The 288,358-nt window shown below is 41.6% G+C and overlaps 3 protein-coding genes across 4 annotated transcripts; 1 reads left to right on the top strand and 2 right to left on the bottom strand.

Annotated features, from left to right (window-relative positions):
• Nucleotides 1-38,979: 38,979 nt before the first annotated feature.
• LOC126100550 (DNA repair endonuclease XPF) lies at nucleotides 38,980-42,646 on the bottom strand. The gene has a single exon (XM_049911168.1). The coding sequence runs from the start codon at nucleotides 42,090-42,092 to the stop codon at nucleotides 39,447-39,449; it is 2,646 nt and encodes an 881-aa protein (XP_049767125.1). The 5' UTR covers nucleotides 42,093-42,646; the 3' UTR covers nucleotides 38,980-39,446.
• A 71,188-nt stretch (nucleotides 42,647-113,834) lies between these two features.
• Nucleotides 113,835-139,478, bottom strand: LOC126101632 (uncharacterized). Its single transcript, XM_049912318.1, has 3 exons — nucleotides 138,906-139,478; nucleotides 138,672-138,822; nucleotides 113,835-116,839 (listed from the first exon to the last, which is right to left on the bottom strand). Exons 1-3 carry the CDS (start codon nucleotides 139,134-139,136, stop codon nucleotides 116,661-116,663), a joined length of 561 nt encoding a protein of 186 aa, XP_049768275.1. The 5' UTR covers nucleotides 139,137-139,478; the 3' UTR covers nucleotides 113,835-116,660.
• A 263-nt stretch (nucleotides 139,479-139,741) lies between these two features.
• Nucleotides 139,742-284,068, top strand: LOC126101631 (BRCA1-associated protein). Of its 2 annotated transcripts, none has more exons than XM_049912317.1 (11): nucleotides 139,742-140,008; nucleotides 140,126-140,293; nucleotides 185,753-185,882; nucleotides 192,400-192,589; nucleotides 217,838-218,109; nucleotides 239,368-239,511; nucleotides 242,202-242,349; nucleotides 271,564-271,686; nucleotides 271,859-271,963; nucleotides 281,354-281,509; nucleotides 282,652-284,068. In XM_049912317.1, the coding sequence occupies exons 1-11, from the start codon at nucleotides 139,927-139,929 to the stop codon at nucleotides 282,841-282,843; spliced, it is 1,710 nt and encodes a 569-aa protein (XP_049768274.1). In that variant the 5' UTR covers nucleotides 139,742-139,926; the 3' UTR covers nucleotides 282,844-284,068. The 2 variants fall into 2 exon arrangements, with proteins under 2 accessions (XP_049768274.1, XP_049768273.1); XM_049912316.1 differs by having other exon boundaries at nucleotides 139,744-140,008; nucleotides 185,750-185,882.
• The last annotated feature ends 4,290 nt before the right edge of the window (nucleotides 284,069-288,358 follow it).

Below are 288,358 nucleotides of genomic sequence, written 5' to 3'. Positions count from 1 at the left end.
CATTGTCTGTTAAAATCAATGATAACAAGTCTGGCAACCAAAGCTGAAGTCACAGGACAGCCAAAGAAGGGTAGCGCAGAAGAATATGGGCCACTATCAACTGGGCATTGCACCGAAACTGAGGTTCTTCACGGCACAGGACGTAGCCATGGGTCACCCAGGCATGGCCAATGCGGAGCCGACAGAGAACCACAGAGAACCTGTGAGAGGCCCTCATTGAGGACTTCCACACATTCGTGTACCCCTTAATGGCTCGCAATTTATTGTGCGTACTGAGATTTTGCCATCTTGTCTCCCAAAGGAGAAAAACCTTGCGGCATAATAACTAATGCAGGTCAGTTGCTGGGATGCTCATCTCCAGAAGTGTATTCTGTGTAGCCTGTTTGGCCAGCCTGTCAGCAAGTTCGTTTCCTGGGATTCTGATGTGACCATGGGTCCAGACAAACACCACTGAATGACTGGACCATTCCAGGACTTAGATGGACTCGTGGATGGAAGCTACCAAAGGATTCCGAGGGTAGCACTGGTCGATAGTTTTTAGGCTGCTCAAGGAGTCAGTGCATAAAAGAAAAGACTCCCCAGGGTACAGACGAAGATCCTGAAATGCACGAGAAATGGCCACCAGCTCTGCGGTGAATACACTGCAGCCATCGGGTAAGGAATGACGTTCAATATGGCCACTGTGAACTTAGGCAAAGCCAATGCGACCATCGGCCATCGAGTCGTCGGCGTAAACCATTTCAGAGCCCCCTGGAACACGTCAAGAATCGAGAAGAAGTGACAGCGGAGAGCCGCAGGCTTAATGGAGTCCTTAGGGCCATGTGAAAGGTCCTGACAAAGCTGCGGCCAAGACGTACACCATGGAGGCATATGTGAATGGACCATGAGGAGAGGTGGTACAGTCAAGGACTCCAGTTCAGACAGAAACAATCGCACGTGAACCACAATCTTTAGCCCCAACCTGGGCCGCTGATATGGGAGATGGACTGCCGTGAGTGGGAAAAGGAGATGGTAATTCGGATGCTCAGGAGAACTACAAATGTGTGCTACATAACTGGCGAGCAATTGTGCATGTCTGATTTGCAGTGGAGGGACCCCGGCCTCTACCAGCAGACTGGTCACCAGACTCGTCCTAAAAGCTCCTGTCACTAGTCAAACCCCACAGTGGTGCACAGGTTCGAGTAAAGGCAATGCTAAAGGTGCTGCCGAACCATAAACCACATTCCCATAGTCAATCCAGGATTGGACAAGCGCTCTGTACAGCCGCAGCAGTGTAGAGCGATCTGCACCCCAATTGTTGTTTGTCAGGCAACGGAGGGCATTGAGGTGCTGCCAGCACTTCTGCTTAAGTTGACTAAAATGAGGAAGCCAAGTCAATCAAGTGTCAAAAACCAGTCCTAAGAATCGATATGTCCCCACTACAATGAGTAGATCATCATAAAGGTAAAGTTCTGGGTCCGGATGAACGGTACAATGCCGACAGAAGTGGGTGACACACAACTTATGCAGCTGAAAACTGGAAGCCGTGGGCTAGAGCTCATGACTGTGCCTTGTGGATGGCCCCCTGTAGGTGACGCTCAGCAACACCAGTACTGGAGCAGCATTATGAAATGCAGAAGTTGTCTGCATACAGAGAAGGTGAGATAGAGGGCCCGGCAGCTGCTGCTAGACCATTAATGGCCACTAAAAATAGTAAGACACTCAATACAGAGCCCTGTGGAACTCCACTCTCCTGGATATGGATGGAACTATGGGAGGCACCAACTTGGACATGGAAAGTATAAAAGGCTGTTCGGATGGCAGACTAGAGGGACACAAGACTGTCAGTGGTAGAGTGACCCTGGCAGAAGCTGCCCTGACATGGAGCCAGTAGGCCACGTGACTCCAGGACCCAACCCAACTGCCGACATACCATACGTTCCAGCAACTTACAAAGAACGTTGGTGAGGCTGATGGGCTAATAGCTATCCACATTAAGCGGGTTTAACCAGGTTTGATCACCGGAATGATGGTGCTCTACCGCTATTGTGATAGAAAGACGCCATCACACCAGATTCGGTTGAAGATGACAAGGAGATGTCACCTGTAGTCAGATGAGAGATGTTTAATCATCTGGCTATAGATCTGATCAGGCCCAGGAGCTGTGTCAGGGCAATGTGCAAGGGCACTGAGGAGCTCCCACTCTGTAAATGGGGCATTATAGGATTCACTGTGACGTGTAGTGAATGAGAGGAGGTTCTCTTCCAGCCATTGTTTGAGAATGTGAAAGGCTGGGGGGTAATTCCCTGATGCAGAGCGTAGTGCTCAGCAAAGTGCTCGGCAATCGCGTTTGCATCGGTAGATAACACGCCATTTATGATAACACGGGGAACAGTTGTTGGGGTCTGGTACCTGAAAAGATATTTGATTTTAAGATGTACAGGTCGAATTGAGACAGTAAAGTTTCAACATCTCTGCCTCGGCCAATAAGAATGGTGTCACTCCACAAGGGGTTGTTGTTGTTGTTGTTGTTGTCTTCAGTCCTGAGACTGGTCTGATGCAGCTCTCCATGCTACTCTATCCTGTGCAAGCTTCTTCATCTCCCAGTACCTACTGCAACCTACATCCTTCTGAATCTGTTTAGCTTATTCATCTCTTGGTCTCCCTCTATGACTTTTACACTCTACGCTTCCCTCCAATACTAAATTGGTGATCCCTTGATGCCTCAGAACATGTCCTACCAACCGATCCCATCCTCTAGTCAAGTTGTCCCACAAACTCCTCTTCTCCCCAATCCTACTCAATACCTCCTCATTAGTTATGTGATCTACCCATCTAATCTTCAGCATTCTTCTGTAGCACCACATTTCGAAAGCTTCTATTCTCTTCTTGTATAAACTATTTATCGTCCATGTTTCACTTCCATACATGGCTACACTCCATACAAATACTTTCAGAAACGACTTCCTGACACTTAAATCAATACTCGATGTTAACAAATTTCTCTTCTTCAGAAACACTTTCCTTGCCATTGCCAGTCTCCATTTTATATCCTCTCTACTTCGACCATCATCAGTTATTTTGCTCCCCAAATAGCAAAACTCCTTTACTACTTTAAGTGCCTCATTTTCTAATCTAATTCCCTCAGCATCACCCGACTTAATTCCACTACATTCCATTATCCTCGTTTTGCTTTTGTTGACGTTCATCTTATATCTTTCTTTCAAGACACTGTCCATTCCGTTCAACTGCTCTTCCAAGTCCTTTGCTGTCTCTGACAGAATTACAATGCCACCGGCGAACCTCAAAGTTTTTATTTCCTCTCCATGGATATTAATATCTACTCCAAATTTTTCTTTTGTTTCCTTCACTGCTTGCTCTATATATAGATTGAATAACATCGGGGAGAGGCTACAGCCCTGTTTCACTCCCTTCCAGACCACTGCTTCCCTTTCATGCCCCTCGACTCTTATAACTGCCATCTGGTTTCTGTACAAATTGTAAATAGCCTTTCACTCCCTGTATTTTACCCCTGCCACCTTCAGAATTTGAAATAGAGTATTCCAGTCAACATTGTCAAAAGCTTTCTCTAAGTCTACAAATGCTAGAAATGTAGGTTTGCTTTTTCTTAATCTATTTTCTAAGATAAGTCGTAGGGTCACTATTGCCTCATGTGTTCCAACATTTCTACGGAATCCAAACTGGTCTTCCCAGAGGGCAGCTTCTACCAGTTTTTCCATTCGTCTGTAAAGAATTTGTGTCAATATTTTGCAGCTGTGACTTATTAAACTGATAGTTCGGTAGTTTTCACATCTGTCAATACCTGCTTTCTTTGGGATTGGAATTACTATATTGTTCTTGAAGTCTGAGGGTATTTCGCCTGCCTCATGCATCTTGCTCACCAGATGGTAGATTTTTGTCAGGACTGGCTCTCCCAAGGCCGTCAGTAGTTCTAATGGAATGTTGTCTACTCCTGGGGCCTTGTTTCGACTCAGGTCTTTCAGTGCTCTGTCAAACTCTTCGCGAAGTATCGTATCTCCCATTTCATCTACATCCTCTTCCATTTCCATAATATTGTCCTCAAGTATGTCGCCCTTGTATAGACTCTCTATATACTCCTTCCACCTTTCTGCTTTCCCTTCTTTGCTTAGAACTGAGCTCTTGATATTCATACAAGTGGTTCTCTTTTGTCCAAAGGTCTCTTTAATTTTCCTGTAGGCAGTATCTATCTTACCCCTAGTGAGATAAGCCTCTACATCCTTACATTTGTCCTCTAGCCATCCCTGCTTAGCCATTTTGCACTTCCTGTCAATCTCATTTTTGAGACGTTTGTATTCCTTTTTGCCTGCTTCATTTACTGCATTTTTATATTTTCCCCTTTCATCAATTAAATTCAATATTTCTTCTGTTACCCAAGGACTTCTACTAGCCGTAGTCTTTTTACCTACTGGATCCTCTGCTGCCTTTGCTACTTCATCTTTCAAAGCTACCCATTCTTATTCTACTGTATTTCTTTCCCCCATTTCTGTCAATTGTTCCCTTATGCTCTCCCTGAAATTCTGTACAACCTCTGGTTTAGTCAGTTTATCCAGGTCCCATCTCCTTAAATTACCACCTTTTTGCAGTTTCTTCAGTTTTAATCTACAGTTCATAACCAATAGATTGTGGTCAGAGTCCACATCTGCCCCTGGAAATGTCTTACAGTTTAAAACCTGGTTCCTAAATCTCTGTCTTACCATTATATAATCTATCTGATACCTTCTAGTATGTCCAGGCTTCTTCCATGTATACAACCTTCTTTTATGATTCTTAAACCAAGTGTTAGCTATGACTAAGTTATGCTCTGTGCAAAATTCTACCAGGCGGCTTCCTCTTTCATTTCTCTCTCCCAATCCATATTCACCCACTATGTTTCCTTCTCTCCCTTTTCCTACTCTCGAATTCCAGTCACCCATGACTATTAAATTTTCATCTCCCTTCACTAGCTGAATAATTTCTTTTATCTCATCATACATTTCATCAATTTCTTCATCATCTGCAGAGCTAGTTGGCATATAAACTTGTATACTGTAGTAGGCATGGGCTTCGTGTCTATCTTGGCCCCAATAATGTGTTCACTATGCTGTTGGTAGTAGCTTACCCGCACTCCTATTTTTTTATTCATTATTAAACCTACTCAGGCATTACCCCTATTTGATTTTGTATTTATAACCCTGTATTCGCCTGACCAAAAATCTTGTTCCTCCTGCCAGCGAACTTCACTAATTCCTACTATATCTAACTTTAACCTATCCATTTCCCTTTTTAAATTTTCTAACCTACCTCTCCGATTAAGTGATCTGACATTCCACGCTCCGATACGTAGAATGCCAGTTTTCTTTCTCCTGATAACAATGTCTTCCTGAGTAGTCCCCGCCCGGAGTTCCGAATGGGGAACTATTTTACCTCCGGAATATTTTACCCAAGAGGAGGCCATCATCATTTAACCATACAGTAAAGCTGCATGCCCTCGGGAAAAATTACGGCTGTAGTTTCCCCTCCGTTGTGGTTGTACCTACGTTACGGCCATATGTATCGCTGAGGCACGCAAGCCTCCCACCAACGGCAAGGTCCATGGTTCATGGGGGAGATTTTCTTAATTACAATTTACATATTTTGTCCTCTTTTTACATGCAAGGTGAAAAAAATGAAGGTTTATCCAGAAAACTCAAAAGATGAGCACAATTTGTTTAGAAAGCAAAGAAATTCATCTACATTATCAAAACTTTGACCTAATAGTAGCCTCTTTAATTTTTTTTAATATATGTAGCTTTGTATGCTTTTCATTTCTTTTGGTAAGGCATTCAACAACATTTTGGGTAGATACACTATGTTGGTACAGGGCTTTTGAATGTATGTTTCTATGGAAATCATGCCTGTTTCTTGTCTGATAGTCATGTACTTCACTGTTTAGAGAAGAGAATTCTTGATTTGACTTCAGGAAACATAGTGATTCATAAATGAATAAACTAGGGAGGGTCAAAATTTTCAACTCCTTAAAAAGTCCTCTACATGGATCTCTGTAGGCTACACCCTTCAGAATACTAATAGCTCTCTTTTGGATCTTAAAACAACTGTTTGTGAAACCTGTAGTCCCCCAAAATATAATACCATACCTTAGATTAATATGTATGTAAGATTAGTAGGCACACAGTACTGTTTCAAAATTGCAATTTTCTTTAAGTTTTCTTCATATATAACAGTTTGTACTAAGTTCTTTATTCAATAGTTCAACATGTTTTTCCCATCTTAAGTTATTGTCAAACCATACACCTAATAATTTTGTAAATTAAGTTTGTTCTACTAGACATTTCCAAATCTCTACGCTCATGTTATTTTTTACTTTGTTCCTTATGTGTCTAAAATTCATCCAAGTGATTTTTTTGTCATTATTGTCTTGAACCATTCACAGCTGCCTCATTCATTGTTGAAGTTATTTTTTCTTGTAGGTCAGCTTCACTAACTCCCTTGATAAAAAGGCTCGTATTTTCTGCAAAAAGTACTGATTCTGCTCTTGTTAGATGGTTAGGAAAATCATTAATAAAAACTAAGAAGAGCAGAGGCCCTAGAACAGAACCCTGGGGGGGACCACAGTTGACTTTCAGATATATTGACTAATATTTTGTGCTATTATGTATTATTTCAACTCTTTGATATCTGTTGCACATATACGATTGAAACCAGCTGTATGCTTTCCCACGTATTCCATAGCAATATAGTTTCTCTAGCAAAATATCATGGCTGATGAGGTCAAATGCCTTGGATTGATCTAAAAATATTCTACAGTTTAAGTCCTCATTATCTATTGCAGTTGAAACCTGTTCCAAGAAGTGATATTCAGCTGTTTCTGTAGACCTGTTTTTCCTGAACCCATCCTGTGCATTGGTTAGAATTTTGCATTTGTTTAGGTAACTCAACAGAGTCTCATACATAATCCTCTCAATTACTCTAGCACAACCTGACAGTTGTGACAATGGCCTATAATTTTGTATGGTATGTGGACAGTCTTTTTTATAAAGTGGCTTTATTATTGATATTTTAAGTGTAGAAGGGAATTCACCAGTTTTAAATGATGTATTGATAATGTCAACTAGTTCAGTTATTATTTTGTTTGCACTATGTTTTACGACCTTATCCGGAATATCATCACATCCATAGGACATTTTATTTTTCATGTTATTAATTGCATTTCTTACGTCTGACTGTGTAACTGGGTACAAAAACATTGTCTATTCATTTATGGGAACTTTTGACTTACTACCTTTTGAGTTCCCCAGATTCTTGATAAGATTTTGAGCACTCTTAATGTAGTAGTCATTGAACATATTGGCAACACATAGAGTGTCTTCAACAACTTTTCCTCCTTTTTTCATCACCACTGTGTGGAATCTGTAGGGTTCGGATGGATCAGTTAATATGGAGACAGGACAATGTGAACATCGAATTAAAGATGCTAGGCACTTAAACATAAAAAAAAAACCAACCATTATACAAATTTGATAACAAAAAATAGAGGGAAGTGATGTCAAAATAAAAAATGATGCTGGAAATAGTGCTGCTAACAATTACACCAAATGTCTCTCCAGAAAAGTTTTCTACTTGCAGTTTTCAATTACCCCTAATTTACAAATACCCCACCTGACTCTAATTCTGGTGAAGCTTTCATCAGGGCACAAAACCGCAACACTTTTATCTTTGTGGGATGTTGCTGCTCTATGGTGGTCCAGTCATTTCCACCTCAACTGAATGTATGAAAACAGAAGTCCACTATAAACCTATATACCTGTGCAAGTCTGACTCTACTGGAATGTGGCAGGTGCCTTGCAGGTTGCTTGTTAGCAAGTATTTTGGCATTACACCCAGTTCCTTCCTTGAAATATTCCGGTCTCAGATGTGATGAGGTATCTCGAACAGAATGATCTCCTTCATGCCCACCAGCATGAATACCAAAAACATTAGTCATGTGAAACTTTATTCACACTTTTCTCACATGAGATCCTGAAAGACTGGGATCAAAGAAGTCAGTTACATGCAGTATTTCTTGACTTCTGAAAAGCATTTAACTCAGTACAACACCATTGTTTATTAATGAAAATGTGATCATCCTGGTATCAACAAAATTCCTGACTGGCTTGAGGATATCTTGGTAGGAAGGACACAGCATGTTTGCTTGGATGGAGAGTCAGTGACAGATATAGAGGTAATGTCATGTGTGCCACAGGGAAGTTTGTTGGAACCTTTGTAGGCTGGAGAGCAGATATTGCCTGTACAATCTATGTGTGCTTTGCCTTATGTATTAAGACCTAGGACTAAGCAGATATAAAGAGGAAGGGTATTGTAAATTTCTGGAGTTCTGTTAGGTGCATTCTCTCATGAAGTGTTGTAATGTGTAGATGGATTTAATTCTTACGGTGTGCTAATAGATATCTGGGAGTTACTGTGACTGGTGTTAACTTGAATTGATTCTGGTATCTTGTTAGTGTAGTTATTTGGGGATGATTTTTGCTTTGCGAGGACAGGAGATAGTGTCTGTTTATTTTGTATACGATTATAGTCCATGCTGTAATATGCTTACCAATGTGGAGTACCAATACCAGATATGAATGTTTCACAATTCACCTGTGTCTTGTGAAAAAGGAAATTTTGCTGGTTACACCAGATAGACAGAACCACTTGTTGATGTCAGCAGGTGAGCTGTGGTGATGCCAGAGAGGGTATATTTCAGTATTCCCTCACATTTTTAATGTTACACTTGTGAATATCTCTGTTACTTTCAAGCTTAAATGGATTGTTGATAACAAATCTGTTAGGTGAATAAATATACTGTGAGGCTGTGCTTAGTATTCCCGGCACCTTAAATAGATGATGATGATAATAATAATAATAATAATAAAAATATTTATTCAACATCGAATAATCAAATACAATCCCTAGAAATAATACAGTTTCAGGACATCATACAGATTATTCTTCTGAATACGTCAGTTTATAAATTACAAACTAAAGATTTGTTTGTATTAATAAATTTTACATTTTGATGCATTTTACATTTGGTAGTATACAATCACAATATTACAAATATTGTTGTTATCAACATTATATTAGTTGTAGGTTACTTAAAACTATGAGCTTGGCATACTTGTGAAGCACTTTTCATACAGATATAATACTTGTCTAGGGAATAAAAAGGGTTTTCAATTAGAATTCTTTTTAGCTGATCTTTTAATTTGTTAGTAGGAAGGGTTGTGGGGCTTTCTGGTAGGGCATTGGCTACCTTCAGCCCAGCATGAAGTGCATTTTTTTCACATAAAGCTGTTCTATGGCTATTTACATGGTATCTGAGCTTTTGCCTTGTATCATACTGGTGCAGGTCACAGTTGAAATTTGGATTTATTGTTTTCACAAGCAATATAACTTTCAATATGTATACACCTATAATGGTAAGCACACCTAATTTTGGGAACAGTTTCCGACATGATTCTTGAGGTTTGGCACCACAAATAATTCTGATAACTTTTTTCTGTAGTATTAATAATGTGCTTAGGTTGGCTTGAGTTGTTGCACCACATATTTCTACAGCATAGTTTAAAGTTGATGAGAATAGGGCATGATAAGCAGTTTTTAGTACACATATGTCCTTACAATATTTGCTAATCATATTTATAGCAAACACATTCTTCGACAGCTTACATACTAAGGAATCGATATGCATGTCCCATTTGAGACTGTCCTGGATTGTAATTCCCAAGAACTTTGTCCGTTTTTCCTTTTTTACAATGTCATTTCCTATGGATAGTTTCGTGTCAGATTCTATTTGTTTCCTTATGTTAAATTCCATCATTGCAGTCTTTGAAGCACTTACATTTCGATGGCTTTCATTAAAATACTTGACTATTTCATTAGTTACACTGTTGCACAGCACTTCCAGACTCTCATAGTCTTTGTGTTTACACAATATTGATGTGTCATCTGCATACAATATTTTTGTACAGTTAGGAGAACAATACTGTTTATCATTAACATAAATCAAGAAAAGAAGGGGTCCCACGACAGAACCTTGAGGCACTCCAAATTTTATTTCAGTAATTTTAGATTTGTAAGACCCACTGTTTGTTTTAAGCAAGAGAAATTGTTTTCTATTGCTCATATGTGATTTTATTAGCTCATAGCCAGTTCCTCTGATACCCAGGTTCCACAGCTTGCCAATTAATATGGTGATGTTGACACAATCAAAAGCTTTTAAGATCATTCCAGTTACATACTCCTTGTTCTCTATGGCCGTTATTATTTTGTCTGTTATTGTGCTGCTGCTACTGAAATTGACTTGCTTTTCATAAAGCCATTCTGATTTTCAAATATTAAATTGTGTTGACTCAGGAATGTCATTAGTCCAGTATAAATAACTTTCTCAACTACCTTAGAAAATGCAGGTAAGATTGAGATGGGGTGGTAGTTTTCAATTTTAGATTTATCACCTTTCTTGTAAATCAAGGTTACTTGTGCTATCTTTAGACTATCTGGGAAACAACCTGATGCAATTACATCATTTACTGCTGTGGCCACGGAATCAGATATGTTGTCTATGTATCTTTTCAGTATACTGATTAGACAATCCATCATAGCCTGCTGATTTTGTATTTTTTAATGACATTACTATGTTTTTGACTTCCTTGCTATTGGTTGGGGCCAAGTATATGCTTTGTTTGATTGGAATGCCCTTATATCTATGTTGAAGGTTCTTAAAATGGTCATTGACAGATTTTCCAACAGAAGAAAAGTACTCATTAAAAACATTTGCAATCTGACATTGACATTTCATGATATGCCCTTTATGGTTTATAGTAAAATCACTTGTTGATCTGTGCTTACAATCCCTAAAGCTATTTATTACTTTCCAAACAGCTAAACCAGTGTTAGTCGAGTTTCTTAACATTGTGGCTACATATTTACTTTTAGTTTCTAGCAGAGAATCTTTATAGTAATCCTGATAGTTCTTAAATCCTACCTTTAGTCTATTATTATTGTTGTTATTATTTATCATTGCATATTGGAAAAGTCTAAGTTTCTCTCTTGCTGTTTTTACTTCATGATTTATGTCATTTTTTTGTATCTTTTTGCAGTCATTTACAGTAAAGGTCATTTCTGGGCTTGAGACATTGAAGCAATAATAAAAACCTGATGAAAAATCACTGAAAGTAATGCTGTTTTTTCACCCCATTGTAAGCTTTTCAGCAAACTGTTGAAATCTTTAACATTGCTGTCATTGGTGATCCTTTTTGTCACATATTGTTTCTCTTTTCTATTGACATGAAGATTTTCAGGGTCTATCAATACCTGTATCGTGTGGTGGTCAGAAATGGCAAGCTTCAGAACTGATGCACTACATGTAAAGTGGGACATGTTAGTTATAATGTTGTCAATGCATGATTTTACACTATTGACCTCTCTAGTGGGCTCGTTTATCAGAAATGTTAAGTTAAATTGAGCTAGTATTAGCATTAGTTTTTTCGATACAGAGTCAATGGACAGCAAGTCAATGTTTATATCTCCAGGTAGTTATTATGTTAACCCAGCCATTTTTATTGCAGTGTTTACTGTCAATGTCAACAAACAGGTCATTAAGAACATCAAAGAAACTATCTAGGCTACCAGATGGAGGTCTCTATAGGCCTATAATAATTACATTCTCTTTCCCCCACTTATGGGCAATGGCCTTGCCACAGTGGATACACCGGTCCCCTTGAGATCACCGAAGTTAAGCGCAGTTGGGCATGGCCGGCACTTGGATGGGTGACCATCCAGCCACCATGCGCTGTTGCCATTTTTCGGTGTGCACTCAGCGTTGTGATGCCAATTGAGCAGCTACTCGACCGAACAGTAGCGGCTTTGGTCAAGACTACCATCATAACAACCGGGAGAGCGGTGAGCTGACCCCACGCCCCTCCTACCCGCATCCTCCTCTGAGGATGACACGGCGGTCGGATGGTCCTGGTAGGCTACTCGTGGCCTGAAGATGGAGTGCTTCCCCCACTTATAATTAATTGCTGCTAGTTCTATTACACCCTCAATGTGGAAAGCACTTACATCTATTACACTATAATTAGCTGGTTACCAAGCCCCCACAGAATGCATCTCTGCCTACGTAGATCAACACCTTCAACCCATTACATGCAGTCTCCCATCCTTCATCAAAGACACCAACCACTTTCTCGAATGCCTGGAATCCCTACCCAGTCTGTTACCCCCGGAAACCATCCTTGTAACCATTGATGCCACTTCCTTATATACAAATATTCTGCACGTCCAGGGCCTCGCTGCGATGGAGCACTTCCTTTCACGCCGATCACCTGCCACCCTACCTAAAACCTCTTTCCTCATTACCTTAGCCAGCTTCATCCTGACCCACAACTTCTTCACTTTCGAAGGCCAGACATACCAACAATTAAAGGGAACAGCCATGGGTACCAGGATGGCCCCCTCGTACGCCAACCTATTCATGGGTCACTTAGAGGAAGCCTTCTTGGTTACCCAGGCCTGCCAACCCAAAGTTTGGTACAGATTTATTGATGACATTTTCATGATCTGGACTCACAGAGAAGAACAACTCCAGAATTTCCTCTCCAACCTCAACTCCTTTGGTTCCATCAGATTCACCTGGTCCTACTCTAAATCCCATGCCACTTTCCTTGACGTTGACCTCCACCTGTCCAATGGCCAGCTTCACACGTCTGTCCACATCAAACCCACCAACAAGCAACAGTACCTCCATTATGACAGCTGCCACCCATTCCACATCAAACGGTCCCTTCCCTACAGCCTAGGTCTTCGTGGCAAATGAATCTGCTCCAGTCCAAAATCCTTGAACCATTACACCAACAACCTGAAAACAGCTTTCACATCCCGTAACTACCCTCCCGACCTGGTACAGAAGCAAATAACCAGAGCCACTTCCTCATCTCCTCAAATCCGGAACCTCCCACAGAAGAACCTCAAAAGTGCCCCACTTGTGACAGGATACTTTCCGGGACTGGATCAGATTCTGAATGTGGCTCTCCAGCAGGGATACGACTTCCTCAAATCCTGCCCTGAAATGAGATCCATCCTTCATGAAATCCTCCCCACTCCACCTAGAGTGTCTTTCCGCCGTCCACCTAACCTTCGTAATCTCTTAGTTCATCCCTATGAAATCCCCAAACCACCTTCCCTACCCTCTGGCTCCTACCCCTGTAACCGCCCCCGGTGTAAAACCTGTCCCATGCACCCTTCCACCACCACCTACTCCAGTCCTGTAACCCGGAAGGTGTACACGATCAAAGGCAGAGCCACGTGTGAAAGCACCCACGTGATTTACCAACTGACCTGCCTACACTGTGAAGCCTTCTATGTGGGAATGACCAGCAACAAACTGTCCATTCGCATGAATGGACACAGGCAGACAGTGTTTGTTGGTAATGAGGATCACCCTGTGGCTAAACATGCCTTGGTGCACGGCCAGCACATCTTGGCACAGTGTTACACCATCCAGGTTATCTGGATACTTCCCACTAACACCAACCTGTCAGAACTCCGGAGATGGGAACTTGCCCTTCAGCATATCCTCTCTTCTCGCTATCCGCCAGGCCTCAATTTCCGCTAATTTCTAATTTCAATTTGCCGCCGCTCATACCTCACCTGTCTTTCAATAACATCTTTGCCTCTGTACTTCCGCCTCGACTGACATCCCTGCCCAAACTCTTTGCCTTTACAAATGTCTGCTTGTGCCTGTATATGTGTGGATGGACATGTGTGTGTGTGTGTGTGTGTGTGTGCGCGCGAGTGTATACCTGTCCTTTTTTCCCCCTAAGGTAAGTCTTTCCGCTCCCGGGATTGGAACAACTCCTTACCCTCTCCCTTAAAACCCAAATCCTTTCGTCTTTCCCTCTCCTTCCCTCTTTCCTGACGAGGCAACCGTTGGTTGCGAAAGCTAGAATTTTGTGTCTATGTTTGTGATTGTTTGTGTGTCTATCGACCTGCCAGCGCTTTTGTTTGGTAAGTCTCATTATCTTTCTTTTTAGATATATTTTTACACTATAATTACTATCACTGGCTGCAAAGATAGCTACCCCACCACCACGTTTCTCTTTTCTACTGAAGGCAGAGCAAAAGATCATGTAGAGTGGCTTACATTCACTAATTAGCTCATCTGTGTACCAGTGTTCACTTATAACTAAAACATCAGGGTTATCAATTGCTGCAATGGTACCCAACTAGTGTTATTGCCAAGACTTTGAAAGTTCTGCTGAATTAATTTGAAAGTGAGTTTGGATTGCTGAACACTTGATGGACGTGTCACCCTACCAGACTGGTTGTTTTTAAGAGTACAAGGGTTCCACTGTATGATATTAGGGCTGCGTTTCTCCTGCTAGACCATACAGGGAGATTTAGAGCTACCAGGCTGTCCAGCAGGGTTTACAAGTTTCCCTGGCTTGTTAGCTGTAGCTCTTTGTGTGGCAAGTCCTGTTTGGGTGGGTTGTGCCATTCCATAGCAATGCACTTATTTACACTGCTTTGTGTGATGTTTTGTCTGATTTCATCAATAATTAATTTACTCACAATCTTTTTACCTCTCTTGTTCACGTGCATACTATGAGTTGTGTGCAGGTTTCTATCTAGGTTACAGACGTTTACCAAAGACACATTGCGAAATTTGTTACATATTGTTTTAAGCCTAACATTTGTTTTATTCACTTCCAAGTTCACAGTAGATTGGTCCATTAGATCATGTCTGTGAGATGTTTGTGAGCTCCACACGTAATTCTAATTACTGTCTTTGGTGGAATTAACACCTTCTGCCTAAGCGAGGAGTTCGCCCAGAATATTATCCCAGAAGATGTCAATCTGAAAATATGCAAAATATGTTAACTTACTGACTTCTGTATCCCTAAAGTTAGCAGTTACTTTTCAGGCAAAAGTAGCCAAACATAAACGTTTTGCTGGGCTGCTGTATGGTTTTTAAAGTTTAAATTTTCATGCATATGCATGTCTAATAACTTACAATTTTCTACCCTGTTTATTATTTCTTGTTGGTATATTAGGTTAACAGGATGTGGGATATTTTTGACAGTGCAAAACCACATGATCTGCATTGTGTTTTGTTTTTCCTTTTTTTTTTTCTTTCTTTTTCTTATTTGTAGTACCTTTTACAAAAATGTCATATACTATTTTCCCTATTGATGCTTCTTTTTCTTGGCTTCACAACAATGCTTGTATAATCTGCAAACAACACTAGCTCTGCTTTCTGCTTCAAATAAAACGGCACATCATTAACGTAAAGTAAGAAGAGTAGTGGACCACCGATTGAATCCTGTGGGACTCCCATTGTAATTTCTCCCAGTGCAGACGATGTGGTGTCCTCCTGGGTATTAGTCAAATAGCCTAAGTCAACTGTTTCATAAATAAGAGCTTAACCAGGCATTTGCTGAACTACATATTCAATAAAAACTTAACTTCACTAACAGAATGACTGACACAGCCAAATTCCTTTGGTAAGACACAGAAGATCCCAGTTGGTGATGTTTTATCATCGAAAGATTTTATTGTGAGCTCAGTACATGTGTAAATAGCCAACTCAGCAGAATAGCCCTTTTGAAAATCAAACAGGGAATGGCTCAGTATCCCACATCTATACAGTTGGGTTACAACCCTGAAGCACATTACCTGCTCAAAAATGTTAGAAAATGATGTTTGGAGTGACAGAGAGTGGCACTTATCACCTAACAATGGCGTATTACAATCTTTCTAGGAAAACACCCCAAGCTGATGATGTATAAGTGACTAAGAACTCACATATTATAGGGTCACAACTTTTTTGTGTCTTGTTGGAGATATTATCTACCCTATATGAACGTTTACCTTTTAGAGTAATGATGATTTTCTTTATTTCATATGGGGCTTGTGAGATTAATTTTTAATTTACTAAATGTCCTCTGTATTGCTCCTTCACTGTACTGTTTCACTTCCTCTTCTGAACTATTTTCACCAATTTTATCACCTGCTTTGAAAAAGTAATTATTAATAATATCTGCTACACATAGTCTTTCTTTTATAGTGCATCAATTATCTTTCCCTGCCTCTGTTCTAACAATATTTCGTATAGATTTTATTTTATTATGTGATCTGTCGATTTCTGAAATGATGTGCACACTTCTCTCGATGAGCTGGTAGCTGCAAGGAAGGGATTCATTAGCACAGAACAGACTTCCCAATATATATATAGCAGTGCTGCAGCAGGTACCAGATCAGGATCATGGTAACAGGAATCTTGGCTCCAGGTACCATCTTAATCCTATGTCCATCACTGGCAGAGAACCCTCTGCCCTCCCAAACTCCCAGTTCATTACATACCAACCAAGTGAGTCATCCCTAATGTTTGTGCAGTGTGCTTGTACCATTCCCTGAACACAATATGAAGAAGTGAGTAAAGAAGGAATGACAGTGTGGAAGTTGTAAATAAGAGTGAGAGAATGTAAATAATACTATGTTATTCTAAGTAATTCAGAGGTTCAGCAGCAGACTGGGATTCAGTGAACTGAATCTTCCTGAGGGAAGAGGAATGTTGCAGCAACACCACCTCCACCCAGGCTTGGTGACTTATGTGACAACAACAAAGCTGGGCAGAAGCACTGTAAACACTCACCACTTGAACCCTAATAGTACCTTGTCTTCAGCTAGTGCCATGCCAAAACATACTCCATGCCAGATGACATTTCCATATGGGACAAAGAGCTTTGTCCACCTTTAACCATGTCCTCAGCTGGCTGATGGGCTTCGAGCCACTGATGGACCTGATGATTCTGGGTCCTGCAACGGTGCCATCAAGAGAGGGCCACCTCCATGGTGACTTCATGAGGTCTCTGGGGATCTCCAGGGAGTCCTGTGTACAAGGCACACAGGCCAGTGCACCAGACTGACCTTTGGAGTGGCCAGCTGCCCAGCACACAGCTGAATATCTGACATAAGTCTCAGGTCTGCAGAGCCACCAGTCGCTGCCACTTCACTGAGGCAGGACTCCACCCCAGTGACCTCGCACTGTAACAGCTGAGCGCATTGCTGTATGTGATGCAGAGCTACCAGCTGCTGCCTGGGAGTCTTCACATGCCTCCCAATTGCCACCATCAACTTCTGTATATGTGTATTACAGAACAAAAAATATTACCACTACTTGAGCTCTTCTGATTCCACAGCCACTGGGAAGCTGTTAATATGCAACCCGTCAACCTGCACATGCCATCCTGAGACGATCATCCAGACATTACTCGTGTCTACACTTCCTACCCTATTACACCTCAAAGCATTTATTTACTTCAATTAGAGATCCATATTAAGCCAATGTAGAAGTTAGTGAAATAGACAAGAGTAACTTCTGAAGCACAAGTGCTACTATCCTCAACTCTCCACTGAACATATAGAAAGAAAAGGTATATTTGTGCAGTTACATCTGTTCATTATACCACATCATTCAAATGAAAACAAAACAAAAAACCTGGGAAACATTTCTGGATGGAAAAAATGAAAGCACCTACAAAGCCTGTATTCTACAAATCCCCAGAAGGAGAAGAAACTTCACAAACATTTGAAGAGTAACTAAACCTCTGGTGCTACAATTTTGTTGTAGAATGCCTCTGATGATCTGCCATCCTTTTACATACCGACAACTTATTCTTCTTTCTAAAATAAATAACAGCCCCTTCTTTACAGAGTATACTATACTTCCTTGAATTTAAGAGGAATGTTGACTTCTTACAACAAATTTGTGTTTTACTGTTAGTCATAACATCTTAACTTTCCTTTAATACAAAAAACAAAAGAAAATGATAGTTCACTCCCATGAGCTGTCTCTGTAACAATGACACCACTCATACACTTCCTCTGGTTTTTAATTGTTTACAAAAGCAAACTTTTTGTTGAAGATGGTTTGTCATCATTGGTACAGTACAGCGTTGTGCTTTGTTTTCTTTATTGGCTATTTTTGCTTGTATACCTTCTAAAAATGAATGCCATAATGCATACAAGGAAATCTGTGCCTTTGAATGTTAAATTAGAAGCTTTGAAACAACATCACAAAGGACAAACAATAAAAACAACTTGCTTGAGTACAGTATTGGCAAAGTTACTAGTGGTGGCTGGTGAAGAAACCAACATACATTCAAAAAGTTTTCTTCAAAGGAAACTCTCAGGTATCTCAATCAGAAAACTATACAGAAATCAGAAACTGAAGAAACAAGTGAGGAATTCTTCAACTGGTTTACACAACAGATGCAGAAGGGGGCTCTGATTTCCAGCCCAGTCTTGCAGGAGAAGGTATGTTTTTTTAGGAACCAGGTGCAGGAGGGAGACGACAGTTTTGCCATTGGCATGGGCTGGCTTGACGAGTGGAACAAGTTCTATGGAGTATATCAACTAGATATATGTGGAGAAAAACTCTCTGGTGACTCTGAGGCTGTGTCAGAATTTATTGCAAAGTTCAAAAAAATCATAAGTGAAGAAAATTCATATAATGAACAAGTTTACAACTGCAACAAAATTAGATTAAATTTGAAATTGTTTTCACAACAACAACTTGTTTCTCAGGAATACAACAGTACTTCAGGACAAAAAAAGGTACAGAGAAGCTCACAGTTATGGCACCTTCAAATCAGCTAAAACCACATACTAAAACTGGTTGGAATTGGGAACTCTGCCAAGCCAAGAGCACTCAAGAATGTAACTATATCAACTCTTCCAGTTAGCTACATGAATAAAAATAATGCCTGGATGACTCAGGAAATCTTCAAAACATGTGTTTTGATCTCATTGTACTGGAGTGCAGAACATTTTTAAAAGAAAAGGGATTGCCATGCAAAGCTGTCTTGACAATGGATAATACATCCTCACATCCAAGAGTAGAATAACTAAAGTGTGATTGGATCTGCGCCTTGTTTCTCCCATTAAACATAACTGGTTTGATTCAGACAATACATCAGGGTGTTCCGGAATGCCTGAAGAAAAAGTATCATTGGCAACTGCTACAATCAATCTAGCACTTGGAAGACAATGAAAGCATTGTTGGAGCTTAAAAGAAAGTGACTGTGAAGTACAGTATCAGTAAGTCTTGGAGTGAGATAAAGTCAGATACAGTTTCTAAGTCATGGAAAAACAATTTTACACAACAGAGGGAATAACACACAAACTGAAGATTTTGACAGTGAGTGTAGTTTAGTCTTAAGGTTGCAACACTATGAAGAGGCAGAAAATGTGGAAATAACTGAATGGTTAAATTCAGACAAACATTTGGAAGTTACAGACTCTTCCATAATTTATTTATTCATTTAGGACCATATTATCACATTCATGACACAAATATTACATATTTACAACATGTATAAAATCTTATCATTGTTATCAACACATTTTTATAACAAAAACATTATTCTGCTTGATTAGATTATAAAATTATATATGTACATACAGATAGAATAAAAGCTAGCGAAACTCCTTGATTGATTTTACTAAAACTATTAAATACTAGTACTTCAGTTAACTGGGCATAGTAGCATACGGCACAAAAGCTAGGTGCATGATTAGATAACATACATGGTTGAAAGAAGTTTGGTTTTATCTAGGAATGGTTTGATAATTACGAATTTTTGTTTAGAGAGTTGTAAAGCAGACCTACAACTTTGAGCAAAATTCCAGGTATTCATTAATGCTGTAGAAGCTGTTGTTTATTAGTAGATTTTTTAGTTCTTTTTCGAATGCATTAATGTTTGGTATGTTTTTTTATGCTATCTGGCAATGCACTATACAGAATTTTTGGTTTGTAAACAGCACTATACTGATATATTGATTTTCTGTGTACAACCCTATGATAGTCATCCCTGTTCCTTGTTTGACAATTGCGGATCTCACTATTCAAAGCTGAAACTTGATGGTTTTAATGGAGCAGATGCTTTCAAATATAAATATAGATAGTAAGGTCATGATTTTTCATTTCTTAAAGATACCTCTACATGGCACTCTGTAAGCAACACGACTTATTAATCTTACAGCTTTCTTTTGGAGCTTGAAAGAATGCTTTGCAAAAGAGGTATTTCCCCAGAACACTACACCATACTTCAGCAGACTACGCATGTATGAGTAATAAGCACTTAATGAAGCACTCTTAATATAAAGCAACATGCGGCCCACGAAGAGGTTGGCATAGGACGGTGCCATCCTGGTTCCCATGGCCATTCCCCTGATTTGTTTGTAGGTCTGGCCTTCAAAAGTGAAGTAATTATGGGTGAGGATGAAGTTGGTAAGTGTGATAAGGAATGAGGTTTTTGGAAGAGGCTTTCCTGAAGACCCAACAGCTGCTTCCCCTGGCCTGGTATAGGCTTATAGATGACATCTTTGTGGTCTGTACTCATGGTGAAGAAACACTCCTTAATTTCCTCCATAACCTCAACTCCTTTTCAAATCTGAATTTCACCTGGTCCTTCTCTGAAACCCAAGCCACCTTCCTGGATGCTGACCTTCATCTTGTTGAAGCTCACATCCACCCCTCTGTCCACATCAAACCCACAAACAAACAGCACCTTCACTTTGATAGCTGTCATCCATTCCACATCAAACGCTCCCTTCCCTACAGCCTAGGTATTCGCGGCAAACGTATCTGCTCCAGTGACGAATCCCTCAACAATTACACCAATAACTTGACCAGTGCTTTCTTCTCCCGCAACTATCTTGTAGACCTTGTCCACAAACAGATCTCCCGAGCAATACATTCCTCCCCGTCCAACAACAATGTTCCTACCCCCAGACCACACAGAAGCATCCCCCTTGTCACCCAACATTATCCTGGCCTCGAATACATCAACAAATTACTCCGCCAGGGATATGACTTTCTCAAGTCAAGCCCTGAAATGAGATCATCAATTGACAATATTCTCCCCGCACCACTCAGAGTTGCCTTTCGTCGCCCCCCTAACCTCCGTAACATCCTTGTCAAACCCTACAATATTCCCAGACCACCTTCTCTACCCAGTGGTTCCTACCCCTGTAACCGACCCCAGTGCAAAACCTGCCCCATGCATCCCCCCACAACCACCTACTCCAACCCTGCTACTGGTAAAACATACACAGTTCAAGGCAGGGCCACATGTGAAACAACACGTCATTTATCAGCTGACATGCCTGCACTGCACAGCCTTTTACATTGGTATGACGACAACTAAAATGGCTGAGCGCATGAACGGGCACAGACAGTAGCAGAGCATGCCCTCCAGCATAATTCTAGGGACCTAGGAACCTGCTACACCGTATGTGCCATTTGGCTTCTCCCACTCAACACCAGTCCCTCGGAACTGCGAAGATGGGAACTTGCAGTCCAACACATCCTTTCGTCCCACCATCCCCCTGGACTGAACCTACGTTAACCAACCTCACTCCCACTTACTCTTCAGTCTTCTCCTCTTTCCCTTTCCTCTTTAGCCATCCACGCATCTTTTCATCCTACATAGTTGTGTTTATCTGTATACTGTATACCTCTTTACTTCTATATGCATCCTCTATGGTTTGAAGATGGCACAGTACTTACAGTAGAATATCTTTGGCTTCCCTCTGACACCCATACCTCCATCTTTGCTACCCTCCCTGTTCACCTTTCCCCTGTTGCTTCATAACCTGGGTTGTGAGTAACTGAATCCACTTTCCCTTCTTCCCCCTTTTTCCCCTCTCTCCTCCCTGATGAAGGAACAAAGTTCCGAAAGCTAGGATACGTAAATTTTCTGTTCTGTTTTGTGTATCTATCGGTTGTACTGAGTTGAGGTAAGTACTGGCCAGCCCCTCTATCTCTTTGTTAGTAAAAGTAAAGTGTACATAGCAAATGAAAAATAATTGTCTGTGAAAAGACTGAGAGGTCTGTGATGGGGCAATGGTCATTCATTGTTCAGTCGTTATGTTGTGCATAAACTCCAGCAGAGCTGTTATATGACATGACTGCTTTCACAGGTGGCCACTCTCTGGTAGAATAAGATAAACCTCCAACAATACTTGAGCAGGATGTGCTGGGTGAGTGTATTGAATAGGTCCTCCACAGGGGTATGATCCATATGGGCAAGGAATGAGAAGAGTTGTGGAATAAGGAAGTACCAGGATGTCATGTAGATTGAGTGGACAGCGGAATATGACTTGGGGAACGGCGAAAAAAATTGTGACTAGGATGATCCTCATTTCCATGTATGATAGTTAGTAGTTAGAGCCCTGGCAGAGAGTATAGTTGATTGATCCAGTGTCAAATGGTATTGGGTGACGAGTGAGTGCTGTTTGTTCCTGGGGGTGGTCAGACGATTACCGTATTTACTCGAATCTAAGCCGCACCTGAAAAATGAGACTCGAAATAAAGGAAAAAAAAATTCCCAAATCTAAGCCGCACCTGAAATTTGAGACTCGAAATTCAAGGGGAGAGAAAAGTTTTAGGCTGCACCTCCAAATCGAAACAAAGTTGGTCCATTGTAATATGAGACACAATTTAGGTCGAATTAATGACGATACAGCTACAGTAGTTTGGTTCGAGTCGAAAGCTTAGCAGTTAAGCTTTACCAGGTAGCCATTGCTATGCGTCAGGCACTCCATCCGTATTTATACGGATACCCTTCCTTTTTCACGTGCTTCGTCTGGTTTGAATCGATTGCTTATTTTGCTTTGATCTGACAAGTGCCGTTTTCTATGTTATAGGTGTTTACGTCAGTCACTCTAAGCTGAAAATGCATTACTATACTGTGTCATGCATTGTTTGACGCATTCGATAGTGCGTGTTTACGGCCTGTCGCTGCTCGCGGCATGGCTTGCTTTTGTGCGCGCTACCGCCGCCTACAATTAAAAAAAGAGAGGAATCGTCTCATTAGTGAAACAATGGCAAGAGACTGCTATTTGTTGTTACTTACACTGCTGCTTTCTTTGAGAATGATCAACAAGAACCAAATAATAGGCTGCGTATGATAGAACATGTTCTGAACGAGAGTTTGGCGAAAATTTTTCTCCGTTTGAAAATCTTTGCGGCCGCTTCTTTAGTACATCAAATTCTGCACAGAAATTAGGCATCTTAGATTTAAAAATCTAGTCAGTTGCCGTGCTTCATTTCTGACTATATCACTATTAGGCATAAGAATAATACGAATATAAACATGACACGATACGTATATTATTCCGCGTTTGCTGTTGTCTCACTCTAGTTTCGTAGTTTATTTGGCAGACAGGATTTAAATGAGATAGAAGCAAACACGAAAGAATACACGGCAAAATGTTTATATTCGTATTATTCTTATGGTGAAGAGAATACTACATGTGATTCACATTTCATCAGGTTCCTATTAGCAACCATCTCTTCTCACAGGTAGGAAAAAATTCAGAACGTAGAGTTGGCCATATTGACAAAAATCCCAGTATTACCAGTCGGATTTTCGTAGTACATTGAAATTCGAAGATGAACAATACGGAATTTGTGTTTACTTCGTTGGATAATGTATGAAAAAGCAGTGGTCGAAACTCGGGCGGAGAAAAAAACTCGTCTTCCAATTTTTTTTTAATTTTATTTACTGACGCAGAGGTTTTGGCGCCAGTATTTATCTTTGTGGGTACAAAGGATGCCTGTGTAGCGGTAAAAATATTCGACGGCAGAAGTTAGTTGTGGCGGCACCTATCAACATTTTTCAGAACTTCCGCTTGCTTTGCACTCGTTTCTAAGCCGCAGGCGGTTTTTTGGATTACAAAAACCGGAAAAAAAGTGCGGCTTAGATTCGAGTAAATACGGTAATAATCTAGACACAAAGGAAATAACAACAATTGGCTGCTAGTGGGCACCGATTTAGATCAATGGAAAAGTTGAAAATTTGTATTGGACCAGGATTTGCACCCAGGTCTCCTCCTCACTAAGCAGATGCTCTGACCACCGAGCCATCAGGGCACAGCCATCATTGCAACTGCACAGGCTATCCTAGCACGCCTCCCATCAGACACAAATTCTCAACTTATCCGTGGAGTACTAAGCATTTTGTCGATTCCTGTAAGAGTAGAGCATGGTGTGCATCTCCACTGAAGGGATCATAGGCCAGCCTCATTTCAATTATATATGTGGTGTCTGTTCTTTTGGACATTTCCAAAAGGCCACCATTTTGAACCTACAACTGTTATGAATCAAGACATAAAATGAATAATGAGCAGATGCACTAAGTCAGAAGTGTATGGAGAACTATGTAACTGTGGGAATATAGTAGTTGGCACAACATGACTGTCAACCACCATGGCACCATTACCCAGATGGCACTTGTAATCACGAGTGCCCTCTGATGAGATCATTCGTAATCACTCCTGCACATACCCCAGCCCATGTCTGCTTTGAGTCAGCCATTAGAATGCCGATTTATTTTTTTATGAAAACGTAAATATTTGTATAGTAATTGTTACACATTTATTTTACAAAATTTAGCACAGAAAAACTTTTTAATTGACAAAAGCATTACTCAAAAACATATTTACATTTTTCCTTGATTCTCATATATGAAATTATTTGTATTGTAACACCACAATGTAACACCACGAAACATGAGACCAGTGCCATAGTCAGGGTCTGAGTCGCAACCAGTCAATGCAGCATTTTGGAACACTGGCAGTATCCTTAACAATGACCCACTTAATTGTCTGGGCAGTGATCAGTCTTCAGGAAGTTCAACAGCACGTACATGGCAATACTTGTCTTCTGCATTAGCATGCCCACTTTGGCCACATATATATAATCAACATCTGCAGTGTTTCAGTCTCTATCATGGAGCTGACAACACTCTCCTGATGCAGTTACCATCGTCACAGGCAAGCTGTGAACCAATGACCTCTGCCTCATGGCCTAGCCATCAGTTCACTTTCACTCAGCCACCACAATATGGTCCAATGTATGAACAGAGGTCCTCCCAGTTCCTTGCCCACAGGCATCCACTGTTGTCAGATGCTGCTCTCCAGCCACAGTCCACAGTTTGATCCCAAGTAACACAGCCAACTGCTGCATCTCTGGGGCAGCGACCCACCACACCTGATGATATAGTTGAGCCAGTACCAGCCAGGCCGCACAGCTAGGACTACCACCACTGCCTCAGCACCCAGTGCGCCGAGTAAGCACATTACTTCCTATCCATGTGCGTAAACTGCAGATCCATCAGCCACAGCTACAGCTACAGTTTTGATATAGGGATATCATGGGCCAATGTCAGTTTGCCCCCAGGATGAAGGTGTTAACCTGTGATTATTCGAGCTCGTTGTAATAAAAGAGAATTTCACGCACACCGACTGTCTTGTTGCTGCTACCCACAGCAGACCCCTGTCTCCCTTGCTAGCCATATGAATATGGTACGTCTAGGTCGGAGAGCTGAACGCCTCGACTAACCAGAAGAACGGCTCTCCCACCCCATCGTGGTGGTCACTGCAGATATGGTCACTATAGTATTAATACTTTTTTATTTGAATTTACATATAATGTAAATTTTGATAACACCTAAGATTGTTTAAATTGTCATAATATTGTACAAGTGACACTGGCTGCAACCATACAGCAGAAGAGTTCACTATTAGTAGTAATTTGATTTAGTAGAAATGCTGTTGTATTGCATTTGGTTAGCATGAATAAATTAAAATATTCAGAATGAATTGATTCAAGACTTTTCAGATAAACAAAATCCTCACAATGAGATATGAATATTAAAATTCTGAATAAAATATTCACCGCAGGACCTGCAGTGATATCTATCAATCTTCAAGACCACCAGCTCAACCAGAAGAGTATCAGCAAATTTTATTAATGTTGCCCTATTCCAAAAGTCAGTATATCACTTTGCATAAGCCACATTATTATTAGACCTCATCCTCAATATTCTATACAGCATCTACCATTATAATTGGTTAACATTCAAAATCCCTTCAGCCCCTGCAACATTCCAGTATTTCGTGGATCATTTCCTACCAGGAATTCCAAACAGTCCTGCATACCTTGGTGATATCTCAATTCCAAGTGCAACTTGAAGATCACCTCCGCAACCTAGAGCTCTTGTTCCTGAAGTTGGCAACAAAAGGTCTAAAATGCAACCTACTCAAGTATTCTTTCACACAATCATTCTTGACATGTCTGGGTTCACCCTCTTGGTCAAGGGACTCCAATAAATGGAACATTATGTCATGGCCACCACCTGCGAGGAAATGATCTCCAACAATGCATCTAATGTCCTCTGTAACCTTCCAGCAACTTACAGAGTTACCTCAAGAGGATTTACAGGCACCAACCAATGTCATTACAGAAACTGATTTGCTTGCATGACATGAGTGTCAATCCCAGTGGTGCCACTACCCAGATGGTACTTGTCAACATGAGTGTTCCTCTGACGAGATCACACCATACTCCCGCACATAAGCCAGCCCAGGGATGGTCAGAGTTAGTTTATAATGTGATCAGCTTAGTGCTCACTGCGTGACATAATGGTTCAGTTTATGGTGCTAATGTCCTCGACTCTTGTTTATTACTAGCGGAACTCTGTTACTGTGGAATTGTACTTTGACAGAAATGTTTACTCGGACAGTTTACACTGTACTGGAAGTATTCTGTATCAATTTTCAGTTTGCCAAATAAAATGTGTTGAGTCCCAACTGGTTTCATGCCTAACTCATCTTTACAAAAATTACATAATCCATTGTGAGGCTTAGATTAGATTTACTTTCATTCCAATTGATCCGTAGTGAGGTGGTCCTCCAGGATGTGGAACATGTCAGAAAAACAACAATACACGACAAATATTTACAACTTAAACAAGTAAGCTAATGTACCATTCCACAGGTCCCAAGTGGAATGATCGTCATTTTTTAATGAACACTAAGAGTCATTTTACAAATACTAATGCACTGAATTTAAAATAAAAAAGTTTTTTATTTATTTATAAGGTAATAAACATGTAATACAACTACTGTAATACTTATTTACAATGAACACATTACTGCACTGAAATGGTGCAGAAGTTAGATTATACTTACACACACACACACACACACACACACACACACACACACACACACACACATTTTCAATGAACACATTACTGCACTGAAATTGTGCAGAAGTTATGTTGTACTTATATACAAATCAGTTGGTTTTACTAAGAAATTCATCAATGGAGTAGAAGGAGTTGGCCACCAATACCGTATTTACTCGAATCTAAGCCGCACTTTTTTCCCGTTTTTGTAATCCAAAAAACCGCCTGCGGCTTAGAATCGAGTGCAAAGCAAGCGGAAGTTCTGAAAAATGTTGGTAGGTGCCGCCACAACTAACTTCTGCCGTCGAATATATGTAGCGCTACACAGACATGCTTTGTAGGCACAAAGATAAATACTGGCGCCAAAACCTCTGCGTCAGTAAATAAATAAAAAAAAAAGGTGGAAGACGAGCTTTTTTTTCTCCGCCCCGAGTTTCGACCACTGCATTTTCATACATTATCCAACGAAGTAAATACAAATTCCGTATTGTTCATCTTCGAATGTATTAGAATTTCAATGTACTACGAAAATCCGACTGGCAAGACTGTTTGGGATGTTTTTCAATATGGCCAACTCTACGTTCTGAATTTTTTCCTACCTGTGAGAAGAGATGGTTGATAATAGTAACCTGATGAAATGTGAATCACAAGCAGTATTCTCTTCACCACTCACCATAAGAATAATACGAATATAAACATTTTGCCATGTGTTCTTCTGTGTTTATTGCTATCTCATTTAAATCCTGTCTGCCTAATAAACTACGAAACTAGAGTGAGACAACAGCAAACGCGGAAGAATACACTTATCGTGTCTGTTTATATTCGTATTATTCTTAGCCTAATAGTGATACAGTCAGAAATGAACCACGGCAACTGACTAGATTTTTAAATCTAAGATGCCTAATTTCTGTGCAGAATTTGATGTACTAAAGAAGCGGCCGCAAAGAGTTTCAAACGGAGAAAAATTTTCACCAAACTCTCGTTCAGAACATGTTCTATCATACGCAGCCTATTATTTGGTTCTTGTTGATCATTCTCAAAGAAAGCAGCAGTGTAAGTAACAACAAATAGCAGTCTCTTGACATTGCTTCGCTAATGAGACGATTCGCCTCTTTTTAGTTGTAAGCGGCGGTAGCGCGCACAAAAGCAAGCCATGCCGCGAACGGCGACAGGCCGTAAACACGCACTATCAGAATGCGACAAACAATGCATGACACAGTACAGTGATGCATTTTCAGCCTAGAGTGACGTAAACACCTATAACAGAGAAAACGGCACTTATCAGATCAAACAAAATAAGCAATCGATTCAAACCAGACGAAGCACATGAAAAAGGAAGGGTACCCGTATAAATACGGACGGAGCGCCTGACGCATACCAATGGCTACCTGGTAAAGCTTACGACTCGAACCAAACTACTGTAGCTGTATCGTCATTCATTCGACCTAAATTGTGTCTCATATTACAATGGACCAACTTTGTTTCGATTTGGAGGTGCGGCCTAAAACTTTTATCTCCCCTTGAATTTCGAGTCTCAAATTTCAGGTGCGGCTTAGATTCGGGAAATCTTTTTTTCCTTTGTTTCGAGTCTCATTTTTCAGGTGCGGCTTAGATTCGAGTGCGGCTTAGATTCGGGTAAATACGGTAAATCCTTTAGGCTTCTCTTAAACTGAATTTCATTGGTTGTTAAGCTTTTTATGGCTGCTGGCAAGTTATTGAAAATGTGTGTTCCTGAATAATGCACATCTTTTTGTACAAGACTAAGTGACTTTAAATCCTTGTGAAGATTATTCTTATTTCTAGTATTGATTCCATGAATTGAGCTGTTGGTTTGAAAAAGTGATATATTTTTAATGACAAATTTCATTAAGGAATAAATATATTGTGAAGCAGTAGTTAGTATCCCTAGTTCCCTAAACAGGCTTCTGCAGGATGTTCTTGAGTTCACACTACATATAACTCTTACTGCACGTTTTTGTGCCCGGAAAACTTTAGCTTGGCTTGATGAATTACCCCAAAAATAACCATCGAGTCCTCTTCTCAAAATCTGTAGTAAATAGTGCAGTAAGAGAGGCTAGCTGATAGCTGACATGTGGGAAATTGCCCTAACAAGGGTATAGTTTAACCTGTCTGGGAAATTCATTATTTACTGTGTGTGACAAAGAATCTCACATATCACAGAGTGACAATTTTTAATGACGCATTCTAAAGACCAGTATTGTCAACCCTAATTAACTTTTATTTCTGATTGATTATAAGAGTTCCCTTAACTCATAGGGGCATAGCAAAATTTTTAACTGCACTCTATTTTCTGTGTATAACTTCTTCTGCTTTCTGTCTTAAACTTCTCTAACAAATATTCTCGCCTTTTCAAAAGCGACTAGTATTGGAACCTGTTATATGTATACCACCCTAAAAAAGTTGTATTCTGTTTGATGTGAATTGTGTTACCCTTTTTACGTCTTTCTTAATAGTATTCAATATTTGTCTGATTTTATTGTCATTGCTGAGTACTAATGTACTTCCAGATGATTGGCCATATTGGCTATTTTGTAGATTTCCATTTTTCTCTCCAAAGATGCACTAATACATATACCCAATGAATGTTTCCTAGCTTATTTCCTAGTACCACATTCAATTTTTTTGGAAAAGGGGAGGGGGTGACTTGTCAAATAGGGATACAAATTTATTGAGCAACAAAGACTGTGGTGAATTCATTACTAAAGTCCGATTCACAAACGATAGCGGTTCGTGCAGGTTGAGGCATGCACAGAGATTGCATTGTCACCAATTCAAAGCAACTGTTGCAGTACGAGCACACACATGCATCACACTTTACGAAAGCATGTCTCCTGCAAATTATGGCTCTCACTTGTTAATGTAGAATTTGTTGCTTACCAATGCCATCAGCAGTGACAACATGCAACAAATGGAATAAAAATTCACTAAATAACTCACTGCTATCATGTTTAATGCTTACATTGGCACCAACTGACTGCACAGGCAGAAGTAAGGAGGTGGGGGTGGGAGGGTGGTGTGGGGTGGGGGGAGAAGATAACAGAGAGAGAGAGAGAGAGAGAGAGAGAGAGAGAGAGTGTGTGTGTGTGTGTGTGTGTGTGTGTGTGTGTGTGTGTGTGTGTGCGCGCGCGCGTGCGCATCTTAGAATAGAAACAAAATCATCGCTCTAGAGCTATTGCAATTTTCTGAGCTGCTATATGTGCCACCTAGCAATCAGATGCATCTGAGTGGTGGACTTTCCTCTCAATATAGTTCTTGAAGACAAATGGAGACAAACAAAAATTGATGGTGGGACAGGGTTTATTTCTGGTCATGACTTAAACGTGAAATATCCTGAGCAAGTAAGTAACTTCAGCTGACTGGATGCACAGCCAGGTAAACAGTGAAATATTAAGAATGCACATGGAAAGAAATCATTATGTAGAACAAGCCTGAGGTTACAAAAGAAATTTTTTGAGTTTAGGCTGAGTGGCAGGTTATAAAATATAAATGCCACCTCAGAATTCCTTCATCCCTATCCCTCTGCTCTGTCACAGCAATGTACTTTCAAGAGGTTGTGACAAAATTAAATAGTGTATCTTGATCTCTGATCCACTACTGTCCATTCAAGCCAGAGGGAAAATATGTTCCAAAGTCGTCACTAAAAATTATATAATTAAGACATGAAACAACTATTAAAGCATCCCAGTCATTAACTTGCTTATGTATGATATATGCACATTTTGGCACTGAAATGACTGGTATAAACTTGCTGTAAGTTTAATGGACACAGATACTTCCAGAACATCATTGGAGAATACACACCACAAAAACACAATGCAGTGGACCTGGTAACTTTTTCAACACCTTCCGCATTTGTATCTATTACCTGAACAACAGTGCGTCAGTACCGGTATATTGTAAGTAGGACTCCCCAAATGCTACTTTCAGAAGCCTGTTTGCTTTTTCAGTTTTCAACTAAATTCTTTCTACTACCTTGTTCCAGTGTCCCCTATTTAGAGATATTTATTCCCTTCCTTTCTTCTCCAATTTAATAAGCAGTAAGCATCAAGCACATTAATGTCAACCTTAAAAATATTTCTGAACAAGATAATATATTCTGTCCTAGTAGTTTTTATTGAATAAAGTTCACAATTTTATATTTTCAGCTTGAAGCCATTTCTACAATCTGTCAGATAAAAAGAAAACACAGAGAAGTACCTATCTCACAAAGCAGAAAATGTTTCATACATGTATGTAAAAGTAAGTCATACAATATCCAGAGGACATAAATACACAGTATCTTGTCAAAAATTTCCAGTGTAAAAGAGTACTATGGCCTAGTGCTGCTGTTTGGTGGCACAGGCTGCCTTAAGTGCAAGAAGTCACAGCCACTGTATGACATCAGTGTGCTATTTAATATAGCATCAAACAGTATTAGTATTATGCAAGCACTAATTTTCTATAAAATAATAAAAATCTATAAACATAATAAAATGTACTATGTACTAGTGTGACAGTGGAAGCACTTTAATCTATGACATACAATTATAAAAAAAAGTACAAGTTCTTCAAAAGTATGTAAAAGCTAAATATGCATAAAATAGGGATGATGTAACACAATGATGACTTTATTATTTGAACATACAGCAAGGGTGTTAATTAAAATGGAGTGTTAGACATTGGTATTCACCATCTCGTGGCCACTGTTTTCACTTGGGGTGCTGTTGGTTGCATAAGTCATGCCCTGTGGGTGACAAGACCCATGTAAGCATCAACTCCAACATAGCACAATATTCACAGTGGGTGCACATAACCCACAAGCCGTGGCTTACCTGGCCACAATAGCAGGGACAAAATCCCAAGTGAACACGACAGCCACAAAATGGCAATGATACCAATGTCCAACACTCCATTTTCATTTTACCTAACACCCTTGCCATATCTAGTACATAAAAATTAATACTTGTTTGTTCATTTGTCTTCTATGCATTCCTATACCATTCAGTCGATTGTGATGAAACTTTGGTAAGTTGTGCATGTACACGAGAAGGTTTCTGTGGGGGTAAGAACCAAATAAATCCATAGGGGTGAGGGTGGGAAGGAGGTACCATAGAAGCTAAACTCAGAAACATCTGGAGCAATTTCAGTCAAATTTTGTATATACATGACTCATTACCTGTATAAAGATATTGTGGGCTGATATACTCCAGCTACTCCTAGCAGTGCGAAGGTGTGACATGTAGAAACACTTGACAACAACAAATTTTGTATCGCATCCACAGTTTTCAAGATCACTGCATTTATTATTGACAGTCACAATGACATTTCACCCCTAGAGTTTGGGGCTTGGGGGAGGGGAAGGGAGGGGGTACAAAAGCAGTGACACCTGTGTTTCTCTGTAACACTTGAAGAAATTTCTACCAAATTTTGCACATTTATAATTTGTTCTCCGGAAAAATTTACTGTGACAGCAAGACACCCCTATGACTGAGGGTTTGCTTAACTCAAGAAAGCCAGAAAGAATTACAACCAGGTTTGGTACATACTGTACGTGACCTGTTATTTGTATAAAAGTATTGCAGAGTAAGGTACTCCTACTACCGCTAGGGATAGAGGTGACGATGAGAAGGAGTGGCATGTAGAATTGTTCGAATAGGATCTCCCCTGTAATAACTTGACTTGGAATATTTTACATGTATGAAACACACATTATCTCTTATCTGTGTTGTTCACTGCATCAACCACATTATGAGAATGAGCACTGCAGCAAAATGATAATTTTGCTAGCATGTGTCAGGGCTAAAGATCATGCCACCAGGCTCAATACCACAACTACACTTAACATCCTCTCTACAGCCACATGTGTTAAATCAGTGGAGAATTAGGCCATTCCCAGCAACAGTACTTTTTCTTGAAACGGCCATCGGCTATTGGGAGTATCATAAGTTTCCTCAGAATTCAGACGAAACTGCAGGGTGAAATTCGTTAGAAATATAAAAGAAATATGTGTACAAATATGTATGAACTTGGCTAAATGTATGTGAAATATAAGTGACACAAGCATATTCAACTGAAGTTATGGGCAAAAAAAGGTACTATTGTAATAATAAAGTCTTCATACTTATTTTATGCAAATTTTGCTTTTACATACATCCTATATAAGAACTTACATTTGTTTTTATAATTATGTGCCACATGTTACAATACTTCCACTGTCACACTAGTTCAAAGCACATTTCATTACAGTTATGTATTTTAATTATTTTATAGAAACTTAATGTATGCATAACACTAATACTTTTTGATGCTGTTTACAGTAATGTGACTGCGGTAACATAAACTAACGGCTATAAATTCTTGTGCTCATGGCACCCTATGCTACGACACTGTAACAATAGTAGTCCATGGGATTTCTGTACACTGGAAATTTTTGACAAGATACTCTGCAGCAATGTCCTCTTTATATGGTGTGAGTTGCTTTTATGTAAATATATTACCAGTTTATGCTTTGTAGGATAACTACGTCTCATTGTTGTCTTTTTATATGACAGATTCTGAAGACAGCTTAAAGCAGAAACACACAAAGTTGTAAATTTCATACAATAAAAGCTATCATGGTGGATACTGCATTATCTAATGCAACTGTGATCGCAGACTCATTTTAATGGTTGACGTATCTGAAGAATTACCAGAGCATAACCCAAGACAATATAGTATACTTCAAGGATCAGTAATAGCACAACTTCTGTTACTTTTGTACATTAATGACTTAAGCTCAAATGTGAAAGCTCATGAAACTATCATATCAGTAGATGACACATCAATTACATTAAAGCAGGAATGTGAGGTTAATTACAGGAATCAGTAAACAGTTACAAAACAACTCAGCAACTGGCTATAGAATAATCCCTTCATAATAAATTTCATAATGCTCTAAACATGATTATGTATATCCTGTTTATCTGTATCAATGATGAGCTCAATGATGAGCCATTTGGTAACAGTACAGAGGCCAAATGCTTGTAAATTCGTTTGCAAACCAAATAAGCACCCAGAGGCAAAATTTGCTCATTAAAATCATGCTGCAAAGAGAGAGCAGTGCAGAATGCATAGCACATGTACTTTGTCACCTTCATACTAATCACTGGCCCACTATTGTTCTTGCTTTATGTTAACAATCTGTGATTTTTTAAATCAGGTGACAGAAATAGTCCTGTTTGCAGATTATTATTATTATTATTATTGTTGTTGTGGTCTTCAGTCCTGAGACTGGTTTGATGCAGCTCTCCATGCTACTCTATCCTGTGCAAGCTTCTTCATCTCCCAGTTCCTACCTCAACCTACATCCTTCTGAATTTGCTTAGTGTATTCATCTCTTGGTCTCCCCCTACAATTTTTACCCTCCACGCTGCCCTCCAATACTAAATTGGTGATCCCTTGATGCCTCAGAACATGTCCTACCAACCGATCCCTTCTTCTGGTCAAGTTGTGCCACAAACCTCTCTTCTCCACAATCCTATTCAATACTTCCTCATTAGTTATGTGATCTACCCATCTAATCTTCAGCATTCTTCTGTAGCACCACATTTCGAAAGCTTCTATTCTCTTCTTGTCCAAACTATTTACCATCCATGTTTCACTTCCATACATGGCTACACTCCATACAAATACATTCAGAAATGACTTCCTGACACTTAAATCTATACTCGATGTTAACAAATTCCTCTTCTTCAGAAACGCTTTCCTTGCCATTGCCAGTCTACATTTTATATGCTCTCTACTTCAACCATCATCAGTTATTTTGCTCCCCAAATAGCAAAACTCCTTTACTACTTTAAGTGTCTCATTTCCTAATCTAATACCCTCAACATCACCCGACTTAATTCCACTACATTCCATTATCCTCGTTTTGCTTTTGTTGATGTTCATCTTATATCCTCCCTTCAAGACACCATCCATTCCATTCAACTGCTCTTCCAAGTCCTTTGCTGTCTCTGACAGAATTACAATGTCATCAGCGAACCTCAAAGTTTTTATTTCTTCTCCATGGATTTTAATACCTACTCTGAATTTTTCTTTTGTTTCCTTTACTGCTTGCTCAATATACAGATTGAATAACATCGGGGAGAGGCTACAAACCTGTCTTACTCCCTTCCCAACCACTGCTTCCCTTTCATACCCCTCGACTCTTATAACCGCCACCTGGTTTCTATACAAATTGTAAATAGCCTTTCGCTCCCTGTATTTTACCCCGACCACCTTTAGAATTTGAAAGAGAGTATTCCAGTCAACATTGTCAAAAGTTTTCTCTAAGTCTACAAATGATAGAAATGTAGGTTTGCCTTTCCTTAATCTTTCTTCTAAGATAAGTCGTAAGGTCAGTATTGCCTCACGTGTTCCAGTATTTCTACGGAATCCAAACTGATCTTCCCCGAGGTAGGCTTCTACTAGTTTTACCATTCATCTGTAAGGAATTCGTGTTAGCATTTTGCAGCTGTGGCTTATTACACTGATTGTTCGGTAATTTTCACATCTGTCACACCTGCTTTCTTTGGAATTGGAATTATTATATTCTTCTTGAACTCTGAGGGTATTTCGCCTGTTTCATACATCTTGCTCACCAGATGGTAGAGTTTTGTCAGGACTGGCTCTCCCATGGCCGTCAGTATGGAATGTTGTCTACTCTGGGGGCCTTGTTTCGACTCAGGTCTTTCAGTGCTCTGTCAAACTCTTCACGCAGTATCTCCCATTTCATCTTCATCTACATCCTCTTCCATTTCCATATTATTGTCCTCAAGTACATCACCCTTGTATAGACACTCTATATACTCCTTCCACCTTTCTGCTTTCCCTTCTTTGCTTAGAACTGGGTTTCCATCTGAGCTCTTGATGTTCATACAAGTGGTTCTCTTATCTCCAAAGGTCTCTTTAATTTTCCTGTAGGCAGTATCTATCTTACACCTAGTGAGATAAGCCTCTACATCCTTACATTTGTCCTCTAGCCATCCCTGCTTAGCCATTTTGAACTTCCTGTCAATCTCATTTTTGAGACGTTTGTATTCCTTTTTGCCTGCTCCATTTACTGCATTTTTATATTTTCTCCTTTCATCAATTAAATTCAATATTTCTTCTGTTCCCCAAGGATTTCTACTAGCCCTCGTCTGTTTACCTACTTGATCCTCTGCTGCCTTCACTACTTCATCCCTCAAAGCTACCCATTCTTATTCTACTGTATTTCTTTCCCCCATTCCTGTCAATTGTTCCCTTATGCTCTCCCTGAAACCCTGTAGAACCCCTGGTTTAGTCAGTTTATCCAGGTCCCATCTCCTTAAATTCCCACCTTTTTGCAGTTTCTTCAGTTTTAATCTACAGTTCATAACCAATAGATTGTGGTCAGAGTCCACATCTGCCCCTGGAAATGTCTTACAATTTTAAACCTGGTTCCTAAATCTCTGTCTTACCATTATATAATCTATCTGATACCTTTTAGTATCTCCAGGGTTCTTCCATGTATACAACCTTCTATCATGATTCTTAAACCAAGTGTTAGCTATGATTAAGTTGTGCTCTGTGCAAAATTCTACCAGGTGGCTTCCTCTTTCATTTCTTAGCCCCAATCCATATTCACCTACTATGTTTCCTTCTCTCCCTTTTCCTACACTCGAATTCCAGTCACCCATGACTATTAAATTTTCATCTCCCTTCACTATCTGAATAATTTCTTTTATTTCATCATACATTTCTTCAATTTCTTAGTCATCTGCAGAGCTAGTTGGCATATCAACTTGTACTACTGTAGTAGGTGTGGGCTTCGTATCTATCTTGGCCACAATAATGCGTTCACTATGCTGTTTGTAGTAGCTTACCCGCATTCCTATTTTCCTATTTATTATTAAACCTACTCCTGCATTACCCCTATTTGACTTTGTGTTTATAACCCTGTAGTCACCTGACCAGAAGTCTTGTTCCTCCTGCCACCGAACTTCACTAATTCCCACTATATCTAACTTTAACCTATCCATTTCCCTTTTTAAATTTTCTAATCTACCTGCCCGATTAAGTGATCTGACATTCCACGCTCCAATCCGTAGAACGCCAGTTTTCTTTCTGCTGATAATGACATCTTCTTGAGTAGTCCCCGCCCTGAGATCCGAATGGGGGACTATTTTACGTCCGGAATATTTTACCCAAGAGGACGCCATCATCATTTAATCATACAGTAAAGCTGCATGCCCTCGGGAATAATTACGGCCGTAGTTTCCCCTTGCTTTCAGCTGTTCGCAGTATCAGCACAGCAAGGCTGTTTTGGTTATTGTTACAAGGCCAGATCAGTCAATCATCCAGACTGTTGCCCTTGCAACTATTGAAAAGGCTGCTGCCCCTCTTCAGGTACGGCTATCTGTATCACTGAGGCACGCAAGCCTCCCCACCAACAGCATGGTCCATGGTTCATTGGGGGGGGGGGGGGGGATTTTTATTATTTGTATTATTATGAAGCTGGACAAAGGAGAATCAACAGAGAAAATAGTAAAAGACATTTTAGTAAAACTTACTAAATGGTTTTGCACAAATGGGCTAGCTTTAAACTTTGAAAAAACACACGTCACCCAATTTTGTACTGTTTTCATCCCACCTCCTATTAACCTGGTGTATATAAAAAAAGAAAAAAATGCTAAACAGCACAGAAAACTGTACTCATGAAAATTCAAACTGGAAAAAATACACAGTAGACCTGCTAAAATATTTAGTTTTGGCTAATTTTGTCATAAGAATAATTGTCCACTTTGGGAATATAGAAGTCACAAGTCAGTAAATTAACATATTTTGCATATTTTCACTCATTGATGTTCTGTGGAACAGTTTCCTAAGCTAACTTCTCACTTAGCCAAAAAGTACTCATTGCACAAAAGAAAGTAGGCTAGTTTAAGTTATGTGTGGAGTTCACAAATGTCCTTCTTGTTGGTACCTCTCTCTGTAAGCAGTACAGTCACAGCACATTTATTCACTTACGGACTTTGTTATCAACAATCCAGCTAAGTCTGAGAGTACCACAGATATTCACACATACAACTCTAGAAATAAAAGTTATCTGCATTACCATTTAATGAATCTATCTTTGAGACAGAAAGAGGCGAAAAATGCAGCTATAAAACTCTTTGTCACTCTACTCATAGAAATAAAATGTCTGACAGATTCCAGAAGGTTGTCAAATATAGATTAAGGAGGTTTCTATACCCTAGAGGAATTCTTGAATAGAGACTATTTGTCAATTAAAAAAAAGGAAGAAGAAACAGAGGAAGAACTATAAATGGCCAGCACTGATCTGTTAACATGTTCCACATCATAACATTTATCGCAAATTTGATCTATGGAACAAAGCACTACAACTATAATATGCAAACCCCAAACTTACATTTGACCCAGATCAGATCAACAGTTCCCACATATGAGTTACTTTATAACAAACTTCTCAGAAAAATAAAAGCAAGTACAAATGGGAACAAGTTACAATTTAGATAAATGAGTATGCACAGAAAAAAAGACCATTAAAAACAGACTTCATAACTGGTTGCACCAATTCTTTATCCTCTTAGCAATATTAGGAAAAAGTAGATTGCTACACACCATAAAGATGACACACAGAGTAGCAGACAGACACAATGAACAAGCTGTTATACGTTAAGTCTCTGGCTAAAGCCTTCTTCCAAAAAGCATTCATACAACCAAGCACACCTCATGCACACTTGACTGCCATCTCCAGTCCAACCAGCAGCTCCGGTCTGAACATGCACACACATTGTACATGAGCAGTGTGACTCAACTTGAAGATATCTGTGTATCCATAATTATCTACGTAATTCATTATGTGTGTATTAAGGATCAGAAACCATCACTGCAATATTTACAAACAGGTCTTTATTTACAAACAAAACAGCACACAGATTCCTTGTAGCAATCTTTCTCCTGTTACACATTTATCAAACATGGAGCACAAACTAGCATGTTACAATAAATGGAAACTCCATGTGTCTTAAAATCACTTGTATATGGATTGCTATACTTAGGCTTGTATGGTGAGATTGTGCAGTCCCCTAACTCGCAAAACTTGAGTCACAAAGTTCTTTCTGCTGAAGAATAACAAAGGAATTCACAAAATATTTAAAAAAGAAAGTACTGTTGTGTCATACTTGTGTGAGTTGTAATTTATGAACATCATAGTAGCTGTGTAGCCAATTCATTAATACTGCTGCACACATAATAATTTCTTCTGACATAACATTTGTTAAATTCGTACCATATGATATGAAATAGCACAAGTTTACAAAATTTAGAAACATAAATTTGAACAGTAAAAGCAAATTGTACTCAAGTTCTATTCTTTTTAAATGAAATGCCTCTTCCTCTACCTCTGAAGGACTTTCCTCCCCTTTTGGTAGATTTTGAATCTTCTGAAGGTTGGTAACTTTTGTGCAATGCATTGTACAGGCTCTCTGCCTCTCCACTGTTATTCACCAATTTTAGAAGCTCATCTTTCGAGAGTGAAAGCAAATGGTCCAGTGATCTGCCATAAATAAGCAACTTCCGTATGTTTTTTGAATTTACACCTGGCAACTTAGCTATGAAATCATGAATTGCTGGATTAAAGCGGTCCAAGTCAATTTCTTGTTCCAGTTCAGCCCCAATTGCAACTGCTGTTTCTGAATTTGGTTCAGGTTGGCCTTGCTTAAGCTCCTCAAACAGCTGAGCTGTTGCATAAGCATTCTGAGACCAAACAATACGCAGCTTTGGAAAGTGCAGAGTAAGCAATTGGAGCCGCGCACATACGTCATTTGACGACATGCTGTCACTCAAATAATACTGACCTTGCATGGCAAAAGGTTTATTCAATTCATATTCTATCAACAGCATTGGTTTCTTGTAGTGGCGTGTCATCGTAAGAGCTTGGTTGTATAGTCTACCAGAATTTAAAGACCCGATCAGATCATTTATGCTTTTGCGCTCTACACAAATATCAGGAGAAAGAATGTAATCCCCAACATGCAAAGTAACAGGGTCAATTTCAATACCTCGTTTGTGGATGAGCGAAGGCAGGTCACTGCGGAACTCCCTCATATCAACTATGATTGTTGGCTTTGATTTTTTCTCTTCCTGTTTCATTAATATTCCTCCCTTTCTTGTATTGATTGTTTCATTAGCTTTGGAGCTGTCCCGTGCCAGGTGAGGATTGTCATCACTCAAACCACTCTGATTTTCAGCAATAACCATTGTAGATTTAGTTCTAATCAAATATTCAAATGCTTCCTTCTCCCGTCGCAATGTTGTCAAATACGCTTGTTCTTCCACTGATGATCCATACAAAACGAAATACACAACAACATTGACTTCTGGAAAAGTGGCATGGAAAACCTCCAAACGGCGTATTGCAGTCATGTCAGCATCATACATAACTACAAATTTTGGTTTGTGTTCTTTTAAAGTCTTTACAAGGGAAAGAGGATCTCCATTTTTCTTGAATGGCTGAATCATTATTACAGGTGGGTAATAATCACTTTCATTTGATGGCTGGGAAGCTTCATCTAATTCCACATACTGACCTTCTTCTGATTCTGGGCCATCATTTTCACTTTTAACTTTCTGAGACAACATGTAGGAATCACGTGGCTCTGAATCTCCACCAATCTCCTGACTTGTATTGATATTCATTTCCACATCCTCTTCATTTTCTTCTTTAACTTCCGGTGCAGATTCAGTGAACTTTGGTACTTTACACTTAAAAATTTTCTGATATAAATGGAGCAACATAGTCTTACCACCAAGAACTAAGTACTGCTTCAGTTGTTCGCAGGTTTGTTTGTCATTCACCAAAATTAATATCTTCTCGGACTGTGAGGATCGTGGGCCTTTTCTAATATTCTCGTCGATTTCTTTCAAAATTTCTGATAATACCTGCCATTTGGGCACTTGTTCAGGATCGACGACTGTATCCTTCTCCGAAGAGTTCTCATCTTTGCTCTTTACGATTGCCTGTGCTCTCTGTTTTGCAACAAGGAACAATGTCTCAGCAGAATCAAGAAGCAACCAACCAGAACTTTTGAGTGCATATTCAGTGCGCCTCATAGTATTTATTATAGAATAAAAGGTTACTGAATCACAACGAGTCAATGAAATTAAAATATACCTAAGGGTTTTGAGATCAGCAACCAACTGTTTTGTTTTTCCACTCAACTGATTCCACACTGGATCAAGCTGATTCTGAAGAATTTTGTGGAAAGATTTTGCTATTGCATTTTCTGTTGTAAGCTCATCTAGATCGAGGCTTGAATTTCCATTCTTTAACTCTTTTATTGAAATACTTATTAAATCTAAAACTGCAGCCTGAATCTGAAGCATTGCTGGTGTCATAGTAACATGCAGTTCTATGACGTCGAGTTTATACTTTGTCAGACTGGTATTTACTGTTGACTGAAATCGTGGCCACAAGTATAAGTTACAGAGAAAAAGCGTCTTCATAATATGTTCCACTTGGGCAAAACCGACCGTGAATGCCTGTGCTGAGTTTGAAAAAGCTTTTATGAACCCAGTTTTATTCTTTTGCCTATAGAGGCGAACTGCAAAGGCCTCGTGGCATGTTTCTAAAATGTTATGTGCGCGGAAAACCAGAAAACCTGTGACGTTCGCAATCGGGATCCGTTCTTTTAGCAAATCTACAACCAATATCTGTGGAGACACAAATAGGACACCACCCTCCAAATACAGTCTCTCTCTTTCTGCTGCCTGAAATTCGGTAGTAATAATTTTCGGAATAGGCGTCACACCATCGGCCTTTAGTTCGGAAATAAAATACTCTTCTTCTTTCGTAATTGTACCAAGGACTATAACTAAATTTCCTGGGTCACAATAAACTTTCAACAAACTACTGAACACAGTTTCCAAACCAAGACCTTTAGCCGTAATTATAAGACCATCCTGGTGCAATACATCCAGAAACATCTGATTCTCATATTCGAGCATTTTTCTTGCTGTTCAATTTATATCTTATAAGAAAATAAATGTTCCAGTCATGCGTCAGCACGCAGCATATGAATCACACAATTTGGTGTAGATCACGTACGTAATGTAAGTGTTGCCTTCTTCCGCTTCTTGTTGGCCATAACTGCAATGAACTGATATCTGGATGTCACGACGACTTTGTGCTGTTAGTATTACACATAAAACAAGGCAACATAACCAACAAGCGGCTTTTCACAGACGAAGAAAATTCTTTTCGAACTTCACAATAGATTTCGTTTTCTATAAATCTCCATACCATTGAAGGCCAACTCACTATATTTCTCTAAACACCACCAAACATTACAATCAGTTTACCAACAACAACTACTTTACGGTGTTCAAAGATGCTGCGTCTCCTCCAGAGTTTATGTCCTTTTTTTCACACCAGTAAGCTGATCCACATTTGCCGGAACTTCAAGGCGTTATTTCGTAGTTGACGGTAGATCTTCATAATGCGGAGAATTTTAAAGTAGCGTGTAGTGATTGCTGTTTCACTTATTGATGAGGAACAGAGTGAGTCTGTGTTAGAAAAAAATGTTAAACAATCGAGACTCTATAAAAGGAGCCGGAAGTGGAGGAGTCATAGCTCTATAAATATTTCAGTATGTCTAAAAAAAAACAGTTTTTTACATCTTAAGCCAGATACAAATAAAAATTACGAAGAGAAATTCAAGATTTAGGTGTCCAATATCACCACGACAGAAGCTGATGGTTTGTCTACAGTATGTCTAGATGGACTGTTTTAGTGTACTTGAACTATGTTTACACATATTTCTGCTACCTGCTGTTCGTCATTAATTTTTTATGAATCTTATTTTAAACTTCTGCATGCAGAATAAGCTTTTCTCCCAGTTTTCTTTTCGTTATTCCGCTGGAAAAATCGTGAATAAAGCACACTGAACAAGATATGTATCATTTATTTTGCAATTCATTCCTTCAATGGCTAAAACAAAATATATTAACTTACTATTGTCTTCCAGTACATATTACGATGTTTTCGTAATAGCAATCAGTGGTGAATACTTTCCTATTAGTTCACAATGTCTAGCTAGTGTAACAGTTGCTTGACAAGCAGGTTACACTACGGCCCGCAGAAATATTTTTCCTGAGAAACCTTGACGTGACGTGATATGTTGATGACATTCCATTGACTTGGTGTGTGAATACCACCATTTGAACTCCCGATAAGAATATTTTGACATGACGATGACAATGCGTCAAGTGTGGATCCACCTTTATTCTAGGAGGTTAGAATTTAACCAGAATCTTTTGACGTAACAATGACGTTCCACCAAGCCTTAATCCATCTTTATTCAAGGAGGTTAGAATTTAACCTTCTCGTTGTGACAAGCATACGGTCTTTTATTCTTTTGCATAAGTTCGTGCTATTTTCTATCAAATGTTCTGTGGTTCGCGTTTTAAGTGCCTTCTTTTTTCAAATGGCTCTGACCTCTATGGAACTAAAAATCTGAGGTCATCAGTCCCCTAGAACTTAGAACTACTTAAACCTAACTAACCTAAGGATATCACACACATCCTTGCACAAGGCAGGATTCGAACCTGCGACCGTAGCGGTCACGAGGTTCCAGACTGAAGCGCCTAGAACCGCTCGGCCACACCGGCCAGCTCCTTCTTTTTTATCCAAGAACTAAATCTCATTCATCATGCTATGCCCAGAAAGTCATGAGGCTAAAAAAAATGTTAATTTAAGGCCAATTGACAGTGACTGTAACGTCACGTCCCAGCCCTCATGATACATAGCCATGCACTGATCTCCATATTTCGTTTCGTTGTGGTTTTCGTGGTTAATATCATTTCTTTTTGTTCGTTATTTGTTATAAATTGTTTAGTTTCGTTATGTACTTTATTAAACTTTATAATAAATGACGAAAGATTAATTGAAGCAGTGTGGCAGCAATCTGAATTGTACAACACGAGTGTACTGAATTACTTGCCCACTACTACAGTTATAAAGTAAATGTTTATACATACCTGTACGGTATTTAATATTTTACAACGAATTGCATTGTAGTATGGCTGCAACTTGAAGTGAAAACAGTATTGTGGGTAAAATCAGATTGATTAGTAAGTGGAATTTATTTGTATGTTTTCAGGTATTTGCATTGTTTCGTAAAGAAATGGATTGAAGCCTTCAGACACTGCAAGTTGTTTGTTTAAATATGTGTTTTTGTTGGGCTTATTTATTGTTAAGTAGCTTTCTGGATTGTGTTTGAAACAGTTTAGCAAATCAGTGGTCAATCTATATGTGGTTTCACTAGCTAACTCCAGTAAAAATAAGGCACTTGAACTGTTAAAAACCAAATCAAAAACTTAAAGAAAACCTATAAATCTTGAAGGAATGGTATTGAGGGAGATATGACTATTGCACAAAAATTTGCACTGGACTGGCAACATAACTTAACCTTAAACAAACCAATTTTTCATAGGATATCATGGCAGCTCTGAACACTGTGTTCCTTTTAATAATTCTGGGTGCAATTTGAGGTAACAAATGAAAAACCTGATGCTTCGACTTCCTAAAATATAAAATGAATATTTCTCTTCCTCCTTGTATAGTGTATGAAATTCCCCTACTGTACCATGTAATGACATTTTTCGGGACCACTCTCTTTTTTGTGTTGTTTTGTACTTCTGTCTTCCTTCTCTAATATACACACTATCCCTGGTAGCTGTAAACCATTTGAGTACAATAAATGTCATTTTGGTACAAATGTTGAGTCCAGCATCCACATATATAAACTACCACTTTGTGTGTAAAAACATTTGAAAACCACCTTGCGAAGGTCGCAGTTTCCGCAAAAAACAGTTATAGACAGCCATGCGAGTTGATATGACCAGACCTGAATTGACCTGACATCCCACATCGTGACGGACAGTGTGAATACATGTTGACATGACGGTGCCATGACGTGATGGTGCCGTGAAGGCTAGTGTGAATTGGCCTTTACGTAATGTTTGACATTCTTTGCATCAATCAAGTCTCAAGAAAATTCTCAAGGCAACAAAACGTTCTCTGTGGAAGTTTTCAGTCTCACGTAAATAAAAGATTCGTATTCTCTAATGAGCCAGTTCCTTCTCGCTACCTCCCATCCATCTTGAGAAGGTTTTCAGTGTGAGTGTTGTTTGTTATGTAAGAAGTCCGGCAAACAACACAGGTGTAAAGTTACATTTCATTCACCTCACTCAAACAGGTAAACTATTCAGTATACAAATATGAAACTGGCATCACTGTTTTCTGGAAGAGATGCAGTATGTTTCGATTTTACTTTTATTTGCGGCAGCAAATTATCAAGACGTTTACAGACAGTTTACGATAATGCATTTTCTGACGATGTTACCGAATTTTCGACATGCGGGAAACCTTTTTGTTACTGAAGTTAGGTAAACACATTATGTGGGCGAAATCTTAAGATTACGTGACTTTTTATCTGCTCCAAACCAGAACTCTGTCAGATTTTTCTAACACGAAATAATTTTGGTTAAATACGATGTATAGTGGTCCACTCTCACATCAAATACGTAAGCAATCGCCCAAGATGTTAGTTATGAGAAACAGATCACTAGGTTTGTAATAAACCAGGTATTAATTTTTCTGATCCACCTACTTATTTCTAACAAAAGAAAATATAAGATTTATACTGTGAGAAAACATGATGACGAAGATCTGAAAATGTCAGTGACAGAGTTGTCTGGTTCATATCTCATAAGTGTTTCCGTACACTAGTCTGGAAACCTGGGTCTGCTAAATAGCACAAAATTTTTTTTATTTTCGCTTCGTTTGAAAGGTCATGATTTCTGAGAAGGAAGTTCGCCAGACAAATAATGATTTTATTGTTAAACCTTCTACAGTATCTCTCTTCAATATTTCTTTGTGCAAGATATATTTCTTTTCGCCTTCCAAGCAACATTAATTCTACCATTTTAACTAAAACAATTTGATAAAACTTAACCTCAGAGAGAACGTACGCAGCTCGAAGTATGTTACAGAGGTCACTTCAAAAAACGGAGAATGTTCTCGGTTGTGAGAAGCTTCTCTAGTTTTAGTCAGACGAAATCGGAGAATTTTATCTGTTTTGAGCAATATCCCCCACCGTTTTACTCACGCTGAGAACGTTCTCGGCTGAAGTATGTTTTCTGACTCACTTCATTCATGCGAACCTGAGGATGTTCCCCGAAATTTCGAGTATAAAGTATAGTCTCCGTTTTACTCATACGATCCAGCAATCAGTGTGCTCTGCATGCTCATAACGATTACACGAGTTACATATGTTGTGCTTACTGATAAATAGTGCGGAATTCGTACCTCTTTGGTGTGTAACTGTTGTGCTATCACACCACCAGTACCCCTTTTTCCAAAGAGGTGACCCCGAATACCTGCGTCGAGCCGCGATTTTGCCCCCGCGTCAGTTACGTCATCAGGAATGCAGACGTTAGAAACGGTACAACCTCATTGTTTCTTCGGCAGTGCCAACATTTTTCAACAAGTTCTCGATAATTCCATGAACATTCCGTGAGCAAAATCGCTAAATATCCACAAAGGCTTGGACGATAGTACAATGCCTAACGGCATAGCGACAATGCCTTCATTGCCCGCCATATCTTTGGAGCAACGTCGCACAGCCGCTGATGCCAAGCAACAAATTGTGCCACGATGAGTGTCGAATTTATCAAGTGACTACCCGATAACATTACAGACTTGACGCCGAGTGAATCTCTCCTTGGTACTTAAGACAAAAGCGCAACAGAGAATCACAATAAACAGTGGCCAGCCGCCTCCATAACAAACGTTAATCAAGTGCCTTCGACTTTTGAGCGGGACAAAACATCGTGTATTCCAGCGGTAGTAATTAGTAACATGAAGACACTCGCATTAACGACTGAACCATTCGGACGCCTCCCAGAGTACCGTTATGATTGAACAATAATAGCTCATGCCATACTACTCCGTCATTATGTTTCTTCATTCATCTGCGAACAGACTGTGGTATTAAGGTTTACATCGCCTTTCCGTACTTGTTCATTTCAATTTTCCAAATCTGGTCCTGACCATTGCGACTAAACGCCAGTTTCGCGAGACGGACTATGGCGTCACTCATATTCCAGTCATGTGGGGCATCACAACCGACTCGCTTCCGTTCCAGCGCTGTGCTTCGCATTTACATCACCAGCACCAGAAGCAACTATGGTCTCTGAGAACGCGTTTTTCATGACCTCATCTCCGAAAGGTCAGATACCGCTGCCTCCTGGTCCGAGTGACACCACATTTGTGTCAGCTGAGTTGTGAATGACTGCACGTCTGCATGAAGCCTATGAGACATGGACTGTGCTGCTGGGTAATAAATGGACCACACCTTCCTTCTTTATGGTGCCAGGACCTCAGGCCCACTCTCACATACTTTCCATCACCAATGACACCTGACATCGGGAAAGTCGTACCTACCCTGTCGGTCCAAGAACTTCATCCACAAGTGTGGCTATTCTTTGAACAGCCACCTGAGTTCTATGCACATCGCAATTTGTCACTGACGCAACCCACGCCGTGACATGACTCCCCTTATCACGTGCCTCCCTATGTCGAACCGCATTTCCTGCCCATGTCGTGCATGATGTTCCTGCTCCATGCCACGCTCACCTCGCGATCAGTGGCGTTTGCTGATTTGGATTTTAAGGCTTTGGCAAAAAAAGCTGTGTTTTGGTTTACACATCAGCTCTCTTTTTGTGAAAATCAAAGTAAACTCATTTGTGAGACAACATAGCGTTATACGAGTTGGGAGGTTTCCAGTCCTATGTCTTTAAGTGCAAAACTTTTTTCCAGGTCGTGATCCAGTGTAGGTCGAAAATTGCAGCACAAATTGCTCATGGAAGAGACAACACATTTATAACTAAATTAAATGGACACAGTGATGTTTCAGTTATTCGACACATGTGTAAAGAACGAGTTAACAAAGAAAACCTCGTGTCTGGCCCTTTTAGTACATTAATGCAGATCATCACTATATAATTAATAAAATAAAACAAGGTCGAAAAGTTATGCAGAACAGTTGCACCTACAGGGTAGGCTCCCTGAAAACTTATCCAGCCTACTGAATTATAATCGAATAATATGTATTGAGGACATACTCTCAATACAAATAAGTAAATAAATAATGCATAGACACTGAAATTTTGCAACACTGAAACACAAGAGTATCGCTCTTAAAGGGAGACAGCAGGTAATTTTTATCGCTATTCTGCCAATGCTGTTACACCTTTTGAATAGATACACTTTTCAAAAGAACTTTAAGTGTTAAAACAGTGAAATTTTAACTGAATATGTGCCTGCATTTACAAGTAATATACACAAAAGACCTCTTATTCATTTGAAGAATTTTTTTCAATCTTTCACTAATAGTATTTCAGTTTTTTATATGTTAATTATTATAAAACAGTTCCCATTGGGTTGATGGTTCTTAGTTTACTTGTAATAAATTATTATGATCACGAGTACAAATTGATCAAATTTCATATTTTTAACCCAATTATTTTAGAAAACAATGTTACCAGAAAGTCAAAAATTTAGTTTTGAGAAAAATTAATTTAAAGTTTAGTATTGAAACTTAAATACAGTTATTAATTAGAATTACTTACCACTAATATTTTCCTACAGCACACTGACCATTATCTGAATGACACTGATCTTTTCTTCTCTTGGTTCCTCTTCTTTTCTTCTACCTTCTTTTGTGCATTATAAACTAGCAATTTCTGCTTTGCAGATTCCCTCTTTATCTACACTCCTGGAAATGGAAAAAAGAACACATTGACACCGGTGTGTCAGACCCACCATACTTGCTCCGGACACTGCGAGAGGGCTGTACATGCAATGATCACACGCACGGCACAGCGGACACACCAGGAACCGCGGTGTTGGCCGTCGAATGGCGCTAGCTGCGCAGCATTTGTGCACCGCCGCCGTCAGTGTCAGCCAGTTTGCCGTGGCATACGGAGCTCCATCGCAGTCTTCAACACTGGTAGCATGCCGCGACAGCGTGGACGTGAACCGTATGTGTAGTTGACGGACTTTGAGCGAGGGCGTATAGTGGGCATGCGGGAGGCCGGGTGGACGTACCGCTGAATTGCTCAACACGTGGCGCGTGAGGTCTCCACAGTACATCGATGTTGTCGCCAGTGGTCGGCGGAAGGTGCACGTGCCCGTCGACCTGGGACCGGACCGCAGCGACGCACGGATGCACGCCAAGACCGTAGGATCCTACGCAGTGCCGTAGGGGACCGCACCGCCACTTCCCAGCAAATTAGGGACACTGTTGCTCCTGGGGTATCGGCGAGGACCATTCGCAACCGTCTCCATGAAGCTGGGCTACGGTCCCGCACACCGTTAGGCCGTCTTTCGCTCACGCCCCAACATCGTGCAGCCCGACTCCAGTGGTATCGCGACAGGCGTGAATGGATGGACGAATGGAGACGTGTCGTCTTCAGCGATGAGAGTCGCTTCTGCCTTGGTGCCAATGATGGTCGTATGCGTGTTTGGCGCCGTGCAGGTGAGCGTCACAATCAGGACTGCATACGACCGAGGCACACAGGGCCAACACCCGGCATCATGGTGTGGGGAGCGATCTCCTACACTGGCCGTACACCACTGGTGATCGTCGAGGGGACACTGAATAGTGCACGGTACATCCAAACCGTCATCGAACCCATCGTTCTACCATCCCTAGACCGGCAAGGGAACTTGCTGTTCCAACAGGACAATGCACGTCCGCATGTATCCCGTGCCACCCAACGTGCTCTAGAAGGTGTAAGTCAACTACCCTGGCCAGCAAGATCTCCGGATCTGTCCCCCACTGAGCATGTTTGGGACTGGATGAAGCGTCGTCTCACGTGGTCTGCACGTCCAGCACGAACGCTGGTCCAGCTGAGGCGCCAGGTGGAAATGGCATGGCAAGCCGTTCCACAGGACTACATCCAGCATCTCTACGATCGTCTCCATGGGAGAATAGCAGCCTGCATTGCTGCGAAAGGTGGATATACACTGTACTAGTGCCGACATTGTGCATGCTCTGTTGCCTGTGTCTATGTGCCTGTGGTTCTGTCAGTGTGATCATGTGATGTATCTGACCCCAGGAATGTGTCAATAAAGTTTCCCCTTCCTGGGACAATGAATTCACGGTGTTCTTATTTCAATTTCCAGGAGTGTATTTGCACTAAGAATTTTGCAATATTACCACTAGATTTTATGCACAGTTTTCTTGTTACACAGTCATTGAAGCATAAAATAATGTTATAAACACCAAATTTGAAGGTTGTAATCTGGACAAATACAGCTTTTGGTAACCAGGTCCAAATGACAGAATTCACATATTCATTTAAAATTTGTGTTTCCCCACAAAGACATTCTTCAACAAAGTATCTTTACAATGATCTCTAAGTATAGGTTTAATTGCATTCATTACTGCTGCAGGTAAAGAATGGTTTGAGGTCATATGTTGCACTTCTCCTTCGCTTGTACCAAGTGTCAGGATCATTTGGGCAAAGAAAGTGCAGAGGATTTTCAATATGGAAGAAGATAGCCCCTACAGCTTTTTTCATGTTTTCTAAATTCCCAACATTTCTTGTTATGGCCAAGCCATAATAATTCTATAATCTACCTATTTCAACATTTGTCTGGCAACCTTTAGCTTACCATCTTCCAGTACTATTTTTACTTTTCTTTTAATAATCTCCTCAGCCTGGACCCCATTCTCTTCGGGATATGTCCTGTACATTCTAATATATAAATTGTGACATTAGGACCATAGGGTTGTTCTGCACACATCTGGTCAAAAGCCTTGCTATCACCATTCCCTAAAACTGAGCATATCTACACCTCTGTTTGCCACTGAATGATTAAAAATCCTGAGGACTCCTGCTACTTCCATCCCACCACTTGGACCCATGTAATTCATCTGACAGTTATGTTCATCCTCTTTCTCAGTTTCACTGCCACAAATTTTACAGTACTTGCTTAGAGTCTCTGCATCAGTAACTTGCCTGTATCAAATAATGTAGCTGTCACGACAACATTTAGTTAATTGTGGACATGTTTCAGCCAGCTGCCATCAAAACATGCACAAATCTCACCACTTTCACTGCCATCACTTTCCTTGAGTGCTTCTTTAGCTGCATCCTTCACTGAAATGTTAAAAGCTTCAAGAACAGCAGTTCCAATAATTTTATTGTAAGTCATAAATTTTGCAGGTGGATTTGGAATGTCAAGTAATGTGCATAAGAGTTTGCCTGCCTCCATCCCTTTACCAAGACATCTGAGACCACAAAGTGGACTTATGTTTTTCTCATACAAATTATTATTTGCCATTTCTGATGCCACTGTATAGCAAATGCACCACATTTTTTACAATAATTTCCAAGAATGATTGCCTATCGAAGTCACGGGGTCAAATGATACATATCTAACATGCGATCCTAAATTGATCATACGACTCTGGTAGCGGGCGTTATGACCATTTCTGTTTTCCATCGTTCCCTCAGTTGCTCTCAATTACATATCTCCGCGAATTATTTGTGAGTTGGTAGGGGAACCCAGACGATGTACGTCGGTAGTGAGTAGGATGCCTAGTGTTCCTGACGTTTCTTTGGCGGATTCTCTCACATGGAAAAATCTAATTCAGAGCTTATCGAGCGTAGAAAATTGTTTGACTTTTTGTCGCAAATATAGAGTACTACCAGAGGAGGAAAGGAGGGACTGTGTAGACTGTGGTGGTATGAAGTGTGTAAAACTTCGTTAGAAGAGTTTCGATGCTGAAATACCGTTACAATTTTATTTAGGACAGTGCGGAAAACGAACGAGTATCGGGAAGAATATATGGTTCGACTCTTCCAAATTATCCATCTGGACCAGCGTAAGTCTTGCATCTTGCTGGATTCTAGACCAAACCTTGCAATCAACAGCATTGGAAATTGACTTATCTGGTTATACCGTGTGCGACTATTTCGGGTTTTGTAGAGAAGTGCGTTATGTGGTAGTGACGAACGACAGTGTGTCGATTAGTGGACCAAGTAAAGTTGTTGTAGTGGACGACTCTCACATAGCAAGAAGTAATAACCAGAGAGGACGACCTTCAAAGAGTGAAATCGATCATATTTGGGTATTTGGTGGAATAGAACGAGAGGTCCTGAAGCGCTTCATTGTCAGAGTATTGTCCAGAGACAAAGTCAGTTTGGTGCATGTGATAAAGCACTTCAGACAGCCTGGTTCAAAATGATTCAAATGGCTCTGAGCACTATGGGACTTAACTTCTAAGGTCATCAGTCCCCTAGAAGTTAGAACTACTTAAACCTAACTAACCTAAGGACATCACACACATCCATGCCCGAGGCAGGCAGGATTCAGACAGCCTGGTAGTAAAGTCATTACAAACGAGTTTCAGTCCTCTAAGACACTCAAAGCAGAAGGATTTGAGCACGAGTTTGTCAACCACTCCATAGAGTTCGTGTCTTCGGATGACCCCAGTGTACACACACAGAACATCGAGCAGCTATGGAAATCTGTGAAGTCTTCCATTGAAAGAGAAGGGCGTCCAGGACTTGTTTCAGTACCTCTATTTGCACAATCTGCGTTTGCAGGAAAAAGTTAACGCATGTGATACTCTACCCATATTCTTATGTGATATCAGCATAGTTTACCCAGGCTTTGGCAAAAAGGGAATTGTTCCCATAGTGTACACATCACATGGACTTTCACGTGACAACACCGATGACGAGTAAGGTAAGTCTTCTCCTTAGTAATTACAAGTATTTTTGTAACTGTCTTCTTTTGTCGTTGGTGTAGTGACCACTGTAAACATACTCATAACACCCGCCACCAGAGTTGCATGGTCGATTTAGGATCGCACGTTCGATATGTATCTTTTGGACCCCACGAATTCGATAGGCAATCATTTTTGGAAATTACCTTTTGTACAATTCAAAATCATGTTTGACACAATCCCTCTGTAAAGACACTGATTCTCTCCTAGGGATACGTCACCACCATATATTCTGCACACACTATTTCTGAAAATGATATCATAGAGCATGCTAAGATTCACCAAAATATTTCCAAACGAGTGTTCATCTCCACAATCTAACTAGGAGGAAACTCCTTGAAGACACTGCAGTTTCTTTCTTGAGGTGTTGATTATCATTACATCTAACATTCTTTGCTCCTTTGATCCCCCAACCTCATTTACCTTTACGTATTTATTTCTTCTGAATTTTAATTTGGGCGAGAATTTCTTTATTCGCGGCATTTTTATGAAAACGTGCGCAACCAGAGAAAATATAAATCAACACTTACTTTACTCGCGACAAACTTCACTAAGTACAACCCATAATGGTCAGAAACAATAACGAACACGATCAGAACAATGAATGTGACGAATGTCAAGGTAGACACAGTGTAGGAAACCTTGACACGATAAAACAATAGAACAGGAAATAACATACAAGGAATAAAAGAAACCTGTGCATTATCTCTGCATGGTGCAAAAAAGAAGGAGTGGCATTATAACTCACGAGTAACTTGTATTTATGTGAAACAATAACTGTTTTACGCAGGAAATTGGGGCACCTCAAATACGAAAAAATCTAAAAATCCATTTTTTGAGTCCGTTTGCCCTCTGTCCCCCTTAAGCCTAAACTTACTTCCACAGCAAAACTACGAAAATTAGTTATATTTAGGGGGTGAGTGATATGAACTCTTCACTTCATTCAAAAAACATTATAATGGGGAAATCGATACTTTCTCTCTCTCTCTCTCTCTCTCTTTCTCTCTCTTGCGGTAAATGAATACTGAAAACAGTCAAACGCCAACAAATTATTACTCGGAAAAAGATAAATTTACCTAACTGACCAACTTGTTTAAATGAACTGAAGACATTGCTATGAAGCTGTTTCATAAATGTGAGTTCTTGACTCTACAAAAAGGCCTAAATTCGACATAATACATGTCTGCAGTCACCTTATTCATTTGAAGATGATGCAGAGAGGTGAGGAGACTCCAGCAGCCGTGCCACAGGGTGTAACGAGACTCGGCGATGAGTGTGCGGGGTGGCACTGCTGAGTGTCGTGTTCGTCCCCACAGTGACAGTTATGCACACAACTGTCAGGAATGGCTATGACGAACATCGACTGGTCAGTTGGCGTCGCTATTAGGTCGTCCCCCATCTCTTCATTGGAAGTTCCGATGCTGCATTTGTAAAGATAACGAAATGGCGTAAATGAACCTTCCTTGCCCACTCAAAGGCGGAGCACCTACCTTAGTATTGAGTGTATGTTCGTCTCCACAGTAAGTGCTGGTTGAAGTGAACATCACCAGAATCTCAGACTACGGAATGTGTGTCGCCCTGTCCAGGGATGTGGTGACCCCAGGTGTGCAGGGGTGAACGGGAAAACCAAGGGTGTATATTCTGGTGTCACATCTGTCCCATAGCTAATGGTGTGTTAGACATCTGTGTGGAGGTCTTACAGTGTTTGTGTAAATTAGAAATATTATTGGTGAAACTGTATTAGATAAAAAAAATCGATCAGAAATAACCTGAGAGGTCATTTTATCAGGTAAAATAAATGAAAAAGGAAAAACCGAAAGCACTAAAGCAGTCTAAATAAAGTTATTCGGACTCCAAATCCATCCTTCTTTCCCTGTGCAGAAATTTCTTGATTACTGCTTCGTAGAACCTGGATTTTTCCTCTTGTAAGTTGGCAAGTAATTCTTTCTCGACAGGAGTAAGACTTAAGTTAGTCACCCAGTTTGCGTTAGAGTAGAGTGACAGTGGGTGTGCATCCTCTTTAGTGATGAGAAGGACCTCTCAGCAGATGATGTTGTAGAAGGAGTTGCTGAGTCCAGCAATGCTAAATTGTAATCTTCTGAAAATCCACTCATTAAAGTCATCTCCAATAGATAATTTACAATCTGAATTTGTGTTTTTTCGAGCCCTTCATTATGAGCATACCATATGCACTGGTGTCTGCTTACACTGAAAACACTGCCATAAATATTATTCACTTTATTCAATAAAAAGTTAGGAAAATTCTCTCTTTTTTAAAAAAAATAAGACATTGTTCTTGGATTTATTAAATTAAAATACTCCAGCTTTACGAATACTTCAAAATCTAACTGCTAACTGATTTCTGATGTTATCAATTATTTCATAATAAATCTTGCTGTACTTCAGTCTTCAATTTTCTCCTTTTTATTTGAATCACCTCTTCATTTTCCACAGTACCTTGAATGGAAGACAATACTGCTTCGAAATTGTCTCTTTCTTTTTGCAGCTACTTTTGAAATTCTGTAATTTTCTTACTGGCATACAAAATGCCAATGTTTTTGGATTGAAGTATTCTAAACAAAACATCTGAATGGGCAAGTAAGTTGGATAAAGAATGTTCAATAAATCCTTTAGGCCACTAGAAAATTTTTTCGAGCCCTTCATTATGAGCATACCATATGCACTGGTGTCTGCTTACACTGAAAACACTGCCATAAATATTATTCACTTTATTCAATAAAAAGTTAGGAAAATTCTCTCTTTTTTAAAAAAAATAAGACATTGTTCTTGGATTTATTAAATTAAAATACTCCAGCTTTACGAATACTTCAAAATCTAACTGCTAACTGATTTCTGATGTTATCAATTATTTCATAATAAATCTTGCTGTACTTCAGTCTTCAATTTTCTCCTTTTTATTTGAATCACCTCTTCATTTTCCACAGTACCCTGAATGGAAGACAATACTGCTTCGAAATTGTCTCTTTCTTTTTGCAGCTACTTTTGAAATTCTGTAATTTTCTTACTGGCATACAAAATGCCAATGTTTTTGGACTGAAGTATTCTAAACAAAACATCTGAATGGGCAAGTAAGTTGGATAAAGAATGTTCAATAAATCCTTTAGGCCACTAGAAAATTCGTTTTGTGGTCATTGCAGTAACATGGTCGAATTTCCACTTTCATAAACTTATTCAAAGAACATTATCAATGCTTCCCTGTTGTCACAAACTGTATGAATAAGCCTAGAGGTAAAACTCCATCGGGTAGTAGACAATGATGGCAGTTTTCGGGAAATGAATGTTGAAAGCTCATGTAACTTCTTAGAAGAATGAGAAAAAAACGTAGACAGTGGTTTAAGACCAGAAGAAATACATTCTAATGATTGTTGAATACTGGGTTCATTACATGAGCATAGTTGTGCGTAAACATAGCCTCAGGATACTTTTCCAGAACTTTACTTTGGAGTCCATTTAGGTGGCCACTTATGACGGCAGCGCCATCATAGGTCTGGGCAGTTAAACCTCCAGTTATATTGTTCCACTATTTCTGACGTTACGGCTAATAATGGAAGCAAGGCTAAAGAAAAATCAAGACACTTTCATAGGATTTGTCGACCTGTAAAAAGCGTTCGACAATATAAAATGATGCAAGCTGTTCGAGATTCTGAAAAAAGTAGGGGTAAGCTATAGGGAGAGACGGGTCATATACAATATGTACACCAACCAAGAGGGAATAATAAGAGTGGATGATCATGAACGAAGTGCTCATATTAAGAAGGGTGTAAGACAAGGCTGTAGCCTTTCGCCCCTAGTCTTCAATCTGTACATCGAGGACGCAATGATGGAAATAAAAGAAAGCTTCAGGAGTGGAATTAAAATACAAGGTGAAAGGATATCAATGATACGATTCGCTGATGACATTGCTATTCTGAGTGAAAGTGAAGAAGAATTAAATGATCTGCTGAACGGAATGAACAGTCTAATGAGTACACAGTATGGTTTGAGAGTAAATTGGAGAAAGACGAAGGTAATAAGAAGTAGTAGAAATGAGAACAGCGAGAAACTTAACATCAGGATTGATGGTTACGAAGTCAATGAAGTTAAGGAATTCTGCTACCTAGGCAGTAAAATAACCAATGACGGACGGAGCAAAGAGGACATCAAAAGCAGATTCGCTATGGCAAAAAAGGCATTTCTGGCCAAGAGAAGTCTACTAATATCAAATACCGGCCTTAATTTGAGGAAGAAATTTCTGAGGATGTACGTCTGGAGTACAGCATTGTATGGTAGTGAAACATGGACTGTGGGAAAACCGGAACAGTAGAGAATCGAAGCATTTGAGATGTGGTGCTATAGACGAATGTTGAAAATTAGTTGGACTGATAAGGTAAGGAATGAGGAGGTTCTACACAGAATCAGAGAGGAAAGGCATATGTGGAAAACACTGATAAGGAGAAGGGACAGGATGATAGGATATCTGCTAAGACATGAGGGAATGACTTCCATGGTACTAGAGGGAGCTGTAGAGGGCAAAAACTGCAGAGGAAGACAGAGATTGGAATACATCAAGCAAATAATTGAGGACGTAGGTTGCAAGTGCTACTTTGAGATGAAGAGGTTAGCACAAGAAAGGAATTCGTGGCGGGCCGCATCAAACCAGTCAGTAGACTGATGACCAAAAATAAATAATATTTCATCGACATGATAAAAAGATTTGTTGCAGCTCTGTCAGCCTCACATCGCGAAACATAAGAAATCGTTCCACTACTTTTTTCTGTGACACTCAAAAGTTATGGGATACAGTTGATAACTACGATTTATTGCTTATATCTGATGTTTCACCATGCATAATACCCTCAAAATCGATACTCTTAATTGCATTACAAATTTCCTCTCGCATAACATCAGCTACTTCATTTATTAATTCATTTTGAATGCTTGCCGATGTGCTGCAGAAAACTGTGGACTAAATGTTCTTTCAATGGAGGATCAAACATGGCATTTGCAAGAAGAAATTCCATGTAATTTCATTTGTTTGCACATTCTGAATATTCCTCATGGCCTCAAAAGGTTAGCTCCTGCTTCGCTACACAGCACATTACATTAATTAATCTGTTCAATATTTCCCTGTTCTTTCTTACTTTCTCATTGTGCAATTCTGTTTCTGTCCTTCGCTGAGAACTCAAAAGAATGTTTATCCTGGCAGGACATGCAATAAATTTGTTGTATGTTAAAGAAGTAGAAAGGTGAATTTCAGACTCACCATGTTTCTTCACTGCAGCATTGAGATGATTTAAATGACAATATTCTTGCTTATTCCAAACAGTTTTCTTTGTAGCAAATAACAGACAGGTCCAACAATAAAACCTGTTCGTCTCATTACAGCCGCAAATCCAGTCTGATAACTCATACATCTGCTAACAAAAATGCCTGTCGAATCCCTTTTTTAAGTTGAACAACATTTTGCCATTAGACACGTTGATACTGTTAAATTAGGACATGGTCTGCTATTGTCTTTAATTTGTTCCTTCTCTGTGTCAGATAGTAATTAAAAAGGACTGTATAACAGTTTTCGCACAATGCTTTCACCACCCATTTCAAAAGTACTAGTCTTCACATACCCAAGAAACACGAAGTTTAAGAACACAACAGCAGTCAGACAGCCAGCAACATACTAAGTCGTTGACTTAAGAAACAACGTCCTGGCTGCAGTCTGGCTGACGAGTGGACGGAGCTGATGCACATGCAGTGATATCTGCTCAGCGAGGCACTGCCAACGCCTTGGGCTCACATTTAGGGCGTTACATACAGCCAGGGCCAAGGCTGGTGGTAGACAGTTGAGGTAAAGCATTATCAAGCAAAATCACAGATATAATGTACTTTACACTGATTAAGAATAACATCATAATTTCATAATTTTAATCAGACATTGGCGCACGAGCCACAATCTCATCCACACACCCCCAGGAGACGCCACTCTTTGGGATGGTGCCCTACAATCAAACCATGGACGGCAATCATACCGTTCATTATCGTCTACCAATGTTCCGCACGGATTCTCTAGTGACGTGGTTTGCCCTTAGTGTCTGATGTCAGCCAGTGGCATCATTGGACACAACGAGAAGTTCGCCTCTCTTCTTAACCACCTCGGCGACAGTGCGGACCTTATTAATGACTTGCTTTTGGACGTTCCAGCTTCCCACAATTACGGAACTCCCGAGACACTACTGCTACAACGACAAAAACACACTCCTGGGCAGCAGCTGCATCTCGTCATCAACCAGACTACTTTGGGCAACAGCACACAACCTTCTCTCTGGCGCCGCCTGCAAGCTCTAATCGATCCATCGCTGCTGCCTGGTCGCGCACTATAGACACTTTGATTCCTAAAACTGTCAGAGACTATTCTGACAGCGATGCTAGTGCACGAGGAGACACCGCTGGAGCTTAAACTTCGACTTGGTGACAGAATGCAGGCACTATCACACCAGTGCATTCTAATCAACAAGACCGCTATGCTGCAGTTGATGCCCAGTATTGTGCACACTAGATGCGCAGATGGCAGGGCACACATGGGGCGACCGGTAGTCGTGATGGTTATGGGCAGGCACGGAAGTGGAAATGCCAAGTGCTGGAGGGGAAATGCCATTCTAAACTGAAGCCTATGTTCACTTTTCTGTAAATATTAAGTGGGGACCCTCCACGCCCTCACTTGCATGGTGGCCATTCAAAAAGCTCTACTGTCACCTCTGCTTTGGTTAATATATAAAAAAAATTTCGCCGAAAAGGAAGCGATTTATTTTCGCCTGGCTTGTTAACCACTTGTAACTTTCAGAGAAGCATCATGAATGCGAATTTTGAGTAAAAGCTACACATTTCTCTGGCTGCTATGTTATATTTTGCTTATTTTGCCAAAACACTGTGGAATTTACAGTCTCACCTCACTAAGATGTTGTACAGACGCAGTTCCAAAACAATTCTGAAAAAGAGGTTTATTAACTTTATTAAGTGAGGAACTGAGGGAAAGTAAGGTCAGTAGCTTATGAAAAAGCACATTCTCGGTACAAAATAAATGTGTAATGTCTTCACTCACTTTGTTCCAAAACCCAGGGCATTTCTTATTTCACCAGCTATGGATGATCTTTAAAAAATTCATTCTTTCATCGAAAAAGTCTGTAGTTAGTAGAATAACGTGGCAGATAAGGAGTTTTGGATAGTAACCATATCGCAAAATACTCTCCTCTTCGTGTGCTATTATTTGCCAAAATCGCATTTCACTATCTCAAACCGTTTATGAAATATGAGGAATGTTGTGGATCTCTCACTCTGGCTTTATCGCTGGTGCGGCGGGATCGTAAAAAAGTGTGCTATGTCAGATCAATTTTTTCGATACCGGTGCCAGATAGAGACCTCTAGCCAAGTCTAAAGAAAAATTTATGTCCAGATTTTGCTTATCAAAGAAAGCGGTACTTTGTCTTTTCAACCCTGTACATGAGACACTGGAGCTTAGGACGAACAGATGAGATTATTTCTCTGCTTTCTTAGTTAACACTGTTTATTTTAAGTAATACGCACTTGATTTCCGCACTTTGCGAATTCCGTCATGTTATGTATGTAAATCTGGCACATTAAAACGGCGATTCGTGAAAAAATTGCCGTTGTTTACCTGTTTGTGTTACAATCGTTGCATAGTGGAAAAGAAAGTCTCATTTTATTTAGCAAACAGAGCCCTAATAGACTTAACTAAATCGAAAAACCACCCCAGTTCTGTGTACTATTTGATTTAAAGTTTTTTCTGTTTTAGACGAAACATATATTTTTCGTGCTGCAAAACGTTTTGACAAAACAGTAGTGTCCTAATATTACTCAGCCACATTATGTCAATAGTAGAAATTATTGTTTCACTGTTTTGCGATGGGAATGCCCCTTTTTGTAAACGCCACAGCAGAATCAGAACAAATTTCCGCCTTTTAGTGAAAATATTAGGATCACAGGGCCATTAATGCTTCAGACCAACAAAATCGTGTTCCCACCTACAATTATTCACTGAAGCCTGTGAACTAGTTGTGCTTAATCAGGCTAAGCTTAACAATGTAAGATAAGAGGGAAGTTAGCACTTTTTCTTATTTTAAAAAAAGGTGATGCTACCCCATTTATGGAACATAGCTGTTGTGTTTCTCAGTTATTAGTATTACCCTCATAAGCCCACCCACATTTATCACAAAATAATAGCTATATTATTATTAGTATGTAGTGTTCTAGCTAGTGACAGGTCTATGTCTTCATACGCAGAATTTCTGATGCCCATGTTCATGCCTTCAGCTTCTTCCTTCAGTCTGTGGTATCTCTTTCCATCTTTCAAGTCATCCAAAAGTTGAATTGTTCTTCTTCCTCGTTCTACAGTTCCTTTAATTTTCCCTTCAATGACTTCTTGTATGAGAGCTCCATATCTAAGTATGTGTCCAGTCCATTTGGCCTTCCTCTGAAGAATTGTGTTCAAAATGTCTTTCTTATCTCCTGCTCTTCTCATTAGATTATTATTCGTCACCCGATCGGTCCACTTGATCTCCACCATTCTCCTTCAGCAACACATTTCAAAACTTTCAAGGTATTTTTTTCCTTTTTTCTCATCGTCCACGTCTCTGCTCTGTACAGTGCAGTGCTCCAGGTATAGAACTTCACCAGTTACTTCTTTAATTAGAAACTTAACTTTCTGGTCAGCAGATTCCTCTTTGTATTGAATGCAGTTTTGGCCACAGCGATTCTTGCTCGAATTTCACTGGCGCGTTGGGCCTCCTTTGTCACCAAATTTACCAAGTACATGAACTGTTTCACATCCTCCAGTTCTCGATTGTCACTGGTTGTTCTCAAAGGTTTCTTCCATTTTGATATCTGCATCACTTTTGATTTTTTTATGTTGATTTCCATGGCGTATTTCCTTCCAGTTTCCAAAAATTGGTTCATCATGTGTTGCAGATGTCTTTGATTTTTGGCAAGCACTACCAGGTCGTCTGGATACTTGATGGTATTGATGAGGTGTCCTCCTATCCCGAAGTTCCTACATCCTTTCAATGCTTCTCTCGCCAGCCATTCTCATACAGATTGAAGAGACTCAGCGATAGATAACACCCTTGTCTGACGCCTCTTCCTATTTCCACTCTGCTTATTTCTGCATAGTCCAACAGCACCTTTACTCTTTGTCCTAGGTACAAGTTGAGAATTAGTCTCTGGTCTCTCCAGTTTATTCCTGTCTCCTTAAGGATGTTCATCAATTTTATCCAGTTGACTCTGTCAATGGCCTTCTGCCAGTCTATAAAACAAACACAAAATTCTTCGTTAATAGCTATATATGTAGATTATAAGAGCAGAGCAGGCATCTAGTTATTGAACCTGCATAGTTGTAGCATGTGGAAGAAATGCCTGCAGTGCTATGTTTTTAACTTGAACATCAAGTTATTTTTAACTGTCCTCCTTTATGTCAAATTATAGTTAGTTGAAGGAAGCTTTAATTAAAAATCTTGTATTATATGTGTGTTAAGTACCATTTCTCTGAAATTGGTGGCTAATTATGATAGTTTAATGTAACAAGAAGTTACAACACTAATGTTCCTGATTCACCTAATATCCTTTGGTTGACAACTTTATGAAATTGTTTATTTCATTGTGCACTCCATGTATGTGATGCCACCAATATGTAGCCTCTGTTACCTGTTCACACATAATATTTATGTGTTTCTTTCTTTAAGACATGCACAGAAAACCTTACACATTTTGTAGGTGCTCTGTCAATCTATGTGGAGTTGTTTATGAATGGAAATTTTTGCATATTGTTTCCCAACTTTATTTGAAATATACAAAGGTCGCTTACTGGTCAAACAACAAATACTTGATCGTTTAGCTAGTCTCAAGATAGATCGTTATAATGTTATACATATAAGTACCTACCAACTTAGTTAAATGTTTTGCACCAACATTTTCATTGAATGAGAGTGCTGCAGTTTTCGTGTTTTCTACTACACGGTTGAACTCATTTTCAGTATCTCCCAACCCCCAAGTATCCACAAGGGAATAGTTTTGCGATCTGTAACGCTTGTCAGTCATGTTTGACACACTATTTCTGCAGATGATGACTTAGTACACGTGAAATGATAAACGCGAAAATACCCAGAGTGCTCTTCAGTTGTTGCCAGCTCGACTGGATATGAATGCTACTCTAGAAATAACTAACTAGAGAATACAACGGCGTCGTAGAACCCAAGCTCCAAGTTAACCCATGGTTAGCCTATTCCTAGGTTAGCTATCCCTGGATTTATCCTGAGTTTGTACAACTGGCCCAAAATTTCGGGAAAAATACCAGGAGTAATGATTGTCCTTATAATACAACTTATTCATCAACTTCGCCATTTAAGATAGGCTATCTCCATGATGAAGTTATGAGTGGAAAATGTGTAGTTTAAAGTGATTTTGCAAATGAGAATATGCTTGATTCATTATTCTGACTGAACACTGGTGCAAGGCAAATGAAATTCCTTTTCATGCATTTGATCATTTTCAATTAGTTAATAGCTCCAGCAGAGAGCAGGATGTTCGGGGGTCTGTCAATTTATCTTAAGATAGCGTTAATAAATTATAGTAGTGGATTAGAAGTAAGTTTTTTGCGTACTGAGTTGCACTTTGAAGCTACATGTATATATTTTGAGAATTTAAAAATTGTTATTGGCGCACTGTATAGGTCACTCAATGTTGATCCATTAATCTTTTTAGGAAAACTTGAGATATCATGAAATTTTTTTCATAGTTCTTAGTGGAAAGATATAGTATATTCATTGGTTACGATGTAAATACTGCATTTGATGTAAAAGAAGACACACAAAATATAAATGAATTTAAAAATCTGTTAACACAATTTAATTTCAGTTTTACTGACTGTGAACCTACAAAAAATTGCTTGTCTTGACAATATGCTTACAAATGTTAGCAGATATTCGCTACATTTACATGCGATACGTCCTCCATAAGATGAAAACCGAATTTCAGCAACCGTTTTTCAGTGTTGTGTTTACATCTTAAGATCTGAAGCAGATTTTCTAACACAGTTAAACATGGCCCCTGAAAAACGTGTTACATTTTCTGATTTAGTCAGCACAGTCGCTATTTCTCATCAATTAGACGAGGAGTAAACAGCTTCCGTCTAATATTTCAACTTATCATTCACTGTGCAAAAAGTTACTCTGTCCATATTAGCCAAAAAATTTTAAAAACAACACGAAACCTGACTGGCCAAACATGTTTCAAAACCGGATGCATTTATACGGCAGAGAAAATCGATTGCGAAACTGACAAATGGGCAAATAAATGCGGATTTACAGAATCGATTTTGAAGTGTTTACATGACCACCCAGGAGTGGTATTGCGAAATTGGTTTACGAAACCCAGTTTTGGAAGCCCTATGTGAATGGGCTGATTGTGTTCTGATGTAGTTGTTTCTGCTTTCTCAAATCATGATTTAGTTTGGGTAGAAATAAATAAGACTATTATAAAATCTAAAGAGCTCAAATAGTGGCCATTAGAACACAAATAATGCAGGATACATTTTTTTTAATTTTACTCTCTTCTATGCGAGAATTAAGGATTGAAAGTTTTGTTTAACAGTAGTAGTCATTGCTCTGCTAATGTAATTCATAGGTTTTTTCATGCTTTATTGAATATTTTTGAGACCTTCTATCCTCAATATAAAGTCAATCCCAACACAATTAAGCATAGACATAAGGATACATGGTATACTTTTCAACTAGCCTGTATGAAAAACATATTGTTAATGTATTTAGGTCTTTATAGACTACTACACAAAACAGATATGGCTTAGCTAAGATACTTAGCATTTCGAAAGTATTATAAAGATGCAGTCAATGAGGCTAAAAAACAACAAAACTTGTTTAGCACAGAGTCATCCAAAAATAAATGCGAGAAAGCATGGAATGTAACAAATTCGGTAACCAAAAGCAAACAAAAAGCTGTAGCTGTATCACCAGTTAAATTTAATAACTTTTGTGTACCATCTGTTAATGAAATTTGTGAAAGCATTGTCAGGCCTCATGAAACAGTATCTGATATTATAAAATGCCATAATTTAAGCTGTGCATTGAAAGGCATTTTTTCTTAGAGGTAATACCTGATGTTGTTTTAACTATTGTAAAACAATTTAAACCTTTGACAGTGTAGATATATATAACCGTTCTACTAAAATCTTAGAAAAGGTAGTTGGTTGTACAGTATTTCCCCTTATTTATTGCATAAATAAGTGTTTAAATGAAGGTGTCTTTCTAGAGATGTTAAAATTCTCAAGAACTGTGGCGATTTATAAGAAGGGAGACGAAAATTGCCGTCTTGTTATTGTCCAGCATCACTGACACCAGATTTATCCAAATTTTTGGAATCCATCATCTATTATCAGTGATGTGATTATTTGAAATACAGATGAGTCACTAACTATTGCCACCAAGCATAACTCCGAAAGTATGATAGGACCTGAAAAGTTTGTGGGACAAAAGTTGCGTGAGACAATGGGGGACATTATATGACATTGTTTTTTTGTTGCTAGGTGGGGGTCGCTTCAGAGATATGAACCTCAGCTTTGTCTTTTTAAATGGAATGTTATAGTTGCGTCCTTATTTTCTGATAGTGGCTATCGAGACGAATCCAATGATGTGTAACAGTAAGGTCTTTGAAGGTCAATGAAGGTCACAAAGGTGGCGTGAACGTCCATTTACAGCAGGTGTTCGAAGTGATGACCATTAGTATCAATGCAGTGCTGCAATCTTCTTATCATGGACTGAGTGGTATTCCTTATCACATCAGCACTTATCGAAGCATATCCTCTGACAATTATCTCTCGCATATCTTCAGGTGTAGTTGGACCATTTTTATAAACAATGTCTTTTACGAATCCCCACAAGAAAAAATCCAGAGGCATCAAGTCTGGCAAACGAGCCGGCCACGATACATCTCCGTATCCAATCCAACGATTTGGGAATTGTCTCTGAAACTCATTTCTAGCCATTAGCGAAAAATGTGCCAGACACCCATCGTGTTGATACCACATTCTGTTCATTATTCCTACTGGTATTTCTTCCAATAGAGACCTAATGTTTCTTGCAGGAATGTGTTCTTCTTCCTACCATTAAGATTTCCTCCGATGAAATAGGGGCCTATAATTCTGTCTTTCAGAATCCCACACCATACATTCACCGACCACAACTTTTGGTGTGTAGCTTGCCGTAGCCGACATGGATTTTCCTTTGCCCAATAATGCATGTTATAAAAATTAACATTTCCATGATTTGTGAATGTAGCCTTGTCATTAAATAAAATCAAATTAATAAATGTGTCATCCCTCTGAAGCTGAATTGAGCCCATCGGCAGTATTCAATGCAATGTATACAATCCATACCAGTTAATTCGTGGTGGAGACTGTTATGGTAAGGATGATTTTCATGGTAATACAGAACACGAACAACACTATTGAACCTCATGCCAGATTCCCTTGCGATTTGATGCAAACTAACACAAGGATCTCGAACCACAGTGGCAAGAGTACCAATTTCCGCTTCCTCGTTAGTAACTTTCGTCTGCCAGATGTGTTTCGCATGCATTAAAGATCCAGTTGTTCTCAATTAATCATACACAGCCGGCCACTGCGGTCGAGCGGTTCTAGCCACTTCAGTCCGGAACCACGCTGCTGCTATGGTCGCAAGTTCGAATCCTGCCTTGAGCATGGATGTGTGTGCTGTTTTTAGGTTAGTTTTTTTAAGCAGTTCTAAGTCTAGGCGACTGATGACCTCAGATGTGAAGTCCCATAGTGCTTAGAGCCATCTATCATACACATATTCAAATGTACGACGTGTAAGGTGATTATGTTGAGAATATCTTTTAGCGTATAAGTCTCTAGCTCTCACTGAATTTCATTAGATTTCTCCCTAAATTAGAAGCTTATCGACTTGTTCTTCAAATGAATACATCATTCACAGTCGCTTGATTCGACAATACTAGTCTTTCCGTTCCTGTTGGTGTTGTATTGCAAAACCGTCGAACGGTGTTTAGATGTAAATGGCACGTTAGATCGATATGGTGTATTCGGCGAATATTAACTATTTTCACGATACATGAGAGACAATTGTCAGAGCATGTGCTTTGAAAAGTGCCGAAGTGATAAGGAATACCACTCAATCCATGAGAAGAAGACTGCAGCACTGCATTTATACCAATGGTCATCACTTCGAACACCTTCTGTAAATGGCAGTTCATGCCACCTTTTTGACTTTCATTGACCTTCAAAGACCTTACTTTTACAAATCATTGGATTCGTCATGATAGCCGCTGTCAGGCAATAAGTACCAAACTATAGCATCCTATTTAAAAACTCAAAGTTGACGTTCATATCTCTCAAGTGACCCCCACCTAGCAACAAAAAAACCATCATATTATGGCCCCCATTGTCCCATGCAACATTTGTCCCACAACCTTTTCAGCTACTATCATACTTTTGGAGTTATTCTAGGAGGCAACAGTTAGTGACTCACCCAGTATAATAACATTCCCTCTGCTGCACATTTTGACTTAAGGAAAGACGAATCTACTATTCATGCTACTGGATCTTTGATTAAAAAGATGCTTAGTGCTTATGAGGAGAAAAACTTTGCTCAGAGTCCTTGTTGCTATCTTAGCAAGGCCGTAGACTGTGTAGATCATGATTCACTTATCAAAAAATTAGTTCATTATAGAAACATTAACAACAAAGTAGGTAACATTTTCGAATCATTTCTTAATAACAATAAACATATTGTGTATATTGAAGACGAGAGTCATAAACAGCTGAAATTAATGTGGTGTGCCACTAGGTTCAGTTTTGAGACATTTGTTATTTATTCTAACGATAAATGATTTGGCATTTTATATAAATGCACACTCCATTCTCCATGCTGATGATACCACTTTTGTCAATGTCAGTTCAGATCTTAATGCTCTTCAAACTGTGACTAAAGTCACACTATCACAAGTATCAATCTGGTTTTGGGCTAATAGATTCCTGCTCAACGAGAGTAAAACTCAACAAGCTGTATTTAACTTAAGAGATTTGCCAGTGGAAGACTGTTTAGGCAATGTTAAGTTTTTAGGTATTATCACTGATAGTAGATTGTTCTGGGATCCACACATTAAGTATGTTGGTACAGGGTTGTCTAGAGTGATGTACCTGTTAAGAAATTTAAAAAATCGTCTACCTTTGGGTTATGTAAGATCAGCCTCTTTTGCTTTTTTTCATGGTATTATATTATTTAGCGGCAATAGCTCCCAGTTGTTAGGATTATCACAAACCCATAAAAAATTGCCACCTGCAGACCATTGTTTGTTGACCTAAGAATATTAAATGTAATAAACTTGTACATTTACACTATTCTCTTGTATACAAAGTATAATTTATCAGAATACTTTGACAGGATTTGTACTCTCATGGCATAGACATATTGACATTCCTTACTGTAGTCAATCTAAATCATTGAACAGCTATGAAGTGATGGGTATGAACAGTTTATTTGAGCACAGCCTGTACAGTTGATTATCCATTAATCCTTTTTACTCAGTTGATGAATTTTATGAATGTGACTATATGACAGCATAGTAGTAACTATCTGGTGAATGTATCACAATTTATTGAACACTGTCAATACAAGATGCTTTGTTCAGATTGCTTCAGCTCAAATATTGTATTTTATTGGGAATTTGTTGTTATTTATTGTAGCTTGAGGTTTTATGAACTAATGGTTCAAATGGCTCTGAGCACTATGCGACTTAACTTCTGAGGTCATCAGTCACCTAGAACTTAGAACTAATTAAACCTAACTAACCTAAGGACATCACACACATCCATGCCCGAGGCAGGATTCGAACCTGCGACCGTAGCGGTCGCTCGGCTCCAGACTGTAGCGCCTAGAACCGCACAGCCACTCCGGCCGGCTATGAACTAATCTTTTTTGTATAGCCTATATATTGTATATTTATATACATTTGTAACTTGACATTGTACAGTGCTGTAACAGCTGAGTGACAGTAAATATTTATTTATTTTGGAATTTGATGAGATACAAACTGTCATGTTGTGTGCATTAGCAAATGGTATGTGGAATGGGCTTAAGGCAATTCATGAGCAACAATCTTTCATAAATGACGTGGCATTGAAACAACAGACCTTTAATGCTAATAATTCTTCTGTTATTTTGAAGACCACATCTACACCACGAGCAAAAATCGCCAGTTAAGCTGTGTCTGACAAATCAGTACTCTCGCTCAGAGGAATGGGTGTTGTCTGAAAACATCACTGCAAGAGTCTTTACAGCCTAGTCTGTGTATAATCCTTCAACCTCTTTTCTGTAGCAATAGTAATCTGTTAAACATCTGCAGTGACCTAGAGGTACTCCTTCACGAATTCGCCTTGGCAGTGTTTCTGCTCATTATAAAACTGGCTTTAACCATGTCGTCGTACTGCATCCTCAGTTTGGCAAACATTTGCTGCTGCCTGTCCAAATTGGAAATTAAAAACTTAATTTTGCCTTTCCGCACTTGCCCTGTAAGCTGTTGTTGAGCAGTGTGTTTCGTAGAAAAGTACCCTTTTATGTTACATTCTCTCACAACAGATAATGATTCACTGCTGTTGTTGAGCAGAGTGTTTCGTAGAAAAGTACTCTTTTACGTTACATTCTCTCACAACAGATAATGATTCACTACACAACAAGCAAATGGGTTTATTGTTGTACATCGTGAAGAAGTAATCCTCGGTCCCTTTCTTCTGGAATTGACGATATTCAGCATCTACTTTCCTCTTGTTAACGCCAGACATTTTGTGAATAAAGTCGACGCACAGAGACCGTTGCACGAAATTAATAAACAACTAGCACAGAACTTTACACGCAAGTTGACAACTAAGGACAGCTCTTTCCTGTATGGCGTCTCTTGCCTTGTAAAGACTGGCCATCCACCATGGCTTGAGACGTGTCACCAGCCTGTGATCTGTCTGGCCAAGTCTTTCAGCAAGACTTTCACTGGTCTGCATCATGAGCTGTGCTGAGCCTAGCCAAGCTGTGCTGAGCCTAGCCAGGCATTGGCAGGAATACCTGAAAATGTGTCCCAGGTGGAGTACAGTGCGAGTGAACTGTCGTCTGTCATGGATATCGTCCACAGGTCGCATTGAAATCATTGTCAGGCCAGATCCAGTTCCCCACCTGTGCTGTATAACAATGTGAGATAGGGCAGCAAATGTGCATATGAACAGACTGCTGAAACTGCAAGGAAAAAAAAGTAATCAGATGCATTGGAAGGCTGTCACCAAGAGAGTTCTGTAAAACCAAATTCAAAGAATATATATGACCATACCCTATATGTACGTATTAGATACTATCTTGTATCGCAAATTAAATTGTACACTAATGCTAAACGACAAACTATACAACTGCAGCACAAGAGTATAAGATGATTATCACAGCAACAGTAGCCAACTATATCTGGCTGATAAAGATCCTATTAAAGCCGGGTGCTTAGATACCGGTTGGTTGGAACTAAACTTTTCCTATTAAACGCGTTATAACACGAAAACTAATTACTGTACAGGTACCAAACTAGGTAGCATTAATGTCAACGACATGGGGAAGAGAAATAGTGCAGATTCAATTCAAGTGAAACACTTTTAATGTGCTGCTACGGTACATCATATCATTACATACTGGTACCATTACTGCTACAATAGGGGCTAAATATGGATTCCATCAGTTTCCAGAAGAGTCTGAAAGCTAGGATTGCATTCTGCACAGCAGAACTAAGCATTTCCATAGGTATGCTGGCTATATCTCTTGATATGCTATGCTTCACATCAGCACATGTGTCCATGTTCCCCCAGTAAATCCTGTCTTTGATGTAGCCCATAACCAGAAATCACAGGGAGAGAGATCAGGAGGTCATGCCGGAAAAGCATTTGTAAACGATCTGATGATAATTCGATCGTTTCCAAATGTGTTTCGGAGAAGCATGAAAACTGTAGAGTTCAATACATCACTCTCCTGTAGGGCTGGTATGACATGCAGGCGAAGCATATTGCAATAACGCTGGCCAGTCGCACTGCAAAACTTTGGTCCATGAGCAACAACCTGTTCAAAAAAGCATGGGTCAATGATGAATGTAGCCGTGAAGCCACATCATACGATAATACGTTCACCATACATAGAAACTACATGCATGGTGACTGGAGGTGAAGTTTCCCTTACTGGGCAATTCTGTGTGTTCACCTCACATGTCAGAGAAAAATAAGCTTCGTCTGTCCATAGCATGATCCTCATCAATTTCAATACTTGTGAGAAACTGGAGAGCGAAGTCAACATGTCGTTGTGTGTCCTGTGGTGCAAGCTGCTTTACAATATGGATCTTGTGCAGATACCATTTGAGAATGGTTCAAAGCACCTTCCGTACAGTGGACCACGGGATGTTCAACTGTGATGGCACAACACATGCACTGCTTGACGATCGGGAATTTCGTGCAGCATTGTTTGCCATAACAACAGTGATTTCATCAACCACCTATGGTGCAACCAGCATGGTTCAAAGCACCTTCCATACAGTGGACCACGGGATGTTCAACTGTGATGGCACAACACATGCTCTGCTTGACAATCGGGAATTTCGTGCAGCATTGTTTCCCATAACAACAGTGATTTCATCAACCACCTACGGTGCAACCAGCCTCTTCCCGGTGCGGCCATGTTCTCCAGCAGATTCAAACTTCTTCATCATGCTCTGCTCACCAGGCAGAGAAAGAGAACCCTTCCCTAAACCTTCCTGCTGCAATGTTCTCGAAGTGCAGTTGCAGCATTACTGTTGTTTTGATAACACAGCTTTACCATAATGTCTCCTCCTTTTGTCCAAGCTCATGTTGACACATCAATGTTAAATAGGGACAGTTTAATTAGATTACCAAGCAGTTTGAAGAATAAAAAGTCACCACCAGTTCTTAAAACAAAACTAAGAGAGTTGTGTTAAACAATATTTTGTGACCAGACCAAAAGAATTAGAAATGTTTTGCAGTTCTAAAGCAATAAAGTGAGAACTGTGCAACATACACTGTGTAAACGAAATATAAGCATGAAAATTTTTCTTGTGTCTCTTCCATTGAGGCAGAAACTGAAACTGGTTGCCTGCACATAGTAAATTAAATTAACACTAAAAACTTTGTTTTGCCTATGTTTTCATTAATTATTTTGCATATATGTGAAACTCTATTGTTCAAAAATAATATATGGCTCATATTGTAATTTGCATTGTAGCTGAAATTGTAAATGTCTGCTGACATATCTAGTGTTGACCTAAACAGAGATCCAAGGATGAATAAATAAAAAATGTAAAGAAATAAAATAATTAATTTAAAAAATTCAGGAATTTGTAAGTGAAATAAAATTCCTGATGTAACTTCTGTTTTCACTAAATGAACTGACTATTCACAGTGCATGATGCCCAAATGAGTAGGGATCCATATGGAAGAAGAAATGATTCATATGTTATTGCTTTGTGTCACCATATGAACAATTCTGGCTATAAATATTTTTGTATCATACTTCCATTTTGGACTTACTAACACACTTGGAATCTGATATAGCTACTAAGTTGTGATGGCTTGTTTGTCTACCAAGTATTAGTGCTACTTTTATGGCTGTTGCTTCTGCAGTGAAGATGGAGGTGAGTATGGGAAGACATTTGAATTATTCACCTTCAAACATTTTACATGTTATTGGTGTAATTATTTACAGATAAAGCTAAAATATACGAAATACATAAATGTTTCATGATATTTACATCAGTGATACAATGTTACATATAATGTAAAAATTATATTTGTAGGAATATTATAACCAGTGATATATTTCAACTATAGTATGACAGTAGTCAGAACTTTATGTCTCTTAAATCTGATTCCTCATACTCTTTTATGGGGTAATCTGCTTCCTTCTTAAAACACTATGCTAGAACATTTTTAAGGTATCATAAGGAACAGAATGGGCAGCTTTTGGGAATCTACTGAAAATTCTGGGACGAAGGTATTTGTGGCTGTTATGAACCTTAGCTAGCCTACTGCAGGGTATATCAAGTGATTGTCCAGTTCTTGTGCAGTGATCATGTACAGACATCTTAAGATTAAAATTACTTAAACTCTGTTTAACACTGAGAAGGCAACTATACATGTAGAGGCTTGGGACTCTCATGATACTGAGATCTCTGAAACGATCTTTAAAAGATTCTTTGGAATCAGTGTTGCTATACACATGATAGCTCTTTTTTTTGCCACCTGGATACAGTTTTTCAGCTGGGACAATTACCTCAAGAGTTCCATAGGTAAGGGGGGAGTGAAAAAATTTAGAATATGCATTTACTAGTAGGGTCTTGCCTACATTATTCCCCAGTTTGTAAGCATATGACTCACTCGAGAATGTTTTGAGCACAATTTTTCTCTATGACTCAGCCAGCTGAGTTTCTGATGTATGTGGAAACCTAGTTTGATTATTCTTTGATGTTCATAGGAGACAGTAAAAATTGAAAACAATATTTTCAGTTTTATTGTTATTAATTTGTAAATAATTCGCGTGGAACCACTTAGTGCATTGCCCATTGTTACAGTTACATTATGTTGTAGCTCTTCTGGAGCATCAACTAGTTTGTATCACCTACTTAAAATACTGCCTGATATAGCAAAAAGGAGAGAAAGTCGTTTGTATGTACAATGAACAGGAATGCACCCAGTACTGAGCCCTGTCGAGCACTTTTTGTTACGGGTGATTATTCGGATCCCTGGTTGTTTATAGTTTCCATCTGCTTTCAGTTGCTGAGGTATGACTTCATAAGTTGAAGAGCATTTTTTCCAACTCTGTGGTACTGGAGCTTTTTTATAAGTACATTTTGGAAGACTGTGTCAAAAACCTTTTTTTAGATCTAGAAGATTTGCTCATGTTGTTTTCTTAGTCTCAAAAGAATCATATACTTTTGGCATAAAAGTCTCAATGGCTTTGACAGTGGAAAGATGAGGTCTGAAACAATATTGTGAGGAGCTAAGCAGATCATTTTGCTCGAAGTACTGGTTCATCTGTTTGTGCATACAATATTCTGTAATTTTTTTATATGGTTGGTATGAGTGAGATGGGACAATAGTTATCAGGAGATGCTTTATCAACTTTATTATGGCTAGGTGCTACAATAGTAATTTTTAGGCAATGTGGGAAGATTTCTTTGTGTAGGATTTGTTGATGATTTTGGTTAGTGGCAGAATATTTTCTTTCTTTATATTTTTTATTAGATGATTTGAAAGTCCATAGAAGGCTTCTGTTTTTGAGTTGCTAAGTCAGAGAATTCCTTCATTAACTGGTCTGTAGGATACACAAGCCAGCAGAAATTGTCATGTTACTTACTCTCTAGAGGTGGAAGCTGAACTACAGTTTTATTTGCAACTTCAGCGAGATTTTTATTTGATCCAGAACTAGTAAAGGGTGCATTTAAGGTGTTTGGTTGAATTGGAATGTTCTTGTGTTTATTTCCGGTGCATATCTCTGGTTTTATAACTTTCCATTCTGCTTTACACTTATTTGTCATTGGCTTTCCTCTTGGCTGATCTAATTTCTGATCTATACACCCTTCCATGTGTTAGCTTCTTTCTCAGCTTGATTCTGTTGCAATCTGTCATAGTGCATCATAATTTCTTCCCTAAGTTTGCACAGGTGAGGTGTGTACTAGTTTCTCATTTCATGAAGTTTAATACTCCTGTTCTCTTTTGGGTGGTTTTGTGATATTTGGGACAACATGAGTCAAGACTATCTACTAATAATTCTAAAATTTCTGTGTTGAATCATTGGCAGACATCATTAGTGAGTACTGTATCCCAGTTAATGTGATTAAGATTAGTTTTTAACTGATTCAATTTGTGTTCATTGACGAGCCTGATTACTCTTCATAGCCGGCCGCGTTGGTCTAGCGGTTCTGGCGCTGCAGTCCGGAACCGCGGGACTGCTACGGTCGCAGGTTCGAATCCTGCCTTGGGCATGGGTGTGTGTGATGTCCTTAGGTTAGTTAGGTTTAAGTAGTTCTAAGTTCTAGGGGACTTATGACCTAAGATGTTGAGTCCCATAGTGCTCAGAGCCATTTGAACCATTTGAACCATTACTCTTCATAGTTCAGTTGAAGAGCTGTCTCTGTGTTGTTTAGAGGATGCCTAAGCCACAGCCCTGCATGATCTGATGTCCCTAGGTTTACAGTACCAAATTCAGTTTTATTTGTCTGAAAGTTGCAGATTATGTTATTTAAGCAAGCACTGATCCTGATGGGTTTGTCATTTAGACAGTAGACGTTTAATTATCTTAATATGTGTAGTAGCTGCTTCACATGTTTGGTCTTACAACTAATATCTAGGCCTATGTCAATATCACTGAGTATCAGAACTCTGAAATTTTAAGAGCATTATTATCAATTTTTCTAGTTTTTTATGAGTCATTCTGTGTTATCACTAGTACAGTTGAAAACCGATACAGCTATTACTTCTTGACTTGGTATCATTATTTCTAAGACTTCAAAAACTGATTCTATACATAGAAACTTACATCTATTACTTCCCATTCTAAATTAATTGTTTCTTTGATAAAGATTCAAATACCGCTCTGCTTCAAATTTGTTCTACAGTGACATGTTGCTGATTGGTATCGATAAAATACACTTCATTCAAGTTCACTATTAATTAACCAGTGTTCATTTACCAGCAAAACACCACAGTTTAATTCTACCAACCAGTATTCCATTTCTGTGAGTTTACTTTTTAGTGAATGCATATTAATATGCAAGAAAAACACTCCTTTTGCTTTATTGTCTGGCAGGTTGGACAACAAAATTCTTAACTATTGTCATCTGGCTGCACCAGATGAAATGCATCAGATAACTTACACTGCGCCTCCCTTGTGTGACTCACCATAAAAAACGCTGGCGTTTTTTCCTTGTGCCTGCCAGATGAGTGGTTTTTTCTGCTGGTGATGCTGATAGTGGAAGTGTTGGAGTTGTCTCTGCTGTACATTGAGGGTTCGAGTTTATTATCGTTTATACACTCCTGGAAATGGAAAAAAGAACACATTGACACCGGTGTGTCAGACCCACCATACTTGCTCCGGACACTGCGAGAGGGCTGTACAAGCAATGATCACACACACGGCACAGCAGACACACCAGGAACCGCGGTGTTGGCCGTCGAATGGCGCTAGCTGCACAGCATTTGTGCACCGCCGCCGTCAGTGTCAGCCAGTTTGCCGTGGCATACGGAGCTCCATCGCAGTCTTTAACACCGGTAGCATGCCGCGACAGTGTGGACGTGAACCGTATGTGCAGTTGACGGACTTTGAGCGAGGGCGTATAGTGGGCATGCGGGAGGCCGGGTGGACGTACCGCCGAATTGCTCAACACGTGGAGCGTGAGATCTCCACAGTACATCGATGTTGTCGCCAGTGGTCGGCGGAAGGTGCACGTGCCCGTCGACCTGGGACCGGACCGCAGCGACACACGGATGCACGCCAAGACCGTAGGATCCTACGCAGTGCCGTAGGGGACCGCACCGCCACTTCCCAGCAAATTAGGGACACTGTTGCTCCTGGGGTATCGGCGAGGACCATTCGCAACCGTCTCCATGAAGCTGGGCTACGGTCCCGCACACCGTTAGGCCGTCTTCCGCTCACGCCCCAACATCGTGCAGCCCGTCTCCAGTGGTGTCGCGACAGGCGTGAATGGAGGGACGAATGGAGACGTGTCGTCTTCAGCGATGAGAGTCGCTTCTGCCTTGGTGCCAATGATGGTCGTATGCGTGTTTGGCGCCATGCAGGTGAGCGCCACAATCAGGACTGCATACGACCGAGGCACACAGGGCCAACACCCGGCATCATGGTGTGGGGAGCGATCTCCTACACTGGCCGTACACCACTGGTGATCGTCGAGGGGACACTGAATAGTGCATGGTACATCCAAACCGTCATCGAACCCATCGTTCTACCATTCCTAGACCGGCAAGGGAACTTGCTGTTCCAACAGGACAATGCACGTCCGCATGTATCCCGTGCCACCCAACGTGCTCTAGAAGGTGTAAGTCAACTACCCTGGCCAGCAAGATCTCCGGATCTGTCCCCCATTGAGCATGTTTGGGACTGGATGAAGCGTCGTCTCACGCGGTCTGCACGTCCAGCACGAACGCTGGTCCAACTGAGGCGCCAGGTGGAAATGGCATGGCAAGCCGTTCCACAGGACTACATCCAGCATCTCTACGATCGTCTCCATGGGAGAATAGCAGCCTGCATTGCTGCGAAAGGTGGATATACACTGTACTAGTGCCGACATTGTGCATGCTCTGTTGCCTGTGTCTATGTGCCTGTGGTTCTGTCAGTGTGATCATGTGATGTATCTGACCCCAGGAATGTGTCAATAAAGTTTCCCCTTCCTGGGACAATGAATTCACGGTGTTCTTATTTCAATTTCCAGGAGTGTATTTTTTACTAGCAGTTTTTCCCCTGGGATATAAAGATGTAATCCATGTGATGTGTAGAACGAGGATTTTACGTTTTTGAAATGTTTACATAACAATGATATTTGCTTGTTGCAGGCAGTAATTTCCTTGTTTAGCCATGACCATGGCGGTAAGTCGAATCGGCGTAGGATATTCAGCATGAAGACATTTGCATGTGTCAGATATCCGGTTTTAATTCCAGTTTTTCTTTGCAAGTTCCTTGTTTGTTTACATCATTTGATGCACCGCAAAGTACAACATGATCTTCTGAGGACAAACTTATTACATCTGTGTTCCATATGTGTTTATATACTTTGGACAAAGATGCGCCAGGCTTTATGAAGGCATTTGCATTGCTGTGGGCTGTTCATTGAGAAGACGAGCAAAGCCACGTCCATGACTGTTTGCTGTAACAATTATTTTATTTCTCTGTTCACGATTATTCCCGTTTTTAGATCGTACACTTTTCTATTTATTTTTTCAACAACACATACATTTTTGGAACAATACTTTCACTGTTTTTAACCTTTTCAACGGCTATCACATCAAATTTATTTGAAAATAGGATATTTTCATTGTATCGTATTTTTTAGAAAAGACAAAACCAGACTCGTCGCTTTCAGAGTTCGTTTCATTCAAATCTAATGTCACCAACTGAACATCACTCACACCAATACTCAACAAGCGCTCGTTGTTTCGACCGCTTAACCGTTTTTGAAGGCGCAACTGTTTTGGAAGGTCTTTAATTATTTGACTTTTTAGTTCTAAGTCTAGCCTGCACCGATGTTCGGTTTCCACAATGCACTTTTTACTTTGCCCCGTCGTAGTTTCATCCAGGTATTTAAGGTTAACTCCTTCACATTTTTCATACAGTCAGAAGTTGCAGTTCAGTTCTTTCATCACTTTTTTGACACTTCCTACACTTGTTACTATGTAAAACACCGTTCATATCACACATATTTACGACTTCAGTTTTAATGGACACCACCTTTGAGGTTGGGAGGACAAATTGTGTGAATTGTGATAGTTGTGGTCATAAAAACGTACAGTCAACTGACGCACTGGATCCTATCCTTGAACCATCTCTAAATATTAATTATGCCTTGCATGAATCTTCAGAGAACTAATTCATAACATCTTTGTTCCAAGTGTAGGAAGAGTGCCTTGACAAAGTTTGACATTGATACCGCTTAATTGGCAACTGAATGTGAATTGAAATGGAACACCTACATCACTTGTATTGATATAACACTGAATCTCCGGAATGCCGTCTGCAGCTAATAACAGTAAAGGAAATGTAAATTTAGGCTGCTGGCATGATCCACTCATTGCAGTTAATCAAGAAGCCTGCGTATAATACAACTTTAATCTTATACCTTCCTTGGAAGGACTTCTTCGCTAATTGACGCCTGATTGAGGGAGGATTTTTACTGCGTCAACCAGCTATTCGTTTGTGGGTAAAGATTGCACTCATCCAATGTATCCTCACACAACTATCGTGAGAATTATCGAGTTTACACATAATTCTTTGATTCATTGACATAAAGAAGGCTTCTATAGTCTAGTAGTCATCTTATTAGATGTCTGTATACAACAGAAGGAAGAACTTCCCATCAAGTACCATCTACTGATCTCACGACTTCCATAAACCAAACCATTCTGTTTTATTTGTAATACAGTAAAACTTCCCTTAACAGATACTTCCCAACAGCCAACTCTTTTCAGTGTCAGAAATTTTAAAATTCCCCTGCAAAATAACCTTAGCTCTCATGGCAACATTTTTCTGAATAGCGGACATTCTCAACAATGAGTGTGGACGCTGAAATTTGTCCCCCAACAACAATTAAAACTTCCAAATAACGGATAGCATGAAAGAAAAAGACAGTTGCAGATTTACCAGCAAAATTGTCATTTATTTGAACATTTTGTAAGTTAAGGTGCATACTGTTTCTACCTTCAAGCGAGATAGATTATCTACTGTAGTGATAAATGTCACAAAAACAGAAACGTTTAATGCTGAATGAAAAGGTCGTGACCTTCAGTGTCTATGAAAAGGAAAGGCTCAGTGACAGATGTTCCATATCCACGAGGATCTCCTCAACACGGATCTATGGAATGAAAAACTAATCTAATCTAACCTAATCTAATCTGTATGGCCAAGGGGATTGCCATTGGAAAAATACAGATTAGTGACATTTTAAGAAACAAAAAGAAGAATCTGAGATCTTGTATTGTAAATGAAAACCTTACCGCTAAATGCGCTTTACCCAACACACCAGGATAAAACGTTCACAATTGATTCTTGCATGGTTCTGCCATGTACACAGCAACAAATGTGCCAATTAATGGACCTCTGATTCGCGAGAAAGCAGTCGCAATGGCCAAGGAGTTAGGACATAATGGTTTTAAAGCATCTAACTATGTGTGGCGAATCCAGTTCTGGCGAAAACACTGTCAGGTTGCGGAAAAGGGGCAACAGGAATATTTTAGGGTTATGAAGAAAGAAACATTTTTTAATTATGAGGAGACTGGTCTTTTATTCAATAGTCGTCCCAGTAAAACAATGACCTTGAAATTTGAAAACTTTTTGGGAGGCAAAGTTTCAAAAGAACGAATCACTGTTCCACTGCGTTAACCCTTAACTCACGAGGTGTGGTCTCTCAAGCAGCGCGAAAATTTTCGAACTCGCTCTCCAAGGCCAGTTCATTCATTCATTCATCCATTCATTCTTTATTGATCCACTGAATCGTTTTGTGTACAGAGAATACTAAATGATATGGGACAAGTCATTATATGTGTTAAACATTTAAAAAATACATAACACCGAATTAGATACACCTACACTTACGTAATTGTATGATAGTTGTAGAATACAGGATATAGCACTAGTATATTTACAAGTTGCTCAAAATTAAGGTCAACAAGGTCTAATTAAAATTAAAATTTGTGGATACATTTAAAATCAAATTAAGTATAGATGAGCATTATGTAATTTATACAATAGTTAAGTTTTACTAGATAAATATAATAAGTATATGCACGTAGATCAATTTTTGACAGTTGGTTAGACCTTATTGAAATTTACATTTTGAAGTTAAATTATAATAGAGGAAGATAAATGTGCAAATATATTACACAGAAAAATCACATGCAAAATATTCATGTAAGTTATAAAAACAGTATTTAATAATATCGATTTAAGACTTTTAAAATGTGCTGCATTGCTGATGTTTTTTACATTTAGTGGTGGATGATTATATATACTATCAGCATATAATCTGGTGGAATGGAGAAACTGTGTCAGCAAGTATTTCCCTCTAGTGTTCCGCTGGTGATAGTCCAGATTCTGCTTCAGGCTGCCAATATTTGTCTTGGTAAAACGTAGTATCTCCAATATGTACTGGCTTGGAAGTGGAAGAATAACTAGTCTTCAGAATAGTTGTTTACACGAGTCTCTTTGCTTTTTAAATAACATTTTCCTGACAGCTTTCTTTTGGAGCTTAAATATTTTTTTATGGTGGAATGCTTCTATACTCCCCCCCCTACCCTCCTTAAATTGCCAAACCTACGATGTTTTGCTGTCAGTTGCGTTATCGCTTCTGTGGTTATTGTTGATACATGTTACTGATAGGTGTTGGACGCTCCTAGACCGCGCCTCATGAACTACATACCTGTTTCTTCAGTACAGTACCATATAGCTCAAAATGTGTTGGCACGAATGTGTCATTTTTAACTTTCCCGGGTTTGACGATCGGGTGGAATATTTATGCGCAAATTTAAACCCTGGAATTTAGTTTTATTTGGAAATTTATTTGCTAAAGAGATTGTATAATTCTTCAGAATGTAAAATTCAGTACTCTAACAGTCTGTGGCATCGATAGGTCACGTCGACCACACACATTATAATATTTGGGACATTACTGCTCTGACGAGCCGCCATGTTTAATACTGTCTGCCTTTGTACTTCATGCAGTGTTCATGTGTATCAGTCTTTATGGCAAAATATACGTGTATATAGGAAACTTGGGAACTGTTTATTACATATATTACGATCCATATCCAGAATCCCATATTAGTCACCCTGGACAACAAGTTCTACGTCTTCTGCGACTTAAGTGCTGGTCGTATAGAATCAACAGGTTTCGCGTACGATGCCATGGCTACATCACTGAACATTCTTATCATAATGTCGAACGTCGTCTCGCCCCTCCGGAGTACTTCGAAGGGGCCGAGGTAAGGGGGTTGTAAGGGTTGTCTGACAGAGTCGTCTCTGAGCATGACGTGTGAGCAAGTGCTGAGTGCGGTCGGCAAGTAAGTGTCAGGTGGGGAATGGCTGACAGGTAGCTGTAGCTGGGTGTTTCTAAAGTGTGCACACATCCTTCCGATAAAGTCTGTGAAGGAGGGGGAATCCCCAGGATCTTGGTGGAGAATTAGTTCCCCAGGTAAAACCGGGTTTTCACCGAAAACGAATTCGGAAATCGTCCCATGTAAATCTGGTTTAAATGTAGAACGTAGGCCCAGCAACACCCAAGGAAGTGCCTCAGACCAGAGACTTTCATGGCACCTGAGTGCAGTTTTAAGGGTGCGGTGCCATTGTTCCACCAACCCGTTGCTTTGTGGGTGGGAGGCTGTCGATGTATCTTTTTGATACCACAAAGATTACAGAGAATCGTAAAAAGTGCAGATTCGAACTGTCGACCCTGTTCGGTTGTGATGGGGGTCGGGCAGGCGAACCTAGTGATCCAAGAAGAAACAAATCCTTTGGCCACAGTGTCTGCTGTGATGTTGGGTAAGGGGCTGTTTCCACCCAACGAGATATTCGGTCTATTGTGGACAGGATATACCTGTGACCCTCCGACGGAGGCAGGGGACCGATAAGGTCGATATGTACATGACGGAAACGTCCCTTATGGATGTCAAACTTGCTGAGTGGTGGAGAGTTGTGACGTCCTATTTTGTTTTGTTGACTGGAAATGCGGCTGCGTGCCCATGTTTGACAGTCCCATTTCACATCTTTCCACACAAAACGCTTAGTGACGAGGCGAGTGGTAGATCGGACTCCAGGGTGGGCGAGTTTATGCAAGGCGTCAAAAACCTGTCAGCGCAGCGTGGGAGGGAGCAAAGGCTGCAGAATGCTCGTAGAACAGTCGCACCACACTTCGTCCGAAATGCCAGGGAACTTAGCCTTGGTAAACACGAGCGAAGATTGCAGGTCCTTGAGCAAACCCTGAGTGTCCTCATCCGAAGCCTGTATAGAGAAGCGAGGTCGGATAAATCGACGATAGTTGAAACGGCATTGATCCGCGAGACGAAATCAGCAAGGATGTTCTTGGTGCTTCTGATGTAGCGTACGTCTGTAGTAAACTGAGAGACCAGGTCGAAGTGGCGGGTTGCAGAGGCGTCCACCAGCAGTTTGTGATCAGTAAGCATGAAGAAAGGACGGCCCTTGATGTCAGTGCGGAAATGTTTGACGGCCTCGTACACCGCCAGAATCTCTCTATCAAAAGCGGAATATTTCTTCTCTGCTGTAGACAGTTTTTTGGAGAAGAAATGAAGTGCTGACACTGTGTCGCCTTTGCTCTGCTGTAATACTGCCCCGACTGCGATGTCGCTGGCGTCCGTAGTGATGAGCAAATCGGCAGACGGATCAGGGTGGGCGAGTACGACTGCGTGAGGTAAAGCTGTTTTAAGAGCCCTGAAAACCTCTAACATGGGGTCAGTCCAATGGACTGGTTTAATGCCCAAAGTTGGTTTGCCAGAGAGCGAGTCCATCAGCGGGGCCTGCACAGCAGTGGCAGAAGATAGATGATGGCAGTAGTAATTTATAGTATCTAGGAAACGTCACTTTGAAGGACGATCGTCGAACTTTGTTCAGTTTGTTTTCCGTATATGACTGGTGCCTGTGCATTCTGTTGTTTGTTTATTATTAATTCGACAATAAAACGTGTTACAAACTTAGTGTGAATTCAAATTATCCGAGACGAATATAAGTGGTTGCTGACTGCAATATTCTTTACCTTCTGTGATATCCATCATTCCACACCGTACTTGCTTCGATTAATGGCTATGTTCTAGGGAGCCATTTTGCGCCACTGGTTTGTCAATATCGTTTTCTCCGGACATTACACTCGTAATGCAGACATGGCCAGCGGTGCAGACTCTGCACTGGTCACATCCTGTTTTGCTACCTAACTCTCATGTGCATCACCCTAACCTGCACAATGCAATGCAGCCATGGCGGGAACTCCACAAAATGCCATTGCAGCCATTTGCAATGTCCGCTGGTCTCTATGAGAAGACAGTTTCTTTGTCCCAGGGATTTCTGTCCATGAAACAGAAAAACTTCTCTCTCTCTCTAACACTTCTGGTGAATGATACTCACTTTACATATGATACATTTCACTTGTCTGTGTGTCCGGTTCACTCTATCGTTTGTTTTCAGTTGGCTATGGCCATGGCACCTGTACTAGTTTTTCATTCATCCACATAGGTCATGAATTCACTTGGACTGGCTTTTACCTCGCCCAAGCCCATCACTCCAGCTGCACTGTGTTCGTAGTGTGGCCTCAGCCCAGCTGAGCCCCCCACCGAGGTCTTGGGTGATGCCTTGTCACCAACATCTTCACTGAATCCACTTCAACTAACGACGACACATCAAACATCTCAGCTGATACATTCGCATACTATCCAGTGCACCTGTTGTCATTTCCCTAAATTACCCTCTTTATTCAAAGAAAGCACAAAGATCTGGTTTGCTCTTGTGAAGAACATCCCTGACATCCACAGTATCCACTATGACGACGCCATATTTGTTTGCCTCATATCTCGCCTACAGGAGCACACAGATTTGAACAGTGATCTTACTCTCAACACCTCCACATTTCACAAATATGATAATGCTAGGAATATTATCATCAAGCACCTATCTCACTCTCCCAAGGATGCTCTTCTGCAGCATATCGTTCACACAGAACAGTTAGGCGACAAGATGCTGTTGCAGCTTTGGCGACGGATATGTGCAACATCGAGCCCAAAGTGTTACGAGATAAGGCCCTTTGGACTATGTCGGTGGCGCAGCTACCGCAAAATTTTCAGCTGCATCTTCTTTCCCATATAACTGACTCTTTGGATGTTAGTCTCCACCTCGCCAATCATGTATGTGATGTTATCCATCATTGTCAGCACCTATCTTTGGCAGGTCGCTAAGCACGGGATGCAGTTGGCAAGAATGTTGCAGAATCTTCCCCCTCTCTCTCTAGTATGGCCGAGGCCAAGCAAGGGTGTGCATGACTTGGGATGAGACCGTGCTACCATCCGGGAGCCATGTGCTGGCATTACTTCCTCCCTCCTCCGAGAAGCAAGCAACTTACAGTTACCATAAGAGTGCAGCAGATGGTATGAGTACCACCCTCTGCACTCCACACTCAGTCAAACTACTATGTTGGTTCCACATGACGTTTGGTGATACCACATTGAACAGTCATCCACTGTGCATGCAGAACCCAGACATGCTGCCCACGTCATTCTAGGTGGCCCATTCTGTGCGCATAACACAGGGTGCCTCCTCACAGATCAGTCAGCGGCTCCTGGTTCTTCGCCCTCTGGCCAGCTTTATGTTTTCAACCGACTTTCTAATTTGTATTCCCCTGCGGACACAAGCATTGATGCAAATGTTATTTCCCCTGAGTCGCTCCTTTGAACCTCCTACTGTCAGCTATCATAGTCCATGGCGCCACCCATCTTTGACTTCAGATTACAGGATGTCCAAGCTCCAATTTCCTTGGATCTTCCATGTCATCAACGTAGATGGCCCAAAACTCAGAATCGATGTCCTCTGACATTTAAGCCTCTCTCTGGACCATCAATTAGGAGCCTTGTATCACCATCAATCGGGCATGCACATTCCATGCTCTTTCACCCCCATCTCTATGGCCCTGGCTACTTCGTGTGATCTGTTTGTTCACACATCCAATGACTGCTTCCGTCTGACAGCTTCCCTCGTCATCTCCCTTATCAATCTTGTGTTTCAACGATGCAAAAGTGCCAGCAATGGCGTCCTTCGCCAGTTAATTGCCTACAGGTCAGATAACCTGTACGCACGCTCATCGAACTAAATTAAATGACCATGGGCATTGTTGGCTGGGAGTTCGGCCACGGAGCTGCAAGTCTTATTTCAGGTGATGATGAGATAATGAGGGCAACACAACACCCAAGCCACATGCAGAGAAAATCTCCAACCTGGCTGGGAATCGAACCTGGGCCCACTGCTTGGTAGGCAAACACATAAGCACCCAGCTAAGCAGGCAGATGCTCATTGAATGACCAATGACCTCACAGATTTGAGTCTGCCTCACATCAAGGATACTACCTCTTCTTCTTCGCTGCCCACACTACTTACAGCCAAAGTTAGTGACTCTCATTCTCCCAGCGTTTTGTGTGACATTCTCCCCCATCCTTGCGAGATGATGTACGAATCTACCACCTGTAACTCTGCTCCAAGCACAGTCCGCATTATCTAACAGCACCTGCCACAGGTTAAACACGACGAAAGGCCAGCCTATTTGTTACAGAGCTAGAAATACCTTATGCCAAGGCCGCTGTGCAATAACTCTTAGACGCACCCCTCTGACAGCAACTGGTCTACCACAATTCACCTGCTTCCTAAGAGACTTTTGCTTTAGACTATGTGGTGACCATTGTAAACTTAATGCACGTATTGTCATAGACCTCTAACCAGTACGTCACATTGAGACTTTCCTCAACAGTTCCATTGTGCTCAGTTCTTCAGTGGTATTGAATGTGAAAGGCCTACCACCAGATTCCAACGTACAACGACAATATTCTGAAGACTGCTATTGTTAACCCCTTCAGATCGTTCAAATATTGCATCATGCCTTATGGCCTGAAGAATATGGCAATGATTTATTGACTACCTACTGTTTTCTTTATCATTTTGCTATGTTTGTCTTGACGATAAACTCATATTTTCCCCCTCCACTGAGCACGAGCAACACCTATCACATGTGTTCAAAGTACTTTTGGCCAATGGTGTGGAGATTGAGATTAACCATGATAAGTCTCAGCTCTGATGTTGCAGTGTTATCTTCCTCACTCACACTGTCACATCCAATGGAGTGAGCCCAACGTCTGAGTGTGTGGCTTTCGTCAATGAGCTGCCTCTTCCTGAAACCCACTAGGAGCTCAGACGATTCCTTGGCATAGTGAACTTTTTCAACATCATATACCTCATGGTGCCTCACTTCAGTCCTCGTTGATTGACGCCTTGGTGTGGGTTAGAACACTTCTGGCACCCATGAAATGCAGTGGTTGGACAGGATAATGTGATCCTTCAATGACCTTAAGATAGCCGTTACGAAAGCTGTCACACTTGTGCATCCTTTCGCTGATGCCCACATCTCCATCGCAAAAGATGTGAGTTAATCTTCTATTGGCCCTGTTTTACAACATGTTGGCTACATTTCACAACCACTGTTCTTCTTTTCTTGGAGACTTACTGCCTCACAGTGTAAGTGGTCCGTCGTTGAAAGGAAGCTGCTTGTGATCTACATGGCCATGCAATACTTCCATGAGGATATCGAAAGACACAAAGTCACAGTTTTCACTGATCATCAACCATTCATAAATGCCCTCCGCAACCCTGCATCTGAATACCTCCTCATTGTTTTCGACATATGGATCTCACATGCTAGTATACCACTGCCATGTGTTACATAAAAGGTGTGGACAACATGGTGATGAATTACATGTCGCGTGTGCACGCCAGCTACTCCTCTCTTGACTTGACTTAACTGGCTCAGCTGCAAGCACAAGATATTGATATTCGAGATCCTTTACATGATTCCTCTTCTGCTCTGGTCGTCCAGCCATGTCACCTTCCCAGGTTGGTATTATTGATTTTGTATGAGGCTTCCTTGTGTATGCCCATTCAAGTGTTCTGGTGTGTCTACGATTTCAAGTTTTTCCAGCTTTACATGGTCTGGCCCACACCGGAATTAAAGCCATCACTTGGTTGGTCACCAAACGTTTTCACTGCCTGGGATTAATAAAGACTACCATACTTAGGCTTCTTCTCTGGGGGACACCACCTTCACAAAGCACTGTCTGTACGGGTGGAGAGGCTTGTGTATCCGCGTGAAGCTGAGCGCTATGCCAAAGTTAGAGGACCTACTGCTGGAAAGACCTCAGCTGATGCATCAGACTAAGCGTGTCCCACAACGTCCCATCTTCCCTATCCACTCCTAGTCCTATCCAATTCCCTTTCGCAACACAAGGTGTGATGCGATATGTGCTGAGGGGTGCATGGCACATGGGAAGATGTGTCGCAAACGGAGCCTCAGGGATACCGGGCGACCTCCCTGAGTAAGTAGCCTTACACCACGCAGGGTATTCGTGGTGTGGACAATGTAGATCCTCAAATCTCATGGGACCAATATGGACATGATTAAAGAAAATAAAGGAAAACAAACTAAGGGGCAAACTGAAACATCAGACACCCAAAAGTCTCGGCAAAAGACTGGAGTGTGATCAACCAGAAGGTTGTACAGAAGGACGAACCCTGGTGGTGAAGGAAAGAAAGACGTCCCTGAAGGCGATTTGAGAACAGGACCTGAAATTGTTTTTAGGGTTGTCATAGGTCACCGTAGAGGTTCTCAAAGACCTCTAAGGCAATGATGGCAGCAAGATGGAGACTGGAGGTGCTGTAGATCAATCTGCAGCACAGTAAAGGGGCCTCTGCTGCCCTGAGACGCTGCCTGAGGTAGCAGGAAGTGGACGTGCCCCTGATACAAGAACCCTACTTATATTAGGGGGGAGTACTGACCTTGGTGGTACTGGAGGTAAGGTGATTTATGCTAGAAATCTAAGAAACTCCAGAACATGCATCTATGTAAGAAATGGAATTTCTTTCATGCCAGTGATTGATTTCTGCTCCAGGGTCCTAGTGACCAATAAAATGCAGCAATGTGAGGAAGGTATCATGAGGAAAACTATTTTGGCCTCAGCATACCTTCCTTATGAAGGCAGCTCTCCTCCTCCTCTGGAGGTGAGGAGACTGGTAGAGGCTTGCCATTGGCAAGGTGACCAGCTGCTGGTGGGATGCAACGCCAATGCCCACAACCTAGTGTGGGGCAGCAAGGACACCAACAGTAGAGGTGAGTACCTTCTTTAATTTCTTTTAGCTAACAACTTGGAGGTCCTGGTAGGGACAATGAACCTACATTCAGGAATAACAGAAGGGAAGAAGTAATTGACATAACCTTTGGTTCCATAATGATTGGCAGCTATGTCAAACAGTGGTATGTGGCATTAAAGCCATCCTCATCGAACCACATGTACGTTAAATTGAAGGTTGAAATGGGAATCAGACAGACCATGTCCTATAGGAATCCCAGAAAAACAGACTGTGAGACATATAGGAGGGACCTTGACTTAGGTTTATCAGAAGTTTAAACCTCGATAACGAATCCAGTAGAGTTTGAGGAAGCAGCAGAAGGTGTTACCTCAGCCATAGTGACCTCATATGAGGACAGCTGCACACTCACCAAGAAGTGCACAAATAGGAGTGTGCCTTGGTGGAATAATAACTTGGAAATTCAAAGACAACAGGTACAAAGACTGTTTAATATTGTGAGACGTAAAGGACAATGGACTAAATATCGTGAGGCCCTTGTCAACTACAACCTTGCAGTCAGACAAGCAAAGACTACACCCTGGAAGGCATTCTGTGAGGAAGTGGAGAGCATGGCTGCTCAAGCCTTCACAGAATCCTCACTAGAGTACCAACCAATCCAGGAGGTACGTTGAGGAAGGAGGATGAGAAATATACAAAGACAGCACATGAGACGCTGGAACTGCTCCTCAAAACTCACTTTCCTTTCTCAAGACTTCACAGAATCCTCACTAGAGTACCAACCAATCCAGGAGGTACGTTGAGGAAGGAGGATAAGAAATATACAAAGACAGCACATGAGACGCTGGAACTGTTCCTCAAAACTCACTTTCCTCAGAATGCTCTGTCAGAAAACACAGACCAGTATGCGATCCTGGAGAGACAATGGTTCTCAGGGACTCATAGAGAGGACTGTGAATCGGTCAAGGAGTGTGTGGACTTTAATAAAATCCAATGGTCAGTGAGAACAAATGGTTCAAATGGCTCCAAGTACTAGGGTTAAAATGGTTCAAATGGCTCTGAGCACTATGGGACTTAACATCTGAGGTCATCAGTCCCCTAAACTTAGAACTACTTAAACCTAACTAACCTATGGACATTACACACATCCTTGCCCAAAGCAGGATTCGAACCTGCGACTGTAGCAGTTGCGCGGCTCTGGACTGAAGCACCTAGAACCATTCGGCCACAATGGCTGGCCAAGCACTAGGGGACTTAACATCTGAGGTCATCAGTCCCCTAGACTTAGAACTACTTAAATCTAACTAACCTAAGGACATTACACACATCCCTGCCCAAGGCAGTATTCGAACCTGCGACCATAGCAGCAGTGTGGTTCCAGACTGAAGCACCTAGAACCGCTCGGCCACAAGAGCCGGCTTGGTGGAAACATTCCAACTGTTCAAGTCACCTGGCCCAGATGGAATTTTTCCACCTCTCCTGCAACAGGCAGGAGATAATCTCATAAGAGTCCTATTCAGGTTATTCAGGGTTAGCCTAGCAGTAAGGATCATTCCTAATGCTTGGAGGGCAGCGAAGGTTGCCTTCATTCCAAGGACAGGGAGAACTGATCATACCAAGGTTAAGGATATGAGACCAATCAGTCTGTCCTCCTTCATTCTCAAAACATTGGAAAAACTGGTTAATGTATACATTGGGGAGAGGGGGCTAATTAGGGCCCCTCTACATTCAAACCAACGTGCATATCAACCAGGTAAATCATGTGAAACAGCTCTCAACCAACTTGTTGGGAGGGTGGAGAAAGCACTTCACTTCCAAGAAACAGCCCTCTGCGTCTTCCTGGATATCGAGGGGTCCTTCAATAATATGACCTTTCGATTCCATGGTAAGGGCAGCAGAGGTGCATGACCTAGGGACCACTATATGTAGGTGGACCAGGCCATGCTTAGTGGAAGGAAGGTAGAGGCTACCATGATGAATGAAAAGATGGTAATTAACACCACTAGAGGCTGCACACAAGGAGGAGTTCTGTCCCCTTTATTGTGTAATCTAGTGGTGAACGAACTTATTGAGGAACTAAATTCCACACAATGCTTCTGCCCAGGATACGCAGATGACCTTGTCATAGTAATACTTGGCAAATTTACTGACACAGAAATATGGCACAAGGAGGATTGGACATTGTGCAAAATTGGTGCATTAAACAGGATCTGTGGGTTAATCCTAAGAAGACTGTTGTGGTGCCATTTACAAAGAGGCATATCCAACACTCTAGTTGGAATCTAAAGCTCTTCGATGAAACTCTACCTGTGAAGGGGATAGTGAAATATTTAGGGGTAGCCTGAGATGAGAAACTAATGTGGACCCCTCACATTAAGAGTATCTGCTCCAAGGCAAAAAGTACTCTAGTGAGTACCAGAAGGGCTTGTGGTAAAAACTGGGGCCTAAGCCCCAGAGGTATGCACTGGATATACTCCGCAATGGTAAAACCTAGGATTTCCTATGGAGTCATAGTGTGGTGGAAGAAGGTAGAACAACAGGTTGCAAGCTAACGAGCTTGCTAAGGTGCAGAGACTGGCCTGCTTATCCATAACAGGCGGAATTAGCAACGCACCAACTACTGGGAAAGAAGCCATTCTGGACATGCCTCCACTACACCACTGGGTCAAGATGGAGGTAGCAGCTGGGGCATACAGACTAAAAACTGGCAAAAACTGGGTCTCATTAGGATATCCAGAATCACACACTGACATAGTGAGTGAGGTAAACATAGGAATGGCTGGTGAAATGCCTGCCAACTATATAATAACTCCCAACTGCTTCAACAAGCCTTACAATATAATAATTGGAAGCAGGGAGCAGTGGGAATAAACAGTTCGACACTGTACAGGGGACATTGTTTAGTTCAATGATGGGTCAAAATCAGACCAAGGCGTTGGGGCAGGAGTGTACGGGATTCACCCAAGACTGGAGGGCATCATCTCTCTAGTAAAACTGGTCTCTGTATTCCAAGCTGAAATTATTGTAATCAGGGCATGTGTGGAGGAGAATATGCATAGGTGCTACAATGACAGTAGCATCTACATCTATTCAGACAGCCAGGCAGCCCTGAAATCACTGGCAGCTCCTGCAACAAGATCTAAGACTGTTGCAGACTGCCACAGGGCTCTGGTGGAGCTAGGGGAAGCAATAGGGTAAACCTAGTGTGGGTCGCTGGCCAGTCAGGGATCTGTGGCAATGAACAAGCCGACAGATTGGGCAGGATGGGGGCAACAACTCCATTTATTGGAGCAGAACCTATCCTGACAATCACCAAGGCTATGATCAAACTAGAACTACGGAACTGGCTCAGGAAACAGCACGTAGAATTTTGGACCAAGGTCTGTAAACAAAAATATGGTAAGGTAATGATGCCAAAACCATGTTTTAAAAGAAGCTCTGTAATCCTGGGATTGAACAGCAAAGAGATCAAACTCATGACTGGACTGATGACCAGCCATGGGCATTTCAAAAAACACCTACACACGATGGGTATAACGGAAGAAGACCCTAAATGTCGGGTTTTGATGAGGATGAAGAAACTGCATCACACCTAACCTTCGAATGCATGGCATTGGAGAGCAAAAGATACAGAATCTTCGGGACAACTAGACCTGAAGGAATTGTGTCTATCAAAAAAACTGGTAAAGGGACTCCTTGCACTATTTAAGGGCATTAGTTGGCTTTACTAGATATACAGGGAATGATACCGCACAATAAACTTGGTTACAGTGTGGGCAGTGACGAGTTAGACCTAAGCTGTTTTAGCTTCCCTGTCAAAATCAAATCAAATCAAATCAAATCAATACTTGGGCTTATGTATGTGTCCCCTGTCAACGTAATAAAGTTGGGCATCGCCCCCAACTGCCCTTAAGTCATTTTGAGATCCCAAAAGGTTGGTTCTGCCACATCCATCTCGACCTAATCTGAGGTTCAAATGGCTCTGAGCACTATGGGACTTAACATCTGAGGTCATCAGTCCCCTAGAACTTAGAAATACTTAAACCAAACTAATCTAAGGACATCACACACATCCATGCCTGAGACAGGATTCGAACCTGCGACCGTAAACCACTCGGCCACTCTGGCCGGCCCTAATCTGAGGGATTCAGGTAAAAATAATCCATGGAGGTACAAATTATCTCATGGAGATATGTGGTAACATCCCGATAATAGTGGGGCAGTGCACCACCCTGACAGAAAATGACATCAGGAGGCATCTGTGGAACTGCATAGTTCACGAACATATTCATATAGGTGTGCATTGTCACTTCACTGTAGATCCACACATTGTTTATATAATCTCAACCACATGTTAACTTTTGGTGAACGCCTTTTGTGTTCTATCACTTCTTTCGGAGTCTCAAGTCCCATATTCGACAGTATTGTCAGTTTACACTGCTACAGATGTGGAAGATACACTGCACACCAGAATTATGGGATCACTTTTTCGAAACCCCGTAATTGTCTCCTGTTTCGACACATAAATTTGAAATTTGACTCAGAGGTGCCTACAACCTTCCTCTATATGGTGTAAAAGCGTGGCGCTCTTCGACGTCACCCTCTGGCTCAACAACACTTCATACAGCAAGATGTCGACACATGCGAAAAAGAGGATGTCACATTGGCACCAAATTTCACTATTATTCTGCCCAACCCCACCATGGACGTGTCACAGCCCCTCTTACGCACATTTCACCCCTTCTTTTAACACTTTTGTGGTGTAGGTCAAACCACGATTCCCAGTGTTTAAATCAAGTGGTTTTCTTACAGGAGACTGAGGGAAACATTTCAGACACACCACTGCTCAGAAATGAAATGGCATCAGGTGATGGCATAAAGAGCATCAATGAAACTACCCCTTTCCTTGGGACATTGATTCCCACACATTTTGCAGTCAAAAACGCAGTTTGCAGCACAATGAGCAGCAGGAAGACATTCTAGACAACCTTTGGCACTGTGGACACATCCTGGGCAATTCAGCCTTTCTTGATGGATGTCACCGGGCTGCTACTCCATTGAATGTGACTTCATCTCTTTGGAGTGCAGTGTGACTGCAGTTTTTGTTTTAAAGTACAAAATGGAACCGCTAGTGACCATTCAAAGCCATTCGGTGAAATTCGAATGTGATCTGAAGCAGCAAAGGGTCCTTCTGGTTTCTCAGTGCTCCTGTTTCACACCCTCTTGTTGCATTACAGTGGAGGGTTGCAACATTGACACAAGTGTGAATAAAACGGCAAAGGATTCCTATAAGCGTCCCCAGTTTGGCAAAACCCTCAGTAACACTTGCCCATATTTATTGACAATTTTAGAAATGTATGTTCACAGAAAAAATCTGCGAATTAGCCAATGTGCCTACATGTAGGCAACCATTTGACACACCTCTGAGGCCAGCTGCCAGCCTGCAGGTATCTATAAGTATTTCACGGGTTTTCTCAGTAGAGACATGTTTTTAAAATACTCAATGAACGTGGGTAGATGCCACCTAGGGCTTTTCCAAACTGGGGAGTCTTAGAGTGACCCTTTGCCATTTTAGTCGCACATATGTCAATGTAACATCCATTGTCACGCCACAGGAGGATGTGAAACAGGACCACTGAAAAGGTACAAGAACTGTTTGCTGCTTTGGATCACATTCAAATTTCGTCGAATGCTTTGAACGATTTCTAGTGGCCCTACCCTGTACACCATATCAAAAATTGTAATGCACTACGCTCCAAAGGGGTTGCATACCTGTGATATCTGTCGAGAAGGGTTGAATCAATCAGAAGGAGTTAACAGTGCTAAAAGTTATCAGGGATATCTTCCTGTTGCTCGCCGCACGGTGTACTGTCGTTTTCGAGCCAAAGGTTGTTAGGAATCTCTTCCTGTGGCTCTTTACACTGCTAACTGCCATTTTAGACCGCGAAATGGGTGGGAATAAATGTCCCACAGAGAGGGGTGTTTTCAGTGAAGCTCTTTATGCCACACCCTGACGTCTTTTCGTTTCCATTCGGAATGACGGCATGTCTGAAATGCTTTCCTCAGCCACACAAAGGAAAACCGCGCAATTTCAACGCTGGGCATCGCGGTTCTGACCTCCATTGCAAAGGCGTTAAAAGAAGGATGAAATGGGGGTAAGAGGAGCTGTGACGGCCTTCTCACCGTATGACACGTCCGCAGTGGCTTTGGGCAGAACTGTAGTGGAATTTGGTATCACTATGACATCAATAACCCACTTTATATTTCATATGAACTTCTGAGCTATGGTCATTCTTTCGCATGTGTCGACACCTCGCTGTTTGCAGCGTCGTCGTACCCAAAGACGCCACGCTTTTTCACCATTACAGAGGAAGCTTTTAGGCTTCTTTGAGCCAAATTTCAATCTTATAAATCGGAATGGGAGACAATTACGAGGTTTCGAAAAAGTCATCCGTTGAACAGTGTAGATTTATTACTGAACAGCACTGCATTGGCATATTCGCTGTTTTCGTCCATATGATGCAACATTTCGATAGCAAAATCATATCATCTGTGATGTTCTTTAGCCTTAATGTGATGCAAAAGTTGGAGTTTGTATGCTCACAACCGGAGATGTTTGCATACCATGTCATGCACCATCGAATGGGAAATGGCTAGTTCCCTGCTAGCTGGTCTGGCCGGCCGCTGTAGCCGAGCCGTTCTAGGCGCTTCGGTCTGGAACCGCGCGACCGCTACGGTCGCAGATTCGAATCCTGCCTCGGGCAAGGATGTGTGTCATGTCCTTAGGTTAGTTAGGTTTAAGTAGTTCTAAGTTTTAGGGGACTGATGACCTCAGATGTCCCATAGTGCTCAGAGCCATTTGAACCATTTGAACTAGGTGGTCTCTTTGGATTTATTTGGGCTTCTAGTGAATGCCCCATGCACACCATACCATGGTATCTTCGTTCACAGGTGTTTTAGTATGTTTTCCATCATTTGAAATCAAACTTCCGATTTCTCGAAGAGTTCTATCTCACTGATAAATGGATTTATGTTTGCAGGATACAGATTCCATTCTCTTATAGCACTCCGCTGAACACATGTTGCAGATTTTAACTCTGCTGAAATAGCACACATGTATGTCCTGTTGTGTTCATAACATAGGGGTGACACTTGTATAGGGACTTCCGGCAACAAGACGATGGCTCACTGCCAAGTCACTTGGAGCACTGTAAGTCCATGCATGTCCTGTACTATGTTAAAAACTATAATCAGTGAAATTACACAGCCATTAGCGGTAGTAATAAATAAAAGCCTCCGTGCAGGGGAATTTCCAGACTTCCTGAAAGTAGCGCACACAGTGCCTGTTTACAAAAAAGGCAGTCCAAATGAAGTGTCAAGTTACAGGCCCATATCTATAATACCAGTATTACCGAAGGTGATGGAATCGATAATGAAAGAACAACTATTAAGTTACTTTGAAAGAAATAGTCTCTTTTATTATGCGCAACATGGCTTTTGGAAGGGCAGGTCAACAACAACAGCTGTATTTGACTTAGTTACAAACATAAGTCAGGGTTTTGAAGACAAAGAGTCTATAGCACTAGTACTCTGTGACCTTAGTAAGGCATTTGATTGTATCCCACATAAGGCCACATAAGGCCCTGCTCAGAAAGCTAAAAACATATGGTATAGGGGGATCTGTCCTGCAAACTTTTGAATCCTACCTGAGAAACAGTTGGCAGATTGTCTCCGTGCAAGGAGCTGATTCAGGTGAGAAGAAGCTACAATATGGTGTCCCACAGGGATCGGTAATAGGGCCCCTGCTGTTCCTTGTCTTCGTAAATGACATAGGCTTGAATGGGCACACCTTGCAATTTGTGGATGATACAACCTTGTTCTCAAAAGGAGAGAATGTTGAACAGGCAGTCTAACAAGCAGAAATCTTGTTCAATGAAGCTAAGGCCTGGTTTATCATGAACAAAATGAAAATTAATGAAGAAAAAACTCAGAGGATGATATGCAGCCTCAGCAATACTGGAGCACTGGGTAACGCAGCAGATGTTAAACTTCTGGGCTTTCTCATTGATACCAAATTAACCTGGCAACAGCACACCAAACATGTATGTTCCAAACTTTCACGGGTCCTCTACCTCTTGAGGAAAATGAAAAGTATAGTACCAGAACAGTACCTTCTAACTGTGTACTATGCAATGTTCCACAGCCACATCAGTTATGGGCTGTTGTTGTGGGGCCATTCTGCAGGCTGCAAGAACATGCTTTTACTGCAAAAGAAAGCAATGAGGATCATTACTTCAAGCAAAAAAACAGACCACTGAAAACCAATTTTCACCAGGTTAGGATTTCTGACTGTTTACAGCCAGTATATATTGAACTGCCTCTTCCACATAAAGAGAAACCATGATATTAACAGAAAGATAAATGAAGTTCACAAATACAGCACTCACAACAAAGACAGTATCGACATGCCAAGGTGCCGATTAGCAAAGTCACAAAACAACTTCCCAATGGTGGCCCTAAAATTGTTTAATGCTCTACCTGGTCACATTCAGTTTTTACCATGAGAGCAGTTTAAAACTATTATTTTGTGTAAGCTAAAAGAGCAACCCTTCTACAATACTGAAGAATTCTTCTCTAGTAATAGCACAGTGTTTACTTGAGCAGCAGCTCAGTTCCGTGACTCCAAGAGCAACCAGTATATTTAATTTCATTATATACTTGTATCTATTTTATGCTTGTGATATTATTGTAATCTAATTTATAACTTAAATATGTCTTGCGGTATTAAATTACTATCATAGTAGAGTTGTATTCATGTATTTTGATAATGTTGTATCTTGTTGCTGTCTGTCCATCTGTGGCTGGTGAATGACATAGTATTGGTAATAAAAGGTAATCATTATTAGTCCATCATTTGGGTTCCTTATTGGATGATTTGAACTCTCCCATATTTGTTTTGGTTTCGTTCAAAACAGATGCTGGTTTCATATCATTGTCATCCTTATTATGAATTTGTGTGTGTATTGTATTCTTTGAATGCATTGTAAATACATATATCGTTCATATTCTGCTAGATTTTTGATTGTAGCTGCTCACAAGGAAGACAGTTCTTGGTGCCCATATGGGGACAATTATGCCTTACATGCACAAACAGTGCCGGACTGATATCCAGTACTACAGCTGCAGAACTTTATGCGCACATCTGTGGAATCAGTCGTTCAGTAAAATCGATTCAGTGCAGGTATTCATGCAGATTCCTGTGCTGCCTGAAGATATACACGAAATGGGGACAATTATGCCTTAAATGCACCAACAGTGCCGGACTGATATCCAGTACCACAGCTGCAGAACTTTATGCGCACATGTGTGGAATCAGTCGTTCAGTAAAATCGATTCAGTGCAGGTATTCATGCAGATGTGCTGCCTGAAGATATACACAAAATGGTCATTATCACACCATTTGGGCTGTTCGACAGTATGTTCATGATGTTCGGTCTTCTGAATGCAGCCCAGAGCTGGCAGCATTTCCTGGATGATGTCTCGTCAGGCTTACCACGATGCTTTGCATAGCACAATGACTTTCTTTCGAAGTTACCTGAGTCCACCACCATCTCGTAATGATTGTCTTTCAGTGAAGTGGAACTCATCATTAACCCACTGAAATGCATTCTGGGGGCACTGAAATGGATTTTCTTGGGTACCTGACCATCCCTTGCGGATCCAAACCACAACCACTCGCATGTGATTGTGAATAAGCCGCACCCATAGACACATAAAAATTTATACCACTAACTTAGCGTGTTAAACTGTTATCGACGTCATCTGCCTAATGGCACTGCTATGCAGAACCCTTTGACTTCAGCTCTACGTGGCCCCATGTCAAAATGACGGATTCCCATTATCTGCTCGGACACACTGGAGAAGAGTGTCAAGGAGTCCAAACAGATTGTAATGTCCCCACAGCAAATACCCTCTACCACGCACCAATTAATCATTTTCAATCAAACCATCCACATTCATTCAATTTGGAAAAGTTATCTGATCTGATTTTATATATGCATTCTCCATGGTTGTTAGAGTGGTAACTAGGACAGCTTCTGGAGTATCGGTTGAGGGATTGACGTGTTTCTGAGAGATACATATTCTGCTTTTCTTCTCGCTAAAGCGAGCCAATTAACATTTGTGCCGCTAGCGGTTTGTTTTGAAGAGAAAGAGATTGTAAAAGGAAAATAATTAAGGCGTGGAATCACCGGAGATCTGGACATGTAATGGAGAAGATTTTAATACACGATTTCCTCCATGAGTAAGGTTTGTGACTTTTTTATTCTGGAGTGAATGAACGAATGAGTTTTTTCTGAATCATTTGTTGATCACATTGGCCCTGTAATTAGTGGGGAAGTTTCAGCTGTGTTGAAGAGCGCCTGCAATCATTGAGTCTGTGTTAAATCGTCCAAAAAGGCTTCGTACACATCTGAAATTCGCAATCTTTTGTAAAAGGAACAAATTGTCTAAACGATTGATTCTCCCGACTGACTGCAGTGTTTAACAGTAATAATAAATGTAAAGATCTTTTACAGCAAGCCAGCCGCTGATTACCAAGACGAAGGACTCCACCAAAGATTCTATTTGGCTGATTCTTTTTATCACTATATCACATAGTGAAATCTTTATTAAAAACTATACATAGATAAAGGAGAGAAAGAGAGAGAGAGCGAATGAAAATAGAGATCATACTAAGAATCCTCCATTAGTCTAATTTTTCGCCTGTCTTATCATGAATCAGCCAAGAACTGGAAGGGCCCTACTTTACTGTATAGACTTATGTGTGAAGGTGAAGGGATCTTAAAGACAACAGATACACGTCTATACAGGCAAGACATTACACAGAGATAGCGGCTAGCTGCGTTGATCATCTATTCTAAGATTAAAGAGACGGCAACTTATTATATGAACATTAAAATGTTAAAAGATCCTCGCAGAAGTAATGCTGTTTCCTCCCCCAGTGCACAATGCTGAATTTGCCATGGTTTTGGACGCCAGTCAGACTGCCATAAGTGCAGTGCTTCAACAATGTGTCAGTGGTAGCTGGCACTAACTTGGTTTTTCTTGCAGAAGGTATCAGAGTTGCAACACAACTGCAGCACTTATGATCATGAGCCACTTGCAGTATTTGAGGTGGTGAAGTACTTCCACCTGTCTGTATGGGAAACCATTCCTTCTTCATGCTCACAGACCACAAGCCCATCACTCATGCATTTCTGAATAACCATTTTAAGTGCTCACTTCACCAGGTCCAGCAGTCCTAGTATGTGTCTCCAAGGATATTCGCCACATTTCTGTAACAGACAACATCACAGCCGATTGCCTATCCTGTGCTTGTGCAGTTACCTCTCCTCCTGTGAGCTTTGAGGATGTCGCTCAAGGCCATGAGAATGGTGAACAGCTACACCACCTCTGCCATGACACCTCCAGTGGCCTATCACTGGAACCAGTGCCCATTCCCAGCTCTACCCCTAAGATTTGGGTGTGATGTTTCCAAAGGCAAACACCATCCATTTCTTCTGGAGAAATTCTGGTGCAGTGCTTTTGGCCTCGTCCATGGACTTTCACATCCCAGCATCAGAACCACTGTGTCACTTGTGGCCATGCATTTCATCTGGCCAGGGCTTTGAGAAGACTCCCATCAGTGGGCATGTACCTGCACTGCATGCCATAAAGTTGGGAGGCACATACACGCATCTGTCAGTGCCTTTCCCACTGTGACCGGCTGTTTTTCATATGTCCATGTGGACACTGTAGCAAGATGAACCATTTCACTTGCTGGCTGGAAGCAGCACTGACATCAATGCCAAGACCATTGCTACCATCTTCAGCAACACCTGGGTGGCGTGCTACAGCTGCCCCAGTCATGTCACAACAACCTGTGGGTGCCAATTTGACTGTGTGCTATTACACGTGTCTCTCGTCTGTGGAGCGGGCACTTGCAAAGAACTACCATTACCACCCTACATCCAACAACATGGATGATCGACTCCAAAGGTCACTGAAAGCCTCCATAACTTGTCACAACAAAGCCCAGAGTGAAGCAGTTCAATTGGTCCTGTTCCCTTTGTAACACCAAAGAAAGAGATTGGTGCTTCACCTGCCAACCTCATCTACAGAAAATCATCACCATCCCTAGTGATTCCATGTAGCAAGTACCTTTACTAGATGACTCATTGGCCTCACCAGTGGCAGAACATCTGTGCATCCACCATGCTCCAATGAGGCATTTCACTGGCAAAGTGTTTGTACATGTCGATGTACAGTGCTCTATGCACATCATGTTGCACATTGACATGGCACAGCCACCTCATCAGCCGCCCTACTCGGTACTACACTATGTAATGACCCACAGCAAAGTTATGCTTGACATTGATTACAGAGGTAAGCCAACTAAAGTCTTAGTGACCAAGTGAATCCAGTTTACGTCTTGACCACTCTGGGTCGTCATTCATTTCCTCGACCCAGCAGGAGATGACCTGTCAATGGATGATGCTTCCTTTGTCACTAGTCAGGGAAGTGCTTCTGCGGCACCTGCTCCTGTAGCTGCCAGCGATGCACATGTTCCACCAGCTGTCATCACACTGCCACATGTACACAGCTCATGGCCTAGTGGCTAGTGTTGCTGCCTCTGGATCACAGGGTTCCAGGTTCGATTCCTGGCCGGGTTGGGGATTTTCTCTGCCCGGGGACTGGGTATTTGTGTTGTCCTCATCATTTCATCACCATCATTCATGACTGTTGCTGGATTGGACTGTGAAAAAATTGGGGCTTAGTATGGGTGCTGATGACTGCACAGTTGAGTGCCCCACAAACCAAACATCATCATCACACTGCCGCATGTGCACTGGCCTCATCCCACCTTGCCCAGCCAGAAAGTGCAGCTGCCTGGATTGCATCCACCACCTGCACCCAGACCACCTTCACTAGTCACTAGTGGACTATGTCACATATGCCAGTCAGTGAGTCTGCTTCAGATGCCTGTTCAGCATCATAACTACACTCCTGGAAATGGAAAAAAGAACACATTGACACCGGTGTGTCAGACCCACCATACTTGCTCCGGACACGGCGAGAGGGCTGTACAAGCAATGATCACACGCACGGCACAGCGGACACACCAGGAACCGCGGTGTTCGCTGTCGAATGGCACTAGCTGCGCAGCATTTGTACACCGCCGCCGTGAGTGTCAGCCAGTTTGCCGTGGCATACGGAGCTCCTTCGCAGTCTTTAACACTGGTAGCATGCTGCAACAGCGTGGACGTGAACTGTATGTGCAGTTGACGGACTTTGAGCGAGGGCGTATAGTGGGCATGCGGGAGGCCGTGTGGACGTACCGCCGAATTGCTCAACACGTGGGGCGTGAGGTCTCCACAGTACATCGATGTTGTCGCCAGTGGTCGGCGGAAGGTGCACGTGCCCGTCGACCTGGGACCGGACCGCAGCGACGCACGGATGCACGCCAAGACCGTAGGATCCTACGCAGTGCCGTAGGGGACCGCACCGCCACTTCCCAGCAAATTAGGGACACTGTTGCTCCTGGGGTATCGGCGAGGACCATTCGCAACCGTCTCCATGAAGCTGGGCTACGGTCCCGCACACCGTTAGGCCGTCTTCCGCTCACGCCCCAACATCGTGCAGCCCGCCTCCAGTGGTGTCGCGACAGGTGTGAATGGAGGGACGAATGGAGACATGTCGTCTTCAGCGATGAGAGTCACTTCTGCCTTGGTGCCAATGATGGTCGTATGCGTGTTTGGCGCCGTGCAGGTGAGCGCCACAATCAGGACTGCATACGACGGAGGCACACAGGGCCAACACCCGGCATCATGGTGTGGGGAGCGATCTCCTACACTGGCCATACACCACTGGTGATCGTCGAGGGGACACTGGATAGTGCACGGTTCATCCAAACCGTCATCGAACCCATCGTTCTACCAATCCTAGACCGGCAAGGGAACTTGCTGTTCCAACAGGACAATGCACGTCCGCATGTATCCCGTGCCACCCAACGTGCTCTAGAAGGTGTAAGTCAACTACCCTGGCCAGCAAGATCTCCGGATCTGTCCCCCATTGAGCATGTTTGGGACTGGATGAAGCGTCGTCTCACGCGGTCTGCACGTCCAGCACGAACGCTGGTCCAACTGAGGCGCCAGGTGGAAATGGCATGGCAAGCCGTTCCACAGGACTACATCCAGCATCTCTACGATCGTCTCCATGGGAGAATAGCAGCCTGCATTGCTGCGAAAGGTGGATATACACTGTACTAGTGCCGACATTGTGCATGCTCTGTTGCCTGTGTCTATGTGCCTGTGGTTCTGTCAGTGTGATCATGTGATGTATCTGACCCCAGGAATGTGTCAATAAAGTTTCCCCTTCCTGGGACAATGAATTCACGGTGTTCTTATTTCAATTTCCAGGAGTGTATGTCCTGCTGCACAAGGCAGGCTGCATGCAACATAGCCACCGTTCAGAGTTCAAATCCAGTGCCCCATGCACTGAATGCTGTAGAGACCCTGTCTCCAATGGGCTGCGTCATCAGCTTAATAATCTCCAGTCAAACACCAGACATAACCTCCCATGACTCTAGTTACATATCTGCCACAAATTTGGATCCACATCTGTGCCCTTGTGTCTCCGCCATGTCGAGGATTGAGGCTGGAATGGCTTCCATGGCAGTATGTATGTACAGACCTCCTACATCCCCTGAGTTGAGCATAGTGCATCTGCAACAGTGTGTCAGTAAACTCTAAGCTGCATGACTTGTGGACATCTTTATTTCTTTATCTTGTATTAACTGTCAGTGGATTAATGCTCTAGAGGCAATGTCTTTTCTTGGGACCAACATCCTTGATGCCTATCGGATATATTACTACTTACTGTAAGGCCAAATTTTGGCAATGGTCTGGCATGCATAGGGCAAGCCAGATTGGAGCAGCTGGGCAACTGTAAACAGGATTCCTTAGTCTGATTCTGCTACTTGCAGACCACATGGGTTGAGCTACCAAAAACTCCCCCCCCCCTCCCACCGATGCCTAAGGGAAGTTAACTTGACATTATTGATTTTGTTTTCTCAAGTTCACGAAGGGCATGGACCCCGCAGGTCGATCTGGACGAAGCTGATTGTCATTTTGGACACACGTCTGTGGTTGCTCAATGTGCTTGTAACACTCGGGAGTGTTCACCCTCCTTGACAAATGTTCGGGCTTGGTGAAGTGCGAAAATAAGGAATTAATTGTGCTGATGGAATTTATTGCGGACATGCAATTGCGAGTGCATTGATGTTTAAAACCAGAACTTATATGTCAGTTGATTTTGTACTGATCTGCATTGGATAACTGCATTTTTGGTAAACTCATTCAGCTCCGGTCACTATAGCCTCCTCCCTGAACATAGTGTATGGCTGCAGCAGTGAGGGCGTATAGTGGGCATGCGGGAGGCCGGGTGGACGTACCGCCGAATTGCTCAACACGTGGGGCGTGAGGTCTCCACAGTACATCGATGTTGTCGCCAGTGGTCGGCGGAAGGTGCACGTGCCCGTCGACCTGGGACCGGACCGCAGCGACGCACGGATGCACGCCAAGACCGTAGGATCCTACGCAGTGCCGTAGGGGACCGCACCGCCACTTCCCAGCAAATTAGGGACACTGTTGCTCCTGGGGTATCGGCGAGGACCATTCGCAACCGTCTCCATGAAGCTGGGCTACGGTCCCGCACACCGTTAGGCCGTCTTCCGCTCACGCCCCAACATCGTGCAGCCCGCCTCCAGTGGTGTCGCGACAGGTGTGAATGGAGGGACGAATGGAGACATGTCGTCTTCAGCGATGAGAGTCACTTCTGCCTTGGTGCCAATGATGGTCGTATGCGTGTTTGGCGCCGTGCAGGTGAGCGCCACAATCAGGACTGCATACGACGGAGGCACACAGGGCCAACACCCGGCATCATGGTGTGGGGAGCGATCTCCTACACTGGCCGTACACCACTGGTGATCATCGAGGGGACACTGGATAGTGCACGGTTCATCCAAACCGTCATCGAACCCATCGTTCTACCATTCCTAGACCGGCAAGGGAACTTGCTGTTCCAACAGGACAATGCACGTCCGCATGTATCCCGTGCCACCCAACGTGCTCTAGAAGGTGTAAGTCAACTACCCTGGCCAGCAAGATCTCCGGATCTGTCCCCCATTGAGCATGTTTGGGACTGGATGAAGCGTCGTCTCACGCGGTCTGCACGTCCAGCACGAACGCTGGTCCAACTGAGGCGCCAGGTGGAAATGGCATGGCAAGCCGTTCCACAGGACTACATCCAGCATCTCTACGATCGTCTCCATGGGAGAATAGCAGCCTGCATTGCTGCGAAAGGTGGATATACACTGTACTAGTGCCGACATTGTGCATGCTCTGTTGCCTGTGTCTATGTGCCTGTGGTTCTGTCAGTGTGATCATGTGATGTATCTGACCCCAGGAATGTGTCAATAAAGTTTCCCCTTCCTGGGACAATGAATTCACGGTGTTCTTATTTCAATTTCCAGGAGTGTATGTCCTGCTGCACAAGGCAGGCTGCATGCAACATAGCCACCGTTCAGAGTTCAAATCCAGTGCCCCATGCACTGAATGCTGTAGAGACCCTGTCTCCAATGGGCTGCGTCATCAGCTTAATAATCTCCAGTCAAACACCAGACATAACCTCCCATGACTCTAGTTACATATCTGCCACAAATTTGGATCCACATCTGTGCCCTTGTGTCTCCGCCATGTCGAGGATTGAGGCTGGAATGGCTTCCATGGCAGTATGTATGTACAGACCTCCTACATCCCCTGAGTTGAGCATAGTGCATCTGCAACAGTGTGTCAGTAAACTCTAAGCTGCATGACTTGTGGACATCTTTATTTCTTTATCTTGTATTAACTGTCAGTGGATTAATGCTCTAGAGGCAATGTCTTTTCTTGGGACCAACATCCTTGATGCCTATCGGATATATTACTACTTACTGTAAGGCCAAATTTTGGCAATGGTCTGGCATGCATAGGGCAAGCCAGATTGGAGCAGCTGGGCAACTGTAAATAGGATTCCTTAGTCTGATTCTGCTACTTGCAGACCACATGGGTTGAGCTACCAAAAACTCCCCCCCCCCCCCCTCCCACCGATGCCTAAGGGAAGTTAACTTGACATTATTGATTTTGTTTTCTCAAGTTCACGAAGGGCATGGACCCCGCAGGTCGATCTGGACGAAGCTGATTGTCATTTTGGACACACGTCTGTGGTTGCTCAATGTGCTTGTAACACTCGGGAGTGTTCACCCTCCTTGACAATGTTCGGGCTTGGTGAAGTGCGAAAATAAGGAATTAATTGTGCTGATGGAATTTATTGCGGACATGCAATTGCGAGTGCATTGATGTTTAAAACCAGAACTTATATGTCAGTTGATTTTGTACTGATCTGCATTGGATAACTGCATTTTTGGTAAACTCATTCAGCTCCGGTCACTATAGCCTCCTCCCTGAACATAGTGTATGGCTGCAGCAGTGAGGGCGTATAGTGGGCATGCGGGAGGCCGGGTGGACGTACCGCCGAATTGCTCAACACGTGGGGCGTGAGGTCTCCACAGTACATCGATGTTGTCGCCAGTGGTCGGCGGAAGGTGCACGTGCCCGTCAACCTGGGATCGGACCGCAGCGACGCACGGATGCACGCCAAGACCGTAGGATCCTACGCAGTGCCGTAGGGGACCGCACCGCCACTTCCCAGCAAATTAGGGACACTGTTGCTCCTGGGGTATCGGCGAGGACCATTCGCAACCGTCTCCATGAAGCTGGGCTACGGTCCCGCACACCGTTAGGCCGTCTTCCGCTCACGCCCCAACATCGTGCAGCCCGCCTCCAGTGGTGTCGCGACAGGTGTGAATGGAGGGACGAATGGAGACATGTCGTCTTCAGCGATGAGAGTCACTTCTGCCTTGGTGCCAATGATGGTCGTATGCGTGTTTGGCGCCGTGCAGGTGAGCGCCACAATCAGGACTGCATACGACGGAGGCACACAGGGCCAACACCCGGCATCATGGTGTGGGGAGCGATCTCCTACACTGGCCATACACCACTGGTGATCGTCGAGGGGACACTGGATAGTGCACGGTTCATCCAAACCGTCATCGAACCCATCGTTCTACCATTCCTAGACCGGCAAGGGAACTTGCCGTTCCAACAGGACAATGCACGTCCGCATGTATCCCGTGCCACCCAACGTGCTCTAGAAGGTGTAAGTCAACTACCCTGGCCAGCAAGATCTCCGGATCTGTCCCCCATTGAGCATGTTTGGGACTGGATGAAGCGTCGTCTCACACGGTCTGCACGTCCAGCACGAACGCTGGTCCAACTGAGGCGCCAGGTGGAAATGGCATGGCAAGCCGTTCCACAGGACTACATCCAGCATCTCTACGATCGTCTCCATGGGAGAATAGCAGCCTGCATTGCTGCGAAAGGTGGATATATACTGTACTAGTGCCGACATTGTGCATGCTCTGTTGCCTGTGTCTATGTGCCTGTGGTTCTGTCAGTGTGATCATGTGATGTATCTGACCCCAGGAATGTGTCAATAAAGTTTCCCCTTCCTGGGACAATGAATTCACGGTGTTCTTATTTCAATTTCCAGGAGTGTATGTCCTGCTGCACAAGGCAGGCTGCATGCAACATAGCCACCGTTCAGAGTTCAAATCCAGTGCCCCATGCACTGAATGCTGTAGAGACCCTGTCTCCAATGGGCTGCGTCATCAGCTTAATAATCTCCAGTCAAACACCAGACATAACCTCCCATGACTCTAGTTACATATCTGCCACAAATTTGGATCCACATCTGTGCCCTTGTGTCTCCGCCATGTCGAGGATTGAGGCTGGAATGGCTTCCATGGCAGTATGTATGTACAGACCTCCTACATCCCCTGAGTTGAGCATAGTGCATCTGCAACAGTGTGTCAGTAAACTCTAAGCTGCATGACTTGTGGACATCTTTATTTCTTTATCTTGTATTAACTGTCAGTGGATTAATGCTCTAGAGGCAATGTCTTTTCTTGGGACCAACATCCTTGATGCCTATCGGATATATTACTACTTACTGTAAGGCCAAATTTTGGCAATGGTCTGGCATGCATAGGGCAAGCCAGATTGGAGCAGCTGGGCAACTGTAAACAGGATTCCTTAGTCTGATTCTGCTACTTGCAGACCACATGGGTTGAGCTACCAAAAATTCCCCCCCCCCCTCCCACCGATGCCTAAGGGAAGTTAACTTGACATTATTGATTTTGTTTTCTCAAGTTCACGAAGGGCATGGACCCTGCAGGTCGATCTGGACGAAGCTGATTGTCATTTTGGACACACGTCTGTGGTTGCTCAATGTGCTTGTAACACTCGGGAGTGTTCACCCTCCTTGACAAATGTTCGGGCTTGGTGAAGTGCGAAAATAAGGAATTAATTGTGCTGATGGAATTTATTGCGGACATGCAATTGCGAGTGCATTGATGTTTAAAACCAGAACTTATATGTCAGTTGATTTTGTACTGATCTGCATTGGATAACTGCATTTTTGGTAAACTCATTCAGCTCCGGTCACTATAGCCTCCTCCCTGAACATAGTGTATGGCTGCAGCAGTGAGGGCGTATAGTGGGCATGCGGGAGGCCGGGTGGACGTACCGCCGAATTGCTCAACACGTGGGACGTGAGGTCTCCACAGTACATCGATGTTGTCGCCAGTGGTCGGCGGAAGGTGCACGTGCCCGTCAACCTGGGACCGGACCGCAGCGACGCACGGATGCACGCCAAGACCGTAGGATCCTACGCAGTGCCGTAGGGGACCGCACCGCCACTTCCCAGCAAATTAGGGACACTGTTGCTCCTGGGGTATCGGCGAGGACCATTCGCAACCGTCTCCATGAAGCTGGGCTACGGTCCCGCACACCGTTAGGCCGTCTTCCGCTCACGCCCCAACATCGTGCAGCCCGCCTCCAGTGGTGTCGCGACAGGTGTGAATGGAGGGACGAATGGAGACATGTCGTCTTCAGCGATGAGAGTCACTTCTGCCTTGGTGCCAATGATGGTCGTATGCGTGTTTGGCGCCGTGCAGGTGAGCGCCACAATCAGGACTGCATACGACGGAGGCACACAGGGCCAACACCCGGCATCATGGTGTGGGGAGCGATCTCCTACACTGGCCGTACACCACTGGTGATCGTCGAGGGGACACTGGATAGTGCACGGTTCATCCAAACCGTCATCGAACCCATCGTTCTACCATTCCTAGACCGGCAAGGGAACTTGCTGTTCCAACAGGACAATGCACATCCGCATGTATCCCGTGCCACCCAACGTGCTCTAGAAGGTGTAAGTCAACTACCCTGGCCAGCAAGATCTCCGGATCTGTCCCCCATTGAGCATGTTTGGGACTGGATGAAGCGTCGTCTCACACGGTCTGCACGTCCAGCACGAACGCTGGTCCAACTGAGGCGCCAGGTGGAAATGGCATGGCAAGCCGTTCCACAGGACTACATCCAGCATCTCTACGATCGTCTCCATGGGAGAATAGCAGCCTGCATTGCTGCGAAAGGTGGATATATACTGTACTAGTGCCGACATTGTGCATGCTCTGTTGCCTGTGTCTATGTGCCTGTGGTTCTGTCAGTGTGATCATGTGATGTATCTGACCCCAGGAATGTGTCAATAAAGTTTCCCCTTCCTGGGACAATGAATTCACGGTGTTCTTATTTCAATTTCCAGGAGTGTATGTCCTGCTGCACAAGGCAGGCTGCATGCAACATAGCCACCGTTCAGAGTTCAAATCCAGTGCCCCATGCACTGAATGCTGTAGAGACCCTGTCTCCAATGGGCTGCGTCATCAGCTTAATAATCTCCAGTCAAACACCAGACATAACCTCCCATGACTCTAGTTACATATCTGCCACAAATTTGGATCCACATCTGTGCCCTTGTGTCTCCGCCATGTCGAGGATTGAGGCTGGAATGGCTTCCATGGCAGTATGTATGTACAGACCTCCTACATCCCCTGAGTTGAGCATAGTGCATCTGCAACAGTGTGTCAGTAAACTCTAAGCTGCATGACTTGTGGACATCTTTATTTCTTTATCTTGTATTAACTGTCAGTGGATTAATGCTCTAGAGGCAATGTCTTTTCTTGGGACCAACATCCTTGATGCCTATCGGATATATTACTACTTACTGTAAGGCCAAATTTTGGCAATGGTCTGGCATGCATAGGGCAAGCCAGATTGGAGCAGCTGGGCAACTGTAAATAGGATTCCTTAGTCTGATTCTGCTACTTGCAGACCACATGGGTTGAGCTACCAAAAACTCCCCCCCCCCCCCCCTCCCACCGATGCCTAAGGGAAGTTAACTTGACATTATTGATTTTGTTTTCTCAAGTTCACGAAGGGCATGGACCCCGCAGGTCGATCTGGACGAAGCTGATTGTCATTTTGGACACACGTCTGTGGTTGCTCAATGTGCTTGTAACACTCGGGAGTGTTCACCCTCCTTGACAATGTTCGGGCTTGGTGAAGTGCGAAAATAAGGAATTAATTGTGCTGATGGAATTTATTGCGGACATGCAATTGCGAGTGCATTGATGTTTAAAACCAGAACTTATATGTCAGTTGATTTTGTACTGATCTGCATTGGATAACTGCATTTTTGGTAAACTCATTCAGCTCCGGTCACTATAGCCTCCTCCCTGAACATAGTGTATGGCTGCAGCAGTGAAATTGGCTGTGGCACAACTGATTTGTAAGTGATAGTATCCACAAGTTTCTACTTCAAATGGTTTGATTCAATGACAGAAGAAATCGAGACATTTGAAGAAAATGATATCTCCAACTTAGCAGAACTGCCTAAAAGTAAAACATGTTATTGGTAATCAGTGGGTACTTCAGGTAAAATATAAACTTGATGGGTCAATTGAGATATTGTGCACACTTGGATGTTTGCAATATGTTCCATTTGGCAGGATTTGATTATGATGAATCTTTTAGTCCAGTTGCTCGTTCTGATGCTATTGGTGCCTTAATAGCCATTACACCTGTCGAAAACTTGAAGCTTCATTCATTTGATAGTAGAATTGAATTGTAGTATGGTGACCGGTATGCAGAAACATTATTTACGCAGAAGGTTTCAAAGGTGGTTCAGATGGCATTTGTCGCCTCATGAAATCATTATGTGGACTTACGCAATCACCTTGTTGCTGGAATAATAAGTCTGGCACCTTTATAAAGAAAAATGGATTTATTTGTTTGACAGCAGATCCTTGCATTTACATTCAACAGAGCAAATCATCAAAATTGCTTATTATTATTTATGTCAATGACCATTTCATCAGAGGATCAACTCAGAGTGCAGTGAATTCCTTTTTAGATTTGTTACAGTCAGATTTCAAATATTAGTGGGCTCTGTAGACTCATTTTAAGCATGAAAACAGAATGACAATATAGCCTGTTTATTTACAGTGACCATACACACAGAAGATTCTAAATTGTTTCAATATGACTCACTCAAAACCATTGAGGACTGCGTGGCAATGAACAGTTACACAATGAAACTATCAAGACTCTTGACAGTGCTGTTCCTCATCATTCAGCTGGGGTATCATTCATTAATGTATGACATCTATTAATTCATATCTTGATTACTCCAGTTCAAAAGTTGCTTGACTTGGGGCTACACGCACATCTTGTAACTGGAACTCTGTAAAACGGATTTTCAAATATGTTTGCTGTGCCTCTGACTTGGGTCTCTTCAACACTTCATCTGGTGACAAACTTTGCTGACATTTGTTTCTTTTTTGTGCGCTTCTGCTGTAGGCACTTGAAAAGAAGTGCAGCAAATATCAGACCCTGCTATAGTTAAGTCGTATCAAATGAATGTCCTTTACTTGGTCGATGTGGTTGGATATTACAATGTTTTACAGGTGTCTGACAAAATATGTTAATATATACACCAGGTAGATTATGTTCTACAATACCCTGCAACAGGCTTACGTAAAATTTGCTTCACTGAGTAGTCCACGAACTACACTTAATCATAACCAGCACTCTTACTGTTCTATGTACTCTCTTATAGAGTAAAAACCATGACATCAAATAAGACTTAATGGTTTTACAAAATAGTGTATTGTTTGCAATAGACTTTATACTTCTGTGGAACTTAATGAACGAAGACCCATGTGAAATTCTTCCTTTTGAAATAGTTGTGTATTAGCAAGTAGCTCATGCAGGTTTGAATTTATTCTGGTACAATGTTTGTGAATTTCGCCAATTTTCTTTAGCCTACATTCGACTGGCACTAGGTTTTTTTTCTTTTTTAGGGATTTAATAGTCTTTAAAATATATAAGCAAGGTACTGTTATGATCCCCAGCTTTCTGAAAATGGTTTTGCAGGAGTCTCTAGTTTTGTTTCCATTAATGACGATCATAACTCTTCTGGATCCTAAAAATGCTAAGAGCTGCTTGATAATTACCCCAGGACATCACACCCTATTTTAGGTATGGCTGCATGCATGTGTAGTATGATTTTTCTACTGAGTAGAAAACGTTTGCAAGCACATTCAAGGCTAGCAGCCATTACTTATTTTGGCATTTACCTGAAGGCTAAGTTTATTAAATTTCATATTATCTAATAACCACAGACCTCGGAATTTGAATTCCACATTAGTGTCTATTCGTTGCCTAGTAAATGCTGTTGTTAACTGTGGTTGAAAGGGGTGTGAGCTTAGTGTGGTGCGAGAGTTCATGTTCACTGTCTTTAGTGTTGAGAATGATTTTTTCACTCTGCAGTGACTTGTGCACCAATATGAAACTTCCTAGCAGATTAAATGTGTGTGCCAGACTGAGGCTCTAACTCGAGACCTTTGCCTTTTGAGGGCAAATACGCTACTGAATGAGCTACCCAAGCACGACTCACAATCTGCCCCATCCTCACAGCTTTACTTCCACCAGTACCTCATCTTGTACCTTCCAAACTTCAAAGAAATTCTCCTGCGTACCTTGCAGGACTAGCGCTTCTGGTCCTCAGTGAGTACCAGACCAGCACAGAGTTTTAATCTGGCGAGAAGTTTCTGTCTTTAGTGTTGATGGTTAATATTTTGTTTACAACCCAGATACAGAGTTGTCAAGAAGCCAAGTTCACAGCTTCCTGTACTGCAGTTGGGTTGTTCCCTTTAAGAAGTAATTGTTCAGTGAGCATTGACGTTCAGGCGCCTGTCATTCATACAGAGGAGGAATAGCGTATGTCCCAGTCATGAGCCCTAAGGCACACCTTGCTCGACTTCCATATAGAAATTCAGTTAGTGACTCGAGATGCTTTTGTGTTTCTTCTGTAATCAGCTGCTTAGGAGTAACAATCCATTTGTTTGCGTCTTCTGATACCATGCTATACAATTTTTGGCAGCAATTATTTATGATCCACTATGTTAAAAACCCACTGACAGGTCTAGAAATATGCCTGTTGGTTGTTTTGTATACTAAAGATCTAATATCATCAAAATACAGTCATATACAGCAGTTTGCGTAGATTTGTTGTGTCTTTAAGCCCATAAGCTCTGTATAACTTTGTCAATGAAGCCTCTCAGCTTTTTACGCATACCCAAACCACTGATCAAACAATAGTATGTATTATGTTGCATATTTGTGATTTACTTCCTCTGAACACTGAAGTTGCACAGATGGTACAGGGAATTAAAAAAAAGCAATACAGTAGCCAGACATTCCAATCCAATTAAAAGTGAAAGCTGTAAACACAAGTAATGTTATTTTACATTCTGATACAGTGTAAGCATTTATCTTGGCTTCCATGGTTTGGAAGTCCATAATATGTCTTCTGCTAAATATGCAGCCATCTGCAACCAGTGGCGGATACATATGGGGGAGCACCAGTCAAATGTCGCTACTACAATGTTAAATGAATGCAATCTCAATATATCAAAAAAGGTAGTTTATTGCTCTTGATGAAGCTAACATATTTCAGTACATTACCTTTAACAGAATGAGAAATACTTTATTTTGGTGGGATTGAAAAGAAAAATGAACACCAAGAAAGAAAAACATACTGCTTTACTGTGATTTATGTTACACTTTTTAAAACAATGGACCTGAAAAATTTACATAGCGAACTCTAACATACTAAACAAGTGACAACACAGTTGGATAGTGGTGAACTGTGGGCATGTATTTGCTTTGCAGCAGCCAGGAAAGCAATTCTCTATCATGTTTAACAACAACCATAATAATAGTAATATTATCTTGTAAAGTGTGAGTATTGTTTAATGCATTATACATTGGCCAGAAGTAAGTAGCAATATTAACAAGAAATGACTCGTCCAGCAATGTAAATTTAATGTGGATAGATTCAATTTCCTTTCTCCTAAATCAACAAACACTATTAAACAAGATTTACTGTTACATATAACAACAAAATATTGTTTAACACTCTCACCTACGTTTTGCTGTACAAAAACATACTCATATGAGAAAAACTAAGCAACCAATGCTGATACAATTAGTAATATATATATATCATATCATTCACTGTAATACCTAGAAATAATTCACGTCTTTTACACTTCTGTAACTTGTTCACAAAACTGACATCTGAGGCATAATACAAAATTTAGTTCATATTGAGTGTTGAAAAGACAGAAAACAGGACCTGCACAAGCAATAGCAGCAGGTTACATTGAGGTTATAACATGATTAGCAGCAGTATTATCTGGGAAAAAACAACTCTTATACTATTAAAAACAACAAAATATACACCAATTTCACAAACAATGAGGAGGTATTTAAATGTTATACAAAGATGGCAAGAATACAGTAAGGCAAAGTCTCCTCTGCCATTAGCTGTGAAATAGAGGGCTGATCTGCAATATGGCACTTCAAATGTCTGGTAAACAAAGCAGATACTGTTCTCATAGCCAGCAACTTTCTTAAACACAACTTTTATACCTTAGTCACAATGTTGACCGAGTCGAAACAAACATTCAGCCCCCTCTCGCACAAGTCAGTGAGAGAGACCACTAGTAGAAGGAAATACGATGCGGGTTACAGACAAAACATGGGTCCGTTATTCAAACAAAGATTTTCATGCGTGGAATGGATTTCAAACAACATGACCGCCAAAGTTGTTTCGACATACAGCACTTCATTTGGCAAGGCAATATCTTAGCTAAATTACTTTAAATATGCAACTTAGAGATAGGCACAATCAGGGTACAATTTGCCCTTTGTGTGTGTATGTTCATAAATTTATTGACTTCTTTTTATTATTAAAAACGCACAAAAATGAGTATAAAGAATTGTAGAGCACAGAAATAGCTTCAAATATATAGTCACTTACAAATGTTATACAGGAATGAAACTTTTCGATGTAATGGAAGCAGTAACTTAAATTAACTTACAAACAGGAGGTATTTCAGTCTTGCCACAGCCATACTGCAGTATGACAAAATCTTGGGCATTCCCATCTTGCACATTTAATGCAAGGTATCTTCACAGCATAGCATGAAGTAGAGGATGGACTTTCTTTCAGTAGATATTTTAGTTACCAAAAAATTAATGAAGCAATAGAGACTACAACTGCTGTTAAGTGAAGAAATATGTAAAGATACAATTCCAAGGGGGCAAACACCTTTGACTGCAGACAATAATTAGCAAGTGGATAACAAGATACCCGTGTACTTCATGCCACTAACTATGAATTTTACTTCCACAAGCAGAATTCCCAGGTAGCATGAGTGCTAACACATACTGTTACATTTTCTGACTAAGACTTTCACAGTCCTCCACATATCTTAATAAAAATCTATACTACTTTCAATTCCACAGCTTGTTTTCAATTGGGCCTATAGCAAAATAATTGTGGAATGCCAGAAATGTGCTTTATATTACCAAACAAAGGTTAGTAATACATAATAACACATTTATGCACTGATGGTTACAACAGCTGCAGCACAATTTCTTACCATTTCCAAAATCCTGCTTATTTTCAAGAGGTAGGCTAATTATATATAAGCACTTCAGTCGTTAGGCCACAGAAGATTCACTCAGCCCATTAAAAATTGTCACACAGTCCAATTTATCAGGCTATAAAGCCCAACACAATTAATTATGTACATACATATAACTTATGTTTGATATAAGCTCAAATTCCAAGACATAATTTCATGATAGTGAGAACAGGAATAATATCAAATATTTACAAGCTGATAATCCATGGTTTTCAGACTTCTCAAGTGACTGACAATACATTACAAAACTACTTTCAATCAAATCACAGTATCATAATTCAGCAAATCTGTGAGCATGTATCAATTATTTACAATAAGTGGACAACAGTCATATATTAAAACACACATGTAACAAATACTGTACAAAATTATAATACAATAACAAAATAGTTTTTCACAGACAATTAAAGTCCTTTAGCTGCATAATAGTCAAGTACATAAATATTAGAACAAACTGTCAAAATTATCACACATTTCAAGGCCATTTATTTCAAATTATGAATTGTCAATACACTGTTATAGTTATAGGCAGAAGAGTCACAAATTGAAGTATAAATGTCAATGTTGAGGCTTTATATAGGCAAGAAAAGACACCTTTTGAGTTCAAATGAAGTTGATCAGAAAAATTGCTTCTACAATTGTTCCAAACTGCTTTTTAAGATACAGGCTTTTGATTACACTGTACCCACATAATTTTTATTAATGACTAGTTAACTTTAGTAAAAGGAACATGACACAATGAAAGACAATTTCAGTAGTCTTCTGTTAAAAAAGTACAATTGATGTATTTTATTTAATTTGAACATCCTGAGGCTATGTGCAAAAAATGTGAACTTTGACATGGTATTCATACGTTTCAGTTGAACAAAGGCAAGTGATAGAAATCGTAGCCACGTTTGCCTTTCACAGCCCAGTAAATATAGACAACATGGTACGCTCCAGGTATAAAACATATGAAACCAGCCAAGAAAAATACAAAACCTTGTATACCTGACTCTGGAATGCAGACCACTACAACTCCTGTCACTAATAAACCTGTAAATGCAAAACAAGAATCCATTATTCCAGATCATTAGTATCTTCAAAGATTATTTGTAACACAAATAATCAAGCTAAAGCAAAAAATTCACAAATGCCCTTGAAATTTGATGATATGTTTATTAATGAGTAATGACACATACAGCATATGAGAGAACTTAACCAATCAGCTGCTGAAACTGTCAACTGGAGCAGGACTCGCAAACACAAACATTTGATGGCAAAGTTGAATCTTTGGGTCTAGAGTATTTTTCAAATACATTCTTTTTATTTTTATTATTTCAATAAAATTTTTCACTGGCATACAGAAATAAATTTCTGAGAAAAATGTAATGAGAAACAAACAATATATAAAAAAACTCTCGAGACAAGACAGAAACCAGAACGAAGAACAAATTATTCTCTGTCACAACTGGGAAACGGGTGTACAACCTAATCCACTAAGCAAAACTTAATGACATTTTAGAATATTTCAATCATATGATACACGTCAATGCTGTAATAAAATTCCAAAAGCCATGCTAAGGATGATTAAATACACCAGCCCAACTTCTGATCTTTCAGTCCTTCCTGAGTCATTATTATACCCATTTTAGTAACAAAAATACCACCTGTTTGCAGAAGTCCAATTTCAAAATGTTTCAACCAACAGTGATATTCATGCACGTACACAACATTGTATACTGCTATGCTTATAGGTTTTGTGGCCATTTGGTTGTAATAAAAGACTTAAGTATGTAGATGGTTTGATAACTGACAAGCTACCTGAAACTAGTCATCAATAAATAAATAAAACTTCCTATGCAACTTAAAATGATTCCTCTAACATTTATTGTGGTCACATAAAAGTTGCAAACTTGTTTCAATCCCAGCATGCCGGAGATACAGGAAGACGATTTGGTCTGTTGCTTGTTGTATGGATCATATGCGTGACAATGTGCTGTGACGGGGAATGCATCCATATCTTACAAGGTCAGTATTCAAATACATATTTCAAGTGTACATAGCTGGCATTAAATTTATTTGCCTACAATTGTGTTAAATGAACTTAATTCTACATTTAACACTGCAGGACTATCTTAACTCTTGTTAAGAAATTTTCCCATGTAGTAAATGCAGTTCGTGTAGGTACAATTTTAACCTGTATTAGTAGACGACTAACCCACGGCAGAGCCCCAGCTGCAGACTGTCTATATAACACCTTCCAGGGACAACAAAAATTTGACTTTCAATAATTAATTCAGTAAGGTTCTAAATATCCCGTTCTCCACAGATGATGATGATGATGATGAAACTTTGACATATTTGATACATTCAGGAGCTTGAATTTGTACTTGTTCTGCCAAATGATGGTGAAGGCACTGACAAAGATGTTGCAGGCAGTGATGCAGGGGGACAACCCACTGTTGTTGCTGGTTTAGGGAATAAGGCTCTGGGACAAACTGCAGAGATAAGATCAGTAAATACTGACAGCCTTTTTGAAAATGTTTCATCTTTATCCACTCGAGGAAAATCCCTGCTGTTCCAAATCATGATCGCGGTCCCTAGATAGGAAAACAAGACACTGGACGGAAGAAAGGTTCCACCAAGGAACTGGTGGGTGCCGGGGAAAATCGGAGGTGCGAGGTATGGAACGTTACGCAGCCATAAGAATAACTTCTGTAATATGAGTGACCTCATCGTCGACGCTAGGAAAGTGACTGTCATCGAATGTCGCTAGAGACAAAAAAAGTGTCCAATCAGCTTGGGCAAACTTCCAGCATCTTGGGCACATATATGGCAGTTGTGGCTGCAATCGAAGGACACATGGAAAGTGGTCACTCGAGTGTGTATCAGCAATAGCGAACCATTCGAAGCGCTGAGCTAGCAGAACAGTACCGACCGAAAGGTCCAAATGAGAGAAATTTGTTGTAGAGGCAGACAAAAATGTAGGATCCCCAGTGTTGAGGCAAACAAGATCCACTTGGTGGTAGATGTCTATCAACAGTGAGCCATGCGGACAAGGACACAGAGATCCCCAAAGCGGGTGGTGGGCATTGAAGTCCCCAACCAGCAAATAGGGGGGCGGAAGCTGACCAGGTAGATGCCAGTGGTGTGGACGATGGAATGTATACAGTACAAAGAGAAAAGGCGTATCCAGAAAGGGAAAGACGGACAGCGACAGCTTGGAAGGAACTGTTTAAGGGGATTGGGTAATAATGGAGAGTATCATGGAGAAGAATCATGAGTCCTCCATGTGCTGGAGTGCCTTCAACAGAGGGGAGGTCATATCGGACTGACTGAAAATGGGGGAAAACAAAGAGATCGTGGGGATGCAGCTTTGTTTCCTGAAGACAGAAGATGACTGGCAAGTAGGATGGTAAGAGGATCGACAATTCATCCCGATTGGCTCGAATGCTGCAGATATTCCAATGGATAATGGACATAGGGTGGACAAAAAAGGAAAGAATGTGACCAAGATTGCCCTCAACTCAACGACTGCTCAGAGCTGGCGGCTGACAGCATGGAATGGCATTCAGCCAAAGGCTGAGGATCCTGATCCATAGGTTGTTCGGGAGCAGCTCCTGCCACCACCGATCGGCCGGTTGATCGGTCGCCAGCAGTGCACCTCGGCACCACAGAAGACGGCTGAGGGCGGTTACCACCAGGTGGTGCTGTAGATGAGACACGCTGTGGCGGTGAAGGAGAGGAACTGGGTTTCTTATTAGCCTTCATGGAAACAGGACGTTGAGAGGAAGGAGGAATCGATGGTTGCAAAGTCGGGGTACGTAAAAAAATCTTCACGAGTAGGCTCTTTTTTGGAAGTCCAAGTGTCTGATTTTGAGTCTCGGGATTTAGCTGAGCCCAATGAAGGGTGAGCCATAGAGGGAGTAGGTGGGAGTGGAGAGGTTGAACGGGCGATCTTTGCGCTGGCCGATCTGACAACGTGGCACTAAAGGTGAGATCACAAGTCTGCGTGGCTGCCTCCTTTGTTGGCCAAGGAGAGGAAAGGACAGTGCTGTATTTACCTGTGTGAGGCACAGTGGGCTTTCGACTGACGAATAACTTTCGAGCAGTAAAGGTCGACACCTTTTCCTTCACTCTGATTTCCTGAATGAGCCGTTCGTCTTTAAAAATGGGGCAATCTCTAGAGGAAGCAGTGTGGTCACCCATACAGTCGATGCAACGAGGGGATGGAGGTGGACAAGCACCCTCATGGGCATCTTTGCCGCACGTAACACATTTGGCTGGATTGGAACATGACTGGCCGGTATGATTGAACCGCTGACAGCAATAGCAACGCATAAGGTTTGGGATGTAAGCGCGAACGGAAATTATCTCATAGCCTGCTTTTATGGTCGATGGAAGTTGAACTCTGTCAAATATCAAGAATACGGGTTGGAACGATGTTCTTGTCAACCCTTTTCATGACTCGAACAGCCGTTACGTCCTGGTCAGACAGGTAGTTTTGAATGTCCTCGTCAGACAATCCGTCAAGGAAGCTTGTATAAACGACCACACATGATGAATTTAAAGTGTGGTGCGCTTCCACCCAGACAGGGACGGTGTGGAGCAGTGAAGTACGCAGCAATTTTTGTGCCTGGAGGGCACTGACTGTTTCTAACAACAAGGTGCCATTTCGTAATTGGAAACAAGACTTTACAGGAGCAGCAATTGCGTCGACACCTTTCTGAATAATGAAAGGGTTGACTGTAGAGAAGTCTTGACCTTCCTCCGACCGAGAAACAAGGAAATGTGGCAACGATGGAAGAATTGTCCGTGGCTGAGACTCATTGAACTTTTGCTTGTGAGCAGACATAGTAGATGATGAGGAAACCATTGCGGAAGTATCCCCCATGGTTACCGGCATCTCCGATGGCGCGCTCCTTCCTTGTGGAGGGCCCTATCTGAGGGCACTCACGCCTTAGGTAATTGGTCACACCTCCCGAGAAATGGTCGGAGGGACCAATCGGTACTTTCAGAAGGTATCAGCTCGGGTAATCACCCCTCCCTGGGCCTGGACGTTACCAGGGGGTACGTACATGTCCTACCTGTCTACCCGGGGCGGGAAATTACGCGTTACCCCGTCACCAGCTACGCATGGGAATGCGTGGGTCGGCCTTCAGACAAGCACAGGGAGGAACGAAGAAAAAGGGAGGAACAAAGAAAAAGGGAGGAACAAAGAAAAAGGGAGGAACAAAGAAAAAGGGAGGAACAAAGAAAAAGGGAGGAACAAAGAAAATGGGAGGAACAAAGAAAAAGGGAGGAACAAAGAAAAAGGGAGGAACAAAGAAAAAGGGAGGAACAAAGAAAAAGGGAGGAACAAAGAAAAAGGGAGGAACAAAGAAAAAGGGAGGAACAAAGAAAAAGGGAGGAACAAAGAAAAAGGGAGGAACAAAGAAAAAGGGAGGAACAAAGAAAAAGGGAGGAACAAAGAAAAAGGGAGGAACAAAGAAAAAGGGAGGAACAAAGAAAAAGGGAGGAACAAAGAAAAAGGGAGGAACAAAGAAAAAGGGAGGAACAAAGAAAAAGGGAGGAACAAAGAAAAAGGGAGGAACAAAGAAAAAGGGAGGAACAAAGAAAAAGGGAGGAACAAAGAAAAAGGGAGGAACAAAGAAAAAGGGAGGAACAAAGAAAAAGGGAGGAACAAAGAAAAAGGGAGGAACAAAGAAAAAGGGAGGAACAAAGAAAAAGGGAGGAACAAAGAAAAAGGGAGGAACAAAGAAAAAGGGAGGAACAAAGAAAAGGAAAGGAAAGGAAAGACGAGAGGTCTCAAACGCCGCATCGGAGAAAATGGTAAAGAGAAGAGGTAAGGAAAAGAATGAATGGCTCTGAGCACTATGGGACTCAACTGCTATGGTCATAAGTCCCCTAGAACTTAGAACTACTTAAACCTAACTAACCTAAAGGTATCACACACATCCATGCCCGAGGCAGGATTCGAACCTGCGACCGTAGCGGTCGTGCGGTTCCAGACTGTAGCGCCTTTAACCGCTCGGCCACTCCGGCCGGCGTAAGGAAAAGAGGACAAAGGAAGGACAAAGACTTGCCAGTAGAGAAAGCGAAGAAGAGAGACTGTTTTACAGTTTCGAGCGTCCGTCTATGGACGTAGGCACTAAACATACTCCAAGAGGGGGAGAAAGGGAAGGGAAGAGGCGGAGGTGAGGGGATGGGGGGGGGGGGGGAAGATGGGGGATGGGGAAGGATGTGGAAAAGGAAGGTATGCAGCCCGGAAAGGAAGGAGGGCCACACTAGCTCAGGGTCCCATGTTCGCTATGCACGTATCCACAAAAGAGTTGTTGACCCCCTGGGGGGTCTAATCTCGTTGCCTCATATACATCACACAAATGTCGTTGTGTTATGATTTGAGTAGCAGGAATATGTTCCACCTCAACCACTTAGTTAATTTTATTAACCATCATCTCTCTCCACTCAGTCTCCCAATCGAGTGATTGGTCACCTCAACAATAGTATGATTACATTTCATGACGCAACACAGCTGATTCCAGTATGGGTAAGCTAAATGCATCCTTTGTTTCAGTACGTGCTAAATCAGCCATCCACACTCCCGTAAGTGCTGGTATCCATAAAAATTACACATGAAAAGGATAGCTGCTACTTACCATCTTACCATATAGCAGAGATGCTGAGTCGCAGATAGGAAAAAAAACCTGTCAGAAAGTGAGCTTTTGGCCATCAAAGCTTTCATCAGAAGTAGACGACACACACACACACACACACACACACACACACACACACACGCCCACAGTCTCTGGTTATACAAACATGGGACCCTTATAACATTATTTCTAATTGATGATGTGCACTGTGAATCACCACCTGGTGGTACCTCTCAGCACTAATTGTTTCCATTGTACTCTAGGTCTGGCCCTCAATTACTGTTGTAGCTAACATGGCATTAAACCATGAAACAACATTATGCAGCATGTATCCTTTTTGTTCATGCCATACAAACTCTAAGTTGTACATACATTTAGACGGCACATCTGGTATGTTATTGTAATGGCTCGATTTTCTTGTGGTATATTTTTATGTAATGTTATTTATTAGATGTATTTATTGTTGTATTTCGACTCTGGATTGCGTCCGTCCATACAAACAGAATTTTATGAGGTTTATTATCTTACAGAATAATGAATGTTGTTCTTGTGACAGTTGTTTAAATCACTGTACAACATAACAACCACTTTCTGGTTTATTGGTATTTAAGCTCATGTCATTGAGTTTTTGTGTGTGCTCTACTGTGTTTTTATATTGCTTGATGCCTGTAATCTCAGCATATTTTCTTTTATAGATCTGAATATGCAATTTATACTGCCAAAACCAGTAATATGTTAACATAGCAATCTTGGTAATCAAATAAAAAGTTTTCACAAGATCAAAGCAGTAATGTTTCTGGATTAGTCCCCATTAAAATCTTCAAAAGGGAACGATCAAGGAGGAGGTAACCACGAGAAAAAGATTCAGTGATCAAGGAACGTTAACATCCTACCAGTCTGTGTACTGAATGTCAGGTTGGTTGGTTGGTTGATTGAGTGATTGGGGTTGAAGGGACTAAACAGCAAGGTCATCAGTTCCCTTGTTTCAAATGTGGTTCATTCAGACAGATTGAAATCTTAGAAAAGTCAAAATGATAAAAGGTAAAAGACTAAATGACTCTGAGCACTATGAGACTTAACTTCTGAGGTCATCAGTCACCAAGAACTTAGAACTAATTAAACCTAACTAACCTAAGGACATCACACATATCCATGCCTGAGGCAGTATTCGAACCTGTGACTGCAGCGGTCGCTCGGCTCCAGACTGCATCGCCTAGAACCGCACGGGCACTCCGGCCGGCGATAAAAGGTAAAAGACTAAAAAACGTAAAAGTGCAGTCGTGTTGTCAATGGTGAAAACAAAATGAGGGAAGTCAGCAAGTGAGCAACCCCAAGGCTATGCTAAAGGCAGGAAATATCCCACCTCTGATGTAGTACAGGCAAGACCACCTGCTATTCAAAAGCGTTCAACCGCTAGAATATAAAAGTGCGTATTGTAAAAGAAGACAAACCAATTCTAAAAAGTCATAAAAACAGAGTAAAAGGGAAAGAAGAGAGAATCTTGGCCAGGGAGGGGAGTCAGGAATCTCCAAACACAGCTTACAGTGGGAGACATCCAAACCCTCACTGTTCTGCCCTTACTCCAGAGTGAGATTAATAACTTTAAAACTGAGAATAAAAACCACTTTCATGGAAGAAACTGAAAACCAGTTTGACCATCCGGGAATCGTCTGCCAATATTAAAGGTTAAGTGCAGGAAAGTCTGTACACTACACAGAGCCAAAAGGAGGAGGCATTCCACCAAAATGTGGGCTACTGACTAGAAGGCTTCCACAACCACAAAGTGGGGTGGCTTATTACACAAAAGAAAACCATGGGTCTGCCTGGTATGGCCGATGCGGGGACAATACAGGGTGGTCGAGTCCTTTCAGGAGAGATGGAAGGAAGAACGCCACAGGACAGGTGTCACCTTAATCATACGAAGTTCATTAGACAGGGCGGTAGCCTCCCATGAGTTGGCCCATGATTGTGTGAAGTGGGATTTGATGTGAAGTGGTAAATCCGCCACAGGAGGGTTGACAGAGAAGGGGGGGGGCGCAATGACTGCTCCCCCAGCCAAATGATCAGCAAGCTCATTATCTGGGATATCCACATGGACAGGGACCCAAAGGAAGTCAACAGAACAAGCAGCATGGTGAAGATCAGCGAGATGGTCATGGATGGCCGAGACCAAGGAATGGTGGGAAAAACACCGGTCAATAGCTTGAAGGCCACTCATTGAGTCCGTACATAGCAAAGCGTGGTGGAGTTGGGACTGTTTAATAAAGGTAAGGGCCTGGGAAACTGCCATCAATTCCGCAGTAAACACCTCACATGTAGTTGGTAGGAGATGGTTTTCCATATCAACAGAGGACGTGAAGGCATATCCCACAAGATCAGCAGATTTAGATCCATCGGTGTAGAAAACAACAGCATCCCGAAACTCCCATAAAATTCTGAAGAAAAAACAATGGAACACCATTGGGGGAATGGAATTTTTCAGACCTCGGCGGAGATCCATCCAAATCCAGGGCCAAGGAACTAACCAAGGGGGTGGTGTTGAGGAGGGAACGTGGGAGACAGGACAAAGAAGGAAACTGAAAATCACGGCGAAGAGATGCAAGGCGGAGCCCAACCGGTAAACCCACCCAAGGGCGGGAATCAGATGGGGGACGTCCTTAGTCTGGGAACAGGATAGAATAGGAAGGATGAGTGGGAAAGGAACGAACAGAGATTGCATAAGAAACCAGAAGCTAGGACCGCCGAACAGAAAGGTGGGGGGGGGGTTCCAGCTTCAACCACGAGACTATGAAAAGGGCTACTAGGGAAGGCACCAGTGGCCAGACGGATACTACGATGGTGGACCGGATCAAGGAGGCGCAGTGTGGAAGGAGCAGCTGAACCATAAACTTGGCAACCATAGTCCAAGCGAGACAGCACTAAAGCCCGATAAAGACGGAGAAGGATGGAGCGGTCCGCACCCCACGTGGTGGGCAAGAAAGCGAAGGACATGGAGTTTACGGAAAAATCCTACCTTCAAAAGTCTGATATAAGGCAGCCAAGTGAGCTTGTTGTCGAAAAGAAGACCACAGGTAATCCTTGTGCATTGAGGTAGAGCTCCGGATCGAGGTGGACTGTAGTACGGTGACAGAAGTGGACCACCTGTGATTTTAAAGGACAGAACTGAAACCCATGTGAAAGGGTCCATGCAAAGGCACGCCATATTGCTCCCTGGAGCTGCTGCTCTGCGGAGTCCTTCGAAGAGGAACAACCCAAAAGCAGAAATCATCTGCATACAAAGCAGGGGTGGCCAAAGGACTGACAGATGCCCCAAGTCCATCTATAGCAATGAGGAAAAGAAGTACACTCAATACGGAGCCCTGTGGGATGCCATTCTCCTGGGATTATGGAGAACTAAAAACAGTACCAACCCGAACCCTAAACAACCAATAGAACAGGAACTGGTGGATAAAAAAATCGAGAGTGAGCCCTGAAGACCCCACTCATGAAGTGTAAGTAACACATGATGGCACCAAGCCATGTCATAGGCCTTGAAAAGGTCGAAAAATACTGCAACCAAATGGCGGCGCTGGGAAAAAGCCTGCCAAACTGCGGATTCCAAGCAAAGTAAATGATTGATTGGAGGCTGTCCCTCTCGGAAGCCACACTGGTAAGGGGGACAATATATCCCGAGATTCGAGGACCCAATTGAGCCGACGGGCTACCATCTGTTTAAGTAACTTGCAAACAACGTGTATCAGACTAATTGGCCGATAGCTTTCGACAAACAGGGGGTTCTTACCAGGCTTAAGGACAGGAACCACAATGCTATCCCTCCACTGAGAAGGAAGTCACCCTGGAGCCACATACGGTTAAAGAACCGGAGAAGATGTTGCCGTTGTGGAGCACTGAAATGTTAAAGCAGTTGGTTATGAATGGAGTATGGCCAGGGGCTGTATCATGAGAAGAAGAAAGTGCGGAAAGAAGTTCCCATTCAGTAAAAGGTTCGTTGGAAGATTCTGACTGACATGGTGTAAAACATAAGGCAGAAGCTTCGGTCGCTGTTTCTCGGGAAGGAAAGCAGCCGGATAGGAGGCTTACGCTGATGCTGTTGCAAAATGGGTCGCAAGTCGTTCCGCGAGAATCAACGCGTCCTTGCAAAGGCCATCTGGGAGGTGAAGGCCCGGGAGGGTAGACTACCGACGGCAACCTTGGAGAGAGCGAAGTGTAGCCCATACCTGTGACATTGGGACAGTATAACCGAGGGAAGAAACAAAGAGTTCCCAACACATCTGTTTGCTCTGTTTCGTTAAGTAACGGGCTTTAGCGTGAAGGCATTGAAAGGTAATAAGGCTGGCAACAGATGGATGCCTCTTAAGGTGTTGCAAAGCTCGACGGCGATCACAGATGGCGATGGCAATGGTCATACTCCACCACGGGACTTGCCGGCAGCAAAATGGTCTAGATGAGCGCGGATTAGCAAGGCTAGCAGTGCAAACAATCGCGTCAGACACGTCACATAGGGCATAATCAATACAACCCGACAAAGAGGGAGAAAAAACAACCTGTGCAGTATATAGAGGCCAATCAGCACTTTGCAAAGACCAACGAGGTAACCTGTCCATCGGGGAGTGGGAAGGGAGCGAGAGAATCAACGGGAAATGGTCACTATCACATAGGTCGTCGTGTGACGACCAGTGTAATGACGGGAGGAGGGAGGGAGAAGAAAGAGAAAGATCAATGGCAGAAAAGGTACCAAGACCAGCACTGAAATTAGTAGGGGAGCCATCATTAAGAAGGCACAAGTCGTGGTCTGCAAGAAACTGGTCTATGAGAAGACACCGACTAGATGGAAATGCACAGCCAGACAAGGGATGATGAGCATTAAAATCCCCGAGAAGGAGGAAAGGAGGAGGAAGTTGCTGAAAAAGGGCAGTGAAGGCAGTAGGTGTAAAAGTTCTGTCAGGAGAGAGATAAAGATTACAAACTGTGAACTCAGACTCCAGAAGTTTGAAGAGGAATCCACGTGCTAGCAACATCCGTACGGACTAATGTACAAACACCACCAGACGCCCGCAAGGGGCCGACCCGATTTTGACAGAAAACATGGAACCCACGGAGGGTTGGTGAGTGATCATCAGTAAAATGAGATTCCTGTAGGACCACACAAGCTGCAGAGTAAAACGAAATAAGGGATTTCAACTCCAGAAGGTGACGGTAATATCCATTACAATTCCATTGGATAACCACCGAATGATGACTCAAATGGGAGGTGAACAGGCTAAAGCCAGTCATGCCGCCGGGTCACCACCCATCACCGGTAAGGAGGGGGCGACATCCATGAACAACAGGTCAGAATCAGGTTGAAAAGTTGGGGACGGGACCTCTGGCAACACCAGAGGCTCCTTGTCCAGGGACTTATGTTTCTTCTTCTTTTCTGTTTTAGATTGAGGAGGGCTGTACGGCCAAAAGTAGCCAGCTGCAGCAAGATCTGGAACAGAAAATCGGGCGACCTGGGGGCCCACTGACTGTGGTTCTCGTAGTCGTCGTGTGGCAATAGACCTTTGGCCTGGAAAGTGGTGGGAAGAGGGATTCTGGGAGGGGAGCCCTTGACCGGCAGGCACCGAAGAAGTGGGACAGTTCTCCGGCTGGGGAGGGGGACTGGCGCCTGGAGGGGAGGATTTGGGAGCCACAGTGGAGGGGGGGGGGGAGGAGAGGGGTTCGGGACTGAGGTAAGGAAGGGGGAGGAAGGGGTGAAGATGTAACTAAAGCATTGCTAGACGTCATGGACACAGGATGAAGACGTGCATACTTCTTACGAGCCTCCGTGTAGGTTAAACAATCAAGGGACTTATACTCCTGTATCTTCTTTTCCCTCTTATAAACTGGGCAAGCCAGTGAATGTGGAGAATGATTGCCTTGACAATTAACACACACAAGAGGGGGAAAACAGGAACTCAACCTCATGGAGTGGGCGTCCACAGTCACCACAGAGAGGGGCCTGCGAACAGCGGGAAGACGTGTCCAAAACGCAAACACTTAAAACATCTCATAGGTGGAGGGATGTACGGCTTCACATCACACAGATAAACCATAATCTTGACCTCAGGGATGGTACCCCTTCAAATACCAGGATAAAGGCACCAGTATCAATGCAATTGTCCTTCGGACCCTTCTGAACATGCCGAACAAAGTGAACACTCCCCGTCCGAAATTGTCCACAAGTTCCTCATCAGTTTGAAGGCTGAGGTCCCTGTGAAAAATTACACCTTGAACCATATTCAAAGACTGGTGGGGAGTAATGGATACAAGAATTGTGCCAAGATGGTTACAGGCATGAAGGGCTACAGACTGGGCAGCTGAAGCAGTTTTGATCAACAACGAACCCGACCGCATCTTACTCAGGGAGTCCACTTTGCCAAACTTGCCTTCAATGTGTTCCGCAAAAATAAAGGTTTGGTATTGGTGGAAGTATCTCCATCAGTCCTGGTGCAAACCAGATAGCGTGGGAAAGGTTTTACCCCTAGCTTACGAGCCAGACCCTTCTCCCAGGCGGTAGCCATGGAAGGGAAGGCCGAAGGGGCGGAAGAAGCAGCACTAAAAGAATAATTTCCATGCAAAAAGAGATGGCCGTAGAAGAACGGTCAGGGTTCTGCACCTGTAAGGATGTCATTTGCACAGCGTCTGCCCTGATACGACCCATGGGCACCACCTAGCCACAGCAAGGGCCGTCTGGCACAGCAGCCATTGCCGGGAGTTCCGATGCTCCAGGACAACAAGCAACCACTCCTAGGCTTACATGAGGAGGTTATAGCTCAGGTATCAGAAGTGTGATCCCTGTTTTTTTCAGGAGGCTCAACCAAAAGGGTACATAACGACCCCACCACACAGGCTGGCTACTGTGCTGGCTATGCACCCCAACATCAAACAATGACCTGGAGGAAAAGGTGGAAGGAACTAGGAGGGCACACATCGGAGACACTAGGTAAGGTGCTCTTCCCCAAATGGCTCACACTATGGAATAGAAATTTAGTAATGGAGGTCAAACCCCAGAGGGGGACCAGAGGATGCCAAAAGGATGAGGTAATTGCACAACAAAACCAAATTCAAAGCCAACATAACCAGGAGGATGGCGAGGCCAACATAAACAAGGACACCAAGAGTGAGAGGGGAGAGGAGAGGGCGAAGGGGAAGGACCAAGGACAAGAAAGGAGGGGAAGGGGAAGGGCAAGGGCAAGGAAACACAGCTCGGGAAAGAAGGAAGGCTGCAATAGCTCGAGGCCCCGTGCTCGCCACACACACACACTCACGAAAGGACCATGAACCCCCTGGGGGGCTGAATGTCAGGAGTTTCAATGTGGTAGGGAAGATAGCAGATCTGGAAAGAGAAATGCAAAGGTTCAATCTAGGTATAGCAGAGGTTAGTGAGGTGAAATGGAAAGAAGATAAGGATTCCTGGTATGATGAATATAGGGTAATATCTGCAACAGAATACAATATAATGGGAGTAGGATTTGTTGTAAATAGAAAGGTGCAGCAGAGAGTGAGTTACTGTCAACAGTTCAGTGATAGGGTTATCAAAATCAATAACAAACCAACACCAACAATGGTAGTTCAGGCATGCATCCTAACATCGCAAGTAGCAGATGGAGAGGTAGAAAAAGTGTACGAGGATACTGAATAGGTAATTCAGTACATGAAGGGTGATGATAATCTAATACTCATTGTGTATTGGAAAACAACAGTAGGGAAAGGGATAGAGAGCAGAGTTATGGGAGAGTATGGGATCAGTAGTATGAATGAGAGGAGAGCGACTAATTGGCTTCTGCAATAAATTTCAGTCAGTAATTCCAAACATACCACTCAAAAATCACAAGAGGAGGAAGTATACTTGGCAAAGGCCCAGAGTCATGGGAAGATTACTGCTGTATTATATCTTAATCAGATGGAGATTCCAAAATCATACTGAATTTTAACGTGTACCTTGGCACAGATATAAACTGATCAAAACTTAGTACGATGATGAAAAACAGAGATTAAGAGAATTGCCCAAAAGAATCAATGTGTATAGAAGTGAGATACTGAAGTACTGATGAATGATGCAGTGCACTGGAAGTTCTCCAAGACTGTAGATATTGCAATGGTGGATACCAATGTATGTAGCTCAGTTGAAGAGGGATGGACATCTTCAAAATTAGAAGTTACATACATTGGACAAAGACATCAAGGAGGGTACTGCAAACAAACTTTGGTTAACAGAAAAACTTCTTAAACTGATCAAAACAAGACAGGAATAGAAGTCACTTAGGAATGAAATAAGTAAGAACCATGGGAAAGTCAAAACAAAATAGTTGCAGGGAAAATGTGAAGAAATTTAATAAGAAATGATCATCTGAAGAATTGTTTCAGCATTAAGAAAAGTCAAAACAACCTTTCATGAAACTGAAAGCAAAGGAATCAAAATTATGGGTCAAAGAGGAATTCCACTATTAAACACAAAGAAGAGTGTGAATAGATGGAAAGAGTGGATTAAAGGTCTCTACAAGTAGGAGGACTGCTCCGAGGATCTGACAGAAGAAATGTCAGTCAATACAGGAGGCAGAGGATCCAGTATTGGAGTTTAATAGAGCTTTGGAGTACTTGCAATCATATAAGGCAGAAGGCATAGGTAACATTCCATCAGAATTCCTAAAATCACTGGAGGAAGTGGCAATCCCAAATGACTATTCAAATTAACGTGTAGAATCATACTGGAGACCCATCTATAGACTTTCTGAAAAATATCAGACCATGCTTTCTTCAGGATTGTGTGAATGATAAGTGTGGCAATTATCAGATAATCGGCTTAGCAGCTCATTCAAGACAGCGAGCAGTAACCTTAAACACCTACACAATGTGAAAATATAAATATCAAGTAAATAATTGTACAAATTCTTAATTTAACAAATATTGAAACAGGGATACTGCGGGAAATTGGGATTTAGTGGAGACATAGTATTAAGTTTGTTGGTTGGTTGGTTGGTTGGAGAAGGGACCAAACTACGCGGTCATCAGTTCCTCCGACCTTGGATTAACTAAAACAGATAAAATCCCACCAATGTCCATAAAATGATAAACTATTGACAGGGAAGGAAGGAAATGGGCGGTAGAAGAGGTGAGAGAAAGAAAGAGACTAACGACAGGGGCATGAAGGAAGAAGCACAGAAGACAAGAGAGATGCTCATGATGTAACAGACCCCATAAAAAAAGGAGTAGGAAGGCAGAGGGCCGGGGACCACCAAGCCCAGTTGAAGCCAATCCAGTTGGGGTGAAGGGGGGAGCAAGAGGGCCTGCCATCCACTCCACTCACTGATAAGGTGGAAGGTCCCTGCCTTAAATAAAGTGATAAAAACCCCAATCATGAATAAAACGTAAAACAAGATCCGCCGCTGAGGCTAGTCAGCCAATACCAGAGGTAACGAGTCTGGAAAGTTAAAAGTCCGTCGCAGGGTGGCTAAGTCGGGGCAGTCCAATAAGATGTGAGCCACAGTCAACATCGATCCACAACATCAGAGAGGGGGGGGGGGGGGTCCTCACGACAGAGGAGATAAACGTGAGTCAGCCAAGTATGGCCAATGCGGAGCCAGCATAGGACGACAGACGCCTTACGAGAGGCCCATAAGGAGGGCCGCCACCGAGCTGTAGAATCCTTAATCGCCCTGAGCTTGTTCAGCGAAGAAAGAGTGTGCCATTCTGTACACCAAAGGCCCAAAACCTGACGACATAATGCCGAACGAAGGTCTATTTCTGGAATGCCAATAGCAAGATATGGCCTGGTAGTAGCTAATATAGCCAGTCAATAGGCAAGTTCATTGCCAGGAATCCCAACATGGCCTGGGCGACCAAACGAAAACCACCGAGCATCTACACTGAGCAAGGAGAGAAAGGGAGTCCTGGATACTGATGACCAATGGGTGGTGAGGGAAGCACTGGCCGATAGCATGCAAACTGCTCAATGAGTCACTACAGGTAGTGAAGGATAGTCCTGAGCAGGAGCGGATATGTCCAGTGTGCGCAAGATGGCTACCAATTCTGCAGTAAAAACACTACAGCCATCTGACAAGGAACGAAGTTCAGTGCGTCGCGCGCAGGTGTAAGCAAAACCAGTGTGGCCAGCAACCATGGAGCCATCAGTATAGACCACTTCTGAACCCTGAAAAGAACTGAGGAGACAGTAGAACTGGTGGTGAAGAGCCATTGGAGGGACAGAATCCTTTGAATCGATTGAGCGATCAAGACAGAGCTGCGGCCGAAAGACAAACCACGGAGGGGTACTTGCGTGAGCAGAGAAAAAGAGGCGGTAAAGGAAACTGTGTGAGTGGAGAAAAGAGGCGGTAAAGGGAATTGCTGGAGCTCAGAAAAGAGTGACTGAATGCGGACAGTCATGGTGAGCCCACATCGTGGCCGCTACTACGGCAGGGTGACCTCCGTGTCTGGATAAAGGAGACCATAATTAGGGTGCTTTGGGGTGCAGTGAATGCAGAGCGCGTAAGATATCAGCTGTTGTTGGCAAAAAACTCGGAGTGGTGGAATCCCCGCCTCCCGGAAGGTACCAGTCAAAATTCGGATCCTACAGCGGGGGATGGGGTCTAGTATCTGCAATGTCGAACACTACGCAGAACCACAGACAGGACTTCCATAGTCTAAACAAGTCTGGACCAATGTTTGATACAATCGCAGGATGGTATTGCATAGACACCTAGGAACATTGAGATGGGACCAGCACGTCCTCTTCAGCTGGCGAAGATGAGGAAGCCATGTCAACCGGGCATTGAAGATCAGACCCAAGAAGCAATTGGTGTCTTACCACTTCAAGGTGCCGACCATTGAGGAACAGTTCCAGATGGGGATGGACTGTACGGCGACGGCAGAAATGCATGACAGATGACTTGGCCGCCAAAAACTGACAGCTACGGGAGAGCCCATGAGTGTGCCTGGGAGATTGCCCCCTGTAGATGGCATTCTGCAACGCCCATTATGGAGGAAGTGACAGATACAAAAATTGTCAGGAGAGGGGGACACACTCGGCCCAACAGCTGTCACCAGACCATTAATGGCAATGAGAAAGAGAGGGACGCTCAGTACGGAACCCTGTGGATCCCCATTTTCTTGTCAATGGGGAGTGCTGTAGGAGGAGCCAACTCGGACCCAAAAAGGGCGACAAGAAAGGAAGGTACGGATAAAAACGGGCAGAGCACCACAAAGGCCCCATTCGCGAAGGGTGGTGAGGATGTGGTGGTGCCAGGTGGTGTCATAGGCTTTATGCACATCAAAGAAGACTGCAAGGAGGTGTTGCCGATGGGCAAAAGCTGACCAGATAGCAGACTCCAGGTGGACCAAGTTATCCACCGTAGAGTGGCCACAGCAAAAACCACTTTGAGTTGATAACAAAAGGTCACGGGATTCAAGGATCCAAAAAAGCCGCTGACTCACCATGAGTTCAAGGAGCTTACAGAGGGTGTTGGTACTACTAATTGGACGGTAGTTATCCAACTGAAGAAGTGGGTTTCCTGGCTTTAACATCAGAACAACAATGCTTTCCTGCTGCTGGGTAGGAAAGACTCCCTCACTCCACAGACGGTAGAAGAGGGTCAGGATATAATGGTGGCCAGCCACCGATAAGTTTGGAGCATCTGGTTATGTACACGGCTCGGTCCAGGAGCCATGTCGGGACAAAGGGCGAGGGCGCTGGTGAATTCCCACTCGCTGAATGGGGCATTATATGGCTCCTAGCAGCGACAAACAAAAGACAAAGGCAGTCGTTCTGAGTGCTCTTTCAGGAGAAGAAACGCAGGCAGATACTGAGCCAATGCCGAAGCTTGAGCAAAGAGTTGAGTGAAATTTTCTGCTACGAAGTCTGGATTGGTAAGGACAACACCATGCACAGAAATTTCTGCAACCCTGGTGGGAGGACGGTGGCCAAAAATTTGCCTGAGTTTCACCCAGACTTGTGAAGAGCGGGTGTGTGGTCCTATGGCAGCTACATATCATTCCCAGCAAATCTGTTTCTGAAATTTGATTAGGTAGCAGGCCCAGACACGAAGTCATTTAAAGACCAGAAGAAAATTCGCATTCATAGAAAAAAAACACAAAATGCAACAATGATGCAACCAACACAAAACAACAGCATCAAAAGAGCAAAAACCACAAATATTACAAAAACATCTCCCTCAAGGAATATAATCAAACTAACGGGACAAGCGCAGGAAATTGGGGACAAACTAAATACAATCATACAAAACTACACACCATGATCCCAAACCATGCAAAACGACATAAAAACAACAAGAAACAACATAAAATTCCCACATTCCACTACACCTACAAAATCCACAGGAATCTGTCATTTCCCTTCACCTACATAGCTCAACTGCAGTTGTCAATACCACAAAATTACAACCAACAACTACAAAAATTAGAATCAGACCGCAACTAACAATATCACAAAACCAACACCTATAACAACAAAAGTTGGAATCTGATACTTCCCTTGTCCTATATAGGTCAACAGCAGCTCACAATACCAAAACGCATCTACGATGACAAAAATTGTAATCGGATGCTGATATAGACCAACCACAGCTGGCGACACCAATAAAACAGACACCTATGATAAATAAAACCAAACCCATAACACATCATGAAAAACCCCACAAAACGCTGCAGTTCGCTATATATTTAAAAAGACTACTTACCACGAACAAATTCCGGCACTACATACTAGGTTAGCCACCCCAATCAAACACAGACACACACACACACACACACACACACACACACACACACACACACACACACACAAAGAAACTCCCAAACTGCCCACTATCCACCAACAAACTTCACCCTCTCCCCAAAAACAAAAATCCACCAACAAATAAACAAAACTCAATCACACATAACAGCTCAAAAACAACTGCAACAAAGCATATCCTATGCAACATAATCATACAACAGCCCCCCCCCTCACCTAAATCCACAAACATTACCCCCCCCCCCCCCCGCCACATACAAAACCCACTCAACTAACCACTCTCAGCTGTACATCTTACTAACTGCCCTCAAAAAAACGAAAAAATTGCAACACTCTCCAGGGACACTCTTCCGCCAGCAATACTCACCTAAATGAGATTACAGGTTAGATGAGCCCCTCTTCCCCCTCCCTATGACTGGTTTAACCCCTCCCCCCCCCCCAAAACTCCTCTATTGTATTGGTACATGCCCCAGTTTCGTAACTTGTGAACTCTAAACTATGATTTACAACTAAATGATCATGACCCCTCTTCCCCACCCCCTATACAACGAAAAAGCATCTGACACTACAATACTCTTCTCCTCTGTATACTCTTCAATTAACCCCACCAATTCCCTCTTCATACGCCCCTCCAAAACCCTGAAAGCACAATTCGCATACCCCCCCCCCCCCCCCCACCCCCGAAATAACGGCCCCCTACAACCATAAACCAACCGGAGACTTATCCCTCCTGTACTACTACTTCCCAAACTGCGATCCATCTATCTCGACCACCACCCTTGGCCCACCCTACTTACCCCTATACTTCACATATTCAGAAAACACTTCCCTATGAGAAGAAAACCAATCTAAAACTGTGCTCTCACTCACTCCAGTCTCAAAACTGATAAGAGGATCTATAACAAAAATAGTAAGTCATCAAAAAAATCTCTCACATGGCCAACCTAGACTTCTTGAACCAGGTACCATATCTGATGGAGCGCCAAAGATCCCTTCGGCACTGCCACATATAACACTCCCTGGTCCAAAACACCTAAACTCTCGTCAACCTCATGTTCTCCTGCACTTGAAAATTCCTGCTAGGATTCCAAACATCTGAAGAAATTTGATGAGGGACATGTCCTCCCCTCTCTCTCCGCAAACACCCTCGAACTGTTATATTTTACAGTCGTACCCATACCTAACAAAAGAAGCGACAAAATACATTAAACTCCTTACCGCATGACAGACGGCAAACCAATTTGAGCCCTTCAATCACAGGCAATCCAAAATACTGTGCACTGTGAACAACAGCGCTCAAATGAACCCACTACACCACACAACAATCAGACCATACAAACACTCACCACCAAAGGACACCACCAACCACAACAAGATGAGATCTACAAACACAACCAACTCATGAACTACACTCTTAATGACATCACACACAACACCACCCTTACATCACAGTTCAAAGAAGACAGATGGGATCTAACACCTCCACTGACCCACTCACGGAACACCTAACTGTAGAAAAAGCAAAAAAATTAACGAAAGGCAGTATCAATATCAGCTGACCTGGCCGTATTACCACGAAAATGAAGCTTGCTACTATACCCAATATCAAAAACCTATCATCATCATCAAAGTAGGCACAACAAACTCAACACAACCCTCCCAGTCACAGTGTGACATAATTACCAACAATGATAAAACTTTACAAAGGACCATCAGGGAAATCTAAGATGGCAGAACAGCTGAATTGTGAATCAAGTTTTCATATGACTTCTTGTTTTCTAATTAAATCGTGGGGCCAGGGAGGTAGGTGGATGAAGATAGGTGATTAGTTTTTATTATTGAAAGTAATTCTATGTTCGCTCTTAATCATATACCCACAGGCATGGCTAACATTTGCGCATGGGCTGCCTATTGTAAACTGTATAGCCTGCAACTCACAACACACAACAACAATTCCAAAAAGTTGTACTAACACACAATTTTGCACATAAACTTATACACAGGCATACCAGACATATATACAAAAATAAAATCACAAAACATACTTAAGAACCAAAGTCAGCTGACACAAATCTAGCAACAGGCAAAAGTAAAATGTCACCAACACAATCTCTCAAATAGCAAGCCTAGAGTTAAACCACAAACCACTGTAGATAGAATCCCATAAGTTATCCTGCCAACAACACCACATATACTGGGAAGCAATACAAGATGAAGCAACTATGGTCAGTCTCATACCTTCTCCACAAACTTAACACTTCACATACTCAGAAATTAAATCAAATAATCGTGGGAATTTAATCATGCTCAACATGTCATCTCCCAATACAGCACGCAGAGTCCAACTTGTGAACTTCCTTGTCACATTCATAACCAACAAAAAACTAACAGCCATAAACAAGGCATCACACTAGTAATTACAAACAAATCTATTGCCCATAATGCCAACACCAAAATTGCTTGCAAACAAACCATACAAATTCTTCCTGTATTATTAACACAACATTCAAGGAGTACAAAATCACTCACAGACAACTTAGAAATAAACAACCCATACTACAGTGTCACCACACACTCCAACAGGCCCTCTGCAAACATGATCCATTTCAAATAAAACATGCCACCATTACATCACACAACAGAACAGTTATGTCATTGCTCAAAGCAAAATAGTAGTATCGAATGCTCAAGTGGACCCAAAGATTCAACTTTTTTTAAATGCTAAATGAGGTAAAATATCAAAGCTGAAACACACATTTACCCCAGTAAAAGGTGGTTTTCTTCCTCATGGAAAATATCAGAAAATTTGTCACAAGCATACTAACCAACTTGATACTATCAAAAATAGTAGATTAAAACTCAGATCATTAATCTCATCTCCACATTGACTGACATTTTACCACCGAAGATTTTGGGATACAACTACAATGCGGTATTTACTGTACAAAATACAATAATTAGAGTCGTCTTTAGATGGAGTACATGAACTTCGATAATAATACAGTATTTTTATAATTTAATACTGGGCATAAAACGTTTGACAGATAGTATACCTATAGGCCTACAGTGGGGTAGATTGAGGTTTCTTCACTTCTTTGACAACTCCTGTTTGACGAAAGTTGTAAATTGGAGATTATATAATATAGTACGCGTGTATGAAGTCTTGAAGGACTACCATGACCAGTTTGTAATACCACTGTGTCAGAAAAAACCGCATACTGCAAATAACATTAGTTTACAGTTTTCCATTTCTTTCCACCAATCCTATACATTCTGTTCTCCCGTGATGAGCCCTCTACTTAAAAGCTATTTTAATAGATCCGCCGTCAATATTTCATACCATGTGAATTTGTGTTACTACGTTTAACTTCCCGAAATTAATTTTCGAAGGCCGCTGCATCACTGTTAGCATAAGTTATGCAAAATGTTACGTGACTAAAAGTAAATTCTACTTGCCTACCTATTCCCACAATCAGTAGCACAACAGCAGCCAAAACCATTTTCCAGTTCTCTCGTATTTTTGGATGGCGCCAACATGACTGGGAAGGATCAAACATTCCGGTATAAAATCCACCATCCTGTATAAGCGAATCGCTGTCCCTGGATATGGTCTGTGAGCAGCAAATATCTCCTATGTAATACTAGTTGTAGTTCATTTAATGACAGGTTTTTGAGTACTGTGGAGACTACTTACATCGTCAGCGCCTTTAAATCTTGGTGCAGTGCTTGTAATTGTTCTTGAAGTCCGGTTGGGATCGTCAATTCTTACGATAACACTGTCTTCTGACACAACGTTCCGATTTTTTGGCTTTAGTGGAGATCTTTCAGTGGTTGAGCCATAGACCCTGATAGCCTCATCATTTTCTTCTTCAAACGCGTCATCAATTGTAAACCGTTTATCATGACTGCCGAACACACCTGCCATTTCTGTTACGTATAATTTGATGATATTCTTGTACTTTATTAAGCCACTTGGCGTTTAATGAAATAACAAACTAACATTCCATTGGAACATAAACGTAACTTCATGGTGTCACAATGAAGATAATACCACGCCACACCACATTTGCAATTTTCTCATTTCTGCAGCATAGCTCGATCGTAGTCATTTCTCACATCAATCTCTACTTACAAGCTTCACAATAACCATATGAAACGAAAACATTATGGCAGCAGCAATAGACTGCATTGAAACCATCGGGACTATGTAGCATATTCATCATTACATTATCTTTGACTTGCGTAATTTCTGTTCTCCCATGTAACGTGTGAATAGCTACAATGTAAATGTTCTGATTTACGCTATAAAACAGACCAAATTAACCGTTCACTGAACATAAATAATGAAAATTATGGCACATAAATTTATCAAAGACGTATCAAAAGATTCTCTGTTGTGAAGTTGTCGACTTCGTATGGAATAATCTTACACCTGTATATATTTCATTTGCTTGATACAATATAAAGTTAATAGAAAAATACCAGTACAATATATTTCAGAATTTTCGGAAAATATGACTATAGTAGTTGTTAAACCAGAGTTAACAGCTGGCAGCCATATTTTTCGGAACTGATCATCGCTGACCGCTGTCATTGTTTATAAACAACAAAGAAAGAAAGTACTGTGTGAACGCGAGTGTAAAGTAAAGGCATACAACTTATTGAATATCCGTATGTTTTTATGCCTGTAAGCCTGTGTTGGAAATTTGTAGGTGATGTCATTGCCAGTTTCATTATGTATCCTACGTATTGAATTAAGTGACGAATTTAGTGATAAGAAAAGTGACAAAAATTCAGGTAATAATTTCACCATTTTTGTGTATAAACTTTTAGTGTGTGTGGATATAACAGATGATTTTCATGATATAGAACTACTTTCGAAAACAAAATACCAAATGTTGTGATTTCCAATAGGACTTTGTGGTGCGATGGCTGCAGAGAACATGAAAAGATATGGACGAGGAAGAAGAGAAATGCGCAATCTAACTATTGAAACTTACTCGAATGATGGAGAGTCAAGACCCCGCGGATTAATTCCCGGGTCAGAAAGCAGAGAGTCGACCCCTTTGTGTCTTCCAGAAGGTAAGATGCGAAAGAATGATTGAAATGTCTTCCTTGATTATCTCGGTACTGAACTTATTTTAAATCTGCTTTCAATATTAATTAAACGAATAAAAACAGTTCGCACCTATAGAATACTTTCATCTTACCAAACATAATTAAATTTTTGAAACATAGTTAGGCTAATTGTTTGAAAGATTTTTAGGCGTCTGTGTTCCGTTTCCTCTGTTTGATTTGCAGCATAGTAGTATTTTCTCGTGTCTTCTATTGTATTTCTGAAACAATTAATATCTCTTTTGTTATCCAAGGATTTACGTTGCCACTTTCACTGTTTCATCCCTCAAAACTATGCCTCAATTTTCTCTGGGGGATCATAAGTAATGAAAATGTGTGACAATAATTCGCCATGTAGTTGTAGGGTTAAAAGGTCAATGAGCATGTACACAAGGCTTGAAAATATTCTTGAGTTTTCGGACAGTATTTTTCAGAGTTAGCCACAGACTACATGTATGTCCTCCTGCATGACCACTGCAGCAGCTCGACTACAGTGAGGGCTTGTATAGAGTGGAATGAGGGAGCAGAAAAAGGAAAGGTGGAGGGAGGTCTGGACTGAAGGGTGGCTGATTGCTAGGATGAAGACGTAGCAAGTATGTGAAATAGAAATGTGGCACCAAAGAGCTCACTACGGTGCAGATAGGAGGAGATGTATGTGGCACACATTGACATGGAGAAGTGGACTGAGAGAGGGGGAGAGAGTGTAAATGAACGTGTGAGTATAGGAAGAGTGAAGTGTGGGGTTTTGGGAAATGGTTGGAGGTAGTTATGGAAAAGGAGTTAGTGCAAATTGAGACCAGGAAGAAGGATTGAAGGATGTATTGTAAGGAAAATTTCCATTTATGTAGCTTCTCTAATTACCGAATTGATGCTTCCAGCAGGCTGCAGCAATGGGTTAATGTATCCTTGTTTGTAAGTGTGTGTTTTTGTTTGTCAGTTACCTGTGTTGTAGGACGTTATTCTGAAGCTTAGCAACCATTTCAGTCTTGTTTATGTGCCTGTTGGCCTCTCTTTGCCTCAGTGGTTCCATTTACTCCTTTCACTATTTGTATTCAACACAGGAATTTCCAGTACCATTTTAGCATATGACATTTCCGGAATGTGATTTTCACTCTGCGTATGACATTTGTCAATTTTGATATCATACACAATTTGATCATAGAGGGGTAATCCTTTAGTTATCATACATTTGCATTAGGGCCTAAGTCCTTCGTATCATCATTCGTGAGGAACAGTTGACGTTTATCATTTTCTGTAACTTTTTGTAGAGTTTTTCTTCTTCCTCGCTGGAATTTGTGCATTTTTGCATGTAGACTCGGATGTGGTTTTTTTATTTATTTTTTAGAGGAGTCTTGTTTTTGAGTTCCTATAGTATCTGTAATACAAGAAAGTAATTCTCATACATGAGACCAGGTGACTTTGTCCCATTGCGGCGAGCAACCATGTTGCATACAATTGATGGCAGCAGCTGTTTGCCAAAATATTGTGCCTGCTGTATACGTAAACCTGGTTATATGTCTCAGAATTATTCTTTTATCATCTTTACTTGAACAAACTGGAGAGTCAAATCTGTGTTATTGTTTATTCAGTTGTGTTGTATGTTGAGAGATTTTGCAGAAGTAGCCAATCCGATTGGGTTTTGTTTAGAGAGATGTTTCAGAAGTAGCCAAGGACCTCCACTAGACTAAAGCTTTACTGAGTTCCCTTAGTCCTCTACTACTAATATTCTTTCACGCAATCTGAAATATCAGCGTCCCAGCTGTGGAGCCTGTCAGAGCATGAAATTTTTGATGAAAGCCTTAACAATTTTGTATGTAAAGAGTGCTAAACCATACCAGAGCTACACTCACTGCAGTCTCAGCCAAGACCCCTAGCACTTGTAAATCTCAGATCTTGGCATCAACACAATAGAACACATGCCAACAAAGTCCTTCAGTCAGTAAAATTATTTCGTAGTTATTCAGTGTCTGTGTGTGATTTGTAATACATTCAGGTGTACAGCACCACAGACAATACCTCGGTGGACTGGTGAGAGGAAAGTGATCAGTATGTTTATTTTATGTTTACTGTCAGCTGCAAGACATGAACATCCTAATTTTCCTTGTGAAAATGCAAGAAGAACTATCTTTGCAGCTATACTGTTTTTGTGTAAAAAATTGTATTAGATTTTAGCAAGTAACTACACTGCCAGAAGAAAAATAGTACACATATTCACTCAGGATTTATTGTTGCAACAGTGCACATGGAGTACACAAAATGATTACATTTACAGATTAATAGCACAAGCGGGTCAGAGGTACCAGGTATTGACCCACACTGAAACACCCATATTAGTATGTGGTTTAGCCTGAGGCTGCAATGCAGGCACTAATCCAGCATCCACTCAATTGTACACACGTCAAATGCTGTCCTGTGATACATTGACCTTTTCACGTAGTTCTGTAATAGCTGTTAGTTGATGAGTCACTTCTTATCCCATCATATCCCACTTGCATTCAGTTGGAGACATGTCTGGAGATTGTGCTGGCTGGGGAAGTTGCTGCATGTATTGCAGAGCTAGAGTTTCACTGGCAGTGTGTGGATGAGCATTATCCTGTTGGAACGACATGTCACCTTTCTGTTGCAAGTACAGCAAAAGAATGGGTCTCACAACATTCTGCATGTACTGAGTGCTGGTTAGTGTCCCTTCCAGAAATTTCAAAGATGAAAGAGAGTTGTAGCTCACCCCACCCCATACCATAAGAACCGTGGTGGGGTCAGTGTGTCTTCGATACATGTACTCAACGAGACAGTGCTCACAAGATCGACAGTGTACATACAAATGACCATCACTTGCAGGCAGAATCTTGTTTTTATTGCTGAAGACTACTGGGCACCATTCAATCTTCCAGTTTGTGTTGACACATCGGAGCGCACAAGTCTTCTTTCTGTACTGCGATAGCTGTACGATATGCCACTGCTGTGCTTACAGTATGACAACTGGTACCAGCATCGCTGCACAGTTGATGCAGTACGTCCAACTTGTGTGGCAATTCTCCAAAAGGACCATACCACCACATGCAAGGCCACAGTTTGACCACTGTCAAATTCACTCAGTTGGCTGTAGGATGCACAAGTGCATCTCCGTAGCATGCTTGCTTGTTTGCTTCACATGTTTGCACCACACTGAGCATTTTGGGTGTGAGGATTCCCTATTAAAGGGTACACAGAGATTGCATTGTGGTACCTACGCCACTACGCTATCTTTTGGCAGGTGACAGTGAAACACATTATCAGTAGGCCTACATCTTCTACCCCAAGTTGGCATATGCTGTCATCAGGTGAAAATCGGCATCGTCTTTCCTGGCCTACTAATTATTTATTTTATTTTATTTTGTCCCCCACATGCAGTGTATACCCGTTATGTGAAAAACAACCGTAATACATACATTTTTCAAGTCCAAAATTTTGAAGTCATTCCTTTGTATGTCCTTAGCACAATTTTCAAATGAATTACAATGTTTTCCCTTGCTTCTGCAAAATGGATGTATTTCCCTACAATCCAATAAAATTAGACACTAGAACATACACAGTCACAGTAGTATTAATGTGACCACCACATATGTTTGACATCAATTTGCAAAAACCACTCAATGATGGCAAGTGGTAACACTAGCAGCAGGGGGTATATAAAGCATGTCAGTGGCTGCAGGAAACAGCGCAGTCGTTATTGTAATGCATAAACAAAGTGATTTACCAGATATCCACTAGGGCATGCTTACTGGCTTTCGGGCCAAAGGCGGAAGTACGTATTTCTGAAAGGCTGAGTTTGTAAACTGTTTGTGTGCCAGTGTGATTAAAGTATACTGAGCATGGAAAAATGATGCAATCCAAGACCAGCGCCAAGGCAGCTGGGGGCACCACGTTAGCCATAGACAAGAGTGAACTACGGCTGTGGTTATGTATATGGGTTGAATAGATGTTCAGCTGTTGAATAATGGGCTGCCCGGATGAACGGAGGGGCTACCAACAGTGTCTCCTCATTGACAGTTCAGCAAACATTGTTGTGTATGGCCCTCTGCATCAGGTGCCTGGTTCATGCACCCATGCTGACTGCTGTTCCTCAGTGATGAAGGCAGGAATTCACATGCCAAACTTCAGCTGGACATCCACTGAGCGGTGACAGGTGGACTTTTAAAATTAATCACATTTTATGTTCCATCAGTCAAATGGCCGTCTGAAAGCAAATACCTTACAACAATCATCGAAAGGATCCTGGCTGGAGGAAAGAGTGTTATGGTCAGGGGAATGTTTTCATTTCATTCTCTGGGTCATCTCGTCATTCTGGAAGACACAGTGGATCAACACAAGCATGCATCTACCCAAGGGGACCGTGTACAGCCTTACATTCAGTTTGTTTTTCCTTGGCACAATGACATCTACCAACAGGTCAGTGCAACATGGCACACACTTCACAGTGTACAGGCATGGTTCAAAGAGCACCAGGATGAGTTTACCATACTTCCTTGACCACCAAAAGCCTGGGATTTACACCCAATTGAGGCTCTTTGGTACCACCTTGATTGAACCATTCATGCCACGGATCATCAGATGAGAAACCTAGTGCAACTGCCACTTCACTGGAATCAACATGACTCCTTATCTGTGTTGAAACCTTCCAGAACCTCATTGATTTTCTTCCTGCACATTTTGGAGTGGTCTGTGCTGCAAAAAGTGGTTAGTCCATGTTTCGCAGGAGGTCATGTTAATGTGACTGGACATCATGTGACGTAAAACCTGTGCAGTGACTTTGCATTGCAGTAGTCATATTCCATAACTCCCACAAAGAGTGATCTGTAGGAAGTGGAAAGAAGTCACAAATATAAACATACCGTAAGTGCATTGAAATAACTTAACAGTACAGACTATGTATAACAGTGATGATTCTAATGGATGAATTGAACTTTCTGGTGCCACTGTCAGCTTTGATCCAAGATGTAACTATGTTGTGTTGTGTGGCGTTATTGTGGTGCGGCACCTATTAAATGATTTGTGTTTGCAGAGAGCATTTTCGAATGAGCAGTGGTGCCTTCTAGTTTCTGATTGCTACTAGTGCAACATTGGGCTTAGTGCCATATGTTACTTGGTGTTTATTTTTGTTGGCTTCATGTGGCGGTGTTAGTGTGACAGTATTTGCAGGTCGATTAGGAGGGGTTCCTGGTTCAAGAATTATATACTGGCTATGTGGGATATTGTTTTCTAAAGTTGTTACTGGTGCTGTTGCCCGTCAGTTTGGTTTTGTTCCCACAAGACCTGTGTTAGTAGTAGGTTTGTTTCATATTGATTTTCTTATTGTCATGAGGTTTGTTCTGAGTTTATAAAGTATAAAGGGTCTTCAGGTAGGGGAGCCAGGGCTAATTGTGAAAATTGATGAGTCTCCATTTAGAAAGGAGGGGCAGTTGTGCTGTGAGTGTTTGTGTGTGTGTGTGTGTGTGTGTGTGTGTGTAGCAGTTCAGTTCACCTGCTTTGTTTATTGTCTTCGTTTGTCCTCGGTGTTGACATCCTGCATTGCTACGCTGGCTGAAAAATGGGGTTCGTAATTCCAACTCTGACTGCTGTAAATAATGTAGCCAACAGGTACACAGTTGCGTTTCACAGTACTTTAATTTCACTGTTCACAACTCCCCAATAATACAGTTATTTGGCCATTGCACTGTTGTTTAACTTTCGATAAGTCTCATTAATAGTTTGCAGGCAAACCTCCACATACTGCTACAATAGTTAACTACTGAACATCTACGAGCAGTTTAAACCTAACCACAAGATTCACAATTCTTGATGAATAGAAAGGTATGTATGGAGCAGACACTGTCATTGTTTTTACACATGGCCAAATTGTTTAACTCTTATTCCACAGTTAAGCTGAAGCATTGTTGTCGATCTAACCAACACAGGTTTCTCGTCTGAAACTGGGCCGTGGACTGACTGTCTCGGGACCAAAAATCGGGCCCTTATATATCATCACACTAATAGATACTGAAACTACACATTGTTCGAAGTTCAATTTACAGAAATTACAATTAAAACTTAACTCATTAAATTAACTGAATACATTGAAAAATTTGCTCCCATATACATAACCACAGCCGTAGTTCACTCTTGTTTATGGCGAACGTGGTGCCCCCAGCTGCCTTGGCGCTGGTCTTGGATTGCATCATTTTTCCATGCTCAGTATACTTTAATCACACTGGCACACAAACAGTTTCTTCTACTGCAAAGGTTAGGCCGAATTATTTGTTTAAATTGTGAAATTAACAAATATCATTATGCAAACAATACTTTTGACAAAACTGGTAATTACTTTGTAATTGAAACTTTGTAATTAATTAAGGGCTGCTTTTGCTAACATGTTTTTGAATAGAGCCAAATAGATACTTCAAGATTACTAGCATCTTCCAAGTGTTCACAATTATTACAGAATTTATATATTTTTATATGTCAACAACAGAATTTATGTTACGAAACAATCACTGATTTCACCCTATAACAAAAGATACTAACTAGGAATAGTCTAAATAAATTACAAAATCAATTACATACATAAAACTAAGCACAAAATTAGATCTGGTCTTATATTCTTTAAAACTGAGGCCAACCTTTCTCTTTTATGGAAATGCTGATTATATTCATGTATATTAATGGTAATTAGTCAAAGTGAAAAAAACGAATTTTAAGGAGGCAGATGGCAAAACGAGGGGAAGTAAAAATTATCCCAACTTGCTTCGTCACATCTGGAGTGTTGTTTTTCAGGGGCTAGGTATTCTGATGTGGTTTTTATGGTGGTGGGTGGGCTTGAAAAATGGGTTGTGTTTGGATTAATTGTTGAGTACCCAGAGGATTCCACTATTGTATCAGATTCATTTTCTCCATTCAGGGATTTAGGTACTAGGGGTTATCGTCTCAATGAGTATTGTTGGGGGGGGGGGGGGGGGGGGGAAGAGATTATCTGAAAACTAGTGTCTACTTCAACGTGTTTTGGAGCTCATTTAAAAAATGTACTGGCTGAAGATTGTTAGTTAAATGTTTGGGAGCCGGGATGGGGCGGGGGTTATTTTAGTGAGTCAGGGTATTTTGTTACGGATTTTTTTCCTTCCCCAAACAATGGAAACTGTAGTTTGGAATATCAGCAGCATTAGAAAAAGATAGATTGCTACTCACTGTAAAGCTGACCTGTTGATTTGCAGACACATGCATTGAAAAGATGGTTACACATTTTAGCTTTTGGCCAAAGCATTCTTTTTAAATAAAAGCTACACTGTGTAAGAGAATTTTTCCTTTTTTTTTTTGGGGGGGGGGGGGGGGGGGGAAGTACAATTATATTTGAGTTGGTGCTTTTCAGTTGGATTATGTTTTAATTCTTTTTCTCCAAAATTGTGAATGACATTAGTATTTCTTGCAGTATTTATATTTTTATGTGGATATTAGTTGACAGGTGAGTGGTGTTTAGGGTGCTAGGATTAGAACGTGTTTCAGTAAGGGTTTTGTGTGTGTGTGTGTGGGGGGGGGGGGGGGCCTTGCGCGCACGCATGCTAGCTGACTCATACTACTGTCATTATTCCATCTTGGTTTTTCCAGTGTTGGATTTTACTTCAGCCTGTTGCAGTTTGTTGCTATTGTAGGTTTCATTTGAGATATATAGGTCAAGTGAAATTTGTGGTGTCAGGTTTTTTAGTTATGCGTGGGTTTGTGGTATCGCAGACTTTGTTTCAGCTACTGACATCAAGTGCCTGTCTCATTCTCAGTTTCCCCACCTCCCAGGTTCTTCAAAATTATGGTTTTGTTGATTGCCGGTGTCTTCATTTGGTTGGTTGATTTTCGCATTAGGGTCAATCCATATGAAGTGGTCCAGTAATGGTTGCTTGACCATTTTTAAATATTTTAATATTTTTGTATGTGATTGGCCTGTATTTGTGAAGTTTAAAACAGTTTTTTAAAATAATTTATCTTGCAGCTTTACTGGATGGCGGCCATTTTTATTAGTAGGTGCGCGACGATTTTTCAGTCTGTAGACATTAGCGAAAATTTTAATATCTCTGCACTGGGTTAAGTTACAACATTGCAACTGACAAGATTGTTTTTAGGAAAGTGTCCTCTACAATGTTGTCTATTACACAAAATAACCTAAATTCAAAAATAACCAGTCAAAATGACCTCAAAAGTTTGGTATCCAAATTTTCAAAAATCCACTTTTTAGGCCCAAAAATAACAAGCAAGGAGTGATTTATGAGACTCTATTTTTTCCTTTATTTGGATATCATACACTACTAGCCTCATCTAGAGCAACAACACTTACAAATGTTATCTTAATTTTTTATGAATTTTTGAAATTTGGAAATTTTCATTTTTTGTAAGGTTTGGGGTTACTTATCTCAAGTGGGACTGAATATAAAAATATGATTTTTGCACAGTTTGTAATCCTGTATGATAGCAATGTACTGTAAAAATTTCAACATTGATATCTAACAGTGAACAGAGATATGAATTTTTGAAAATGAGGAAATAATTCACATTACTCTACAACTGATCTTATGACTGTTGCCTATTTAAATGGGTTATTATTTTATTGTAATAAAATTTAATTGTGACATATTTAGCTAACACTATCTCCCAATATTTGTTTAGTTTATTTATTTTTAATAAAGCAATATTAAACAATAGCAGCTTTCACTTTTGTTCTATTGTAATAAAAATGCCCATTTATGTTTAGGTTTAGTGTCAATAAGTAAGTACATTATTGCTGGGTGTGGCATTGTAGATGTACGTTATTGCTGGGTGTGGCATTGTTGTAGGCAGTCTGTTCTAAAACCTCTGTTAGAGTGGTTGTACATACTTCATCTAGAGTGTAGAATGTGTTATGTGCTTTGTTCTGTGTGTAATTTGTAATTAATTTTGTGAGATTAACTGGAATGCAATAACATGGATGAACAGTGCTCTTTGGACAGATAGCAAGTGAAGTGTGTCACAAAACAGTTTACGGTCAGTTTCAAAAACCTGAAAAATGTCAATGACTTTGATGAAGTTAGACAAACTTTGTTTAAATTTTGAGTAAGTTCTTCTGTAACATCAGTGTGTGAGTATCAAGAGATATTCTGAAGTACAACCACATTTTTGGAAGAATGCTGTGATCCACTTAAAATCCATAAAAAGCCTATTACTAAAGTTTTGAGGGAAATAAAACTTGAACATTTGTCCTTGTTATGTGAGAGTGAAATAGCTTCCCAAGTGAAACATAATGTGATTCCCGTAAATTCCCTGTGACCAAACTGTTACTCAGAAATATTTGTTGTTAATCCAGAACCAGACTCATGTAACCTTGTTAATGACATTTGTATTCCTAATGAGGAAGCTGTCAGCATATTGGATTTTGCTTGTTCTCCTGCTTCGAAAATAATAAAATTAAGTAGCAGAAAAAGAAAAGCAGCTATTGAAAATAAGGTATAACAAATTTCAGACAAAATTAGAAAATACATGGAATCCTGCTTTAATAATACAGGTACCAACATTATTTCTAAAGAAGAAGTAAACCTACCACCAGCATCATCTGACACTGAATATTTGAGCTTAATAGAGAAATTAAAAATGAAATGTTCAGTTCCTCTGAAGAGGAAAAAGTTAAAATTTTAAGTTTGCCCCCTGACTTATGGTCAAGAGAAAAGTAGTTCATGAATTCAACGTTTCTCATTGTTTGCTTAAACTAACCCAAAAATTAGTGAAAGAGCAAGGCATTCTTCCAGTTTTAGGAAAGAAGAAAGGAGTAGGTATAAGTGAAGAATCAATTAAAAAGATCCAGCAGTTTTTTGAAGATGATGAAAACAGTAGAATGTGCCCAGGTTGCAAAGATAACAACTCTTTTGCTATAAATGGAGTTAAAGTAAGAAAGCAGAAACGACTAGTGCTGTCAAATTTAAATGAACTTTATGTAGCTTTCAAAAATTCTCATCCTGAATGCAAAATTGGAAGGTCAAAATTTTGTGACCTCCACCCTAAGTGGTGTATTTTGGCTGGACCCTCAGGGACACACTCTGTATGTGTTTGTTTATATAATCAAAATGTCAAACTGATGATTGCAGGTGCAAAACTCAGTGATCTTAACTACAAAGAGTTACTAGATTTAATCATCTGTGACACTAACAGTTATGACTGCATGATGAGTTTGTGTAATAAATGTCCTGGTTAGGAAACCATTATTGAATTTTTTCACGAATAATATGAGTAAATGCCAGATAGTGGTTCACAACTGACAGGGCAGAAATGATAACAGTGGTTAAATCTCAGGAAGAGTACTTGGAATCTTTAATTGACAACTTACAAAATCCCAAAAGTCACCTCTATGTTTCTAAAATCCAGAGTAAGTTTTTAAGGACATAAAAGCACAACTTCATGAAACTGAATGCGTAGTGCTAGCTGATTTTGCAGAAAATTTTACATTTATGATTCAGCATGCAATATAAGGGTACCACTGGGTCAATGACCAGGTAACAGTGCATCCATTTATTCTCTACTTTAAAAATGAGAAAGATGAAGTTTGCAGTTCTTCAATTTGCATTCTAAGTGACTACTTGGAGCACAACATGTTTGCTGTACATGTGTTTCAAAAATATGTAATAAATTGCAAAAAAGAAAATTTTCCCAAGGTTGAGAAGCTGATATGCTTTTCAGATGGAAGTGGTAGTCAGTATAAGAACAAAAAGAAATTTTCAAATCTGTGCAACCACAAAGTAGACTTTGGGTTGGAGGCTGAATGGCAATAATTTTTTTCCCCATGATAAAAATGCATGTGATAGAGTAGGAGGTAAAACAAAACAAGAAGTAAGTAAAGCCAGCCTACAAAGACCATCCACAGACCAAATTCTCACAGTACAGGACACATATGTCTTTTGCAAGGATAATATTAAAGGAATTACCTATTTTGTGATAAAGAAAGAAGAAGTGGTTCTGCATATGAAAACCGGATTTGAAAACTGCACACCAAAAAAGGACCAAGGCATTTCCATATATTCCTTGGCATTGCATAGAACTTAGCTCGATACTATGTAACATCAGTAACAGAAATTTATGAGGATCATTGTGTCAGTAAAATTATATCTCTGTCTTTAACGTTGAATAACATAGTGGCATGTGTGTATGATGGACAATGCAGATGGACCTTGCAGAGGTTGAAAGAATAAGTTTGGTAAACAATGATGTTTTGTGCATTTTTACCACCCTGCTGGCCCAAGAACATCATTCAAGAAATCTACTAGTGACAAAGTTTGGATACCAATGAAAAATGTATTAAGGAAACTTTCAGTGCTTGAACTTAACCACAGCAACTGGGAGGTCTTATCCTATATCACAGAAGCTGTCTGAAGAAATAAGTCTTCTTAACATTCACCACCAGATTTCGGAACAGTCGGATCTCGAAGGATGTTAATTGAAAATATTTATTTTAAGTCTGTCAAAATAATATAAATGTTAATTTCAGTGATGTTTCCACTTTTTGTATATAATTCAGTACCTTCTACAATAATTGATTATATCCAGCCAGTATCACACATGAATAGGCAACAGCCATAAGATCAGTTGTAGAGTAATGTGAATTATCTCCTCATTTTCAAAAATTCATATCTTTGTTCACAGTCAGATATCAGTGTTGAAATTTTTACAGTATGTTGCTATCATATATGTGTACAAACTGTGCAAAAATTGTATTTTTATATTCAGTCCCACCTGAGATAACTAACCCCAAACTTAACAAAAAATGAAAATTTTCAAATTTCAAAAATTCATAAAAAATTAAGGAAACATTTGTAAGTGTTTTTGCTCCATATGAGGCTAGTAGTGTATGATACCTGAGTATAGGAAAAAAATAGATTCTCATAAATCACTCCTTGTTTGTTATTTTTGGGCCTAAAAAGTGGATTTTTGAAAATTTGGATACCAAAATTTGGAGGTCATTTTGACTTGTTATTTTTGAATGTAGGGTATTTTGTGTAATAGACAATGTTGTAGAGGACACTTTTCTAAAACCAATCATGTCAATTGCAACATTGTAACTTAAACCAGTGCAGAGATATTCATATTTTTGCTAACGTCTCGAAACTGAAACATTGTCTCACGCTTACAAACAAAATTGGCCGCCATTCAGTAAAGGTGAAAGGTAAAATTTTTTTAAAAGCTGTTTTGAACTTCACAATTATAGGGTAATCACATATAAAAAATTAAAATATTTAAAAATGGTCAAGCAACCGCCTTAATTTTTATTGGACCACTTCATTAGTATTTGTTTGGTATTCGATTGTCATATATTTAGTTTGTCCCCATCCGGAACCTCCTATTTCCCACTCTTGTCTCATTGGTTGCATCTTATTTATGCAGTTAAATATTTTTTGCGACATTATATTGTATAAGCTTAAAATGAACATCACAGGTCAAAGTTGACGTGCCCTGCTGAAGTCTTCAGTATTCCCATTCTAAATGCAAAATAATTAAAACATTAGAAATAAAGAGTTTCTGTAAATCTGCTGTTCTTTGTGGTAGGAGTTACCTAACAGAAAGTTCTTCAATCCAGTCATAAATTCCACCACATTGCCTACTTCACATTTAATGTGCTCTGACAATACAATATGTTGAATACATCCATATCTATGTATCTGACTCTTTTCTGTACTGGTGTTAACCCTCCCTCCCCCCCCCCCCCCCCCACCCACCCAAAAAAAAAATCTTTGTAGAGTTTGTTATGCATCCTAGTGTTCAATTCATATTTTTCATTATTTGAGAAATGGGGAGTACTGGTAATGACACAAGTACATTGTTAATTATACGGATTATACTTGTATGTACCATCACTTGACTCCATCTAATCCCATAGCACACCCATTTTCAGGCAGTAGTGTCTGAAGACAGGGACTGAAGACCTCTCTCAGTAAATTGTTCCATTCTATTTCTCCTTTACTGGTGAAAGAAAAAATGGTGACATATTTGTTGAAGTGCAACATATTTATTTTATGTCAGTGGTTTAAATTTTGAATCGCCTCCATTCCTCCACATTCAGCTTATTATTAATATTAGTTTACGCACTGCATGCTGCAACAGCTCTGACCATTTTATCTGATTTGTGAATTTTTCTCCAACTTTCCAATGATTTCCATTTCAGCTCCTTTATTATGGCTGTGGCATTAAATATTCAAAATATTCCTGGACAAATGAATCATGACTTGTTAAAAGGGCTTAAGTCCAATGTTACCTTTTTTAAAAAAGCAAAATATGTTGTCGAGATCTTGATGCATATATACAAATGTTAGTGTTAAAAGATGTTGGTGTTAAAAGGACTTCACTCCTACCAAACCTTCACCAAAAACCAAAGCTTCAATCTACATGGAAATAATAGACTGATCTCTGACCACAGTGATAACAGAGAAGAAACTGTGATTCTTTTAGTTTTTCATTTACTTTTTTTATTTTAGAATGTTAAGATTGTTGACTTAGGTGAAATTGTTAATGAAGAAAAAAGAAGAAGAAGAAGAAAACCACTACCAATGGAAACAATGAAACATTCCATGTCCCACTTTGAACAAGTTACATTTAAGCCGTGTGACTGTATGGAATTTCAGTACTCCCTGATCGGAAAGGATGTTTAGTGATTTCACTTTACACACACAGCCCCATAAGTCATACATTTAAGCTTTCACGGCTGGATAATATGAATGATGTAGCTTTCCCTAATACATTAGCATATCCAAAAGGCAGTGTCTCCTACAAAACAAAGAAAGCAGTGGACATTCAGCAAGTACTGTCATATGTTCACCAAGGAGGAGAAGAAAAGATTTTCGACCATATGATTGTTAACTGGAACAACATGGCCAGAGCAAACAATGTTAGTGAAGAAGACTGAAAGGTCATTGTTAAAACAGTATTTGTAAAACCACTGACTTCATTCCAGGCTTAAAAACCACAGATTATGAATTGTTTATTATGTGTCTGGGTGTTCTAAAAGTATTAAATAATATTGTTACATACCTGCAAAAATGTAAGAAATGACTGTTTTAACACGAATTTGCCAATAATTCAGTAAAATATTTAAACCACTAGTGAGGTTTTTTTTTTATTATTGCTTTCAGCTCAAAAAATATGATTTTAATTGAGAATAATAAAATCCAAAACAACAAGAAATACTATTTTTTGGAATATTTTTTACAAATTATTTATTGAATGGATTTATGTTGATGCTCTATAAACACCTTAAAATACATCCATAACAATGAAAATAACCCATTTTTGTCAGTATAATGTAACTGAATAGATTAAAAAAACTACTCACCAAGTGACAGCAGAACACACACACATAAAAAAGGTTTCCCTTATGCAAGCCTTTGGTGCCAGTGGTTCCTTCGTCTGACAGAGGGGTTGAAGGGGAAGGAGGAGGGGTGAAGGAAGAGGACTGAAGAAGTTTAGGAAAAGTGGTAGAGGTCGGAAAAGTCACCCAGAAGCCAGGATCAGGGATGAGGAGAAAAGACTGATTGTTGGGGACTGCACAGGGAGAGATTTGAAAACCTGAGAGCATAAAAGGCGGAAGTCAGGATAAAATGCAAGACAGAGATTACTGCCAAAACATCGTGCACGAGTCAATAAGAGTGAAAAGCTAAGTGGATTGTATGTCAAAGAGATGGGAGGTGGTTGGCAAAAAACATGCAGATCAGAAAATGAGAGATTTAGAAAACTAAAACAGAGTGAATAAAGGAGTAGTTACTGTGAAGAAATGCTGAGACAGAAGAAATTAACGTAAATTAAGGCTAGGTGGATGGTGAGAACCGGGGACATGTTGTATCACTAGTTCCCACCTGCAGAGTTATGAGAAACTGGTGCCTGGGAGAAGAACCCACATGGTGTGTGTGGTGAAACAGGCGCCGAGGTCACATCGGTCATGTTGTAGAGCATACTCTGCAACAGGATATTGTGTGTTGCTGGTATACACCCTCTGCTCTATGCCCATTCATCCTAACTAATAACTGGGTGGTGGTCATGTCAATGTAAAAGGCCGAACAGTGTTTACGTAACAGCTGGTATAATAAGTGTTGTTCCACAGGTGGCCTTCCCTTTGATATTATATGTTTTGCCAGTTACAGGGTGAGTATAGATGGTAGTAGGAGGGTGCACAGGGCAACTCTTGCAATGGGGATGATCACAGGAGTAATAGCTATAGTGTAGGGAGATGGGTGTAGAAGGCTCGTAGGATCTGACAAGGATATTGTGGAGATCGGGAGGGTGATGAAAAGCTATTCTAGGTATGGTGGGCAAAAACTCGGACAGAATGGATGTCATTTCAGGGCATGGTTTTAGGAATTCATGGCGTTGTTGAAGTAGGTGATTAATATGTTCAAGACCAGGATAATACTGAGTGACAAGTGGTGTGCTCTGAAGTTTTTGGAGGGATCAGCAGTGCTGGGATTGGATGTGATGGCGTGGGAAATCTGCTTTTGAATTAGGCTGGTGGGGTAATTGCATCCAGTGAAGGCTGAGGTGAGAATGGTTGCGTACTGCTGTAAAGAGTGTGCATCTGAACAAATACATTTGCTTCAAAGTCCAAGGTGTATGGGAGGGAATGTTCGGCATGGAAAGGATGGCGACTGTCAGAGTGTAAGTGCTGTTATTTGTTGATAAGTTTAATGTGGACATAAGTGTGTAGCTGGCCTCTGGTGAGGATGAGATCAGCATCAAGGAACGCAGCACTCTGAATGGGACCATGTGAAATTTAATTGGGAGAAGGTATTTAGAGATTCCAGGAACTTTAATAGGTCAGCCTCACCATGAGTCCATATGGCAGAGATGTCATCAGTGAACCTAAACAGCCTTATGGAGCCCAGGAAAACCCTCTCCAAGTGACCCATAAAAAGGTTGGCATAGGAAGGAGCCATTCTGTTTCACATGGCTGTACCCATGATCTGTTTGTATTCTGCCCCTCAAAGGTGAAGTAGTTTTTGATAAATATAAAGTCAATTAACACTTTCGCTGCGGCATCAGTGCAGGCGTGCAACTCTCCAGTGCGGCCCAGCAATTGCGAGTGCAGGCTGGTAACGCTCAAGTGCGGGTCGGTAACACTCTGAAATGGCAGGTACCGCTCGGAGCCGACGCTCCTAACCACACCTGAGCTACAGGCTGACGTCAAGACCTTGTAAGATCTGTAGGATATGTTCTATACTGACCTAATGATGACACCTTAGGCGCATTACTTCAAATAAGCTTCAACTGTATTGTGGTCATGTTTTAAAGTCTATTTGCTATCTGACACCTGTAGGGGTCACAGGCGTCATTCAGATGTTCGTGATTTGTTGATAATGTAACAAAAAATACAATTTGGATTCCAAAACGCATATTCTTGAGAAGGAAAAAAAGGGAAACTTGATTCATTTGAAATTATATTTACCTTAAATGTGCATTTTTAAGATTGACTCTGAAAGAAATCGTCAATTTAGTAACATGTTTGCTCCTGGTGTGAAAGAATTAGCCGTCTACATTTATCATAGACGCCCAGGGGATGACCGGATGTGTAGAAATTAGTAAGCGAAACACTTTTCCTGCTCCTTTTCACATTGGAAGGTCCATTAACCGCCATTACGAACAATATACGTTCGATAATTGACCACACAAAACAAAAGTTTACACGTTTTGATACTAGCTTAGACGCTGCAACTAGACTGAGTAATCCGACAGTGAGTGTGGACGCTTATAAGCGTCAACCGCACTGGCTTGTGGCTTGTTGTGACGCTTATAAGCGTCAGCCGCAGCGAAAGTGTTAAAGTGAGCAGGAAGGAAGTCATAGGTTTGGAATCAGGTGGACCCTGACTGAGGAAATGTTCAGCAGCAGACAGACAGTGTTCATGGGGGATGTTGGCATAGAGGGAGATGGCATCAAAGTGGGGTGCATGGTATGGGTGGGTTAAGAAGTTCTGTGGATTGTGGTGTTAGTCCTTGTGAAGGGCCTAAAGTTTTAAGGAGGGACTGCAGGTCAGTTTTTATGACAGGGATGGGATTGTTATGACAGATTTTGTATGTGGAGATGTGGAACAGCTGGCACAGACATTAACTAACATACTCCTGTTGGTCAAACACCACAGTGATATATCCTTTTTCTGCTGGGAGGATAATGATGGAGTCATCAGCTTTTAGGAAACACAGGGCCTGGAGTTTGGCACAGGACAGGTTAGGGTCATGTTGTAGGGACCTGAGGAAGGGTTGTGAAACAGTGCTGGATGTGAGGATTTCTTGGAAGGCTTGTAAGGTATGATTTTGAGGTAGCAGTGGTGGATCAAGTTGGGATTGTGGTCATGGCGCAATATGAGGTTTGCTGTTGGAAAGGTTTTGGAATTTGGTTGCAGAGTGATATTTCCAGTTGGCATTACATGTGCAGGCAAGTAGGTCCTTCACCAAGGCAGCATGATTAAATGCAGTTTTAGGACTGAAAGTGAGACCCTTGGATGATACAGATAATTCAGGAGGGGAGAGCGCAGTAGACAAGAAGTTGAGAACACTGTACTGTTGTGTCTGGTTCTTGTGGTTATGAGTTATTATTGGACTAGGAGGCAGTGGTGAAGGTTGTGGGATGTTAGGGAGATTGGCCAAGCTCGGTTTGTAGGAGAGGAGTGGTGGTTCGTGGTGTGGCAGTAATGTGTAAGTAATGAGAGGGGCAGGAAAGAGGGATAGCTATTTGAGGTGAACTCTGGCATGTCACAGTTTGAAGTTGGCATGGCAGATGATACCATCTAGGGAAACACGAGGGGCTGATAACTGCAGGATTTTGTAGGAGGAGAGAAGTCTGGTGGAGTGGAAATTAGCAGGTGAGGCATATAGGTCACACATTAACCGGGTAAGGGCAAGAGTTTGCTGTATTTGAAACTGTAAAAGAGCTTCATGTAGAGCAGGATTACATCCAGAAACAGGGACCTTCAGTGTTAGGCCTTTGGGAGTAACTCCAAGGGACAAGCAAGTTTCAAGGAATGGAATGTGAAACCTTAGTTTTGATAGTGCAGAAGCGTGTTTTCAAAAAGAGTGAATGTAATATGTGTTGGGACTCATCATGGCAAGAGAGGACCGTTTGGAGTGTTAGAAATGGCTGGAACAGTGGCAAAAACAAGAGAAGCAGAGGGTGGAAAAAGATCCAAAATGGGAGAGAAGCAAGGAAAAATATGGAAAAATAAGAAAAATTTCTATGAAAATCCTAGGATTAACAAGAAGTAATGAGGGGGGTGAGAATTTTTTGCTAGAAAAGTGGTCCAGCAATGGTAAATCCAGGATGGAATGTAACAATATTATGAAAAGGATAGTTGGTGCTCACCATGTAGCAGTGATGCTGAGTCGTAGAAAGGCACAACAAATACTGTCAGAAAGCTAGCTTTCAGCCAACAAGGTCTTTGTCGAAAATAGAAAACACACACACACACACACACACACACACACACACACACACACACATATGCAAACACAACTCACTCAATCATGACCACAATCTCTGGCAGTTGGAGCCGGGCTGCGAGCGGCAGTGCATTATGGGAGAGGCAACTGGGTAGGGGTAAGGACGAGGCGGGTGTGGGTAGGGGGAGGGCTAGCAGGGTAGGAGTGGGAGACGGTAAAGTGCTTTTGGGAGTGTGCAGAGAGTTAGGGTACAGGGAAGAGAGAGAGGGTGTGGAGGTAGGGGAAAAGGAGAGAAGTAAAAAGACTGGCTGCATTGGTGGAATAGAGGGCTGTGTAGTGCTGGAATGGGAACAGAGAAGGGGATAGATGGGTACGGACAATGACAAACAAAGGTTGAGGCCAGAAGGGTTATGGGAAGTAGGATATATTGCAGGGAGAGTTCGCGACTGTGCAATTCAGAAAAGTTGGTGTTGGTCGGAAGGATGCAGGTGGCACAGCCTGTGCTGGTATATCAAACCCACATCCCCTATGGAACTATGGCTTGAATCCTCATCAGGTTCCTTTTTTTCTTATTTTTTAGATGTCCATTCCCAAGTTCTCGTCATCTATAAACAGGACATCGTTTTGTCAAATGGTTGAAGAAGTGTTGCACAATGAAGAACTGCATCCATATCATTACACATTCACTCATCACCAGCAGTGAGAAGACTGCACGCATTCAATGAGTAAATGGCTTTTGCACCAAGTAAAAGACAGTGAACATTTTATAAATAATGTGATATGGACTGATCAATCTAGCTTCACTTTTGAAGATATTTACAACTTCCACAGCAGCCATTATTGGTCAGAACACAACCCACATGGTGGCTTTCAGGCACACTTTGGCATAAACTTGTGGGTTGGAATCACGGGAGTAGTGCTTTTGGGCCCTTATGTATTGTATGTTTCCTTGCGATACTGTGTCCTTTGCCTGACAAATTAGAAAACATTCCACTTGGTGTTCAGTGACTGCTATGGTTTCAGTGTGGTGGTGCACCACCACACTTTTGGAGTGAATGTGCACAAATAGCTAAATCAGGTGTTTCCAGGGAAATGGATTGCTTGTGGAGGATCAATATTCTGACCTCCATGTTCCAAGGACCTTAATCCACTAGGCTGTTATTTGTGGGGACACTTAAAGGAACAAGTTTATAGTATTCCATCCATGAATGTACTCAACCTAATAGCTTTGAATGTCGTCTCCAAAGTGAACACTGCTTGTATGGGTACATATCCACTCTGTGAAGATAAGCCTGGACAAAAAAAAATGTATACAATGGATTATTGTGTGCAGCATAATGTACAATCTAGTGTTTTTTTTTTTTTTTTTTCCCCGCCTCATTGATGCAGACAATGTTACACTATTATTTTCTATTCCCTTTATTTGTGTCATGGACAAAACAAAGTCCACATCTATGTCTGTAAGAAGTTTGTTATGTCTTAATGTTTAAGTAAAGGTAATAGTAAGAGAGAGAAATACACAAGATACCGTATTGTAGAGGTGTAAATAGTTTGGTACAAATGCAACGCAAACATCAGCAAGTCTCCATATTCGTTCCCTACAGAATTGCCTCATCTCACTGAGCTAATGGAACAGATCCGACACGGCACACAGTTCATGTTACCTGTTATTGACCAGGCTGCACACTGTTCTGGTGTTGCCAGAGCCTCGTTCTTTTAAATCAGATTTTTATTAAAGCTTTTGCTGCATACACTTTTGTCTTGAATTGGGATGAGAATTGCATGCCGACACCAAGGGTGGCATTTTTTTCTTCACTGTGTATTAGGAAGAATGTATGGTTAGATTTGTAGGTTACGTGGAGGAGTAGCCAGTAAAATATAAAAGCCAGGTTTGTGGTTTTTTGACTGCCTCTACTGTCTGAGCGGTCAAGAAATACAAAAACTCAGCAGGAACACAATTGAGAATGAAACTGAAAAGGCAATGTCAGAGGAAATGGAACACCAGGTAATGTAAAAGAATAAATTTCACATACATTTACTAAACTATCGGAACTCCAGATTTGAATGTCAACAATGTAGAAAGAGATAAATTGCTATTTATGGTAAAAATGACACTTTAAATTGCATCAGGCACAGTTAAAAGAGACTTACACATAAGCGTTTGGCCACAGCCTTCATCAGAAAAAGCAACATTAAAACAAACCATTTTTTTCTCACAAGCAAGCACACCTCATGCACACATGACCACCAACTTTGGTAGCTTGGACCAGAATGCACCCGTCATGTGGAATGGAAGCAGAATCAGGAAGGGGTGGGAAAGAGGAAAGGATAGCATGGTACTTGTGGGGGGGGGGGGGGGGGAGAGAGAGGAGTGCTGTCTGGTGGAGTGTGCAAGGACTAGATTGCCAATAGTTGCAGTGTCAGGAGGTTGTAGGGCAGGAAGGTGAGCAAAACCCAGTGAAAGAGGAGAGGAGTGGGGGAAGATGGGTGGATGTGTTGTCGGAGGGCAGCACACCAAGAGGGTGGGAGGTGAGAATGGGACAGAGGTGATGGGACAGAGGAGGCAGAAACTGTTTGGCAGAGGGTATGGGAACAGTATATTACCATAGGTTGAGGCTGTGATAATTTCAGGAGCAGAGTATGTGCTGTAGGGATAGCTCCCATTTGTGCAGTGCAAAAAAGCTGTTGATGGAAGGGAGGATCCAACTGGCCTGGTAGTGAAGCAACCATTGAAATCAAGTGTTTTATGTTCAGCTACATGTTGTGCCATAGAGTGGTCTACTTTGCTCGTGACCATAGTTTGGTGGTGGCCCTTCATCCTGGTGGACAAATGGTCGGTAGTCATGCAAATTAAAGCTGTGCAATGATTGCAGCGGAACTGGTAAATGAGATGGCTGCTTTCACAGGTGGCCCGTCCCCTGATGGGATAGGATACGCCTCTGACAGCACTGGAGTAGGATGGGATAGGATACGCCTCTGACAGCACTGGAGTAGGAAGTGCTGCGTGGATGGATTGGAGAGGTCATGCACCTAGATCTTCCACAGGGATATGATCCTTGTGGCATGGGGTTGGGATTGGGAGTGGCATAGGGATGGACTACAATGTTACGGAGGTGAGGTGAGTGATGGAATACCAGTTTAGAGGGCTTGGAAGGATGTTGGGTAGGATGTCCCTCATTTCAGGGCATGATGATAGGTAATCAGAGCCTTGGCGAAGGATGATGTTCAGTTGTTCCAGTCGGGGGTGGTATGGGCTGACAAAAGGGGCACTCCTTGGTGACTGGTTCTTGCAGTTAGTGGGAGGATTGGAGTTATGAGGTAAAATGGCAATACCTGAATTTTGACAGCTGTCGTCTCTTTACGCCAAAAAATCCCTTCCCTACAGCCTGGCCACTTGTGGACAGCATATCTGCAGTGACAAGAACTCCCATGCCCAGAATGCTGAGGGTCTCACCAAGGCCTTCGCAGACAGACACTATCCCCTAGACATAATCTGCAAACATATCTCCCATGCCATTTCTCCTCTTTGTCGTGCAGTACCACCTGGACCAGAACAATTAAACCACATCCTTTGCCAGGGCTCTGATTACCTATTATCATGCACTAAAATTGGGGACACCCTACTCGACATCCTTCCCAGCCCTCCTAACCTCCACAACAACCTAGTCCATCCCCATGTTACTCCCAGTATCAATCACTTGCCACAAGGATCATATCCCTGTGGGAGATCCAGGTATAAGACCTGCCTGATCCATCAGCCCAGCACTTCCTATTACAATCCTGCATTATAGGCTTATCCTACTCGATCAGTGGCCAGGGGCCATATTCTATATCAGGGGCGGGCAGGAATCCTGCACGTGTGCGGTGCACTTGCACGCGTGCAGTTAACAGGTGTTCTGCGTGCACACAGGGGCAAGCTGGCCACCCGCTTATCTCCTCTCCCCACCATAACTTCTGTCCGCTCCTTCCTCTGCAATGCGTTTTGTTTCCTAGCTTGCTGTATTGAATGAAGGAATAAGGTTAGTAGGAGTGCTTGAAAGATATCGTGGTTTGAAAGAGTGCCTATTACGTACGATACGTTTTATTTAATTATCGTAGGTGGAGTGGAACAAAATTTCTACATACAGACAAACGCAAACAGTTACTTAAATTTTCATCACTGATATCTGCTCTTAACCGAGACTTACTAATTCAGCAAATGGTTTTCCAGCTCTCGCTATATTAAGTGCAATCTTGTAAATTGCACGTACTGCTGGGCTATTATTGTTGTCGTCCTGAAAAAAACAGTGCTCCATAAAATGTTAAATCAGTTAGATGAGAGACATGACGAAAGAAAGTTGCAGATCTCTCGTGACCACAGCAACTATGACAGATTCATTTAGTATCGTCGGATCGCTCTTCTTAAGCTCAGTCAATTACCCCATCCGCTCGGAATCCGACAATAAACTGTAATCGTCCTTGTGAAATTTGTTCTAATGGCCTTCAATACTAAACTTCCACTGACCAGCGAGAATACTGCCACATATTAAACATTTCGAATTTTCACGTTTTTGCACAAAGAAAAAATGATTCTCCCATTACTTTTTAAAAGATAGCAAATCTCCACTTCTCCGTTTCCTTGTTTCACTCTGCATTTTCCGGTTCTTGAAATACAACGTTCACTACGTAGTGGTCGCTTCGTATCAACGTCCGCAGCTTAGCCTGGCACTACACTGCCGCAACCTGCCGGCTGTCGCCACTGCCCCAGTGGACGCCTGCACGCGAGCAGCACACGTGTAGCGCTGTGCGCTCATGAGCCGCGTGCAACGTTTGCCCGCCCCTGTTCTATATCATTCATACCGATTGGTGCAGTAGATTAGTCTCAGTAGCGACCTCATTTTCCATTCTTTATCTGAATTTTCTATTCAGTAACATTCTGAGACCTGTTACCGAATGGTCCTCCCGCCGATTTTTTGACAACTGTACCGAGATGTTTTGGATTTCGGTATGGCTTTGTCTTTTGGTTGGCTGTGGTTTATTTACACCTATAATTTGTTATGTTAAACATATTGAGCGGTTTTAGGTTTGGATTTAATGATTCTGTTACTAAAGAATCACCACAGGACGTGTCCGATTGGAAAGTGACTTCATAATAGACTATTTTCCTTTGTTATAAATATGGTTAGGTTGTTACTGTGAATGATTACAACATACAAACACAAAAAAAAAAAAACGTTTTTGGTCAATATTCTCTCAAAATACCTGTTATTGCATGCAATTAAGAACTTAAAGATCATTAAATATCAAGACATTGGCTCTGCTTTCGCATATTACATGAGTGTCAGCTGAAATTACTAGTGACTTCGCGTACTCTTTTCCGCAAATGGTTTACCTGTTAATTATCGAAACACGTTTAAAACTTTTAAGTAACAATGCAAAGTAATTTTGTGAAGTCTGATACCAAAATTTCATGCATTGACGACTTACTCCCGCATCATTCGGCAACGAAGTCAGCCTGCGTCTCGCTCGAATGGAATTACATAAAATAAAGCGCCTCCAGCATCCGAGTTGTAGTAGCGAAGTTGGCAAGGCGACGAACTACCGTAGCAGAGGGCGTAGGTTCGTATATTCTGTGGCGGATTTACTTATAGGCCAATTAGGCTCGGGCCTAGGGGCGGCACCGTAAGGGGGGTGGCATTTTTTGCTCTGCACTCATTTTAACCTCCCCCCATGAACTATGGACCTTGCCATTGGTGGGGAGGCTTGCGTGCCTCAGCGATACAGATAGCAACCACACCGGAGGGGTATCTGTTGAGAGGCCATACAAACATGTGGTTCCTGAACAGGGGCAGCAGCCTTTTCAGTAGTTGCACGGGCAACGGTCTGGATGATTGACTGATCTGGCCTTGTAACACTAACCAAAAAGGCCTTGCTGTGCTGGTACTGCGAACGGCTGAAAGCAAGGGGAAACCACGGCCGTAATTTTTTCCCGAGGGCATGCAGCTTTACTGTATGGATAAATGATGATGGCGCCCTCTTGGATAAAATATTCCGGAGGTAAAATAGTCCCCCATTCGGATCTCCGGGCGGGGACTACTCAGGACGACGTTGTTATCAGGAGAAAGAAAACTGGCGTTCTATGGATCGGAGCGTGGAATATCAGATCCCTTAATCAGGTCTATCTAAGGGCGATGTTCTTGAGGACAATATTATAGAAATGGAAGAGAATGTAGATGAAGACGAAATGGGAGATAAGATACTGCTTGAAGAGATTGACGGAGGACTGAACGATCTAAGTCGAAACAAGGCCCTGGGAGTAGACAACATCCCATTAGAACTAATGACAGCCTTCGGAGAGCCAGGCCTAACAAAACTCTACCATTTAGTGAGCAAGATGTATGAGACAAGCGAAATACCGTCAGACTTCAAGAAGAATATAATAATTCCAATCACAAAGAAAGCAGGTGTTGACAGATGTGAAAATTACCGAACTATGAGTTTAATAAACCATGGCTGCAAAATACTAACACAAATTCTTTACAGACAAATGGAAAAACTAGTAGAAGCCGACCTCGGGGAAGATCAGTTTGGATTCGGCAGAAATGTTGGAACACGCAAGGCTATACTGACCCTACGACTTATCTTAGAAAATAGAGTAAGGAAAGGCAGACCTACGTTTCTAGAATTTGTAGACTTAGAGAAATATTTTGACAATGTTGAGCGGAATACTCTCTTTCAAATTCTGAAGGTGGCAGAGGTAAAATACAGGGAGCGAAAGGCTATTTACAATTTGTACAGAAACCAGATGGCAGTTATAAGAGTCAAGGTGCATGAAAGGGAAGCAGTGGTTGGGAAGGGAGTGAGACAGGTTTGTAGCCTATCCCTGATGTTATTTAATCTGTATATTGAGCAAGCAGTAAAGGAAACAAAAGAAAAATACGGAGTAGGTATTAAAATCCATGGAGAAGAAATAAAAACTTTGAGGTTCGCCGATGACATTGTAATTCTGTCAGAGACATTAAAGGACTTGGAAGAGCAGTTGAACGGAATTGACATAGTCTTGAAAGGAGGATATAAGATGAACATCAACAAAAGCAAAACGAGGATAATGGAATGTAATCGAATTAAATCGGGTGATGTTGCCGGAATTAGATTAAGTAATGAGACACTTAAAGTAGTAAAGGAGTTTTGCTATTTGGGGAGCAAAATAACTGATGATGGTCCAAGTAGAGAGGATATAAAATGTAGACTGGCAATGACAAGGAAAGCGTTTCTGAAGAAGAGAAATTTGTTAACATCGAGTTAAATTTAAATGTCAGGAAGTCGTTTCTGAAAGTATTTGTATGGAGTGTAGCCATGTATGGAAGTGAAACGTGGACGATAAATAGTTTAGACAAGAAGAGAATAGAAGCTTTCGAAATGTGGTGCTACAGAAGAATGCTGAAGATTAGATGGGTAGATCACATAACTAGTGAGTAGGTATTGAATAGGATTGGAGAGAAGAGAAATTTCTGGCACAACTTGACTAGATTGTTTAGGATGGGGCCCCTCCACGCCCACACCAACGTGGTGACCAAACCAAAACTTCTACTGTCACCTCCGTAAACATATTAGTTTTTGAATCAGACGTCACAGGATGCGGGCTGTGATGTTATCCATGCGTCTGGTTAAGATTACTCATTTAGATGGTCCATCAGGAGATAGAAGTGGTCGAAAACGATTGAAGGGTAGCGGTTGTAAGGGCAGAGGCAAAAAAGCGCCAAGGGGAAAAAACCTCTGTGACAGTAGGACGGGTAGTAAGGGCAGTAGCGGCTTGCTATCTGCGACAGAGCATGCAAGGTGAGGTAAGGTTATTGTGAGGTATCGTGCATCGTTACCTATATGCTGCGTGTTCGTTAACTGGGTCAGTCCGGGTGCTGCAGCTGTGATCGCTTGTAGTCTCCTGGGCCTGCTGCAGTGGCTTCCTCCCTGTAACAAAGGAATTCGACGCGGCAACGTATGCATTGCTGTTACGCCCTTTTCTGCGCCTTGTCGTCAGTGACTTAGTACAGCTTCATCAGGCTGGTGCAGAACGGCGGCGGCCGGCCGCCGTTCGGCGTCCTCTACCGCACGGCGCAGGCCTTCTGCAGTGTAGCTTCGAGTAGCTCCGGTACCGCTGGGGCGGTGGTTTTCATCTTTGCACCTTTCACCTACGGTGTTGCTGGGGCAACCGCTGGGACAGGCGCGCGAACGTCCTTCTGCGAGGTCGCAGGAGCGTTTGCAGGTACTACTGCACTGAGGCCTTGGGCGAAGACTGCACGCAGTCGCCTCAAGGCCTCTTCCTTCTCTGCAGCCACGGCGGCTGCGAAGGCAGCCCTCTCTGCCGCCATGACGGCTTTGAGGGCTGCAGTGGCCTCCTTCATGGCGGTGCCGAGTTCGGGGCCAATTTGTTCTCGGGAGCGCGAGCTGCATCCTGACTGCCCGTTTCCGGGCGGTCGTCCCTGCCTCTGGCAGGTGGAGCTGCTACTGCGTCGTCCCTCGGCTGCGCCGGGCTGTTGTGCGCCCTACGTCGTTTCCGACGTCGTCTTCTCCCGCTGCGTCGGTGCGGCCGCGGCCGCTTTGCCGCCTTTGGCCCGGCCCGGCTTGAGAAAGCCGGACAACCGCGCCAGCTGGCGACGGGCGGGCTGCCACACCGGACGCAAGTCGGCAGAACGTTACTACCGCGGAGGCAGGCGCGGCTGTCGTGCTCGCCTGAGCACTTGACGCACCGCGCTGCGTTGCGGCAATACTTCGCGACATGGCTCTCGCCCTGGCACCCGAAGCACTGGGGCTGGGGGTCCATGGCGGTCGGGAGAGCCTCTGTCGTAACCGGAAACCCAGCAACTTCCGCAAGTCGAGTATGTCGTTCCCGTCGTCGACCGTTTGCATGGTCACGGCGTAGAGCGGCGCCCTCTTCCTGTTGGTCTTGTGCAACCTTGCGGTTGCATTACCGAACCCGGCTCGCAGCAGCCCTTCCTGGACACCTGCCTCATCATAGCACCAAGGTAGCCCCCTTAGGAGTGCCTCAGCCGTCTTCATCCTTCGTACGGAAGGTGCCTTCTCACGCGCCGGCGGCACGTCGACAATGTGTTCGGCCACTGCGACCTTGATCGCCCTGTGGTCGGCCACGTTTGCAGCTCGAACGCAAATCAGCGAGTCTGTATCGACAGACTTGACGTACAAAGGAGGGACAGGCCGCGACTCGTCTTCTCGGGAATTCCTTGCATGGTCGGCAGACTCAGAGAATTGCACAACCGAAGGACTCTTCGTAGCGGCAGGTTTCCTCTGCGCATACTTCTTTTCCCATGCTGCGAGGCGCGGAACACGACAATCTGCAGGCGTTGTGAAAACAACACACGACAATTTGCTTTCCGCGGCGCCCACTGCACAGAAACCTCTTCTCAAGCTCTCAACGGCCAAGTAAGCGTAGCGCTCGCCTCTCTAGCTCAGGCCGCTCAACTTGACTAGAAGAAGGGATCGGTTGGTAGGGCATATTCTGAGGCATCAAGGGATCACCAATTTAGTATTGGAGGGTAAAAATCGTAGAGGGAGACCAAGGGATGAGTACACCTTACAGATTCAGAAGGATGTAGGTTGCAGTAGGTACTGGGAGATGAAGAAGCTTGCACAGGATAGAGTAGCATGGAGAGCTGCATCAAACCAGTCTCTGGACTGAAGACCACAGCAACAACAACTCATTTTAACCTTTTACATTTTAAAATTACTGCGCTTACAAACGACAAAATTTTTTAATATTGTTAAACAACTTGCTAGTTTAAATAAGCCTTAAGAACGAACTTCAACAATACAAGATTTCGAAATACACATAGTTTACTTAGTGACTAAATGGAAATTAAAGTTGGATTCCTGTCTGGTATCGTCTTCATGATTGTGCAAAATATTTTGAAGTACGCCGTCAGGATGGCAATCTACAATACAATGTTTGAAACGTTATTATCCGAGAATGTTGTCGTCTTCTACTTAACCCTACCATATATTCCCCGTGAAAATACGTGGACCTCTGAAAAGCTGTGATAAACTGATCAGCAGTTTCTTAAATACTGTAACATGTGTGGGCTTCACAGCTTGTAAAACGCGACTCTACTTAAATTTCTTGTAGAAATTACGGGGAAGTATCAAGCCAACCCTCCATTACTGCAATTAATGTGTAAGCTCTGTGGTCTTCAATATCTGAGCTTTAATTTAATGGCACACATTCAACAAAACATGTTGATACTGGGAATGTTTTGCATTTTTTAAACACATGTTTATACCAAAAGAACATAAGCAGAATATCTAATAATGTGTGAAAAACACTTCACAACAGTTTAAAAATTTTATATATTTATTTACGTAGCTACTTTTTTTGGCTAAAAAAGAAGAAGAAACCAACTTTAGTTTGTCTCATTTATTGTGCTGCAGCCTGCATGATATCAGAGTTCCCACTCTATGCAATCGAATAGTATGTGGCATTGCAAATTTTATATTAAACTTCTTAACTAAGCTTTTTTCTTTGAGGAAAGGTTATTTTTATTTTATGTTGGAACGAAGGTGCATTTGCCTGTATACATAACAGCAGTGTTCACACAAATGACAACACACCAAGACTAAGTAAATCTTTGTAGAACATATTTGCGTTCCAGCTGAAATTCCGGCGACGTGGGAAACAGAAGTCAGAGGGGCTGTCCTGTTTTCATTACGAGACGAATTCCCGCCGACAGGTGTGCTTCTACTGTTCACTGACAGCATAAAAACAGGCGTCAATGAAATTAAATTATTCTACATTGTCGTTCTTTCATAGCACAGTTACGTCGAGTAATCCGAGTTGGTCAGTTCATCACTCCGTGTTTAAAGGAAAAATCTTTGTGCTGTGTTTAAAGTAAGAAGCTTTGTGCTCATGTGCGTGTAGTACAATTGGAAACGGGTACAGTCTATCTTTCTTTCATTTAACAATTTTTTTCTTTTGTTTTGACTGTTGGTTGACAATTTTGTAAGTGCCTTAAGATGAATAACAGTGAAAAAAGCAAACATGCAAAATTATGGGGCGGCATTTCGAAAATTATCGAAGGCGAGAAAAAGAAACCAATGTTCTAAAAACGCTTGGCAGAGTAGAAAAATTTTTCGCAAAACATGTCGCTGGTTCGACTTCGAGTTCAAGCAGTACCGATGATATTTCTGGCACTGGTGCGATATTCTAATATACTCCTGTAGCACCGATGCTGTTTTTTGTGCACCATGTAAATTGTTCGGAGGTAAGACCGCGATTGCTGCTACTGCTATTGCAGATTGGAAAAATACTTCAAATATTTTATCTCATCATGAGGATTCACTTGAACACAAAAATTCTGTTATCACTGTTAACAAGAAAAATGTCATTTGGAACAATAGATAACCATTTGGAGTCATACGTTGAGATAGAAAAAATGTACTGGCGCAGTGAGTTGAAAAGGGTGTTTGCAGTAGTGAAAAAGCTAACCAGTCGTGGACTTCCCTAACGTGAACACGTTGAAAGATTCCATTCGTTACATAATGGTCAGTTAATGATGTCTCTCATTATTATAATGATGCCTCTTGAACTTATAGCCGAGTTTGATCCTTTTCTCGCAGAGCACATTGAATGATATGGAAATCCAGGGCAGGTACGTACAAGTTATCTTTCTTCAAAAATCTGTGATGAAATAATAGAGCTTCTTTCTGAACGAAAAAAAGGAATTATCATAAGTGAAATAAAACAGGACAAATATTTCTCTGTAACACTTCACATATTGATCAATTATCTTTCAAATTAAGATATGTGAACGAGAATGGTGAACCTGTTGAATGTTTCCTTTGTTTTTACCAAACCCGGGACACAAGTCCGAAAACTTAGCTGAAGCTGTGCTAAAAGTCCTGTCTACGAATTCCATTGATATTACAAACAATCCTGTTTGTAGAACATCCGCAACTGAGCTTTATAGCAGAGGTTGAAAATACCGCTTCAGTTGTAAATTGCTTTATTTTGACACGACCAGTTTCGGACTGTTATAAGTCCATCCTCAGGTGTCGCAGCTGTGCTATGGTTCCCGAACGCCACGTGTACCAGAGTGCCTATTCTGTACCTTTCCGCTATTGTGCCGATCGTTTCGGTACTCAAGAGCACCGAACGGTCTAGTACTCGAATTAGAGTCCCATCTTTATTCAGTATGCATTTCGGTAGCGATACCGTTCGGGTCTAGAGAACTGAAGCACTGTTGACGGTTCGCGTCGCGCAAACCAATCAAAAGCAAGGGGCCACACTGCAGCGCGCACAGGGCCACGAACACGAAGCGGTTAGCAGACGACACAGGCGCGCTATTCTTCGCAGAACCGAACTTGCATTTTCGCAGTACGAAGTGTTGCTAAAATACCAGCGGAAATGTCGAACGAAAATTAGGATAGTAGGTTCACAGTTCAGTGACACTGAAAGAGCGTTAAGGATTGCTATTGTGATTGTCATTTATGGGTATTTTATTTGAAACAAAAACAGCAAACCTGGGTATGGGGAGGCACTTATTATTGAACAGTTTTGGCCACTATTTGTGTGTAGTACCACATTGCACTGATACATCTATAAAAACACCTAAAAAATTGATTGAGAGTTTCAAAGAATAAGAAGATAAACAGAATGTGGTTATAACTCACTCCTAGAGATCCAAATGATTAAGTAGCTCATTTCCGTACATGATACGTCAACGATTTCGTCTTAAAAACAAAATTGAAAAAACTCGTTTTCGATAGCTTCTGCAATTCGTCGAAGTTTATAACATGCATCTCATGAAAATGTTTCGTATATGGTGCTACAGTCTAAAAATATTACGGCGGAGATCTTTCATCTCTGTCTACTGTTGTTGAGGATTTGATCGCAGACAAAGACTTGTGACAAGCAAGATTATGAAGATGACTGCTGCTAGATACATTCCCAGTAATTTAAGTTGTGCTCTTAGATTCCTGTCTAACCGCATACTCAGAAATCACTACATATTCGGAAAAAAATGTGAATTATTTCTGACATGAAAAATATAAAGGTCACTGTCGGTTGTTTCACTCACAGGAATTTCGTCTCCAACAGTTTCATATTTTAAACACACGAAATCATTACTGAGGAAGTGCGCTCTTACATGTAAGTAGTATTGCAGAAAAATCTTAACTTACACAAATAACAATGTCTCAGAACGTGTTGCATATATGAAAAGGAAAAAAAAAAATTGCACTCATCCGCGCCCGAACCCTGTCTTTACATGGCGCATTCCCGGTCGCTAACCACTTGGCTGCGCTAAACAACAGCTACGCGTGACTTAATTCTTGTACTATTGGGGAGGAACGTAGGCTGACTTCGCTGCCAAACGATGCTGCGTTAGTCAGAAATGCGTAATAGTTTGGAAGGTTTCTAATATCAGGCTTCACATAATTGCTTTCCATTGTTACTTGAAAGTTGTAAACACGTTTCGATGATTAGCAACTAAACCATTTGTGGGAAAAAGTGCACAAAGTCGCTAGTAACGTCACTCATCTAATATAAGTAAGCAGAGCCGATGTCTTGCTATTTAACGATCTTTAAACTCTTATTTGCATTAAAATAACACGTATTTTGAGAGAATATTGACCGAAAATGTTATTTTTTTATGTAATCATTCACAGTAACAACCTAACCTAACTATATTTCTAACAAAGGAATGAAAATACTCTATTATGCTATTATGAACTCACTTTCCAACTGGATGCGTCACTAAATCCAAGGCTAAAACCGCCAAATATGTTTAAAATAACAAATTATAGGTGTACATAAACCACAGCTCACCGATCGACAGGGCCACACCGAAATCCAAAACTTTCTTGGTACAATAGTCATAAAATCGGTGGGAGGACTGTTCGGTAACAGGTCCCAGAAGCTTACTGAATAGGATATTTTGATGAAGGACCGAAATGACGTCACTACCGAAACGAACCAACTACACCGATCGGTATGAACGATACAGAATAGGGCCCCAGGCACAGTGTGCTGCCTATGAGCGCAGAACAGGGAGTACACGCGGCACTCGGGGACCACAGCACAGCTACGGCACCTGAGGTTGAACTTATAACAGTCCAAAACCGGTCGTGTGAAAATAAAGTAATTTACAACTGACAATGTGCCTGTTGACAGTACAGTTCCTACACACTCCACCAGACAGTGCTCCTCTCTGCCCCCTCCCATACATTGCTATTCCTCCCCCTTTCCCACCCCCTCCAGTTTGCTGCATCCACTTGATAGTTGCATTCTGCTCGGAGCTGCCGCAGCTGGCGGTCCTGTGTGTGTGAGGTGTGCTTGCTTGTGTGAATGATTGGTGCGTGTTTCTCTTTCTTGTCCTGACGAAGGCTGTGGTCAAAAGCTCATGTGTAAGTGTCTTGTAATTGTGTCTGCTGCAGCTTAATATGTCATCTTTACGGTAAGAAGCAATCTATCTTTTCCTAAATGGTTGACGTATATTTTATCAGAAATTTCCAGATAGACTACAAATATGTATCTGGAGGTCATAAACTACATCTACGAAAATACTCTATAACCCACGATATGGTGCCTGATAGAGGGTACCATGTATTACTACTGGTCATTTCCTTTCCTGTTCCACTCATGAATAGAGCAAGGCAAAACTGACTGTCTAAAAGCCTCTATAAGAGCCCTAATTTCTTGCATCTTACTTTCGTGGACCTTATATGAATTGATGTTGGCAAAAGTAAAATCGTTCTGCAGTTTGCCTCAAATGCCAGTCTCTAAATTTCCTCAATAGGGCCTTGCAAAAAGAGCATCGTCTTCCCTCCAGGGATTCCCATTTGAGATCACAAAGTGTTGTATTCTCCAACAGTTTATTGAACGTAACTTCTTCTACAGTACAATAGCTGGCTGTACAATAGATGTAGACGTCCGACGATCTAGCTGGAGATGTGGTTCCTCTCGGTCGGCTGGTACTTCGATCGGCGGTGCAGTACAGCGGCTTCGGTGATATCTTCTCGGAGACTCTGCTATAGCGGTTGCTATTAGCAGCGGACGAAGACTGGTGTGCCTTCGACCGCCCGGTCTATATAGTGAGCTGGAGCCAATAAAAACCCGGCGTAGGAATCCGTGGCCGGATATGTCACGGCGACCTCTGCAAGGAAAGGTTCCTATTAATCGACTGGAATCTTCGGCGTGTTTACCTGATGTCTTCACCTGTTTGTCTGTTGGTTTGTTTCCCTCATAGCGTGGCTGTTATGCGGTACTGCCTGCCATTTAGGGGAACCCGATGGCAGACAGTACACAAAGCATCTCTGTAATACTTGCAGGCTGATCTAACCTACCAATGACAAATATGGCAGCATGTCTTTGAATTGCTTCAAAGTCTTCCTTTAATCCAATGTGATGAGGATCCCAAACACTCCACTAGTACTCAAGAATGGGTTGCACTAGAATTCTATATGCTATCTCCTTTATAGGTGAGCTACACTTCCCAAAGCCTTTCAATAAGACTAAGTCGAGCATTTGTCTGCCCTACTATCAACCTGACGTGTTCATTTCATTTCATATTGCTTTGCAACTTGATGCCTAGATATTTAATCAGTGTGACTGTGTCAAGCAGCAGCCCCCAAAATCCTCATAATAAAATGAAGTTGAGCTTTTGGCTTCCCTACTACCAACCTGACATGTTCATTTCATTTCGTATGTTCATTCCATTTCATGTCACTTTGCAGCTTTATGCCCAGATATTTAATAATTGTGACTGTGTTAAGCAGCATCCTACTAATTCTCTATTCGAACATCACAGGACTGTTTTTCCTACTCATCCGCATTAACTTACATTTTTCTGTGTTTAGAGCAAGCTGTCATTCATCACACCAACCAGTCTTCCCTGTGGCACTCCTGATGATATCATTGTCTCTGATAAACACTCGGTATTGAGGAAAACATGCTGGGTTCTATTACAGTCTTCCGGTCACTCACATATCTGGGAACTTAAATTGTATGCTTGGAGCTGGAGACATAGGAATATGGACAAACTGGTGCCCTCCACCCATGGTTTATAGGATATCATGTGAGAAAAGGGCAAGCTGAGTTTTGCACAACTGATGCTTCCTAAATCCATGCTGATTTATGGACGAAACTTTCGTGTGTCAAGGAAATCTATTACATTTGAATTCAGTGTGCTCAAGAATTCTGCAGCTAACCAATATTAAGGATATTGGACTATAATTATGGAGGTCTGTTGTTTTACCTTTTTTAAATATAGGTGTCACCTGCATATTTTTCTATGCACTTGGAACTTTTCACTGGGCAAGATATTCACAATAAATGCAAGCTCAGTATGGGGCCCCTGCCACAGAGTACTCTCTGTAAAACTGAATTGGGATTCCATCTAGACCTGGGGACTTACTTGTTTTCAACTTTTTCAGTTGAGGTCTCTGTCGTGGGTGCCTATTTCTATGTCCCCCATGTGGGAATCTATATGGCAGTCAAGTCCTACCACTAGACAAAAATTCTGGCCTGTGAGGTTGGGAGAGCATAGATGCTTGCCACTGAAATTTCCATTCTAGACCGACAGATGGCAGGCAAGCAGGAGATTGGAACTTGTATTGTGTTAACCACGTGAACTCACCACATTTACAGTGATTTATTGGATGCCCAGACATTAGCATAGATATCTACACAGACAGATCATTGCATATGGATGGGCCTCTACTCTCAGTGTTGTGTCTTGCAGGAGTACCTTACCCAATTGTTAATGAGTTTTCTACTCCAGCAGTTCATAACTTATGCAACATGAACTCATTACGGACTCTGTTGAATGCCTTGGTGGCTCTGTAGTGACACAGTCCAGTTGCCTCCCCCCCCCCCCCCCCTCTCCCATCTAATGTTTCAACTACACCCTGAGTCAAGCCTTTGATTCACAGGAGTGTTCATCCCTGAGGTCACCTGACACTGGACCTCAATCTAAGCTTAACATGAACATTTCTATCAGGTAGGATACAACTGCAGAGTCAGTCGTTTTGAAGAGGTCAGGAGACACATCATCTGTCCCAAAAGCCTTTCCAGTTCTGTTGTTTCTAAATGTTTTCATTATTTTCTTCTTATTCTGAAAATTCCAAGGCACATTTTCTGCTACATGACCCCCCCCCCCCTGCCTCTCCCCCAGTAATTCTCCCATCATCTGGTTTATGCCTTACAGCCTGCCGACTGTCTTCCTAAAAAGCAAACAGGTGACTAAAGGTGTCTGCTTTCTCCTTTCAGATATGACTGGATCTGCCTTCCACCACACACACACATCCATTCCCTCTCTCAGAGAGTTGACATGCTGTCAGTTCCTTCATTTTCATATCTTACATAATTGTAAAAACTCATGATGCTTTCCTTATGAGTTACTGGCCCTCGTACCATGTCCAACATGAAATCATGCTGTTCTCCCTGTATTGCTGCCAGAAATTTGCTCTGTATTTCTCTTAAGTAAATCCAGTTCCCAACTCCTTTTTCGACCTTAACGTGTGCTGTCCTTTATTATTTTAACCTATATATATATATATATATATATATATATATATATATATATATATATATATATATATATATATATATATATATATATATATATATATATATATATATATATATATCTAAAAATAAAGATGATGTGACTTACCAAATGAAAGTGCTGGCAGGTCGACAGACACACAAACGAACACAAACATACACACAAAATTCAAGCTTTCGCAACAAACTGTTGCCTCATCAGGAAAGAGGGAAGGAGAGGGAAAGACGAAAGGATGTGGGTTTTAAGGGAGAGGGTAAGGAGTCATTCCAGTCCCGGGAGCGGAAAGACTTACCTTAGGGGGAAAAAAGGACGGGTACACACTCGCACACACACACATATCCATCCACACATATACAGACACAAGCTTGTGTCTGTATATGTGTGGATGGATATGTGTGTGTGTGCGAGTGTGTACCCGTCCTTTTTTCCCCCTAAGGTAAGTCTTTCCGCTCCCGGGACTGGAATGACTCCTTACCCTCTCCCTTAAAACCCACATCCTTTCGTCTTTCCCTCTCCTTCCCTCTTTCCTGATGAGGCAACAGTTTGTTGCGAAAGCTTGAATTTTGTGTGTATGTTTGTGTTCGTTTGTGTGTCTGTCGACCTGCCAGCACTTTCATTTGGTAAGTCACATCATCTTTATTTTTAGATATATTTTTCCTTCGTGGAATGTTTCCTTCTATTATAACTATATATATATATATATATATATATATATATATATATATATATATATATATATATATATATATATATTTATATAGATATATTTTTCCTTCGTGGAACGTTCCCTTCTATTATAACCATATATATATATATATATATATATATATATATATGGTTATAATAGAAGGGAACGTTCCACGAAGGAAAAATATATCTAAAAACAAAGATGATGTGACTTACCAATTGAAAGTGCTGGCAGGTCGACAGACACACAAACACACACACACACACACACAAATGTCTGCTTGTGTCTTGTATGTATGGATGGATATGTGTGTGTGTGCGCGAGTGTATACCTGTCCTTTTTTCCCCCCTAAGGTAAGTCTTTCCGCTCCCGGGATTGGAATGACTCCTTACCCTCTCCCTTAAAACCCATATCCTTTTGTCTTTCCTTCTCCTTCCCTCTTTCCTGACGAGGCAACCGTTGGTTGCGAAAGCTAGATTTTGTGTGTATGTTTGTGTTTGTTTGTGTGTCTATCGACCTGCCAGCGCTTTTGTTTGGTAAGTCTCATCATCTTTCTTTTTAAATATATTTTTCCCACGTGGAATGTTTCCCTCTATTATATTCATATCATTAATTTGAACCCAACAATCACGTTTGTTATTGTTATTGTCACTGTTACATTTCGTAGTCTTTTCTGTCATCTTATTTCCTCCTTCTGTTTTTGCCAGCAGTTTTACTTTCTATTCACCTTCTCCTTTTTTTACCGTAATCCAGTATACAATTTTATCCCGCCGATATATACTCAATAATACGTAATAATACGTAACCCACTTCCAAACCATAACCAAAATTTTTTTTTTTTTCCGCTTTCAACACTACCGCTGCTATAAAATCCACCGTTTCCAGTTCACAAACAGTTCCTTTCAGCTATTAAACAACCTTTTCGGCTAGTTTTAATATATTTTGCTTTATTTCCAGTTCCGTTTTTCTCACATCATTGATCATTTTTAGCCGCTTCCCACAGGTTTTAACGTCATTATTTCTTCATCAGACAATTGTTAGCTTCATTTCCATAATCTGCCACCACCAAACCACCCTTTTAATACATCCTCACGTAGTTTTTTCGAAATTTTCCCGTATTTCTCCACCCTTTAACGTGTTTTGGCGGCACTAACCTTTATGCACATCATTATCTACCTACACAAGTTCACCACAGGATCAACATAGCCCAGCTCTAACCAACCCTTTTTCGCCTTTTTTCACACCAGATCTCCATTTGCTTTCCAGTTTTACCTTTATCTCTCCCCATATATTTTTATATTTATTTTCATTTTCATTTCAGCCTCGTGTTCCACTTTCCACCTTCTAGTACCATGTCACCCTCACAACACCTCCACAGTGACCCCATTAAGTTTTATTTACATTCCCTCCGCAAACATGCCTTCGCCCTAGCCAGATTACACTCCCATATTTTATTTTCTCAGGCTTGTCTGACATTTGGCATCACCCCCAAAGGCCTCACACTTAAAGTTCCCATCTCTGGCTGCAACCCTTCTTTCCATCAGTCCCTATACCAGTTCCAAACCAAACAATCCATTGCCCTCACCCACCTAATCCTTCACCTACACATCCACTCAGCCAATCAACACACCCATCAACTCCTGTCCCTAATAAAAGTCCTCAATCTTTCCTCTCCCACATCCACACCGGTTGTTCAGAGCATCCTCCTACAGGCCAACCGCAAATTAGAAAAGCATGCCACCCTCCACCTTAAAAAACTATCCAATCTCCTGGTTTCCCACCTCCGGAAAGGCAACTCACTCACCCTTCACAACCTTTCCAGCAAACCTCAACCTCCTCTCATTGCACACAAACCCAGTCTCTCCCATCTACTCAATCTCTCACTTCCAGCTCCACTCCCTCCAAAACCTCAAAATTCCAATCAACACAATCTGGAACCACAACACCCCAATTCAGTAGTTAACCTCTCCTCCAAACCTCTCTCCCAATCCGAAACCTCTGTCCTATCCAAAGGCCTCACCTTCAGCCCCACTCCCAGATTTAACCAAACAGCCCTTGTCAAAGATTTACTGTCCTACACCCGTACTCTCTGCTGGAAATATCACTTTGCCACGAAGAAAAATGATCCTAAACTAGACAAATGTCTGCTTGTGTCTTGTATGTATGGATGGATATGTGTGTGTGTGCGAGTGTATACCTGTCCTTTTTTCCCCCTAAGGTAAGTCTTTCCGCTCCCGGGATTGGAATGACTCCTTACCCTCTCCCTTAAAACCCATATCCTTTTGTCTTTCCTTCTCCTTCCCTCTTTCCTGACGAGGCAACCGTTGGTTGCGAAAGCTAGATTTTGTGTGTATGTTTGTGGTTGTTTGTGTGTCTATCGACCTGCCAGCGCTTTTGTTTTTATATATATATATACCTAAAAACAAAGATGATGTGACTAACCAAATGAAAGTGCTGGCAGGTCGACAGACACACAAACGAACACAAACATACACACAAAATTCAAGCTTTCGCAACAAACTGTTGCCTCATCAGGAAAGAGGGAAGGAGAGGGAAAGACGAAAGGATGTGGGTTTTAAGGGAGAGGGTAAGGAGTCATTCCAGTCCCGGGAGCGGAAAGACTTACCTTAGGGGGAAAAAAGGACGGGTATACACTCGCGCCCACACACATATCCATCCACACATATACAGACACAAGCAGACATATATCATTTGGTCTTTATATATATACACGGTTATAATAGAAGGAAACATTCCATGAAGGAAAAATATACCTAAAAACAAAGATGATGTGACTTACCAAATGAAAGTGCTGGCAGGTCGACAGACACACAAACGAACACAAACATACACACAAAATTCAAGCTTTCGCAACAAACTGTTGCCTCATCAGGAAAGAGGGAAGGAGAGGGAAAGACGAAAGGATGTGGGTTTTAAGGGAGAGGGTAAGGAGTCATTCCAGTCCCGGGAGCGGAAAGACTTACCTTATGGGGAAAAAAGGACGGGTATACACTCGCACACACACACATATCCATCCACACATATACAGACACAAGCAGACATGTCTGCAACCAACGGTTGCCTCGTCAGGAAAGAGGGAAGGAGAAGGAAAGACAAAAGGATATGGGTTTTAAGGGAGAGGGTAAGGAGTCATTCCAATCCCGGGAGCGGAAAGACTTACCTTAGGGGGAAAAAAAGGACAGGTATACACTCGCGCACACACACACATATCCATCCACACATACAAGACACAAGTAGACATTTGTAAAGGCAAAGAGTTTGAGCAGAGATCTTCTTGTTTTTTCATTATCCACCATACCCATCCCCTCTCAATCAGTTCCTTAAACGTAGTGCACTGGTTATTTGTCTGCATCCCAGTTTCTACCCACTCCCCATAGTTTCTGTTATAAAGGTGAGTAGTTCCACTACCTATTTTAAATTATAGTAGGAATACTGTTTCTCTTCAGCTGGTGACAGACCTTTACCTGCCCTCCCATTTTGTATTATAACTGACTTGTGGTGGCTAATGCTCTCCAGTACTTGTGTAATACAGGTCATATGGTCCTACCAGAAGGTATTCACGATTTTTTGCTCTCTTTGTGGCTCCTTGCTTAAAACCTGTATCCCATACTGGTATGTTTGCTACTTGTTGATTTTTGGTGTATTCTACAAACATAGCTGAACTAAAGAGCTTCATTGATTCTAACAAACATAACTGAACTAAAGTGATTCATTAATTCTAGGTAATGTGGGTTTCTAATTAAGGATATGATCTGTATGAAGTGCCAAAAACTTAACTATTTATACTTCTTTTATTTCAAAGCTTTTGGAGTTTTGTAAGAAGTACTGAGCTCCGTGAGAAGTACTGAGCTTTGTTAAAATTCAGTGATAATCCATTTGCCTTGAACCACCTGATATTTTTGAAAGTTGCATTACCTATGTTTTCAGTAAGAGAACTGTTACTTTTCATTATTTGCATATTTGTATCTGCGAAAAGTACAATATTTGCACCTCCGGGGAAACTGGGATGTGGAAGCTCATTTATCTGTGTCAGAAACAACAGAGAATCCCAAATCAAACCTTGTGGTACACTATGTCTGATTGTGGCAAATTCTGGGTGCTCATCGTAATGTGATTTATGTGGAACTGATACATTTTGCTTTCTGCCATTCGTATAAGATAAAAACCAAAGCCTGCTGTGCCTACTATTCTACAATATTTTAACTTTCTCATTAGGATATCATAAAAGTATTCCCAGTGGTAATAATTTATGGTTCTATTTACACAACCTAGGGCTTAGGGGTGTTTCATCTGCTTCCACTGCTTGATATTTTTTGGAAAGTAGTTTCCCAAGTAGACTGTTACTATGTTAAAGCATACATTATATTTTTCATTCATTGATTGTGTTATATCATCGGTCAAGGTAAATGTAGCCTGTCCATTTGACAGTCCTTTTTGAAATACAGACTATTTGCCCCTGAGTATATCTTCCTATACTGTGTGTGTTAAAAGTCTGTTGTACATGATCTAATTTTTTTTTAATAGTGGCAGTAGTGAAATGATTCAGTTATTCTTTAATAAATTTTTTTTAGTGGTCTGACAGAGCATGTTTAAATCTCTCTGGGAAAAGATTCATTATTCAATATATTACTAAATTTAACTAAGCATGTTACTTATTTACTACTGATTCCACACTAACCACCTGAATGGTTATTTGTAAGAGAATTGATAACACTGGAAAACTTCTGTCGGAGGTGCAGAATGAATTCGAATTTTACCAAACACCTTCTTAGTGATTTTGTTAATAACTGTGAACTATCTACCTAAATTATCTGCTACTGACCAAAACAGTTATTAAAAGTGTCTGCAATTTTGGAGACATCTTTGATCACTTCATTTCCTATCTTTAAAGAAATTACTTCATTTAGTGGGTTCGTTTTTCGTGCCTCATTCTTTGATATGTTCCAAATACTTGTAGCTGGAGGAAATGAACATGTGTCATGAAAATATGTACAGCTTGATGCTCAGATTACTGTACTTACAAGTTTGCAGTACTGTTTGCAAAGTGATTTAATGCTGGCATCATCGATGTGCCTTGAAACTAAGTAGAGATATCTCTTAGTTGTGCATGGTGTTTTGATTCTATTTACAACATAGGGCTTAGGGGCATTTCATCTGCTTTCACTGCTTGATTTTTTTGTTTTTGGAAAGCAGTTTCCCAAGTAGCCTATTACTGTGTTAAAGAATACATTATATGTTTCATTCGCTTTGGGGGTGTTCTGTACATCTTCCCAATCAGTATTATCCAAATTCTTCTTGAGTTCCTTCTTCATTTACCCTGGTGCACTGAAACATTGTGATAACTGCCCAACACAATGCTGAATACCACCTGGTGGTATTGTGGTCACAAGACATGATACGGAAAGTGTGTAAGTGGGGGAGACATGAATGGAGAATCATTCTAGCATTAATACAGGTCATAGATGGGAAAATCCACCGACGTAAGTGGCTTTGACAAAGGGCAGATTGTTGTTGCCGAGCACCTGGGAAAGAGTATCTCGAAAACAGCAAAGCCAGTTGATTGTATATGTGTTACTGTTGTGAGAAACTATGGAAACTGAATGAAGGATGCTGAAACCACGAATAGGTAACAAGATGTTGAGTGTCCACAATCTGTGACAGAACTGATGACAGAGTAGAGTTCTGGAGCAGGGACAAGTGTCTCAGAGCACACCATACAGCGCAAAGTGTTAAACATGGGCTGCACAGCAGACAATCCCTGCATGCTCCCATGTTGATCCATCGACATCATCCTGTACAATTGTAGTGGGCACAGATTGGACCATAGATGATGAAAATGTGTAACTAGTCAGATGAATCATATATCTTACTATACCAGCCCAATAGTTGTGTCCGAATATGCGAACAGCTGCTGGAAACGTGCATCATGCCCTGACACAGGCCACTGGGGTCAATGTTATGCTAAGAAGATATTCAACTAGGCTTCCACGAGACCTGTGGTCATAATGAAAGGTACTGTGACAGCTGTAGATTATGTAAACATTATGCAGATGACATGCATTGGTTCATGCTTAATGTTATCCCAAATGTCAATGTCTTCTTTCAGCCAGATAACTATCTGTTTCACAAGGCCAGAATCATCCTACAGTGATTTGAGGAGGACGATGGTAAACTTGTGTTGATTTTTGCTCACCAAATTTGCCTTTTCTTAATCCAATGGGACACACCTGAGACCTTATCGAGTGCCAGCTCCATGCCCACAGACCCCTGGCCAGTAATTACAGGAATTTGTTACACCTGGTGCTACATTCTTCTGCAAACTGTCCAAGAACTTTTCAAAACTATGGCACGCAGAATGCAGAATCATTGCAGTATTGCTTTCCAAAAGTGGACCAACACATTAATAAGCAGTTGATAATAATGTGTGTTATCTTTGTAGTTTTCCAGTTGTTTTTATTTATGTAACACAAACGTCAGCAGTTGACCATCATTGTCTGAGAGAGAACTGTGGGAGCTACAGCCAATGTTGAAGAGCTAAATGCCCACCCACCATTAGAAATGCAAAATACTATTGTTTGTGTCACTAAAGAGGTGAAGCTTGCATCAAGCTCTTGACCAATCAATCACAGGTAAACTGTGTTACAGGCTAACAGGGAGATGATGAATGTTTGTATTTTAAGAACCAACAGTTTCATTTTATCAATCAAAACTAAGAAAAGAAATCAGAAATACCAAGAAAAAAGTCATAAAGGGAGTCAAGAAAATTGTGTAGTGCAAAAGGAGACTACAAGAAGTACTTGTTGATTGTCACATTGGACATATTATTAATTGTTATTTCCAAAACTTCTCTGTATCAAAATTGTTCAAGCTTGTTTAATAGTTTTCCCAATGTTTAACCAGCTCGAGTGGTTGGCATTGTCAAAGCTAGACTTTCTGTTGCTGGTTGTTGACTGTAGTTGAGATCAAGGCCAGAGAGTGTATGTACATGCTGCGCAGATGTCTGAGGACTTCTCGCTGGTCATTACTGCTGCAGTTTTTCCCTAGTTACTTGCAATAGTCAGTCACTGCAGCACAAGAATCTAGGATCCATTTACCATGAGACTTTCTTATTTCAGTTATAAGAAATAAGCTTCATGGTAAATAGATCCTAGATTTCCATGCTAAACAAATGAACATTGCAAGTAGCAAGGGGAGAACCACAGTAGTAATGACTAGGGAAAAGCCCTCAGAGGAGGAGGAGATTAGTGTGTAACGTCCCGTCGACAACGAGGTCATTAGAGACGGAGCGCAAGCTCGGGTGAGGGAAGGATGGGAAGGAAATCGGCCGTGCCCTTTCAAAGGAACCATCCCGGCATTTGCCTGAAGCGATTTAGGGAAATCACGAAAAACCTTAATCAGGATGGCCGGAGACGGGATTGAACCGTCGTCCTCCCGAATGCGAGTCCAGTGTGCTAACCACTGCGCCACCTCGCTCGGTAAAAGCCCTCAGACATTGGCATGATAGATACATATAATCTCTGGCTATGTGCTCGACTGCAGTCTACCAGTGGCAGTGGAGAGTGTACCGTTGGCAATGCCAGCCACTTGTGCTGACAAAAAGTCAGGAAAATTGCTAAGAATATCACCCAAAGAACTTGAGATAGAAGCCTTTTGTATATTGTATGTGTCGTTCCTGATAAGCAGAGTATTTCTTCCCAAACTTCCAATGCCTTTGCCCCATTTCTCAATCCCTCTCCTCACTTCTTTCATCCCTTGTGCTTTCTGAAAAAGCATGAAGTTACGAGAATGTTTGTTACTGGTTATTCTTTCTAGCTTGCTGATGTAGTGGTTCTTGATAAGTAAGTTGCAGTTGTTAAGCTTCATATTTGACCTTGTAGTAATTGATTTTCTTAATTACTTTCAGTCTCTTTAAACCCTTTCTCTTCATTGACACTGAAAAGTCATTGTTCCTATTTTTAAACTTCAGCAATTTATTTTATTTTTTACTTTTCTTAGAATGAATTTCTTCAAATCCATCTTCCACTATTGTCTTACCTGCTTCACTCACAGTACCCTAAAATACTCAATATCTTTCATATAAAAATACTGTAAGTCTCTTGTGCACACCAAGTGTGGCTGGGCTGTCCACAACATGTGTATTCCAAGCTTGTATTAGATCAGAAGATATTGTGCTCCCTTTTAGGTACATCACTTTTAAAACTGATATGACAGAATTTTATGCCAGAAATCGTGTTCCAACAAACATTCCCTAAAATATTCTGTAGGAGTGAACTGTTTTTTTTTTTTTTTGTGCTTCAAAAGTTGCACATCATCAGCTTATTCTGATACATAAAGAAACAATTTACCTATATTGTTTACAATGACGTGCTATTATCTACGTTAAAGATAGAGTAAAAACTATATGATAGACATGTAGAAAATAATGACAGTACTTATAAATATTCAGCAATAATCAGTTCTTGTTTTACATCTGCCTGCCAGTCATCAAAGTGTCTGTAAAAGGTAAGTGGTTGTCTGACTTTTTTAAGTCATTAATGTCGTGTCATGTAGTACTTTCTGTTATCATGATAAATATTTTGCCTCTGTGCAGTCTGTTCTTTGTTTATATATTAAGACATAGCGATTTCTGAATACTTTTACATAATTTTCCCAACTTTCTTGAAAAAAAAAAATCTATTTATAAATAGGTAAGTGATGCACTATTAGTGAACTGTAACATTTTACATCTGTTTACAGAAGACAGCAAATCTCGCCGGTCATGTGATTCAGAATCAGAGTCTGCATATAAGATCAGAAGTCAGATTCCATTTGTCTCTGGAAATCCTTTTGTAGAAGTTACGAAAGGAATTTTACACTTATATAAAGAGAAGTAAGTTTCTTTATTTTTATTTTCAGTACATTATTGCAAACAGTAATCAGATATAGTATTTTATCCATCCTCAGCAAGTGTAGCTGTATACATCGGAATAATCAGAGCAGCCTATTGCATATAATAAATTTAATTACTTAACTGGTTTCAGATACTTAGTGCCCTTTTTCAGAATATAATACCTATTGCATTATTTGCGAGAATCAACAATAATGTGCATGCAGCAAAATGCTGTGGTCCTAAAAAATACAGGAGCAATAAATAATACAGTACTGTATTACTTATAGCTCCTGTGTTTTTTAGGACCACGTCATTTTGCTGTATGCCTCTTTATGTTGCCACTAGCAAATAATGCCATAGTTACAGTCTTCTGAAGATGAGCACTAAGTCTCCGAAAGTGGTTAAGAAATTAAATTTCTTTTATGCAACTAGTATGTTTATTTCAATGTAATATTCAAATACTGTAAACCAAGTTGACTTTATGCCACATATGTTACTTTGTGTAGCTCACACTTTCTTCCAAAAAAATTCCTCCTGACTGCCTACATTCTTTCTACCAGAAGTGCTGAAACATCCAAAAGAAGGGCTGTATAGTTTTTGTGTGTGTGTGTGTGTGTGTGTGTGTGTGTGTGTGTGTACATTATTCATTAGTCTGAAGCCCCTTGGTGAGATATATGAAAAACTGAAGGTTTTACCAGGGGGTCATCAGGTCTAATGTGAGTTTTCAGTTATATTTCTTGCAGTTTTTGTCTGAGAAAGGAATATAAAGTTGATACTGTAGGAATTAATATTAAAGTGCAACAGCAGTAATTTTGCAAAGAAATGTCAAAAGATGTCCAGTTCAGTTTATCAACAATGTAGGAAAATACAGATTGCTACTTACCATAAAGAAGACATGTTAAGTTGCAGACAGGCACAATTAAAAGACAGTTACATGAAGATTTTGACCACAGCCTTCATCGTAAAAGAGTGACACACTATTCCATTCGGAGTTGCTGGCTTTGGCAGTTATGTGTGCACGAGGTGTGCTTGCTTGTGTGTATGAATAGTGTGTGTGTGTGTGTGTGTGTGTGTGTGTGTGTGTGTGTGTGTGTGTTTTTTACTGATGAAGGTTGTGGCCAAAAGCTTTATGTAAGTGTCTTTTAATTGTGCCTGTGTGTAACTTAATGTTTCTTCTTTATGGTAAGTTGCAGTCTGTATTGTTGATATTCCTACGTGGAGTTTCCATTGTTTCATTTCAGTTTATACTTTATTAAAAAATATTGATTTTGTTGATTAGATAGTATTATCAGAGAAGCTGCAGACATACAAAAAGTCTCAGGGCTTCTTTCCTACACCAGTTATACTGATTATTTGTGAGAAAGGATATTACAAGAGAGGAGTGACAAGAACATCTCTGTAAATACACCAGGTAAAACGTATAATATTCAGTGCATTGCACTGATGAACAGATGGCATGAAAAACTGTGCACAAGTTGGTGGACAGAGAATATTTAGTTAAAAAGGAGTGGTATTTTCAAGTTTGCTGTCACAAGGTCCGCTTTAGGTTTCCAATTTCATTGTTGTTACCATCGTACATTGTAAAAGCATATCTTGAGGTATTAGATTGCAGGGAGGTCTCCTTCAAAAATAAAATGCCAGGGAAAGATTGAACTGCATAATTTCTGGAGCGACACAGGTGACGGATAAGTCCAAAACAATCAAGAGCCAAAGCAGTTTTTGATGAAATCCTAAAGTCAGAAAGAGAGGGGACTTTCTTATATTCTTGAGTGGAAAGAAACTTAGGGCCAGTAATTTTGTAACGTAAGGTTTATAATAATAGTTCTAAATCACAATAAAAAAAATATATTGGAGTTTTATTCTTTCGTTATCAAAAACTGGCATTCAATATAGGTTAGCATTAGGACATATATTGTTTAGCATCAAGTAACCTGAAAACAAGGATTTGAAACACTCATCCTGCACTGTGGAGTAACTTTGTGTCAATTTCGTGACTTGTTTTTTTATTAGTATGTGTACTTTAGGAAATTAGCACCAACATTAATGAGGAAACTTCCTGGCATATTGAAACTGTGCTGGAATGAGACTCAAAATCAGTACCTTTGCCTTTCGTGGGCAAGTGCACTACCATTTGAGCTACCCAGGCGTGACTCGTGACCCATCTTCACAGTTTTAATTCTGCCAAAACTACCTTCCAAACTTCACAGAAGCTCTCCTGCAGACCTGCAGGAAAGCTTCTGTGAAGTTTGGGAGGTAGGAGATCAGGTACTGCAGAATTAAAGCTGTGAGGACAGGTCATGAGTTGTGCTCGGATAGCTCAGATAGTAGAGCACTTGCCTAAGAAAGGCAAAGGTCCCGTGTTCGAGTCTCAGTCTGGCACACAGTTTTAATCTGCCAGAAAGTTTCATATTGCCACACACTCCAATGTGAGTGAAAATTTCATTCTGGAAACAACATTGGTGCTCATCTTCTGTATCCCTTCAGCATCAATTAGAAACTTTTATTAAAGAAAATAAATGTCTCCCCTACCAAAGAACACCTTTTCTAGTGGCTCAAAGTTGCACCATTTACAATATTAGTTTAATGTTATGGTGAAACTACTTGAATTTTAAGCAACTCTGTGGATATTTTTATGTTCACAGCAATGTGAAATCATAAGAGTAGGAAAGAAAATATTAACCCGGAAAGAAATGCTTGTATTATTATTATTATTATTATTATTATTATTATTATTATTATTATTATTATTATTATTAACAGTATTTGTAAAGGATAGACATTGAGACGCAGATAGGAACAACAAAAAGACTGCAGTACATTTTAAGCTTTTGGCCAAAAGGCCATCTTCCAAAATAGAAAATACACACACATATTCTCACAAATTATACATACATGACCACATTTCTGGCCACTGTGGCTGGACTGCAGACGGCAACTACACATGACAGAAGCTGCAATCTTATGTAGGTTGTGGGGGTTAAGGATGAGGCGTTGAGTGGGGAGGGGGGAGATAGCCAGGCAGGGCTGGGGGAAGGTGTAGTGGTGCTTGTGGGAGTGTGCAGTGATAGTGTAGCGCTTCTAGGTGTAGTCTCGTGTTTGGGAGGAGCAGAAAAATAGAGAAGAGGGGAAAAAACTGTTGGGTGGAGCAGAAGGTTGTGTAGTGATGGCGTAGGAAAAGGGAAGGAGATAGGTAGGTCGAAGACAGGTACTGGCGAAGATTGAGGCCAGGGGGTTTACAGGAACTTAGGACGTATTGCAAGAAGAGTTTCCACCTGCGCAGTTGAGAAAAGCTGGTCTTAGTAGGAAGGATCCAGATGATGCAGGCCATAAAGCAGTCATTGAAACGAAGCATATTGTATTGGGCAGCATGTTCAGCAGCTGGGTTGTCCAGCAGTCTCTTGGCCACAATTTGTCAGCGGTCAGTCATGCAGACAGACAGCTTGTTAGTTATCATGCACACGTAGGAAGCAACCCAGTGATTCCACCGTAGTTTGTAGATCACGTGCCTACTTTCACAGGTAGCCCTGCCTTTAATGGCATAGGTGATGCCTGTGACCGGACTGGAGTAGGTGTTGGTGGGAGGATGTATGGGATGAGTCTTACATCTAGGTCTAATTGAAGATATATGAACCATGAGGCAAGGGGTTGGAGTAGGGATGGGCAAGAATATCGCATAGGTTCATTGGGTAGTAGAATACCACTGTCGGAGCGGTGGGAAGGATAGTGGGTTGGATATTCCTCAGTTCGGGGCACAGCAAGAGATAGCTGAAACCCTGGTGGAGAATGTGGTTCAGCGCTCATGACTTGGGTGGTGCAGAGTCATGGGTGGAATGCTCCTTTGTGGCCGGATGGTCACGCTCTGGGAGAAGGTGGGGGAGTGGAAAGATAAGGCATAGTAAACCTGTTTCTATACGAGGCTGGGAGGGTAATTTAGAACTGTGAAAACCCCAATGAGACCCTTGGTGTATTTTAATAGGGATTGTTCCTCACTTACAATGCAATGGCCATTGCTGGCTAGGTTATATGGGTTCTTGGTATGGAATGGGTAGTGGCTGTCAAAGTGGAGGTATTGCTGGTGGGTGGTAGGTTTGATATGAACCAACCTAAATCGTCCTGCCAACCTTGTACAGACTGTAGTCAAGACGGTGTATAAGGATCCCTGACAGTTCATAGCTGTTAACTGCAAAGCGCTTATGGCTGCAGGCGAAAACAGTAGTCATCTACAGAGTTGTGGCAACACTGAGGCATTGCCATAGCGACATTCACAAATTCATGTTACATTATTAAAGCTGCTAAACACAGCCCATTGCATCTGTCATGGATCAACTTACACCTGCTCAACTCTAGCCCTCGTATGTTTTGTATTTCACTGACTTTACTATGTTCTAGGATTCTAGACGCATTGCTCTTCAGGTGCTGTGATATTGCTCCCAGGGAACCAGCTTTGATCGGGTGACGTCAGTGTAAACATTCCACTTTCAGCTTACATGCAGCTCAGATCTTTATATTTCGGTTTCTTCTGAGCCACCATATCATTAATGTTCCTGTCCTGCAGGACCAGACATCGGTTAAGATGCATAATCTTTTATCTGGCTAATGTACAGCAATGTCAGACATGTTAGATGCAACTGTTTTGTCAGTATGTATTTGCTGATCATAAACAATGGTGTTGCATTGAGTTGTTTGACCACTTAAGGTGTGTGGTCATACTGTTTGTTGAAGAGATCTGGTTATCCTTGTGCTTTGCTTGTTTGCTGTTGCAGATATGAACACATCTCATTGTGTCCCTTGAAGAACTACCAATCATCTGTGCCTGTCATTTAACTGTATTCACATGCGGGTTTCACCACCCAGTAGTGTGGAACATAATTATGAGCACAAAAAGTTCTATTTAATGATAGCTGCGTCACAACCCATGCAATCTGAATCCCTGACCCCCCCCCCACCTTGCCCTCCACCCGCCCCCCTTCCCCCAGTACCAGCTTCATGAATTATGTGGGTCTGAGTTGTCCTTGCAGCATGCCACGCGACCCCATAATCCTCTTGGCCTCAATCCCTGCTGTCCGCAGCTCGTTATATAGTGGCTAGTGTTGCTACCTCTGGATCATAGATCCTGGGTTCGATTCCCAGCCGGGTCAGGGATTTTCTTTGCTTGGGGACTGGGTATTGTCCTCATCAATCCATCATTATTCGTGAAAGTGGCTAGATTGGACTTTGTGCAAATTGGGAATTTGTACGGGCACTGATGACCGCAGTGTTGAGCACCCCACAAACCAAACAACATCATCATCATCATCATCATCATCATCAATCCCTGCCTGTCTCCTGCCCCACACCCACCTCCACCCCTACGCAATGACTCTTAACTTCCCTCTTGCTCTCCTCTCCTTAGTCTCCTTTGTCCTCTGTTCTACCTCCCCCTCCCAATCCACACCTCTACATTATTACGCACTAAGGGCAACTTTACCTGCATGTGGTCACAGAGAGCTCATTAGTGTCACATTCCTGTCTCCTGTGCCTGCTGCTTCTCCCTCCCAGCCATCTGCCACACTTCCCTGAGTTTTTCTACTGCTCCTTGCCTCCTTTCTTCCTTCATCCACTCAGCCTAACCCAGCAGCTCACCACCCCAGTTGAGCAGTGGTGGGACAGCATAGTTGACAGGGACAGTTTAGCCATGCAAGTGTGAATGTACTCTCTTTGCCCTGAAGACAGATAGGTCGAATACCTAACAACATCTCAGTATTGAAACTTCGTGGCAGATTGAAACATAGGTCGGACTGAGACCCGAACTCAGGACCTTTGCCTTTTGCGGGCAAGTGCTCTACTGGGTGAGCTACCCAACCACTATTCACGATCTGTCCTCACAGCTTTACTTCCACCAGTACCTCATCTCCTACCCTGCAAACTGCCAAACTGGCGGAAGTAAAGCTGTGAGGATGGGTTGTGAGTCTTGCATGGGAGATTCAGTTGGTAGAGCCCTTGTCCACAAAAGGCAAAGGTTCCGAATTCAAGTATCGGTCTGGCACACAGTTTCAATTTGGCAGGAAGTTTCATATCAGTGCACTCTGCTGCAGAGTGAAAATTTCATTCGGTATTCTCAGTCTTGTTTATGTGCCTGTCTACGTCTCAGTGCCTCGGCTACACGTTGTGTTTTTACCCTTATTCTATCCATTATTTATATTCCACTAAGAACTGTCTGTTACCATATTTATATTCCAGCTCAGAAACTTTCCCTTGTAATAAAATGTCCAGTGTTTAACCATTTCCTTCGCTGTCACTCATATTTTCATTCTTTCTACAGGTTGTTTGTGCAGGAAGAAACTGGTTTGTAACTCATAAATTATGTTAATTCTTAGTGAAATCCACTGAACTGGGTTATGAGCTGACCACGCACAGTTGAAATTTTCTTTGGTATAAAAACAGAACCATACAGATATAAGATAAGCTTATGAAGAAAAAATAATGCACTTTTGCCTTCTATGTTAAAGTTGTTGGTATCTTTTACTTTGCTTATTAGTGAACTCACATCAATGGAACGAGCATCCCAGCGCAGCCAGACCATATGCATTCTTGCAGTACCGGCAACCATGACCTGCCATGATCTCCTTGCCTTCACTGCAGCATGTCATGCAGACATTCAGCATCTTAGAATTGTTCGAGATGGCTCTCCAAATCAGTACATGGCACTTCTTACATTCCGTACTCAGGTTTGTTGTTTATGTTGTTTTCTTTCATGCAACATTTGTTGATTTTGTTATAGTCCTGTAGCTTTAATGGACTTATTGTTTGAGAGATTATAGACCTCAGGAGAAAAAGGAAGAAAATACTTAGTAGAAGAAGAGTTATTGTGCTTGAGAATCACATCATTTAATGACAGTTATGTTCTCAAAGTGTAAACATATAAGAGATAAATATGGAAACTTCATTGTTAAAAGTCCTCAGTTGTAGTGTTCGTGTTTTGTTTTTTTATGAGTTAAGTATTTGACACATTGTAATGCATCCCTTCTTCTTTGTAACAGTTGGACCCCTCGTAGCTTGGGTTCTGAGTAACTGTCGCCACCTCCCCATTCAACATTTCTCAACTAATTCTTCTTTCCTCTCCAAAGAACAAATATATTAAACCTGTTGTTCTGAAAGCTAAGAGCTGTAATATTTTAATGTACTACAATTGGCAATAATAAGAATTGCACCTCCTCTAGGTTAGTACTGGCCACCATCCTGTCTTTACAGTTGCTGCTCCATGTCTCAAAAATAATCCACTGTGTGACACAGCCACAACAATTTCAATATGACAGGGTGTAAATGACCCAGGACTACTGGGAGATCTGAGAAAAACCCGAGAATTTTTTCATCTGGGAGAAAACCAGGAAAAAGTCCGGGAATTTTTTAGAATTCTCGGAAATTTTCATTGCTTTAGTTTCTGTTAAATTTTTGTAACTTTGACTGCTAAGAACCAATACTCTAACAAAGGGTATTACTGTATGTTGCTACTGCAGAATAATACTGTAGCAATAAAACATGAACGAGGGGGGGTGGGGGGGACAACAAAAATAAAACTTAAGTTGCAAACGAAATTCGCCATATACAACAACAAAACATGGTGCTCATACAAGCGTCTGCCAATAGCTAAATGTCTCAGAGGCTTTAGGAAGACTATGCAATGTTTCATAACAACAAATTGCCTCCGATGAGCATGACATCACAACTGCTTACATTAGATTCGTTTGAGCAGTTGCAAGCGATCTCATGCGAATGCACAGTTGTGTCGCGTATGAGTAGTACCTTCTTCCAAATGTGGCTATGGAAGTGTGGCAGTTAGGTGAATTAGCAATAGCAGCAAGCAGCCAGATGCTACCCAGAAATTTTACTGGTGCGCCTAAGCTGCCAGATTCACACTTGCACAACAGGCCTGTATCTAGGGCCAGGGGGGGGCAAACTGGGATATTTGCCCCGGACGGCACTTTCAGGGGTGAGGGGATGCCGAATTCATATTGTTGAGGAAAAAAACCTTGTTTCACAAAGCACCTAGCATCCATCGTATCTTGATCTATCAATTATTCATATGATTTTGGAACGTACCCCTGTTGGTTTTTGAACAAATTCTAAGTTGATTTCTGAATGAGTAAGTTGATTTTTGAATGTGTGCATAGTGTATGTGATGTCTGTGTCAGAGGAGTCCCCGTCACATCTAGAAACAAACTTTCCTGCAGACAAAAGGGGACGGGGCTATATGAGCCGAGCGCAATAAAGCAGAACGGGTGACTGCCAATCGCTGTTTATGTGGTTGTCTGGGCTTGCGAATGATCAGCATTGTTATAATTACTAGCAAATCCATAAATTCAGACTACCAGAGTGGAAATAAATGACTAAATGGAAAACAGATAAGAAAGATTACGTATTACCTTCTTGGCGTATTCATTAAAATGAAGTTTTGACAGAAAATTTTTGCCCTGATCGCTACACTAGTAAGGGCGACTTGTCCAATCACCGGCTAGCAGCTGCTAAAGTTCTATTCTTGGACTAGTGCAGAAAACGCATTGTATGAATACGTAATAATGCCTAACCAGAGAATAGACATGGGATAACTAAACTGGTGATTGTGGTAGGGTTAGTGAAATTAACCAAGAGAATAAGTTTTGACACTGGCAGGAATAGTTACAGAATTAGTGATGACAACATTGTTTGTTAGAACAATGAAGGAGAAGAAATGGGGACGTCACACAAATTATGGAAGGATATGACAATTCCAAATTTCTATAAAAATTTCGTACTACAGGGTTATTACAAATGATTGAAGCGATTTCACAGCTCTACAATAACTTTATTATTTGAGATATTTTCACAATGCTTTGCACACACATACAAAAACTCAAAAAGTTTTTTTAGGCATTCACAAATGTTCGATATGTGCCCCTTTAGTGATTCAGCAGACATCAGGCCAATAATCAAGTTCCTCCCACACTCGGCACAGCATGTCTTCATCAATGAGTTCGAAAGCATCGTTGATGCGAGCTCGCAGTTCTGGCACGTTTCTTGGTAGAGGAGGTTTAAACACTGAATCTTTCACATAACCCCACAGAAAGAAATCGCATGGGGTTAAGTCGGGAGAGCGTGGAGGCCATGACATGAATTGCTGATCATGATCTCCACCATGACCGATCCATCGGTTTTCCAATCTCCTATTTAAGTAATGCCGAACATCATGATGGAAGTGCGGTGGAGCACCATCCTGTTGAAAGATGAAGTCGGCGCTGTCTGTCTCCAGTTGTGGCATGAGCCAATTTTCCAGCATGTCCAGATACACGTGTCCTGTAACGTTTTTTTCCCATAAGAAAAAGGGGCCGTAAACTTTAAACCGTGAGATTGCACAAAACACGTTAACTTTTGGTGAATTGCGGATTTGCTGCACGAATGTGTGAGGATTCTCTACCGCACAGATTCGCACATTGTGTCTGTTCACTTCACCATTAAGAAAAAATGTTGCTTCATCACTGAAAACAAGTTTCGCACTGAACGCATCCTCTTCCATGAGCTGTTGCAGCTGCGCCGAAAATTCAAAGCGTTTGACTTTGTCATCGGGTGTCAGGGCTTGTAGCAATTGTAAACGGTAAGGCTTCTGCTTTAGCCTTTTCCATAAGATTTTCCAAACCGTCGGCTGTGGTACGTTTAGCTCCCTGCTTGCTTTATTCGTTGACTTCCGCGGGCTACGCGTGAAACTTGCCCACACGCGTTCAACCATTTCTTAGCTTACTGCAGGCCGACCCGTTGATTTCCCCTTACAGAGGCATCCAGAAGCTTTAAACTGCCCATACCATCGCCAAATGGAGTTAGCAGTTGGTGGATCTTTGTTGAACTTCGTCCTGAAGTGTCGTTGCACTGTTATGACTGACTGATGTGAGTGCATTTCAAGCACAACATACGCTTTCTTGGCTCCTGTCGCCATTTTGTCTCACTGCACTCTCGAGTGCTCTGGCGGCAGAAACCTGAGGTGCGGCTTCAGCCGAACAAAACTTTATGAGTTTTTCTACATATCTGTAGTGTGTCGTGACCATATGTCAATGAATGGAGCTACAGTGAATTTATGAAATCGCTTCAATCATTTGTAATAGCCCTGTACTACTTTTCGATGTCATGCTTCAGAAGCTAGAGCGTATGAATGAAATGTAACACTATTTCCTAACATAACATATTTGATATGGGTACTTAGGGAATTGTGCTTTCGCATCTTCTTAATCTTAATTTTCTTATTTTAATTTGTTTTCATAACACCTTGTAAATATTCAGTGATGAAGTGGAAATTTTTTTTTTTAAGTGGACATTTTTTTGCACTGAGTGTTCTTCCAAAAGAGAGGCCAGATATCAGAAAGTGGTCGACTTTGCGTAACTGAACAGAGCTGACAAATTCACTGTGTATAAATGAGAACAAAAGCTGATGAAGCACTTCTCATTAAATAGCATTTTATAAAGTGAAAAAGCTAGTTTTATTGAAAGAGGAAGATAGTTAAACTTCCTGGCAGGTTAAAACTGTGTGCTGAACCGAGACTCTAACTTGAGAGCTTTGCCTTTCACGGGAAAGTGCTCTACCATCTGAGCTACCCAAGCATGACTCCCCATCCTCAAAGCTTTACTTCCACCAGTACCTGGTCTCCTACCTTCCAAACTTCACATAAGCTCTCCGACAAACCTTGCAGAACTAGCACTCCTGAAAGATAGGATATTGCAGAGAGATAGCTAAGCCACAGTCTGGGGGATGTTTCCAGAATGAGATTTCCACTCTGCAGCGGACTGTGTGCTGATATGAAACTTCCTAGCAGATTAAAACTGTGTGCTGGACTGAGACTCGAGCACTTGCCTGTGAAAGGCAAAGGTCCTGAGTTCGAGTCTCAGTCCAGCACACTCCACTGCAGAGTGGAAATCTCATTCTGGAAACATCTCGTGGGCTGTGGCTAAGTTATGTCTCCGCAATATCCTTTCTTCCAGGAGTGCTAGTTCTGCAAGCTTTGCAGAAGAGCTTCTGTGAAGTGTGAAAGATAGGAGACAAGGTACTAGCAGAATAGAAGCTGTGGGGAGGGGTCGTGAGTTGTACTTTGGTAGCTCAGATGGTAGAGCATTTGCCCGCGAAAGGCAAAGGTCCCAAGTTTGAGTCTCAGTCCGGCACACAGTTTTAATCTGCCAGGAAGTTTCATATCAGCACACACTCCGCTGCAGAGTGGAAATCTCATTCAGGAAGTTAGTTATTCATAACATTATTTCCTTTATAGGATAAAAACGCAATGGATAAGGTAAAGGGAATGGATAAAGTTTAAGGAATACAATTGTTCAGTATTAGTGATGCCAAATCCAAAAGTCTCATCTGGAGTGTGAAACATGTAGGCTACTCAGAATAGTTGTAATACTGTACCCATTGTCAACAGCAGCAAAATAATCCCCCCTCCCATATGGTAAGTGTCCCCCGACCCGTGTTTCTGGGCGTCTTTCCCAAAATCTAGTCCTTTTCCTAGCCCTCTCCAGTGTTTTTCCTTCTCCCTTCTTTCTTCCCCTTCAATCCTTTTGCCTGAAGAAGGAGCCACTGATTCCGAAAGTCCACGGTGACAAAGATGACTTCGGGGTGGCGGCCTGTGATGCACAAGGGCCGCAGGCAGCGACCGTGTGTGCGATTTCAGAGTCAATGCCAGGCCAGTACACATGACAACGCGCCAGAGATTTTGTGCGAGAGACACCCCAGTGCCCTTGGTGAAGGAGGCACAAGACCAAAGCACGCAAAGATGCAGGTACCACAAAACACGGCGAAGCATTGTCGGTGAAAAGGAGGATAACACCATCCCTAGCCGTGAGGCGGTAGCGCAAAGCGTAGTAGTTCCGCAACAGATCAGAAGTCTTAGCAGACGGACGCTCTGGCCAACCCTTCTGAATACAGCGTAAAACCTGGGAGAGGGTATGGTCAGAACCCGTAGCAGCCGCCAGCCGGTCCCCGGTGATGGGGAACGCGCCCACAACCCGCTGCTCGGCAACATCCAGGTGGAAACGCAAAAGTTCGTCCCTATCAAATGCCAGATCAGGACCCATGGGAAGGTGAGACAGTGCATCAGCATTCACATGTTGAGCCGTCGACCGGAAATGAATCTCATAAATGAAACGAGACAAGTAAAGAGCCCAACGCTGGAGGCGGTGTGCAGCCTTGTCGGGAAGTGCGTTGATAGATGAAACAAGGAAACAAGTGGTTTGTGGTCTGTAACAAGATGAAATTTTGATCCATAGAGAAAAACACCAAACTTATGAAGAGCAGAAATAATGGCCAAGGCTTCCTTTTCAATTTGAGAATACTTTTGTTGGGCATCTGTGAGTGTTTTGGAGGCATAAGCATTGGGTTGTTCAGAACCGTCAGAAAAACAGTGCGCAAGGACTGCACCAACCCCGTATTGAGAGGCGTCTGTGGCAAGAACAAGATGTTGGCCAGGTTGATAAGTAGCCAGGCTCGGGGCCTGTTTCAGCATAGTCTTCAATTTCTGGAAAGCTGCATCGCATGACGCAGACCAGTGAAAGGGCAAGTCTTTATGCAACAGGCGATGCAATGGCTGAGCCATCGAAGCAGTAGACAGTAAAAACTTGTAATAGTATGCTATTTTTCCCAAGAAGGCCTGCAGTTCCTTAACAGATGTAGGGCGAGGAAGGGCATCAGAGATGATATAGACAATCATATCTATGGAGAACCCAAAAATGCGAAAGGCATCGAAACCGAAAAGATTCTCCCCGTTACTATGGTCGACCACAAATATGGGAACAGTGCGAACGACGGATTTGTAAGATACCTCGGCATCAAATTGTCCCAAGAGAGAAATCTTCTGTTTATTGTACGTCCGTAATTGCCCAGTGACAGGTGATAGGGTTGGAGAACCTAACTGAAGATACATCTGAGAATTGGTAGTAGCAGCAGAACCAGTATCCACCTGCATGCGAACATCGCGACCAAGTATTTGGACAGTGAGGAATAACTTCCCTGAAAGCGAAGAGGTACCATTGACAGACAACACATAAGCAGAATCAGCGTCACGGTCATGAACATCAGGTATGCGGTCAGATTTGCAAACAGATAACACATGACCCTTCTTTTTGCAATTGTGACACACAGCCCAATGTTGGGGACAATCCTCGCGTGAATGTTTCGTAAAACACCGCTGACATGAAGGAAGTCGACGGGAATTTTGCTGCAGTTCCTTAGAGGTGTGTTTACGGTTAGCCGAGGCTGCGCTTGGGACCATACTGCGGCCACGTCGGCCGGCAGGGACACGCCACACGCATCGTCAACAGCACACAGAGGTTGTATGTCCCCGACGTCACCCCAAGCCTCTATTTGCGCTCCAGTGGTGCGAGAAATTTCAAAAGACTGCGCAATGGATAGGACTTCATCTAGAGTCGGATTTGCCAACTGAAGGGCACGTTGCCAAACCTCTTTGTCGGGCGCCGACCGGGTAATAGCATCCTGCACCATGGAATCAGCGTAGGATTCTTTGTGAACTTCAGTAACAAATTGACACTTTCTACTGAGGCTGTGAAGTTCAGCAGCCCAAGTGTGATAGGATTGATGCGGTTGTTTTTGACAACGATAGAAGGCAACACGAGAGGCTACCACATGCGTATGCTTTTGAAAATATACGGACAGAAGTGAGCACATTTCAGCAAAGGACAAAGACGCAGGATCTTTCAAAGGAGCCAATTACAACAACAACCGATACATTGGAGGTGAAATCCATGAAAGGAACAGAGACTTACATGTTTGTTCGGCCGTGATGTGAAATGCCAAGAAGTGCTGTCGAAGACTTTTTCATAATCAGACCAGTCTTCCACCATCTCATCGTAAGGAGGAAAAGGAGGTATAGACAACGACGAGAGAAGCCCCGCATTGGATGCCGCGATGAAATCGCGAATCGCCGATGTGAGAAGCGTTTGCTGTTCAATGAGACCTTGCAATAGTTGCTCTAAAGTAGCCATGGAAACCTGTGGGTCAATGATGAAAAGAAAAATCCCATCCTTGTTGCCAGTTGTTATAACGTCAAGTTGAACACACATATTTCATCGATGACACAATACATGTAAGTCACAGAGCAAGTAGACAAAGTAAGACATGTGTACACAGTAACAGTCAACTGTTGCATGGCTGGCAGACGGCACCGCATGTAGAGGACACGCATAACTGTGTGGCGGCACTTTGAAAGATTGGTGAGTGACAACAGAAATGTTGACAGGCAAAAGTTCGCAAAAATTTGCATGTCTGTATAAAAAATATAAATCCCCTCCAAAGAGTGACTTGGTAGAAATCTTGACATTCTGGTGTGGCAATAAAAGACAGCAAATGAAAGTTGATGTTTCAAAATTTCCTGTTTAAAAAATTATTCATGTAGGAGGATCATACAGTCATACCATTGTTTGACCATTACACAGACTCCAATATCGAGGTCATGAAATATGCTGAAGTGACAAAAGTCATGTGATACTTCCTAGTATAGTGTTGTTTGCCTGGCATAGTGTAGTAACTTGACATGCCGTGGACTCAAAAAGCCATTGGAAGTCCCCTGCAGATACACTCCTGGAAATTGAAATAAGAACACCGTGAATTCATTGTCCCAGGAAGGGGAAACTTTATTGCACATTCCTGGGGTCAGATACATCACATGATCACACTGACAGAACCACAGGCACATAGACACAGGCAACAGAGCATGCACAATGTCGGCACTATTACAGTGTATATCCACCTTTCGCAGCAATTTAGGCTGCTATTCTCCCATGGAGACGATCGTAGAGATGCTGGATGTAGTCCTGTGGAACGGCTTGCCATGCCATTTCCACCTGGCGCCTCAGTTGGACCAGCGTTCGTGCTGGACGTGCAGACCGCGTGAGACGACGCTTCGTCCAGTCCCAAACATGCTCAATGGGGGACAGATCCGGAGATCTTGCTGGCCAGGGTAGTTGACTTCACCTTCTAGAGCACGTTGGGTGGCACGGGATACATGCGGACGTGCATTGTCCTGTTGGAACAGCAAGTTCCCTTGCCGGTCTAGGAATGGTAGAACGATGGGTTCGATGACGGTTTGGATGTACCGTGCACTATTCAGTGTCCCCTCGACGATCACCAGTGGTGTACGGCCAGTGTAGGAGATTGCTCCCCACACCATGATGCCGGGTGTTGGCCTTGTGTGCCTCGGTCGTATGCAGTCCTGATTGTGGCACTCACCTGCACGGCGCCAAACACGCATACGACCATCATTGGCACCAAGGCAGAAGCGACTCTCATCGCTGAAGACGACACGTCTCCATTCGTCCCTCCATTCACGCCTGTCGCGACACCACTGGAGGCGGGCTGCACGATGTTGGGGCATGAGCGGAAGACGGCCTAACGGTGTGCGGGACCGTAGCCCAGCTTCATGCAGACGGTTGCGAATGGTCCTCGCCGATACCCCAGGAGCAACAGTGTCCCTAATTTGCTGGGAAGTGGCGGTGCGGTCCCCTACGGCACTGCGTAGGATCCTACGGTCTTGGCGTGCATCCGTGCGTCGCTGCGGTCCGGTCCCAGGTTGACGGGCACGTGCACCTTCCGCCGACCACTGGCGACAACATCGATGTACTGTGGAGACCTCACGCCCCACGTGTTGAGCAATTCGGCGGTACGTCCACCTGGCCACCCGCATGCCCACTATACGCCCTCGCTCAAAGTCCGTCAACTGCACATACGGTTCACGTCCATGCTGTCGCGGCATGCTACCAGTGTTAAAGACTGCGATGGAGCTCCGTATGCCACGGCAAACTGGCTGTCACTGACGGCAGCGGTGCACAAATGCTGCGCAGCTAGCGCCATTCGACGGCCAACACCGCGGTTCCTGGTGTGTCCGCTGTGCCGTGCGTGTGATCATTGCTTGTACAGCCCTCTCGCAGTGTCCGGAGCAAGTATGGTGGGTCTGACACACCAGTGTCAATGTGTTCTTTTTTCCATTTGCAGGAGTGTATATTGAGCCTTGCTGCCTCGATAGCCATCCATAATTGTTGAAGTGTTACCTGTGCAGGATTTTGTGCACTAACTGACCTCTCATTTATGTCTTTTAAGTGTTGGATAAGATTCAAGTTAGGCAACTGGGTGGCCAAATCATTTGCTTGAATTGTTCAGAATGTACTTCAAACCAGTCGCAAACAACTATGGCCTGGCAACATGGCACATCATTGTTTGGGAACAGGAAGTCCATGAATGGCTGCAAATGGTCTCTAAGTAGCTGAACATAACTACTACCAGTCAATTATTGGTTCGGTTGGACAATAGGACCCAGTCCACTCTATGTAAACAAAACCCACACCGTCATGGAGCCACCAGCTATCACAGTGCCTTATTGACAACTAGGGTCCATGGCTTTGTGGGGTCTGCATCACACACAAATCCAGCCATCAGCTCTTATTAACTGAAATTGAGACTCACGAGTTGTCTAGGATTCAACCGAAATGGTCACGGGCCCAGGTGCAAAGCTGCAAGTGATGTCATGCTGTTAGCGAAGGCACTCAAATCGGTCGTCTGCTGCCATAGTCCATTAACGCTGTATTTCACTGCACTTTCTTGTTGGTTATGTTTGTCGTACATCCCACATTGATTTCTGTGGTTATTTCACATGGTTTTGCTTGTCTGCTAGCACTGACAACTCTATGGCTGTTGCTCTTGGTTGTTAAGTGAAGGCCATTGGTCACTGTGTTGTCTGTGATGAGAGGTAATGCCTGAATTTTGGTATTTTCAGCACACTCTTGTCACTGTGGATCTTGGAATATTGAATTCGCTAACAATTTCTGAAATGAAATGTCCCCTGCATCTAGCTCCAACTACCGCTCTACATTCAAAGTGTTTTAATTCCTGTTGTGTGGCCGTAATCATTTCATTTGAATCGCCTAAGTAAAAATGGCAGCACCACCAATGCACCACTCTTCTGTAGCTTGTGTACGCAATACTATCGCCACCTATATAAGCAGATATTGCTGTCCCATGGCTTTTGTCTACTCAATATAGGCATCCCTGGCATTCAGAAGCAGCTGAAAGAGTTAAAAATAAAGGAGTCACCAGGTATGATTAAAATCCAAATTCACAATTTACAGGCAACACTCTGTCATTGGTCCCTTATTTAGCATGCATCTGTAACAAAGCTCACACCTGATGCGTCAAGTCTCAAGCAGCTGGTAAAAAGCGGATTTGACTCCCGTATATAAGAAAGTTAAAAAGAATGGACCCACAAAATTATGGACCAATAACGTGATGTTGGTTTGCTGTAAAATGCTTATTCAAAGTTCACATAGAATGAATTCCTTGGAGCCAGAAAAGCATCTGTACACAACTAAGAACAAATTTGGAAAGCATTGCTCATGCAAAACTCAGCTTGCCTTTTTCTCACATGATATCCTACAAACCATGGATATAGAGCAACAGGCAGGTTCCATAGTCCTAGATTTCTGGAAAGCATTTGGCACTGTGCCACACTGCAGACTGTTGACAAAGGTCTGAGCATACGGTTTAGGTTCTGAGATATATGACTGACTGAAAAACTTTTTGCAATAGAACCCGGTATGATACACTGGACGTTGCATGTTCATCGAAGACAAGGATACCATCAGGACTGCCCCAGGGAAGTGTGACAGGACAGCTCTTGTTCTCTATATACATAAATGATCTGATGCAGAGGGTGAGCAGCGATCTGCATCTGTTTTCCGACTGTGCTATATCGTACGGGAAAGTGTTATTGTTGAGTGGCTGCAGGAGCATACAGCATGATGTAGACATAATTTGGGGCAATGAAGGACATCATGCCCCAAATGTAGAAAAATGTAAATTAATGTAGATGAGTAGAGAAATAATTTTGTAATGTTCAGATATGGTATTATTGTTGAGCTGCTTGACACAGTCATATCGATTAAATACCTAGTGTAACATTGCAAAGTAAAATGAAATGGAATGAATGTGTGACATTGGTAGTAGAGAAAGTGAATGGTTGACTTCAGTTTTTTGGCACAGTTCAAGGTTGAAGCAGTTCATGTACATGGTGCTAGTTCTTTTAAGAGTTGGTTCAATCAGTATGGCAACCAACTGCAGAATGTTTCTACCCACATACTTATAAATCTTTCATAAGGACCGGGAAGACAAGACAATAGAATTTAGGGCTCTTATGGAGGCATATAGCTAGTCGTTTTTCCCTCATCCCATTTGCAAGTGGAACATTAACGGAAATTAGTAGTGCGGTTTGCGGAGTATGTATGTAGATGTAGAAACTGGTCTGCAAGGGTGTTGCCTCATTCAACAAGTGTAGCTCATAGATTAATGCAGATTTATGGGCTACTATGTAGGTATTTAAGTTGCAACCTTAAGTTGCTTCATAACATAGTTTTCTGCCACATTAAAGCACTTACTGCAGCATGAATTATCTTCTTTAATACTTTCTTTGCAGAATAATTCCACCATTGATATTAACTGTGATTTGATGGAATCTTGAAGCTCCACATTGTTTGCAGGATGCTGTGACAATAATCATTTTCTTGTGTCGGAGAAGAGGTGATCACAGGGACCCAATCAGCTAAAATCAGTCAACAGAGGAAAGGGATCTGGACCTGCTGAGATTCTATACAGATTATGTGAAATAACTTTGCTCCCCCTCTTGCAGCAGCCCTTCTGTTACTGAAGCAATAAAATTATCAAGTGCTTAGGGAAGAGTGGAGGTCATCCCCATTTTCAGGAAGGATTCTGTATAAACAGGAAGAAAAATCTTTTACTGTTCATTACACTATTGGTTCATGGTGTGGGTTCCTGTAGTCATGTCCTAGTTCATGAGCCACGGGCAACGTATGAGTGGCCAAGTAAGTGGTCCCGACAGTCGGGATACCAGTTACTTTGGAATAAGGCTGGGCATCTCGGACATATTCTGAGTTGTGGTCACCTTTGTGCTCATACGGCAAAGACTACCAAATCCACCGGTTAGTCCCTCAACCGTTAGGGGTAAAACTCAATGGGACTCGGGGCAAGTAAGGCTAGCAACCTGCTTCCCTGGTACTTTAAATATGATGCTGGCAACAATCAAAGCAAAATGCCTCGGACCTTTGGAGGTGACGGAGTCCCACCTCTAACTGACAAACCAGGGACTCCTAAGATACGACTTGGCAAACAAATGGTAATGAGATGGGGAGCTATTAATATCAATGGGGGCTACTCTGGGAAGAAGGTAGAGCTGGCAGAGGCTGCAAGTAAGATGGGGCTGGATGTTTTAGCTGTTAGTGACATTCAGATAAGGGGTGAGAAAGAAGAGGAAGTGGGAGAATACAAGGTCTACCTGTCAGGAGTCAAAGCAGGAATAGCACAGTGGGGTGTAGGGCTTTACACTAGGAAAGAAATGGAACCCAGCGTAGTTGCAATAAGGTATGTAAACGAATGACTGATGTGGATAGATTTGACAGTGTCTAGCAAGAAAATTAGGATTGTGTCAGTATATTCGCATTGTGAAGGGACAGATCAAGATAAGATGGATAGTTTTTATGATGCACTCAGTGATGTCGTTGTTAGAGTAAAGGACAAGGACAGTGTTCTGCTCATGGGTGATTTTAATGCCAGGATCGGAAATCGAACAGGAGGGTATGAAAAGGTTATGGGTAAATTTGGAGAGGATATGGAGGCCAACAGGAACGGGAAACAACTCTTGGATTTCTGTGCCAGTATGGGCTTAGTAGTCACAAACTCCTTTTTTAAACATAAGAACATTCACCGGTATACTTGGGAAGGCAGGGGAACCAGATCTGTCATTGACTATATAATAACAGATCAGGAATTCAGGAAGGCTGTGAGGGACACACATGTATTCAGGGGATTCTTTGATGAAACTGATCATTATTTAATCTGCAGCGAAATTGGTATTGTGAGGCCGAAAGTGCAGGAGGTCAGGTCCATATGTAGGAGGATAAGAGTGGAGAAACTTCAGGATAAGGAAATCAGGCACAGGTACATAACAATGATCTCACAAAGGTACCAGTTAGTTGAATGTAGTCAATTACAGTCATTGGAAAAGGAATGGACAAGGTACAGGGACGCAGTACTAGAAGTGGCTAAAGAATGTCTTGGAACAGTAGTGTGTAAAGGTAGGATGAAGCAAACAGCTTGGTGGAATGACACAGTCAAGGCAGCCTGTAAAAGGAAAAAGCAGGCGTATCAAAAATGGCTACATACTAGAGCTCAGGTAGACAGAGAAATTTATGTTGAAGAAAAAAACGAAGCCAAACAGATAATTGCAGCATCCAAGAAGAAATCTTGGGAAGACTTTGGAAACAGGTTAGAGACTATGGGTCAAGCTGCTGGAAAACCATTCTGGAGTGTAATTAGCAGTCTTCGAAAGGGAGGTAAGAAGGAAATGACAAGTATTTTGGACAGGTCAGGAAAACTGCTGGTGAATCCTGTTGATGCCTTGGGCAGATGGAGGCAATATGTTGAAGAGTTGTTCAATGTAGGCGAAAATATGATCAGTAATGTTTCAGATTTCGATGTACAATGGGATAGGAATGATGATGGAAATAGGATCACATTTGAGGAAGTGGAGGAAATGGTCAATAGTTTGCAGTGCAATAAAGCGGCTGGCGTGGATGAAATTAAGTCGAAACTCATCAAATACAGTGGAATGTCAGGTCTTAAATGGCTACACAGGATAATTGAAATGGCGTGGGAGTCGGGACAGGTTCCACCAGACTGGATGAAAGCAGTAATCACACCAATCTTTAAACATGGAAACAGAAAAGATTGTAACAACTACAGAGGTATCTCTTTAATCAGCATTGTGGGTAAAATCTTCTCAGGTATTGTTGAAAGGAAAGTGCGAGTATTAGTTGAGGACAAATTGGATGAAAATCAGTGTAGGTTTAGGCCTCTTAGAGGTTGTCAGGACCAGATCTTTAGCTTACAGCAAATAATGGAGAAGTGTTATGAGTGGAACACTGTATCTATGCTTTATAGATCTAGAAAAGGCATATGACCGGGTTCCTAGGAGGAAGTTATTGTCTGTTCTATGACATTATGGAATGGGAGGCAAACTTTTGCAAGCAATTAAAGGTCTTTACGTGGTTAGTCAGGCGGCAGTTAGAGTTGACGGTAAATTGAGTTCATGGTTCAGAGTAGTTTCAGGGGTAAGACAAGGCTGCAACCTGTCTCCACTGTTGTTCATATTGTATACGGATCATATGTTGAAAACAATAGACTGGCTGGGTGAGAATAAGCAGTCTCGCATATGCGGATGACTTAGTTGTGATGGCAGATTCGATTGATAGTTTGCAAAGTAATATTTCAGAGCTAGATCAGAAATGTAAGGACTATGGTATGAAGATTAGCATCTCCAAAACGAAAGTAATGTCAGTGGGAAAGAGATATAAACGGATTGAGTGTCAAATAGGAGGAACAAAGTTAGAACAGGTGGACAGTTTCAAGTACTTAGGATGCATATTCTCACAGGATGGCAACATAGTGAAAGAACTGGAAGCGAGGTGTAGCAAAGCTAATGCAGTGAGTGCTCAGCTACAATCTACTCTCTTCTGCAAGAAGGAAGTCAGTACCAAGACTAAGTTATCTGTGCACCGTTCAATCTTTCGACCAACTTTGTTGTATGGGAGCGAAAGCTGGGTGGATTCAGGGTACCTTATCAATAAGGCCGAGGTAACGGATATGAAAGTAGCTAGGATGATTGCAGGTACTAGTAGATGGGAACAATGGCAGGAGGGTGTCCACAATGAGGAAATCAAAGAAAAACTGGGAATGAACTCTATAGATGTAGCAGTCAGGGCGAACAGGCTTAGATGGTGGGGTCATGTTACACGCATGGGAGAAGCAAGGTTACCCAAGAGACTCATGGGTTCAGCAGTAGAGGGTAGGAGGAGTCGTGGCAGACCAAGGAGAAGGTACCTGGATTCGGTTAAGAATGATTTTGAAGTAATAGGCTTAACATCAGAAGAGGCACCAATGTTAGTACGGAATAGGGGATCATGGAGGAATTTTATAAAGGGGACTATGCTCCAGACTGAACGCTGAAAGGCATAATCAGTTTTAAATGATGATGATGATATGCTATTGGAAATAAATCACTGGGACTCGTAAAAATCAAAATTCGCGGTGTCTCAGGAGGAATGGTTGATATTCAGCTTTATGACAGGAATGATCATTTGAAGCAAAAAAGTGTGTTAAACGTATGCTGTAAAATGCATATCTTAAGAATATGGGCTCTTCTTCATCTTCAGTACTGTGAAACAGATCTCTAACATATTTTGATAGGAAGTTGTATGGACCACAACAAGAAAAAAGTTTGTGTAGTAAAAATTGGCTCTACAATGCATACCTTAAAAGCTATGAGCACGTGTTCAATAGCAAAGATGAACAATTGCTCGTAGCTAATGAGGCATGCACTTAAGAGCTCATGTTTACCTAACTTTTTTTTACTTTGATTGATGACTTCTTATCATATGCGGAAATACTGACCATTCCTCCTGGGTCCCATGTACACGAAAGGGGCTGGAACAATTTAAAGTGGACCCACCACGTAAAAATGTAGGGAAAGCAGATGGCAGGTTTGAGATTCATTGGAAGAATCTGAAGATAATTTCTCCATAAATGTGCTGTACGAGACACTCCATTGACCAGTTCGTATGATTTACTTGATAATCTGGGCACATTATCAGGTAGGATTCATAGAGAAGACCCAAAGAAGAGTGGCGTATTTCATCATGGATCTCTGTAGTAAGAGCAAGAGCTTCACAGAACTGCTCTTGAAATTCCAGGGATAGATACTCCAAGAGAAGTTTTGTGCATCACAGAGAAGTATACTGTTAAAATTCTGAAGGAGGATGCTTCCCAACAGTCACTGTTCTCTCACTCCAATTGTGAATGGACAGTAAAGGGAATAAGTGACAGTACCACAGTGGTTCACAAAGTATCCTCCACACCACACTGAAATGTGACTTGTGGATTGTAGATGTACATGTAGATATAGATGTCAATTTTGAGAGTTCTTGAGGTTTCATCGCAGAGTTTGGGGTAAGTGGCATGGCCCCCCTCAATAGAATGCCGGCCGGCCGGAGTGGCCGTGCGGTTCTAGGCGCTACAGTCTGGAACCGAGCGACCGCTACGGTCGCAGGTTTGAATCCTGCCTCAGGCATGGATGTGTGTGATGTCCTTAGGTTAGTTAGGTTTAATTAGTTCTAAGTTCTAGGTGACTGATGACCTCAGAAGTTAAGTCGCATAGTGCCAGAGCCATTTGAACCAACAGAATGCCATTTTTTCTCTGTATTCAAATAAGGAAACCTTCCCTCATCACTTGCAACAATGTGATTGAGGAAACACTCACCTCTTTCTGGTTGTTGTAGCAGGAATGTGAGATCCAAATGCTTTCTGTGGATCTTGTAGTCATAAGAGGGATTTAGACATGAGCATGCACAAAACTTTATGGTAGCCTAATTTGTCATTTACCATGACAGATAAAATTATTGATGAAACATGGGGGAAATGGTTCAGTAAATCTGCAATTGTTTCTTCCACATTTTGTGTATGTTAACTGCACATTTTCGTCTGTTCCTTTCCAGATAGTTCACATCCAGGGCCCATCCCAAAACATGACATTATCTCAAAGCAGTATCAGTATTAATATGTTGTCCATAAACAGGACAAATTGTGTGGGGGAATGGCTGCAAATGCTTATCTTTTTCAGACATGAAAATGAGTCACTGTGGGCACTTAACAATTGATGATGATTGCAATTTCAGTGATCATTTAAAATCTTGGTTGCACAAGGCACCTGTCACAGCGTGTTTTCCTTGTAAGGCTGCTGGATATGTGACAATTCTAGTTACATATCAGCATACAGTACATGTCACTACATATTGTCTTTCCCATGTGACAGGCAACGAGAAATTGTTTCACTCCTAATTGTGTAAAATATTTCGGAGGTAAAATAGGCCCCCATTCGAATCTCTGGGTGGGACTACCCAGGATGATGTCTTTCAGGAGAAACAAAACTGGAATTCTACAGATCAGAGTGTGAAATGTCAGATCCCTTAATTGAGCAGATAGGTTGGAAAAATGGAAATGAAGTCCCATGCTTCTTGACAGAGAGTAGGGGAACGATGCGTGAGACACGCACCGCCGTACTAGGCAAGGTCCTAGTGGAGGTGGTTTGCCATTGCCATCATCCGACTATAATGGGGATGAATGATGATGAAGATGACACAACAACACCCAGTCATCTTGGGGCAGGTGAAAATCCCAGACCCCACTGGGAATCGAACCAGGGACCCCATGCTCGGGAAGCAAGAATGCTACCGCGAGACCACGAGCTAAAAAAGGGAAATGGATAGGTTAAAGTTAGATATAGTGGGAATTTGTGAAGTTTGGTGGCAGGAGGAACAAGATCTCTGGTCAGGTGATTACAGGGTTGTAAATGCAAAATCAAATAATGGTAATGCATGAGTGGGTTTACTAATGAATAAAAAAAGTAGGAATGCTGATAAGCTACTACAAACAGCGTAGTGAACGCATTATTGTATCAAAGATAGACATGAAGCCCACGCCTACCACAGTAGTTCAAGTTTACATGCCAACTAGCTCCACTGATAATGAAGAGATTGAGAAAATGTATGATGTGATAAAAGAAATTATTTAGCAGTTATGAGGGACTGGAATGAGATTGCAGGAAAAGAAAGAGAAATAAAAGTAGTAGGTGAATATGGACTGGGGGTAAGGAATGAAAGGGGAAGCCGCCTGTTAAAGTTTTGCACAGAGCATAACTTAACCATAGCTAACACTTGGGTTAAGGATCATGAGAGAAGGATGTATACATGAAAGAGGCCTGGAGACACTGGAAGGTTTCAGATACATTATATAATGGCAAGACAGAGATTTAGGAACCAGGTTTTAAATTTAAGACATTTCCAGGGGCAGATGTGGACTCTGACCACAATTTATTGGTTCTGAACCGTAGATTAAGACTGAAGAAACTGCAAAACAATAGGAATTTAAAGAGATGGGACCTGGATAAACTGAAAGAACCAGATATTGTAGAGAGTTTCAGAGAGAGTATTAGGGAACAATTGACAAGCTCAGACATCAAAGAGAATATAATAATTCCAATCTCAAAGAAAGTAGGTGTTGACAGGTGTGAAAATTACCAGACTATCAGTTTAATAAGTCACAGTTGCAAAATACTAATACGAATTATTTACATACGAATAACTGGTAGAAGCCGACATCGGGGAACATCAGTTTGGATTCTATAGAAATGTGGGAACACATGATGCAATACTGACCATACGACTTATCTTGGAAGATAGGTTAAGGAAAGGCAAACCTAAATTTCTAGCATTTGTAGATGTAGAGAAAGCTTTCCGAAGGCGGCAGGGGTAAAATACAGTGAGCGATAGGCTATTTACAATTTGTACAGTAACCAGATGGCAGTTACAAGAGTCAAGGGTCATGAAAGGGAAGCAGTAGTTAAGAAGGGAGTCAGACAGGGTTGCAGCCTATCCCCGATGTTATTCAGTCTTTATATTGAACAAGCAATAAAAGAAACAAAGAAAAATGTGGAGTAGGAATTAAAATCCGTGGAGAACAAATAAAAACTTTAGATGTTTGCCAATGACAATGTAATTCTGTCAGAAACAACATAGGACCTGGAAAGCAGCTGAACAGTATGGACAATGTCTTGAAAGGATGGTATAAGATGGACACCAACAAAAGCAAAACGAGGATAATGGAATGTAGTCGAATTAAACCAGGTGAGGGTATTTGATTAGAAAATTTGAGACACTTAAAGTAGTAAATGAGTTTTGCTATTTGGGGAGCAAAATAACTGATGATGGTCGAAATAGAGAGGATATAAAATGTAGACTGGCTGTTGTTGTTGTTGTTGTTGTTGTTGTTGTCGTTGTCTTCAGTCCTGAGACTGGTTTGATGCAGCTCTCCATGCTACTCTATCCTGTGCAAGCTTCATCATCTCCCAGTACTTACTGCAACCTACATCCTTCTGAATCTGCTTAGTGTATTCATCTCTTGGTCTCCCTCTACAATTTTTACCCTCCACACTGCCCTACAATGCTAAATTTGTGATCCCTTGATGCCTCAGAACATGTCCTACCAAGCGGTCCCTTCTTCTTGTCAAGTTGTGCCACAAACTCCTCTTCTCCCCAATTCTATTCAATACCTCCTCATTAGTTACATGATCTACCCATCTAATCCTCAGCATTCTTCTGTAGCACCACATTTCTAAAGCTTCTATTCTCTTCTTGTATAAACTATTTATCAACCATGTTTCACTTCCATACATGGGTACGCTCCATACAAATACTTTCAGAAACGACTTCCTGACACTTAAATCTATACTCGATGTTAACAATTTTCTCTTCTTCAGAAATGCTTTCCTTGCCATTGCCAGTCTACATTTTATATCCTCTCTACTTTGGATCATGTTATTTTGCTTCCCAAATAGCAAAACTCCTTTACTACTTTAAGTGTCTCATTTCCTAATGTAATTCCCTCAGCATCACCCGACTTAATTCGACTACATTCCATTATCCTCGTTTTGCTTTTGTTGATGTTCATCTTATATCCTCCTTTCAAGACACTGTCCATTCCGTTCAACTGCTCTTCCAAGTCCTTTGCTGTCTCTGACAGAATTACAATGTCATCGGCGAACCTCAAAGTTTTTATTTCTTCTCCATGGATTTTAATACCTACTCTGAATTTTTCTTTTGTTTCCTTTACTGCTTGCTCAATATACAGATTGAATAACATCGGGGACAGGCTACAACCCTGTCTCACTCCCTTCCCAACCGCTCCTTCCCTTTCATGCCCCTCGACTCTTATAACTGCAATCTGGTTTCTGTACAAATTGTAAATAGCCTTTTGCTCCCTGTATTTTACCCCTGCCACCTTTAGAATTTGAAAGAGAGTATTCCAGTCAACATTGTCAAAAACTTTCTCTAAGTCTACAAATGCTAGAAATGTAGGTTTGCCTTTCCTTAATCTATTTTCTAAGATAAGTCGTAGGGTCAGTATTGGCTCACATGTTCCAATATTTCTACGGAATCCAAACTGATCTTCCCCAAGGTCGGCTTCTACTAGTTTTTCCATTCGTCTGTAAAGAATTCGCGTTAGTATTTTGCATCCATGACTTATTAAACTGATAGTTCGGTAATTTTCCACATCTGTCAACACCTGCTTTCTTTGGGATTGGAATTATTATATTCTTCTTGAAGTCTGAGGGTATTTCGCCTGTCTCATACATCTTGCTCACCAGATGGTAGAGTTTTGTCAGGACTGGCTCTCCCAAGGCCGTCAGTAGTTCCAATGGAATGTAGTCTACTCCCGGGGCCTTGTTTCAGCTTAGGTCTTTCAGTGCTCTGTCAAACTCTTCACGCAGTATCGTATCTCCCATTTCATCGTCATCTACATCCTCTTCCATTTCCATAATATTGTCCTCAAGTACATCTCCCTTGTATAGACCCTCTACATACTCCTTCCACCTTTCTGCTTTCCCTTCTTTGCTTAGAACTGGGTTTCCATCTGAGCTCTTGATATTCATACAAGTGATTCTCTTTTCTCCAAAGGTGTCTTTAATTTTCCTGTAGGCAGTATCTATCTTACCCCTAGTGAGATAAGCCTCTACATCCTTACATTTGTCCTCTAGCCATCCCTGCTTAGCCATTTTGCACTTCCTGTCGATCTTATTTTTGAGACGTTTGTGTTCCCTTTTGCCTGCTTCATTTACTGCATTTTTATATTTTCTCCTTTCATCAATTAAATTCAATATTTCTTCTGTTACCCAAGGATTTCTACTAGCCCTTGTCTTTTTACCTACTTGATCCTCTGCTGCCTTCACTACTTCATCCCTCAGAGTTACCCATTCTTCTTCTACTGTATTTCTTTCCCCCATTCCTGTCAATTGTTCCCTTATGCTCTCCGTGAAACTCTGTAGAACCTCTGGTTTAGTCAGTTTATCCAGGCCCCATCTCCTTAAATTACCACCTTTTTGCAGTTTCTTCAGTTTTAATCTACAGTTCATAACCAATAGATTGTGGTCAGAGTCCACATCTGCCCCTGGAAATGTCTTACAATTTAAAACCTGGTTCCTAAATCTCTGTCTTACCATTATATAATTTATCTGATACCTTCTAGTATCTCCAGGATTCTTCCATGTATACAACCTTCCTTTATGATTCTTAAACTAAGTGTTAGCTACGATTAAGTTATGCTCTGTGCAAAATTCTACCAGACGGCTTCCTCTTTCATTTCTCTCTCCCAATCCATATTCACCCACTATGTTTCCTTCTCTCCCTTTTCCTACTCTTGAATTCCAGTCACCCACGACTATTAAATTTTCATCTCCCTTCACTACCTGAATAATTTCTTTTATCTCATCATACATTTCATCAATTTCTTCATCATCTGCAGAGCTAGTTGGCATATAAACTTGTACTACTGTAGTAGGCATGAGCTTCGTGTCTATCTTGGCCACAATAATGCGTTCACTATGCTGTTGGTAGTAGCTTACCCGCACTCCTATTTTTTTATTCATTATTAAACCTACTCCTGCATTACCCCTATTTGATTTTGTATTTATAACCCTGTATTCACCTGACCAAAAGTCTTGTTCCTCCTGCCACCGAACTTCACTAATTCCCACTATATCTAACTTCAACCTATCCATTTTCCTTTTTAAATTTTCTAACCTACCTGTCTGATTAACAGATCTGACATTCCACGCTCCGATCCGTAGAACGCCAGTTTTCTTTCTCCTGATAACGACGTCCTCGTAAGTAGTCCCCGCCCGGAGAACCGAATGGGGGACTATTTTACCTCCGGAATATTTTACCCAAAGGACGCCATCATCATTTAACCATACAGTAAAGCTGCATGCCCTCGGGCAAAATTACGGCTGTAGTTTCCCCTTGCTTTCAGCCGTTCGCAGTACCAGCACAGCAAGGCCTTTTTGGTTAGTGTTGCAAGGCCAGATCAGTCAGTCATCCACACTGTTGCCCCTGCAACTACTGAGAAGGCTGCTGCCCCTCTTCAGGAACCACACGTTTGTCTGGCCTCTCAACAGATACCCCTCCGTTGTGGTTGCATCTACGGTGCGGCCATCTGTATTGCTGAGGCACGCAAGCCTCCCCACCAACGGCAAGGTCCATGGTTCATTGGGGGGGGGGGGGGTAGACTGGCTATGGCAAGGAAAGTATTTCTGAAGAAAAGAAATTTATTAACAACAACTATAGAGTTAAGTGTCACAAAGTTTTTTCTGAAAGTATTTGTAAAGTGTGTAGCCATGTATGGAAGTGAAACATAGATGATAAACAGTTAAGAGAATAGAAGCATTTGAAATGTGGTGCTACAGAAGAATGCTGAAGATTAGTGGGTAGATGAGGAGGTCATCTTCATCATCCTCTTTTGATGTTAAGCCTATTACTTCAAAATCATTCTTAACCGAATCCAGGTACCTTCTCCTCCTGCCCTCTACTGCTGAACCCATGAGTCTCTTGGGTAACCTTGCTTCTCCCATGCGTGTAACATGACCCCACTATCTAAGCCTGTTCGCCCTGACTGCTACATCTATAGAGTTCATTCCCAGTTTTTCTTTGATTTCCTCATTGTGGACACCCTCCTGTCATTGTTCCCATCTACTAGTACCTGCAATCATCCTAGCTACTTTCATATCCATAACCTCAACCTTATTGATAAGGTAACCTGAATCTACCCAGCTTTTGCTCCCATACAACAAAGTTGGTCGACAGATTGAACGGTGCACAGATAACTTAGCCTTGGTACTGACTTCCTTCTTGCAGAAGAGAGTAGATCATAGCTGAGCGTTCACTGCATTAGCTTTGCTGCACCTCGCTTCCAGTTCTTTCACTATGTTGCCATCCTGTGAGAATATGCATCCTAAGTGCTTGAAACCGTCCACCTGTTCTAACTTGGTTCCTCCTATTTGGCACTCAATCCGTTTAAGTCTCTTTCTCACTGTCATTACTTTCGTTTTGGAGATGCTAATCTTCATACCATAGTCCTTACATTTCTGATCTAGCTCTGAAATATTACTTTGCAAACTTTCAATCGAATCTGCCATCACAACTAAGTCATCCGCATATGCGAGACTGCTTATTTTGTGTTCACATATCTTAATCTCACCCAGCCAGTCTATTGTTTTCAACATATGATCCATAAATAATATGAACAACAGTGGAGACAGGTTGCAGCCTTGTCTTACCCCTGAAACTACTCTGAACCATGAACTCAATTTACCGTCAACTCTAACTGCTGCCTGACTATCCACGTAAAGACCTTTAATTGCTTGCAAAAGTTTGCCTCCTATTCCATAATGTCGTAGAACAGACAATAACTTCCTCCTAGGAACCCAGTCATACGCCTTTTCTAGATCTATAAAGCATAGATACAGTGTTCCACTCATAACACTTCTCCATTATTTGCCGTAAGCTAAAGATCTGGTCCTGACAACCTCTAAGAGGCCTAAACCTACACTGATTTTCGTCCAATTTGTCCTCAACTAATACTCGCACTTTCCTTTCAACAATACCTGAGAAGATTTTACCCACAACGCTGATTAAAGAGATACCTCTGTAGTTGTTACAATCTTTTCTGTTTCCATGTTTAAAGATTGGTGTAATTACTGCTTTCATCCAGTCTGGTGGAACCTGTCCCGACTCCCACGCCATTTCAATTATCCTGTGTAGCCATTTAAGACCTGACATTCCACTGTATTTGATGAGTTTCGACTTAATTTCATCCACGCCAGCCGCTTTATTGCACTGCAAACTATTGACCATTTCCTCCACTTCCTCAAATGTGATCCTATTTCCATCATCATTCCTATCCCATTGTACATCGAAATCTGAAACATTACTGATCGCATTTTCACCTACATCGAGCAACTTTTCAAAATATTCCCTCCATCTGCCCAAGGCATCCTCAGGATTCACCAGCAGTTTTCCTGACCTGTCCAAAATACTTGTCATTTCCTTCTTACCTCCCTTTCGAAGACTGCTAATTACACTCCAGAATGGTTTTCCAGCAGCTTGAGCCAAAGTCTTACTGAATAGAGTTGGGGAGAAGATGAATTTGTGGCGTAACTTGACTAGAAGAAGGGATCGGTTGACAGGATATGTTTTGAGCCATCAAGGGATCACCAATTTAGTACTGGAGGGAACTGTGGAGGGTAAAAATTGTAGAGGGAGACCAAGAGATGAATACGCTAAGCAGATTGAAAAGGAATTAGGTTGCAGTAGTTATTCGGAGAATTGCTCAGGATAGAGTAGCATGGAAAGCTGCATCAAACCAGTCTCTGGACTGAAGACCAGAAAAACAACAGATGTTCCACATACCTAGAACAATACATAACATTGCTATTAAATATTCTGATAATAGTTTGTATGGAGATATCAGTACTTTTCTACATTTGGGTAAATTTGGGTAATTTTGTTTTGCAGCAATGTGTATACTGTAAAATCCATTTCTGGATTGATTTCAGGCCATATTCTATCCACATAAAGTTCTTCTGACTCTTCTTTTCTTTGCAAATCATGCATGAAAGATTAATTTAAGTTATGGACTTGTCGTTTGGCCAAGTACTAGTTCATCGCTAGGCAAAGTGTAACAAATTATAAGGAACAATGTTTCTTCTTTCCTGATTAATCCACTCTGATCTGCCCACATAATCTACCCTCTCCTTTTCCTCTTCTTCAGTGCCCATTTCTTGTGGTTCAAGAGTATTTTTCTGTTGCTTAGGATAAAAGTGATTGCCAACATGTAAAGAAAGATCTTGAAATTATAGCATATGTAAATAAAATTAACTATATGATCACAGTCTCTTATCTGCTATGTTTCTTCTTATTTTTCTGTTCCATAATTTGGTGGGAGGTAGCAAGCAGCTGCCGAGTTCTACACGTCATTCAACGGTGTGCCCTTTAATTCTCTGGAACCTGATTGCTGTTGCCATCTGGTGTTTGTGTCTCACGTTGAGCTCGTATGTGAAGGGGGAAGTGAAGGTGAACTGGCTCCACCTCCTTCACATACTGAACTGCCCACATGCCCCGTTTGTCTCGAGCGAATGGATGAGAGTGTCGATGGTATATTGACAATTCTGTGCAACCATTCCTTCCATGGTAGTTGTCTGGCTAAATGGGGAGACACAAGGTAAATAATTTTATGTAGACAGTTTCATGAAAACAATTTGAAAAACTGTTTCCCTATTACTTTTTATATACAACACATATTTTTTAACTAAACTTTTATTGTTTGTGCTTAATGAGTGTAAGTTCTGGCTGTTTGTGTTTTATTATATTTGAATATATTAAGCTATTCTAGAAATTAATGTAGAAATACACCGCTATCAGATTGCAGACACTTCACTCTGTATAACTTCTGCAACCTACATTCATATGAACCTGCTTACTGTATTCAAGCCAAAGTCTTCCTTACAATTTTTATCCCCTCCACTCCCTGTCCCCAGTGCCCTATATTACAGAATTAAATGTTCCTTCTTGAATCAATGCAACATCACTGTGTTAGCTACCCTGCCTACCAATCTAGTCAGCAGCACGCTTCTGTAACTCCATATTTTAAAAGCTTGTGTACTAGTTTTGTCTGTACTGTTCATCAGCCACATTTTACTTCTATATAAGGCTATATTCCAAACAAATAATTTGAGAATAGACTTCCTAAAAATTAAGTTTGTATTCAGTGTTGTATTATTTCTGAAAAGTAAAGTTGCTACTCATCATGTAGTGGAGATGATGACTCGCAGACAGGCACAACAAAAAGACTGTCACAAATAAAGCTTCCAGTCAGCAATGCCTCCGTCAAAAATAGACAGCGCACACACACACACACACACACACACACACACACACACACACACACACACACGACTGCAGAGTCTGGCAACTGAAGCCAGTGTGTCTTCAGTTGCCAGAGACTGCAGTCGTGTGTGCATGAGTTGTTTTTTCGAATGCGCGCGCGTGTGTGTGTGTGTGTGTGTGTGTGTGTGTGTGTGTGTGTGTGCATGGTCTGTTTTTGACGGCAGCCTTGCTGGCCGAAAGATTTATTTGTGACAGTCTTTTTGTTGTACCCCTCTGCAACTCAGCATCTCCTCTACTTAGTGAGTAGCAGCTTTCCTTTTCATATATTGTTATATTCCATCTTTGATTTTCCATTGTTTGTTATATTATTTCTCTTTTTCAGCAAACCTTTTCTTATTATTGGCTGTCAGCATTTTATATCATCTTCAATTTTGACATTAAATATTTAGGGAGTAAAGAAGACCACTCACCAAAAAGCTGAATCATTGCGTTATCGTCAGGCACACAAAAAAAAGAAAGAAAACTGCAAGCTTTCAGAGTAATCCTTTCTTGAGCTAAAGTACAAATACACACACACACACACACACACACACACACACACACACACACACGTACGTACATGCCTCTACCCCTCCATGGCACCAGCTGGATATGCCCAGTGTGAGTGCTGTAATTTTGCAGGTGGACTGGTGGGGTCGGGGGTTGTCTCAGGTGGAGTACCAACTTAAAAAACTGTGCATTGTTTGCAGCAGAGTTGGTGTGTGACTTGGCTAGTTTCACAGATGGCCCAGCGTCTGATGGGGTAGGATAAGCCTGTGAAGGGGCTGGAGTAGGAAGTGCTGGGTGGGTGGACTGGGCAAGAGTCCATGTGGCAAGAGTTGGGAGAGGGAGTGACATTGATGACGCACTAAGATATTAAGTAGTTTGAGTGGGCAATGGAACATCAGATTAGGACAGATGGGAAGGATGTTCCTCATACTAGGACATGGTGATCATACTAGGACATGGTGATAGATAATCAAAACCCTGATGAAGGATATGGTTAGGTTTAGTTGTTCCAGTGCTGGGTGATGTTGGATGACAAGAAGGGTACTCCATTGTACATGATTCTTGGGAGTGGTTGGGGGCTTGCATGTGTGTGGTGTGTGTAGATATGGCATGGGAAATCTGTTTGCAGACTGGGTTTAGGGATTGTGCCTGTCTGTGAAGGCCTTTGTGAATCCTTCATCATACTGGGCAAGGAAGCTCTCGTCACTTTCACAAAGGCTTTCACAGACAGAAACAACCCCTGAATGCAATCCACAAACAGATTTCCTGTGCCATATTCTCACACACCCCCAGTCTTCCCATCATCCCTACGTATCAGCTACAAAGAAGTCTTCCCCTTGTCACCCATTATCAGCCTGGACTGGAACAACTTTGTCAGGGCTTTGGTTATCTATCATCATGCCCTGAAATGAGGAGCATCCTACCCCAGATCCTTTCCACCCCTCCTAATGTGGTGTTCCATCACCCACCCAAACTACACAACATCCTAGTTCATCACCAATGCCACTCCCATTCCCATCCCCATGCCACAGGGATCAAATCCATGTGCAAGACCTGCCCAATCCCTCTGCCCAGCAGTTCCTACTCCAATCCTATCACAGGCTCACCATACCCTATCAGAAGATGGGCCACCTGTGAAAGCAGCCACATCATATACCAACCCTCCTGCAAACATTGTGCCCAGCTTTTTATGTTGGTATGACTATCAACTAGCTATCCAACAGGATCAATGGCCACCACCAAATTGTTGTCGAGAACAAAGTTGACCACCTGCTGGCAATACATGCAGCTGAGCATAACATGCTAAATTTCAGTGGCTGCTTCACAATCCAGGCCACCTGGATCCTTCCTCCACAACTGGCTTCTCTGTACTATGCACATGGGAGTTATCCTTGCAACACTCCTTCGCTCCTATAACCATCCTGCCCTCAGTCTCTGGTATCCCACTGTCCCCACATCCTCCATCCAACAGTTTCCCCTTCCTCCATCCTATTACCCCCTCCCACATCACCTTCAGTGTGCGCCACTCTCCTCTGTCTCTGACGCGTGTGCATCACTTGCCTAGCTCATGCACCTGCCACACCTCCCTCCTGTATTCCTAGCTGGTTAACCGGCTGCCTTCCCAGGGCCATTAGCCACACACCCCCAACACCTCTTCCTGCCTCCAGCCCCTCTCTCTCTCTCTCTCTCTCTCTCTCTCTCTCTCTCTCTCTCTCTCTCTTTCTCTCCCTCTCCCCCTCCCCCCTGTCACCTCTTGTGATGAAGCAGGCTGGGATAATGTTAATTCCCCTCTTGTTTTGCCAGCTGCCTCCTTAAATTTGGTTTTTCACTCTTAACTAATTACTATTAATATACATGAATATAATCTGTATTTTCATAAAAGAGAAAGGTTGGCCCTCAGTTTTAAAGAGTATAAGACCAGACCTGATTTTGTGCTTAGTTTTATGTATATAATTGATTTTATAATTTATTTTGACTATTACTAGTTAGTATCTTTTATTACAGGGCAAAATCAGTAATTGTTTTGTAACTTAAATTCTATTGTTGACGCATAAACAAATATAAGTTCTATACTAATTATAAACATTTAGAAGACAAAATACTAGTAATCTTAAAGTATCTATTTGGCTCTATTTGAAAACATGTTAGAAAAACCAGCCCTTCATTAATTACAAAGTGATTAACAGTTTTGTCAAAATAATTGTTTACATAACTATATTTGTTAATTTCATGATTTAAACAAATAATTTGGCCTAAACCTTGTAGGAAAAGAAACTTTTAAAATACAGAATTTTTCGTTGTATTCAGTTAATTTAATGAGTTAAGTTTTAATTGTAATTTCTACAAATTAATCTTCAAACAATGTTAAATTCAGTACCTATTGTTGTGAGGATATATAATGGCCCAATTTTTGGTCACAAGACAGTCAGTCCACAGCCAAGTTTCAAATGAGGACCCTGTTTTGGTTAGAACAGCAACAATGCTTCAACTATTAACTTTGAAATAAGTGTTAAACAAATAGGCCGTGTGTAAAACCAATGACAGTGTCTGCTCCATATGTACCTTTCTGTTCTTCAAGAACTGTAAACTTTGTGGTTATGCTTGTACTGCTTGTAGATGTTCAACAGTAAACTATAGTAGCAGTATGTGGAGGTACACTTGCAAACTATTAATGAGGCTTATGGAAAGTTTAAACAGTAGTGCACTGGCCATATTAAATGTGTATATGGGGTTGGTTGTGAAAAGGGAAAGTAAAAGACAGTGAAATGCAGCTGAGCAGTTGTCAGCTACATGATTTACCCTAGTCAGTGTCCAAATTACAAACCCCATTTTTCAGCCAGTGTAGCAACGCAGTACGTGAACACTGAGGTCAACAGGTGAAGAAATAAAAGCAGGTGGAACCGCTACACTCCCCCCCCCCCCTCCTCCCCCCCCCCTCACCTAATACAACCCCAACCTAATCTACCTGCTGAAATGCAGCACTAGCATTGTGTGCCCAGATGGTGCCATGTAGGGGCATAGGCGTGCATGTGTGCGTGCATGCGCGCACTTGCCCGTGCCCTATCTCTAGAAACAGTTATTCCAAAAGCTAGAAAGATTCCTTTTTTTGTTGTGTGTGCCTGTTGATGACTCAATTCTTCTGCTTATCAGTGAGTGGTCTCCTGTGCTCCCTAAGTACTTGCATTCTACTAGATCTTTCCTACAAAATTACTTTTGACATATTCTTCTATCAAATGTAAGCCTCGTCTGCAGGGGATACAGCAACCATTGTAAATAATATGCAGAGCACATCCACCAGTCACATATTATTTTGTATAGTTTTGCTCCTCCTGCTGAGAATCCTCAGATATTCATTGCCCTAGTGGCCACATGTTACAAGTTAAAAGCACCACTTGATGCAATTGTTAATACAAAATTGTTCATGTCTAGTGAGAGAAACCAGTGAAAGTTAATCAAATAATGTGCAAACTCTGGCTGTATTCTATACATTAGTTGTTTTTAATTTGTTCTCCAAACAGAAAACTTCATTTATTGCATTTAGCATCTCATTTTCTAACCTGATCCCCCAGCATCACATGATTTAACTGTGAGTAAGCATCATTGCACTTGTTTTATTTTCATTTGTGTACATCTTATAATCTATTTTCACAATTGTCGTAACCCTATAGTGTACGTGTGCCTAATCAAAAAGCATGCCGTATAAGTGCCTCCACAGCTGGCTTAGAGAAGTCACATCACAACCTGGACAGAACATGCAGCAAGTGCTGTGCCATGTGCACAACAGCCCAATATAAGCCTGGCATTCAGCAACCTCAACTTCACTTATGTTTACTTGCTTATTTTATGCTCACCTATGAGACCATATATTGGTGTGTTCTATAGCTATGAAACTTTGTTCTATACTTCATTCAGTGTTATTGTGGAAGTCTTCATGTGGAAGCAGAATAAAAATTGGTTGGTGTTAATTCTGATATTGTATCTGTACAGTGTTACAACATATGTGGCAACAAGTTCAGTATTCTACTCCACGTGTTTCATTTATTTCATGTAGTATACAGCCAACATGCCTGTGGAAGAAGTTCTTCAGTCTCGTATTGGACAACAGCAAGCTCTCACCAACCAGCTGCAGGCTCTCTCCATGGCACTAAACAATTTCACAGCCTCATTGATGTCCAGGTTCCACTGCCGTTAATGCAACCCCCACCATTTCCTCTGTATTATGATTCTGCGGAAGATTGGAAGGAATATGATAATAATGTCTTTGGCAGTATTTTCAAGCTTTTGGAGTCACCAAACCCAGTTTGTGTAAGGCTTTGTTTTTGTCGTGGATTTCTACTTCTGTTTATCACCTCTTGTGTCAGCTAGCTCCTCTTCAGGAACCTGCCAGTTTCTTTTGGGGGAAATGTATTTATTACTGGCTCTGTAATTGTCATTGCAAACATAATTTTATTGCTCCTCACATTGAGTTATACCATTTTCAGAAGTGGGCGCAACAGTTGTACAGACCTTGGGCATCATTGCCAGTTTGTTACTGAGGGCCATTGGACGTCATATGCCGGCTCGATGGTTCGTGATGTTATAATACGCCTGATGGGGAAGTTTGTGAGCATGCTTTACAATGTGAAAATAACTCTCTCATAGATATTCTGAACATTGCTCAGTCTTCTGAAGTATCTACGGCAGCAGGAAATCAGATAGAAGTGTGGTGTGAAGTAGCCGCCACTGCTTCCTCCCCTCCTCGGCCGCTGTCAGTTACTTCATGAGGAAATGGGGGGGGAGGGGGGGGGTTAGACAGTAGCAGTAGTCGGCGTGTCACAACAGTGGCCAAGTGCTCCTCGTCTGTCATGGACTTACTATTTTGTTCAATGCGAGTGGGCCATGTGGCCAAAGCTTTGGGCGATGGCCAATGTGCAAGAGATAGGGGGCGTATTGCATCTGTGTGCAACTCTCAAACATGAAAATGTTTTTGAACAGTGTTTTGTTTCCCAAGTAATAGTAGTCCCAGACAAACTCTACATTGAAGTATATGTGATGGACAAGATGTTAAAAATGCAAGTGACATGGGTGCAGCAGTAACTTTGTTAAATTATCAAAGCTGTGTAGATCTTGGGTCACTGGCGTTGTCCCCTGTATCATGTCAGTTGGTGAGTGACAGTGGATGCCCATACTAGGTTGCAGTTTTTACTTCTGCAGTGTAAAAAGTACTAGTTTGGCATTTGATCTTTCTAGTAGTGGATGATGCCAACACTGTAAACTAATGCCTTCAAAATTTTTTGGGTTCTCTATTTCTGACAAAGTGCTTCTTGCATTGGATCAAGTTCCATACAACCAACTGGATGTTCTTTGCTCAGAATATTCCCCACTGTTTTCAGAAGTTTTAGAGTGTGGTCTGATTTCAAGGCTCACCTCACAGTGAAACCAATGGCGTGCCCCTGTTTCTTTCATGCCTACCGAGTCCCAGTAACTGCACAGGAAAAGTCAGATTGGAACCTTTGAGTGTTATTACGCCTCTCTCATCAAGCAAATGGTCTACTCCATTAATTATCAAAATATCTAATGGCAACCTTTGGCTTTGTGGTGATTTTAAAAAGTCTGTAAATTCACAATCTATTATCGATACCTATCACTTACCCTGTCCGGAAGAACACTCAGCATGGCTTTCCGGGAGCCAATATTTTTCCAAAATGGACTTGTCTGGAGCCTGCTTACAACTGCCTCTGGATGATTATTCCAAACATGTCCTCGTAGTGAATACTCCCTTTGGCGTATATGAATACCAGTGCCTGCCATTTGGCATGGCTAGTGCCCCTGCCATTTTCCAGTGATTTTTGGAGCAACTCACAGCCTCCATTCTGGGGTTCACTAACTACCTGGATGGTGTTGTGGTCTCAACAGATAAATGTTTGCAGAACCTTCATGCCTTGTTCACGGAGCTACAGGCTGCCGGTTTGAAATGTGTCTTCAGCAAATCACAATTTTTTCAACTGTCTGTCATCTATTTTGGTTTGAAACTCTCCAAGCTGGTGTCAAGAGCTTTACACCAGCATGTCGATGCCATTACAGCTTAGCCACGTCCTGCCAGTGTCAAAGAGTTGCAAGACTTTCTCAGAGAAATTGCATACTACCATAAATTTCATCCTGGTGCAGCCACACTGGCCCAGCTACTTCACACTCGTCACCCACCTGTGATCGTGCTTCTACTGTATTAAGGTCAAAATTATGCATGGTGCCTTGCTTGGTCTCCTTCCAACCAGGCCAGAATCTTGTTTTGACCACAGACGCCTCCCAGTATGGCCGTGGTGCCATTCTCATGCACAAACTGTGCACCAAAAAGCCCTGTGACTCTATATCCACAATCCTATGAACCCCCCCCCCCCCCCCCCTCCACGATTTGTACTGGCTGCTGCTGCCTGCTCGTGGCCTCCTTTGGTTCCAGCACATTCTTCACTCTGTGTGCTATCACTGCCGGGCAGAGTGGTCTGCAGTGGGCCACCTTTCTTTATCTCTGGAGCCTCTCAGATCGGAACCTGTCTGTACCCGTACCTTTTCATACCGTATTCTCCTGTGGCAGCATAACACCTGTCACCTACTGATGGAAGACATGGACATATCCACAGTGTGACTGTGCATAATCAAACAGCACTGTGACGTAGAGAGGTTGCCTTATAACCTAGCCAGACAGAGCAGGAAGTGCTGTGCTGTGTGCGCAACAGCCCAGTACAGGCCCGTCATGGCCTCACTTATATTTACTTGGTTATTGTATGCTTACCTATGAGACTGTGTTATGATGTGTTTTATGGTTATGAGACTTTTTACTGTTGTGTGCTTCATTCAGTGATATTGTGGATATCTTCATGTGAAAGCAGAATAAAAATGGGTTGGTGTTATTGCTGAGATTGTGTCTATACAACATTACAACAGTGACACTAGTCAGTGTGTTAAACATTTGTCTTTCAATTTTGCCAGTGTCTTTATATAGTACATTTAATATGTTAGCGAGTCAAAAAATGTGGTTTTATACTGATACTGGTAATTTTTAATTATTTATACGTCTCACTCCTTCCCACTTTCATTTTTATCCATATCATCAGAACAGTCACATGATCGGCCTAGTAACTCAGAAGACCGTAGGTTCAACACCTGTAAAAAAAATATATATATATATATATATATATATATAAAAAAACAAAGATGATGTGACTTACCAAATGAAAGTGCTGGCAGGTCGACATACACACAAAATTCAAGCTTTCGCAACAAACTGTTGCCTCATCAGGAAAGAGGGAAGGAGAGGGAAAGACGAAAGGATGTGGGTTTTAAGGGAGAGGGTAAGGAGTCATTCCAGTCCCGGGAGCGGAAAGACTTACCTTATGGTGAAAAAAGGACGGGTATACACTCGCACACACACACACATCCATCCACACATATACAGACACAAGCAGACATATATATATATATATATATATATATATACCTAAAAACAAAGATGATGTGACTTACCAAATGAAAGTGCTGGCAGGTCGACAGACACACAAACGAACACAAACATACACACAAAATTCAAGCTTTCGCAACAAACTGTTGCCTCATCAGGAAAGAGGGAAGGAGAGGGAAAGACGAAAGGATGTGGGTTTTAAGGGAAAGGTTAAGGAGTCATTCCAGTCCCGGGAGCGGAAAGACTTACCTTATGGGGAAAAAAGGACGGGTATACACTCGCACACACACACATATCCATCCACACATATACAGACACAAGCAGACATATTTGGTCTTTAAATATGTCTGCTTGTGTCTGTATATGTGTGGATGGATATGTGTGTGTGTGCGAGTGTATACCCGTCCTTTTTTCCCCATAAGGTAAGTCTTTCCGCTCCCGGGACTGGAATGACTCCTTAACCTTTCCCTTAAAACCCACATCCTTTCGTCTTTCCCTCTCCTTCCCTCTTTCCTGATGAGGCAACAGTTTGTTGCGAAAGCTTGAATTTTGTGTGTATGTTTGTGTTCGTTTGTGTGTCTGTCGACCTGCCAGCACTTTCATTTGGTAAGTCACATCATCTTTGTTTTTAGGTATATTTTTCCATCATGGAATGTTTCCTTCTATTATATATATATATATATATATATATATATATATATATATATATATATTTAAAAAGAAAGATGATGAGACTTACCCAACAAAAGCGCTGGCAGGTCGATAGACACACAAATAAACACAAACATACACACAAAACTCTAGCTTTCGCAACCATGCCACTTTCCTTGACGTTGACCTCCACCTGTCCAATGGCCAGCTTCACACGTCCGTCCACATCAAACCCACCAACAAGCAACAGTACCTCCATTATGACAGCTGCCACCCATTCCACATCAAACGGTCCCTTCCCTACAGCCTAGGTCTTCGTGGCAAACGAATCTGCTCCAGTCCGGAATCCTTGAACCATTACACCAACAACCTGAAAACAGCTTTTGCATCCCGTAACTACCCTCCCGACCTGGTACAGAAGCAAATAACCAGAGCCACTTCCTCATCTCCTCAAACCCGGAACCTTCCACAGAAGAACCCCAAAAGTGCCCCACTTGTGACAGGATACTTTCCGGGACTGGATCAGATTCTGAATGTGGCTCTCCAGCAGGGATACGACTTCCTCAAATCCTGCCCTGAAATGAGATCCATCCTTCATGAAATCCTCCCCACTCCACCAAGAGTGTCTTTCCGCCGTCCACCTAACCTTCGTAACCTCTTAGTTCATCCCTATGAAATCCCCAAACCACCTTCCCTACCCTCTGGCTCCTACCCCTGTAACCGCCCCCGGTGTAAAACCTGTCCCGTGCACCCTCCCACCACCACCTATTCCAGTCCTGTAACCCGGAAGGTGTACACGATCAAAGGCAGAGCCACGTGTGAAAGCACCCACGTGATTTACCAACTGACCTGCCTACACTGTGAAGCGTTCTATGTGGGAATGACCAGCAACAAACTGTCCATTCGCATGAATGGACACAGGCAGACAGTGTTTGTTGGTAATGAGGATCACCCTGTGGCTAAACATGCCTTGGTGCACGGCCAGCACATCTTGGCACAGTGTTACACCGTCCGGGTTATTTGGATACTTCCCACTAACACCAACCTGTCAGAACTCCGGAGATGGGAACTTGCCCTTCAGCATATCCTCTCTTCTCGCTATCCGCCAGGCCTCAATCTCCGCTAATTCCTAATTTCAATCTGCCGCCGCTCATACCTCACCTGTCTTTCAACATCATCTTTGCCTCTATACTTCCGTCCCGACTGACATCTCTGCTCAAACTCTTTGCCTTTACAAATGTCTGCTTGTGTCTTGTATGTATGGATGGATATGTGTGTGTGTGCGAGTGTATACCTGTCCTTTTTTCCCCCTAAGGTAAGTCTTTCCGCTCCCGGGATTGGAATGACTCCTTACCCTCTCCCTTAAAACCCATATCCTTTTGTCTTTCCTTCTCCTTCCCTCTTTCCTGACGAGGCAACCGTTGGTTGCGAAAGCTAGAGTTTTGTGTGTATGTTTGTGTTTATTTGTGTGTCTATCGACCTGCCAGCGCTTTTGTTGGGTAAGTCTCATCATCTTTCTTTTTAAATATATTTTTCCCACGTGGAATGTTTCCCTCTATTATATTCATATATATATATATACTATATATATATATATATATATTTAAAAACAAAGATGATGTGACTTACCAAATGAAAGTGCTGGCAGGTCGACAGACACACAAACAAACACAAACATACACACAAAATCCAAGCTTTCGCAACCAACGGTTGCCTCGTCAGGAAAGAGGGAAGGAGAAGGAAAGACAAAAGGATATGGGTTTTAAGGGCGAGGGTAAGGAGTCATTCCAATCCCGGGAGCGGAAAGACTTACCTTAGGGGGAAAAAAGGACAGGTTTACACTCGCACACACACACATATCCATCCACACAAAGACTTACCTTAGGGGGAAAAAAGGACAGGTTTACACTCGCACACACACACATATCCATCCACACATACACATACCTGGCTTGTGTCTGTGTATGTGTGGATGGATATGTGTGTGTGTGCGAGTGTAAACCTGTCCTTTTTTCCCCCTAAGGTAAGTCTTTCCGCTCCCGGGATTGGAATGACTCCTTACCCTCGCCCTTAAAACCCAATCCTTTTGTCTTTCCTTCTCCTTCCCTCTTTCCTGACGAGGCAACCGTTGGTTGCGAAAGCTAGAGTTTTGTGTGTATGTTTGTGTTTATTTGTGTGTCTATCGACCTGCCAGCGCTTTTGTTGGGTAAGTCTCATCATCTTTCTTTTTAAATATATTTTTCCCACGTGGAATGTTTCCCTCTATTATATTCTTATATATATATATATATATATATATATATATATTTAAAAACAAAGATGATGTGACTTACCAAATGAAAGTGCTGGCAGGTCGACAGACACACAAACAAACACAAACATACACACAAAATCCAAGCTTTCGCAACCAACGGTTGCCTCGTCAGGAAAGAGGGAAGGAGAAGGAAAGACAAAAGGATATGGGTTTTAAGGGAGAGGGTAAGGAGTCATTCCAATCCCGGGAGCGGAAAGACTTACCTTAGGGGGAAAAAAGGACAGGTATACACTCGCACACACACACATATCCATCCACACATACACAGACACAAGCAGACATTTGTAAAGGCCTTTACAAATGTCTGCTTGTGTCTGTGTATGTGTGGATGGATATGTGTGTGTGTGCGAGTGTATACCTGTCCTTTTTTCCCCCTAAGGTAAGTCTTTCCGCTCCCGGGATTGGAATGACTCCTTACCCTCTCCCTTAAAACCCATATCCTTTTGTCTTTCCTTCTCCTTCCCTCTTTCCTGACGAGGCAACCGTTGGTTGCGAAAGCTTGGATTTTGTGTGTATGTTTGTGTTTGTTTGTGTGTCTGTCGACCTGCCAGCACTTTCATTTGGTAAGTCACATCATCTTTGTTTTTAAATATATTTTTCCTTCGTGGAATGTTTCCTTCTATTATAACCATATATATATATATATATATATAAAGAAAGATGATGAGACTTACCAAACAAAAGCGCTGGCAGGTCGATAGACACACAAACATACACACAAAATCTAGCTTTCGCAACCAATGGTTGCCTCGTCAGGAAAGAGGGAAGGAGAGGGAAAGACAAAAGGATTTGGGTTTTAAGGGAGAGGGTAAGGAGTCATTCCATTCCCGGGAGCGGAAAGACTTACCTTAGGGGGAAAAAAGGACAGGTATTCACTCGCACACACACACATACCCATCCTCATATACACAGACACAAGCAGACATATATATATATATATAATCTGCCTACGTAGATCAACACCTTCAACCCATTACATGCAGTCTCCCATCCTTCATCAGAGACACCAACCACTTTCTCGAACGCCTGGAATCCCTACCCAGTCTGTTACCCCCGGAAACCATCCTTGTAACCATTGATGCCACTTCCTTATACACAAATATTCCGCATGTCCAGGGCCTCGCTGCGATGGAGCACTTCCTTTCACGCCGATCACCTGCCGCCCTACCTAAAACCTCTTTCCTCATTACCTTAGCCAGCTTCATCCTGACCCACAACTTCTTCACTTTTGAAGGCCAGACATACCAACAATTAAAGGGAACAGCCATTGGTACCAGGATGGCCCCCTCGTACTCCAACCTATTCATGGGTCGCTTAGAGGAAGCCTTCTTGGTTACCCAGGCCTGCCAACCCAAAGTTTGGTACAGATTTATTGATGACATTTTCATGATCTGGACTCACAGTGAAGAAGAACTCCAGAATTTCCTCTCCAACCTCAACTCCTTTGGTTCCATCAGATTCACCTGGTCCTACTCTAAATCCCATGCCACTTTCCTTGACGTTGACCTCCACCTGTCCAATGGCCAGCTTCACACGTCCGTCCACATCAAACCCACCAACAAGCAACAGTACCTCCATTATGACAGCTGCCACCCATTCCACATCAAACGGTCCCTTCCCTACAGCCGGGTCTTCGTGGCAAACGAATCTGCTCCAGTCCGGAATCCTTGAATCATTACACCAACAACCTGATAACAGCTTTTGCATCCCGTAACTACCCTCCCGACCTGGTACAGAAGCAAGTAACCAGAGCCACTTCCTCATCTCCTCAAACCCGGAACCTTCCACAGAAGAACCCCAAAAGTGCCCCACTTGTGACAGGATACTTTCCGGGACTGGATCAGATTCTGAATGTGACTCTCCAGCAGGGATACGACTTCCTCAAATCCTGCCCTGAAATGAGATCCATCCTTCATGAAATCCTCCCCACTCCACCAAGAGTGTCTTTCCGTCGTCCACCTAACCTTCGTAACCTCTTAGTTCATCCCAATGAAATCCCCAAACCACCTTCCCTACCCTCTGGCTCCTACCCCTGTAACCGCCCCCGGTGTAAAACCTGTCCCATGCACCCTCCCACCACCACCTATTCCAGTCCTGTAACCCGGAAGGTGTACACGATCAAAGGCAGAGCCACGTGTGAAAGCACCCACGTGATTTACCAACTGACCTGCCTACACTGTGAAGCGTTCTATGTGGGAATGACCAGCAACAAACTGTCCATTCGCATGAATGGACACAGGCAGACAGTGTTTGTTGGTAATGAGGATCACCCTGTGGCTAAACATGCCTTGGTACACGGCCAGCACATCTTGGCACAGTGTTACACCGTCCGGGTTATCTGGATACTTCCCACTAACACCAACCTGTCTGAACTCCGGAGATGGGAACTTGCCCTTCAGCATATCCTCTCTTCTCGCTATCCGCCAGGCCTCAATCTCCGCTAATTTCTAATTTCAATCTGCCGCCGCTCATACCTCGCCAGTCTCTCAACATCATCTTTGCCTCTGTACTTCCGTCCCGACTGACATCTCTGCCCAAACTCTTTGCCTTTACAAATGTCTGCTTGTGTCTGTGTATATGCGGATGGATATGTGTGTGTGTGCGAGTGTATACCTGTCCTTTTTTCCCCCTAAGGTAAGTCTTTCCGCTCCCGGGATTGGAATGACTCCTTACCCTCTCCCTTAAAACCCATATCCTTTTGTCTTTCCTTCTCCTTCCCTCTTTCCTGACGAGGCAACCGTTGGTTGCGAAAGCTAGATTTTGTGTGTATGTTTGTGTTTGTTTGTAGTCTATCGACCTGCCAGCGCTTTTGTTTGGTAAGTCTCATCATCTTTCTTTTTAAATATATATATATATAAAAACAAAGATGATGAGACTTACCAAACAAAAATGCTGGCAGGTCGATAGACACACAAACATACACAGAAAATTCAAGCTTTCGCAACAAACGGTTGCTTCATCAGGAAAGAGGGAAGGAGAGGGAAAGACGAAAGGATCTGGGGAGCGGAAAGATTTACTTTAGGGGGAAAAAAAAAGGACAGGTATACACTCGCGCGCGCACACACACACACACACACACACACACACACACACACACACACACACACACACACACATATCCATCCGCACATACCCAGACACAAGCAGACATTTGATGTCTGAATGTCTGCTTGTGTCTGGGTATGTGCAGATGGATATGTGTGTGTGTGTGTGCGCGCGAGTGTATACCTGTCCTTTTTTTTCCCCCTAAGGTAAGTCTTTCCACTCCCGGGATTGGAATGACTCCTTACCCTCTCCCTTAAAACCCACATCCTTTTGTCTTTCCCTCTCCTTCCCTCTTTCCTGATGAAGCAACCATTTGTTGCAAAAGCTTGAATTTTGTGAGTATGTTTGTTTGTGTGTCATTCGACCTGCCATCGCTTTTGTTTGGTAAGTCTCATCATCTTTGTTTTTAGATATATTTTTTCCCATGTGGAATGTAAAACAAAGATGATGTGACTTACCAAACGAAAGCGCTGGCACGTCGATAGACACACAAACAAACACAAACATACACACAAAATTCTAGCTTTCGCAACCAATGGTTGCCTCATCAGGAAAGAGGGAAGGAGAGGGAAAGACGAAAGGATTTGGGTTTTAGGGGAGAGGGTAAGGAGTCATTCCAATCCCGGTAGCGAAAAGACTTACCTTAGGGGGAAAAAAGGACGGGTTACACTCGCACACACACACATATTCATCCACACATATACAGACACAAGCAGACATATACAGAGGCAAAGAGTTTGGGCAGAGATGTCAGTCGAGACGGAAGTGCAGAGGCAAAGATGTTGTTGAATGACAGGTGAGGTATGAGTGGCGGCAACTTGAAATTAGCGGAGATTGAGGCCTGGTGGATAACGGGAAGAGAGGATATATTGAAGAGCAAGTTCCCATCTCCGGAGTTCGGATAGGTTGGTGTTAGTGGGAAGTATCCAGATAACCCGGACGGCGTAACACTGTGCCAAGATGTGCTGGCCGTGCACCAAGGCATGTTTAGCCACAGGGTGATCCTCATTACCAACAAACACTGTCTGCCTGTGTCCATTCATGCGAATGGACAGTTTGTTGCTGGTCATTCCCACATAGAATGCGTCACAGTGTAGGCAGGTCAGTTGGTAGATCACGTGGGTGCTTTCACATGTGGCTCTGCCTTTGATCGTGTACACCTTCCGGGTTACAGGACTGGAATAGGTGGTGGTGGGAGGGTGCATGGGACAGGTTTTACACCGGGGGCGGTTACAAGGGTAGGAGCCAGAGGGTAGGGAAGGTGGCTTGGGGATTTCATTGGGATGAACTAAGAGGTTACGAAGGTTAGGTGGACGGCGGAAAGACACTCTTGGTGGAGTGGGGAGGATTTCAAGAAGGATGGATCTCATTTCAGGGCAGGATTTGAGGAAGTCGTATCCCTGCTGGAGAGCCACATTCAGAGTCTGATCCAGTCCCGGAAAGTATCCTGTCACTAGTGGGGCACTTTTGTGGTTCTTCTGTGGGAGGTTCTGGGTTTGAGAGGATGAGGAAGTGGCTCTGGTTATTTGCTTCTCTACCAGGTCGGGAGGGTAGTTGCGGGATGCGAAAGCTGTTGTCAGGTTGTTGGTGTAATGGTTCAGGGATTCCGGACTGGAGCAGATTCGTTTGCCGCGAAGACCTAGGCTGTAGGGAAGGGACCGTTTGATGTGGAATGGGTGGCAGCTGTCATAATGGAGGTACTGTTGCTTGTTGGTGGGTTTGATGTGGACGGACGTGTGAAGCTGGCCATTGGACAGGTGGAGGTCAACATCAAGGAAAGTGGCATGGGATTTGGAGTAGGACCAGGTGAATCTGATGGAACCAAAGGAGTTGAGGTTGGAGAGGAAATTCTGGAGTTCTTCTTCACTGTGAGTCCAGATCATGAAGATGTCATCAATAAATCTGTACCAAACTTTGGGTTGGCAGGCCTGGGTAACCAAGAAGGCTTCCTCTAAGCGACCCATGAATAGGTTGGCGTACAAAGGGGCCATCCAGGTACCCATGGCTGTTCCCTTTAATTGTTGGTATGTCTGGTCTTCAAAAGTGAAGAAGTTGTGGGTCAGGATGAAGCTGGCTAAGGTAATGAGGAAAGAGGTTTTAGGTAGGGTGGCAGGTGATCGGCGTGAAAGGAAGTGCTCCATCGCAGTGAGGCCCTGGACGTGCGGGATATTTGTGTATAAGGAAGTGACATCAATGGTTACAAGGATGGTTTCCGGGGGTAACGGATTGGGTAAGGATTCCAGGTGTTCGAGAAAGTGGTTGGTGTCTTTGATGAAGGATGGGAGACTGCATGTAATGGGTTGAAGATGTTGATCTACGTAGGCAGAGATACGTTCTGTGGGGGCTTGGTAACCAGCTACAATGGGGCGGCCGGGATGATTGGGTTTGTGAATTTTAGGAAGAAGGTAGAAGGTAGGGGTGAATGTTGAGATAATTGCTACTCATGATTCAGAGGCCACAAAGAACTGCGCAGCAGGAAGAAAATTTGATGTCACAGAAGTGAATGTTGGTGGGTCATGTCAGATATAGAATAAATTATATTTGTAGGTTGCCAGTTATACGTGATAAACTTTCAGGGGACCAAATCAGCAGTTCAGTGATCAACATGGCGAGTAAAAAATGGCCCATTTCAGAGTTGAAACTGACCATCATTTCAATCAATAGTGGAGGTCTTACACATAACAAGAAAGAATTGCTAAGTCATATGTGTCATGACCAGAACTGTGATTAAATATGCATTCAGAAAACTCACAGAGACTTGGAATCTTCATTGGGCCAAAATCAAAGGAATGAGTCTAGTGACTGAACATCTTCACTAACAGTACAACAGTACCATCTTCATCAAACATCATGTTCTAGTCCTCACCATGGGAATATCAGTGGAATATGATACAGAAATTCTCACAGTTGAGCTGAGTAATTGTTATGTAACATCTGTTTATAAGCCACTGGCCATAGAATTTAGATTTGTGGAACCTAATAAAATTCCAGAATCAACATATAAAGTTTGTCGATGGTAACTTCAATACCCGTAATATTTTATGGTGTTACCCAAATATCGACAAAAGTGGAAAAGCTGTGGCAGAATGAGCAGATTCTTGTGACCTCAGTGTACTACATGATAAAAACTTCCAGCACTCTGCAACAGTGCAGTATGGAAATGTGGTTGTAATCCAGATCTTGTCTCTTTAAGTTAACAAATATCTTAGTTATCAGTGAAATCAGTGGCACTGGCAATCCATTGCACCCAACACCATTCTGTTATATGCCAAATATACTTTGTAATCTAACCACAGACAGTTCTTTTTTGAAGAAGGTATAATTTTAAGAAAAACAACTGGGAAAAATTCACCTGTGTGCTGGATGAGAGCATCCTTAGTATTGATTCAGTTCCAGAATCATATGATGACTTTGGAAATGTCATAAAGCACTGTTCCCATATCTCAATCCCACAAGATTACATATCACAATACATTAAGGATCTGACTTCAGCAGTTTTTGGGAAACTGTCTTCATCTGTTCGATAATGATCATTTTAGTGAAGAAACCTCGCAGGCCAGAGAACACTCTGTCAATACCGGTATCCAAGAGCAAGAAAGATGCTTTGTGTAAATTGATGGAGGAGATAAATATAAGCAAGAGTAGCCACAAAACCTCTTAAGCTTCTTAGTTGTGATCCAACAACTAGAAAGGGTCATGCCAGTGTGACAGCTAACCAGATTGCTCGTCATCTTGGAAATAATGGGAAACCAGACTATCCTATGCGTAAGTCAGATTACAAAATTGTGTGAACAGAGGAATCGTAGACTAGAGAAATTTTACTGCCTTTGTGTTATTCTGAAGTATCAGGTATGCCAAGATTGTTGATCTTTTTATTGATTGCCAGTTTTGACATTGTCAGATTTTGTAACATATTAATAGAAGTTTATGATCTTTTGGTCATACAGTGTCAAACATAGCTTACAGCCTTTTCATATGTAAGAACTGAATGCAGCCATAGATAGTTGTAAGGTCGGCAAAGCAGCATGGGTAGATGACATCAGAATTCGACAAAGCAAACACTTTGCTGATCATGTGAGAGAGTGGATTTTATCACTTTTAAGCAACTGTACAAATGCCTGTAATTTCTCCAAAAACTGGAGGAAATCATGCTGATCTTAAAAACCTGGAAAATCGGCAGCTGAGCCTGGAGACTTCAGGTCAGTATCTTTATGCCATCTACACAGAATCTTCGAGCAAATGTTGCTGAATTATTTGATTATGTTGTCAAGCCACCTCTAATAAAAGAACGAGGAGGTTCCAGCTGAGGAAAAAGCTGTACATCTCAGGCACTCAGTCTCACACAGTTTATTGATGATGGTATTGAAACCTGGAAAAATTACAGAAGTAGCTTTTATCCACCTGACATATGCTTATGACATTGCCAACCATCGTACATTGTCACAGAAGATCTATGGGATAACGAAATGCTATGGTTTCACAAAACTTATTCAAAGTTTACTCTAAAAGAGAAGATTTTATGTGGACTTCCAGAGTCAGCATAGTCAATGGAGATGTCAACAAAATGGCCTACCACAAGGAAGTGTTCTTTCACCAGGGATCTTTATCATTTACACAAACCACTTCTGGTGAACACAAGGAGTTTCCTTTATGCTTATGATCCGGCATCAGTTGTCGAGGAAAATCTTTTGAAGATGTTGAAATCTCCCTGACATGTGCATTCAGGGAGCGGAGTGCCTATTACTGTAATAAACAACTTTGGTCACATCCCACTAAAACACAACCATGTGTATTTCATCTTAATCACAATCAGGCATGTCGCAAACTTGGCTTCACATGGCAGGGGATACAGTTAGTAAATATGAATCATCCAAAACATCTGGGAGTCACTCTAGATCATATTCTGGCCTACAAGCATTATTCTGGGAATGTGAGAATGAAGATGGAAGCCAGAAATAATATCCTTCACAAGATCACTAGCAGCAGGCGTGGTTTTCAACCACAAACTCCAAGAATGACAGCACTAGCAACATGTTACAGTGCTGCAAAGTAAATCTGCCCAGTCTGGTACAAACTTAGTTGACAAGGTGCTAAATGAAATATGTAGTCTTATTACAGGTCGTCTGAAGCCCAAGCCACTTTTAAAACCCCACCAGCTCGTCGGCATAATGCCACCAGATTTTCGTTGTGAAGAAACTATCCACTACATGTACACTTTCCAGCAGCCCCAAGGTTGAGACCCAGAAGTAGTTCCCTCAAGACAACTTCAGTCTTGGAAACAACAGCAGCTACAGCACAGAAACAATTGTGGATCAATCAACTTGAGAATATCTCTGCATGGCCCCTCTCTGTGGAAACCCTCCCACCTGGCCATGAATTAGATTGTGTGGAGGTCACTCAGCCATCATCATTCTGAAGTTAGAAGACCCAGGAGTAACCATTGGAAAAGGCATTTCCCTATGGATACCACCAACTATGATTGTGGGAACCACAAACCTTGGAGCACCTATTAGGCATTCAACAATGCCCTGTCTTCTGCTTCAACATCGGGTGCAGTTGTTGCAAGATTCATATCAAGAGCACTGTAGCTTGATAATTGTTTGTGACGTTAATTACCATGTATTGTATTTTTCCTACTAGAATAAATAAATAAATAGGGGAGGTTTCATGAATTGGAGCAAAAGATTGTTCAGTAAGTGTCTGAGAAGTGCAATTAAAGCTTTGTGATTACTCAGTAAATTATCTAAGTTAAGACACAGGAGATAAAGTGGAATTTTCCAAGTGCACGTGTTGCAGAATTCAAAGAAAAGCTGATGGGCGATGATGATTAGGGGTGGAGCTTGTGTAACGACACAGAACAACACTAGTTCAGCAATTTCCCGTGGCTTTTGATGAAAACCTACTTCCCTATGAGCATCATATAATCTATCTGAGAAAACGCCACAACTGTTTACGATAGATAGTGTTAACTTTTTCAGGCAGATCTTTTGATACTTTATAACAATACAACCATTTGTATAATATCAGGTTACTTTCCATTCGGAAAGTGGGGTGCACTCAGCGACTGTTACGCGGCTTATAAATTACAGAGTGCAGCAATCAGTCATCCTTTTTTTAGATTTTATTACGCAAATCCAGATTTTGGCTAGTGGCTAGCCATGCTCAGTGCACTATTTTCTACTCTCGTTGCATGTAAGTCCCCGTTTGTTTGGGCATCAGTCACATTTCTTTGAATACTCATATAATCTATCTAAGAAAATGCCACAACTGTTTACGATATTCAAGGAAATATGACTGACGCCCGGACAACAGGGACTTACACGCATCGAGAATACAAAATAGTGCACTGAGAATGGGTAGCCACTAGCCGAAATCTGGATTTGCGTAATAAAATCTAAAAAAGGATGACTGATTGCTGCAATCCATAATTTATAAATTTGTATAATATGTTAGTAACAATTTCTGAAGGAACCTCATAAAAAAGCCGTCACATTATATTCAGAGTCATCTTAGTGTCTGGTAAAGAGGGTATGTATATATTTCCACTCATTCAAAAGTATTTTGATTATCATTACATTATTTACGTCTCATGGTTTCAGTTGCCCCGTGTGTCGGTATGTGCAGACACCAGAATTAGTGGCTGACAACCGTTGCCTCGAGTGCCGGTCAGCAGATTCATTGTGGATATGCCTTATATGTGGGCATGTGGGGTGTGGAAGATACGTTCAGGGTCACGCATTTGAGTAAGTAATTTTATGTAGTGTTATAAGTAGCATAGAGAAATTCACATTTTAAATATAAAGCTAACAAAGTAGGTGTATCAAAAAACTGCGAGATTCTGTCATGCTTATATAAGTGTAAAAATTTGAATTTTAAATGCGTTATTATTCTTGAATAATTAGTAAATGTTCATTGGCCCCTCTTCTAGACCTTTATACCTACTTTTAGTCGCTATGTTTCTTTTCTCCTATTCTTCACTTCTCACACTTTTTTAAGAAGGAAATGAAAGCTTAAGTTTAAATTCTTCTCATCATTTACCTCTTCCACCTTCTGTTTCTCATGATACTAATTGCTGCTATCTACTGTTTCATCGCCTACTATTCCATTTTTGTCCAGCAGCAAAGATTTTGTTACATCATCAACAAAACAAAAACTTGAAAGATGATATTGGAGAGTGTTTCCTGAACTCCCAACTAGTCTTTTTTCTCATGATCATTGGCAATGACTTTTACTCCTCCAGAAGTCTATGACAGAAAAATATATCCAATCAGCCTTGTACACTAAAATAAATTTCTTGCACATTCACCTCCAGAAACTCTGACCTTATGAAAATAGCTTTCAATGATTTGAGGTTTAACAGCATCCATAGTTGCAGAAAGTTTGTAGTTGTTTGACCAGTAAGATGTAGTTTGCTGATCATATTGACAGGAAGAATCAAGTTGTGTGTTTTACAGTGAAATGTTGTTCAGCTGATCAGCAGTATTGGCTAAACAGCCCAATCGTGCAGTTCTCTTAGACTATTTTGTGAGCAAAATCTGTCAGTCATGTCTACAGAAATTATACACTTTTTAGCTGGGATCATTTCTGTTTAATGTATTTGCACAGCTGTTTATGCACAGGTTTGAAATGAGAGATATGGAGAGATATGCCGCTTTAACTAATGATGAGCAATTTCAGTGTCTCCATTCTCGATTTGCCCGACTTCCCAAGACTTGTCAGGCATGTGTTTGAAAAATAGTATAACTTCATCTGCATTCAGTGTGTCACAGTTTTATATCATGCTGTCAGCCCTGCTAGGACACAATTTCTCCAAGTCTAATGTTACCCTTGTTCACCATTTCAGCCCCATCGCTGACTTTTTGACAAATGATTCCAGCATGTGCCTTAAACACTGGGAGACATCCTGGAGGCATAGTATAATTTTATGCTGTGACATTGTTCACAGTTTTGGAAGCCTTTGCTTGCACTTCAATCCACTTCGAGTAACGGGAGCAGCCGTAGCGGAATTAAGACTTCTTACAACCCAGCTCATCTTCCAGATTTCACTTTTTTGCTCTTAAGGGCTGCCTCAGGATTTCCTGTGCTTTGCAATTCCTCAGCATCTGAAAATGGTTTCTTTTGCTTTTGTGCATCCACTTTGGAAATCTCTAAACACTCTACTTAGCATAAATGAAAACATTGTCCCCTCTAGCACTTTCCCTTGTGATACTGCTGTGTCACGTGTTATGTGAGCACCCGGAGCTCGTTGTGTGCTGCCAGTTGGAAGGCAGCGCATCTGATTCAGGAGAGGAATACATTTGAAAGGAAGTTCTTTACTTATCCTGCAGTTTTTGTGGGTCTGAAGCGGAGGAACATTTTACCTGCAAAAGGGCTATAAATGGGAGCATCTTAATGATGTAGTGTAGAAGAACATAATTACTTATCTGATCTCTTCACCTTTTCCAAATTGTAACAAATCGTTGTGCTCTACTTCTAAAATATTTGTTCTACCATGTATTATTCTAGCTAGCAATTTAGATGCATGCAGGTTCAGATTGGTGGTGCAATACTTCTCATTTTTATTTCATTGTACCCACTTTCTCCTATGATTCTAACTTTATTACTCTGTAGTATTGTCCTGTTTAAATCTTCCAAGACTGTGAGACTGTCATCCTCTTTCATATATTTTATCAATAACTTATAATTAGTCTGTTTCTTTGTCATCATCCCTGCGCTCGTAACAGTTCACCACATTATTCTGCGCGATGATATGCTGTCTCCTGTTATTCCTTTCAGTGATGCTGTTTCTGCACTTCACATATTATTTTATAAATCTGAACTTCAGCATGTTGGTTTCACATCTGCCATGTCATAGCAGCTTTTTTTCTCGTACTGTGATGGCAAAACATGTCCTGTTTTTTGTTATATATTGCGGCGATTAGTTGTAGCTGTTCTCTGGAAAATACATTGCCGTGATTGTCTTCACAGCCATACTTATGTTGATGAGAAGCACTGCTGTGCAGCACAAATGCAGATGTATATTAAAATGTTCCTTCATTATTTTAATTTCCACAATAATTCAGCACTGCTGGCCAGTGCTGGATAGTTTTAATTGCATATTGTTTTGGTGCTGTAGCTCACCTTCACCACATGATTCACAGTGTCACTGTTTATGCAGTAGTTTGTGTACTGTCACTCATTAGGACAGCCTTCCCCCTATTGCTGGTAGTGTCTCTATCTCCCTTGTCATAGACACACTCAACCACAGGACTGGCTGGCATAGTCTATTCAGTAATTTTTTGTATTTATGAAAATATAAAGACATTTTAATTTGCTTATAACTTTTCTACTCTTAATAGAAGAGCCTGTATATGAAGCTGCTTTGAATTGTCTTCATCTCTGCATGAGTGATTTGCATAATTTTGCTTAGCATTATGTCTTTCTTCTTTTGTAGGCATTATCAGCAAACTCAGCACTGCTATGCAATGCAACTGGGGAACAATCGTGTTTGGGATTATGTAGGAGACAATTTTGTTCATCGTTTACTGCAGAATAAGGGAGATGGAAAATTAGTTGAGGGCACGTCTCCTGACAAGGAAGAGGTAAGTGCACATTTCTGGAAGAATTGTACTTTATCCGTAACAGTGTGTTAAGCTATAATGGTTGTTGGTATCTTGCATATTTTCAAGTGCTAATGTACCATTCTTGTTGCTTGTTTGCTTTATGGGTTACAGTAAAAAAATAAAAAATAAAATAAAATTTAAAAAAATGTTTACTTTATTAGTGCCGTATCGTTTTCATAAAATTTCAGGCTTCACACCACAGAGCAGGCAATTTTTCAGCAAGCAGAACAATTAACAAGATTTCCTTTTCTTACAGTTCTACAGCTTTTACAGAGTATTTTCTTTTTTCTTGTAACCAAAAAATCAAGCAGTTTTGCAGCTTATAGGCAATCTACAAGACCTACAAGTAAGACTTTGTCACAATAATGCAAATAGTACAATATTTAGATTTTTGTTTTCTGCTGTGCATTTAAGTTAAAAATTCTGCCTTTGCAAAGATATCGATTATTGATGCAATACTTTTTTGACATGATGTTCTTCAGCTGCATAAATCTGTCAGTGGCGGATGTTGTTCCTCTATTCCATAAATTTTTCAGTGGGAAGTTGGTTGGATATCTGCTTTTACATGGTTGAGGCAAGAAGTTATCAGCCTGGCACAGAGAAATTTTGTTCTTGTTATGTTGGTATATGCAGTCCAATAACGTAAGTTAGGTGTTGGCTTTATCTGTGGAATAGTTTTGTTTTTATAACTTTGGTTGATGACTGTTAGTAAAAAAAAAATAATTAAGAAACGAGCTACAGAATTCAACAATGCTGTACGCCTCGGAAGGTGAGCATGAAGCATGAAGAAAATGCTTCAAAGTATATATAATTGCTGATGCTGACTGTGCTGTGGATTTTACATGAAAAACAAGCTCTCTTATCCGGCCAAGCGGAACTCGCAAAGATGAGCAGCTGACTTGACACCTCCTGCCCACTGGTGCCATTTGGGTGTCGTGTGGAGGGCTTGGAGTTAGCTCATTATTGTAACTCGTACAAAAAAAGTTGTGTGAAATAAACTGACATGAAAAGAAACTGCACAAAAACTTGGTGTATTGGTTTTACCCAAGACATGATCTTTCACTGACAAACATAGAGCTTGACAAAGCATAGCAACCACAAAATTGAATGACACATGAAAATTTGTGCCAGGGGTGATTGAAGTGTTGCAGCACTCAGCACAATGGACTTGCATTCAGGAGAACAGCTATTCAGGTTCCTGCTTGGTCGTCAAGATGTAGGTTTTCTGTTTCCTGAAGTTGATTAGCATAAATGCTGGGATGGTTCCTTGCAAAAGGATACCCGAGTCAACATTTAACACAGTGCTCTTCATTGTGTCCCACAGACACCTTCCCCAGTCTGCACTAGAGGGAATTTATTGCTGCCACATTTCTATGCAGTTCCCTTGCCACCTCACCCTCTAAGCCGTTAGCCACCCTTCCCTCCAGTCATCCCTTCTCCTCACCGAGTGAGGTGGCGCAGTGGTTAGCACACTGGACTCGCATTCGGGAGGATGACGGTTCAATCCCGTCTCCGGCCATTCTGATTTAGGTTTTCCATGATTTCCCTAAATCGTTTCAGGCAAATGCCGGGATGGTTCCTTTGAAAGGGCACAGCCGATTTCCTTCCCAATCCTTCCCTAACACGAGCTTGCGCTCCATCTCTAATGACCTCGTTGTCGACGGGTCGTTAAACACTAACCATCAACCATCCCTTCTCCTCCCCATCTCCTTGCTCCTCTCACTCACTCCATTCAACACAATCCGTTCCCTGTTTCAGACTGGCATGATGGGATGATGTAGTTTTTCTTCATTTGTGTGTGTGTGTGTGTGTGTGTGTGTGTGTGTGTCATTTCTTTAGTTAACTTTGAGAAGGACATTGTCCAAAAGTTTAGCAACATTTTCAGTTTTGTGCATGTGCTTGTCAACTGTTCAATGTCTCAACTATATGCTCCTTCCAGTACAAGAACCAATTAAGATGTATATCAGCAAGGTCACTGTAGTATGTAGCAAAATTTAAAGAGTTCTTATTTTGTGTTCATATGTGTACAGAATTGAGATTTGAGAAGATGAAAAGTTGACCTGAATAACTCTACTCCATACTGCTAAGTTGCCAAGAACATTAAATGTGACTGGAGTGGAGCATCAGCTGATAAACTTACGTTAAGACTGATAATGAATGTGGTGGTTAGGAAAGTTTAAAAAGTCACATTGCATTTAAAGCTGAGCTCTAGCTTCAATGTTATTAGGATTGGGAGGGGTATTACTGGGATTGGAAGGGAAATTGGCCATACCATTTTCAAAGGAACATTATTGACATTTGTCTTAAACAATTTAGGGAAACCACAAGAAACATAAGTCTGGATCATTAGATGGGACTTGAACCCTGTTCCTCCAGAATGTGAATCCATTTCATTAACCATTGCATATGAGGCAAAATAACGATTTTGCTGTTGTATATATGAATGTTGGGCTCCGTAAGATTCCCTTTCTGTGCAGCAACCATGGAATATAAAATTATAAAGAATGTAGCAACCAGTTGCAGAAACATAATTTATTTATCTTGTTGCAAATCGATTTTGACTGATATCAGTCATCATCGGTGCATTTTTCCAACCGATACATGCCATAAGTAGAAGTATTGTCCTTGGCAGATTTCTTTCATTATAGAAATCTGCCAAGGACAGTAATTCTACTTATGGCATGTATCATTGTCAAAAACAACCGAATCAATCCTATCGCGCTTGGGCTGCTGAACTTCACAGCCTCAGTAGAAAGTGTCAGTTTGTTACTGAAGTTCACAAAGAATCCTACGCCGATTCCATGGTACGGGATGCTATTATCCGTTCGGCGCCCGACAAAGAAGTTAGGCAACGTGCCGTTCAGTTGGCAAATCAGACTCTTGATGAAGTCCTATCCATTCACTCAGTCTTTTGAAGTTTCTCGTGCTGCTGGAGCGCAAATAGAGGCATGGGGTAACATCAGGGAAATACAACCTCTGTGTAATGTTGACGAAGCGTGTGGCGTGTCCCCGCTAGCCGATGTGGCCGCAGTACGCTCCCAAGCGCAGCCTCGGCCTAACCGTAAACAAACCTAAGAAACTGCAGCAAAACCCACAGCAACTTCCTTCATGTCCGCAGTGTTTTACGAAACATTCACAAGAAGATTGTCCACAACGTTGGGCCGTGTGTCACAAATGCAAAAAATGGGTCATGTGTCATCCGTTTGCAAATCCGACCGCATACATGATGTTTATGAACATGACGCTGATTCTGATTGTGTGTTGTCTGTCAATTGTACTTTTTCCCTTTCGGGGAAGTTATTCCTCACTGTCCAAATACTTGGTCAAGATGTTCGATTGCAGGTGGATACTGGTTCTGCTGCCCCTATCATCAATTCTCAGATGTATCTTCAGTTGGGTTCTCCTATCCTGTCACCTGTCACTAGGCAATTACGGACTTACAATCAACAGAAGATTTCTCTCTTGGGACAATTTGATGCTGAGTTATCTTACAAATCTGTCATTCACACTGTTCCCATGTTTGTGGTCGACCATAGTAACGCGGAGAATCTTTTTGGTTTCGGTGCCTTTTGGGTTCTCCATAGATGACTCTGTCAGTATCGTCTCTGATGCTTTTCCTTATGCTCTATTGGATTCCTTGTCGACGACATTTTTGTCCCTTTTTTCTCCTGGGTTAGGCCATGCAAACGACTTTGAAACTCGTATCATGCTCAAACCCACTGCTCGGCCTAAGTTTTTTTCGGGCTCGGCCCATTCCTGTGGCCCTTCGTGATCAGGTCAAACGGGAGCGGGATCGTCTCACTGCTTCAGGGGTCTTGCTTCCTGTCACTTCCAGTGAGTGATCCTCTCCTGTCGTCGTCGTTGCTAAGCCAAATGGTGATATTCGTCGCTGTTGCGATTTTAAAGCCACTGTAAATGCTCAATGCCTTATCAACACTTACCCTATGCCTCGGCCTGAAGAATTGTTCACTAAACTTGCTGGAGGCCAGTATTTTTCTAAACTAGACCTGTCAGAAGCTTATCATCAATTTCCTCTCGATGCTGCTTCCCGGCGGTTTCTGGTCCTTAACATGCCTTTTGGCCTCAATCAATACCAACGATTGCCATTCGGGGTTGCCAGCGCCCCTGCTCTCATTCAGCGATTCTTGGAACAATTATTGCTCACTGTCCCTGGGTGTATAAATTTCCAGGACGACATTGTTGTCACGGGCTCCACCACTGTCGAACATCTCCAAAATCTCCGCACACTTTTTCATGTCTTACAGACTGCCGGTCTTAAGTGTAATCTTCAGAAATCAAAATTTTTTTCAGGCATCTATCACGTAATTGGGGTTTCAACTCTCTCGGGATGGTATTCGTCCACTTCAGCAAATTGTTGCTGCGATCGATGCCCTTCCTCGCCCTACATGTGTTAAGGAACTGCAGGCCTTCTTGGGGAAAATAGCATACTATCAAAAGTTTATACCGTCTGCTGCTTCGGTGGCTCAGCCATTGCATCGCCTGTTGCATAAAAACTTGCCCTTTCACTGGTCTGCGTCACGCGATGCGGCTTTCCAGAAATTGAAGACTATGCTGAAACAGGCCCCGTGCCTGGCTACTTATCGACCTGGCCAACATCTTGTTCTTGCCCCGGACGCCTCTCAATACGGGGTTGGTGCAGTCCTTGCGCACCGTTTTTCTGACGGTTCTGAACAATCCATTGTTTATGCCTCCAAAACGCTCACGGATGCCCAACAAAAGTATTCTGAAATTGAAAAAGAAGCTTTGGCCATCATTTATGCTCTTCATAAGTTTGGTGTTTTTCTCTATGGATCCAAATTTCATCTTGTTACGGATCACAAACCACTTGTTTCCTTGTTTCATCCATCAACATCACTTCCCGACAAGGCTGCACACCGCCTCAAGCATTGGGCTCTTTACTTGTCTCGTTTCAATTATGAGATTCATTTCCAGCCGACGGCTCAACATGCAAATGCTGATGCACTGTGTCGCCTTCCCATTGGCCCTATCTGGCGTTCAATAGGGACGAACTTTTGTGTTTCCACCTGGATGTTGCCAAGCAGCAGGTTGTGGACGGGTTCCCCATCACCTGGAATCCGCTGGCAGCTGCTGGCTGCTATGGGTTCTGACCCTACCCTCTCCCGGGTTTTACGCTGTATTCAGAAGGGTTGGCCAGATCGTCCATCCGCTAAGACTTCTGATCCGTTGCGGAACTACTGCGCTTTGCGTTACTGCCTCACGGCTAGGGTCGGTGTTATCCTCCTTTCCACCAACAATGCTTCCCCGCGTGTTGTGGTACCTGCATCTTTGCGTGCTTCGGTCTTGCGCCTCCTTCACGAAGGGCACTGGGGCATCTCTCGCACAGAATCCCTGGTGTGCTGTCATGTGCACTGGCCTGGCATCGACTCTGGAATCGCACACATGGTCACTGCCTGCGGTCCGCACATTTAAGGCTCAGATGAGGAAACTCCTTACTTCTTCTGCTGATGATGCGCTTCTCCAATTTCTGGCTTCTTACCGTTTCACCCCCATGGGCGACCACAGACCGGCTTAGCTCTTACATGGCCGACAGACCCGCACGCTACTTCATCTTCTGCGGCCTTCCAGCTCACGGCCGCGTGTGCCTTCGCTTGGCCAGTTCACCGCCGATGACCTTGCATGGGTAAGGGGATATGGCAGGTGGCCAAAAGGGAGTCCTGGCCGCATCTTATGATACTGTGGCCAACGCCTGTATGAAATCCAGACGGACACAGGTGTTGCAGTGCGTCATTCGGACCAGCTTCGGCCTCGTGTGCCGGCAACGCCTGTGCGGATGCCGCTCACCACCTTCGGCTCTACCTGATGCTCAGGATACTGGAATCTCTCATTACTCACAACGCAGTCCTCTCATCATCATCTCGGTGCCAGCACAAGAACTGACTCCACCAGGAGACATGCCCATGCAGGAATCAGATGACCATCATCTGTCGGAGCATCTCTACTCGCCTCCTTCTCCTACGAACGCGGACACGTCGCCCATGTCTCCTGTTATAACAACCGGACTTGCCGCAATGGGCAGATTGGTGCACGGGGCCCCAGCAGATTCGACCCCCACGTCTCCTGTCATCTCTACCCGTTATCATCGGGGACACTTCCGTCCATATGGGAAGCCTCCTCCTCGAGACTTTACGGCCAGTCAAACAACACCTATGGACATTAGCAATCTACAGGCCACCTCCATCAAGACCTGTCCAAAAAATTCAAAGGGGAGAAAAGTGTTGTGACTCGCCAATCTTTCAAAGTGCCGCCGCACAGTTACGCGCGTCCTCTACATGTGGCACTGCCTGCCAGCCATGCAGCAGCAGCGCCACCTAAGCGGCCAGCCAGGCAGTGGCCGCTAGATTTGGACTCAGTTATGATTCGACTGTTGAAGTGTACACACGTCTTACTCTGTTTACTTGATCTCCGACTTTGATGTATTGCATCTTCCTTGAAATATATTTGTTCAACTTGAAGTTATAACAAGAACATATTTTAACTTACTATGGGCTTGTCATCTGATAAAAATTAAAAAGTTACCTTAAACAAAGAAATGTCTCCTATAATGATTCTACGGTTCAATTTCCATAGCCCTGATATGCATTGTTTCAGACTACAGAATTTCTATCTGGAATATAGCACACGGGCAAAAAAGCCAGTGCAAAACTACACTTGAAAATGTGTGAGCAGGTGTATGGCATTGAAGATCAGTCCTCAATCTATGAATGGTTCGTTAAGGCAGAACTAAACTCCTGTAGTTTCATAAAAGAACAAGTGTGTCTAGCACAAAAGCTGACATGTGTGACCAAATGAACAAGGATTAAATTTAGAGGACACACACACACACACTCACACACACACACACACACACACACACACACACACACACACACACACACACAGAGAGAGAGAGAGAGAGAGAGAGAGAGAGAGAGAGAGAGACTTCAGAATCAGTTTTCACATAAATGTAAATTTATTTAGAAAATTATAGAACAAATCGCAATAACAACGCTTATATTAATATTTTCTTCCTGACACTTGACATCTATTTCCTGCCAATATGTTCCCTATTTTGAAAGAAAGCATACTAGCAGTAATTACTTTTAAAATGTCTGAAATCACAGATTTATTTCCTTTCATAATTGAAAATAGCTGCTCCCATCGATAAGTACTTCCATACATGGAAATAATATCATACACAGATTTTCCTGTATTTTCAAATCAGGCTGGCATATATTTATGAAATGCAGGTATGTCATCCTCACAAAATTTTATGACCAGATCTGAATCACAATGAACTCAATTACCACCATATGCTTTTCATTAGGCACTGTTACAATGTTTATTGTGTAAATTGAAGAGAACAAAGAAAACTAGTTTTCCAGTAATTTAAAATTTGAATATCAAGATTCAACCTTTTTGAGGTTCAACATTTTTTATGCGTTTGTTTCATGTGATGCCCAACGATAACCAAAATTCCTGGATGGAGCAGTACATAAAATAAAGGAAAGGCCACCATTCACCTATAATGGATCAATGCATGGAGCATAGAAACATTCAGCAGAAAACAGCATTTTTACTAGCTTTTGGGCACTAGTACTTTTTCTAGCAATAGCACCCACGCACCCACACAGATACTCAAACGCACACTCCCATGGCCACGGCAAGAGTGACTATTGATATGTGATTATTGAAAGTAGTTGCCTAAACTGATGGAGGGAGTACGCAAGGACACAAGTAGTGGTAGCAGGAAAGAGGCAGGTTTTTGGACAGGTGTCACTGCAGCCACACGACAAGAAAATAAGAATACAGAGGGTACAGCAAAAAGAGCTGTACGAAGAGGAAGAGTGATGGGAGAAGACATTGCATGATCTGGACAGAGCAGGAGTGGTGTAGACTGAAGAGAGAAGGGAAAAGTCAGGGGGAACTGGTTAGCAGAGGTGTAGGCCAGGGAGATTGTAAGAGCACAGGAAGTGTTGGAGAGACAATTCCTATCTGCGTAGTTCAGAGAAAACTGCGCAGTAAGGGAGTATCTGAATGGTCTGCATAGTGAAGCAGCTGTTGAAGTCATTTGTGTTGTGGTACGCATAATGTGCGGCAACTGGATGTTCCAAGGTTGCAGTTCACCACAGTTTGGCAGTGGGCCATTCATGCAGGTAGGCAGTTGGTTACTCGTAATTCCCACATAGAATTGTTGTACGGTAACTGCAGCATAGCTGACATACAAGGTGTGCCACATAAAAAAGGTATGCCTCACACCTGACATTAAAGTAACAGTGAACAAACTAAAAAAGAATACAAATAGTAATGTTAAAAACTGTGTAGTTACCTATTTATATCAGATGCTGGAGGTAGTGGCCATGGGCAGCTAGGCATCACTGATTTTGTGAGATGACATTACCAGCAACACTCTGTAATTCTTCAGGCGTGATGTTAATTTCTCTAACAGTGTTCTGTTTAAGGTTGACTATTGTGTGAGGATTGTTAGCATACACTTTGCTTTTCAGTGTGCCTCATAAATAAAAAAAAAAACCCGTGGCCTTCCCGCAGTGGTAACACCAATTCCCATCAGATTACCGAAGTTAAGTGCTGTCACGCTGGACTAGCGGTGGGTGACCATCTGGTCTGCCGAGCGTTATTAGCAAGCAGGGTGCACTTAACCCTTGTGATGCAAACTGAGGAGTAGCGGCTCCAGTCTCGTAAACTGACATACTGCTGGGAGAACATTCCATGGATGAAACACAATAAACGTATGGGGATGTTGGTGTACAAGGACTTCACATCAACAGTGACCAACAAGGATTCTGGTGGTAATGAAACAGGAAGTGTAGAGAGGCAGTAAAGGAAGTGAGCAATATCTTGTCTGTAGTATGGGAGGTTGTGGGCAATAGTTTGGAGGTGTTGGTCAGCAGAGGAGTCGGAGGTTGTGACAAAGGAACATTGTACGCAGCCACAGTGGGACAAGTAGTAGGGAGACCTGTGGTGTTGGGTTTGTGGAGTATGGAAAGTAGGTAAAAAGTAGGAATGTGTGGGATTGCTGGTGTGTGGAGGGAGATGGATTCAGGTATTAGGTTTTGGAATGGAACTGCAGCCTTGAGAAGCTGCTTGAGATCATGATGGACTTCTGAGATGGGGTCATGGTCGTAAGGTTTGTATGCAGAGGTGTTGAAAAGTTTGTAGGGACCATCAGCCAGATAGTCACTATGATTCATGACCACTAATTGAAGCCTTTGTCTGCAAGAAGGATGATAAGGTCTGGATTGTTTTTCAGTTTACAGATAGCAAGGGTTCTATAGGAATTATGTTGGATTCACTGGGAAGAGATTTAGGAAAGGAAGGTGAGACCAGGTTTGAAGTGAGAAATTCCTGAAAGATTACCGGGGGATGACTGGGTGGAAGAGGAGGAGAATCGCAGTTGGAGGGAGGGTTGGAACTGTTTTAAACAAGTTCCTTATGGGGTTTTGGTTGGCGGTTGTCAATGGTCAGTGGGGGGAGGAGGAATGTGACAAAGAAATGTTTCCACTAGAGAGAACTAGCAAACAAAAGATGGTCATTTACAAACCCAACATGGTTGAAATTAGGTTTAGGGGGGTTGATGGAGTAAGTCATTAAGGCATGGTTGGCAGACATGGAGCCATGAGAGATGAGAGTGGTTGATTTGGGGAGGGGTGGGGGGGGGGGGGGAGAGATCAGAGAGATAGGCTCTTTTTTGTACTGTTGGTTGTCGCATGCGGGCATAAGGCAGGATTGCCATCACTGCAATAGAAACTCTTGCCTTTCATCACTGGGAACAGCATTCCCAGCACCATTTTGTGGAAGCTGTTGCAGCTACTCTTGTCTTATGCCCACATGGGGGACCTACCTACAGCCAAGAAAAAGCCTACCTCTCTATTCCCCTCTCCCCTTGCCCTGGTCAACCTATGATACAGTATTTAATTCTATCCCCACAGCTTCCTGATCTCAAAGATTAATAAATTACTAAGGAGTTCATCCTGTGACTGTATTTCATTCATGATTTGTTTTAAGGAAGACAAATGCTGGTGTCCCAGCATCATCTTTTACTTTCTTGTTTCCTAGCATTCCTCCTAGATGGATGTACAGATAGGCTAAAAGGTGGTTCATGTAATAACATATTGATTGAGTTAAATTATATTGTTATGAATATTCACCAATCGACGTCGCTGATGTAGCGAAGAAAGACTTATTCTACACTCAACTGACAAGATCTCTTTAAAATATAGGGAATCACAAAGAAGTCATTTTACTAGGATACCTAAATGCCAAAACAGGATGGAAAGCTAATGACAACATAGTGGGACAATATGGCGAAGAAACCATAAATGATAATGGTGAAAGATTGATAAAATTCTGCATGCAAAATGACTTGAGAATTATGAATGGATGGTTCAAGCATAAGGACATCCGCAAATACACATGGACGAAACCAAGCGTTAACCTCAAGTCCATTATAGACTGTCATAATAAAGCAAACAACAAAGCTAGTAGTACAAGATGTGAGGGCTATGAGAGGTGCAGAGTGCGGATCAGACCATTTCGTGCTAATGTCTAAGATATTATTCAAGTGCATCAAAGACACAGAAATTCAAGTGGAAGCCGAACCAGAGAAAGCCAATAATATTCAATATAATTTACAAAGCTTTGACCATAGTTCCACCCACTTCTTGTACCAGCAAAGGCTAGCAGAAAAACTTGCTGCCATTGAAGAAACCTCTGCAGATAAGATGTATGAGATGGTAAAAGAAGCCATCCATAACGCATCTTATGAAGCACTGGGAAAAAAAGAAATCCAAAAGAGTAATAGAATATGTGATGAGTGGTGAAACCACTCAGTACAAGAGAAGGTAGAAAGTAAGAAGAAAGCTCATAATAAATGGTTGAACTCAAGATCAGACAATGATTGGCTGGAATACAGAGAGTGGAGAAAAGAAGCACAGAAAACAATAATTAAGGCAAAAAACGAAGCCTGGCAGAAAACCGGTGAAGAGATAGAAAAAAGCATGGGGAATATACGAGCAAATAAAGCCTGGAAGGTATTAGAAACAATGAGAACACAGAATAAAGATAAAGCAAATATAAACCTCATTAGCATGCAGGAATAGGTACAACACTACCAAGGACTACTAACTGAGAACAGAGCTGCACTCACTGAGAGAACCCACCAGGCATTGAAATCAGTAATTATAATATACCACTGATAACCCCATAGGAAGTCCAAAATGCAATTAATGCCATGAAAAACAGAAAGTTGCAAGGTCCAGGATTAATTTATATAGAACTGGTTAAAGCAGCACCATCAAAACTCTTTGAGATATTGGCAATGATTTTTGACAAATGCCTTGGAGGTGCAAGCCCCAAAGGAGTGGAAAAAGACAACAATTACATCAATATTTAAGAAGGGCAACAGGAGGAATTGTGCAAACTAATGTATTTGTTTGATGCTATCCATGGCAAGAGTCCATGGCCGTATCCTAAAAAGAAGGATAGAAGAAGAAATAACTGAATCTGAAGAACAAACCAGATTCAGATCTGGTTGCTCCTGTACTCCTCAAAAACCTAGTGGAGAAAAGGACAGCAAGGGGCCTTTCAACCCACCTTGTCTTTGTAGACCTCCAGAAAGCTTATGACACAGTTCCACAGAACAAGCTATGGACAAGTTTAATTGATAATGGTGTGTCACTGAGCTATGTGAAAGCTGTCAGACTCCTCTACCAAGGTTGTATGGCAATGGTTAAAGTGAGAAATCAACTATCTCAAGAGTTTGAGGTGACAAAGGGACTACGCCAGGGATGCACACTTGCCCCTACGCTCTTTAAGATCTACCTGGAGGAGGCACTAAAATCATGGAAAAGGAAATGCGGAGGAATGGGTGTCCCTATAGATGATGAGATCTTGTTCACTCTATTTTTTGCTGACGACCAAGTGTTCCTATAGATGAAGAGACCTTGTTCACTCTATTTTTTGCTGACGACCAAGTGTTAGTAGCTGGAGATGAGGAAGATGCAAATTACATGCTCCGCAAATTAAAAGAAGAATATGAAAAATGAGGTCTTGTCATAAACGTATCTAAAACAGAATATCTGAAAGTGGGAGAAAATACTGTTAACGACTTACGGCTCGGTTCTGATACTGTTAAAGGGTGTCTTTTAAGTACTTTGAAGTGCCACTGTTCTCCAATGGTAGAAGTATGGATTATGTAAACAATAAAATAGGCCAGGGCAAGCGAGCCATAAAACAACTAAATGGTATTCTCTGGAACACAAACATAACGCGCAGAACAAAACATACCATCTACCACACAGTTATTGAAAGTATCACAACATATGGTGCAGAGTTGTGGGAACTAACTCGGAGGCAGAAAGATCGCTTGCTGGCTGTTGAGATGGATTTCTGGAGACGGAGTTGTGGATACTCCAGACTTGATCATATTAGAAATGATAGGATCAGAGAGGTTATGACTGTCAAAAGCACAATCCTAGACTACATAGAAAGGAAGTGCCTACTCTGGTATGGTCTCTTACAGTGTATGCCAGACACAAGATGGCCAAAACGGGTATGGCAATGGACTCCACATCGAAGAAGAAAGCACGGTAGACCTGCAAGATGCTGGAAGGACAACGTCAACGAAACAATGGCGGCGAGAGGTCTTAATGAAGGAGACTGGAATGACTGTGAACGATGGAGACTGGGATGCGAGAGGTGGCGGCAGCCGTAGAAACCTCGCTCATATACTTACCAAACGGGAAAGCGCAGGTAGATAGACACAATAAAAACCACACAAACATCAAGCTTTCGCAACCCATGGTTGCTTCATCAGGAAAGAGGGAAGGAGAGGGAAAGACGAAAGGATGTGGGTTTTAAGGGAGATATGTCTGCTTGTGTCTGTATATGTGTGGATGGATATGTGTGTGTGTGTGTGAGTGTATACCTGTCCCTTTTTCCCCCTAAGGTGAGTCTTTCCGCTCCCAGGATTGGAATGACTCCTTACCCTCTCCCTTAAAACCCACATCCTTTTGTCTTTCCCTCTCCTTCCCTCTTTCCTGATGAAGCAACCACGGGTTGCGAAAGCTTGATATTTGTGTGTGTGTTTGTGTGTTTTTTATTGTGTGTATATATAGACACACACACTGTAATTAGTACTTATTATTTAATTTATTCCTTTTCCTCATCTGACTATTTTTAATGTCTTTCAGCAAGTATTCATTATCGGTCATTCTTAATACTCTGATGCAATGGATCAGCCGCCATTGTCACAGCCTTTAGTGCTTATTGCACGTTCCTTGAATGAACCTATCTCATTCCATAGCCAGAAAATAAAGTCTGATGTCTTTTCTTTAGTACCATTTAATTACAAGGTCAAGTCTGATGCACAAACTTTTGGTTTTCTTTCCATAGTCATGCACAAAGTCAAATAGGGGTAATGCAGGAGTAGGTTTAATAATGAATAGGAAAATAGGAATGCGGGTAAGCTACTACAAACAGCATAGTGAACGCATTATTGTGGCCAAGATAGATACGAAGCCCACACCTACTACAGTAGTACAAGTTTATATGCCAACTAGCTCTGCAGATGACGAAGAAATTGAAGAAATGTATGATGAAATAAAAGAAATTATTCAGACAGTGAAGGGTGACGAAAATTTAATAGTCATTGGTGACTGGAATTCGAGTGTAGGAAAAGGGAGAGAAGGAAACGTAGTAGGTGATTATGGATTGGGGCTAAGAAATTAAAGAGGAAGCCGCCTGGTAGAATTTTGCACAGACCACAACTTAATCATAGCTAACACTTGGTTTAAGAATCATGATAGAAGGTTGTATACATGGAAGAACCCTGGAGACACTAAAAGGTATCAGATAGATTATATAATGGTAAGACAGAGATTTAGGAACCAGGTTTTAAATTGTAAGACATTTCCAGGGGCAGATGTGGACTCTGACCACAATCTGTTGGTTATGACCTGTAGATTAAAACTGAAGAAACTGCAAAAAGGTGGGAACTTAAGGAGATGGGACCTGGATAAACTGACTAAACCAGAGGTTCTACAGAGTTTCACGGAGAGCATAAGGGAACAATTGACAGGAATGGGGGAAAGAAATACAGTAGAAGAAGAATGGGTAGCTTTGAGGGATGAAGTAGTGAAGGCAGCAGAGGATCAAGTAGGTAAAAAGATGAGGGCTAGTAGAAATCCTTGGGTAACAGAAGAAATATTGAATTTAATTGATGAAAGGAGAAAATATAAAAATGCAGTAAATGAAGCAGGCAAAAAGGAATACAAACGTCTCAAAAATGAGATCGACAGGAAGTGCAAAATGGCTAAGCAGGGATGGCTAGAGGACAAATGTAAGGATGTAGAGGCGTATCTCGCTAGGGGTAAGGTAGATACTGCCTACAGGAAAATTAAAGAGACTTTTGGAGATAAGAGAACCACTTATATGAACATCAAGAGCTCAGATGGAAACCCAGTTCTAAGCAAAGAAGGGAAAGCAGAAAGGTGGAAGGAGTATATAGAGGGTCTATACAAGGGCGATGCACTTGAGGACAATATTATGGAAATGGAAGAGGATGTAGATGAAGATGAAATGGGAGATACGATACTGCGTGAAGAGTTTGACAGAGCACTGAAAGCCCTGAGTCGAAACAAGGCCCCCGGAGTAGACAACATTCCATTGGAACTACTGACGGCCTTGGGAGAGCCAGTCCTGACAAAACTCTACCATCTGGTGAGCAAGATGTATGAAACAGGCGAAATACCCTCAGACTTCAAGAAGAATATAATAATTCCAATCCCAAAGAAAGCAGGTGTTGACAGATGTGAAAATTACCGAACAATCAGTTTAATAAGCCACAACTGCAAAATACTAACACGAATTCTTTACAGACGAATGGAAAAACTAGTAGAAGCCGACCTCGGGGAAGATCAGTTTGGATTCCGTAGAAATACTGGAACACGTGAGGCAATACTGACCTTACGACTTATCTTAGAAGAAAGATTAAGGAAAGGCAAACCTACGTTTCTAGCATTTGTAGACTTAGAGAAAGCTTTTGACAATGTTGACTGGAATACTCTCTTTCAAATTCTAAAGGTGGCAGGGGTAAAATACAGGGAGCGAAAGGCTATTTACAATTTGTACAGAAACCAGATGGCAGTTATAAGAGTCAAGGCGCATGAAAGGGAAGCAGTGGTTGGGAAGGGAGTAAGACAGGGTTGTAGCCTCTCCCCGATGTTATTCAATCTGTATATTGAGCAAGCAGTAAAGGAAACAAAAGAAAAATTCGGGGTAGGTATTAAAATCCATGGGGAAGAAATAAAAACTTTGAGGTTCGCCGATGACATTGTAATTCTGTCAGAGACAGCAAAGGACTTGGAAGAGCAGTTGAACGGAATGGATGGTGTCTTGAAGGGAGGATATAAGATGAACATCAACAAAAACAAAATGAGAATAATGGAATGTAGTCGAATTAAGTCAGGCGATGTTGAGGGTATTAGATTAGGAAATGAGACACTTAAAGTAGTAAAGGAGTTTTGCTATTTGGGGAGCAAAATAACTGATGATGGTCGAAGTAGAGAGGATATAAAATGTAGACTGGCAATGGCAAGGAAAGCGTTTCTGAAGAAGAAAAATTTGTTAACATCGAGTATAGATTTAAGTGTCAGGAAGTCGTTTCTGAAAGTATTTGTATGGAGTGTAGCCATGTATGGAAGTGAAACATGGACGGTAAATAGTTTGGACAAGAAGAGAATAGAAGCTTTCGAAATGTGGTGCTACAGAAGAATGCTGAAGATTAGATGGGTAGATCACATAACTAATGAGGAAGTATTGAATAGGATTGGGGAGAAGAGAAGTTTGTGGCACAACTTGACCAGAAGAAGGGATCGGTTGGTAGGACATGTTCTGAGGCATCAAGGGATCACCAATTTAGTATTGGAGGGCAGTGTGGAGGGTAAAAATCGTAGGGGGAGACCAAGAGATGAATACACTAAGCAGATTCAGAAGGATGTAGGTTGCAGTAGGTACTGGGAGATGAAGAAGCTTGCACAGGATAGAGTAGCATGGAGAGCTGCATCAAACCAGTCTCAGGACTGAAGACCACAACAACAACACAGTCATGCATCATCATGTTAAAGGTGGGCCAACAACATAGGCTCCACTGATATTAATTCCTCCTCTCATCATTACACTCCTGCTTCCTCTCTTTTACTATCTTATTCTTGATAACAAACATTTAAAAAATCAACATTCAGAGAAAGGGCAGTTATAAACCTCTCATAGCTCCCTGACCATGCCTTGCTGACATACTCTGTCTTCCTCATCCCCAAAAACTTCGTCCACCGTCCATGAAACACACTAGTCCTAAACGTCCATGAAACACACTACTTCTAAACACTCATTCTGTAACACTGTTGTTAATTTTTCTGCCAAAAACTCTTACCCCTGCAGAAGTCTCAATTCTTTCTACCTTTAGCCCCGAACATAATTTCAGCCATGCTGGACTTCTAAAGGAAATTCTTTCCTTTACCAGTTCTTATTGCAGTGGAAACTTTTCTTTGCGACACAACACACTGACAGCAGCCAACCAAAACCATATACAGAACAAAACAGTTCCAATCTACCTCCAAATGTTATACTCCCCTTTTCCAACCAGTCATCATCATCATCTCACCCTTTTCCCACGTCATGTTATACTCCCCCTTTCCAACCAGTAATCCCCTAGTAATTATTCAAAAATTCCTCACCTCTAACCTGGCCTCACCTTCCTTTCCTAAATCCTTCCCTGGTGAACCCAACATCACTTCTACAGAACACATGCTATCTGTAACCTGAAAAACAATCCAGACCTTATCACCATCCCACAGACAATAGCTTCACCACAGTGCTCATGCATCATAGTGACTACCTGGCTGATGATCTCTGCCAACTTTCTAACACATCTGCGTACAAATGATACCATCTCAGAAGCCCCCTCAAGCAGTTTCTCAAGGCTGTAGGTCCATCCAAAAACCTGACACCTGAATCCATCTCTCTTCTCACATCAGCAACCCCACACACTCCTACCTCTTATCTACTTCCCAAACTCCACAAAAACAACCCCACAGGTCTCCCTACTAGTTGTTCCATTGTCGCTGTATACAGTGCTCCCATAGCACGAACCTCTGCCTCTGCCGACCAACACCTCCAAACTGTTGTCCACAACTTCCCATACTGCATGCAAGATATTGCTCACTTCCTTCACTGACTTTCCACAGTTCCTGTCCCATTACCATCAGACTCCTTGTTGGTCACTGGTGTGATGTCCTTGTACACCAACATCCCCCATATCTTTGGGCTTGCATCTGGGGAACCCTACCTTTCCCAACATCATGGTATCAAACTCACCACCTCTTTCTTAATCCTTCTAGTCAACCACATACTGACCAACAATTATTTCACTTTTGGAGGCCAAATCTACAAACAAATCTGTGGTACTGCCATGGGTACTCACATAGCACCACCCTATGTCAACTTATTTATGGGAAGTCTGGAGGAGGACATTTTCAAGATTTTGACACATGAGAACAACAAGCTTTGCTCTTCCCTTGATAACCTTAACATCTATTCCCAAACCTGCTTCAACTGATCCTCTCGACTCATCGAGCCACCCTCTGTGATCTCGATCTCCACCTCTCAGATGCTTCCATAAATACATATGCCCACATCAAGTTCACCAACCACCAACAGTATCGCCACTTTGGTGGCTGTCGCCCTTTCCATGTCAAAAAGGCTCTTCCTTATAGCCATGCCATCTGAGGATGCTGCATCCGCAGTGGAAAGCTGGAGTTGTTGAAATATACTGATAACTTTCCCAGAGGCTTTATTGACCAACAATCCGGCTCATCAATAAACGAATCTCTCATGCCATTCGCTCCTCTGGCACCAGTAAACCTGTTAGCCAGCTACTGACCAGTGCTCCTCTGGTCACTTAGTATCACCCTGGCGTTGAAAAGCTCAACCATGTCCTCCACCAGGGGTTCGACTACCTCTCATCAGGACCTGAGATGAGGAATATCCTACCCAAAATCCTACCGGCATTCCCCATGGTAGTGTTCCACTGCCCACCCAGCTTACCAAATACCCTTATACATTCCAGTTCCAGTCCTACTCCCTGTCCTGCACCCCATGTGTCTTTCCCTTGTGATCAGCCCAGGTACAAGACTTTCCCTTCACCCACCCACCATCTCCGGCTGCAGTCTAGTCACAGCCACATGACATATCAAAATGTGTGTGTGTGTGTGTGTGTGTGTGTGTGTGTGTGTGTGTGTGTGTGTGTGTGGAGAAAAAGAGCTAGTGTTCAAAAGCTAGTGCAAATGCTGTTTTCTGTTATGTATTTCTGTGCTCCACACATCATTCTGCTATAGGTAAGTGGTTACCTTTCCCTTATTTTCCGCTTTGTTTGATCTTGTTTCACTTGAACTAGATTTGCTCATGTTGCATGTCAGTAAGTGCGTTAAATCTGCATTTTTTTCATACTGTTTCCATGAAACTAGCTTTCATTTGAGTGCTTTAATTTGATCAAACATGTTCGTAATGATCTGATTTTATCTTGAATTTTCTGATTTAAATCATGGAAGAGCATACAATGCCATGTCTCCCAATTTAGAAGGGAGTCTCTAGATTTCCACTTTTTCTTCCACCTCCTGACTATACGATTATTTTCCCAAATGTTAGGTAATTATTGTCAGAGGTAAGACACTTGTTTTGACAACCTGTATTCCACCTTTGTGGCCAGTGATCAGAATCCTCCTCTCATTAGCTGTTTCTAATCGATATACAAATCAGAGTTGTGCTTAACTGAAGTCACTTATTATTCAGTGTTCTGATAATTGGTATAAATTTTTAGAGTGGATGGTTATGAGTTTTATTTTGTTACCTGAATCCCTGAAAGCCTTTATTTTTGTATCAGTGATTATTTCATGTTTATCTTGTTCGTCATGTACTTAGTATTTGGATTCAGTGTTTTATATGTAGCGAAAAATATACTATTTTTGTTTTTATCCATAAGAAGAAAGGTATTGTACATGTTCTTGTAATTGTTCCAGTGTTACTCGATATTGAAATGTAACTGAATACTAATGAGCTACATAGCTGGACTTAAATATTTTGGTAATTTTACAGATTTCTGTAATGACATAGCTACACTAAAACTATGTAATACCAGCTAACTTTCAACATGCATATATTTGATGTGTGAAATCTTATGAGGAGAAAGAGCAGACACTAACCCTGAATTGTAGCAAAGAAGACGTTTTGGCAGAATTTCAGAATATGCCCAATATCCAGTTGGCAATCTTTTGTTTAGAATTTGCACGGGTATGTCTCAAAACAGAAAGGCAGACACTGTTTTACAGCAGTCATATTTTTTTTTTATTTAAAACCAAAAAACATCTCAACCTAATACCAGTTACCTAGTTGACACTACAGATAAGGCATATGGAATGAACATTGTTAGTAGTTCTAGTATTTTCATCTGTGTTTTCATAGCCTTTATATAGCTATGTAATGCCCTACGAAAAGACATCAGTTGTCTCGGGCTTGCACTGAAAATGAGCTACAGTTTTCAATCATTCTGAATCTCCTGATTTTTGGAGATTGACAGCTATGTAAGTGTTTCATTATATCAGCCATGAAAGATAAACATTCAGTAACCACATTTCATCAAAAAACAGTCTTGTGTCTAGACTTTTACTTCTAAGAACTCACCAAACAGATCATGTTGTACAAGACAAAAATCTTTTGATATAGCTGTGACACATGAGGTGGGAAAAGGAGAAAGAAAATCTCAGTTCCTACAAGGAGTAGGAGGATAGAGAGGGGAATGTTTCGAATGTTTTTCTCTTTAACCTGTGTTTCTACGAACTCAGGTGTCATGCATTATCAGTGGCTGTGGTAGAAATGGCACACTGAAGTAAAAATATTTCATAGAAGGATATTATAGGGCCATTCGTGTTCAAGTGTTTTACTTATTTGTATTAATGAAGATGACCACGATTCGTGAGGAATAGCTTCATTGTTAATTGCTTTATTAATTATTACTGGACACCAGTTCAGCAGGCAGTCACAGTACCACAACTGTTTTGAACGCTGATCTTGACACCAGTGGGAAAACATTGTGATTTCGTAGTCACAAGGGCTTATACCAATATGTGTCAGGCATACCTAAGGAACTAACCAACACACCTGTGATGACAGACCGTAATGATGAAGACTTAAAGTAAGATTGATAATTTGTTTGTGCTTGAATGCACAGCAGTGCACTCTTCTGTTTTTTTAAAGCAAACACTGTTGCTCCATGGACCTGACTGCAGCACATTATGAAGGGAGGAGTCTGTAAATCATCTGAGTGGAATCTCTTTTGTACTCTTTGGGCTTGTCATGCAGTAGTTACCTACCAAAATATTCACTACTAGTTGTGTTTAGTGTGTCTGCCTGAAGATGATATAATAATTACAAACATACTGGTGGAGCAGACTGCACAATAATCTATAAGGGCCTCATGTGGCCCATGAGTTTCACACCCTTAATAAAGCACAGTTGTTTGGTCTTGTATCTAGATAATAAAAATCTACACAAAAAGTGTGAAAATATCTACATCTATATTGATAGTCTGAAACCAGTTATTTGAGTTTCTCTCTGTTCCATTCACATATGCAGTGCTGGAAGAATGATTGTTTAAGTACCTCTGTGCGTGCAGTAATTATTCTAATCTTATCCTCATAATTCCTTTGTGAGCGATATGTAGGGGTGATACTATATCCCTACAGTAATCATTTAAAGCCTGTTCTTGAAACTTTGTTAATAGACTTTCTCGGGATAGTATACGTCTGTCTTCAAGAGTCTGCCAGTTCAGTTCCTTCCGTATCTCTGTGACACTCTCTCACGGATTAAACAAGTCTGTGACCATTCATGCTGTCCTCCTCTGTATACATTCCATATCCCCTGTTAGTCCTGTCTCGTGCGGGTCCCACACACTTGATCAGTATTCTAGAACTGGTTGTACGAGTGATTTGTAAGCAATCTCTTTTGTAGACTGAGTGCACTTCCCCTGTATTCTACCAATAAACCAAAGTCTACCACCTGTTTTACATGACTGAACTTTTGTGATCATTCCATTTCATATCCCTACAAAGTGCTACACCTAGGTATTTGTATGAGTTGGTCAGTTCCAACAGTGACTCACTGGTATTATAGTCATAGGATATTATGTTTTTTTTCCTTTTGTGGTGTGCAAAATTTTACATTTCTGAACATGTAGAGCAGGGCTTCACAACATACGTGCTCGCGGAGCAAGCTGTGAGCAGCAAAGCGCGAGCACGGAGCAGCGCGAGCACGCTACCCCCACTACCGGACCAGAGCGGAGAGTGGGGAGAGTCACGTGGGTCACACAACAGCTGCCGCCAGTCAATGTAAATCTGCGGCCACCTGCAGGGATATCACTCACGAATTATTACTGCCACAAATGAAACAAATAAAGGAGAATGTACACGTGCCACATAATTTTATTAGCTTAGTGTATGCCTCTACATTCGTATTAATTTGTGAACTGTTACACAATAAAAGGTGTCACTGAAGTGTGGGATTCTCGGTTATCTTGTACTTTTTGCCCTTTACAATTGCGTCTAATGTTCGGAGTAATTGTTCTTGTGCATTGTAGGCGCAGCATGCATTCTAAATTTCGATTAGACAATGCGTTTCTCAGGCACATCTTGTTACATTTCATTGCAGAGAACAGTTGTTCACTAACATAAGTGGAACCGAACATTGATATTATTGTAGCCGCCAGTTCGTGCAAACAAGGAAATCTATCCTGAGGGAAGTGTCTGTAGAATTCCAAAATGTTTTTCTTGTTCTGAAATTTGTCTCTGTATTCTCTGTCACACTGCAGGTCAATAATTTCTAGTTGCAGCTCAGGACGAATCTCTTCAATATTTGCTGAATATGGAGAGGAGAACAGATCAAAATCACTGTCTAGTGCTGTCAGATCTTGAAAGCGTTGATCAAATTCTTCCTTAAGGGCAACTAAACTATGTGAATAACGTGCACAGTCTTTGTGAACATCTTGCATGGATGATAATTTAGGAAAATGAGCTAGATTTCCTGTTTCCAGCTGACTCACCCAAAGTGTCAATTTCATTTTAAAAGCTCGTATTCAATCTATAAAATGAGTAATTAGCAGATCTTTACCTTGTAGTGAAATGTTCAAAGCATTCAGATGGCTGGTTAAATCTGCTAAGAACGTGAGATTACATTTCCATGAAGGCTATTTCAATTCAGGAACACACATGTTATTTATTTCCATGAACATATTTATCTCATCTAATAGGAAAAAAAAAAATTGATTTAATAATTCGCCACGACTAAGCCAGCGGACCTCGCTGTAATAAAGCAGGCTACCATACTGGCTTTCTGCATCCTCAAGAAAGCTTTTTAATTGCCTGTGTTGTAGCCCATGCTTTTTTATATAGTTGGTTGTATGAACAACAACACTCATCACATTTTTTAGAGTGATACTCTTTGCACATAAGTTTTCCTGGTGGATCGCACAGTGAACGCCCCTTATTTATTTCGGCACGGTCAGTTTTTGCATTTTCTTCTTCAATAGTGCAACGAAACCTGATTTTTTTTCCCTGTCATCGCTGGTGCACCATCTGTAGACACTGAAACTAAAGAATTCCACGACAATCCTATATTTTCAACTCTTTCTTCAACACTACTTAAAATATCACCTCCGGTTGTAGTGTCCTTCATGGCTACTACATCGAAGAGCTCCTCCCTCACCTGAAGATCTCTATTAACACCTCTAATAAATATGGCAGGCTGCGCTGTTCCAGTGATATCAACACTTTCGTCCAGAGCTAGAGAATACGCCATAAAATCTTTACAGATATTTGCAAGCTGGCTCTGGACGTCGTCTGCCATCTCCTGTATGTAACGCATAATGGTCATGTTAGATAATGGCACAATCCAAAACTGTTCAACTTGAGATGGACACAAATGTTCCGCTGCAACTACCAAACATTCTTTTATTAAATCGCCATCAGTAAAGGGGTGCAGGGATTTTGCTAAAAGCAAAGCAGTTTTGTAACTCACTCTGAGAGGTGCCTCAGTTGATTTTTCTTCGTCGTCCAGATCTTCTTCGGATAGCTTCCTTTTAAGTTTAATAACTTCCTGTGCACGATCTGGTCCATCACATTTTCCAGTTCCGTAGTCTTTTGCATGGTACGACATATAATGTCGCTGCAAATTAAATTTCCTAAAAGAATTCAGCGTTTTGTGACATACTAAACATTTTGCAACACCATCTTTTTCTGTAAACAGATACAATTCCTCCTAATGGGGGTTGAACTGCAAAAGCATGGTTGTGGTTAGACAACAGCGACTTGACATGATTCTTAACCAGCGAAGTGACTCTTAGAGCTGATTGTAGTACTTTAAAAGTTACACGCTGCGGCCCTTTTCAAACGTGCGTGCGCATTTCCCCTCCCTCCCTACTCCGCGATGTTGCACCTGCTCGCGAGCACGTGCCTGAGCAGAAGCGAGTACTCACGCTCAAAACCGGCCAGTTTTTAAGCCCTGATGTAGAGCAAGTTGCCTATCTCTGCACCATGTTCAAATCATATCAAGATCTGATTGAATATTAATGCCCCTTCTCTCAGATGTACTTCATTATAGATAACTGCATCATCAGCATAGAGCCTGACTTTACTGTTGGTATTGTCTGCAAGGTCATTAATATCCAATGTAAACAGCGAGGGTTCCAACACACTTCCCTGAGGTACATCCAGAGTTAGTTCTACATCTGACAATGACTCTCAATCCAAGACAAAATGCTGTGTCCTCCCTACTTAAAAGTCCTCAATCCAGTCACAAATTTCACTTGATACCCCACATGAACGTACTTTTGACAATAAGCATAGATGTGATGCCGAGTCAAATGCTTTTTGGAAATCAAGAAACACTGTATCTGCCTAGTTGCCTTGATCCAAAGCTTTCAGTATGTCGTGTGTACAAAAGTGTGAGTTGGGTTTCACATGATCGATGTTTTCGAAATCCATGTTAGTTGGCATTGAGGAGGTCTTTCTGTTCAAGAAATCTCGTTATGTTTGAGCTCAGAATATGTTCGAAGATTTTACAGCAAATCGATGTCGAGGATATTGGATGGAAGTTTTGTGGATCATTTCTGCTACCCTTGTCGTAAATGGTTATGACCTGTGCCTTTTCCAAGAAATGGGCATGGTTTTTGTTCAAGGAATCTATGAGAGATTATAGGTAGAAGAGGGGCTAACTCAGCCAAGAATTCATTATACACGCCTGGAAATTGAAATAAGAACACCGTGAATTCATTGTCCCAGGAAGGGGAAACTTTATTGACACATTCCTGGGGTCAGATACATCACATGATCACACTGACAGAACCACAGGCACATAGACACAGGCAACAGAGCATGCACAATGTCGGCACTAGTACAGTGTATATCCACCTTCCGCAGCAATGCAGGCTGCTATTCTCCCATGGAGACGATCATAGAGATGCTGGATGTAGTCCTGTGGAACGGCTTGCCATGCCATTTCCACCTGGCGCCTCAGTTGGACCAGCGTTCGTGCTGGACGTGCAGACCGCGTGAGACGACGCTTCATCCAGTCCCAAACATGCTCAATGGGGGACAGATCCGGAGATCTTGCTGGCCAGGGTAGTTGACTTACACCTTCTAGAGCACGTTGGGTGGCACGGGATACATGCGGACGTGCATTGTCCTGTTGGAACAGCAAGTTCCCTTGCCGGTCTAGGAATGGTAGAACGATGGGTTCGATGACGGTTTGGATGTACCGTGCACTATTCAGTGTCCCCTTGACGATCACCAGTGGTGTACGGCCAGTGTAGGAGATCGCTCCCCACACCATGATGCCGGGTGTTGGCCCTGTGTGCCTCGGTCGTATGCAGTCCTGATTGTGGCGCTCACCTGCACGGCGCCAAACACGCATACGACCATCATTGGCACTAAGGCAGAAGCGACTCTCATCGCTGAAGACGACACGTCTCCATTTGTCCCTCCATTCACGCCTGTCGCGACACCACTGGAGGCGGGCTGCACGATGTTGGGGCGTGTGCGGAAGACGGCCTAACGGTGTGCGGGATCGTAGCCCAGCTTCATGGAGACGGTTGCGAATGGTCCTCGCCGATACCCCAGGAGCAACAGTGTCCCTAATTTGCTGGGAAGTGGCGGTGCGGTCCCCTACGGCACTGCGTAGGATCCTACGGTCTTGGCGTGCATCCGTGCGTCGCTGCGGTCCGGTCCCAGGTCGACGGGCACGTGCACCTTCCGCCGACCACTGGCGACAACATCGATGTACTGTGGAGACCTCACGCCCCACGTGTTGAGCAATTCGGCGGTACGTCCACCCGGCCTCCCGCATGGCCACTATACGCCCTCGCTCAAAGTCCGTCAACTGCACATACGGTTCACGTCCACGCTGTCGCGGCATGCTACCAGTGTTAAAGACTGCGATGGAGCTCCGTATGCTACGGCAAACTGGCTGACACTGACGGCGGCGGTGCACAAATGCTGTGCAGCTAGCGCCATTCGACAGCCAACACCGAGGTTCCTGGTGTGTCCGCTGTGCCGTGCGTGTGATCATTGCTTGTACAGCCCTCTCGCAGTGTCCAGAGCAAGTATGGTGGGTCTGACACACCGGTGTCAATGTGTTCTTTTTTCCATTTCCAGGAGTGTAGAATCTGACAGGGATTCCATTGGAGCATGGAGCTTTGTTGAGTTTTAGTGATTTCAGCTGTTTCTCAGTACCACTAACACCAATACTTACTTCTTTCATCTTCTCAGTGGTACGAGGATTAATTTGGGACAGTTCTCCTGGATTTTCCTTTGTAAAGTAACATTTGAAAATGATGTTAAGCATTCCAGCTTTTGCTTTGCCACCCTCAATTTCAATTCCTGCCTCAGTCGCTAGGGACTGGACACTAACTTTGGTGCCACTGACAGCCTTTACATATGGCCAGAATTTCTTTGGATTTTGTGAAATGTCATTTGACAGTGTTCTGCTATGACAGTCATTGAAGGCATCACGCATTGCTCTCTTGACAGCCAAATGCATTTCATTCATCATCTCTCCATCTGTAGCCTTACGCTTTGTTTTACGCCTATTATGTAGTAATCTGTGTTAGAAGTTTCTTTGCGGTTTCTGTATACCATGGAGGTTCCCTCCCATTATGAACTATTCTACTGGGTACATATCTATCCAGTGCATGGTCAACTATTCTTTTAAACTTGATTCAGAGTTCCTCTACATGCTCCTGACCTACGCTGAAAGCTTAAAGTTCCTCATTGATATATGACACTACTGATTTTTTATATCTTGCTGCTTATTTTAGTTGTCCTTTGTACTTTGGTTATCTTCGTCTCCACAACTGCATCATTGTCACTTATACCTGTTTTGGTGTGGACATCCTCAAAGAGGTCAGGTCTGTTTGTTGCCATTAGATACAATATATTTCCATCATAAGTGGGGTCCTAACTATCTGTTCTAGGGCATTTCCAGTGAAGGCATTTAGTAAAGTTTCGCAGGATGTCTTATGACGCCCACCACTAACAAAACTGTAATTTTCCCAATTAATTGTTGGATGATTAATGTCTCAACCGATGATTACAATGTGATTTGGGAACTTACATACAAATTAACTGAGGTGTTCTTTAAAGTTTTCAGTTACATAAGTAAGGATATGAGTCCAGTAGGCTATAGAAGGATCCAATTATAATTTTATGCTCATCCCTGATACTGAGTCTTGTCCGAACAATCTCACATGCAGCTTCAATTTCTATCTCAGTGGATTTGAGTTTCTTGTGTACTGTGATAAATACACCACCTCCATTGCCCATTTGCCTATCCTTTCAATATACACTTAAATTTTCCCCCAGAATCTCACTCCTATCAATTTCAGGTTTCAGCCAGTTTTCTGTACCAAGCATTATGTGAGCTTCACCACTTTTCATGAGCACTTTGAACTCTGACACTTTGTTGCAAGTGCTTCAGCATTCACCGTTAGGGTTTTAACATTCTCACCTATGGGAGGCATTTCTTTCTGTCTTACACTGACACATCCGGGTTTCGTACAGCTATCGTTATCTTGGTTGGATAGAGTGTCACCTAATCTACAGAACCCTTGTGCACACTCCACACACACACACACACACACACACACACACACACACACACACACACACAGTCAGCTACCTGAGTAGCAGCCTCTGACATGTAGTGCGCACCTGACCTATTTAGGGGGTTCCTACAGTTCTCAACCCTATGACGCAAGTCCATGAAGTCACAGTCTAGCTTGTCACAGAACCTTCAAAGTCTTTGGTTTAGTCCTTCCACTCGACTCAGAATTAAACAGTGTCGATCAGTTCTGAGGACAACGCTGCAAAGTGTGAGCTTTGTTGAAACTCCATACGCAAGGCTGGTATTTGCAACCTTCTCTGCCAGTTAATGGAATGACCCCAGAATGACCTCGGAGCCCAGATAACAGCATCACTTGTTGCAATGTGTGTCACTATCTGCAGTTGGTTGCGACCTGTTCCCTCTATGGCTGCCATAACAGCTTCTTAACATGTTGAGTTAGAACCCATGGCATACACACTGAGTGCATCTGGTGTCCTTTCCTATCCCTTGCTGCCATTTCCCTAAGGTGTACCATCATTTGCCGAATATTTGGACTGTCAACAATTATTAGACCCACCCCTTTGTATTTGCCTCCTCCTTACACTGGACACAACAGGTTTCCCCAAAATAGGTGAAGTGAGTCTGATTGACTTAGTTCCAGTTTCAGTGAAAGATAGGGGGCCTCAAAGTTGTTGGTTAGAGGGTTCGGTACAACACGCTGAGTCCTCCTTGGTCCCATCCAGCAGGTACAGGTCACCTGCCTTTGACAAGCTACTCACAATTAGGTGGACTGGTAATGACAAATCCTGTACTTTCAGCAGAGGAGATAGGATCCACAAGAGAGGATAGTACTTGAGGTACCTCTGGTAAAAATATCACAGGTACATGACTCTTAGGGGCTCGTCCAACACACCAATTTGCAGCAGCTGCCAATCGTTTGATAGTAGTCAGGGCGATTTCCAGCTGCTTATGAATTTCAACCAACTCATCACTTGTTTGAGAACAGCATTCACAGTGGGGCTGCATTTTGGCTGGTGCACTGTATTACGAGACAGCAAACAAACAACTTTAAATTAAACCGGCTGATTATCTTTTAGTCTGTTGAGCTAAAAAGTTGTTAACACCCCATAAGAATTGGCGCAGATACAACAAAATGAGATTTCTATTAAGGCAACACGAAAACCTATGGTAAAAATTACTAGTTTCCTCGGTAAAAATTAATAGTTTCCTAAAATACATGAACTGCAGAAAATGAGTAAGTGGTTTCTGAGCTTCAGAGAAATTGAGCTGTGTAAAAGGTACACACTAAGATGTAAATATTAAATAAGGAAGTCATTCGTATAGCTAACATATAAATTTCTTACATTATATTTAGCAAATCCCAGTTAGTTGTGAAATTGGTGTGTTTTCTTGTTATTTATTTTGTAAAATTAATAATGTATTGCTTTAATGTAAAAAACACAATTTGTTTACTTTTATGAGATGTATCTCTAGCATACTGATTGCAAAATACTGTAGCGTATGAAAGAAAGTAGTGTAAGCAAAAATATCAGAAATTTAAAGGGGAAAGCTGGAATAGGTTGCTGTTCATGAATTTAATTAATATTGTAATGATATCAGGAAGTCGTAGATGAAAAATAAGTAACTAATGAGATGGCATACGATCAGTCACATTTACAAGGAAGTATTTTACAACAGATAGGCACGTAACAAGCCCATGACAGTGGTCTGCTTCTTGAAACTATCTTCTGTGGCTAACACTGCTGCACCATAATGTGTGTGTGTGTTTATGCACCATGCACTGGAATTCAAAGGAAGTAGATCTTATGGCATTTTTCTCCTCCATTTCATGTGTCCTGTGAATTGTATAAATTATGTTCCAAGCATATGATTTCATGAATAGCATTAGAGAAATCAAAGGATCGTTACTCAAAGTTTTGATTTCATCTGCAGTGTGAAGAAAAGATGGACTCTGTCCAGCTGGAGTTTACATACCTCCTGACATCACAGCTGGATTCACAGAGGCTTTATTTTGAAGATAAACTAGCTCATATAGAGCAGCAAGCGTACTTGGAGGTAAGACTGAGATGAGTTTAAGTGTATTTAAGGAAGTCAATAATTTGTACTTGTTTGATGTTCAGTTATCCACACTTGAAAGCATTATTACAAATAATTGAATTAGATCTTGTGTAGTTACTGCCATTTGAAATAGGAGACATTTTGAAGATGGATGTGTCTTTTTATTTAGGCATCTGAACTGAAGGAAAAGGTCAGTAAACTTTCTGAGGAAAATGCTCGGCTCCAGACAAAGTTGGCAACGCTGACACGAGAGAAACAAGCTATGGATAAAAAGGTAATGTTGCAGTACACATTTCACTTGAAACATTTCAGAATATTGGTTATATGCAACAAGGATGATGGTCATTCAGTACATCCTTAATTTGGGGGGGGGGGGGCGGCACTGGAGTCAAATCCACTGATTATGGTGGATGTTGCAATAATTCAAACTTTAATTGCATAAATTTGGCCAAAGAAACTGTGCAGGTGTGCACTCGGGTATTGTCATCATGGAAGAGGATCTTTTTCAAATGAGGACTTCTTCCTTGATTTCTTCACTCAACCAGTGCAATAACGACACATAGTACTCTCCAGTTACTGTTTGCTCCCATATTTCAAGTAATTTTTCCATGTTGCGAAATAAATGCGAACATGTTGCTTCAATCAGCTGGGACAATGAAACCAAATGATGTATACAGCTGCAACTTTACCTACCCTCTAGTGACAGATGAGGCTTACTACCAACAAACTGTTTCGATTGGACTGGATTGGATTGATGGAGATAAAGGGACCAAACTGCAATGTCACCAGTCCATCAATCCTTTGGTGTCAGTCTGGGAATAGTCCCCAGAGAGGAAGGACGCAAAAGATAAATCCTAATGAAGCATATTATATCCAAGAATCAAGAGAACAAAGAGATAGAACCAAGTGGAAGTGAGACACGTGTAACAAGGTGAAGAGGGAGAGTTGCCCCACCCAGAAAGCAGCAGGCACTTTATGCATGGGAGAGGCGCTATCTGCATTATACCGATGCTTCCACACCCTTCTTTACCAAAAGAAAACTAGCTAGATGGACAAGATGATAAAATCTCAGGAAAGAGAACAATGATAACAAGACATCAAACCAACTACAGATGGAAAAGAAGAAGAAGAATTAAAAAGGAGGGAAGGGTAGGAGCCATGTCCCTCCTTATTTGGATCAGGTTACAGGACACCCCTCCAATCCCTCAAGCAGCCGGCAAGGCCAATGTGCCCTAAGCCATGGAGACGAGGAAAAATCACTTTCGTGGTTAAAACGTAAATCCAGACCAGCCACTTTGGCGTCAGTCCACGAACTCCAGAGATAACTTGTCAGAAAGTTGAAGGTTTCATTGTAAGGTGGCCAAATTGGGGCACTCCAGTAAGATATGGGCCACTATCAGATGCGCACCACACCGACGGGGGGGGGGGGAGGGGGGGGCAGTGTGGCTAATGTGAAGCCATTAAAGAACAATAGATTTCTTGCAAGAAGCACAAAGGGAAGACTGCCACATGTTCATAGTCTCATTTATGGTGTGCGGTGTATTCGGAAAAACCAGACTTTACCAATTTATATTCCAAGCCTCCAACGATTGACGGCACAGTGAGTCAATTGAATGTCCACTTCTGGTGCCCCGTCTCATGCTTGTAGCTAGCTTGACCAACTGGTTAGCATGTTTGTTCCCTGGGATCCCCACATGTCCAGGGTACATACGAAGATGACTGACCATCTAACTTGCTGCAGGTCATAAAGGAATCCTGGATAGTCTCAACAAATGGATGCTGAGGGTAGCACTGGTTAACAGCCTGAAGACTGCTCAGGGAGTCACTGCCGATTAAGAATGTCTCTCTGGTGTAAGAACAAAAGTGACTGAGGGCTCGAACCATGGCCATGCAGTGAATACACTGCAGCTGTTCGGCAGGGAGCATAGTTCTCTGCACTCTGCTTGTAGGTACGCAAAAACAGTTCATCTGTCACCATAAAGCCATCAGAGTTCACCACCTCTGAGTCCAGAAATCCATCAAGGATGCACAGGAACAGGCAGCAAAAAGCCATAGGGTCTACAGAGTCTTTCAGTGTAAAAAATAGGCTGAGACAGATCTGAGGATGGGGTTACACCATGCAGGTATACGTGATTTCTCCCAAAGAAGAGATAATATTGGGGAAAGATAAGAGTTCAGAGAAGAGGGACTCCATATGCAAACTGCAGTTGTGACTCCAGTCATTGGCTCTGTTGTGGGAGGTAGGTTTCTTGAAAGTACTAATTAGAGGTTGGTTTTTTGAAAGTATGACTGGTGTGTCAGTACATTGAGTCTGAGGGTCTTTTGGCTCTGTTCCAGGGTAGTTCATGTAAAGACCATTCTACTGCTGACAGTTTGGTCTGCCTGGAATCTGCTATCTGCTGAGCTTTAGCCCAGCAGCAACATCTTATCATAACTTGCAAAAGGCATGGTGTCATCACATACTCATTACCCTAAATGAGTGTGGTCTCCAGGACTCACTCCTGATATTTGTCCAGAACTTCTTGCCGCCCCACCACACATTCTCGGTTCAAGTTAGAGCGTGTCTCTTTTTCTAGTGGCGACCATTGGTCTAGCTGCAGTTGTGGGGTCGACACTGTTGCCCTCCCTGTATGCTGATGACGTTTGCAGCTACTATTGCTCCTCAACTGTGGATGTTGCTGAACGCTACCTTCAGGGTGCCATATAAAAGAGGTGGGCCCGGGCTCTCAACCATGGCTTCCTCTTTCCACCCTCAAGACAGGTGTAAAATTTTTAAAGTGTGTGCCCAAAGATAGAACCAACAAAAAGAAGGAAATACAAAGCAAGATTCAAGTTAAAAGGTCATAAAGTAGCTGAAGAATCAAAACAGTTTTGTTGCAGCAAAGGCTTTTGCTATAACAGAGAAGTTAGTAAGAGACTGATGAAAGATTGGAGATGCTTTTTAAAAAAATGCCAAAGAGTGTTCCTCTCTAATAGAACAGCTTGCTGGCCAAGTTTAGAAAATTGTGTTGCAGAATGGATGCAAGACCAGAGGCAGAATTATTATGTTGTAACAAGAAAAATGGTTAGGGTTTATGCATTGAAGTTGTCACGAGCCAATCTGAAGCAAGGCAAAGAATTTAAAGAAACAGTACGTTGGTGCAGTCATTTCATAAGCAGAAAAAATATGGTAATAGGCAGAAAACAAAAATTGCACAAAAATTACTGAAACATCTTCACAATAAAGTTACGAGTTTCATAAGTTTATTATTTGTATGAGGGAAAAATATAACTTTCCACTATCTCATATTGGAAATATGGATGAAATACTGATGAACTACAATATGGTAAACACCAGAACTGTGGAAACAAAAGGCATAAAAACTGTTCAAGTCAGAAGTACAGGCCATGAAAACATTAGTTTTACGTAGTGTTAACATGCATGGAAGATGAACAAATCTTATACCTGTGGTCATTTTCAAGCAGAAAACCTTTCCTAAAATAAAATTTTCACCAGGCATTTTTGTACATTTTCACAAAAAGAGATGGATGGACAAGAATGGTGTGAAATTGTGGATGGAAAATGTGTGACGGAGGCAACCAGGTGCTCTACTAAATCAATCAAGTTTGCTGGTGTGGGATATGTTTCGCAGTCACATAACTGAGAACACCAAAAATCACATAGCACGAAGCAATACTAAGATTGCTGTTACACCAGGTGGTAAACCTTTAGGCATTTCTGTGAATAAACTATTCAAATGGAGCAACTGGATGATACATGGCAAAAAGTATATGAAAGGTGGAGCTATGCGGGCAGCATCACTTGACGTTTTGTGTGATTTCGTGATCAAATCATGGGAAAAAATTACAGTAGAATCAGTGATCAAATGCTTCAAGACGTGTGAGATTTCTAGTGTTATGTATGGCACTGAGGACAATTTGTTATGTAATACTGACAACAAAGTGAAAGTTGATTCACAAGGTGCAGAATGGGGCTCTTATGACAAGCTGCTCAACAACCAAAGTGAGGATGTACTCAAGGAGCTGCTTTTCTTAATTAATGATTATGAGGATTTTGCAGCATTTTAAATGCATTGATGAGTGATTTATTTTAAAATAGTTTTAATTTATATACATTTCAATCTAGATTTTATGTTTGTTGTATAAGATGACCCTGATTTTGCATGCCTTTTATGCTTCAGCTATCATGGTATCTGCCAAAATATATGGTACTTAATGTTTACATTGTTATTGAGTTCAAAGTTTGTGTGTGTGTGTGTGTGTGTGTGTGTGTGTGTGTGTGTGTGTGTTTGTCCACACGTGTTTGACATGGGTGCGACCCCTCTTCACAGACTGGCCTAACTGCCACACATTTATGTTCACATAATTATACGAGTACACCACTTTTCAAAACTGTAGCTTTCATTTTTGTACGTCAACCTCCTAGTATTTAAACACTAGTAGCCCCTCCTCTTATTTGCAGTTGGTGGCACTTGAAGATGAAGCTTTATGCATCAAAACTGGTCATGGAATAAATTAAGAAATTACTGACAACTGAAGTCCCTTTCTATTGAATAAACATGTGTCCAAATTGCGTGCATTTGTAGCACTGCATCAGAGGAGGAACATACAGCTGGACATTGTAGTGCTGCACCATTATCTGGACCTTCTCAAGCAATGGGTCATCTTCAGATGCCAAGATGAATGTTCCAGTCTTTTGATTCCAGTGGACATATTGAACAAAATGCACACTCCATTGCTCCAAATTGGCAAGTTACTCATCATCAGTATGTTATAGGCAACCACTGTGGAAGATGATTCTCTGCACTATATTAATACCATTGAATTATGGTCCACTTAGAGAAACTGATGCAGTTGTAGCTCATTGTATCAGTGGTATTGAAACATCTTACCACCCAGTTCATCTTCCAGATTTCACTTTAGTTCTGCCTCACAAGCAATTTATTGAGAGTCCTTTCATTTGCTATGAACGTCTCGCATCATCAAAGACAAGATCCCAAGAGATTTTGCAAATTGTTATTGTGAATTCGACCTTTTTTCCTCATACTTAGATATGATTAGCAATTTCTTAGCAGCTGTAAATAGTTCCTTTTGTTTTTTGTGCATCCATTGCACAAATCACTAAACACTTTACTTTGCATGAATGACAATACAAGTATAGTTCCCTCAACGTGTACTCTGTCAGAACTGGGTGGGTGTTTGGAGGATACAGACTACTGTTTGCTTGAGGAATGTGGTCAGCAGCTGTTGCTGGGCGGGAGGTATCCTTTTTCTAACAGTTTTTCATGTGCTGCTGCTGAGTCAAACATTATGCATGAGCAGGCTCAGGCATGGCCAATGGCCTTGCCACAGTAGTAACACCGGTTCCTGTCAGATAACCGAAGTTGAACACTGTTGGACTGGGCTAGCACTTGAGTGGGTGACCATCTGGTGTATCGAGTGCTGTTGGCAAGTGGGGTGCACTCAACCCTTGTGAGGCAAACTGAGGAGCTATTTGATTGAAAAGTAGCAGATACAGTCTCTTAAACTGACATAAGGCCAGGAGAGTGGTGTGCTGACCACATGCCCCTCCATATCTGCATCCAGTGATGCATGTGGGCTGAGGATGACACAGCAGCCGGTTGGTACCGTTGGGCCTTCATGGTCTGTTCGGTCAGTGTCTAGGCTCATGTATGAGCCTCCTGGCACTTCTCAAGGGTGTGCTACTGATTGGAAGACATTGCATCTTATGCAAAAAAAGAGAGAGAGAAAACTTCTTTATGTAAGCTCTTACTGAAGTGTATGTGAGATTAATGTGGAATAATATTTTACCTGGGAAAGGGCTTTAAACGGAAGTGTCTTAATGATTTACTGTGTAAGAGTTTTATTACTTAACCGATGTTTTCACCTTATCCAAAATTGTAACTGATCGTTACCCATTACCTCTTATTATTTTTTCTGGCAAATATTATTCTAGCCAGCAATTTAGATGTATGTATAATTTTAATCTTAACCCCCTTTTAATACTTCCAAGACCATGAGACTCATCCTTTCAAACAATGGAAAATCGAGGATAGAATAATGACAATGTTGTGAAAAGCCTGTGCTATGTAGAGCCTTCCTACCAACACCAGCTTTTCAGAATTGTGCAGATGGGAACTCTTCCTGCAGTATATCCTATATGGCATAACCACTTGGGGAAACTGCACCATGATAATGGTCCCACTCACACCTCAATGCTTGTTTGTGATTTTTTGGCAAAAAACTAAACCATTATTTTGCCTCACCCACCGTATTTGCCTGACATGGCCACCTGCAACTTCTTTCTATACCTGAGGCAGAAAGAACCATGGAAGGACATCTTTTACCTCCATTGATGAGATAAAAACAGAACCACTGAAGGAGTTGAACACCATAAAGAAAAGTGAGTTCCAGGAGTGCTTTCAAGATTGGAAAAGTGCTGGCACAAATGTAGTATATCTGAGGGGTATTCTTGTTGATGAATAAATTCCTGTTACTCTTTGAGCACATCTCATATGTGTTTTGTTATGACTTTGGAGTAACCTGTGGCTCTGGCTCCAGTGATCAAAGGCTTCTTCCTTTGTAATAATACATGACATACATCATCACATTTTGTAGACACAGAGGGAACAAAGATGACACCTAGAAATGAACAAGTTCACTTATGTTATTTTTTGTTCACAATTTCGGCCACATGTCGCTTACTTTTTTGCAGATGATTCCAGCATGTGCCTTAACCCATTAACGCGTGAATTAATTTCTAGATGAAAGATAAAAATGAAACATCGTGGTGCTTTAGAGGTACCCACAACATTCACGAGAATGCAGCACTTGTCAGAATTATTGGTAGTTTCATCAAGAAATGGCATCTATCAGCACTGGCATTCAGAAACAGTTAACCCTCCAACTATTAGCACAGCATTGGTAAGATGTAAATTTGAGACACTTGGCATTAAGGGGTTAAACTTTTGGAGATAACTTGCATGCACAATGATAGGGCCAAAATAGTGAACAAGAGTAACACAAGTGCACATATTAGTTTCTAGGTGCCATCTTTGTTCCCTCAGAGTTTACAAAGTGTGATGGTGTGTGTGATGTGTGATGACAGAGGAAGAAGCCTTTGATCACTCCAAAGTCGTAACACAACACATATATGCCAAATGAATGTAAATAAATTCATCTTATGATGGAGGTTTAAACCTTCGAAATGCATTGTGGAAATAAATAAACAGTGACTGCTGACAGTAAATGCGATGTTTCATTCAACATTAATAATGATGACAGTAAAGTGTAACCAAAGGATGTTTGCATTTAAAATTTCAGTAAAGTAACTGACAAGTATGTGCAACAGCATCTCAATATCTCAGTGTTTCTCAGATGAATGCTTTAAAATTAAACTGTAAATGCAGTCTATAATGTCACTACAAAATAGGATTTCAGATAACTAAAATCAAACATGACAGCTTCTGTTGGTGAAGAAGCACTTCGTTGCTAACGTAATAAGCAACCACGTTCCATTGATTTAAAAGAAAAGCCGACGTTGATAAAATAATGTTACCTAAAAAAGCCGTTCACCATTTTATTCCGTTGCACAATTTTCAGTGCAGATTGTTATAACAACATGTGAGGGGCACAGACATTTACGCGTTAATGACAAGGGATTTCAGATTAATTCCGTATTTCTGGAAGGCTTTTGACACTGTACCACACAAGCGGCTTGTAGTGAAATTGCGTGGTTAAGGAATATCGTCTCAGTTATGTTATTTCCTGTAAGAGATGTCACAGTTCATAGTAGTTGATGGAAAGTCATCGAGTAAAACAAAAGTGATTTCTGGCCTTCCCCATGGTAGTGTTATAGGCCCCTTGCTGTTCCTTATCTATCTAAATGATTTGGGGGACAATCTGAGCAGCTGTCTTAGGTTGTTTGCAGATGACACTCTCATTTATTGATTAATAAAATCATCAGAAGATCAAAACAAACCACTAAACAATTTAGGAAAGATATCTGTGTGGTGTGAAAATTGGCAATTGGCCCTAAATAACAACAGGTGTGAGGTCATCCACATGAGTGCTAAATGAAATCCGTTAAACTTCGGTTACATGATAAATCAGTCAAATCTACAGGCTGTAAATTCTACTAAATACGTAGGAGTTACAATTACGAACAACTTAAATTGGAAGGAACAGGTAGAAAATGTTGTGGGGAATGCTAACCAAAGACTGTGTTTTATTGGCAGGACACTTGAAAATTGTAACAGATCTACTAAAGAGACTGCCTATACTGTGCTTGTCCGTCCTCTTTTAGAATCCTGTGTGCGGTGTGGGATCCTTACCAGATGGGATTGACTGAGTACATTGAGAAAGTTCAAAGAAGAGCAGCACATTTTGTATTATCGCGAAATAGGGGAGAGAGTGTCACTGAAATGATACAGGATTTGGGGTGGACATCATTAAATCAAAGTCATTTTTCATTGCAGCGAATTTTCTCACGAAATTCCAATCACCAACTTTCTCCTCCGAATGTGAAAATATTGTATTGACACTGACCTACATAGGGAGAAATGATCACCATGATAAAACAAGGGAAATCAGAACTCGTATGGAAAGATATAGGTGTTCATTCTTTCTGCACGCTATATGAGATTGGAATAATAGAGAATTGTGAAGGTGGTTCGACGAACCCTCTGCCAGGCACTTAAATGTGATTTGCAGAGTATCCATGTAGATATGTATTAATAAATTCTTTAGAATGACTCCTCCTGTTTACATTCTGTGTGTTTTCACTTCTACAATTTCATTACTTCTCTTTGATCCATATTTGGTTTCAGCCAAATAAAAGCTGGACCAGCACTATTACAGTTGTGCTGTCTCTCTCCTATTTTTCCCCCCGAAAGTCACTACGTCAGCAGTCTATGTTCCTGCGATGTAACTGTCCTAATTTTTTTTTTTTTTTTTTTTTTTTTTTTTTTTCAGGACACTTTCTTTCTATAGTGATGTATCAGGCACATAGAAAGGTCACACACACACACACACACACACACACACACACACACACACACACACACACACACACAAAAGATAGCTTGCTTAAAGAATCTAAAATGTGCAGATGAAATTGAGACAAAATCTCACTACTCAAAATACATTTCACATTGACTAGGTGAGGCGGCACAGTGGTTAGCACATTGGACTCACATTCAGAAGGATGACAGTTCAAACCCACGCTCGGCCATACTGATTTAGGTTTTCCCTGATTTCCGTAAATCAATTCAGGCAATTGCTGGGATGGTTCCTTTGAAAGGACACAGCCCATTTACTTCCTCATCATTCCCTAATCCAATGGGACCGATGACCTCACTGTTTGGTCCTTTCCCCCACACCAACCAACATTTCTCTGAAATTAGTTGAGATCGTTATTTCTGAATTGATGGTGACTGATTACTGCATTGACAGATTTGCATTATCAGATATTGAAATTTGAAAAAGAGAAAGTTAACATTGACTGCTTCATTCATATATGTGTGTGACAATGAATTACCTTACAGTTCTTAGTCACTCTACAAAGACAAGACAAGAACTGAGCTTCATTGAGGTAGTCCACACTGCATCTGTATTAAGTGCAAAGTTGTCTCACATTCAGTATGTGGTGTTCTTTCTTTTCCAGCTATCTCAAGCGAATGCTCGAGCAGTAGCGGCAAGAGCTGAGCTCCTGGAGGAACGCCAGATGGGAAAAGCATTGCGAGAAAATCAGGCTGCCTGGCAGGACAAATTCCAGCAGCTGGAGAAACAGTTTTCAACTTACCGAGAAGAAAAGGACAAGGTTCGTTTATGTATCAGATAAGTAACAGGCTAGTAGCATCTGTTTTTGATTTGGAATGGTTAGTTGTTCTTGTACTGTTGTTCCTTTAATTTTTTGGTATATTTCATAGAGGTATAATATTCTTGCTCATTTTCATTCAGAGTGTGTGTATGCAAGGAATATGCTTGTCTCTTCTTTCTCTTTTCAGGGAAATTTTAAACACAATTTAATTTTCAAAGTGATCAAAATAGCCATTAAGGTCATGAGACCATGTATTTATTTTATTCATTGTGAGAGAAAAGTGATATGATACGATGTATGTACCAGCTCAGTGCAAAATTCTATACTGAAACCAAGCTGAAATCGAGTTTTTAACTGAAACAAGTGCTTCACAGATAGTGTTATCTTTTGTGGTGTCTTCCTGTGCAAGAAGGCTATTGATGGATTGTGCTAAATACTTGCTGAATACATCACCATACTGCATTACAGGAGGCACCTGAAACAAACATTTAACTCTGCCAACAGCATTTTACTTATAAATATCCCCCTCCTCCTCGATAGTCAGTCAGTCTAGTAATTTACAATTATGAAACAGTGGCTTGTACCATCACACATTCTTGTCCCCTCCTCCTTCCTTAAGAGGTGGATTTCCATTTGCTAGTCTCATATTTTAGTCAAGTCACTGAAAAGGGACTTTTGATATGATTGGTTGACAATATTTATTTTGGTATCCAGCTGATGTGTTGATTCCAATTTTTGCTTGATATTTTGATGGCTGGCCTAGTCTCTTTGTTGGATATTGCAATTGGAAGTATTGTTGGTGTCGTACCGCTATTTATATGCCAAGTTTAGATAGTGGCATCTACTGCACCATTTGCATGGTTTTGTTCCACAAAACATATACAACTTATGTTTTCAACTAACAGATGACATGGCCAGCATAATCTTGTAATTGGGGTCTGGATCCCAAGCTTTTATAAAATTGAAAACCCCAAGTACTGCTTAGTACATTTTGCAACCCTCTTATATTGACACACTGTAATTGTATGGCACAATATCTAATTAAATGATATATGAAGAGATCAGTATTGTGCTCCAGGCTGCAAGTTATTTTTCATGTGTAATCTCACTTGCAATACTAATTTTGTTGCTATAATTTGTAGGAACTTGCTGAGGTACGTGAGCAACTGAGAGATGTAATGTTCTACCTTGAAGCTCAGAAGCAGATATCAGAGTCGTCAGACCGTGATGAAATAGCAGAGGGGCAAATAGTTGTGCCCGAGCCATCTACAGCAGCTTCTCGTGGAGGAAGCACAGCCGGCCGACATGGTCGGCATAGACGCAAGCATCGCTAACTCGAGACTTTTGCTGCATTTTGGGACCATTTGTGTACTTTAAGTTGTATTTTGTATCATCTGTTAAGTGTTGCATCAGATGATGTATTTATAACAACTGAAGGTGATGCCTGTTGCTCTCATGTCCCTTCTTATATTGCAAAACAGTGATCCCCCACTACGCAATGTGATTTACTTAAGTTTTCGTTATGTACTTGAGTAAATCTGTTTCCTGCAATTTGAAGGCCTATAAATTATAACTGATCTTGAAAATTACTTCTAGCCTTCATGCATACTGCAGCATACAGCTCGATATTATGAATGTGATTACAACTTTCAATTTTCTGCGCGATAGAGAGGACTACACACAGTTGTGGGGAAAAAGCACTAACATTTGTGTGGAAACTATATGTAGAATAAAAATAATCAAGGAAAAATTTTACTGCCCTTTTAATATCCAAATTAAAGTTAGGACAGTTGTTGGTGTTGTAACAACTCTGCTGCTCATAAGTTTCATTTTTTAATCCTATGATAAAAGCTTACTGTGATATATTTATTGATAATAACTGTTGCCATTCAAGCACAAGTAGCTGTAAAAGATTTCCTTCTGAGATGATGTATATCGAAATACAAGTGTTAAAAGAAAAGCTATGTAAAACACTGCAAAGATCTAGATTGTTGGTTCAGACTTGTTCTAAGTGGAGGAAGTGTTAGTCATTTGTTGCCATCAATATACAAATTTAAAGTTCATGGACTCAAACTAGCTAACTGAAATGGTCTCTCCATAGTCACAGAGGAAAATGAAAACTACGCTTCATGTCCATGAGATCATTTAGTTACTCCATGCATTATAAAGATGCAATTTCTTTTCTGAGTGCAGGTATACTGTACAATGTAACTTTGTTAGTTCCCTCTTGATATACAGAAAGTTTTGATTCTTCATCTAGCTTACAGTAAGGTTTATTAATGAGCTTGAAAGTAAGGAGCTTCAAGCCCATTGTACTTGTGTATTGCTACTTACCCTGATGTTGCACATTTTTAAATTAACAGAAAACAATCTGTATCTCAACTGCAATAGGGTTTACTATATCAGAAATATTATGTATTGTGTACATTATTATAAATTGTCTTACTGCATGTAGTTCTCGTCAGGACTGTGTAGTATAGGTATTCTTATGTATTTATCATTTATCATATGTAAATAATGTGAGGCCCTGGATGTTTTGTACGTGTAAAAGTTTTAGAAAAAAAATAAAATCTTTTTCTCAATTCTTGCAATTGTTATAATTGTTTGAGACTCTAACTGCATTCTAAATCATTAAAGCCTCTGATAATGTCTGCAGTATTGAAAGGCAACATGTTAGGCAGAGAATTATGCCTTGGACCAAGGTCTAATGCCCATAAAACAAATATCAGTAATAATTATAAGTTTTTTTCCTCCAGTACCCTGTTTGCCCAGTTTTGTATATTCTGAATGTGGTGATATGTAATCATAATGCTACTACAAATAGGAGAAAGTTAACAGATGACTTTCTGGCAACAGCAAGTCATGTGGAGTAGACCTGCCCTGACACGGAACACAAGGAGCTACCAGTGACTTACCAGGTAGGCAGTGTAAACATAAGTACAACCAGCATAAAGAAAGGCTCTGTTCACACCTGTAGAGCAACTGAATAAGTGCATGCATTCCCTGTATTGATTATTTGGCCATTTAAAGTTGCACCTATGTGGCAGCCGACTATCTTAGAGGCAGCCAATCAGACCTACATTTACATCTGCCCTCTGTGAAGTGTGTAGTAGGAAATACGTCCCACTGTACCAGTTATTAGGGCTTTATCTTGTTTCACTCATGTTTGGAGCAAGAGAATGTTTAAATGTCTGTGTGTGCTGTAATTAACGTAATCTTATCTTCGCAATCCCTATGAGTGTGATGTGTACAAAGTTATAATGTATTCCTAGACATCATATGAAGCTGGTGTTTGAAACTTTGTCAGTAGACTTCCTCAGGGTACTTTCTGTCTCACTTCAAGCATTCTCAGTTCAGTTCAGTTCCTTCAACATCTCTGTGATACTCTCCCATAGATCAAACAAACTTGTGACCATTCTTGCTGCCCTTCTCTGTAGTCTTTGCTAGTCTTTGCTAGTCTCTGTAGTCTTTGCTAGTCCTATTTGGTGCAAGTTTGTAAGCAGTCTCCTTTGTAAACTGATTGCACTTCACTAGTATTCTACCAATAAATTGAAGTCTGCTACTTGCTTTACCCACAATTGAGCCTGTCTCTTCATTCCACTCATGTCCCTTCAAAGTGTTACACCCAAGTACTTGAATTTACAGACTCCAACTGTGACTACTAATATTATATTTGTAGGATAATATATTTGTTTTTCTTTTTGTGTGAAGTGCACAATTTTACATCTTTGAACATTTAAGCTGCTTATGATTGCATCACTTTGAAAGCTTACCAGGGTCTGACTGAATATATGTATAGCTTCATTCAGACTGTACTTCATTGTAGATATCTGTATTGCCTGTGAAAAGTCTGACGTTACTCTTAATGTTGTCCTCAAGATCATTAATATATAACATGAACAGCAAGGAACCCAACACACAAGTCCCTGGGGTGGTAAACCCCTAGTTAGTTCTACATCTGTTGATGACTCTCCAACCAAGACAACATGCGGCATCTCCCTACAAAGAAACCCTCAATCCATTCACATATTTCGTCCGATATCCTATATGATAGTATTTGTGATGATAAATACAGATCTGGTACCAAGTCAATTGCTTTTAATAAAAATCAAAAAGTATTGTATGTACAGGACTGCTTTGATTGACAGTTTTAGAATGTCAAGAGAGAAAAGTGTGAGTAGGGTTTCACGTGATCTACATTTTTGAAATCCATGCTGGTTGGCATGGAGGAGGTCATTCTGTGCAATGTATCTCACATTTGAGCTTAGAATAGGTTCTAAGATTCTACAACAAATAGGTGTCAAGGATAATGGGGAGTAGTTTCGTGGAGCACTTCTACCTTTCTTGTAAACGGATGTGATCTGTGCTTTCTTCCAGCCACCGGGGACAGATTTTTGTTTGAGGAATCTACGACAGATGGTAGTTAACAGAGGGGCTAACTCAGCCGCAAATTGAATGTCAAATCTGATGGGAGTTCCATCAGGTCCTGGGGCTTTGTTCAGTTTTAATGATTTCAGCTGTTTCTCTACACCATTGACACAAACATCTATTTCACTTATCTTTTTACTGGTATGAGAATGAATTTGGGGCAGTACTCCTGGATTTTCCTTTGTAAAGAAACATTTGAAAACAGATTTAACCATTTCTGCCTTTGTTTTGCTATTCTCAGTTTCATTTCCTGTTTCATACCCGAGTGACTGGACACTTTGGGGCCACTAACAGCCTTTGCATATGATGGGAATTTCTTTGGGGTTTTGTGAAAGATAATTCGACAATATTATACTGTGGTTCTCTTGACTACCAAATGTGTTTCGTTCAGCGTCTCTCTATATAGGCTTTGAAAACTCAGACAGTTCCTTCCTTTGCACTTTTACATCTACAATAAAGTAGCTTGAGACCTTGTCAAAATAATATTAACAAAGACTTTGTATTCAAAACAGCAGAATTACTACTGGTGATCAGCAAATACTTATCATTAAAATTTTATACAATTATTTGAAAAGAAATTGTTTCAGTTCATTTATAGACATTGGGGAAAAATGGGCTCTGCATTTTTCACCCAGTCAAATTTTTGATGGTATGTTACTTCCTTGTGCTAATAAAACCACTTTTGACATTCCCAACCAAATGAGTGTTGGATGGCATCATCTTGGAAGAGACATGGATACTAGAAAAATGGATACAACATTAGGTATTGTCTTTGAGAGTCTCATAGTTCCTATCAGCTACCCATCGTTCAGTGTGACTACAAGACTCAATGAAAATCATAATACAGCTATTACAGCTGCAAGAATATTTCTGGGCTGTATGCTCCTATGAGGTTCTGTGTGCATAAGCACGCAGTGGCGGACAATTATAATCACTGAACCATGTTACTTGTTTGCACCGGTCATCACTCTACGTTCTCTGCTTTGTGGATAATTGGAGCCACGTCTTTTCATTTTTCTGCATTAAAAGACATTTGGTGATAGCAACTGTATGGAATCTTTTGTTTATACTATTTCTGTCACATGCAGTTCTCTAGATGAATATTGAGTTCAGCAGCCATTTTCATGACATTGGTCTTTTAATTGGAGACAGGGGTACTATTGGTAATTTAATTCAGAAAATCATACTAGCTTTCACTCACTTCACAATCTATATAACTACACACAGTGGGCAAACTGTTGTGGTGAGAGAACTTTTTCCATAGTTGTTTCACAGAGGAAGACCGCACTGCAATTCCTTCTCTCAACCCTCGCACAAATGAAAAAATGGCTGACATAATAAGTGTCCAAGGAATAGAAAAGCAACTGAAATCACTCAACAGAGGAAAGTCCACTGGACCTGATGGGATACCAATTTGATTCTACATAGAGCACACGAAAGAACTTGCCTCCCTTCTAACAGCCGTGTACCGCAAGTCGCTAAAGAAACAGAAGGTTCCAAATGATTGGAAAAGAGCATAGGTAGTCCCAGTTTTCAAGAATGGTCGTCGAGCAGATGGGCAAAACTATAGGCCTATACCTCTGACTTCGATCTGTTGTAGAATTTTAAAACATGTTTTTTGCTCGCGTATCATGTCATTTCTGGAAACCCAGAATCTACTCTGTAGGAATCAATATGGATTCCGGAAACAGCGATCTTGTGAGATCCAACTCGCTGTATTTGTTCATGAGACCCAGAAAATATTAGATACAGGCTCCCAGGTAGATGCCATTTTCCTAGACTTCTGGAAGGCGTTCGATACAGTTCTGCACTGTCGCCTGATAAACAAAGTAAGAGCCTAAGGAATATCAGACCAGCTGTGTGACTGCATTGAAGAGTTTTTAGCAAACAGAACACAGCATGTTGTTCTCAATGGAGAGACGTCTACAGACGTTAAAAAAGTGCCACAGGGGAGTGTTATGGGACCATTGCTTTTAATAATATATATATAAATGACCTAGTAGATAGTGGCGGAAGTTCCATGCGGCTTTTAGCGGTGATGCTGTAGTATACAGAGGAGTTGCAGCAAAATGCAGGAAGATCTGCAGCGGATAGGCACTTGGTGCAGGGAGTGGCAACTGTCCCTTAACATAGACTAATGTAATGTATTGCAAATACACAGAAAGAAGGATCCTTTATTGTATGATTATATGATAGCAGAACAAACACTGGTAGCATTTACTTCTGTAAAATATCTGGGAGTATGCGTACAGAACGATTTGAAGTGGAATGATCATATAAAATTAATTGTTGGTAAGGCGGGTGCCAGGTTGAAGTTCGTTGGGAGGGTTCTTAGAAAATGTAGTCCATCAACAAAGGAGGTGGCTTACAAAACACTCGTTCGACCTGCACTTGAATATTGCTCATCAGTGTAGGATCGGT

This window comes from Schistocerca cancellata, chromosome 9, assembly GCF_023864275.1.
Source record: "Schistocerca cancellata isolate TAMUIC-IGC-003103 chromosome 9, iqSchCanc2.1, whole genome shotgun sequence".
NCBI lineage: Eukaryota > Metazoa > Arthropoda > Insecta > Orthoptera > Acrididae > Schistocerca > Schistocerca cancellata.
Note: the sequence above shows the minus strand (reverse complement) of the source record. Positions and strands in the feature narration are given on the sequence as shown.

Bases quoted from the DNA above. Each gene is read 5' to 3' on its own strand.
- LOC126100550 (XM_049911168.1), bottom strand. From the start codon at position 42,092: ATGCTCGAATATGAGAATCAGATGTTTCTGGATGTATTGCACCAGGAT.
- LOC126101632 (XM_049912318.1), bottom strand. From the start codon at position 139,136: ATGGCAGGTGTGTTCGGCAGTCATGATAAACGGTTTACAATTGATGAC. The intron at 138,823-138,905 runs GTAAGTAGTCTC...TGCTGCTCACAG, and splicing joins GATTTAAAGGCGCTGACGAT to ACCATATCCAGGGACAGCGA. The intron at 116,840-138,671 runs GTAGGCAAGTAG...TTGCATTTACAG, and splicing joins GCTACTGATTGTGGGAATAG to GTTTATTAGTGACAGGAGTT.
- LOC126101631 (XM_049912316.1), top strand. From the start codon at position 139,927: ATGTCATTGCCAGTTTCATTATGTATCCTACGTATTGAATTAAGTGAC. The intron at 185,883-192,399 runs GTAAGTTTCTTT...TTTGCTTATTAG, and splicing joins TTACACTTATATAAAGAGAA to TGAACTCACATCAATGGAAC. The intron at 239,512-242,201 runs GTAAGTAATTTT...CTTCTTTTGTAG, and splicing joins GTTCAGGGTCACGCATTTGA to GCATTATCAGCAAACTCAGC.